We start from the raw sequence: 237,175 nt of genomic DNA, 5'->3' as shown, positions 1-237,175 counted from the left end.
AAATCCATCTATTTACAAAGATGTAGGAGTACTATTGGTGCAAAAAGATGAATCTACTCATCTACTTATCTCCTCATTTAACTAAGGCTATAAATACTCCCATGAAGTTCAGATGGTGCACCACTAAGCCAACTAAGAATTGCCACAGCAGTTCACCTCGATTGAGGAACTGAAACTGCTGCACTTCTTCCAGATGCAGAAAAAGGAACTATTTTTGTTGATAATAAGTTTATCAGCAGGGACTTGATGAACTGTCTTAATGGTAAGAGTGTAACCCCAAGAGGAAAAAAAACAAGATGCCTTAGAGCATTTTGGGTTTTTGAAGACAACTTTCTGAAGCTAATGAGCAACAGTTGCCCAAGGATGTCTGGTCTCCTTCCTTTTGTTCCCTGAGTGTGAGAGACTGCTGAGGAATGTCATGTTATAAAGGGCTTTACACTAAGAAGGAGTGTCAGAGTAAGATTAGTCAGCTCCCCTCCTTTCCTCATGATGCATCGGAGGATGCACCAGATGATGGTTGTTTACACGTCTCAACATCTGACCTCTTCAGCCTTGGTCATGCCAGAGCTTTGTGGTGAAAGTCACCTGCCATGAAATAGATGTCATACATAGTCTTGCATTCCCTTGCTTCCTGAACCACAAAAACTGAGTCTCCTAAAATTCCAAGAGTCTTAAAGTTATTCAGTTCACGTGTTGTATGTCCCCTTTTGCCCTGAAATTCAGATTCTCGCTGTGCCTTCAGCCCCATTTTCTGTTTCTTCTGCCCTGAATCTTATACCTATGACTAGATACGCAACTGTGCTCACCTCATTTCATTCCCTAGAGTTCAAACCTTGGTTTCCATAAGTGGAAAGCTAGTATAGGCCCCAGAAGATTATAAGCAACCTACTTAGGCTGGAGATGTATTTCAAGGTCTTGTTGAATATGGACAGGCATCAGCTGGCTGCACAGATCCTGCTGGGTCTATGTGCAACCTATGCAATGCAATTCAGCTCAGCCCTGTCCTTTTGGGCTCCTGAATGCCAAATCTGATTTTTCACTTTTCTGTCAGGGTGACAGATTTCTGTCTTTGCTAAGGAGCCCTGCCCTGTGTGATTTCCCTCTGCTCACTGAGTCGAAGAGCACAGTTCCTGATGAGACTGAGGTCTCTCTGCTGCTTGACTGAACTGGTTAAAAATCACAGGCCAAGGATTTTGCTTTTTGCTGGAAAATGTAATTCTGTCAAAGCCAACAAAGAATTTAAAGATAGATGTCAGAATTACAGGATTATTGGGGTATTTTTTCTTCGGCAGCACACTGCTGCATTTAGAGATGGCCAAGGGAACTGAAGTCAGGCCCACGGCAAGGATGTGACAACTAATCATTATGGGGAAGAAAATACCTAAGACATGTTAGTGAGGGGTAGAGGAGCTGCTGCTAGAACAAGGAGTAACTGTTTCCTTTCCTTCTCCTTGGACTGGAGGAAGAACCCACTGGAGGCAGCTGGAGCAGGAGCAGTGGTTCTCCTATCAAGTCTTCCAAACTGCATCAAAACATCTCCAACACAGCCTGGGGGGCCAATTTCATTTTGTTCTGATGGGTTTTTTGTTTTGTTTTGTTTTTGTTTGTTTTGGTTTGGTTTGGTTTTTTGGGGTTTTTTTTTGGGTTTTTTTTTTTTTGCTCCAAGTCGTGTTCTTTGTTTGGATAATTTGGTTTGTTTTTTTTTTTTATATATTTTCCAATTTTTTCTACTCAGTCTAGACATTAATTTCTTGGTAGTAGTCTACTCTACTGTGTTCAAATATGCCTCATCTCCCTCTGTCTCTTTTGTTCCATGCCCTCAATGACTCAGTGAAAACTTGAACAACAAATCAAATGCCTCATTATTGACTTTTTTTTTACATGAAGTAAATTGAAAATAGGCTGCATTTTCTAAATAAAATATTTGGGATATATTAGATACACTTATATATATGAACTTTGATTCCAATGCTGTGATTGGACATTCACAGTAAGGTCCCCACCACTTCAAGCATTTCCTTTCTCTGGGATTGGAAAAAGGAGCTTTCATTTTTTTCCTCAGTTGAGGTAGAAAGACACTATAAGAATGAGCTTTTTAATATTTTTATGTATTTTTCTACCAGCATTGCATTTGGCATTCATGACATATCAAATATTCACTATCTCATCAATTTATGCTAACATGAAACTTTCATCTTTACTTGGCATACAGTATCAAACCTAATTTGAGGAAATTATTAAGGAAATGTTGTTATTAATTCTCTTCGCTGTAAACATGCCAGGTGGCCTTTTTTTTTAATAATTTTGCATAATATTTGTAGGTATGATTTCATCAACATGGTAGTTGGGTAGTTCTTGCCAGCCAGCCAGGTAGTAACAACCTGCACTGGGTCATTAAAATGAAAAATGTATTAAAAGCAAAATATACATACCTCTCTGGTAATCCTTCAGATAGGACTGAAGTTAAAAAATGGTTCATTTAAAAAATAAAGGCATATTTTTCCAGTAACATCCTGCTAGTTGCCTTGAAATCCACTACTTTCTGTTTGTAAGAGCATATAAACTATTGAGCAAATTCTGCATTTCTCCCAGTTTACAGGGCCTACTGCCTGAAACTCACATTGGCACCTGAGGAATGTTTTTAGCCCACAGTTTTCTTTAATGGATTTCCTCCAACATGTGCCTTCTTCTTCATTATTATTATTATTCCTCTCATTAATCTAACAACTGCTTCAATACACAAACTACCTGTAAGCAACAGCATGGTTTTAAACAATTCCCTTGATTTTTGGGTTTTACAAGTGGGAAATCATTTATACAGCTGGAAGAATTACTTTCTTAACGAAGTGCTTTAGAAAGAAAGAAGTCACTGAGAAAAAAGCCTTGGGAAAAGGTGCTTTACCGGAGCAGCCACAGAGTTGTGGAAGGGCAATCAACCATCCACTTCATTTTCCTCCCAGCATTTTTATTTCCCCTTCTAAATTCCCCAGCCCCCACCACTGTCAGCACCTCCTGCTTGTTCTGCTGGCATGGAGAACCACCTCAACACCTCCTTCTGAGTGCCAACATCAGGGACTAATGTTGTTGAATGGTACTTTTCTTATGGACTTTATTCTGAGACATCTGGCAGTGGAGGGAGGATGTTTTTGTCATCCCACCCCTTTGACCGCTCCAGCTTTCTGCTGAAGTCAACAAATACCCTGAAAGCCAGAAGGAAAGTGACATGAAAACAGAGATGGCTGTGCTAGGTGGTGCTTTCTCAAACCCCTGATAACCTTCACTAACTACCTCTGCCAGTGCTCCTGGCTGAGGCCATGTACTAATTCATTTTTTTAAGCATATTGGTGAACCAATAGCTTTGTTTTATAAAAACAGCTTTGGAAAGAGTAATTCACTCCAATCTCTCAGACCCCTGATGACCAGGATTTTAGATCTTTCCTAGAGGATGTAGTTAGTAAATGACCTGAACCTGCTGCCTGCAATTTGTATCTCCTTCCCCATAAAATGGTTGCATATAAATGAAACAATTCCATGCATCTTCACTTATAACTTTTGGTAGGTTTAGAGGTTGATGTCATACACCAATCTCTCAACCAACCTAATTTCATTCTCATCACTGACCTGTCAGTCACACTTCAGAGATGTTGCTTGTGGCTTGCTTGATATGCAGTGCCCATTGAACACAACACTCCAGCTGAGACCTCACCTTAAATAACATCAGCCTGGGTTTGCCCAGGTGTGATGGGCATACTCCTTGATTGATCATCCTGACCATTGATGAAGGTATTCAGACATCCTTCCTGTTTGCGAGTAAAGCAGGACTTCCTCCTGATGGTGTCTTTTTAGATCTGTAAGCACCAGGGAGTATTTCAGGTGAAACAGGGTTTCCTAGGAAAATTTCACATCAGTTTCAAAAGCTTCAGTGAGCCTATCCCATCCACAGTCCTGATTTGTTTGCCATTATTTGTCCTTGAAAAGCCTGTTGGTTATTAGTTACATGACTCCCTGTCATCTTCTAAGCAATTAGAAATATTTTATTTTTATTTTGTGAGGAATATATGTTTATGTGATGGATCAGTAATTCCCAAGTTCCTTCTTTTGATCCTTTTTTTAAAATTTCACTTCCTAATACAAGACCTGAAATGATTAAACACAGGATGTGTTCTAACCCCATCTTTACATACGAGCCAAACATCTCTAATGGAGCTTTGCATTTGTGGTTGCCCACTTTGGGATGCCTGGCACAAAGTTCTGTATCCGTTACTTTGAACTCATTCAGACCTTGCAGATACAACTTTTTGACAAACATTATTCTAAAAGAGAAAGAGAAATTACTAATAAAGCATGAAGGTAACTGATGTATATTTTAAAATCACGGAAAAATTAATAAGTATACTACTTCTGAAATGCTCAGAATTAAAGCAAATGTTTTGGTTAAACAATCTCTAAAAAACTAAAGAAAAACAGGAATGGAGAAAAGCACTTTGCTCTTAACACAGGAAAAGGAGAAAATAGGTGGAAAAATTATTTATTCGGAAAAGAAAAGAATTTAGCTCACCCAACATCCTGGCACTTAGATGGAGCCATTTATTTTATTGTGTTCCAATAAGCACGGTATTTCTTTCCAGTTACAGCAAATCAGTATGTAACATTACTACTTTGGTAATTTTTCTTTTCTAAGTCTATCAAGGTACATATTCAAATAAAAATTAAACAGATCTTTTTTTCCTTCAACTCCCCTGCTTAATAGAGGAAAGAGACAGAATTTTCCCAGAGGCGTTTTATTAATTACACAAATGATGAGAAGAGGCAACTAGATGTGTGAATGTGGTAGGTGAATATGAATGCATTCATGTTGCCAATCTGAAAGTAACATGAGGGACTCACATCCATAGTCTTGGTCTTCTTTGGAGATAGGCTAGGTAATACTGAGATTAATATTGTTGTCCTAGCAGAAAAGAAAAAATAGAAAACTAGCTTCTCCAAGAGTTGGTGGATTTAGTGCTGAAAACCAGAGTTTCTGTGGCCAAGCCAGTGAGCTATATGTTTACTTCTAAGGATGCAGTTTGTCCCATTTATTTCACTTCTAGCACATGCTGAAAGAATACTGTCTCAGTGGGGAACCTTGCAAATTGACAGATTTCAGAAGAGAAATATCTGTTATATAAAGAAGGTATGAAAGAAAGGAAGGAAGATGACTATGAGAAACAGTAGAGAATGAAGGATGTGTCTGTTTACTTTTTTAAAACGATACATTTTTCTGACAGTAATAAATAAAATATGTTAGTAACTCCACAAAGACCAATATTAAGTAAAACAGATTATTTTAGCAATTGAGTCAAGTATAACAAGATTAAAGTAATTCTTACTATAAATCCTGTAATTTAAATTCAATTATCTCATGAACAAATCTCTCTGCAAAGTTTTTCATAGATTCTATTAACTTAATGTGGAGTTGAAATTCTAGCATTGCTTTAATAGTCTTCCCATATTACTTTTAAGGGACCCCATCAGATGGTTTGTATAGCTATTTTTGCTTTCTAATAAAGAGTGTTTAACATGACTTATCAGGAAAGAAAATAAATTATTGTTAATTTAGCCTTATTTATAAGTTTTATTTCTAATTTAAAGAAATCATTTTAATCCACAAAATAGTGAGAGGAAATGGGAGAATTCCAAATTAACTTGATTAGATATAACCAAGCCTAGTTTAGATAAATGAAAAACTAAACAAAAAGAACATTTCTGTATGTTTTAGATTAGAAAAGCTGAAATGTGCAGGGGTGAAGCTGTTAATGGGTCCTGAACATGGACATCATTGTGTCATTTACCACAGAAGTTGCCTGTGAATAATGTTTGGTTTTAGGGAAAAATATTTTATTGTCTTTGTGAAGATATGCACAGTTAAAATTTTTATATTATTAGTGCTACAATGAGGTGTAACAAACAAGTATGTGTTACTTGCAGCTTTAAGGAGTTTATTAGTAGGATGTATCAATCACAATTACTGCTGCCAAGTAAAAGCATATCCAGGCATGTATACTTCTACCCCCTCCTTGATATTTTAGGACCAAGCATATTCATTAGAACCTAGTTGGTCTTAAAATTTTACTTGACAGTGTGGTGAAATAAGACTAGTGAGATTCTTCCAACAGCCCTGGAAATCTCTCGTCACTGGATGGAAGAATTGTGACTGCTGGTGGGTTCTGCCAGCCTTGTCACAGAGAGTGTGGAGCAGTGGGAAAGGCAGGTTTGTCCATCCTGCTGGGATGCTGTGCAGCATGGGAGACAGATCTGTTTGCTCATGTCATTGTGAACAGATCCACCAGGCCGTGAAATACCTGAGGAGCTAAATCGTCCCTTGTGAGGAATGGTGGAGTGAGGCAATGGGGACTAGTAAATACATTTTGACCAGGTGCATAGCAAAAGGGTAAATTAAGGACAAAGTTCGAAGATGCTTTATGTTTTTCTGTACTTCTACAATGTCAGAATGGTGATAAAATTTACAAACAACTTTTTTTTCCTATGTGAGCCCCTAAGAGGGGCTTTGGCTTTCATGTTTGCAACTTGGTAGATGAAACTATGCCAGGTAGAAATGTTTGTTGTTTGGATGGAAAAGTACCAATCTGATAAACCTAGAAGAGATTGAGTAGCTCCTGGTCAGCCAGATTTATCAGGCAACAGTTTCTAAGATGAAAGCATCTGAATCCCATGGAAACAAGCAGAGAAGGAGTTAGAGACAGGCAGGCTTTAAGTGATAGTATTTGTAGATGTCATGAAGACCAAGAGGATGATAAACCATGAAAATGGCAAATCATTGAAACAAATTATTTGGGTTGGCTGATGAGGTGAACATAAGCAAATGTATTTCTAAACAGAAAAATGCAAAACTTTGTACTGAAATAAAAATTTTGTAGGAAATACATATCTTTCTCTGTGGAAGAGTGACCCACATTTCAGCAGTTTGTAGAGAACTGTTGCCCATGGGATGGATTCAAGTTGGAGAAGTCTGTGGAGAGCTGTCTCCAGCGGGGGGACCCCACACTGGAGCAGGGGAAGGACTCCTCTCCCCAAGCAGTGGCAGGAACAACATGTGATAAACTGACCCTAATCCCCTCTCCCTGTCTCTTTGAGCCATTGGGAGAGGAGATAGATCTGGAAAGAAGGGAGGGGTGGGGGTAAGGTGTTTTTAAGGTTTATTTCACTTCTTATTATCTTGCTCTGATTTTGCTAGTAATAAATTCAATTAATATTCTCAATTCAAATCTCTTTTGCCATGTTGGTATTTGGTGAGCAATCTCTCTCTATCCTTATATCAAACCATGAAGCCTTCATTATATTTTCTCTCCCTTGCCAAGCTGCAGAGGAAAGAGACAAAATGGCATTGGTGAGTGTCTGGCATCCAGCCAGGGTCAACCCACCATAGCAAGTAAAATGTCCTGTAGCATATATGGTGTGTATCTTTTCTGACCAGATAACCAGCAGGGAATCTTTTGAGTTTTTAATCACAGAAATATGATATATTTCCTCTAGGATAGGGGAAAAAAAAAAATCTATTTTATTAGAGCAAGTAAGGGCATACAAATCTTTATCCTGTCACAAAAGCAATATATTTTATCATTAAAGGAGGTCTGGGTCACAATAAATACCAGAGTACTAAGAATTCTACAGTTGATACATGTTTTCTGTATCTTCCATCTTATTCTCCTGATGATCTCCTATATAGCAATGATTGAAGCTGTCTTTTTATCAGACATGACAGCTTCCACTGATGAGGGTGGTTGTAATTCTCAGTGAAGAGCAGATGTTAAGGTGAAATGTCTTCAGTTCTCTAACCACAGAGTTGTGTTTTTTGGTAGACTACTCAGACAGTGGTTCTGTGATCATTAAATACCAGCTCTACAGAGTTGTACATCATTTAGCAGTACAAATTTGATAAAAATCAGGCAAGAGCATATGATTACATTTCAATTGGTTTAGAGCATACAGCAGTGTTTGCATTCACTTTACAATTTTATGTTTATTTAATGCTGGCTTCAGGAAGACAGCATGAAGTTAAAGTTGCCTAGACAGAGAATCACTTGCTCCACATTAAATCTACATTAATCTGCAAGGACAAAATTCTCTCTTCTTAACAAATCAATGGAATGACTCTGCACCCATATAATGCATTCTTATGATTATAGTGGCTTTGAGATTTGACACTAAGTTTCCAAAAAAACAGAATCACTGTGATGTTAAACCACAGCTTGAAAACCAAGCTGGACTGAGAGTATAAACAGAGATACCAAAGAGCAATCTCATTGTGCCTTCTCTCCAACAACAAATGCCAAGCCCTGGGATACCTTTCAATTTGCCAGTGATTTCTGAAAAGAAAAAGAAAGGAAAGGAAATTCTTCAGCCATAACAGGAACACTTTCAGGAAAAGAGCTAGAGTTAAGAATGGTTTACTTTGAACTTGTTCTTTCAAAATCAAGTTGTGTGTCTTTAGATGTAGAGCATTATATGGAAGAGGTTAAATTCTCTCCAGTTTGACCTACATTGAGCTCTGCGGTTTGGGAGGGTGCTGTGTGAGCTGGGCACACCAATTAATTTAAAGACAGTGGTAGTCTTAGTAAATGAATTATGTAAAAGAATGAATAACTTCTTTGTCAACTGGCTGAAAAATTTCAGAAACCATAAAGGTGAGTGTTGGTTGGATGTTGAATCATAATGATTATACTATTATTAAAAGCCAAAAGAAGCAGTGGTGACAAAGACTTGCTTTGAAATTAGCTTGGGAGGAATTTTCCATAATACCCAGGCAATACAAACACCAGTGTGGTCAGTGTAAGAATGGATTTTGGTGGACTGATTTTTAAGGAAGAATGCTTTGGCCAGTCTGGGATTACAGCATCAGAATTTATGATGTAGGAAACATGAGAAACAAGAACTTTAGAAGAACTGGACATATAATGAGCACAGTCTTTGTTGTGTAATTCTGTAATGAGACCATTTAGCTTCGTGGAGGCAGATGAACATATCTCTGTGATAGCCAGATCAGGTTCTATGTCATTGCTTAACATTTTGAAAATTAATTTTAAAAACCTGCTTCAGGGCATGGAATAGCCCAGAAAGGGGAGCTTCACCCCTGATCTGCTGAATTTCACACATATTTTATAATGTGAATCCACAAATATTGGATGAACATTAACCTAAAGGTAGATAGAACAGTAGCATGCCAACTCCTCAAAGCACAAAATTCAGTGCTACCTAGATAATCTTTGAAGACCCTTGAAAGCACCACCTAAGAAAAATATTCAGGAAGTTGATGGTCTTTTTCTTCTTTTACTTGGAGATTAAAGAGCTCCATTCTCTTGTAGTTTTGAATGCAGAGTCTCTCATACACTCATACAGTACATAGGCTAAATCTTGCCTGGTTTTTTTTTGGCTTATTTTCATTCTGCATTGAGAAAATACATAGCTAAAAATACTTTGGGATGCTTTCCAGGGAATACCACCCATGTGTCCCTCAAGAGACTCTTCTTTAATGTTCCTTAACCCACATGGTATTCAACATTTCCTGTGACAGACTGTGCCTCCACAAATAAGCTGCACAAGTTCCTAGTATGAGCTGTGCACTGCATACTGTGGAATAATTGCCTTAAAAGAATGTTGAGGCTACAAAATGAAGCAGTCATAGAGGTAGGCAATGCCAAAATTAAGGCAGTCTGTGCAAACTCAATATGGTCCTGTTGTGCAAAAGCCTAGTCTGAGCCAGTGTCTCATCACATGTTTTTATCTCCTGATTCATTCCAGCTACAGGTACATCCAGCTATTCAGTGGATGAGAAACCACTTGGTATTCTTTGATATTCATAATTTTCATCACTCTTCTTAGTGGCTCATTACCTTATATTTGCCATCCAAAAAACAGAAAAGTCAGTCAGCATGAACATGGTTCATTTCACAAATAAAATTGGCTCTGATCTTCTCTGCATACTTTCCTTCACTGGTGTGGCAAAGCTGTGTTCAGATCATCTACACTTTAAGGAATTCCCCTGCTGTGTTTTTAAACACCTCCCTTCAAACAACAAGGCCCTGTTATCCCTAACCATGGAAAGCATTATGCAACCCGAGCTACAGATGCTACCAGCTGTTTTTCTGCTTTCTGCTGTTTTTTTGTTTTCACATAGTATGCCCTTCACAACTGCCATAGGAAGGAAAACTTGATCCTTACATCAGCAATATCTGTTCTAGAGCCGTATGTCTTAAACTATGAGGTGGAGTTATTTTCTTGGGTGAAGCACAAAATCCTGCTTCTCAATGCACCAAAGCTCTTCAGTGAATATCCCCCCTTCCATCATCTTTCTTGGCTTCAGCCAGTCGAATCCTATAGCATGGGTCCCAGGGAGAAGCAGACTTTTCATCTAAATACCAGGTCTGTTTTTTCTATGAGCTATCAACTCTCAGTACCAGGCTGCAGAAAAACATCCCAACACCCAAACCCTTTCAACAGGGCATAAAAGACATTCTGTTTGAGAAATCAATTGAAAACCAGATGTCTAAATGGGTGCAAAGCGGTGCTGCTGCTATTAACGATGCAATGATTAATGATTCCAAGTATTTGGGATGCACTTAATCCTTTTCATAGACACATCTAGGCATATAAATAGAATTTGTATAATCTGACTTCTTCCTAAGCCACACAGATAGCCGATTTTGCATTGGGTTACAACAGATTCAGAGACAAACAAGGCACTGACATGCAGAACTTTTCAGAACCTCCGTTAGCATTAAAATAGGCAAAACATCCCCCCCCCCCCACCCCACCCCCCCCACCAGACCTGCTAGGCTAATGGCAAAAAAAAAAAAAAAAAAAGCACCATTGCTTCAAGAAGTCTCAGACACTCTGCTCTGGTTGTTGCAATCTTTCTGTTTGGCCTTTGAAGGAGTGAAGCAGCCCTTTCACACATCTTCTGTGGAGGTGTGAAGAAGACAAGCCCTATTTTAAGTCCAGTGTCTTTGAGAGAGAGGAGGCTTTCTGGAGTTGGGAAGGAGAGCTGCAGGCTTTGCCCTGAGCTTGTGTTTTCTACCTAATGATATTGAATGGGTCTTCAGACAGGGCTGTGCAGAAGCTGTAAGATGGTTTCCCTCCCCACTAGTATTTTCATAAGCTGGTTATTTACTATGAGATCAAACATGTTGCTTATTTGTGTCATATTATCTCAGCTATGACTCCTTTGAAGTGAAGCAGTTTACAAAGGTTATCCGCAGTAGTCCGTAGCCTCCACTTTCTTCAGGAACCTGAGTAATCTGCAGTTACAGGGATAAGACGCCTGATAATTCTTCCTCCAAAAAGACAGGGTAAAAGCATGTAGAGCCTGCCTAGTGCTGATAGCAATTTTACACGTTGAATCGTTGAAACTGAGGAAGCTGCAGCTGCCAAAAAAATGGGAACATTTTTAAATTAAGACACCACACAGGCCCAGAAAAATTCTCATTTAGCAAATGAAATGAGGACAAACAGCAAAAGAGATGTACTTCATCACTGATTTTAGCAGCTAACTTTCCCTCAAGGGTGCATCAGGCTTCTTTTTTATTTTCTAATCCACTCTCCTGCTGGGTGTAGAAGGGGGAGAGATGCAAGACCTCAATCATCCGTTCAAATCTGGTTCACACCATAGGTGTGTATGGGAAGATCAGTCCCATCACTCTGACCCTTGTTTTGCCATAAAAAGGCAAGATTTCAGCACTCTTCCTTTTCTATATTCAGGCAAAGTGGCATCTCCTTTTACACTTCCTCCTGCTTCCATGTAGCTGGTGCTTTTGAATTCTCCAGAGCACTGAGCTGCTGAGAGTTATCACAGGGGACTGGTACTACAGTGTAAAAGTGGCCAAGGTATGCAGTTATTCAGCTATATTTATCCTGATGGGAAGGGAAGTGGAAGTAATGAGGAGAGGTATGTTGGTGGAACTGAGCAGCAGGAAGGACACGACATTTCAAAGGAGGGAAAAATGCAAATGAGAATCTACTGGAGGCTAGTTAAAGGGAAGACAGGGCTAAACAGAGGAGGAGTGTATGCATCCAGCAGAAAGAGTGCTGTGGTGCTGTGTTCAGTGCTTTTGCATAGCTTTTCCATCAACAAAGAATTGAAAAGAGTATATAGGCTTCTTTTTCACATTCAGCTTTCTAATTCTCTCAACCATACCATTCCTTTCCACCTCAAGTAAGCAAGAGAGTACAAGAAGACCAAAATAAATGAGAAAATAAGAAACACACAGTCTTTCACACTGTTAGGATCATCAGACTAAATGTATAATTTCTGCAGCTTCATAGAAGGCAATGAAGCTGAAATTACTTCTTCATGCATGGATTACAGTATTGCGCAGTGATTTTTAGGCATCCATAAAATGCAGTGTAAATAATTTATGCTGAATCCTAAGGGTGAGGTGCTTTGTTTGTTTACTTCTATTTGATCATGGTTATTCTGAAAACTCAAGGAAATATTAGATTGAAAATTTTAGTACAAATGAGGGAATTATTTTGGAAAAAAAGTGGAAAAAATCCACAGAATGATAAAATGAAAGTTTAAAAGTACTGCCATTTGAAGAAAATGGGAAAAATAGTTTAGAAATACACAGTATAACTGTGCAAGCCCAGGCAGAACAGGAAGAACAAAAAAAGTTATTATACCCATTTTTATTTATTCAAGACAGGAGAAAATCAGAGAGACATGAAAGGCAGAAGAGACATCATGCCAGATAACTTTCTGATAGATAATGGGAAATCCAAACTTGCTATCTAGTGTTCTTCACTTATCTCTGACATCCATCTGCTAGGTTTTGTTGTACATCACACCTACATGGATTCGGTTCTTAGATTTTCTTCCTGAAGGAATAAAAAAAGTTCATTGGGGTGGAGGACAAATAGAAGTCAGTAATCTTTAATATGAAACAGACTTCATATTCAGGTTGTTTAATTCAAAGTAATAAAAACAAAAAAGCACAACAAATTGGATTAGCAGGATAGAAACGTAAACATTGAACACAATAATAACAGATTTAAATTAAACACAAGTACGTAAGGAGGCTAAATCTTTCAGTCACAATCTGTTGTGTTAGTGTAGGTACACAGACTGATAAATTCTGTGTTGTCTGGTTCTTGAGGAATAAATGTCACTTTGTGTCCTCTGACTGCATCTGAAGTCAATAAATCCATCTGCTGCCTTTCACGCATGTAGAATGCATTTTCATCCCCTTTGAGCCATGTTTGTTGGCCAGCTTGCTATAAATAAATTACCTGCATGACAAATTCATATCCTTTACTTTCATCCATTAAGTATGCATATTGCAGTCTCTCCCAGGTACAGGAGGAAAGGGAAGCACAAAGAGAAGTAGTCCTAAGGTGCTTCCCTTGCCATTATAGGTTGTCAAGTGTGATTTTAAAATATTTGACAAATGATAAATAAAGACAACTGGTAATTTCCACAAGTGCAGTCTATTTTAATTTCTTTTTCATGATACCTTCTCTCAGAGTTCTTGGTAGCACCTCTGCCGACTGAGGGAAATATGGAGAATAGCATACATCTCCTTCCATTAAATTAATGCAACACTTTTATTTAATCATAATATGTTAACTTGTTAAAACTCATCATCTTCATGCTACACAATGAATCACTCCTTGATGCAACACAGTACTGTGTTGCATCCAGTTCACCTAGAAGACAAATTCCACATAAACTATTTTGTACCCTTTTTTGCTTTGCCTTGCCAAATTTTCCCTTTAAAGATAATGCCTGTGAGATGCTAATTGACAAATTGTTTGGAAAAATTCTGAAGAAACCTCTTTGACTGAATCAGTCTTAACACACTAAACTATTTTTATTCTTACCTGTTTGTATTTTTCTTTTGATACAAATCATATTTTCTCGCTTTTTTTTTCAGAGAAACTTAAATTTCATTCCAGTTTTGAAGAAATTCAAGCCAACCAGTTGTCAATAGTGTCCCAGCTCATTATAGACCAAAACTAAATACAATTAGTGGTCTTTAATAATGCTCCCACATGTAATAGGGTTGCTTTTCGTCACTTGATGTGGGCATGATTTCTTTTTTAGAATAACACTATTGCTAAGACACCCACACAACTCCCCTCTCGACTTGCTGCATTTCTAACTTATGTTTTATATCAGGTTGTTTAGCATAGAAGCAGACTGTAGAGAGAATATTTTTAAAAGAAAAAGTGTTCTTCTCAATCAGAAGTACAAGGACAGTCTGGGTACACTTGTGCTGCATGACTGAAGTTTTGTCTCTTTGTTTGCATTTTTGGTGAGAACTGAAATAGCCTCCACAAGAAATTGTGGATCTCGAGGGAGAAGAGAAGGCAAGAGACTGCAAGCTACTATTCACCAGGATGTTATAAAAATAACTTTCATGTGTCAAGTGCTACGGTGTAGGTGGTGCAATTTGGCATTATCTTGCATCACTACTTGTCTATCACCACACTTAAAAAAACTATCCCTGTTCTTGGCATGGTGTTCACACACAGAGTAATTTCGCTTTTTACTTTCCTGCAAAATAAATCCAGATTTCAAAACAATAGAAGCAGCCCAAGATAGGACTAACTAATCTTTACAAAATGTGTATACTTTTATATATATATATATATATATATATATATATACATATAAAGTGAGTTTTTATTTTATAGGCACTAATAGAGAGAAAAGTTTCTATTTAATAACCTAAAGAATGAGTTTGCAAATATTTACAACAAGGACTTAAAGAAAACCCATGTGTGGCAAGCACATTTCTCTCACTCTCAGGATTTTTCATAGAGGTGCACAGAGAGAAATGAAAGAGAAAACAATTTCTATTTCTGCTCCTTGTTTTTCCTATGTGGAATGTGTCTGGATAATTGTTTACCTGGAGAGAGTGCTTGATTGGATTCTGGTGAGTATTGTTTGAGCCTGATGGCCAATCCAACCCACCTGTGCTGTACTCTAGAGAGAGGGTCACAAGTTGTGTTAGAGTCAGAGAAAGTAGTATGTAGTTTTAATATCTTCCTTTTATATAGCATATGAATGTATTTTAGCATAGTTATAATAAAGAAATCATTCAGCCTTCTGAATTGAGTCAGACATCGTCATTTCTTCCCATTGTGTTCGCCTGCATTTACAATACCCATGCAGTAATACAGAACTGAATTTGAAGGTTTAAATTGAATTGGCTATTCTACAACCTACTCCAAAAAGTAGTAGGAAAAAAGTAGTAGGAAAAAAGCTCCCATGGAACATTGTCCTTCCATGACTGGTTTAGCAATATGGCCTCTGGTTACCCAAGCAACTGATCAACAATTTCACCTTGACTGTAAATGAAATGTTGGGAAAAGATTTAAAAAAGGAAACAGGAAGCAGGGAGATAATTTGAATAGAAAAAAAATAATGCCAGGGATTATGAGCAGGCAAATAGATTTAGTTTGTCATCAGTACAAGAAAAACAACTGGATTCTTACAATATGACAGTATAAAGTGGCATTTAAAGAGGTGCCAAGTGAGTTTCCAAGCCCTTACCCATTAAGTCTTACTGAAAATGGCAGGTTCAAGTTATATAGAGGATAAAGGAAATATTTTATACAAAACAAAATGTGCAGACATTATCCTCTTCTGGCAGTAGGGAAGCTTTCAACCTGAGAAGGTCTAGATTGGTTATCTGGGGCACAGCATACTACTGTGAAAATACATAGTATTTATTTTAAAACTTCTGGATAGCACTGGAGTAAAACTAAGAGGTTTTCAAGTTTATAATAGTGACTCCCTGATTCAAAGAGACTGGATATACACAATATTTTTAATTGAATGTTATAAAAGTTACAAAGATTAGGGATATGATTCTATTCTTAGTTTTCATTCTATTTTGTTTCCAATCCAAAAATTCTGGATTGATTTTTTTAAACCCTTTTACAGCAGTAAAGTCCATAGGAAACTGTCTTTTACCTTGCACTGTAGAGATCCTTTCACCACTAGGGCTGAGAGATGTGATCCTAGGAAGAACAAGGTCAGTATGAATCCAATTCTCCAGTACCCTAAGGAGTCTAGAATGGGAAACAAGACAATAACTGAGCAGGTGTGTTGCTTGTGCTTGAGGGCCCTGCAGGACTGGAGGCTGGCGATGGGCTTGGAACACAAGTCCTGTGAGGAATGACTGAGGGAGCTGGGGGTGTTTGCCTGGAGAAAAGGAGACTCAGAGGTGACCTTATCACTCTCTACAACTCCCTGAAAGCTCCCAGGTGGGGGTTGGTCTCTTTCTTCAGGCAGCAACTGACATAACAAGAGGACACAGACTCCAGCTGTGTCAAGGGAAATATAGGTTGGATATTAGGAAAAGCTTTTTCATCAAATGAATCATAATGTTCTGGAATGGCCTGCCCAGGAGGTGGTGGAATGACCATCCTTGGATGTGTTTAAAAAAAGATTGTATATGGCACTTGGTGACATGGTTTAGTTGAGGTGTTAGGACATAGATTGGACTTGATGATCTTTAAGGTCTCTTCTAACCCAGTCATTCTGTGAGTTCTGTGAACTGGAAATAGTGTGGGATGAAGTCTTTAAACTAAAAGCTCACAGAGCAAGTGTGGATACCTGTACATATTCTAGAATACATCTGATCTGGTACCTCTAGGCATGGTAACTAAGAATTTAGAACAGTAAAAAATTAAGATAATAATCAGTGGTTTAAAACTCCACTGATTGAAAGGTGTGTTATCTTTAAAGGGTTGCTTCGGGTCCTAAAGGGATTTGCTGTTATTCTCAACTATCATCACTAAATCCAAAGCAAGAAGCATACTGTTTTATAACTGTTTCCAGATGACAGAAATTTTGCAGGAATAGCAAATACTGCAGAATACAGGTGTCTGAGCCCTCTCAGCTATTTGATAAGCTAACTATGAAAGTGTTAGGGCAGTCATGTACTAAACGATATTTTGAAGAAAGACAGAAAGCATCTGAGGTCATGGAAGCTAGAGACAACGTATGCTTTCAGCCTGATCCTCTTAGTAAGGGTGAACACAATCTTTGCTGTATAATAGGAAACTGTATAATCTCTGACATTGGTCCACATAGCATCCAGCATTGACACTGGCCTGAACACTGTGATTGTCCACTAAACTCACAAAAAAAAGAACCAAAAGGTTACAAAACAATCTGAATTATTTGTCCCATCATCATAATAAGTTAGCTTTAATTTCTGATAATTGGAATTTCTGGCACATTTCTGTGTAGGAAGAAAGACTCCTTTCCAACTAAATCACTATTCCATGTACTGAGAATTAGAAACTGTGATCAAGATACATCAAACTTTTTGTTAGGCAACACTTTAAGAAGATTGAGCACACTGTGTTGTTATTATTTTCTAGCAATGCCTGTTTTTTACTCTCCTGACCAATACAGGCTCCTGCTATAAGCTTTTATTTTCTTGTGGGAGGTAGAAGGGCCAAGGGGCTCTTTTCTGATATTTGTGTTTTGGCTACAGTTAATGCAAAAGGATCTCCTTGTGTCTCCTTGTGTTTCCAGGAGGAAAGCTGTGACAAAATGGTGGGGCCTGTTCCTGAAAAGAGTGCTTATGAGTTTCTTTCCACTTTCATTAATCCAATTATTTTAGTGTGTGTACTCACAGACATGTAACCTCAGACTAAGGATTATCCTGTGAAGGTTTATGCACAAATTTGACCTGATGCACTGCAAATTCAGAGACAAGATGTTCCTGCTGAGTATCATCAATCATCAGTTCTTCGACCCCAAACATCCCACTGTCTCTCCGTAGAACCTAGAATGCTGTTGTAAATACTGGTATTAACATTAAAAAGCCTACAATACCTCAAATTATCCTTGTCCCTTCTGTGAAGATTAGTTCAGAATTTTTCTTGGGGTTTTGGGGATTTTATTTTCAAACTAAGCACTGAGGACAAATACTCTTCTCCTTTGAGGAAGCCAAAACATGGACCTGACTTCAGATTGTCTGCCTGAAACTGAGGAGACCTCAGTGCATGGACACAAAGTACTGTCAGCTGAGAGATCATTTGCTGGATTGTCTCTCCTTTTAACTCTGCTTAATTCTATCACTGAAATAAGGACAACAGGGTCTATTTTGGGGTTTAAATGTAATTTATCATGTAATTGTTGCTCAGTGAATGAGTTTATGTGGGATACAATAATACAGAATTTCAACTGTACTTTAAAGGCTGACTTGCAAATCACTGTCATGTTTCTACTCGTTTAGGATCAGTGCTGTCAAATATTAACAATATACAGGAAATATGTCCTCCTTTTTCAGGAAATGCTTGTATCATTGAGTCAGTAAAACTGTTTCAGCTTAAGAGATCAGATTCAAATACCACTTAGAGACATGCCTAACATTTATAAAAACAATAAATATTAGTGGTATATCAAGTGTTTGCTTAAATTCAGAATCTAACAGATGTGTTAGTCTTCTTCTTTCCATATACAGTGTGATATAACAGTTTGATGAAACATTTGCTATTAAACCTTTCTGAAAATATTTGCAGGACATGTATGTTCTGTACAATATAGCACTTTTGGGTCTTGTGCAATACTGCACATAATATATATCTGTATGTTTTTTTATATTATGGGTATGTATTCCTTGATAGCAGTGGGAAGGAAAAACAAACAAAGCTTCTGAGGATAAACAGCATTATTTCATTTTCACCTGCAGAGATCATGTTATTTGGTTTTCAATCCTAAACCTCTTTATTTCAAATTTAAATTTATCTAAACTGCTAATACCTGTGGTATCATCAAACTGATGAAACTTCAAATTGTCCCCTTTTCCTGCCTTGTAACTAGAGACAGGCTATAAGGTACAGGCTGGATTCTTTATTACAATTCAGTTTTGCTGGAAGGAAGAGGCTAAAGGGAATGTCACATTTTTAGTTTCCATCATTAGGTCCACATGCTATTTACTCCAACTGCTTCTTTACTTGTCCTTCTTGATGATTCTGGTCCCATTTTTCACTGACAGTACTCAGTCTATTTATGCCTAGGAAATTATATGAAAAAGAAATAAAGAATAACAATGTTGGATCTACAGCAGCCAGGGAGCTTTATTTATACTCCAACCACAGTCTGATAATAGGTGCAACCACATTTATTGCTCCAACAGGTATTTTCCAGAACTAAACCAAAATATTTTGTGTCCTTGTCTTGCTTTGTAGAACCCCAGCAGTAATTTTCCGGACATTATTTCCATTTTGCATTTTTCTGTCATTTTGCTTCTCTCTCTTCCAGATTATTTCACATATTCTGACATAACCCAAGAAAACAACAGATGGCAACTTCATCCAAGTGGGTGTTATCCACTGGGACTGCAAAACAGGAGCTTGTTTTCCAGTAACTTCCTGCCTTTCAGGTTAAAAGTTGCAGATCCTACTGCAGTGCTCTAATGTGAGTCTCAAATGTGGGTTAGGGTTGGATTGTCTTATGCAGAGTTAAGTCTGCTGTTTTCAGTAAGACGAGATGAAGCCCTGCCCTCAATCAAAATTTTGAATCCAACCTCACTGACTAGACTTGGATGTGGGATTTCTAATGTGCAATGCATGAGTACCAGTGATAATGCAGTCCAGCAGAAGAAAAAGAGGTAGTATAAAGAAAACTAGAATGTTGAGAAGTTGTGTGGTCATGTGGGAAACAAAAAACAGTTGGCAGATTAAAAGGCTTGGAAGAGAAGCAGTAAGAGGAGGAAGGGAAGAAAGAAGGAATAAAGAAGGAAAGGAAGGACAATTGGGGAAAAAAAAAGGGGGGGGGGAGTAGAGAGAGAAGGAAGGAAGGAGAGAAGGGTGGATATAAAACACAGGAGGGCATATTTAGCCATGCAGTGGTGTCACTGAACTCCTCCTGAGCAAAGTTCTATTTCTTCAAAACTTTAGGTCTTCCAGTTGTGCCAAAAAACCCAAATGAAAATTAATACTCTAAAAGTTACAGACAGTGAGACAGATTTTTATTGGATTTCTTTGGATAGAAGTGGAATAATATCTGTATCTTGTCCTGACAAACAAGTTAGGAAAGTTTTTCTTCTGCTCCTCAACAAAAAAATATCCTTTTCATTAACAAAGGGAGAGGAGTGCAAATACTTTGAGCTACATATGGTGATTAGCTATGAAATGGGGAAGTAAGCATAGCAGCATGAGAAAATTTAGCTCAGGTCACAGATGAATTTTCAGCTTTTTTTCTTTTGCTGGGTCTTCTCAGCCCACAGCTTAGTCAGTACAGCAGGAAACAGCTGATATATGTAATAACTGCTACCAAAGAAAGTGGTATGTATTATTAAAAATAGTGTCAGAACACAGGAAAAATACTGAGAATATAAAAGCAAAATTAGGGGATAATCTTTAATTCTAGAATAAGGGGCAACCAGAATACAGGACATTATTATTATCACAACTGAAGAGGTTTCAAATGCATACAAAAAGTAATTCAAATCAGACAAAGATGTAAGTAGTTAGTTGGCTTTGCCTCACCTGCCTTTGGGTGTCTAAAGTAACTCATTTGACCTGAGCTAGTGAGGCAAAGTTCCCACTGGAAGGAAACAGATGTTTCAAAGAAACAATTAATCTGAACCATACCTGCCTTAGGAAGTGGTCTTTTAGGCTGTCTGGTTTTTTTCTCTAAGTATAAGGTGGACATTCTGCTGGCTGCTCAAACTTTGGTGACATTTCTGTTTGTTCTGGTTAGAGCAACACTAGGCAACCCAGGATATGCACTGTCACTACAGAAAGTATCAATATCTTGTTGAGATGAGGGAGACTTTTGTACTGTGTCTCGGAGGACTGTGGTCAGAGAACACCAGCCATCACCTGAACACCCACACAGCCATTCATTTATCCTCCTCTCACATGAAACAGAATAAACAAGCATCTCTGTACATATTGGCACTTGGGCAAGGTCAATCCACCATGTAAAGCAGGACTGACCAACTTTATGTGTTGGTCAATCTTGTACTAAAGTCCTTTATTTCACCTACTTGTCAAGAGGACTTTGTATGTTGAGCAGCCCATTGAATTAAAAGATTGCTAAACAATTGTTTACAAACCCTGGGAGCTATAAAAGCAATCTGAAATATTGCTATCATTAAACATATTTTGCACTACTAATTTCTTCCATCAGGAAACATAAAGAATCTAAATTATGGCTCTTTCCCATGGACTTGTTAAAAATGAGAAATCTTTCCAGACCAAGAAATAGGGTTGGTACAATACAGATGTCATCATTTTAGTGGCAACATTTTGCCTGAGCTCACACTTGGCAAGAAATCAAAATTAAATTCCACATTTCCTGATACTAACAAGGAATTAAGAGAAGTAAAAATGCTGATTTACTTACACACACATGCACAAAAAAAAATTCACTGTGTTTAGTTGTCTAAACATTTTCCCTGTTTGTTCTACCTAATTTCTTTGATGATTTCAACTACAACAGTTTCTTCAGTTTGTCTCCCTCTAGTGGATCACCCCTTTTGTGAGTCAGCAGATACTTTTTTTTCAATTTTTAATTTTTCCATCACTGCTATTGTGTGGCTATAATGTTATTATAATAATTGAATAATCCATACACAGCAATCACTCTATTTCATTCCTGATGATTACATAATTTAAACTTATATTTCTTCCTATTGCCCCAGGTATCAGCTGTCTGGGTTACAATTCATACAAAGTATTCTCAATCCTCCTCTCATCTAGAAAAATACAATTATACTGTATTGCTTTTTGGTCATTCTTCTATCTTCTAGATGAGTTCAAGGACTGGATAAGTAGAGGCCTATGTAAAGCAGCCTTTTAAGTGGTCTAAATTAGGACCTGGTGAAACAAAATAAAGCTAGGCACAGTTAAATCATGTCACAAATATGGAATGCCTTGTCTAAGCCTCTAGCAAGTATCATCTTTCAGCAACATAGATATATTCTATTCCTTGATGAATATAAAACAATGTGGCCTAGTCTTATTTTTCGAAGGATCTATATGGAATTTGAGGAAGAATATATTTAATTATAACCAGCATAGAATCTGTCTTGGGCTTATTTATATCATCTACATTATGATCTTAGTGTTTCTGTGGTGGATCAGAGCCCTTCTGTGTTTAACATCTATAAACCACAGCAAAAAGTCTTATTTCCTGCCTCAAAGATCTTACACTACAAAAGATAGGGACGGCCAAAAAAGTGGACTTGGCAAAGAGAAGGTGGGAATGGAAGAAGCAAATAAGATCTGATAGCTGAACTGTTGCTGAATATTATTAGTGTTAGCACAGGCTGCCAAACGTCTTTGTGACTGCTGTGTTTTATAGGCAAATAAAAGGTTTCAGGTTTACAAACACAGATCTGAAGAAGGAAAATCTCATGACCACTGGTACTGGTATGTCTGAAGGGGCACAACTCTTCCAAAGCAGAAGTTTCATCCTGTGAATATGTTCAAATTATACTGTTATTTTTCTTTCCTTTTGTCCTCAACCCAGATAACACTGCTGTTCAAGTAGGATATAAAATAGATTCTGTTGTAATTAAGCAATTAGCTGCACAATTAAATCTGAAGTTAGATAAGTGGGGTGAGCTCCTATTCATAGCTACTTGTGAAGTTACACCCAGGTTTATTTGTTCCCTATTCACTGGACTCCCACCTCCCCTTCTTCAAATTCCTTCTAATACTTATGGGAATAATAATTAAGAACAACAGCAAAAAATCTCATTGTTAAGTTCCTACACACTGAGATACTAAGCCACCACATTTTTATTTGGGCCTGTTCCCTCACATGGCAGTGAGCTGATTCATCTCGCACCAGCTTAGAGAGTGGAGACATTTAATTCCTACTCCCCTTTTTATGTCTACTTGGGAAGAAATTTCAGGGGTTGATCTGGAATGAAAAATTGCATAAGAGGGCATTAGTACCTTTCCTTCTTACCTACTGTACTGCCTGCTTCCATAGCACACAACATAGCAGTAATTAGATTGTCAGCCACTGTTTGTGCAATAGAAAACACAGCCAAAACACTCTCAAGTTTTAACAAAAAAATCTTCTCTCCTGTGAACTTGTGTAATTGTTCTCCTTGGACGTATTCTGCTAACATCTACCCACTTGAATAACTATACTCATTCTTTGAAATCAAAGTATGACTGACTAATTGCATCCAAACTGTCTTAAGCCCTTAAATTCTGAGCTTTTAAAGACAAAACTGCATCTGATATGCTTTGTGCTGCTCTTGAACTACTTCAGCACACTATGAAGCAAGGAAATAGAAGTAGAAATGGAGACAAGACTTTAAGGATGTCCTTAAACTGACCTTCAGAAAGAACCAACAATGAACACTGAGGAAAAATTTGTCAATGAAGAGGAATATTGTCCCAAGTGTAAACCAAAGCTTCACAATCCCATTTAAGCATTCTTAGAACATTAATCTATTTAGGAAATTAGGACAGAAAAAGACCATTGCTGAGGACAGAAAGTGAAAGTTGAGATGGGTTGGGTTGCTCTGTCCTACTCAGACAGAGATCATATTTCAATTCTGAAAATAACTTCAGAGGAATTTGAGGTGTTTTCTTATTTAAGAGGCTCTGTTGTAGACTTTAGAAGTGTTTATTTTACCATACAGCCACTTCTAAAACAAAGGAAAAAGTCCACCTCCTAATGTATGAGCTAAGAATGTACTGGTAGTTTAATCTCCTCATAATTACCATTTTCACATTTCTTTCAATTGTCATAAATTGAATCTTCCCAGACAGTGTCTGATAAAATTATATAGCTAGCTACAGTACATCAAAGAGGACAAATGAAAGTAAGTTTCATACTCACACACACTGAAAATCTGGTTGACCTAAATAGAAAGAGGTTTTTGTATCTCCTGCCTCTTCTTTTGGAATCTATCTTTGGTTCACGCAGTTAACATCTCTAATTTTCAATTGGAACTGTTTTGTCTGAACATAATGGAAAAGTAAAACAAAGAGCTGAAACAACAATCAGATTGTTAAAGGTTTGTCTTTGCCTGTTGTGTAAAAGATAATGCTGCTGAATTAAAAACACTAAAAGAATTGTAGCGAAGTTGGAGTTTCCCTGGAGGACCTGTGTTAAATGGTCTTGTCCTGAGAAAGTAAAGATCGTACTTCACTTCAGATGTAGACTTAGGAGATGAATGACAAACATTTTCAAGGTCTTTTCTTTTAGAAAGAAAATCCTATCATTGCCGCATGAGAGCTGGCTTGGCTTTTTTTTTTATTTTAAATTTCTTTCAAAATGTTTAGACCATTCTTTAAAAAAAGATTTAATCAATTTTCAGTTTAAAATTCCCAGTGAAGAAAGTAGTATCATTAATTCAAATTTATATTACACACAAGAGATTATATTAATACAACTCTGTGGGATTTCAAATCTCAGACCAGGTCATTTAGAGCTATTTTAAATCTGCAGTTTTGTACATGTATAGCCTGTGAAGGTTTTCATTATGTGTTCATGTAACACTAATGCAGTCATGATATGCAGGCCACAATGCCTCTTCACATAGATGACAGCACAGAAGGCACAATTTCACGTATTTTATTTACATTGACAAGGTCGAGGGGTCAGGTTGCTGACTGTGAACTCTCCTGTTAGATGGACCCAGAATATATGCCAGCAGGGAATTCATTGGCAGCTCCCTTAAACAAAGACTTGGGATATTAATGTCTAAGTGGAACAGTTGGGTGCTCACCTCAGCTTTCATTCTGGAGTAAACATTTCACTGTTTGCGACTCACAGTTCTGCCCTGTAGCCAGCAAGATGTGCTGACAATTTCACAAAGAAGTAACGACTACAGAGAGGTGAAACATTCAGAATTGAGGCATTAAGTATTTTCACCTTTTTGGAATATGTAAACCCCATAAAAGGCCTCAGGTTTTACTGCAGTAATGTTGTAAGTTCTGCAGCTAGAGTATGGTGAAGCCGTATTCATTAACAACAAACATGAGCTTGTGAGATTGCCTCACAGTTTACTGAAACTTCACCTTTGTGATACATGAATTAGCCTGTGCTTTACAGGGATGTACAGAATTATAGGGGAGCAACATTATTCCTGTCTTCAGGAAATCTGGCATTTTATTGATGATTTTGAGTCAATAGCACATTGACTTTGGAGGTTATTCTGTGCAATCTTCTGAAGACAGCAAAAGGCAGTCCACTGAGACATAATCATTAGGAAAAGCCAAGTTGTTTATAACTTGTTTATAATTTGTTTATAACTTAAGGAAAAAGGAAACTTACCATCAGATTTTGCTTATCTCTTAAGGTATTAACAGCTCTACTAACATTTTGTAGCTGCCTTTGAGCTGTGGGCTGTATCTGGAAAAGCTTTAGAATATAGGCACATAAGACTGGGGATGGAACTAGTGTATTTTACCCAGTCCATTCTACTAAACAACTTTGTGTAAGTTGCTTAACACACCAGTTATAAAGTCAAATACTAAATACAAACCAGTGAAGTTTTTTTGGCAGATATTTTACACAGTGTTGAGGTGGGTGAAGAGTATACCAAATTTTTTTCAGAGGATCATGACAGCCATGAAGGACACAGGAAGGATACCAGTGAACATACATCTGATGCAAGTACAGGTAAATCAAGTAAAACACAAGTGAGCTGATTATGTGTATCCGAAATAGTGATGCCAGCAGGCCTCATTAATCATCATGTATGATGATTAATGTGTATCAGAAATAGTGAGGCCAGCAGGACCAGATTGTCCCTTGTATTTGACGCTGGTGAGGCTGTACCTTGAATCCTGTGTTCAGCTTTGGGTATCTCAGTACAAGAAGAACATTGAGGTGCTGGAGCATGTCCAGAGAAGGGCAACAAAGCTAGTGAAGGGTCTGGAGCAGATGTCTTATGAGGAGCAGCTAATGAATATGCGGTTGTTCAGCCCAGAGAAAAGGAAGCTCAGGAGAGACCTTATTACTCTCTACAACTACCTGAGAGGAGGACATAGCCACGTGGGGGTTGGACACTTGTCCCAAGTAACCAACGATAGGACAAGAGGAAATAGCCTCAGGTTGTGCCAGAGGAGGTTTCGTTTGAATATTAGAAAAAAATTCTTTCAGAAAGAGCTGACAAGCATTGGAAAAAGCTAGGGAGGTAGAGGTATTCAAAAGACATGTAGGTGTGGTGCTTAAGGACATGGTTTAATGCTGGACTTGGCAGTGCTGTGTAAACAGATAGACTCAATCCAAAGATCTTTTCCACCCTTAGTTAGTCTATAATTCTAAATACACATCCCTGAGTTCCTCAGATTGTAGTATTTACTATCCAGGTACTGTCTTCTTCAGGAGGTGAGATAGCAGCAGGATCTCAATGTGTGGATTTTCTGTGTCTCTTCTTGAAGGGGTCATTGCCTTAGCTGAAGTGCTAACACCTGAAGTGTTAACACTATGCTACGTACTCCCTAAATTCATTAGCTCATACATGAGCATTGTCAATGCATGCTAGGCTTTGTCAATGAATGAGTACCTGTGAAGCCAGTGAAACCCCAGTGTCTGCTCATCCTACTAATTCTGTAAGAAACTTTTGTATCAATAGAAATTATAACAATATATTAAACATATATTGTTATATATCAACAATATTATTACACTTCATGTAACAATATCATTTTGGTATCTAATTCCTGAACATTTGACTTCAGTTCTGCAGACTGCATTGTCTTTCAGGTGTTTTTCAATAGTAACGAGGGATGAGGTTAAGACAGAGGCTGAAAGGACCATGACTACTGTTTTACATCTCCTGAGCACCACTGGAAACCCCAGTATTCTTCTGATGACAAAAATAGTTGTGAAATCCACTGAAAACAGACTGAACTGGTTCACTCACGTTGTTTGTCTGAGTGGTAGAGACATCTCTGCTCTTCTGATGATGCATTACTTGGACATTGAGGCAGGAGGGTTGTTTTTATTTGATTTGTGTAATTGTTACTTCTTTTAACTCTAGAAAAACTAGTTGATCACTAGTTGATCATCCTTCATATAAACAGAATATGTTGACCTACCTGTTAAAATGTTACATATTTCCCCAGTTTTCAGAAGCTCATGATTCACACATAAAAAACAAACAAACAAACAAACAAACAAAACCAACAAAAAACCCCACATGTCATCAAAAAACATCTTTCTGAATCCAGAATGACTTTCTTAGCAGAACTCTACTCCTTGATCTAAAAGTGAAGTATGATGAAGTATCTAATTTTAGAACTGTTCTCATGTGGGCAAAACCAGATGCAGATTTATCAGGCAGGACAAAAGTTTTAATCTTTATTCTCCCCTCCACTTTCCAGTAACAACGGGGAAAGCAGTAACCATTTCCTTCATGTGATGTGGCTGCTCAGCCATGCAGCTTCCCAGTCACATAGGGGTTATAGCTGCTCCTGAGTAAAACGTTCTCTTTTCTTTTTTGAAAAGTGGTTAAGCTATTTTTGTTTAAGATTTCAAAATAAGTGTTCTGCCTGCAGCAGAAATCCAGCATGAAAAATTTCTGCCCAAATTATTAAAGAATGGTGGAGTATCAAACTACTGAAAACAGATGGAGTTTGGCATAAGAAATTACAGATGCTATCACTCATGGCCTTTATACTCTCAAAGCATTTATACCATAACATATATTCAAGTGTGCGCTACCATTCAGCAGAGTTCTCACTTCTCTTACCTTCTGTGCTCCTTAAAAAAAAAAAAAAATACAGACTTTATGGCAGTAATACTGATCTTCAAGAAACGTACTTCCAAGTAGTTGGAGGCCATTAGGTCAAGCTTCCACTCAGCAATCAGGTGGCAAGAACCTCCTTACCTCAATGTCATTATTTCTTACGAAAATCAATAACAACTTTATCCTTACTCACTGTTTTAGTTCAGTGTAACAGTGCAAACAGCACAGAAAAACTCAGAGACAGAGGGGTCTGAACAGATACCAAGAAAACTAAAGGAGTAGATTTTAATAGACTGAGTTTTAATTTCTTGAAGGAAGTTGCCATACAAACAGATAGCAGGAATCTTTCAACACTCAACAAGAAAGGTAGTAATTACACATTCTGGGGTAGAAAATGAAAATCTATCATCAACACCGTTTGTAGAACAAATTATAGCACTGACTCTTGCTTTTCTTATAAGAGTGCAGAGCAAAGAGTTGGATATTCTAGCAACCACTGGATACAGAGAAAGCCATAATGAATGAAAGTCAATTTAGCAGAACTAGGAGATAAGACACTTTACATTAGAACCTTCATATCTTATTGGTGGATCCATTTATTTTTTTATATCAACTTGGATTAAACAAGGGGACAAATGTAGGATTCAAGCCAACAAAGAAACAGGTGTGCATTTCCATTTTTATTTGATTTATATTGATTTATATTGTTACAAACCAATTTCATAAAAGAGAAGCACCTTCTAGTGCTGACTTACTATAGTGAATTAGAGTGGTTCCATGGATATAATAGTTATATTTGTTCAAAATTGATACACAGTAAGTCTGGCTCTCTCTACATTTACTATTTAAGGCACCTACAGCTAATTTGGGAAAACAACTCTAAAGTTTTAATCCAAGGAAACTGATTTTGCCTAACTGAAATGATGCAGAAGTATCCTCTTAATCTTAGGAAAATCAAGGGTAAGGAAGGCCTACATCCACTAATGGGTTGACTTTTCTGTTAGTATCACTAGATGGAATCCACACAACTAAGGAATTATATGAATTCTAAAAGACTATAAGATTCTTTTTTGTTTATTCACATTCTCTGGACATAGTTTCAAAGGAGTTTAATGTTAGACCCACCCTCTAGACAAAGCTTTAACAGCAAATAAAGACTGACTTACTCCTATTACTGTAGTCCAGCCAGACCATTTCAGTAAAATTCAGGCCTCAGTGCATTTAGTGGGAGATTTCCTAAGAAGTTTAGATGAAGCCAGGATTTCATCTCAGCTTCTGTCTTCTGGTGTAGCACTGACTATAACTAGGCAGAGATGATGCATTGTTCTTTATAGTCTGCACCTGTGTTTTGCAGCTAGACCTACCCAGCAAAGTGCTTGACAGCTACTAGAGAGAAGAGTCTGCAAACTGTCAACTCAGAGGGATGCTTTTAGAGCTTGCACTCTTTGGAGTGAGCTCTTTTCTGTTTAATCGAAGGAAAAGTATTTTTGTTAAGAAACTTGAAATTCCACATAAGAGTGCTGTTAAGTCAGGGAATGAAAATATGAAATTGCTGTTTGTTGCCGGTGCTGTAAATCTTGCTGAAAGCCTTCACAAACACACCAGATGCAGACTGCTAAATCCTTCCACTTCATGACAGCACTGAACCACTGACAGAATCACGCTTTCCACAGAGGGGATTGAGCAAGTACCAGATATGTAAAGCCTGTATGCATCACTTATGATTAGCAAGTGAGGCAGATGCCATACTCAAGCAATAATGTTAATATTGTACAGCCAGATAAAAATGTCACATGTATACAAGAAAAAGCTTGATTCTATGCATTCACACTATTACATTAAATTTTGAGTGCTGTCAGGACTGAGTGGCCTAAAAACAGTGCAACATTCAAGTTGTGCATCTAAGTGTTTGTGTATACATGGATACATGAAACAAAATTACCATATCCATAATTATGCACAGAGATAACAATGTTTCCGTTATATCTTTCATAGCAACAGTTTGAAAATCGGTAAGTATAGTTTTCTCTTGCTGCAGATGGAAAGTTGAGAGGCTGAACTCCAGGCTGAATGTAAAGTTTTGGCAAAGTTGATTAATTCAGAATTTTAAGACAATGCTTTAAAAAGCAAAACATTTTATAGATACATGACTCAGAAAGGGCTGAAAATTAAAGCACTTAGTGTGAAATTACTGTGAAAACACTGTGAATCTGTACAAAACTGAAATGTCTCCTTATTTTCAGCATAGCATAAATCTATTCAGCATTCAGGTTATGCACTTAATTGCTTGCGTATCTGTCACTATTTATTCTTTTTCATATAACAAGAAAAATGTAGTCTTTGAATTTAATATCCCAGATTGCTAAGATATATTCATAAACCATTCCATTGTGATTTTGCCTCACTGGCCTTCTAGTCTGTTCCAACAGACCTTCTTGCTACTTAGCCTATCTTTAGCCGCCAGCATTTGTGATTTCCAGCTTACAAGAAATTAGGGCAATATCCATAAAAGGATATTTCAATTTAGTTTATCCTGCCTTAGACCCAGAAAACAGATTCACAGACCTATATTAGGTACTAAGAATATAAATTATACCTAACCGATACCCTAGCCAACAGAAAATGCTAAAGATCGTGAAATTTCAGCTCTTGTGTTTAATGTACCTAACACTGAGCTGCAGAAACGTCTAGGATGAGACCAAAATTCCTTGTTCATAATATCTTGTGGGGGCTTAGAAGTCTAGGTTGTTTATGTTTCAACTGATGCTTAGCTCCCACTTTAATGACTTTCCTTTGGGATAATTATTCAGTGCTTGAAACATGCAGGAAATGGGAGGTTTACGGGAGCAAAACTCTCCCGGCTGAGAAAGCCAAAACCTGAAGTACAGCTGATAAAGGTGGTGGCTTCACTCTGGCTTCTACTTCCACAAAGGTCTCTCACCGTCTTTCTACAGGTGCCGAGATCCAAGTCTCAACTGGATTTTCCTTGGAATTAGGCTTAGTTATCGTGAAAGCTTCAGCCTTCCACAAATTATTCTAAAATTTACTCCTGTGCTTTTACTTAGATCCAAGAGCATTACCTTTAACTGGAATAAGTCCGTTTTGAAGTCTATTTCTGCAACGTGACCTTTTACAAAAATCTCACATCTAAGCCAAACGTCACTCCGGAGTAACTCAAATTCCTCCTGAACTACGAAATGCCTGGATCCCGAGAACGCAGGCGAGGGGCGGCAGCGGGGCAGGAGAGCCGCGAGAGACCAGAGGTGGAAAACCTTCGGCGCTCGAATCCACCTCGGCGGCCGCTGCCCGCGCCTGGCTCTCCGGGCTGTTTCAAACGTTTCCAGCTGTGGATTCAGCCCCCTCTGATAAAAACAAAACAAAACAAAACAAAGAAACCCACGCTGTCCTGGCGGCTGACCCCGCACTCTCCCGAGGGGCCGCTCCAGCAGCTCCCGGCCCGCGCCCGCCCGGCCCCGGTTTCCGGCGGGACTTTGTGCGGCTGCGCCTCCCGTCCCCCGCGCTCGGCCGGCCGCGGCGGTGCCGCTCTGCCTGCCCCGGCCGTGCCCGCCTCCCTGCCCGGGCCGTGCCCGCCTCCCTGCCCCGGCCGTGCCCGCCTCCCTGCCCGGGCCGTGCCCGTCTCCCCGCGCTCTCCATGCCGTCGCGGGTGCTGTGCCTGGGCGGCGGGCCCGGGGGTCCCGCTGCGCGCAGGGTCCGCCTGCTCCTGCGGCAGGTGGTGGGCGGCGGCGCGGCCGCGGTGCAGTGCGGCCGCTCCGAGGTCAGGGTGCTGCGCAGCTCAGGTAACCCACCCCGGCCCCGGTGTCTCGGCCCCGCTGCCTGCAGCAGCCCCGGCGCTGCCGCCGCGCCGCGGGGAGCGGGGAGGCCAGGCCGGCAGCACCCACCGCCCCGCGGGCCGCGGCTTGTCCAGGCTGCGCTGCCGCCCTGTGTGTCCGTGTCCGCGAGTGCGGGGGCTCCGGAGCGGGGCAGGGGAGCTGGCGAAAAGTCTGGAGTGCAGGTCCCATGGAGGCGCTGGGGTTGTCTGGCCTGGAGAAAAGGAGGCTCGGGGGGACCTCATCTCTTCTCTAAAACTTCCTGAAAGGAGGGCGTAGCCAGGTGGGGGTTGCTCTCCCAGCTAACAGCTGACAGGATGAGAGGGCATAGCCTCAAGCTGCACCAAGGGTGATTTAGGTTGGACTTGAGGAAGGATTTCTTCACAGGAGCGGTGATTAAGTATTGTAATGGACTTCCCAGGGACGTGGTGGAGTCGCCGTCCCTGGAGGTGTTTAAGGAACGACTGCAGGTGGCACTGGGTGCTACGATCTGGTTGACATGGTGGTGTTTGGTCATAGGTTGGACTCAATGATCTCAGAGGTCTTTTCCAACCTGGCATGAGGGGAAAGGGCAGAGATCAGTCACTGGCTTGCAGAGACACATACTGTGGCTTGTGATAGCTCCTGGTCAAAGCTCTTCAGCCACAGTGAGGCAGGGGTCAGCCTGTGAGAACCACCCTGCTCTGCAGAACGTCTGTCACATCTCGCCATGCTTTCTGTTCCTGCATCACATGGCTTCCTCTTTTGGCTGGGGCAGAGCCTCAGTGTTCGTGTCGGGCTGCCAGGGCTGGTGCGTGTTCAGACAGTGTTCTGTGCCGGCAGCATATGGTAATGAGATAGAGGGTTGACCTTGAGCCTGCAGATGTCATGAAGGATGACCTGAACTGCCCTGGAATATCCTCTGGTGACCTTTGAGACAGGTGATGGTCTTGTGCAGAGCAGAAGTGGTGTCGGGGAAGGGTGACATATGCCTGTGGTAACTTACACTTCTCAGGATGAATGCCAAAGCAACAAAGCTCCTAAGTACAGAGTGAGTGATGAGTAGTGATCTGCAGGTAGTGCTGATGGGGAGTACTTGCTCAAGCTCTTAATTGCACTCCTTTAATCCCATTTATCACCATTTTAATATTTTTAAATATTTTTATTAGTTAACCAATTTATTTATTTGTTTAGTTTCTGAAAATTTACTCAAGAAGGAAGTAATTGGGAGATCAATAGCCATAAAATTCCTTCAAGAATTTGTGAATAGATAATATCTTATTTGTGAAAAGTACTGAAAAGACTAGAGTTATTTGTATATTTAAGAGTTATTTGTATATAAAAGACTAGCTGGGTTTGTTTAGCCTGGAGAAAAGGAGACTCAGGGGTGACCTTATCACTCTCTACAACTCCCTGCAAGGTGGCTGTAGTCAGGTAGGGGTTGGTCTCTTTCTCCAAGCAGCAACTGACTGAACTAGAAGACAGAGTCTCAAGCTGTGTCAAGGGAAATATAGATTGAATATTTGGAAAAAAAAATTCACAGAAAGAGTGATAAAGTACTGGAATGGCCTGCCTGTGGAGGTGTTGCAGTGACCATCCCTGGATGTGTTTAAAAAAAGACTGGATGTGGCACTCGTTGCCATGGTTTAGTTGAGGTATTTGGGCATGGGTTGGACTCCGTGATCTTGAAGGTCTCTTCCAACCTTGTGATTCTGTGCATTCTATTAAGCATCAAACAGAGTAGCGTGAATGAAAACAAGTTAACAATGAAGTGAGTCAAGTAGAACAAGCATCTGAAGAAGGTAGCTCAGCACTTTTCAGCCCTTTGTTGGGACGAGTAACCTTAAGAAGAAAAAGAAATTTAGCAGCGTAAAGTGGTAGCAAATGCATCATTGCTAAAAATATTTCATCACTTTAAATGTGCTGTGGAATGCAACTGAGTTTAAGTCAGTGATATTTGTGAATACATTCTGTATATATGTAAATAGTAGGAGTATTCACAGTTACAATCAATGATGGTAGGAGTTTTGGTAGAAATATTTAAGTCTCAAAGCACTAGAGAATCTTGTAGATACTTTTAGGGATATTGGCCCTCCTGACACCTGAGACATCACACTCTTTGTAGTGGTTCCCATTTTTTCTGTGAATTTGAATCAGAAGCTGATTTTATTGAGAATATAAAGACTTTAGATAGGGTTTTCTTGAATGACATACAGGATTCTATTTTTGGTAACAATTTCCCATTGGTAACACATTCTTCATTGCATCAGTTTCCAGGTAATAATTACAGAGTTTCACAACATGTCTCTTAATCACTTCTACCCCAGGAAGCAGTTACCCGTGTCTGTCTCTCCCATGGTTTCTGCTTTATTAGGCCTAAGATACCAGGCTCCTATATAAATTCCATTGTACACTCTGTCTTACTCTCCATATTTGGGACCTTGATGTTTAGAATACTGCATTTTTTGCTGTTTTATTTTCTCGGTGTTTTTAAAATGAATTTTTAAAATGTTTGTGTCCTCTTGCAGACCCTAGCACTTTTTTTAGGATACTGAAGTTACAAAGAATGATGTGATTTTTTTTGTGCCACATGTGTTTTTGCTATTTCTGTGCAGCTAATGTAATTACAGTTCATTATGTAAGTGGTGTTGAGGTTTCATAAATAAATAAACAAAACGTGTCTTAAAAGGCTGGAAGCTGTTAACAGTCAACCAAACAGCAAATTGTTGTGTATGCAGTAATTTGGATGTGATGTCCCTGCCAGGCCAGGGTTGAAATCCCAAACAGGATTTACTGTTTGACCTGGTACCTTTTGAATGTAAGGGAGCAACTGTTGCCTGATGTTGTGCTGTTACATGTGAAGAAGCCATCCTTCTTAGCTTTTCAGCTCAGTCTTTGCAAGTGAACGTGGCTTGCTGGTTCGCTGGGGGCTATGGAGGAATCACTAAAGCTGCCAAGTGGTAAAGCTTTAGAGAAATCTCAAAAGTGAAAGAGACTGCAGGACAAAAGGGTGATGGGAATGTCTAGGAAGGGTTTGGGGTTGCACAACTTAATTAACAAGGGAAACAATTTATAGTAGCAAGTGTTGTAGAAGGCTGACTGTCAGAATCCTTTTTAATGTGGGTTTCATGTTTCCTTGTCGCTGTCAAGTCAGGGATGGGAACAAAAGACTCCAGTCTTCAGAAGGTGAACAGAAGGCGTTTAGTAGAAATTAGCATGTCTTTTATAACCTGAGACTTGATTTGGCCTAAAGCAAAAATCTCTCACACTAATGGAAAATAGCACACTCTGGAAAATCGTATCTATAAACAACCTGTGTAGAAAGAGAGATAATAATTGTTTTAATTCTTTCCTCTGAGCTTTCTCACAGCTTCCCAGGAAAATCCAGGAAAATCCTGGGAGAGCTATGTCTCTCTCTGTTCAGAGGATATGTGATTACCACATTTCCTTCTAAAAGACTAAAAAGTATCAAATTTTTGTAGACTGTAGATTTTTGTAGACTTGCTATGAATTAGTTTAAATGGACTATGAGCTGGATAAAATGGAGTTCTATGTAACTCAGTTCACATTTATTTAGTTATTTTAATCTGTATGTAATATTAATGTTTTTACAAAGTTGACAGAATACACAATATTGGAGTTGCTTTAAGGGATTACAGGGAACAAACACTAAAATTGATGTAAACAAAAGAGTTGGAAAAAGAAAAACCATTGCAAATCAGATAGTACAGGCAAAGGAAGGTCTCTTGTGTGCTTTGCTGCTCAGTGTACATAAAATAACTTATGCTTTGTCATTTGTGTAGGCCAAAATATGTACTAGCTACATTTGCTGTTTTCTGTAGCATTGCCTGTCCAGGTTCACTTCTTCTATTTTCCTTATGTGAAATTTTTGGTCAATTCCAATTCCTAATCAAACTTGTATTTAAAGCCTAAAAGATCTCAGTAGTACATACAAGTGTACTTGTATGTATATCTGCTGAGTAAAACGCAGTCACTTGTGAAAATGCATTGCACTTCAGAATCCTGTAATGTTCATCATCATTGTACAGGATGTAAAAGATTGTGGTAAAAATCGATAATTTGAAAGAAGGCTATGAATTTGATTGTGTGTTTGTAAGTGGTTCTTTTTTCCAGGTGTGTCATTGTCAAAAGACTAAAGATCTGTTTGATGATGGATGTAAATGCTTTCTGGCATGTTGCCTTTTCCAGTTTTACCTGTGTCATTATTTTTGTTGAGGTTCACTTGTTGACAGCTGTGAGTGTGTTTCTGACAATATTTTTTTTCACTGGCAAAACTTATTTTTAGAGAGACTTCATTCTTTCTTCTTTCTCATGACATTCCTATAATTGTTCATTGCCTCCGTAGTTGTACTTAGGGGACTGCATTGTGGTGACTGAAATGATTCCAGGGATTTGATTTATGGTGAGCCTTGTGTACAGTTGTTGCGTCAGCACAACTCAGAAGGCAATAAATGGGGATGGGAATTTTCAAAGCCAGTTGTCTGAAAGTTTGCAGAGTTATGCCTGGGTTATTTCAAATTATTCTAACATTTAGAAAAGAAAAGGTTAATGGTAAAAAAAAATAGTGTATTTTATTAGACATGCTGATGTAGCTGGAACAAAGGGGTAAAATGTCAGGTCATCTTCTGTAGGGCTTCACTTTTGGTATATGACTGGATGTCAGTAAATAGTTTATGAGTGTTAATATTTGCCTGTTGTTTGAAATGTATTTTTTTCTGTTAAACAACTGTTACAGGCCTGATATGTGTTGATGTGTTCTACAACTTGTGCCCAGCTTAATGTGTAAGATTGAAGTTGTAGCGGCTTGGCATACTCAGGGACTCAGGATAGCTGTAGGCAATGCCATAGATAATTTTAAAGCTGTTTTGTCACTTTTGGATAGCTTTTCAGTAAATGTGAAATTTCAAAAACATTTATGTTGATTTTCAGTTGCAGATTCTTTTTGATTGAAATTCATTTTTGAAATTATACTAATGTACTTGCTATCTAAGCTCAGATTAGAATGGATAGTCTGGTTTTTCTCCACTGAGCAAAATGTAGTTCAGAAACCTTTGTACAGTTTGAAAACACTCTGAGCTAATTTTCCACAAAAGTAGCACTGGCTACAGAAGGTTTGAAAGAGAGTACTGGCGATGTGGTGGGCATCTTGTCACTGTGTGACTAAGAGGAGCTGGTGGATAGTGCTTTCTACAGACAGCTAGCAGTAACCTCCCACTCATGAGCTTTCATGCTGAAGGGGAATTTCAGCCATGCAGACATCAGCTAGGAGAGCAATCTGGCATTGTGCGTGCATTCTTGGTACTTCCTAGGCTGTGCTGGTAAAAATTTTGTAACTCAGATGCCAGAGTCAGGGTTAACTCTTCACTTTTCTGCTGCTTTCAAGTAGGGAAGAGCTGTGACCAGTTTGGTCACAGGGAGCAACCTGGATCTCAGTGACTGGAGCATGAATGAGTTGCACGTCTGGATGAAGGCTGGGAAGGTGAGCAGCAGAATTAGGATCTTGGAGTTGAGGATTGCAAACTTTCACTTTCAGGTGATTAGTAGGTAGAATCTTTTGGATGACAACCATGAAGATGGAAGATACACACAAGAGCTTGAAAATTTTAAATTAAAACTTAATGACAGCTCAGGAATGAACCGTTCAGCAGTAGCAGAAGGCCTTTTTGGCCAAGCAGGGAACTTCTCAATGACCTAAAAAACAAAAGGGGAACATATGAAAGACCAAGTAAGGACAGACAGGAGTGTAAAAGTGCAATTTAGTGTGTACGGACAAAACCCCTACCATCTTGCCAGAGTGCAGACATTTAGTCCAGAAGGATCCTGATGAACATGAGAACTGGGACAACAGAAACATCAGAAAGTTTAGGAAGTAGGAAGGTCTGCCAGTGGACTAATTGTTGCTGGGAAGGGACAGGCTGAGTAGCAGCTTTGGTGATGAGACAGAGTGAAAATTTAACATGGTAGAAATCCATTTGGATTTAGGTGAAATGTACCACTTTGAGCTTGCTGATAGAAGTAAAATATGCTGTTTAGTCTAGTAACTGCAACACTAACAAAGTTATGCCAGCTAAAGAGAAAAGAATACAAATTTCCACACTAAAAAAATAAGAAATAAGAAAGACTCCTCAGACCTTGAAACAGACAGGGCAGAGTGACCCAAGAGTTCTTTCTATACTTTCTAACAAAAACTAAGTACAAGTGTAACTAGCTGTAAGTGTGATGAAAAATCAACAAAATGAATATGCATGAACCTATGTGAAATTCTATACATTTAAAAATTAATAAAAGTAATAAAAAAAAAATCAAGAATTCTCAGAAATGCGCATGTCCATTAAAGAACAATGAATCCCCACATGCGTCCAGTGCTGTTAATAAACCATACCATTCTCTACAAATCTTGATTAAAATTGTGGAATTTTTAATTTTTCATCCGTGTTTCAGTGATGAGGCTGTGGGATTGCAGTGACATCTGGTTGAATACAGCAGGAGAAGAGATTGGCTAGAGTGGCTGTGGAACATCTGTCCTTGAAGGTTTTTCAAATTCAGTCAGAGCCACAGCTCATCAGATCTAATCTTGGTGGTAAACTGATGTTGAGGTTGAAGATGACCACTGTTTCTGGAGTGTTTTGATGTTTGATGAAATGAGCAGCTCAATACCTCTCTCACATGGTAAATGTATTATGAAGAGATATTCTGGAATTTATCAAGTCTGTGTAAGATCATTGTGGTAGTAAACATTAAAATTAACTTTTCACCACGTAAGACTTCTGTAATTGAGCATTATCAGACTCCCTACTTTCAGGGTATTGGCCCAAACAAATAATAGCTCTTGCTAAGTAAAGATTGTATGCTTTCTGCATGGCTGGATGATAGAATCATAGAACATGCTGAGTTGGAAGGGACCCTCTAGGTTCATTGGGTCCAACTCCTAGCTCTGTGCAGGACACCCCAAGAGTCACACCATGTGCCTGAAGGGCATTGTCCAAAAGCTTCTTGAGCTCTGTCAGCCTTGGTACTATGACCACTTCCCTGGCAAGCCTGTTCCAGGATTCCAACGCCCTCTGGGTGAAAAGCCTTTTCCTAATATTCAGCCTAAATCTCCCCGACAGCTTCAGGCTATTTCCCCAAGTCTTATCACTGGTCACCAGAGAGCAGAGATCAATGTCTGTTAAGATTGTGCATTCATGTTATTGATCTTCTACTAATGCAGAAAAATGAAAAATGTTATCTTTCTCGAGTAAATACCAAGATTTTGGTTTCATGACACCTTGGACTATAACCAGCAAAGACACTCATTAACTAGCCCGAAACAGACAATTGAAAAATCTAATGCTAGCTTCAAACCTGAAAAAAAAAAATAGGTCTAAAAAGAACATTGAGTAGAGACTGAGTAAAATTCAAATTTTATATTTGAAATAGTTGTTTTGGTTTTTTAGAGGGAAAGATTTCCTTTCGCCCATAAAAAACCCAAAACTTTAGTAGATTTTTTTGCATAGCTGAGAGATAGGTTTTGTTGTGTAAGCATTTCATCTATTTCAGTCAGCAGCAGCTCTCAGACTGCATGCGGCATCCTGTTGACAGGAGCTGAGCTCCACCTCTACTATGTGTGAAGGCACTGGTGGTCAAGGAACATCCTGAAACCTTGTGAGTGGAGGGAATATATTTCTGTCACTCATATTCATGTGTTTGAGAGGTTTCCAATACTGATATGAGGTGCAGAATAGGTAACATTGTTGCTCAATTAATGTAATATTTGCAGCCATAATGATGCTATGAAATGTAAAAAATAAGTAAGTGACAGGGCTGCCTTTTTTTTTCCTCCCCTGAATAGTTTATTTGGTAAAGTTAAGGAAAAGAATAAACCTGGAAAGTATAATTTCTGTTTCTTCAAAATAAGTCAGCTCTTCAAGGATAGTAAGAGCTGACATTCTTCTCTGTTTCTTTATGGAAGTGTGCTGGATAAATACCAGATCAAAGCATAATTTCCCCCCCTCCTTCACATAAAAATGAAATTATGACCTTGAAATATGTATTTTAATATAATATAGATTTCAGATTTTCCTTTAACAGGTGTGGTTTTATCACATAGAAATTATTGTTAGCAGAGCTTAATGCCTTCCCAGTTTTAGTATGTTCTTGCTGTTGCAGGCTCTTGAAACCAGATGGATGGTCTCTGTACAAGTGAATGTGCAGTATACTAAGGAGATTGTGTTAATCTCACCTATTTTCAGGACTAAAGAGGCCAGAAGGCAATAAATTCAGCAACCTAAAAACATAATGTTCCTGAAGCTTCATTCTAGTGTCTTACAAAAACACACATAATACAAATATGATTTACACATGAGATTGGAACTATTTGTGTTGTGTACTCAAAACCCTAAATACATGTATAGATCTCTTCAGGTTGTTTTCTTTACAGTAGGATTGCTTAATTTCTTTAATTTAAAATAGCCTTTTCAAATGTATTAGTTTTATTCTTTTTTTATTGATGTGTTATTTTACAGAAAAATGGCAAGTAGAATAAAACTTATTTCTACTTTGTAAGTTCTTAATGTGTAGTTGATATGCAATCTGTTTATGTATGACCAGCGTTGCTGTAAATAATTTAAACAGCAGTGGCTTTTTCTTTTCAGCATACAGGAATAAATAGTAGGATTAGGGAATAGTCTCTTCTTGGGAGGTGGAGATGTAAGGAGGGAGAGTTGGTGTGGTACTTTCTAGCTTTTAAGACCAGTCAAACCTGCCAAGTGCATAGCGAGACTGCATATTCAGGAAACCTTCTCACTGAGATTGTAACATCACATCATCCAGAGTGGGTCAGAACAAAGGTCCATCAAACCTACTGTTCCATATTGGCTAACAGTGAGTAGGAGATGCTGGGGAAGAATAAAAGCACAGGCTGTTCATGCAGGGGTGCCCTGCCAAAGTGCCTTCCCAGCCTCTGGCTGCCTCCTCTGCAGCTCAGGGGCTTGGAGCTGGAGATGCTGCCTTTCTATTCAGGCTGAGTAGAAGAAATAGGCCTGCTTGTCTGAAGAGCTCTACTCAGTTACTGTAAAAAAACAGATACAGACAATAATATTTCTTCTGTCTAAAATGTAGGTCTAAAAAAGAGAGCATATTACTTAGTGCTCTGCAATTACTGGGTAGCTATATGTCCATATATACATTTCTATAATGCCAGAAATGCATTATAGAATGCATTTCTGTCTTTTTCAGATGCAATAGAAAGAGCTCATTTCATGTGTTGGAGCTGTTTTCATATATCTTTTTTTTTTTTTTCCCCAGGAAGTCTCTTCAGGGTTGTGTTACTAGTTTCAATCTTTATGTGCTGCCAATTTTTTGCCCCTGTTGCGTAGGTTCTCAAAAAAACCTCATGTGTCTGTATGCCATCTGCCCTGTGAATGGGATGTCCCCTTTACCTTTTGGGTTTTGGCTAATGTGGCTCTTGTTTTGTTTCAGCAGCCATGTTTTTTTGCATGTATTATTCACTGCTTGTAGCCCACTGTTCTCAAAGACTCTGGTATCTAAGGTTCCTGTTTTCTCAGTGGGACACAAGAAAGCAGAAGCACATCTTCACTGCTTGCACAAGCAAGCCTGATACAGTCTACACAGTCTCCATCAAAAATTGCTGTGGATATAGCTCTTGTCCACAATAGTGTGGGAGTAGCTTGTGGAATGGGTTACAGTATATGTGGGCAGTTCCATAATTTGCCATGTAGTCAAACAATTTGGGATACATGTGTTCAAATTACGGGTTTTGCTGACTTAACACCACCATTTTACCAAGCAGGCTGTTATCAGTCCCTTGCCAGCTGGTGAAACACTAGAAAGAGCCTGTCCAGAATGACATCTCTGTTCAAAGGGTTTGGAAATGTAGTGGAAATGGAGTAACCAAACATGAGTTTTTAAACAACTACAGAAGAAACAAATTGAGATGAGAAAATGTAGCCCAGGTGTAAATGCATGATAAGATTAGTGGGTTAATCCTCCCTGTGCTCATTTAGCTAGGAAAATGGACTTTGCTGTCTTGGTTTATTATTGCTTAAGGTTCTATTAAACACTGCTAATATTTTTGCTTTTTGGACAGATGCAAGCTGGAGGCAACATTTGTGTCCAGGCAGCAGCATACAATTAAAAGCTGAATACCCTGTGTGCTCAGCTCTCACCACATCTTACCTATAGTTCTCTCCCAGTCCATTTTTCATGAAAGGGTCCATTTTTTTGTAGGGTCCATTGATGTCTGAAATACTTGTGGGATTTTTGAACATGGTTAGATGTGTTGATCAAGGGTTAGCCTGATATGGACTGACATAAATACCACCAGAAGTGATGTATTTTTCACCTATATGAAACTTGGTTTTGATTTGTTTGTTTTTTTTAATGAAGTATAGGAAATCAGCTAAGGCTTTTGAGTACTGGAGTACTGTGCTAATTAACTAGGTAATTGGAATTCTATCCTGTAGATGTTATCATCATCCCAGTGTATTGGAAAAGTTTGACATCTTGTTGTTTTGGCATCTTGGCCCTACTGGGTTTTGGAAGACTGTGTATGCATGAAATGGTGTTTACTACTGAGCTGAGGTAATTTCAGCTAGGAGCTAATTAATCATATACTCTTCTCTCATTGCATTTTGCCTGGGGAATTCTGAGAAAATAAACTGTCACTAATTTCTTAGGGATATGTAAGGAAACCTGCTCTTTTTAGAATGTTAAAGTTGTTCCAGGCTGAGTTAATGAGAGAGATGTCAAGTTTTGCAGGAAGCAGTGGGCTTTTCATCAACTTGGAGGCATTTTTTTTCATAGAACCATAGATGAATAGAATATGCTGAGCTGGAAGGAACCCACAAGGATCATCAGCTCCTGGCCCTGCATAGGAATTTGTCCCAGGAATCCCACCATGTGCTTGAGAGCCAAACACTTCCTGAGCTCTATCAGGCTGTGACCACTTCCGTGGGGAGCCTCTTCCAGTGCCCAACCATACTCTTGGTTGAAGAGCCTTTTCCTAAATCTCCCGATACAGCTTCATGCCTTCCTGGTCTTCAGAGATGAGAGATCAGTTCTTGCCCCTGCCCTTCCCCTCATGAGGAGGCTGCAGACCACAATGAGGTCTCTTCTCAGTCTCCTCCAGGCTGAACAAGCCATGTGACCTCAGCCACTCTTCATATGGCTTCCCCATATCCCATCAGCATGGATAGCCCAGATTAAAAAGTGTAATGCCCTGCCATGATCCCTATTAGCTGTTCCCAGTGAGAAAGGGTGAGCTTGGAACTGCAAGAAAGGGAAAGGGAGATGATGCTTAGTCAGTAAAATAGTTTTTCTTACTTTAAAACTTGAAGAAATGGGCAAAACACTGGGATAGCCAAAGACTAGATTTTAGTCCCTGCAGTTCTGTGTCTATTGTTCAGTGACTTTAATTTCTGTAAGAGTTCCCAGAGTCAGGACTAGGGCTCTAAGCTATGGCAGGACTTTCTTTCGGACTGTGTTTGAATGCTTCAGGCTGGAGAGTGCACAGTACTCTTTGGTGCATCTAAAATGAAAATTCAGCAAGGGCCAGAAAAGGAACTACAGCTGCCTAATAGTTAGCTTAGCCCAGCTCTGTTTGGAACCATTCTACTTCTCGACTCTTGCACAATCAAAGAAGGATTGATTGCTTAGTTCTGGCATGGTGAGTGGGAACTGCCTGATTCTGCTTGCCTTGAGAACCAGGGATGAATCCTTTTCTGCATTTTATACGGCAGTACTCTGTCCCACTTTCTGGCAAGCTATTGGAGCACTGTATTGCTCCAACTGTATTGTTGTATAATACATATTTATATTGTATTGCATAAAATGTGGGAGCAATCACCAGCCTACTACCTTTTGCCAATATTTTAGGGAAGAATGGAGGGCTGATATTTGGACTCCAGAAGCAATGTAAAGACGCATGTGCAGACATGTATGTCAGGCTGTGAATCCTAGTCTCTGAATTCTAGTCAAGCCCTTCAATTTGGGAGGAAATCAGCTGTAAGCCTTTCTTCACTGCTTCACTGCTTCCTGTTTGTTACTGTAGGTGATTCTACTCTGGCTGTTATAAATCTTGTAATTTCTTATGAATTGTGTGAGCCATTTCAGAACCTGGGAATTCTCAATCCTGTGAGATGAGCAGTAACATCTGGGAATGCTGGAAAAGTACTGAATTTGAGTGTAAAACTGGAGTCATGGCTGACTGAAAGGAGAACTACTGCATGTGTGGGAGGAGTTTTAATTGCCTCTTTTAATTTGGGCAAGCTGCTTCTCTAGCACCTCCCTTTCCGGTTCCAGCATTGGTCTTCCAAACTGTTTGGCTTCTTTCATGGTGCTGGCAGTAGGCAACTGTAGATTGGGTCCTCTTGGATGGCATGGGACAAGGGGCAGTTCTACAGGAGGATTGGATCCCTGTTTCATCTTGTTTGTGGGCTCTGTACTTTCTGCATCTCACTTCTGAGAAAAGCATAAACACATGAGACAGTTCCAAAACTTGGCCTCAGTTCATGGAAAGGAGGTATAATTAGTGTTGTGGCAAAACTATACCCCTGTGCAGCAGTCTTATTCCAGCAATCCTCTCCATCCTCACACATGCACTACAGTGCAGTGGAGGTGGTGTTATCTTTAGCAATAGTAATGGGAAAAATTCCATTTTGCTAGAGTCATCTTAGTTTAATGGTCTTAATAGTTGTGAACTCATTTGTGGGGCCCAAACTCTTGAAAGAAAATAAACTTTGGTGTTCTTACTAGCCCAGTCCTCATTTTCCTGGATTTTGGGCATTGTGCTGTTTTTCAGTGTGACTACTGCTGTGTCAGTGCTTGCCCATTTCTGTACTGCAAACTAGATTTCACTGTTGATTTCCATGAGATAGTGCACAGGGCATGCCCTGCAATTTAATTCAAGTCTGTGGTTGCAGAAAGACAAATAAGACAGGCAGGTCCTAGTGAAGAGACCATTAAGTAAAATGGCCAAATGCTTTCAGTTTGTTGAAACCAGAGCAAGAAGTAGTGCTTGAGACCACTCAAACTTTGGAAAGGTGCCAGGTTCTGCAGATGTATAGTCAGAGAATGCAGGAAGGGCCCACTGGCATGAATATGTCACTTTGTACCTCCAACAGATACTGTTCCAGGCTGCTTGAAAACTCATCATCACCCCTACAACTGTTTGTCACTGATAACTTTACAGGCAAACATGCTAAAGTTTTCATTTCAGTACGTCAACAATGGTAGCTGGAATTATGTTCTACACTGGGCTTGATTTCCACCACTCCAAACAGCTTAAGGTTTTAAGAGCAGCAATTAAAAAAAGAAAAAAACAGGAAAAAATAATATTAATTGCATGTAAATTGTCCAAGCACCTGATCTACTGAAAAGCAGCAGAATCTAATTAGTAAACACAAACACATTAGAGGCTGCTTTGTGAACATATAGTCAGCCTCGCCACAGTAGGCCTATGATTTAAATTTTAAGGACTTTAAATACTTTAAAGTATGTAATAACTAAAAAAATTATTTTCTTTATTTTAGGTGATACTGTCACTATTGGAGATGTGTCATTTAAACTCAAAACACCGAAGAACCCAGAACTTGTTCCACAGAACTACAGTAAGGATCTGCTTTCCTTTTGAAGGAGTTTCAAGGCTTTATTAAAATAATTTCTACTCAGTCATATCACTTACTTTACTAAAATGATCTAAGAAATATATTTGGAAGAAGCATGCAATTTGGGGGAGGCTCTCCTTGATTAGTTTATTACTATATCTCTGGTTCAGCCGGTTGTATAGGAATCTTAACTTTGAATGTAACTTGTCCCATTGGTCAACGGGACAATAAGAGAATCATTTATGTATGTTTAATTAGTTGTTTGGTTATAAAAATGTGGCCATTTAGAACTATTATTCAATTGCAATACGATTATAGGTCCTAGGAGTTCTCAGGTGTATGGTGGTTTTTACTATGATATTTAGTATTCCCAGATGATCACATAATTGTTGTCAGCAAACATACAGATCTTTGTGATCCATCAAGTCAACGAGAAGTCAGTTGTATAGTCATGAAAAATGGTGTCAAATGGCAAATACACAGACAACTATACACATTAACAACACACACGCATGTACCTAGAATTGATTCACATTGTCTTTTGATACCTTGTTACAGACATCACAGGTTTGCAGCATCCTTATTTCCTGACTTTTCATGGAGACTACATGCTTCTTGAGCTTTTCCTTTTGCACCATGGATCACAAGTGTATCATGTTTGCATTTTGGCTTTTCTCAGTACACAGGCCAGATGCTTCCTGAAGATCCAAAATGATCAGTTGCCATTTGTTCAGTACTTTCACATTTAGGCTGCTGGATATCCAGAATGCAGGTTAAAAAACATCCACTAACAGTTGATTTTTCCACTCAGATAAATTTAAAGACCAAAACCAATCACGTGTGGCATTCTAAAAGGGAAGTATGATACTACTGCTTACACAGGGGAAAGTACTGAGAACTCCTAATGACTGTCATTGCACAGTTCTATAGGTGGAAATTTGGTGTAATCATTGATTTCAAATGCATTTGCTTTCCAGGATCATGTCTAAATTCATTCCATGACATTTTGAATCAAGAAAACTCCTGGGGCACTGGTCTTCTTGCTTGTTTTGTTTTGTTTATTTTACAGATAATATTAACAATAGATTTGCCACTGCACAGCTGGCAATATAAAAAGTTTATATTGTTTTCTTAGGTAATAGTGCTGCAGTTCATCAGATGGGCTTTAGGTGGTCCTGCTTGAGCAGGAAGTTTGGACAAGCTGGCATCAAGAGGTCCCTTCCAATCTCAACTATTCTGTATTTCTGTGATTCCTGATTTTGTAATAACTAGGATAGTAGACTGTTAATATTGACATACTCAGATAATTGTTTCTTACCTCTATTTTGTCACACAACATTTTGTCTGAAATATTTTCCTTTGGAGAGGTATAGCAGAAATACAGAAACATAGAACAGTTTCAGTTGGAAGGGGACCTTTAAAGGTCATTTAGTCCAACCACCCCTGCAAAGAACAGGGACATCTTCAGCTAGATCAAGTTGTTGAGGGGGCAGTATTAAGGGGAAGATTTTGTTTGGCTTGCCTATTTGACTGGTGTGAAATCTGCCAGTGGTCTGGTGGGCAGATCACTGATCTGCATCTGGACTGTGGGCTGATGAAACCTCATAACTCAGTAGGCATCATGCTGTCACTTTCTTACCAGGTGATCTAAGGTACCAAAAATTTCCAGTGCCCCGTGCCAGCCCTTGTTACAGGGTAGCCTATGAGGAAAGGGTTTCTGTTTTAGACTGTAATGACACATCCCATTCCTCCTGAGTTCCCTGGGAATGCAGCCAAACAGTTGAGAAGTGTTGCATAGTATTTGCCGCCGTGCCCGCCTGAAGCCCCCTGGCTTCGACCGACCAGCTCTGGTGTGGCTGGCTGTGGGGGACACTCCCCTGTGCCTCAGGGAGGTTTGGGGAGCAGCTAGGGCTGAGTGCTGATGCAGTCAGCCCTGGTGTGGAGGAGACATGGCAACAATCCACGGAAGAAGGAGCGGACTCTCCGTCAGGGTAACAGGCCAGAGTTTATTACAGAGCTCTGGGGAACTCTGCACTCCAGGGGATACAACCAGCGAAGAGCCCCGAACTAGCTCTTGCAGCAACTTATAAAGGGGGTGTAAACAGGGGGAAGGGATCACCCACCAACCAGTAAGGGGATTTGGGGGAGTAGAAGGTGGGGGAACAGACATACACAGAGTCCAGTGGGAAGGTTTGAGGGGGAGACCCCTAGCCCTTGCTCAATCACTCGATGCCCAGGGTAGAAGGTTCTGGAGGAGTGGGATGGGGAGCTGAGTGATGGACAAGGCACCAGGGAGGGGTCAGGGGAATGACTTGGCAGTTTTAGGCTGATGGACATTGAGGAAAGAAGTGGGAAAACCTGGGGCAAACCATTGTGGGGAAACGGGGGTACAAGAAGGAACCATAACAAAACTGGTACAGAAACTTAAAAAACCATAAAAATACAATACAATAAGTGTTATTATTTTTTACAGCTCCTTAAATAATAGATATTGCTTTTCACCATTTTTTTGTATGCTTCTTCTCTCATTTTGATCATCAAGGACATCAGTTGTCTATGCTAACCCATTTCACTTACTTAAAATTTTGGTAGATTGATTTGCTTTCTCATTTTCTATGCTGTACCAAATGTGTAAATTATAACAATGCTTTACCACTTTTAACTACTTAACAATGCTTTTTCACTATTACATATTTTGTTCAATCTGTACATTTCAGCAAGTTAAATGTTAGCGCTAAGTTATTCTAACAGAATCTCTTTTAGTTCTTTGGACTGAGAAGGTAAGAGAATTATGAAAGCATTCAGTAGAATCAAAAGAGAGATTTTTCTATTTAATGACTATAAGAAGGAAAAAGTGGTGAAAAATTGATAGTGAAAAAGTTATTAAGCATGGAACTGTTCAGAATAATGAGATCCTTGCTAAAATCTGATACCATGTAATAATAATGTTATTGTTAATTATTGTTAATAACACAAATCTGATACCAAGTAACAGTAGCACTTATTAGAACATATATATTAGTAGTAGTTCCTCTCTTTTATTTTTTTTTTTTAATAATCATGACTGAAGGGAGCCTGTGTCATTCTTGGGGTACTGTTGTTCATCAGTAGTCATGTATTGTAAGTAGGCTTACTTAAGGTACAAAATTTTTGCTTGTAAATCTAAGTATCAAATGTGTTAAAATTAAGTAAGGTCGAATACTGAGGTATTTCATAGCAGAAAATCTATTTCAAATACTTGAGTGCAGTTTCTTTGTATATTTAAAATTAGGATTTTTTTTTTTTAAGCCTTAGTGTTTAAGTTCTTTGGTTATCTTACTATGGAGAACAAAGATATATTCCTGTAGTGAAGTTAAGTAGATTGTATTGACTCCATATTGATTGTCATCTTGTGATATATTTAGCCAGTGTATATGCATTACTTAACAGCTTATTTTCTTCTTTTAAGAGTACTTCTCTTTTGCTGGGTGAATGACTGCTGTAGATACAAGTTGTTTTGGTGTAAACCAAATGGAAGTAATTGTATGTTTATACTAATTTATAAACTAAAATATCATATGTTTTGAAAATTCTTTTTAGTAGTTAATATTAAATTTAAATTTAAAATGTACTTACCTGATTTCTTTTAAACTAAGACTAGAAATAATTAGATCATTTGCTTAAGTGGGAAATATCCCTGAGAAGGTCTCTGACATTGTAATGTTTGTAGTGGAGTAAAAGCTAGCAGGAAGGAATTGAAGCAATTGCATGATACTCTTTTCTATCTCATCATTTGTGTGAAGTACGTTTCTGCTTTTGTTCTTCTGCCAGATAAAAGCCTTGTTAAAACGCGGTGATGTTGAAAGTGCATATTTGTAATTTGCAGCAAATTTTTGGTATATTTTAACATATGGTAAACACATCATTGGTTTCTAGGCTCAAAAATAGCCTTAAAGAACAGAAAAAAATCATAATGCAGTAAAGAATGTAAATGTACCTACCAAACTTTTCATTTGTTATTTTGTCACATAATTGATACCAAAATATTTCTTTGTGGCACCAAATTAGACTGATTTTTAACTTCTTTATTGAACCTTATTGCATTTTGCAGAAATGGATAGGATAGGCATTGCTGCTTGCCCTATGTTTCCATGCCTTTGCTTTTCAGGTTTTTTGCTAGGTCCCTAGCAAGTTCTCTATTAAATGCTCCATTTTGTGTGCTAATGTGAAGTATTAATTTGTTTTGCTGTTGTTGGCAAATGGCTTTTTCTTGGAAGGCAATAATTAAAGGTACATAAAATCTGAGTTCTTTTTGTAAGTGACAAGTAAAAATGAGTCATGCACAGGGGAATTTTATTAATGTGATTTCTGTCATAACTGTGCCTGACACATTCTACAAAGAGACCACTTATTTTTGCACTGCTTGTTCTTTTATCAGTAAAAATAAGCCCTACATTTTAAGTCTCACCATGTCTGAAAGCATGATTGTTTCTTTAATTATACTTTGGAGAAACTTTTTATGACTTTCTGTGATAGTTTAGATCTAATATTGAATTGCAAGAATGCACTCTTTTTTTTTTTTTTTTTTTTTTTTTGGGGGGGGGGTGTGGTTCATGGCAGTGTACAGTTTTCCTTAATGGTTTCTGGAAATGTTATGAAAATGACAATGTACTTGACATTTTAGCTGTTTATTAATCTTGAAAAAATGATTCCTAACACAGCTCTTCCAGGACATTTTGTTCAATGATGGCAAATCCTCATTAGGGCAGGAAAATGGATGTTCTTTTGCAATAGGACTTTGCTGCTCTGTGAAGGTGCAAGTGCATTTGAGAGAGTTTCCATGCAACTGCATTGAATTGTGGAAGATTGATTTCAAACAGTGTCATTTTTGCCAGATGACCTCAATCTGAGCAAACCCGCAGTGTGTCAGAAGTGATATGTGTGTGTACAAGGAATTAAGTGATGAATTTTGTTAGGGTTTTGGGTTTTTTTTTCAGTTGAAATATATGAAACACTAATTATTGTGAGGAATTCAAACAGAATGCTTGTGCATGTAATAATCTCTGTCGTCACAGGATCGTATGTGCCACATATTGAAGCTGGGACTGGTGTTTGTTCAGTTTTTGCTCTAAGTAGGCTCAGATTTTCACTGGAGTGTGTGCTCATTCTTTTTTGTGTTAACTTTACATCTGAGTGTCAGAGTGCAACACTTTCTGGTGACAGTTTGTATTGCAGGATGACTGTAATTTCACGCTAGCAAACACTTCATTCATTACATTTCTTAGTTCCTAGCCTCAGGGAAGGTGTCTGCTGTCAATGATGATGATTATTTCAACAGTTTGAGTTTTCATGTGGGCTTTCAACTGTTCTGCTGTTTGGGTGTTACCACCCCATCCAGAATCTGAAATAGTGAGCTTTTTGTCAGTGGAGCTCTGGACATTTTACATTGTTATCTCTATTTGTCTGTACTGAAAGTGAGGCACAGGAATACATGGAGACATGGAAACCTACAGAGAAGGTCTAGATGGAGCTCAGGGAGTTGTCTGCACTGTTCCTTGTGCTTCAAAGCTAGGCTAGCTGAATCCAAACCACTTCTGAGAGATGTTTGTCCTCCTTGTTATTAAAATGTGCTTATGATACAGATTTCAGAACTTCTCTGTGTGCTTTGCTCCAGCAGTTAAGGATTCTTTTGTGACAAAAGTTTGTTTAAATGCTTCATTTAAGTTTTTTTGGGCACACTTTTAGTTGTAGGGGCTTATTCTACCCAGCATAGCCTTGATGCAGAGAACTTTTTTTCTTCATGGTGGTTCTGTCTTGTATATTGGAAAACAGTTATTTCTTTTCTAGACTCAATTGAAATATCTCATGATAATTTTTCTTGGTTTTTATCCTAGATTCTCTCATACTTTTTGGTGCTGTTGTGCTCAAAAGCAGACACACTATGTCCCTCCAGTTGGGGTCTGAGCTATGGATAACTGCTCTGATTATGTATTTTTCTGAGTAGTACATCCAGCTAGGAATAGTTTCACTTATTCCATGTTTGTGTCACAGGGAGAAACTTAGTCTTCAGAATCCCATTCAGCGTTTCTTCCAGAAAGCTATTTGGTTTTACATGTTTCCTTTATATCTTTCAATTCCTATTCACATGGAGAATATGATTTATCTGTGTAGAACAGCTTCCTGTGAAGTAATCAACTCAGAGGAATTGATAAATTAGTTTACAGTCTCATACAAGAAGTAACTTCTCCCTTTCTAAACTCCTGCAAAAACTTGCAACTTGTTTCCTTAACACTGCAAGACCAAAAATTTTTGGAATTAAGAGTGCTCCCATGGAAAATTTATGAGGAAAAATAGTATTTGAGTGAAAACTGTCTGTGATGTAACCACATTATGAGACTGAAAACTCTTTGGGTTCTGTGCATAAAATGGGAAGAACAGCAATGTTTTATTTGCTAAATGGCAGCAGCGAAAAGTAGACCACATAGCAGTGCCTCCCTCTCTACCTTGGCCATGCTGACTCCTTCATCCTGTCCTGCCCAGCTCATTCTCTTTATTCATTGTCCCCTAGCTGGACAAGCTGTGAAGTAAGTCTCAGTGAGCTCATTTAAAAAGTAAAATCAAAATTCCCTTTTTGAAATGTACTTATCTTTTTAGAAAAAGACCTCCTTCCTTGTCCCTTCTCCCTTAGCTGTATTTTACAGCTGCTGCTCCCTGTGTTGGATGTACAGCCATGGACCCCTTGGTATTCAGATGGGAGGGACATCTTGTTCCTGTCATTAATTTTTAGCTCTCCTGAAACAAGGAGCCATTTTCAGACTTGGAGCATGCCTTGTAGTTAAAGTTCAGGGTATGCAGAGGTCTTTTTTATTCTGCTGAAATGATGTATATTGATATTTTCAAAGTGCCTGTTGGTTATTATGTGATTGACCAGAGTCATACAGGGACAGGAGTTCTGCTGTATTTTGTTCCACATCTGGAATAGGTATTCTTGGGAATCAAGTTTACCTAACTGTCTGAACAGTGGGAATAGTTACACATCTCCTTCATTTATGGGATTTCTTTTATAGGTGGGACACAAGGACTTGCCAGCAGATAATGTCTGGTATTGCAAATGAATCTTACAGCTTCAGTGAGTGTGCCAAGAATTCAAGTATGAGTGAACTGGAATATTTCTGAGGCTAGCACATCCATTTCAGTCTTGGCTTTATCAAAAGCTGATTTGTGGATCAAACAAGAGCAGCTGCTGCGTTTGGTTCAAAATCTGTCTAAAACCTTTTCTTCTTTTCTTTTTTTGGGATTTCTCTGTACAGCTTCAGCTGCTCACTTTATTGAATGTTTGTGCAGATTCTGTTAGGTGCAGATTCTGCTTCTCACCTATTATGAATCAATAGAATGCAATTTCTTTTGCTTTCTGTCCTTGGTACATAGGAATAGCAAATTGTAGCACCAAGTACTCTCCTGCATGTGCCAGATGGTGTCTTAGAGAACACAATGCAGAGGCTTGCTATGCACCATCCTGCAGATTAAGAATATAGGGCCTACTATTTAACCACTGCAAATCAGCAGAGTGATACTAAACAGATTGTGCAATCCCAATTTGCATTAGATGCTATCTGACTCATCAGGTAATTAATAGAAATTGTAATATACTTGCTGATGCTTTCCTCAGTGAATTTGCCTTACCTTCTAAAAATGTCATAGAAAATTATTGTATGGTACTTGTGGTAAAGTTGATACACATCTCTTAAATAGAGAGGGTGATTTTTCAAGTCATATTAGAGAAAACCTAAAAGCCTTGTAATGCAGAGAACACAATACAAGTAGTCCAAAATTATATAAATTATATACAAGATGCTGTGTATGCACATCTGAGGTTGCTTTTGAAAAGCATACTGTGCTTTGGAAACTGCAGCACAGACTGCATGTACAAGAAAATTGTAAAATTTTAAAAAGACAGCTGGGAAGGTGAAGTAGGTTTAGTATCCCAACAATGTACAGATATTACATGTTAGAACCGAAGGAACTGGCAAGTGGAAGCTGCTGTCTTGACAGTTGACTGTAGGGAATGCTAGCTTGGAATTGTTGGCATCATTTGTAGCAGGCTTTCTTTGAGTGAGTTTGCAGATGTCAGTGTGCTACTTTGTGATTGAAAACATGTATTATTATTGATCTAGCTGTAATCTGTTTGTGAGGGGAATGATGTGAATGGGGAAGCAAGGAAGCCTTTTTCTATGAAACATATCAATAAGGAATTGTCTTTTGTGACCTTTTCTCAAAAAAAGCAGGATATTGTCAGACAGTAAGTTGTGTTTTTTGTATTGCTATTGCAGAGTACATTTGGACTGTTTAAATACAATGATAATATAAGTGCCCTTAAACTCCGTAATGTTTTTCATGGGAATCATGTTCTAAGATTTTACTTTTTTTTTGAATGCTGTACACTCATGTTCTCTTTTACATTATAGTTTTTCTTGCAGATGCTGCTGAACATTCTAAAGTTCTGTTGCTATTTATGGTACTGTTTTGAAGTGTGAGCCAAGTTTTTTCTTGAGACTATCCTAAAAATGAAAAAGATAGCTACAGATATTAATGAGAATTATGCCAGAGGTATTTGTAGTCAGATTGTGTCAAAGCTGGTTTTGCTGTGCTTCTAGTGCATAAATTTTGACATGAAAGAGTTCCAAGCTTCTTTTTCCATTGCAAGCAAAGTATTTTTCTTCTTTTGAACCTAGCTATTGTGGAAATACACTAGAAGCACACTGGCTTCATCCAGGTAGAAGTAATAATGAATGTGAGGTCTATCCTAAAATTTTAATTGTACCTTTAAGATAAAACATCTTTGTGAAATGCTTTTCAAATTTCCATACCTGTCCAGTAGCAAAGTTTGGACACAACAGTTATTCTGGTGTGATGTATTACCCTTTATTTCCCAAAGAATATATCTAGTAGGAACTTCCATAATTTCCTTGAAAATCTTGTAGAAAGGAGCATGCTATTCCCTGTGAAGAACTGATTTGCACTTGCCCCAGCTGTGTGTGGTACAATGTGCATTGCTTTTGTAATACAATACTTCAGCAAGTAAGAAGAAAACATTTTACATTCACATGGTCTCACCACATCATATATAAAAGCTAATCCTGGACACACTAATGACAGTTGTTCAGAAAACAAAACTAGAAAATAAGGCAAACCTGAAATGTTTTTTTACAATTAATCTGATAATCCTAATGCATAGATTGCTCACCTGAATGTGTATGCTATTTCTGTTCACATTGGTAGTAAGGATATTGTAAATTTCTCTGAAAGTAGATGATTTCAAATGGATTCCCTGAGTGCCAGACCAAAGACCAAAACCTACAGTTAGTTTTTGTTAAAATTTTCCTTAATCTCCCGTACACTTGAAGAATCTTCCTTGATTCTTACACAGTCATTTAATCCTGTTTCTATGGTCTTACAAAAATGGGTATTAATTGTGGTTTGCAAAGGTTCAGCAGTGAACTGAGCTCCTTCAGAACTGAGTGACACTATTGCCTGCTGTCCTTAACTCTGCCCTGCACATACTGGTTCCCCTGTATCAGATTTAACACCAGGGCTTGTTTTCGTAAATGTTGGCTTCTAATTGCACCCAGTTATCACACTGAAAAAAGGCAGATTACCAAGTATTAGTTTGGAGATTTCATGGCCTCCTTTCTTACTGCACTTCAGCATCCCAATTACTGCCCTTGAGCCTCCAGCTTCAAACCTCATCATTAGTCTTGTCAGACTGTTCTGAAAGCAGCCATACACACCCATGCATACATAAATCCCCCTCCCAACTTGCTTATATTCCCCTTCTCCTCCTGCACTAGTGCTTTTTGCTTGTGGATGATAACGAGCCAGGCTTTGCTGGGAGAGTATGTGAAGGACTTTTCTGGGGATAGGAAGATGTATGGCAATGAGTGTGATGTATGCCTCCTGCAGTGTGCTGTTTGTGCATGATGTTTTCCAGTGCTGCCAACATTTGTATGCATGTGGTAAAAGTTTTAGTTTAATTATCATCAGGTTATTGATTTTTAAATTAATGCATATGATATTTCTTAATAGAAGTAAGTAGATCTGCTTTGATTTGGTTTTTTTCAATTTGGTATTTTCAATTGTGATTTTGTATGGTATAAATGTAGTGACAGGGCAAAGTTTGGGTTTCCTTGATAATTTTATTCTGTGGTTTATTGTGTCAAGATATAAACAAGAATACAGTTGTCTTTTAAAAAAGTAACAAATTAAGTTTGTTCCTGAACACTAATCTTAGTCTGGTGCAATTGGAGTTTTTTGTGTTTATTTGAGCTTCAGAGTTCACAGAAGCATTGGGATATAGGCTGGATAAATATTTTACAAATTATATTTTGTAAATATATTGTGTAAATGTATAATGTATTTATATTATATTAACTGATGCTGGGGAGTCCACTCAACTTTGAGTAATAAAAACAATTTTTATGTTGCTCAGTTTAATGTGAAATACAAATTCACAACTTTTTTTCTGGTTTATGTTTGTTGTTTTTTTGAAGGATGAAATTAAGCAGAGAAAAAAGCAATGGGTAAGATAGATGTATCAACTTTTATATGTAAGTTAAGTGGTCTAATATAAACCCTGTGTGGAATTCTCTGCTTTTCAGCTGTCCAGATTAGGGCAGTATGGCTTTATGTATTTTAATTGTGGAGATAAGCCCAAAGCAAGTGTTGAATGGCCAGGTATCTAACACTTCAAACTTTAATAATGTGTTTTTATCTTTGTGTTTCAAAGTGACAGAGTCTCTGGCCCAGTCTGTAGTCCACCATTTAAGATGGATAATGCAGAAAGATCTTCTTGGCCAAGATGTCTTTCTTATTGGGCCTCCTGGGCCTCTCCGGAGATCTATTGCCATGCAGTATCTGGTGAGTATGTTGGTTTAAATGTGTTGGAGACACAATTATTAATGTCAGTCATTCTTATACTGGACAAATGGTAAAAGGTAGTCCTAGAAAATCTTACAGCAAGCTACTTAGGAAGTAAATAAGTTTTTTCATAAACGTGCTTTCCAAAGCTCAGTTTTTGTTATAGACAAATAGAAAGTACAGACATTTTAATACATGTTTTTCTGCTTAAACTCCAGAGGGAAAAAAAAAAAAAGAGTTGGAAAACTGTGTTACCATATGCTATCACAAATGGAGAAACAGTTTGTTCTCGGCATTATGTATGTTAGAAGATTAAGATATCTGCTTTGTGCTACAGACAACAAATCGTTTTTGCTTCATTACATCGAAAAAGAAATGAAGGAAAGGATTTGGGAGAGAAGTGTTCTGAGTAACATTTGGGAACAGTTATTCTGAGTGTTTAGAAAGAGTAGATGCGTGTATGATCCTCTCTTGGAATGTGGGAAGGACGTGCCTACAGCCATCTGCATGAACCATGGCAGCACTATGTACAAAATTTCACATTTAAAAAGTCAGTGCCCTTAAATGATCAGGAGGAGGGGGATGTCTGCCCCAGAAAGTGATGTGGGTAGGACCAGGTCTGCCATGAGCTGTATCTGGAATCTGGTTGAGCAGTGGGATCACAAATGGAGGTGTAATAAAACTTTTCATAAAGATCAGACATTCCTTTAAAAATCAAAAGATACTAATTCAAAGGCTAGCTCCCTGAGGTAAAGCATAGGGGAGAAAGCTACAAGATTCTGAACTTTGTAAAGGAGAGAAAAGATTTTTTAATTCAGCAAACCAGATGTGTTACTTGACAGTTTGATGCAGTCCATAAAATAAACGATAAGAGTTTGGTATAACCTAAAAAGAGGACTTGGAAAAAGACCTGATATCCAGGCATAGGATATAGAATGTGTTTTGCTATTTATGCCAGACTGTATGCACTTGAGATCTATTAGAAAGACTGCAGCTTACTGATTCAATGCCAAACCAAAAAAATTATGTGAAGGCTGGTCTTTCCATGTAAGCTGATACATGCTGTAATGACTTTAATGAAAATATATAAGCCTCGAAAACTCTATTTGCTATTGCTGAAAGCTACTATGCATTCCTACACAGGGCTAATTGTTTAAAACCACTCTTTTTTCCCTCTTTAATGAAAAGAAAGTACATAAACATAAACAAATTGGTGACTTTGTAACCCAATAAGCACTGCAAAAGTAGAAAGAAAATAGTTTTATTTGGGTTTTATATATTTGCTTTATTTTTTCATACAACTAGTAGTTGTATGAAAGTAGTAGTAGTTGTACTAGTAGTCGTAGTTGAAAGCTGCCTGTTAACAGAGGTCTGTTAAATCACATACATCTTTAATTGAAGAATAAAGGCTAAGAGCATTTCATTATGAATCTGTTTCCTAAGCAGAATGCATAATAAACCAGATATGGAAGTAGCAGAAATATGTATTATAAATACAGGGGAGAATTGTTTTTATTTCCTTTAAGACAGCGAATTCTAAGTATATATCATATTGAATCAAAATAAGAAAATCAATAACCCAAAGGTTCTCTTTTTTTAAATAGCCTATAGTTTTACAGATGCAGAGTGCATCTCATGACAGCCAAGGAAGAGAAGATAAGAGTAATATAGTTCATCAGTATAGTGGCAGAGAATGTGCAGGTAATAATCACAACTGCATCACACTAGAAGTGTTACTGTACTGTGGGAGTTGAACATTTCAATCTTTTACTGAAAACTTCTGATTTTTATTTGTGATTTGTAGATCCTGGCTATTTTTCAGAGCCTGGAACCTGAAGATTAACCTACAGGATGTTACAGATGATCAATGGAAAGAATATATAGCTCTTCTAGAGTAGGTTTGGGGAAAATAAAAGTTTATTGAGCAGAAATTCAAACCATTTTGTTTGAGGCAGAACATGCTGTTAACATTTTAAAAATAAGAGATATTTGATTTTGTTCAGAGTTATTTCAGATCATTGTGCTGCTGCCTAGAGCTTTTTTGTACAATTATACCATTAGGTGTATTCTTAAAGTTCAGTCACTCGGATTATAGTGTTATTTTTGCAATAACTTTAGGCTGTTGTCCTCAGGAGCTGACAAAGCGGGAGGTTGAATATATTGCACTATCGAGGGACACCACAGAAACTGACCTCAAACAGCGACGAGAGATCCGGGATGGCAGTGCTTTTTATCTTGACCAGGCAAGTTGCAGTCACACATCACCTAGTAATTATTCACAAGTAGTTTGAAGGAAGCCATTGTTAATCTTATGAAAAATCAGTATGTGGATTAATATGTTTCTAATCCAAGTAGAAAGTTCTTGCACAATGATCACGTGATTATCATAAATGTTATCTTTACCCAAATCTAAGATTACTGTCTTTTAAGAGTACTACAGGTTGGTTTAGACAGACCATTTTTGATAAGAGTAAGCTCCATTCTGTGCAAGTTAGATAAGCACTACCCTTGCTATGTCTCTTCCTCAAATTTGCGTCACATCAGGTGTATTCCTGAAATTAAACTTCAGAACTAGTTTAATTGTAAAAGCATCTAGTTCATGGTTTTTATGACTGTTCTGTGTTGTGAGACCCAAGCACAGTAAAGGCAGACAATTGGGAGATTTGATCTGAAACCTCACTGCTGATCTGGAATAAAATAATGATTTAAACATTCCTGCCCTTGGTATTGCCCCAGACCAGTAGCTGATTTGTCACAGCCATGGACTGACTTGGGTTAGGTAAGATTTCTCTTCATAAGGTATCAGGGGCATGTTTCCTTTCTGATTATGCAGGTAAAATACACACATCATGAGAAATGTTTGTTTTCCTAGATACCTAAATTTTTTATGGAAGTTAGGTTTCTGGTTAGATAGGATGGGTGAGTTCCCGTGGTGTAGTATGAACTTAAAGAGTTTTCGGTTGGTTATGCGATAGAGGTAGGCGATATCACCATCATGCAGGTGTTTTGTGAAAGAAAACCAGAAAGCTTTGTTCTCTCTTTTAAAGAAGCGTTTTCCTTCCTTTTTTTTTTTTCTTAAATTCCCAGTGATCTCTTCTTCAGCTCCCAAACTTTCAAGAAACCTTTAAGTAGATTTTCTTGAAACCACAACAAATGGCTTTGAGCAGTGGAAGATCCTCAGAATGAAGAGTTAACAATTAATCAAGATGTATTTTATTTCAGTTACTTCTAGGAGTTCAAATTAATTCATGTTTAACTGGAAATGCAAGGATTACACAATAGGAGATAATTGAAGCACTGTACTGTGTAATAGGGCTGTAAATGGCTTCTCATTTACCAGAGGATAAGATAACACTTGTGGAGGTTGTGGGATTAACTCATGGACTAATGTCAGCTCCACACCTGTCTGCTGTTATGGGCAGCCTTATCCTCACACTTGGTACAGGATAGTCAAGATAATTGACCTATGGTGCAATAGCATTAATTAACTAACATTTGTACGAGCCATTGTGTCAAGGACTGTAAGAAGCTCACTGAGATGTGCGATGGTCTATTACTGCTGTATTTGTCTGTAGACTTTGATCCCCCTGTGAGGCAGCCTCACTTCAAATAATCTATTTTGAGTCATCTCATATCAGCATGAATGCTCTGGGAAGATTTGCTTCTTAAGATCAAGGTCTAAGATGACTACCTTCCTCAGTGAGTTAGAAATTTTCAGTTGAAAGGTTTTTGCCAGAATCCAGCGCAGCATTACTTCAGACCAAGACTTCACTTTAGCAAGATACCAAAGTACTAAAATCTGTCAGAATCCGTTGCATCTTTCCTGAACTCCTTTTTTATTTTTACTTGTATTTTTAACCAATGTATGTTTAAGCTTTGAATGGAACTTAGGAAAAATACATACTTGGTATTTAGATGAACACTTTTAAAATACTGGACATATGAAGAATTAATCTCATAGCTAGTGATCCAGCTGAAGTTTTCTCATCCTGCATTTTAGTTAGACGAATAAAATATGGTACATAGTTTAGAACTATCATAGCTCTAGTTATTCCACTCTATTATTGAGCTATAAATTTTACGGATTACACTGGTACCTGAATTTCAATGAGTTAATTTAATGATTTTGAGGTTTGCAGATGCTGTACTAAATCAGAGCATTACAGAAGCCAGACACTACTCTTCTTTACTACAAACCATTAACTGAGAAAGGTATCAGTAGGAAGCCCTAATAAAATATTCCCTAAAGAGCTTGGATTGCTCCAGCTGGCATAGCTGAGACAAAGAGAAGGTGAATTCATGTGAGGGACCGAAGATAGTAGACTCTGCTTTTCAGATTGTTGTACCATTTCCTTTCCTGTAGAATATCATGCTTGCTCGTCATGTCACCCAAGAGAAGACAGCAGAGTTTGCAAGTCTGGTTTCCAGGACATCCTGTGTCTGAATTCTACAGGTTCAATAAAACTGATTTGTTGTTTAAGATATATGAGCCTCTTTATAAGCAAGTCATAATATAGTAATGTAGTTATTTTACACTTTGAATAATAGCATACTATAATAAACTTGGCATCTTGTGATCAGAAAGAACTTTAATGTAGTGGCTCATCAGGTTTGCAGACACAGAAAGGTTTGCAAAGTTATCTCTGAGTGACTATTAAGATGTTGTAGTTGTTTGTAGCTCCACACTTAATAGTGACAGATTCAATGCTCTAAATTATTATCTCAGAGGTTTCAAAACATCTGCTATATTTTAAAATGAAGTTACAGAATATGATTGCAGATAATTAAAATATATTTGAGAGGCAGCTATTTGGAAGTAGTTGTTGAAATTCCATCTTGATATATATATTGAAAGGCCAGCATATCAAATATTCTTGCATATCAGCATTTTTAGGACTAGAGTGAATCAAGTGGGAGAGTTGGAGTTAGGTAGTTAGAAGAGATATCTGATGAAGGATGAAAAGAAAGGGTTTATTTACCTCAGAAATAGGTCATTAAAATAAAGGTAAATATTGAATTGTCAAATTCACTGACAATTAAAATAATGTAAAATAAAGAAATTCTGATGGGGTAATGGCAAATTATTTGTTTTAATTCATGTACTGACAGCAGAAAATTCTGTTTGCTTGTCTTTACTTTGGGCCACTAATTTTGGCTTTCAGCTGTTAATTCACTGTTAAAAGCCTCAAAATTGTCATTATTGCTGTTACTGAGCTAATTAAGTAGCCTATTGGTTTTATTCTCTAATTTCTTGCATGGGTTAATTATATTGTATATCAAGTAATTAGAATTACTTTGTATTACATTAAATATTCAAATGGCATCTTCCGATTTTACTTTTATTGATAGAAGACATGTCATGCAAAGTGGTTTTCTGCTTCTATAACTCTGACAGTTAAGCTGTCAACTTCATTGAACCAGTAAGATGATTTTAATAGCCTATTGTATTTCCAAAAATTAGGGAATTAGATTTGATTTTTTCTCTTTTTTCCCCCATTTCCATATAGTTTTGCTTTTTATTTTGTATGTACAGCTACATAAGTCACATCTCTGGTTTAAATTCTTATTACTATAGCCTCTTACATTAATAATTATTACACCTAAGGAAATCCTACATTTTTTAAATGTAGAAGTTGAATTTGGGAGAGTGGCTAATCCACTTTGTTAGTGCTTGAGAGGTGTGTTGCTCCAGGATTGTATTGCAAACTACTTTGTCCAGAATGCCTGTTTTTGTTTACCCTTTGTCTTACAGCATTTAGATTAAATGTACCAAATTGGACTCTTGTTTTTCAGTGCCTTTGACCTATGTGAGCTTACTTGTTTTGATACAATACTTTTACATCCCTAACTGCATCAGCATCCTAAGTTATACAATGGCAAAATGTAAAATTGATTGTCAAGATATGAGAAGAATAATTTCCTGACATGTCTTGAAACACTTCATGTAGTAAACAATTAAACACCCAGAGTGACATAAATGACAATTTAAACTATACTGTCTGTAAAATGAACGTAACATGAAATTCCCTGGAGCAGCATTACCCAGTCTGGAGTTTGGCTTCTTTTAATCAAAGCAGATTTAAAAGGGAATTGTAAAATAAGATGTGAGATTAATGGAATGAAATTATAATAATATTGGAGAGTGAGACTGATATTAGAGAGTGTGTGGGTATACAGATATGTATGTATGTTTGTGTATGCAGATAAAAAACTTTCTACATTTTCTTAAAAAGATGTGTAAGAATGATTCACCTTTTAACAAAAATTAACCACTGAGTGAAAATTGTGTGATTCTGTGATTTATTAACTTACTGCCTTGGAGGTGACAGTGGTTTTTTGATCTGCTGAGAAGTTAGCCACAGCCACATTGTTGCAAAGTATAATTTCATGGACTGGCTAACACTGCAGTATCTGTGTACCTAGAAAAAGAAGTAAGATAGTGAAGTCTGAAGAAAGAAGAGACAAGCAATGCACTCCAGAAGTGTGAATGTTCCTATTAATTTTCTTAGTTTCTCCTACATTGGAGACAAAGAGGGAAATATTAGGTAGAAATCAACAGTATTTGGATGAAATTAATCTTTGTTGATGTTGACATAATGTATCTTTTATCTAAAAGAAAAATTGCATGGTAAAGAGCTCTGTATGGTAGCCTTTTAACTTGTAGAAGTAATTTTGGTATAATTATTTGCAATACTTAATGTTTCTTAAAGTGTCAGCATTCAACTAGATTTGTTAGTCTAGCAGTTCAGACTCTAGTATCTTGTTTTGATGTACAAGGCATATAGATGAATGTCTGTGATGTAATGTGAGGAAAATTAGGATCATGTATTTATAATTCCTTATAAGAAGTGTAAGATACTTTTTTCTTATGCTCATATTTGTTACATGTATATTCCACTTCGTTTTCAGCTGTTATTTCCTCCTATGGGGAAAGGAGCAATGCTTTGTAATATGTGGGATCATAATATCCATAGGCAATATGGACTTGATGGATGGTGCTCTGAGTCAAAATGATTTAAGAGTAATAATTAACTTTATGTTCTTTAGATATCTGTCAAGTATTTAATTTTCTTTTTATTTCACTGCTTATCAGGAAGAAAAATTTAAATTGTCCTCCTCCCTTATTCCTGTACAGAAGATAAACCTTGCCGAGTTATATTTCTTTGTAGATATTTTTATTAATAAATCTCTTTAGAACCTCAGTTTGCCTTCTGCTAGGCCTGGTTTCTCGCCATGAGGCAAAATGTTTTGCTTACCTGATGTAACTGTGCTCTCATACTAAGATACTTGCTGTAAAGCAGCTAAAATAGTTGGACCCTGCCAAGGCAGGGATGTAATTTCTTGTTAATACAGTTTGTTGCAAAAACACCTAACTGTCATGTTAGGGTAAGGGGTAATGGAATTAAAACCAGATCTCTTGACATATGGTACTTCAGAAATGGAAAATAAAATTGTGTAGAGGAAGGTAAAATCAGTGACTGGGGAAACAAAAATCAATGACTGAAATGAAGGACTGTTCCAATTCTTGTCACATTTACATATTTCTGCTCTCATCATATGTTGATTCACTTCCTAGGGTAAACTTTTAAAGCCAAGTTTTCTGATTCAAAACTCGAATAAATTCAGGACTTTATTCCTTTAGCTACTTTTCATTCTGTGCCATGGTATAGCATAATGAAATAGATGCTCACCAGTTCAGGCCATTCATCCTCACTGAAACACTAACTACTGCAGACGGCTGGATTCCCTCTTTGGATACTAGCTAGCCTAGCTGACAGTACTCCAGTATACTGCAATTTCTCTGTCTTTTGTGGATATTTAAATTTAAAAAGGAGTGGATAACAGTATCTGCTCTGTAATTTTGCTAAACTCACAGGAGAAAAATAGCTATAAAACCTACCTAGAAAACACTTGATTAACTCAGTGGGTGAATAGTTAGGATGTAGCCCCCTGCTCCATTACAGAGGAAGAAAAAGGTTGAATTAATTCATAAGTTACCTTTTTAAGTTGACTAATCATCTTAGTTACTATTACAGTAATTTTCATTAAATATGTACATCACATTTGGAATATGTGTAACTCAGTTTATTTTTGGCCTAAGTTCAAAAATGTAAAACGGTAGCTTATCATCTATAAAATGAAAAATTCTGTTACAAAAGATAGAATTTACTTTTTTTGATGAATGATAGGCCTGTTTGTCATCTCATCTTGGAATGGCATTATACATTCATAACTTCTTTATTAAATATGTTTTATTTTAAACAAATAGCATAAGACTTTTAAAATATTTAAGGAAAAAGATAGCATTATGTTTTCATTAAAATGTGACATTTTAGCTTTTAAAGTGGTTGAATGTGGATTTAGTAGTCCTTTATCTTACTGTGCAGTTTTTGCTGATAGCTACTTTGGAGAAAGCCTATTCTCATATTCAGTCATTTACTGGCAGTCCTTGTCAACTGTGGAAGTCCCAGGTGACTGGAAATTGGCAGATGTGACACCTATCTGTAAGAACAGTCAGAGCAATTTTGTGATTGCAGGATTCTATTACTTCAGTCCAGTAAGTAGTCATCTGTTTTAGTGTGGCTCAACAGGTTTCTAGTTTGCTCAACTCACGGGGGAAAACAATAGCTAGGGAATTAAGAAGCCTTAAAGCTGAACAAATACCTTGCAATATAGTCTTTGGTAGAGACATACCATTAGACATGTCTTTTACACATATCTTCAAAGTCTAACAAAGTAGATTCCCCAGTAGGAGACAGTAAAAGCTCCTAATATTCCATTTTGCTTCTCTGTAATTTCTTTTCCTGTTTTCTTTTACTTGTTGAGTAGTTTTAACAATTTAAATTTTAAAAGTTGGATTAATTGTATTTGACTCATGGAAATGAATTTAGAAGATAACAATTTCCTCTGAGTTTTGTGATATTTGTTAGCATGGTAGGTTACAGGGATTCAAACCTCTCATCTATGGAAGATAGACCGTACCATGTATTTAATAGTTCATGTTTTGTCAGCCTGCTGCAGCCAGTCACCATTTTGTTAGCTCAAAACCAGCCCAAGTTTTGTGTTGTCTTTACCAGATGGTTGTTCAGGATCTCTTTTAATCGTAAATGACATCTGGACATTACATTGTTGTGATGTTTATGAGATACAGAAATGAGTGGAAAGAGTTGGGTGGATGAGTTTGTGTGGGATATTGTGTGGGTAGTAGGAACAAGATATTCCATTGGAAGGGACATCTGAAATGTAGGCTGCAGAGGCAGAGAATCCTTACCTCATTAGTTCTTGTGTTCACTGAGATGCTTGTACTGTTGATTTTCTACATTCTTATGGTTGCTGTGCTTGAGATGTCATTACAGGAATCCAGTTTTCAGAGCAGGGCAAGTCATCATGTAACAAAACCCTAAAATGTACCTTGAGGTATCTCCTGTAAAATACAGTTATTGATTGAGCAATTTCCAGCCTTTTAATTATAAAATAATTCTGAATGTAGTGTGTCCATCATATTCTGAATGATGCCCAGGTTTGAAAAAAGTCCTTTGGAGTTCCCCAAGAACCTTCTTTATGGATTTCAGGACAACCAGAATGTTCTGGTGTGCAATAAGCATTTTCCTGAGAGAAAAGAACTACCACTTCATTTCTGGTATGTGAAAACGATACTGTTAAAACTTTTGTGGCTTTACAAACTATTTTGGTAGGCTGTGTAAAAATGTCTTCTTTCTCCGATGTTTTTGCATTTCAGTGTGTGCATTGTGGTGAGCTTTTTTCTGTCCTTCCTGTTCTGACACTATATAACTTCATCCATATGTTTATACACTGTGATTTATGTAAAAATTAGGGTTTACAGCTTCCTGCATTTGTCCTATTTTGCACTGCTCACCATGATTCAGCTACAGGAGAGTCAATACAAGGCTGCCTAGGGTTGTCTTGTTCCTAAAGTGGTTTTGCCTTTAAAGAGAATTGTTTTTTGTAGGTGCAGTGTCAAACCATTGTAAGCATTCTGTGTAATGTATTTGTTGCATAAAGCCACTACAATGAGAGCAGGTTGTGTGACGTGTTTCTGCTCCCAGCCCCTGGGAGCTGCAGGTATTTTCTGGAACAGGTATCCAGGTTACCAGCCTTCCAGAGGTCTGGCAGCACAGGTGGGAGGCAGCAGCATCTGTCCTCTGATGAGCAAAATAGTCCCTTTGCTGTAGTGACAACAAATCTGAAAGTAAACTTTTAACAAATCCTTCTTGACCTTTTAACAAGAATTAATATGTTTAATCTCAGATTTAGTGACAAGGTTACATGGTATAGCCCCTTCCCATCAAATTTGTGGTTTATGCTAGACATTGAGACTGAACAAAACGAATGAGAGAGGTGGTCAGTGCAACTCTCTCTGGGTTCTCATTATAGAATTATGAAGATTTGTTTCTTGGAAACATTTTTAAAAATAATTTTCAGTGACAGATTGCAAACTTACTTTGCTTCCTCTGATTTTTTAAATGTGTTTTAGCTTCCATACCAATCCATCAATATACAGCTAAAACTGATGTTTTCAGAGGATGCCTTGTAGTATGCCTAGCTTATTGGAAAAATTACTATTCACTACAACCAGAATGAAGAACCAGTATAATTCAGAGAGATATTTCAGCTCTTCTGGTCTTAAGAACAGACTTTATGCTAATTAACACAAGAATTTCAGAGGCAGATGAAGCGTGCACTTACTTCTTTGTATTCTAGAGAGCAATTTCCAGAATTCAGCTATGCTTTGAAGATGGAAAAAAGCACATCAGAGTAAATTAGTGCCCAGGGGTGGTGGTGGTGGTATCAATGTCATGAGGTGTCTTTGAATATGATATAAAAAAACATGGTTGTATATTCAACCTTTCCTGAATCTGATTGTAAAATGTGCATATAGGTAGGCAAAGATAATTTGAAATTTTATTTTCCTGAGAAATTTTGAATAAAAATTTCAAACAGTTTCCAGTATCTGTACTTTTTAAATTTTGAATCCTGTAAGCTGACGATCAGCAGTCAGCACAGTGTATATAGTAAGCTGCTTCTCTGGATTGCATTGTTAATAGACAGCATTTTTTCTTGAAATTAATGATTGTTGTACACTTCCTTATATTTGCTGTCTACGCCTACAGCAGTTTTTCTTAGTATACCGGTTCAAGAGAGAGGTTTTTGTTAGTACTGGAAGCCTGTTACTTCAACACATCCATAGTGTGCGTGTGTCTCAACATGAGTCAACAAGATTCTATGGATACTCAAAATATTTTGAAACCATATGAACAGAATGTGTATTTTCCTCTGGCTAGTAAAAATCAGTCATAAAGTCTTCATAGACTTATAATATGCAGAATCCAACCAGCTTGGCAAATAAATTGTTTGGTAAAACAAGTTCTGGCTATGTCTCCAAGCTGCATTTAGACAGAATAGCATTTTGTTCATGCCAGGTACTGGACTGTCTGCTGGAGACTCAGGTTTTCTATTCAAGCAGGTTGGAGCAGATTTTTGACATGACCAATGACCTTCCTAGGGAAGAATGTTAGTAGAAAATTTGTTCTTTGTGCACATTTTATGAGATGAGAAGTGTTTTGTGTTGCCTGTTAGGTATTGTATGATGTCTGAATGAAGAAATAAAATTATTGCTTTTTTTGAAGAGTTAGTGGTTCAGTGGAAGAGAAATAATTTGAGGTTTAGTCCTTGTTTAACAGGCTTATTCCAGGTTCCTCTGATACTGATTATGAGACTAAATATAAGAGTGTTGTCTTTTTAAGAAGGGAACTTGATCTGGATTTTCAAGTGCTTTTTTTCAGTAATGTTTGCCTGAGTCCAGATTAGATACATTAATAATTAGGCATTGTTTCCATCTTAACAGTGATGTGAAAAGTTTATGGCTAAATTTGCCAGTTTTAAGTTATGTTTCTAAATTGCACAGAAGCATCTTGATTAGTCTTATTGTTTAGTTTTGTGGTGGTTTAACACCAGACAGAAATTAAACTGCAAATAAGCCTCTCCCCTTTCCCCCTTCCCCCTCTAGTGAGAGAGGAACAAAGTCCAAGATGTGGGTTAATGAGAGCAAACATGGAATAAGAAATGTACAGTAAAAGCAACAATATTAGCAACAAAAGTATACCAAAAAATAAGAAAATGTGCTTTACACACAAAAGGTGTTCACCACCTCAGTTTAGTTCTGGCTTCCCCAGACAAAGACAAGATGGTGGGTGCTCCCACTGTCAGTGCTTCCCATCCCTAGCTCCGAAACAATGAAAAGCAGTGATGGACAGCCCCCTAAAAACCAGGTCACATTGCACCATGCCCCTTGTTTCTGGACAGTGTGCTGGGACTCTGTTCCATGTGGCACTGCTGCTTTTGACCAGTTCCTTCCTCTGAGGCTTGGTTTGGGCTGAGCTACTCTCATCCTGGCTTTGCTGCGCCTTCGTTCCCCACGGCCACTTCCCGCACTGGCACTGTGCCATGCTGGCTCTGCTGAGATTTGTCTCTGTGCCAGTTCCACTTCCAGACCGCTTTGCCAGACTCCACTGGGCTCAGCTGCTTTCATCGCCCAGAGCCACACTCTGCTGAGTGATGGAAAGAGGAGGGCAGGGTCACCATGGCTGGTCCTGAGAGAGTGGAGACAGTGTCCCAGCCATGGTATGTGCTCACCCTTTGCTTCCCCTGAAGCTACACCTCATGATGACCTGTGTGGTGTAGAACAGCTGCCTGGCCATGTTCACGTGGCTCTCAGCTCCTACCCCTCTCCAAAACCAGGGCAGGTGTCTTCTGTGTCTCCTCAGATGGGTTCTGAGTCAGTTGTGTGCTTTAAACCCATGCAGCAATTAATTTGTTGTGCTGAACTCATCTTTGTTCCTACTTTATCCATGTGCATTTGTCTTTTATTTGTCTGCTTTCATATGTAATTTTTTGGTGGGTTATTTTTGTATTCTGGTGCTTCTTCATTATTCTTTTTAATATCTTCTTTCTGTCTGACCTATTTTTTGGCATCTATTCATCAGCGATTTTCATCTAGCATTATATGACAGGTTCTTCTGTAGGAGTTTATAGGAGACATGCTGGGAAAAGATTTCATTTGTTCTCCCTTTGCAACTGTGCTTGTGTCTGAAATTGTGTTTAAATGTGATAGGAATGCAAAGAAAGACTGGTGCCTCTAAATGTTGCCTATGCCCAACCCTGCCACATTATTATCAGCTTAAATTTCTGCAAATCAGAAGAAGACAAGAATGCATTGTATTTTAGAATCTTTTACTGGGGGTAATTATGAATATTAGATATCAAGTGTACTTAATGTATTTGAGTTAATGTCATTGTAACAAAGTTGCACAAAATCATCAGCACCAGAGGTTAGTTTTACATTTTGGTTCCACATTAAGAAGCAGCCATATATAAACAACCAATTATGTAGAAAAGAAATATTTTCTAACCCTAAGTTTTCAAAGGATTATCAAGTTAATGGCTGCATTGAGTCATGTTGATTCTTGCAGAAATAAATGTTATTTTGGGAAAATTCTTGGAAGAACTTGCAGGTTCTTTTTCAACAAAAGAATTGTTTGAACTAATTATGCAAAGTTTATTTCTATTAACATTTCTTTTAAATGTTGGGGGGCTTTATTTTTTTTTTTTTTTTGAAAAGTGTGCAGTTCGTGCAGCTACTGAAGGCAGAATCCTTGTTCTGGAAGGCTTGGAGAAGGCTGAGCGGAATGTCCTGCCAGTGTTAAACAATTTGCTGGAAAATAGGGAAATGCAGCTTGAAGATGGCCGTTTTCTCATGTCTGCAGATCGTTATGACAAACTTCTGCAGGTATGGAAATGCTATTTGATTTTTTTTTTTTTTGCCTCCTCGTCTTGGTAGTGCTGGAATATTATTGTGAAGGTGAGAGTACTTTAGGAGTCAAATGGGGGAAATTTCACCAAGGTTTCAGCTTTTTTTTCTATGTTATCTACATATGAAAAAGAGTAGTATATGTTAACCTTGTATGAAGCCTGTATGTTTCTAAAATGTGAAAGCCACAATGTGAGAATAACTAAAATGTCATTGTGAAAAGACATTTTAAGTTGAAGCTGTTGCCATGAAGTTCAGATAATGCTTCAGCATGGCAGTAGCCTTGTTGCTAAGCTTCTAGAATAGTAGGATACCAAAAGATAAGTATCTCTATATTCAGTCACTATATTGGTGCTGTTTTGCCTTTAATTTACAAAAGTTTATGTAAACAGAAGTCTAAACTAAAGAAAATGGTTAGAGACTTTTCCTTTGATGGGAAATCGAATTTCAGTGTCTGCTGTTATTAATGCTTTAAACCATTTTTATTTCTTTGAGCCTCACTGCTTGAGTGGATACTCTTCAGGTTTTTTTCTTTTGATAGTTTCAGTAGTACTTTGCATCTTAGTTCCATGTACAGTTTCCAGTAACATACCTGTCAGTCTGACACCTGCTTCTTCATGTTTCTGTTCTGTCACACCTGCAGTTAGGTGTATGATTCAAACCCATGTTGCACAGCAACAAAATTTGCAATAAGCCTTCAGACGCTGATCTCAATTGTATGAGGTTACCAGCTGTGCTGAAGTACCATCAAAAAAATTTTTTGTAATATTTAATTAGTAGATGCAATTACTGGAAGAATTAGTATTATATTTCAAAAACAAGCTTTTAAAATGTAATTGTATTTAAAGAATGAAAATAAGAATTCAAACTAAGGTTTGGTTGTGAAAAATCTTTCTTCCTTTTAAACACTTTTCTGATGATTAAATGTTTCAAAGCAATTGCCTCAGGCACACTGATAATAGTATATGAAATAAATAAATCTCTTGCTACAGTACTAAATCTAATATTGTTGTTTTGTTGTTTGGGGACTATTTTATTATACAAACTAATATTCAGTTTTGCTTCTCCTTTTTGAATAATTTCTGAGCATTTAGGTTTGAAGGAAATGTATTCATGTATAGTTTTAGGGAGGACTTAACTATAATGTGGATAGATAGAGAGCATTTTTGTATGAAAATAATCTCTTGCATGACAATACAATATTTAATGTCCTCATGAATGAGACTAGTTCTGTATTATTTCAAATAATAAAGTATATTTTGTGAATGAAGCTTCTAAAATGGAGATTTTAGTTGCCTTTGCACTTATATGAGAGGGAAAGAAGAAGAAAAAAACCTTGTTTATTGTAACACACTTCTTCTATTTTAGAATAAGTATATTTTGTGGTCAGTTTGTTTTCTGTTCTTTGTAGAAAGAGTGTTGTATTTGTACATTTTCACAAGATGTAATGTAAGGTCACATCACAACAGGCACCATCATCTCTAGGGTTTTTGGTCATAATGCTACAGGTCTGAAAGCTATACCTAATTAATAATTTTTTTCTATGTTTGTTTTGGAAAAACTTGTTTTTATCATCCAGAGATTTGACTGGTTCAAGTCTTTCTAGTCACTGTGTGAAAGATGAGAACATTTGAGAAATACCACATTTAGGCTGAAGGACTGGGGCTTTTAGTTGGACTGGGGCTTTTAGTTGAACTGGAGCTTACTCATCATAAGTTTTTAATGGCACAATGTGGGTTTTTTTTTCAATTTATTTAGGAGCATACAAAATCAGAGTTAGATACATGGAAGATTGTTCGGGTTAGTGAAGATTTTCGAGTGATAGCCTTGGGCCTGCCAGTACCTAAATACTCTGGTAACCCTTTGGATCCACCCCTTCGCTCTCGATTTCAAGCTAGAGATGTTTATCATCTGCCCTTTAAGGTGAGTGTGGGAGCAGAAGACTGGATCATTTGTAATGAGTAGAGATAATATTCTGATGTTATGTTTTATTTATGTCACCTCTGAAAAGAATTCTTGGGTAACAAATTTATCTTAAGGTGCATTTTTTGTATTTTCATATTGCATAATAAATTCCTGACATGTAGTCTTAGAGTTGCCATGGAATGTTGCAGCAGAACAGTAACTTCCATAGCACAGCCCTAAAATAAAGAATTTTATCTTTTTTTTATTCTTAGATAAAATTAATTCTGTGTCAAGGAGTGAGTAGAATCCTCATGTCTACATTAGAGGGAAAGATAGAAAATGCTTCATATCATGACCTGTGACCCACAATATGATGCCGAAATTAATTTATTCTGTGATTTTATATTCTATTTCCAGGACCATCTTCAGCTGTTATATTCAATTGGATCAAACGTTTCCACAGAGAGGTAATTTTTTATAATTAGAAAAAAATTGAATGAAGAAGCTATGTCCTTTCAGAATTCCATGCTATTTTTGTGTCTCTGTCACTGCATAGAGACCAGAAATGAATAAATTTTTAATACATGTGGGCATATGCTCACACAGCTTTTTGTATGCAGCCTTCATATAATGAATCCTTAGTGCTTTAGAACTTTGGTCACACCTTACTTGTGTGCTCTCAGAAGTAGTGTCAGCATCTTTTACTATATTTAACTTTTTATGCTTTAGTATTTTAAATACAGATAGCATGTATAAAATTCTGTGGTTACTTTTTCATGTGCAGAATTTCTCAGCTCCTGTCTTTTGCTACAACTCTCTGTTCTCAAGAATCTTCTACATTGGGACTTCCAGATTTTCCTTTAGACAGCTTGTCGGCTGCAGTTCAGATTTTGGTATGTGCATACATGTGCTGTGAAATCATTTGGGTTTTAAATGGCTCAGAATTAGATTTGGTTTATTCATATTGTTAGAAGATGATTAACATAAATATTTGAAAAAAACCTGAAAAGACTAAGAATAGCTTGAGGGAGAAAAGTCTCAGTCAGATATCTCTGGATAATGCTTTAACCAAACATATAGCATAATACTGAAGAACAAAGTATTGTATGACATAAGATTTGTGTTATTATTAAATGTATCTTAGTGCTCAGTTTATTATTTTCCCCCCTCTGGTAAATCACCTTACCAGACCTCAGGGCATCTACAGTTTATCTAATGGCACTGAGGTAGCAAGTGGAGAGAAATAAAAATCACAAGGTAAAAGTACTTTGTATTTAATGTTACACATGTAAATCAGATTGATTGCACTACAAAGATACCTGTTGCTCTTCACTGACACCTTAAAGGACCCAAAAAAATGTGGGCATAGGAAGCAGTTAAATCGTATGAGAGGAAGCCTAGATTATGTCTATGGGCTGACTGGTGAATTTAGAATAAACAGAAATGGAGGATTATGTGAAGATGCAGGCTGTGCACTCTCAAAGATGCAGTGCTTCCTGACAGCTAAGTCCAGAGGGAAATAGGAATTGTACATGTGCAGAGTTCACAGTGACAGGTCAGGCAGCTCAGGACTAAAGCTGTGTCAGTCTTTCTGCTTTCCTGCATAGTCTTTTGTCCCTTGGATTTTATAATTACATGGTAAAAAGTCAAAGACAACATGGAAGCTGCCTCCTGAAGGAAGTCAGGCACGTGAGATCTGTATAGAGAAGGGTTGGTGCCCTTTTGTATGCAGGAAGGTATGGTCAAACCAGGAGGGTAAAATGCCAGGAGAGTTTCTCAGACCAGCTCTCCAAGGTGCAGGTGTCTGTAGAAGGAACTCTGGATAGTTCTCTGTCATCTCATGTGCAGTCATTTTATCTATGGTACTGCTCAGCAGCAGATCACTTCCTACATATTTTATTGGATTATAAACATTAAAGCATATCAATTACTTGTGTTACTGTGGTGCTCAATACCCTCAGTTATGCTGAACAGACAGAATTTGTTTTCTGAATTAGGGGTCCTACATTAGATATTAAGAAGTGATGAAAATTCAAGTGCAGTGAAATGAAGTAGTATTTGAAGGGCTTTGGGAAAAAATATTGTTGGATTTTGAAATAAATTGCAACTTTTTATTCTTTGAGCTTCAAAGTGAAAAATTCTTTTTAAATGAATGCCAGATGGCTTTCAGAGTAACAGAAAGAAAATGAGCCCTAAGCTATTATCTAAACTATGAAGTGAAGGAAGCATTTTGTTTTACAGTAGAGAATGTGAACTGTTACCGTTGTATGAGTGTCTTTTTTAGGTAAATGGAAACTGTTTCTTTTAGAATTAGTTTTAATCACTTGGATTTCTAAGCTGTGCTCAATGATTTTGAGGTACATAATTTTTCCTTTTTATGTTGGGTCAGTGCCATACTCTGCTTCTAGTTTAGTTAGTCTAACTGTTTAAAAGTGTCAAGAGAGTGCATTGTGATGAGTAGTTTCTTATCTTCTGTCATAGAGTCACACAGTCCCAAAACATAATAGTTTGAGAACTCCTGCCTGACAAAAGGGAAATTTTTTCATAGGGTCTTGTTCTGGTGTGGGTTATTTTAAACATTTCATTGTAATTATTACTTATTTGAGATAATGTGGAAAAATTACATGGTATGTCTTTATATATACATGAAGGGCTTTTAAAATGCAATAAAGGGCTCCATGAAGCTGTACATTTACTATAGTGCAATAACTGGTTTATTTTTACTGGGGTTTTTTTTATGTGGAATGTTATAAATAGTGTTACTGCTTATAAATTGAATTATGCATTTCATAAAATATGTCTCCTGGTTTCATTTCCAAGGAACTCTTCTTTCTGTTGTGTGCTTATGTAAATCCAAGTGTATAATTGAAAACCAGTTAATTTTATTTGAATTGCTTTATTTGCTTTGATGAAGGCTTAAAAAGATAGTGTCAGTCAAATGACTGTTTTCCACTAGTGTTACACACACAAATGGTCCTTAAAAATTTGCAAGTCAATTTCAAAGCAAACAATCAATATTTAATCGATTGAGAGAGAGTTTGAAACGCCATTTTTCTACCTGGAAAGACTTTATGCATAGTGTCTTCAGACGTCATAAATAGTCAAATGTGTTTCTAGTTCAGGCAGCAATTGACAAAAGATTTAGTACTTAAATCTAAAAGAGAGATAGTAAAAAAAAGGTTGGGGCTTTTTTCTGTAGGAAGTACAAGCATACTTAGTTATTCTCTTCAAAACAGCACAATTTTAATTAAACTGTTCAGAAATTTCTATCAACTGATTTGTTAAATAGAACTGGTACAATATGATAGAATCAAAATTAAATACTATAAATTGCTGTGAATGTGTAAATTGTTATTGAAATACAGATTTCTTGTCATATGTTTTTTTTTTCTAGTAGTACTGTGAAACTCATTTACTTGTGGTGGGATTTGTCTCTCTTGGCCATATTTGTCTTTGGGTATTTGAGCCAGTCTCTGTAGCTTCCATTTATGCACAAGAAAGAAAATAATTTTTAGAACATAGTTCTTCTAATCTACTTTGGACACTTAAATTATAATGAATTACGCCTGAGAAGTGCCTGATTTGACATCTAGTCAAATACTGCTCGTAGTGGTCCTTTGTATATTGCCCTTACAGTCTTATTTTAAGTTCAAAGCTGTGCATAATTTTGTGTTAATGACTAGTGACAGAATGAGCCAATAATTTTTTCAATTCTTTAAAATTTTAATTAGGATTCCTTTCCTATGATGTCAGTCCAGCATGTTATTGACCGGCTGTACCCCTATCATCTTTTCCTTGGAAAGGAAGGCAAGACTGCAGTCAAAGACATGTTAAAAGTAAGTATTATGCAAATAGTTCTCCTGATTAATGGTATGACTTGGTTTGGGGCAAATTTTGTGAGAAAATTCCGGAAGTGGTCTTTTCTAGAAAGCAAATTCAAGTGGCCTCTCCCCCAATTTGTTTGAGACATAAACCTCCTTTGAGAAAAGTGGAAAAAACTGCTTATTTAGCAAGCAAAGTACTCACAAACATGAAAAAAAAATAATATTAAACAATGGAATGTCTCGCTGTTCTGAAGAGATGGCAAATTCAGAGTCCTTGTCATGGGCTGCAGCTCAACTCACTCAGTCTCTTATCAGTCCCTCCTGCACTGGGTAATGCTGCATTCTGGGCCCTGGTGCACCACAGGCAAGAGCTCACGGTGTTTTTCTGGGTTTTCAGTCCAGAGCAGGGCTGAACAGTTCCAAGAAAAAAAAAAACAAACACAGTCCAGGAAACTTCTCTGCCTCAGCTAGCTAAAAGCTAACTAAAAGCAAGGAGTGCCCTGTCCCACTGTCTGTGCTGCAGACGACGCACACTGAGAGAGTGAGGGATGTGGGGGAGTGAAAATGAAGCTTCTGCACACACAAACTGCATGCCATTGCTTCCCCCTCCCTTTGCTCCCAGATATCATTTCAAAGGGATAGAACTAATTTCTGGGCTAAACAGACTAATGGGGATACAATTCAGCATCATAAAGTCACCCCAGGACATGGTACTTCATTATTTCTGTATAAAAAAAGAAATCTTAGGTAATTTAAATGGCTATATTATTGCTGATGCTTAAAATTTTCCTAGCAGTATTTTTAAAATACTCTCATAAACTAGTTAATTTCATTATAGTGAAAGGTGAAACCTCTAGGATCTTTGGAACATTTAGACCTCAGTTAAAGACTACAGAAAAGTCCTCATTATATAATTAGTGGTTAATTAATCTGAAAGTAGTTACTTGTATGGTTAAGGTAGTCAAATGCTTAAAAAATATCTCTGGCATTTGACATTTAAGATAAGATTCTAAAAAGACTAAGTATCATATGCACAAAGTACATTCACTATTGCATGATTATAGATTTATTAGTCTCTGGATTTGGTCTGTGTTACTTGTTCTTTCTTGTTGGTCAGATCTGTTTTTTCAAGTTTGTTCATGTTAAATAGTAGCTTACAAAGCCTATAATTATGATGGGTTATTTTATTTATGTTTTAAAACATTGTGTCAAAGCATTGTGTCAGCTTTCTTTAACTTTTAATATGTTGTAGGAGTTACATATGTTGCTGAAAATTAGCCTTAAAGCATTTTAACTAGTTCTTTTAGTCCTGAAAATTGAATACGATTTCTATGTTCATATTTGGAAATAACCAACTTTGTAGCTAGCAAATATTTGGTTTGCCTAAAACCAAGCTTATGTCTTAGGGAAATGTTTGCAGCTGATCCCTGCTTTCCCCCTTCTCTCCCCTCTTTTTTGCATTGGAGTTCAGTCCTGTATTCCCTATGTAACTGGGCTGCTCTTCTACTTGTCTTAATCAATTTTGGGATGGACATTACTTGCATTTGATTAGGAGGATGTCCTGAATGACTTGCTAGCTTTTCTGAACCATCAAAGCTGACTCTTACTGGGTCCTACCTACCACTTCTATGAATAAGCCAATATGGCTTGAAGTCTGGGGCCTGAAGTAATTTGTCACTTGCCTTTAATTGTTGCACAGGAACTCCCATCTGAATATAAGGAAGAACTTCTTTACTGTGCAGGTAACCCAGCACTGGAACACATTCCCCTGAGAGGTTGTGGAGTCTGTCTCACTGGAGATTTTCAAGAACCATATGGACACAATACTGTGCCACATGTCTTTCTCAATAATAATCTACTTTTGAGTACCTCACTGATAGATTTTTCTGTGTTAATTTTCCTCTTTTTAAAGACAGTCTTCCTCATCACTACCTTCACTTACTATGTCAACAAGTACATATAATATCATTTGGCATTTTATTCTATTTGCACACCACAAATCTTGTTAAGCAACGGATATGAAGAAATACAGAAAATAACTGGTTGTATTGAGGAACATCTGTTTATAATGATGTTATAATAATAGCAGCTCCAGAACTGTATACATTTTAAGAAGAAATTATTTTTTGCATTCTATAAAAATGGTGAGGGAGAGGAGTCTAGCAGAAGCAAGACTCTTCTTATCTGTGGGTTTCCTGAGAATGTCCAAGTAATAACTGCTACTGAATACTTCGTTCTGTGTAAAAGGAATGCTAATCTTGGTGGTAAAAAAATACTGGAAGTGTGCTGGTACTGATGGATTCATTTGTGTATTCAATCACTTATTAACATCAGCTAACATTTAAAGAAAAAAACCCAAATTTTTGATAATGGAATGTGAAGTTGAGGTGTCACACTCAGAGGCAGATATGGAGATGTAGTAATACAGTTGATAACATACCCTAATTTCAGGATATTTTCCCTTCCAGTCAGCTGTTGGAGCTGAGAAGTGAGATAGCCTGTGGTTATGCCAAACAGGTAGTTTTGGCAGCTGTTGGATGCTGTGCATGTTTCCTGAAGAGATCACATTCTGTCTTCACAAATGTTATCTTCAACTAGGAGAAATCCTTTCCTTATGCACCTTGCTTACTGAGGAAGCACCAAGATCTAGGCACTACTTGTAATTCTTGTTTTCAGTAATGAAATAATGTGACACATTGACTTACATCTTCCATGGGAGTGAAGGTAGTTTCTTGGGAGTGTTTGTGGATGAGAAACTTAACATGACCCAGTAATGTGAGCTTTGAGCCTAGAAATCTAGTTGTACCCTGGGCTGCATCAAAAGCAGCTTAGCCAGCAGGCTGAGAGAGGGGATGCTGCCCCTCCATTTCCCTCTGGTGAGACCCCACCTGGAAGAATGTTGAGGAGAAAAGGATGTCTATAAATGAACTTTGTAATTTGATACTAAATGTAACTCCTTGTTTCAAACTAGTTAACATGAAAAAATGCAATTAAGAATTGTGTACTAATCCAGCATCAGCAGTGGTCTTTAGAGGTGCTTAACATACAAAAGCATTTGTATGACTACTACAGTTTGCAGCATTCATTAGTTCACTAGCTTGCAACAGACAGGACAAAAGTACCAGAATAAACTTGTCAATGATGTGGCTTTGTTTACTCTTATTTGAAGTTTCTTCACTTTGGCAACTGTATCAATTTGTATTCTGATTCTTAAAGATTACCCTTAACTCAGAAGATCTGGTTGGAATTTTTGCCTTCAAAATTATTTGGTACTTTCATGAAATAGTGGCATGAGAAATTATTTTGACTGACAGATGAATATTTGAAATACAATTGTAAAAATCATGTTTAAAAGTATATATGGTTTTTCTCTGCAAGAGTGACATATGGAGAAATCACTGATTTCAAGGAAAACACCTTTCAGTTAAACATTGTCAAGCAATAAGCTTAAGTATGTTTCCCACAGCACTGGGGAACTAAGAGGCTTTTATAAAACTGATTGGCTTCATTTAGGCTGAGCATGGTGGCAAATAAGAGGCTCCACATTTTCTATAATTATTTCTTCATTTACTATAAACTTTTAGTTTTTTACTCCACTATAAACTTTTAGTTTTTTACTTTTAAACTTTTGGGTTTACTCTTTTAATTCTCACATACCTTTTGTGAGCTTTTTTTCACAGTGTTGGAAACACCCACTGTTTGGGATTTTTTAACCTTCTAATTACGATAATCTTTCCATGAGATTTTAGAAAAATACATACAGAACAGATTTGTCTTAATAAATAAGCAAATCACTTTTTGCCTATATCCTTTTTAGCTTCACTCTAAAGCCCTATAATTTTTCTTTGTTTTTTTCATGCTTTGATTAATTCTCTGTTTACTGTCTTGATCTTATATCAAATAAAAGTTTTTTTGTTGCCTTTACTAATTTTTGTATTACTTGAACACTCACTTTAATCTTACCTGACCTCCTCATTGAAAACTGTTTCCCTATCTCACAGTACATAGGAATGCTTGTAAGACTGGCATTCTATTTCATGTCTAGACAAGAAAGAATTCTTCAGAAGTCTTTTCTAAGATATTTCAGTTGCAAATTTAGTTCTAAGGAAGGATTTGTTTCTCTATTACTCCTTCCAAAGTATTTTATAATCTTTGGGGTTTTGCATTAATAGATGCTGTTAGTGCCAATACATACCATTGTAGTGGGATCTGTCAGACTTCATATATCAATCCATCCCATCTTGCATTTGCAGTTTCTATTTCACTGCTTGTAAAACAGTTCAGTCCTCTGATTCTTTGGAAAATTCTCTTTCCTTTCCATGCAGAGAATCTTCCAGACATCATTGTATGTCTCTTTTGAATAGCCTAGCTGCCTTGTGGGTTCAACTGAATGGTCATCTGCAGCTCTGGCTCCTTTTAGCTCTCTGTTCCTTTGACCAGCTGGATTACTGGTATATTCTTTGCATTTTCCATTTTGAGATATTGCCAATCATTAGATGCTTCCAAGTGGTCAGAATTCATCTTCCTTTTTCCCCTAACTTTTACAGTTTGCTTTTTCTCACATGTTCTTAGGCATGCAGAAGGTGGCCTGATGATTATGAGCTGCCAAACCACTTCCCTGGTTTTTGGTGACTGGTCTATTCTTTGTGCTTTCCTCTGAGTCAGTGAGGCTGCCTGCTTCTGGCTTTCCAAGTATATCTTAAACTTTCTGATACTGAATGTGCTCAGTAGTTGTTCTCTCAAACCACAAATATTTTTTTTCCTTTGCAGCTATCAGCTCAAATATTTTTTAGAGAAAGTTGTTTCTGGCTCAGCAGCAGTGTTTAATGTGTTGTACATCCATTTTATGCCACTCTGATTCCATTTCTATCATAATTCTAAATGAAGAACTGAGTCAAAGAGATCTGTCTTGGTCTGAAAGCCACAGGCAGTTTCATTTGTTGCTCCTGTTCAAATGTAAGTGTGGTATTTACTAGAGTTGTGAGGTTGTTTAATTATCAGAGTTTTCAGTTCAGCAACATCTATGTAATTACATGTGATAAATTCAAATTAACTTAGATTAATTGTGTAGATTGTGTACATTTGGTAACAATTTGCACATAGACATTCCTCTTTCACTGTCCTGACTGAATGTCTAAAAATGCTATAGAACCCTCAACAATAAAGAACAACAAAGAAAATCACACCAAAACAAAAAAAAACCCCAACCAATCAAAAAAACACCTTAGAATTTTTAATCTCTCAAAATCTTCGTGTGCAATTCTGTTGTTGCTGTCTCTAAATCCTTGTTATCCAATATCCAGTGTCTGCCGGTGCAGGTAATCTTGCTCACTCACAGTTATTTTCTTTTATTGGTAAGGGATTTAGTGTACAAGCAGTTAGCATTTTTGTATATAAGCGCCCTTGACTCTATCCAAAATGCCATTAAATTAGTAAGAATATTGCAATTTATAAATGAAGATAAGTGTGAGAACATTTGGTAGTTGATTTCACAGAATCATAGTTGGAATGTTTCTTAGAATCATACTTGGAGGTAGTACTCAGTGGGCATGTCTGTCCTCTCTTTTTGCCTATGAGTTTAATGGTATCTGAAGTAGACTCAGCTGTTACAATAAGAATATAATTTGGTGCAGCCCTTCACTAAAGCGCATTTATCTTAAATAAGTGGTTAAACATAGTATTTTTGTAAGCTTTTGCTCCAGAATGGAAATTTACAAAGTGATGAAGAAGAAAAGCTTTCATAAAAATCCATCTCAGTTTTCTTTTTGAACTTTAATAGGCAGTGCTATGAATCCTAGTAGTAATAATACTATATGCCTTTTTAGAGTGCTTTTACATTAATGAATTCTGTTTAAAAACCTCTATTTTCTAAGAATTCTAAGGAGCTGGACAGTACTCCTTTTTCTTTTGTTTACTCAACTTTCATTCTGTTGAATAAAATGGCTCTATGAATTCAATAGTTCCAATAGCTTTTTTTGTGCATAAAGTCCCCAGCATGACTCTCCTTACTTAACATTTTTAAATGTTTTTTTTTTTCTTTCTATGTACAGCAGAAATAAAGAGTATAATGCTCAAAAGTAGATTAAGAAAACATAGGTCCTGTTTTGTCCTTGATATACCTAGAACATGCTGAAGGCTTAATTTGTACAGGTTGTCCTCAATTTTCATTGTACAAGACAGCTATGAAACTAAGTAAATGCAATGTTTGCTAGTTTTTTTAATTGGTAGTCAGATGTTTAAATCTACAATTGGTTATAATGAGCTGCAGAGATAGGTGATTTATTATTACACATTCTAAAGGCTATGGTTCATTTCTTGTTTTATTTTAGTCTGTCAGGCCAAGACTTGGCAAAGTCACCATGTGACATTTTCACTTTACATCCGTCACTGCAGTCTGAATAAGTATACAATCTCTCTGCTTTGGTTTTAAATGTAAAATATATCAGCCATCAAGAATGTGAACAGAGGTATCTGCAGTAAAAGTTGAAGTAAACGGATTTAGGACTTTACAAGCGATTAATTATGGATATTCTTCTGGCATGAGTTTAGAAGGAACAGTTCTAAAAATCAGAAAGTTGTATTTAATAATTTATTTCCTCACCCCTGAATTTTACAGCGCTTTGAGCTTCAAGATTCAGAAAAACACTTGTTTCCCAGGAAGATTACTGGAGTAGAAAGTGTACATGGAAATAAACCCTTTAAGGCTGATGTAACTGTCCAAATTGGTGAAAAAGAAGTGACATTCCAGGTATGAATTTATATATTCATCAAACTATAATATGTTTTTAAAAAACACTAACTTGTTTTCATCTCTTCAAGAATTTGACACACTTGGTAGTAAAAGTCATTTGCACAGAACATTTTTTTTGGTAGAATAGCACATGGTATTCATTGGAGATGCATTTAGATATTGGAATACTAGTTTGTGGACACACATTATTTTATTTCTAGGTAAAGTCAGACTTTCCTCCATGTGAATCATTACGGTTTGGATGAAAGAAAAAGCCTTTCTTTTTTTTTTTGTTTTATTGGATTAGAATAGAAGTGAGTATTTATGATGCTCTTAATGCTGCTTTCACTTTTTCTTTTTGTAAAAACAATAGTGTGTCTTTGTTTACACTTCAAATAAAATCTAATGAGTGCTTGGTAATGTTCCGACACAGGATGTTGGGAAAATGGAACAAAGTAATCACATCAAATATGATTAGTTTGAGTTTTGTCCAATGAAGTTTATGACCTGCTAGGTGGTGAAATAAGTACTTAGTCAGGAAACAGATGCTGATCTGAGAATTTGAAGTTAATGTTGAATTTGGAGAGTCTAGAGAGTCTGTAAAGAAAGCGAATTAGTGGGAGTCAGAGAGATTATAATAACATTGGCGAGGAATATCCTAAGAGAGTTTTTACCATGACAAAATGAAGAGGGAATAAGGAAATAACAGCAAATGGGAATTTTTCAGGAAGAGTTGAGTCTGTAGGAACTTGAATCAGTTCTTTTCTGAAGCAAAGATTTTTGGTTTTGTTTGACATATGCTCTGAAAGTACTTCTGCAAAATGCCTCTCTTATGCTCCCTGAACAGGAGAGTATAAGTTTGCAGATTAAACAGTTTTCAGAATAGAGCAGGAAGTGGAAATGTAGAGCAAGAGCCTTAACGTGGTGAACAATTTAATCTCTCCAAAGCTTGGGTCAAAGTAGTTCCTTCAGATTCTCACAATACTAATTGCTCTATCTCTTCCATGTTTCTCTGACGAGCAGTGAATATTGGTAACTTCTTACTTGTCTCTTTCATGAACAGCCTTAAGTTCTTTGCATATCCTAATGCTGTAATTGTATTGGTTTACATTTGGTTAACTTTTTTCATGAAGCGTGGGTGAAAGAGTTTGTCTATTAGAAAATAGGGGGTTTAATTTTGTGACAGTGACAGTTTCTAGTTTGATGGATGTCATCAGCAAAATATTACAGTAGTTTTGGACAGGCATAACCTGGTTCACACAAAGGTTAGAGTTATCACACTAGAGCTTATTCAGCATTTTGATTTACTTTTGTTTTCTTACAGGTTCCAGCTGGAACTGGAATGTTAAAAAATCATTGTCGATCAGATACTTTCATAAGGACTTCCAGCCATAATCAACTGTTGGCAGAAATGATGCAATCCCATATGGTTAAAGATATGTGTTTGATCGGAGGAAAAGTAAAAATTTAAATTTCTATTCTCCCTTCTTCCCCATGATCTTTACAATAGAATCTAATTAATAATTTTTAACTTTTTAGGGCTGTGGCAAAACAGTTATTGCCAAGGAGTTTGCTGATATACTGGGATACAGCATAGAACCTATCATGCTATACCAGGTAAGCATGCTGATGATCATGCTTTAACTATGGTCTTAAACAGCGATTTTCTCACAGCACTAAAGGTGTTGGGTGTTTTTGCAAGCCCTGAGCTCTGTCAGGCTTAAGAGCAATGTCATAGCCAGTGGTCACTTAGTACTTGTTTGGAAAGAATTGTCTGTCTTAGGTCGTAGTACACTCTAACCTCACGGCATAAGCTGAAAAATTACAATATTTGAAAGCAGAATTAGTTACTTTGCTTACTTTTCACACAGAGATCACATATGTAAGGTTGTCTCCATAACCCTGAGGAATGAAAGTGCTTAAATAAAATATAAAGGCAAGGGTCTCCTATGACCTTATGAGTCAAAATACACCAAATATAACAGGATTTACAGTTCTAACTGATAATTGGCAATGCTGCAGGTAAACATTAATATCAGGTTTAATGCAATATACTGGTCTCTTTCTTCGATCTCTTTTCTGCTTTAATTTTTTTCCCAGACAGTATGGAGACCTCCAAAGGAAGAAATAGCAGTGGCATCTGATTTGAAAGTGTACTGGCATGTGGGGAGAAACACTGACAGAAATGGGTGGCGAGATTAAAGGGCTGGAAAAGTGAGAAGAAAATAGAAAAGAGAAATACTGATGATGATGATGAGAAAAGATAGTCCATTCTATATTCTCCTGCACTGAGAACCTCCTCAGACAGGATCCCACTGCTGTTCCTTCCCCCTCTGAGAGGCTTCAGCTAATAAGGGTGAAACCTTAGAAACTGTCTGCATAACTGGAGTCAGACAGATGACTTCTGCCCTTTTCTTACGCTTTAAAGTGGCCAAGTGTGAGCAGATTTGGGTTCCAGGGCTACATATCCTCATCAGTGTTATGTTGTATTCACAATACTATACCTGGCTTCCCAGCAGTGCCTACTATCTTTTGTCTAGTGGCCTATTGAAATAGGTGTATAGTTTCTGAGCTACAACTATGTGTCCAGCTACTCTGTGTACTTCTATCTGTACTTGTCACTGTAAACACAGTTTAAAATCATCCCAGAAAACTAACTTCTGCAACTTGACAAACCTGCTTTAAGGGCAAGAACACCCTAACCATTGTATTGCAGCACACAATACAATGTTTGGTATTCACCAGCAGAATTAGATAATTTTTTGCTGAAAAACATTGCCACTATTTTTCAACTTCCTACCTTTAATTAGTGTGGCTTCAATGCATATGAGCAGAAGCCTTCATTTTTGGACTCACATGAGCAGAGCTGACAATGGAACTATTTATTTAGTAAACATCTTTCTTTGAAAGGGATCTGTAATTCCTATAAATATAAAATCTAGGAAAAGATTTGAGGTATTTCTCACTGAAGTGAGTGTTTCCTTTGGTTTCACCAGGGTTTAATCAACCTCAGAGGAAAAGGGGTTTTATAGAAAGGCTTTTGGTGATATCACAACAGTATCAATAAAGCAAATAAATGACTGAAAGCTGCTTGTTCACTGTAAATTCCTGTGTAGCCAGGCCTAGGTAAGATCCACATATGTATCTATACATATAAATGTTTTCTAATGTACAGTGTGTTATATAAACTCAAAAGTTTTTGCAAAAAGCAGTATGTGAACATACATTAATGTAGCTGAACTGTAAATAGAATTTCGGAATGCATTTGTTTTTCTAAAAATATATAATCTATGAGGGGCTTTGCATAGCAAAGTAATAGGATAATTTAATGATGGAACAAATGTTAAATTCATATGCTAATTCAGCAGTGAAGACTATGAAAGTTTGATAGTGCTGTAAATTTACCATATTTTTTTACTTGCATTCGAAAAAATGTCTTCCGGGGTTTTTTTTCAGTAAGACATCATACAGTCCTGAATCCATTTCTAAAATTAAGGGGGCTTTTCTTTGTTCTGTAGTTGTTATTTACTTTTTGATGATTTTTGCAGGCACAAAGATGAGTAGAGGGACATTTACCTTTGGTCTGAAGCAGTAGCAGCCCCGTTTCCACTCAGTCTGACTTAAGAAATTAATTATTGGAATTTTTTTTTTTAAATATATAGTCTTTACTTTTAGTATTTGCTTCATCATTCTTTGCAACTAAAGTTGATTGAAGAACTTGAATAGGGTGAAAAGGTGTATTTCTCTACACTGATTTTACAGAAAAAACAAGTCTAAAAGTTTTTGTGTTGTGAAGTGAGACTCAAATTTACCTAAAGCAGACTTTTTGGAACATAGATCATCTCTTGTACTAACAGTTGGCTGAGAGAGCAGTTCCTGTCTCATTTGTGATATCTGAAATCATTATATGGATTTCTCATTACATGCAGTTCCATGTAGGTAGATTGCTGAGAAAGGAAACTCATCCTGATTAAGAAAGGTTTGTTTTTAAGTTGTCTCTTAATGCAGTTAAGCAACAGCAGTAGCCAGTTAGTGCTTTGTGGACTGTAACTAGGGAATGTAAGTAGCATTTTAGTCCAAATGCTTGAAATAAAATGTTTTCTCCTCCCAGAATTTCAGAGGGGGAAAAAAGTAACAGTCAAAGTCATGTTATAACAGTTTTCCAGCAACTTGCTCCTTTTCTTCCCTAACAAAAACAGTTTTGTAAGCACATCACTAGTGTTTATGTAATGTGATGTTTTTGTTTCTAGGACATTTTTTTTTGCCTGACCTCATAATTTTTCTTTACTAAATCCTTCCAGTTTTTTATTTGAGAAATACTAACAAATGATGAGTCCAAGTATGTATAAAAAGCAGGAAACGTAGGTCCATCACCTCATAATTGCCAAGAACACAATTAGTACTACAAGCCATGGAGGCTTGTGTTGGTATAGCTGCTAGAGGGAGTGCAAAAGAAGTTATCCTACTTGATTTTTCTCCTAAATTTTTTTTTCCCTGTATACAAACTGCTCCAAAAAGTAAACAATGAAATGAAAAACATATAAGTTCTGATGACTACTACAAATTAAAATAAGCTTTGTCTTTCACAAGGCAATATATTGTTGTCATTGCTTTGTCCAAAATAAGAGGAATAATTAATTCTTATACTTCGGTTACCTCCCCTCCAATGGGAGGCCTTTTTTAGTATTAGAGTATTGTAATATTAGTTTTAATATCATCTATTTAGTGATTTGAATAAAACTTATTAAAAATTGAGTTAGAGTAAATAAATAAACACAATAAATCCCTGGACAGGTACTTAGCCATAAAATAAGTTCCTTACAAAAACTGTGCAGATGTTAGCAATGGTATTCCTTTTTAATCATCCCTTAATTGAATCTCATTCAACCATTTAAATCACAATGTTATATTCATGTTCTATTTCAGAAAATATTTTGCACAAAATACTCTTCTGAGTTTATCTGCAGAAAATTAATGCATGGTTCTCATTGTTGGAATTAGAGATGGACATGAGAGCATACAGGCTCCCAGTCAATTCATACTGTATGTTGTTTCATTTCTCTAGAGGTGAATTATCCAAAGGTATGTTAGTTAAATATTCATTACAGCATTTACTAGCTGCTGAATGCACAGTTCGTAAGCAAGTCCAAAGCTCACATTTTTTTCTCTTTTATAAAAATATTGTATGTCTAATTCATTAATAATATAGAAAAGAGTGAACACAGCGGTAAAACAATAGGATTACAACAATAAAAATATGGTATGGTTTTGTCGATTTGAATGTGAGACTTTAAATTAGATAAATGTGGAAACACTGAAGGAACCAGACTTTGTCCTGTTATTTTAGGGCTTTTAAGGAAATGTAGAAAAAGGAAATAATTCAGGCTGTATGACACAATGTATTCTATTTTTATTCCTTAAAGTTCAAAAGGTTTAGGGTTGTGAAAAAGACATATGCAAAAGCTACAATTACAATAAAAAATAAGTTTAAATCAGATTTTGGGTTGTGTTCACAGCACAGCCAGAGCAAGGAATTTAGTCTTCCAAGTCAGAAAATAACTATTCTGTCTTTGTTTCTTTCATGCTTACCTGTTGTATTGGAACATCTAACATATTAGTGCTGGAGGATATGCTAGATTTGTCTTTGGTTTTATTCCTTGAGTATTATTTTGTGCTAGGCTATGTACTTTTGATAAGTTCTACGTTACAGACTTGTTTCTTACCCTGTTCATTATTCTCTGATGCTTCCAGCAGCATTTTCCTCCTGAGAGGTGGAATGTCATGCTGGTTTGTGTTCAAGATTAATGATAGAATCTGCTCCTTCAGGTGGCTTCCATATGAAAGAAATTATTCCTGTTTGCTCCAGGTGTAAATTGCTGCCCCCTTCTGTGTGCAGGGCTGTGTACAAGTTGTCATATGCTTGTGTTTTTTTAAAGAGTCTGGGGGGAGAAAAGCTTTTGTTCTTGTTTCAAAGAGGTGATATTGGCAAGTCTAGAACTTGCAAAGACTATTCAGCATTTTGTGAGTAGCTTTGTGTGTGTACTGGTAATACTCTTTGGAAAAGTAGTTGAAGATTTCCTGCTAATCTTTCTTTATTCTTGGGAAGAACAGAATGCAGTTTTTTAAGGGGAAAGCATGTACTTGTAAATTAAGATAATAGATCATAATTATATTCTTCTGATGGACTGATACTTCCAGGATATGACAGCTAGAGATTTGCTACAGCAAAGATACACTCTTCCAAATGGAGATACTGCTTGGAGACCATCCCCACTTGTCACTGCAGCTCTGGAAGGAAAGCTCGTTGTTCTTGATGGCATTCATCGAATTAACCCTGGCACTCTAGCCGTGCTCCAAAGGTCAGGATGTGAGCTTGGGGAAGTTGGGTGCACGTGATGTGTGTACTGAGTGTGTGCATACTGTGACTGTAAGTTGCTGCTGGTGAATGTGGCTTTGGAAATTCAGGAATACTTTAAAGATCAAGATGAGCACTGAAGTTTCATAGAATATGTAGTGCTCATTTTTTACTTAAGCAGAAGCAATTCTTTAATTTTTTTGTAAACCTAAAATAATACAAGAAATTTCAGCCTGTTGTAAATGTAGAGTGTAAGTCTGAATTTTGGAATGAGCTAGATTTTATTCTAGAATTATGAGATCTAAAAATTAATAATATTTGTGCAACAATTTTAAAATGCAAGATTGTCAGAAAATGTTTGAAACACTTTTGAGTGCATCCTGCTTCTAAACAAGTATGTTATAACATAAAATATGTTACACAGCATACTTTATATTGATTGCAAAGATCTCTTTCTAAACATTATTTCATAATTCAATAAAAAGTAAATTAAACTTTGCAGAACACAGTAATGGCAAATACTATGTTAATAATTATTTATACTGTTTGGTCAAATTTTTATGCCATTTCATATGCATATATCATATACTGCCTTTTGCAACTCAGAGGACATAGTGAGCTTTAAAAGCAGGTTATAGCAAAAGCATTTTATTCTTTCTCTTATTCTATATATGTTATATGTATATTTGCCTGTGTTTTTGCCTTTTCATCTGTTTAGTGTTCCTTTCTGATTTTTAGTTTTGACATGTGCGTGCATTATACCTAATCAGCTTTGGCATATCACAAAATAAAACCTGGGTCTGTGTCTATATTAATCATTAAAGCCAGCTGAAAGATAGCATTTCAAGAGATAAAAGTATATTATTTGGTACAAGCATAACAAAAAAGCAGTTTTGTGCCATTTATGCACACTCCACTGGGAAGACCGAATATTTTATTTTTCATGTTCTTACCATATGGATTAAAATTAAGTTGATTGACTATGCAATAAAACTTGTGTATGTTATTTTTTCTCCATGCCTGGATGCATCTTGAGGTGGTATCATTTTTTTCTTTTTACTGAAGTGTGTTTTAACTGAGGTAGCTTTTAAAAACACCTTTAGTTGTTATATGTATTATAGAAATTAATCAAATTCAAGACAGAGTTTATTCTTTATTTTCAGACTAGTACATGACAGAGAATTGACTCTCTATGATGGAACCAGATTGTTAAGGGAAGATAGATACCAAAATTTAAAAGAAGAATTGCAGCTCTCTGATGAGAAACTACAGGAGAGGTAAAGTATCAGCTACAACTATAGAATGCAAACAACATTTCAGTTTTATAATTTTTTTGTCTAATAAAAAATGCAAAATGCTTTTCTGTTAAACTGATTTCTTTTTATTGCTAAGAGAAACATATTTTAAAATAAGGCTCCTCCTTAGCTCTATTTCTTTTTGTGGTATAGCAAAATTATATCCTGTTTAGAGTGCTTGAACTAAAAAGAAAACATTCAATAATCTTTAAGAGAAGGAGTTGGAAATTGAAAAGAAATTCTAAGTAGGTACAGATATAGATATAAAGCTTAATTTTGGAACATTTTATTAAAAGTCTTGGAAAATAAAGCTAAATTTAAGTTAAATACTACTTGTTACTTTCTTTTGCTTCATGAGCTAGAAAGCTGGTATTTAATTTACAATTAATATGGGGCAGGAAATCCTAAGGATGGGTTGGGACCCATTATGCTTATTCTTTTTGTTCCTTTACTTCCACTTGTCTGCTAGAAACATTCCATAGATAGAAATGTTATGCTGCAGGGTGTGCGTGTGCCCAAACTTTGAAGAGGCCTGATGGGTTTATAGCAGGGGTGCATTTGTGATACGCCACACGTTTTCTCTCAGTGTCTTGCTGAATCTGATTTTTTTCTTTGGCCTCCATAGTCCACCCTTTAAAAAAGCTGCTTTACTTTTACTTCCTAGTTGTTTCCATTATTCTGGTTCCCTTTTCAATCAAAATACAGTGGGTTAGAAAAAAAAAATAAGGCAAGAATTGCTCCTACAAAACCAACAATAAACTCAAACTTCATTCTAAGCCTACTTGTTGCAAATTCTGTCCAGTCTGCAGAGGCAATACACCTAGCTAGATGGTAATTTCCTGTATTTGTTTTATTTGTGTGAAGAACTATATAACAGGGAAGTGTTCTGTTTATCAGGATTTTAAGCACAGACTTTGAAAAGAGCAGCAAAAATCTCCAAGGGCCTATCTGGGATGGTATCCGTACTTTGCATCAGACTTTTTACTACAAAATATCTGTTGTGCCAGACTCCTCCCTGCTCTCTGTTCATGGTCTTGTCCAACATGCTTTCAGGCAGAATAGTGGTGGCTGTGCTGTTTTGCCTAGTACCCTTTAGTTTATTGCCAATATATTTCAAAAACTTGGATGGTTCATCACACATTCATCTTCAGAGCGACCACTCCTAGTGGATTAAATCTCTCTCACAAGAATAGAGATTTACATCTAGATCCTGCACATCTTTTTTTGTTCTAACAATGGCTGTTTTGGCAGTGAGCTCCCTTTAATCTTCATTATCTGTTAGACCATGAGCACTCTCCAAGCTGTCATCTTTAATGATTGTTCTGCAGACCCTTCTCCTTTGTGTCGCCTCTGTATCTACTTTCCTTCTCTTCAGCTTAATTGAGTAAACATTTTGGTTCAGCTGTTCAGTGGAAAATTTGCATTGTTTTGGCTACTTTGAAGGCTCCAAAAGTTGGGGTTCTTTTGCTTTCTTTGGAAGGCTGTCTCTTTCTTTCAGATCTCGATATGCTGCTTTTATCCAACCACTTCAGTATTTTGTGATATAAAGTTTCTGAGTTGCTAATCTCTGAAATATCTGTTTGATAGTGAGCTTTCACTCTCTAGTCCATAAGGAAAGGGTGTCTGTTGTACTAGACATAAATGCATTTCTGATTAGAAACAAACAGAAACCCCATTGTGTAGACATTCTTATGTCTACACAGTGTGACCATTTAGCACCATCTTGGATGCAGATGAAAATTCTTGCTCCTCAATTATTATTATGAAGTCCATTTTGCTGAGAATCGCTACTTCCTAGGTGAAGTGTTCAATCTGCCCTTGTTTTCTGTAATGACTTATTTAAAAAAACTAGGTTAAAGTAATGCAAACATGTGTCTGCTTCTTTGGTTTTGGCTTTGAGCTTCTTTGACATCACTGGATGACTCCCCTATAGAGAGGGTACTGTTCTTATCAGCCCTTGAGGAAAAGAAGGTGTTCAGGACCTCATCCTGATTTTGGTGTCTTGCATATTCTGAAAACATCACTGCCTTTTAACTGACTCCAGGATGCAATATCAATAATTGCTGTTTGATTCCAGGACTGTATTTGTCCTTGCTACTCATCCTTTTCAGCAGTAGTTATCAGTCACTACAAACTTCAGTACCTTCCAGTGTTGCAAAATCCAGCAGAATTAATCTATCAAATTATATCTGAGGTACTAGCATCTGACATAATCACAGATTTTAATCCCAACAGTGCTCACCATCCCTCCTTTGCCTGCAATAAATACTTTGGAGATTCTTTGGAGAAGCTACATAGAGTATGTTGTAATACAAATTATTAGCAGATTGGTTGAGCAAATTCTTACCCAAATCACAACTGGGATATGTTTTCCATATTGATGAGAGACAACTCTTGCTGCATGCCAATGACTCTGACTAGTGACCTTACCTGGGTTTCTGAAGATGAAAGACAGCTTTACTTACCCTGATTTGCTGGATTTGACTAAAGAATTTCAGTACGGCTGCTTTTTGCTAGGCCTGTGGAATAGATGATGTCATTCTCAGTTTTGTTGGGACTGAATCTGTAATGCTTGAGTGACACATTGTCTACCTGATTTTCCAATTAGTGAATATTAATATGTTCCTTCAGTTTTAGTGCCTTTAATCTTTAGTGCTTCAATGGTCAAAATATTCATATGTGTAGTAGAAGAGAAAGAAGAGGATCAAGGGGTTTGCTTGTGTTTTTTCACTAAAGGAATGGTATTTCAGATCATGCTGTGATCTTGAGAAATCGCATGCCTCTGTGTACAAATGCAAACAGTATTACAGTAGAGAATGTGAATATTCTTTAACTGTGATGATGCTATTATAGGTGCTGAACAAAGAGGAAAGTATGGTTCAGGTTGTTTTCAGTATCTGCACATTAGAGCACTGTTATTCATATGTTACATATTTGACAACATTTCAAAGTTTTATTACTTTTGTAAGAGCTAATAAAGTATATTTTGATTTTAAATGAAGTTACTTATTGTCATTGAGTTATATGTTCACTATTATTTCATTACATTTCTACATCTGTAGAAAAATTACCATTTTTCTAAGAAGGGCTTCAGGCTGGTGGGTACAAGAGCTCTTTCAGGAGTGACAAGTACAAGCAGTGCATTGCCTTTGGGACATTTTGGGATACCACTTGTCCTGCTGAAAGCCTGTAAGCTGCAAAGTAACTAGTGGTGGCCACAGAGTCCTTTTTCCTGTATTCTTTATTATGCCAATTTGGCTGTGAAGTTAAGTTAGCAAATGGTTGCAGAACTCATTTGCTCCTCTGAGGAAACTAAGAATTCATGTTCATGAGTTTAAGTAGAAGAAAAAAAGCTGTCCTTGAGAAAGTGACACATGGTCCTTAAAGATATTTTACATAGAAGGAAATTATAGCTGCTGATAATATATTCATTTAATGATTGTATGATTAATTTCCCTAACAAGTTCAGAGAGTTAAAGAAAATGTGTCTAAGGAGTGTGCATATCCAAGATTTCTGCACAGAATTTCTTTTATAATCATCCATTACTTCACCCATACAGATACTGTAAAGGTAGCACACAGCCTTTACAAATCAAGCAGTGAAGTGTTTGTTTCAGGCTGCAGTATATAATCTGTTTGTGTGGGTATACCCCCTCAGCACACACAGATGCTAAGTTCTCGGTGTGGTGAACAGATAGGGAGCTATTGTGGGAAAATCTAGGAATAGGTACATAATAGGGTAGTTCAAAAACTAAAAAGAAGTCTCTCATAACACATAGGTGGTTTTAATGTCTTGCAGACAGTGGATTTTTTTCTATGTGGTTAGGTTGAAAGGGAATGCACGGTAGATGAGACAAATGTGTGTAATTGTGGCAGGGATTAAAATTAACAAGCAATAGAATTTTTAATTGCTTAAATTTTTAAGCTTTTTACTTCATTTGTTGTTTAAGGGTTTGGCTTTTCTTCCAGTTTAGTGAATTTTAAGATAAAAGCATCTGTTAATGTTAGACTGTGGTGAAATTTAAAAGAAGCAGCAAGAAAATTACAATAGGTCATTTTGGTTCTAGGAATAGAATAATTCCTCACTTACAAAATTTTATAGAAAATGAGATTTATTTAATCATGTTACAGGAAGAAATAATCAAAAATATTTTGGTCTTAGAAAGAGTGGCATTAGAAATGCTGTTCTGCATTTTATTTTATTCTATTTTTTATGAGAAGCTTCAATTGCTCAGAGCCATGGTCAATAACAAGAAAATCCTTCCTTAAAATCGCTCTGATCAATGTGTGTGCTTTTCTTTGTAAGAGCAATGGTGGTAATCCTTGGCTGAAAAATTAAACAGTGATGTCAAAAGAAGGACACTCATTTTATTAGGAGAGTGCCTTGCTGCCTGTATTGTCAGTAAATGTTCAGTAGAGAAAAGGATAGACTCTTTGCATGAATCAGTTAACAGCAAATCTTCCCACTGTGTTTGAGGCTCATTAATTTAAAAGATGCCAAGTTTTTAAGAAGATACTCTTATTTCATCTTCATCTGTAAAACCCACAAGATTTCTTGTCATGTCAAAGATTTCTTTTCTGTGAAGTACAGCTCCATGTAGGAGCTCTCCATATTGTGTTCTTTTTGAGACTTGGTCTGTAATGTGATGGAACAACTTTGAAGCTCTTCAGTTGTGCTGATGGAAGACAGGATCTTAGAGAGCACTGCAGAACTGAGTCATTTATGGTATTTGTTTAATAATACACTTAGCCTGATATTTTCAGCATTGCAAACATCACTCCAAACAATAGGCTTTTGAAATAGCCAAATAGTTTTATTCATGTTATAGCCTGGAAACCTAAGCAGTGATGTTGTCCACGTCTAGAGAGTAGATCAGTGAATTGAACTGATATCGCCAGATTAGCTTGTTCTGACTTTGCGTCTCCTCTCCTCCCACTTCTTTCTGTGCCCTCTCTAGCAGTCCCCACCAAGCCCTTTGAGGACAGTGACTAGGAGATGACACAAAAGAAATGTGATTTCTTTACCAGGAAATGATACAAAAGAAAAACAATTCCTTCACCTGAAATGTTGACATTACTTCTTGTCTTCTCTTACGGTATTGCAGAAGGGCCAGAATTTAATGGATGTCTGGAGGAGGGTTGCTTTCTTCCTTAGTAATGTTAGGGAAGGTAAGCCTGAAAGTATATGTATTTATCCTATCTAGGCAATGTTTTCTTTTACAATAAAGTTGGCTAATGTTCCCTGACTTTCTTTTATGCTTAGTGACAGTGACATTCCCAATGGTTCCTCTTTCATGTGATGTTTTTGGACATCTATTTCTATTTTTATCAATCAGGGAGTAACTTCTAGGCTTATGACTTTCAGCTGAGAATAACTCATACCACCTCCTTTGTTTGCTTTGATTCAAGAAACTGCTGTAATTGCCCTGTTGTATCACAGGTTTATTGTTGTGATGCACAGATGAGCCAACTATGCAGTAGATTTGTCAATTTATGTCTTCAATAATTTTTATGGAAAATTACATGGAAACAGCAATATAATTTTTTGCTTAATCAAATTTCACTTGCTTTTTCCAAATGAACATCCTCTATTTTAATAAGAGTACTGTAAAATTAGTTGATGAAAACAGGCCCTTGCACAAAATTTGACTGGCTTGTGTATCTGATGTGTTACTCCATTGTTTCTGCTGCTTCTGGAGATCATCTCCATTGGTCAAAGCATGGTGCCAATAACACCAAGGTTACAGGTCTGATGTATGGGTTATTCACTTAAGAGCTGGACTTGATGATCTTTCTGGGTTGCTTTCAGCTCAGACTATTCACTGATTCTATGTGATACTGTGATCTTTCAGGTGTGCTGATTAATGAGTACCAATAAGTGCCCAGTCAGAGGAGGTGAAAATATTACAGAGATGGGGGATACAAAAGATGTTAAGAAGGCAAAGATATCAAAATCTAAGGCAGCAGACTTTTAATGCCCTAACATACACATCTAAAAGTTGTATATTTAAGTTTGTGTTGCAAGTTGCCATTATCTTCAGTGGATTCGAGACTTTTAGTTACCAAATCCTCAAGTTAGAACTGGGAAACACTGACTTAGGCTAGGAGGTCAGTGCCATAAAGATTTAAAAAACAGTAATAATAAAAGTACCTTTTACAGCCAGGAACAGTGCGTGTTTTTTTTCACAGGAAGCTGTGCAGGCAGATAGGATGAAGAAGGGAAGTTCAGAATAACATTAGAAAAAAATTTTGGGGCAAAGACAAATTAAAGCAAATAAGGTTCTATCCTGTGATGTCTTTGAAGATATGGTTGGGGAGTGCTGAAAGAATAGGAGAGAGGCAGACTACTTGTTGTGGCTAGATTTTTTTGCTTGGTTGATTTAAGGAGCCAGGACAGCAATTCTGAAGTTCTTGTAAATCTTAATCTCCCACTGGAGAGACGTGTCTCCTCTTGCTGGTTTAAAATAAGCTGGGGTGAAGTGACTGGTTTCATCTTTGAAGCATAGCTTTCAGGAGTGTTACAAAGTTAGACATATTAATCCAAGGACCACAAAAGAGCATCTGTAAGGGAATGTTCTTAAACTGTTACTAAATTCAGCTTTTCACAATATCTAGGCAAATCTCTGTACAGTGTCATCCTTACTGTCAGTCTAATTTAGTAAAGGAAGTTACTCGTTACTCCAGCTCTGATAGGTCTCCTTTTGTCCCTGAGTTGCCTGTGAGACACCCTGTTGTAGGTAAAGCACTTGTAAAAGTCAATGAAAGAATGAGATGTGCCTGTTTCAGACATACAGCATAGTAGACTGTAGCTTAGTTGATCATATTTGTCCATCTTGAGGCATGCAGGTCCTGTTGCAAGTGAAAAGACTTGGGTAGACTTCTGAGCATAAAAAAGCTTTATATTGTTGCTTTGTGCAGCCTGTATCTTTTTGTAAAAAATAAAGTTGCATTGCAAATGATCTGGATATACTGTGGTATGTTTCAGTACAATAATTTATCTTTTTTTCATCTATTGTAGAAATTAAATCTGATATTCATGTCTTAAGCCAAGTAATGCATTTTTAAACTCTTTTTTTGCAGGTCTATCTTTCCTATCCATCCTTCTTTCAGAATAGTGGTCTTAGCAGAGCCTCCTGTCATTGGAAGTAGTACCCAACAATGGCTGGGTCCAGAATTTTTGACACTGTTTCTTTTTCATAATGTTCGATCTTTAAGCAAGAGTGAAGAAATTGAAGTTATTAAACAAATGGTAAGTACTTTCAGTACCTTAGGCAATTACTGGCTTACTGAACAGGATTACATATAAAATAGATTGCTATTTCAGTGTAAAATAAATGAGCTGATTTTTGAAGCTTATCAACATACCTATTTATCTTCTAATGGCATAATTCTTATTTTAATATTAAATACTGCTGTAATAAAAAGTACTCTTTGTCATAAAGCAACTATGGACTCTCTATGGTTATTGCATATGTGGAACTTGGATATCTTGATTGATAAGTAAAATTAATACTGGTTTTCTTTCAACCAGATTCCAAATGTACCTAGTGTGGCTGTGGAAAAGTTGTTGTCAGTAACACACAAGCTTCGGGAAACAAATGATACCACCGTGAGTCCTTTTTTTTTTTTTTTTTTTCTCTTTAAATTTACTATCTTCTGCTGTGACTGTCTTAACAAATGCTAGGTGAAATGTGCTAAGCTATAGTGTTTTTTATAAAGGCTGCTTGATTGGAAAATCAGCCCCAGAAAGCTATTGCTGGCAATTACTGTGCTGCATACTATAAAATTCTTTGATTTATGATGTATGCATTTGGAATCTCCATAAATTCTAGGAATTTGTACAAATCCGAGAGAGTCAAGAACAGAACACAGTGAGTTTAGGTATGTGGCTTACATACCTAAACATGCTGAGATGCCTTTTGAATGTGTATGGATATAATCACATGTGTTTGGGTAATTTATGATTACTTTGTTTTAGTAATTGGAAAATCGATAGCTGAAGTTATTGGGGCTTTTGAGCAACAGGAACTATGTAGTCATTATAAAATTACAAGGGGCAGCAGCAGAGATTCAGAAAATAGAATGCTCCAGAACTGCTGGCTGCATTGCTGCTATAGGCTATTCTATTAAAAAAGTAATGTCAGGAAAAATAACTTCTGCTGACAAAGTGACCACAGAATTCTTTAACAATACAGTTAAATCATGGTGAAAAGAAAAAAGAAGTATTGCAATGGCAGCTAAAACACAGCATGCCTTGATGTAAGTAAAATGTAAAACATTTTTAGTGGAATCCAGCAGTACCAGCTTAACTGGTACTTAACAAATTTTATTTGTCATCCTTAGTTTTCACTATTTTAACATTGATAATAGTTTTTATAGCTTTACTATAAAGAAGCTGATAGAGGCTGTTATGTTCTTTTGAGCTTAAAAAAGTAAATAAAAAATGGACTTCTAGGTACACTGTTGGGACAGTTGTTAAAATCACCGGTTGATCTTCCTACATCTAATGTATAAATGTATCAGTTTTGACATACTTGGAGACATACCATGCCTGAATAGAGCATCACAAAAATCTTTTCTAAATATGTGGGTATCTGTAGAATTGTGAAATATTTAAATGAATTATGTGATACTGAATGAGTAGTGAGTCACAGTATGGTTTGAGAGAGGATTCTTAGAGATGAGCAGTGACATGAGACATGGTGGGAACAGCGCACCTATGCAGAGAGATGAAATATGTGCCTTATATACATTAGGCTATTTATAGAGTTGTCTAAGTAAATAAGTCTCTGCCAGAGATTCTGCTGAAATATTAATAATTGTTTAAAGGGATTGTGTTAACAATAGAATACCTGTAGACTGTTCACTCTGTGGGTGTTGTCCGTGTCATTGTAATTGTTTGCTTGATTTACAGTAGAATCTGGCAGCCATAATCAAGATCATGTTGAATTAGATGCCTCATAGAAACATATAAAAAAATTGTCACTAACACAATTTTGAGTTTGCAGTTGTTCAATATAAAAAAACCCAAATCAGGTAAGAGAGGAGGAAATTTTGTTGACAATACTTTCAACCACGTGTTGAAAATACTCAGAAGATGTGATACAACTTTTCCTCAATGATAATCCTCTATGGGTAGTAAGGATACAATATTTACCCTTGCCGTTGCTTCAGGCATGGCTGAGTAGGTCTTGAAGTAACTCATGAAATGCTATAATTTACATCACAGTGTCCACAATGCTGGCTTGTAAACTATGGTTGTTCAGAGGATGCTTCACAATCTTCTGTCAGTGAAAGCAGGAGGAACAGGAATAGTAATTTTTGTAGTTAGCCCAATCTAAATAATTCTTGCTCATTGCTCAGAGGTTTGCTAAAAAGTATTATTCTTTCCTTTCTCATAATTAGAGAGAAGTTTTGAAGTTTTGTGTGATTTCATAGAATCGACTTTTTTTTAAATTTAAATGCCTTTTTATCAAAACTGCTGTTTTTTGGGGGAAGAAATTGGTGTTAAGATATTTCTCATGCTTAAAAAATAATAAAGGAGAAAAAAGGCTCTGAAATTCATTAAGTGTTGTTTTTCTCTATTTTTTCCCCTAGATTTCAAATGTCAAGATGTTTTTTTAATTGAAACAGCGTCTTATGTTAAGACAATTTTAATGCAGTTAGAAATTTTATATAAACTTGTATAAACCCAAACAAAACATTTTGAATTACCTAATTAAAATATTTCACTTGACCCAGGCAAAACATGGTGTGACTTATCAGATCATAGTCATTGTTGTGTGTTTCCTGCTAAAATAAGGAATCTATTTGTATTAGATACCTTCATCCGGTAGATATAATTATAGAATGATTTCTTTCTCAGCCCTTGGATCCTTCTTTAAATACATGGTTGCTTGTTTTGTGATTCTGTTTCTTTGGTTTTTTAAATTGTGACATGTTTGTTGTCTGCCTTCCCAAGCATTGAATAATTTCTGTAAATCTTTGCTGAATCATGTCCAGTTTTTAGCATTTGTTTTAACATGTGGACAACAGCAAAGGACACAGTGTTCCAGTAATGGCCCGCCCAGAAGGCGTGTGCAGATGTGATACAATCTCCGTCCTGCTGCCCAGTGTTGTCTTGTTTATATGTCTTAAGAATCCTGCCAGACCTTTTTGCCAGAGCATTACATGTGGAGCTCATATTTACTTTGTGAAGAGCAGATGACTTTTTAGCACAATGATCCTTTCACAGTAGCTTTTTATTGCTGGTATTAATGTTAGGGTTTATATTGCACATAAAAATCAGTTCACAGCACATTTTTATTCCTGTTGCTTATCAAGAGATATTTTAAGACTAATCTTTTGGTGACATAATGATTTCCATGACAGTGACTTACTGCAAAAAAATACAGAATTACAAGCTTGCCTATTAAAAGTGCACGAGTTGTAGAAGGCACAAGAAGTTGAAATTATTCCTTCTGGATTGCGTTTTTCTCCTGACTTGTTTGCTCTAAATCCCTCGCATGGATTAAATAATTAAACTACCCTGTATTTTTTGACAGGCACAGTCACTGGCCTCGTTTTTATCTACTCGACAACTGTTGCGAATTTGCCGTCGACTGTCACAACATCCAGATGAAAGCCTTTATGATGCTGTTAATAAAGCCTGCCTTTCCAGGTAGAACTGCACTAGCAGTTCTGGTGAAAGTTCCAAGAGCTTCTTGTTCAGTTGCTAGCATGCAGGATAACTTTTAATGTGTTTCAGTAAATAAGGCAATAGCTCTTTTGCTCCTTGAAGTTGGTAATTTCGTTAAAAATATTTCTGTGGTATTCTCAAACCTAGAAGGTAAGTAGAAAGGACTTGCTATGCTTTTCCCATCTTTATGAAGATATGTCATTACATTATATAAATTAGGTCACCATTTTCAGCGTTAGTTCATAGTCTAAAAACACTCAAAGTGGAGCCATATTAATGTCTAGTTTGACTTATGTTTCATGGACACTTGGTTTCAGTTCTAAAAGCTGTGTCTAGAAGAGTTGTGAGGGCTTTGCTTTGAGATTTTGTTTGTGGGTTTTGGTTTATTCGGGCTTTTGTGATTTGGGTATTTTTGTTGTTTTTTTGTCTTTTCAAAAGAAAGCAAATTATTATTATCAAAAAGTCTGGAAAACTGAAAGGGTTTAGCTCTAGACACCTTAGAGCTTACCCTTTTTCTCTGGAACCTGAGATCCAAGTGAATTGAGTAATGAGAAAAGGTATTTCCAAAAAACAGTTGTTTCTTTTGTGGCTCTTACTTGCAATGGAATGAGGATATTACATGCCTGCAGTTCTAAACCACCCTACATTGCAACCCTATTGCAATATTTCATAACACTGAAGCCTTTAAAAAAGAGTGCACTGCCACAAGTGTAGTTCATTGCCTGTGAAAGAAGCTCAATTCCTCTACTTGTGGATAGGTGAAACGTGGAAGGCTTTTTTGTGTAAGGAATAGACATTCAGGGTCTGGAGGTGCAAGTGAATCTTCATTTTATATTACAGATTACATTAGATTTAGATTTTTAGATTACAGAAAATACCGAAAACTTTAAAAAGAAAAACCTTAAAATACAACCTCATTATTTTCCTTCTTTTAGATTTTTGCCAAACCTTGCCAGATCAGCTTTACATAAAAATCTGCAGGATTCTGGTATTGAAACAAGTCCAGATGACACAGAGAAACTAGAGGGAAAGGATTGCACATGTAAGCTTCTGCTATTTTTTTCCTGCTCTGCATGAATGTTACTCAAATTGCTGGATTGTACTAGTGGTGTATTAGTTATACTCAAAATTAAATGTAATTTGCTTCAATTGTATCTCTGTTCTATCAGAATGTGTTGGTGCTCTCAGTATGTTGTATTGTCTGCTGAGTTCCCTGCTCATGGAATTTTGTTTTCCATCATGTTTAAGTGTTTCTCAGTCTGTAAGATCCATGGTGTCAGGCTTCTGGTACTGCTTTTTCATTTATTTTCATCACTGATAGTTAGTCCTCTGTAGAGTTACAGCCTAAGTTTGATCTTAACATTTCTCTGTTCTGTTTTTTTTAACCATTGCTTCTTTCTCTCCTCTGTTTTGTGCTATAATTCGCTTTCATTCATTTCATTGCACACACTTCTTTGTTATTCGCTTTATTCTCTTTAAATTGCTGTAGTAGTTGCATGCCGCCTTTATCAAACGACATGCGACTTAGTTTCTTTGGCTTATCTTTTATTATTTTCTTTGGTTTATCCAACTTGTAATCATTTGTAATAACCTTCAGGCTATGCATATATTTCTGCTTCTGCCATTTTTCTCACTTCTGCTTTCTCAGTCCTGTATGACCCCCTTCATCCTAGCTGTGTATCTTTTCATATCCTCTGTCAGGCAGCATACTGTGAGCAATTTGCCATTTTCCATTCACTGTGTTTTTCCTGTTCTCTGCCTCACCAGTGGTATCTCTGCTCTTATTCTTCTGTATGTTTGTTCTCAGTTTTGTGATGTATTCGATGTCTGTAGTTTTACTGCTAGATCTGTGCAGTGGTAAACACATGTTTGGTTTTAATTAGTGTGGATTCTATTTTTATAAATTTATTAATGTCTGTGTATATAGAAGTACATATGTAGATACCAATATATTGATATATAGTTTCTATTATATGCAATACAATATGTGTATATAACTATATACAAATATCTATGCTGCCATATGTATATACATATAGATCTTCAACCATCTATGTATTATTACATCTCAAAATAATTTGGCCTTTTGCCAGTTTTATAATGCTATCTGCCTACTTTTTTTTTTTTTTTTTAAATCTGGATACACATCCCTTGAATTTTCTGTGTTTCTCTGTTTCATCCATAAAGGGAAACAGCTAAAAGCTTCTGTCTAGAAATAAGGGTATTTTCAGTTTTACACTATGCCAGATTAAGAAATTACTAGCAAAAATTAGATTATTTTTCTTGCATTTGTTATTAAATACACTTATTTGTTATTTTCCTAAGTACTGAATTTAGGGTTCTTTTGATCTAAGAAAAATTTTTAATGTACTCTTTCTCTCAGAGCTGTAGTTGAGGGATATTTACACTATGCAGTGCTGAAAGGAAGAATTAGCAGTTGTGGTGGGTGTGCTTCCCCTCTCAGCTGAGCACCCACACAGCTGCTTGTTACCTCACCTCTGTGCCTCACTCCACAGTGGGACAGGGGAAGACAGCAGAAGAATGGAAATGTGAAACCTTGTGGATTGAGGAAATATAGCCTAAAAGTACTGGTGATGTTCCAGTAATACAATGAAAGTCAAATTAGACCAAGGCAGTGGTCACAACTTCTGGTGTTTCTTATGGTCCTTTTCCTGTAAGATCATGTTTTCATCATTTATTGTAATACACTTCTTTACAGTTTTAATGCGAATTCAAATTCATGATAATACAGCCTTTTGTAAATTGATACTCTTCCAAGTGTTCTCTTTCTTTAGATAGAAATAATTTACTCCAAACCAGAGCTTTGTTAAAATCTGTAAATCATTACTTGCAAATGTTAATATTGATTGCATTGTCTGCTTAGAAGATGTTGTAACATTTTGTAAATGACATTTGCTATGACAAATGCTTGTTTCCTGAAAAATTACTAGGTGAAATAAACAACGGGATTCTGAAGATAGGGTCTGTGACCATGCCAATTTATAACTCAGCTGAGAAAATGAAAGTGCCAGATGTTTTGTTTTATGAAAATGCACAAGTAAGTACAAATCTCTGACTTCTAGTTAGAAAAGTTTGTTGAATGTGTACTAATAGGTATGCTCATATGTATAGTAAATAATGTACTAACTAAATTTTAAGGATATATTTCTGAAGTAGTTTCTTCAGTCTTAAACTTTTCTCATAGCATTTGCTGATGATTGCAGATATATCTTCATCCCTGTGCAAAGAGATTATAACAATTCTGTTGAACATTTTGTTTGTTTACTGCTGCCGGACTGATCCACCCTTAGGGCTGGATTGTAGATTGCATCCTGAGACTGTGTTTTACAGGCCTGTTGCATAAAGTTGTACCTCCCTGGGGTGGGTTGACCTTGGCTGAACTCCAGGTACCCACCAAGCCACTATCAATATCCCTTCCCAGCTGGAAATGGGAGAGAAAATAGGCTGGAAAACAACTCATAGGTTGAGATAAGGCAGTTTATTAAGCAAAAACAAAAGATTGTGTGTGCACAATCAAGAAGAAAAACCAACAATTTAATTCTCTACTTCTCAATTTAATTCTTCCCACCAGCAAGTGATGTTCAGCCACTTTCCAGGAAGCTGTGGGCATCAGTACATGCTGTGGTTGCTTGGGAAGGCAAACACTATAAATAACAAATGCCCTTTCTCCTACTCCTTTTCTTAGCTTTTGCATCTGAGCTGATGTCATATGGTATGGAGTATACCTGTGGTTACTTTGGGTTAATTGGCGTAGGTGTGTCCTGACCCAAGATCTTGCTTACCCCAGACTACTGATGGGGAGGAAATACTAGGAAGACAGTGCTGATGCTGTGCCAGCCCTGCTCAGCAGCAGCCAAACCACTGTTGAGGCTGACCCAGCTCAGAGCAGAGCGGGACAATCCCCTCCCTTACCCACTGGCCATCCTGTGCCTGATGCACATGCAGGACAGGGTTGGCTCTCCCGGCTGCCAGGGCACTGCTGACTCGTGTTCAACTTGCCATAGCCCAGGACCCCCAGGTCTCTTTCCATAGCACTGCTCTCCAGCCTCTCATTCCCCAGTCTGTCTGTACATCCAGGGTTGCCCCATTCCAGGTGCAGAATCCAGCACTTGTCTTTGTTAAACTTCATATGGGTGGTGATTGCCCATCTCTCTGATTTGTCAAGGTCTCTCTGTAGGGCCTCCCTGTCCTCAAGGAAGTCTACAGATCTTCCCATTTTTGTATCATCTGCAAACTTGCTTACTACCCCTTCCCATTTAGTATCCCTTCCAAGACATTTATGAAGATGAGGAAGAGCACAGGAGCCCTGTGGGACCCCACTACTGACTGATGTCCCCTCATTCACTGTAACCCTTTGCGTCCAACCCGCTCCAACTCAGCCAGATCCAATACACTCCCTTACATTAGAATTAATATTGCATATTTGAAAATCAAGGAAAATAGTACTTAGAAAGTTAGTTATTAGAGTTATTAATTAATTCTTTTAAATAGTTTTGCTTATTAATTAGACATTAGTGTCAATTAGTTCATAGTAGTAGTAAAGAGTGGTTAATGAATACAAGGAAAAGGAAGATCTTTATGGCTGTGGGCTTTTTGGTTTCTATTTCTCCAACACCCTATTTTGTAGAGCAGCTTTCTTCTCTGTCTAGCATAAAAGCCTCAAAACCATCAGACAAAGGTATCTTTAGGAAGAGATTTACTATCTTTGTTACCTTTCTAATATTTTGCTATTTAAAGGCAATACTGATAGCGTGATCTTGTGAAATACTTTGCTTTTAGGGGCCTGGTATGGGTTTCCATACTTTCTTTTCCTAATATTTTTTTGTACCTCACTTATAATTTTGCGTCAGAAAGACTATGCTACATGGGTGTCACCTATTGAAGGTGATGACAAGCCATGCAAGGGGAACTGATGACAGACTTCTTCATCTTCCCTACTAACATTTCATGTGAGATTTTGTTCTCTGTTGCCATTTTGATAAAGCACATAATTTGTGTCTCTTGGAAATTAAATCCTGAGTTCTCCTAGGACTTAACACCTGCTTTGCTTTTTCCACCTTCTTGCTTATAGCTTCAGGAAACCATAGACAAAACTGTGTTCAGATTTTATTCAGGGAACTTCTGTTAAAACTGCTGCAGAGAATGACCTGCTCTGTATCTGTCTTTGAATAGCTATGCCTAAATGCTGAAGGAAAAAGCAACCAATTACCAGTCAGGATAAGTGTTCCAATTTCTAAATTAATTCTACTCTTATTTTCTGCATTGCAACTTTGCAGTTTGGTGATTCAAGTACTGTAATGATCATTTAACAAAACCTACTAGATAACAAATTTGATTTGAGTTTAGTGCAGTGCTTCATTACCCAAAATCTATGAAAATAAACTGAAAACAAAGAAAAAGATATGTCCTCAGCCCTTTGTAGTGCTGCACAGTGTAATGAAACATGTACATTTTTGCTTTTATATGTTTGGTCTTGAAACAATTCACATTACAGTGAAATTTAATATTGCCACAGAACATTGCTGTTGGTCGACAACAGGTGTCATAGGGATGTGAATAATTTTTTTAGGTAATATGCCAAATGCAATTTTTAGACAAGGCACTGCGGAACATGGATTGATAAAGGTGATGGATGTGTCTACTTACGAGTCCTTTGCGTAAATAGCTAATATTACATGTCTGCATGCATCATGATGCAATGCTAATTTATGTCCTGGTGCAAAAAAAGAAGTATCAATACATAGTATTTCTGGTGGGTAAGCTGCTTTGTAGGGGAACCATAATGTATGCATATTTGTTCAATTTAGGATTAAAAAAAATCATCAAAAGGATGTATTTGTGTTTCAGCAATAAAATTCAAAATGTGGTAAATTGACTTCCTAGAATTTCTCCTATATCTGGTCATATTTATTCTCCTCAGTTATAAATTTCTAGTATATACACATGCCAAAAAATAGAATCATTTTCCTTGAAGTGCTCTCCTTACACTGAGGAGCATTCATTAGTCTTTTGAAATGCATGGTTAGGATTTCATGGTATTAAGCTGTGTTTACAAGAGTTTCTTTCCCCACCCCCAGCCTGTGTTCTAGAGAGATTTGGAAATTTAAAATATCCTTAACACAGAAACAAAGGGGTTTTATGCTCAGAAATTATAAGCAAGCCACTGATTTTTAATTTTTATATTAATCAAGTCCTAGAGATGAGATGATCATGTATTTATTTAAAAACAATCATTCATTTCTCTAAGTAGGTTGACTGACCTACTTACAGATGACCTATTTTTACTAGATGCAGTGGAGAAATATATACGACTTTATTGCGAGTAAAGTAGTCTGCATTGCCAGATTATCCTGAAATCCTTTCTATCCTTTTAAACAAGTCATTTGTGAGAAGTGAGATAAGGTATGTTATCTGTTTTGATACTGGATATATATAAAAATATATGTCCAGCATTTTGGCTTCAATTAGGCACATATGAACTAATAATTAATAAAAATGGAATAGTTAGGCACATATTGTAAGACACATATAAACACTTTCAGACTTGTACATGCATGTTCCTATCTTTACCTGCCTAGAAAATAAAGTTTGATTGGAACAGAAAAAGTATATTTGTTATTAAGTTAGACCTGGTGTTTAATAATTTATATATTTATATGTGTATAATTTATACTAATGTCTTTCATTCTCTCTATTTGGTTTCTGTAATGTTCTACTAGGATATTGCTGGAAAGTTGGCACAAACTAAAAGAAAGTTCTTACTCCCTGGGTGACAAGCATTCAACTAGGCTAAAAGGAAACATAGAAGGAATGATTACAAGGAATCAGAAGTATGTAGGGAAATCAGGCTCTCACAATGAGTTTGAGTAGAGGATGTAAATGCTTCCTTGTTCTAGTCACTGGATGTATTGCCTCTGCTATTATTAGCTGAGAGGCTCTTGCTATGTAATTAGTAGCTGTAAGTATAAAGGTCAAAAATATTTGGCCCCAAATACTTCAAGTTAGGTTCCTGTTATACCACTGTCATTACTGAATGCATAAACTTGAGAGTATAAAATCAAGTGAAAATTATGGTTTTGTTTCTCTAGCATATGATGGTAATGGAAGATATGCTCAAGGACTTTCTGCTGGGAGAACATCTTCTTTTAGTTGGCAACCAGGTGAGTTAAATATTTCTTGCAATGCATGGAACAAACTTGTTATTCAGTAATGAAATTAAATGTCTGTTTTGCTTTTTTTTAATTGCATTAATTTCTACTACTGAGGTATTTGACCCATTTTTCAATTCCTTATTTAACAGTGTCCAGGGGTTTTATGGGCACACATTTGTGGAAAACTTAAAGACCGTAAATATGTTGTATATGGCTGTCAGAGTAAAAAGTCAAGGCATTAATTGCAGAATATTCTGAGTTGGAAGGGACCCACAAGGATTATCAAGGTATAACTCCTGGTCCTGCAAAGGACTATCCTTGAGAACCACATGCTGTGCTTGAGAGTGTTGATCAAATGCTTTTTGAACTGTCAGGCCTGACCACTCCCCTGGGGAGCCTATTCAAGTGCCCAAACATCCTGTGGGTGGAAAATGTTTTGCTGATATCTAATCTAAACCTCTCCTGACATAGTAATAGCTACATGCAACATCGTGATCATTACAGTCTTCAGTTAATGGCTTTGGTTATCATTCTTGATCGTATCAAACCACTCATTTAAAATCTCCAGTGGTAGGTAAGAGGTGTACACTTCAGTATTACCTAAATCCTATTGATAGCTAAATATTGCTTTTCTCTAAAAGAGTAGCAAATTTGTATGCTTCTTTGACTAGAATCTTTGCTGATCAATACTTCATTGGAGAGGTTTGTTTTTCCCCCAAAAAGTAATCCCCCTTTAGTTTAGCTGTCCCTTAGCAAGGATACAATCATTTTTTAGCAGATGTTTCTCTTTTTGTTTTGCAATAATCTGCAGTAAATGTCTAACACAAAGCACTTACAATCAAACCAACATGGCAATGAATATAAAATGCTAATTATTATTAATGTGTGTGTATTGAAGTATATATGCTGTTTAGCATCCTTGTTATCAATTTGAATTTACAAAAATAGTTTATTTGAAACCTCTGTAGACTTTTGATGGATAATGCCAGTTTCTCCAAAAGTTTTAATCTCTTCATAAATAGAATTTGATCTATTTCATAAATGAAACAAGATCTATTTATTTTATTTCATAAACAGTGCTGTCTATGCCCACTTCCAAGCTCTTGTTGAAAATGTTATGTAGTACAGATTGCCTGCAGCAACTGCTGGCAAGGAATAGCAGGAGCAGGCTGAACCACAGGAAGACAGAGGCAGAGACAGAGTCCTTAATGACAACTTTTGCAGTCCCTCAGTGCCGAAGCAAGAGTAGCAGGGGACAGCAGCCATGGTCATCCAAGTGCTCAGTGGCTGCCAGACAGATCCATGGTGAATGAGGCAAGTCTGAGATCAGGCTGGGATCAGCAAGATCCCAGAATCAGGGCCAAACACAGCATTACCACAGTGCAGATTGGGAAGGAACCAAGGCAAGGGCTTGAGTATAAATGCAGCTCCCAAGGCATGGGGGACAAAAGGAACCCTGGCAAGGGAAGAAAACCATGTCAGAGCTGACCTTCAATACTGACCAGTAAAACCCTAGGTATGTGGAAAGAGCTTGTGTATACCAGTGGTAAATCAGAGCTCTGACACATGCCTCATTTGGCAGAAATGTTTTGAAGACTATGCAGGTACAATTATTAGGAATAAGGGATTTTTCTAGCAGTTGTATTCTCATCTCTAATAACTTAATGCATGTCACATTTTTTTCCATCTTTTGAGTCTCTAGTTGAAGACAGCATTAAAAGATTTTACTGAAGATTGGAACATATTGCTTTGATTTCAGACTTTAGCTCAGCTGTACCATTAAGTTGGAAAATTAGTTGATTTGCTGAGCTTTCTCTTTGGCGAATCAGCAATACAGTTGGGTGGGTTTTTTTGTTTCTTTTTTTTTTTTTTAATTGCTAACATACTTTTGAGTACTTCCAGGTTTACTCTTTACAAATTTGTTCCATGGTTTTGTGTGTGATTAAGAAAAGGCCAACAGGCCTTTTCCTTTCAAAATGCTGTTTTTAAGTTTGAAGTGCTGTATTTGCCATTCTGCAGTCTTTTCAGAGCCACAGCAATCATTCTTCTTTTCTCAGGAATGAGCACTAACCACTTAGAAATGCCTTTGCTAATTCCTTAAATATTTTACTGTAAATTTGTGCAGCTCGTGATGAATCATGTTCGAGTACTTTAAAACCAAGCATATTACATCAATTGTGCTTTCACGCAGTACGTGTAGATACCTCATTGAAGATATTAGTGTTTTTGTCCATTTTTTGTAAAGAAAATGATTTTTTAAAAGCATTCTTTTTTTTTTTCTGTTCAGTTACTTTTATCAGTTCAGTCTGTATAAGAAGATAGGATTTTATGATGCCTTGATATATACATTAGTGTGTACCTGTGTTTCCCATTTGGAAAAAAACAGATAATGATTTTATTTTGAGGAGATACAAAGTACTGTTTTGAGTTCCTTTCTCTTAAATATCTTAGTGAATAAGTGAATAACTGAAAATTCAAATTCTCTGAACCTGAGTATTTCAAAACCTAGGAATAACATCCCTTTGAATGCTTGTGTCATTTCCTAGATATTTAATTGAGTTGGCATTTACCTTAGGACATAATTTGGTCTTTCAAAATGATGACAGTGTAAGTCGCTCCACTCAACTGTAATTTAATGTGCATGGCTTGACCTGTAGTCTTTCTTTTAGAGTCTGGATTTGGTTTTGGTTGGTTCACTAAATGTGGTTTTCCACCTTTGCCTCTTCTGTTTGCACAACACATGTACGCACACAAAATTCCTGTTAGCTTAAGGCCTCTGTCTTTTCAAAGACTGTAAATGTGGTTTCTTCTATAAGAGCTGACTGATGAGAACCTTTTTACCAAGACTGTTTTCAAGATACAGACTCTGGTAAATTATAATTAAATTTTCTTGGTGGATGTTAGGGACTGGCTTTCTTAATGAAGCTGAGGAGAGTTTGAAGACAAGTGTCAGATGGCAACAGATATTTTTAGCAGTACTCAGCTTCTGAAGTAAACTGCTTTACCACACTTCATTCATGTTTGTTTCATGGGGTTTATATGGCCCAAGATTTCACAGCATAAATGTTTTACATGAAATACAAGTATTTGTTTACAGTGGTTGATGATTTACTTTGGATGTTAACTGGAATGTGTTTCCATTTTGTATACAAACAAACTGGTTTCTTTGAATTCAGTGGATAGATAAGGATTTTCAGCTATGAAATAGTTTCCAAGTAAAGAACATGCCAGTGCCTTAAATATGGATTCTGATATTGCTTGCTGAATGAGCCTGTAGTCTGAGCACGAATGAATCCATCTATGACCATCTACAGTTTTTCAAAGCACCTGAAAAGCAGCTTCTTCTTTGGCTGACAGCAAGAAGCTGCATATTACTCTCACACCAGCAGGCAAAGAACAGCAAGAGCCTCCAGTTATTTCAAATGCTGCAGTTACTGTTTATGTACTCATTAAGTACAGGTCTTGCAGTAGCTTTTGATCTTTATGAGACAGACTGGAGTAGTGATTCTTACTACCTAGGAAAATTTTTAGACTGTTTTTGTGATATTTTTCCTGATGGACAGTGTGCAGTGCATGGATTCGCCACTACTTGCTATCTTTTACTGTCTCCTTGGATTTTCTTCAGCAAATGCAAGAGAAACTATATTAATAAATAGAATTTGTTTATGTGGAAAACCTTGGAAAATAACATTGGCTGAAATGATTTTATTTTGTCTCACAATTTTAAATGTTAAATATAACATTTCCCAAATAGTTGCATTTGGAGGTTATGTAAAGGGATGTGTTGGATGCTTTTACCTTTATTAGTCGTAGGTGAGGTCTTGGCAGCCATCAGCTGTCTTTGAAAATACGACACATAGTGTTTATAGTTACAGAGGATCTGTGGCTTTCTGGATAGAGAAGGCTCACAACCCTCTCACTTCTGAATTGTTTTATTGCCGTGAAATTCTAAAACATCTAACAGCAAAATTGAGGTTATTTTATTTGGCATCACTCTGTTGCCATGAGTTATTGAGTGAGCTGTTCAGAAGTACAATGAAGATTCCTATGAAGATGCTAAATGTTGTAAATAATGTGAAAGAAACTCTGGCAACACTTGTTAAAAGTGTAGATGTGAACCCACAGTAAGCAGACTATCAAAAATACATTAGTTATGAGTACTGTGTCTGGCCTGTGAAGGCTATGAGTGTCCTATGAGTGGACTGGAGCATTTCTCTTAGTGGAAAGGTTCAGGGAGCAGGGCCTGTTTAGCTTGGGGAAGGAGATCTTGTCAAATCTTATGGATCTTGTATACAAATACCTTAAAGGTGGGTGTTAAGACAACAGGGCCCAGTTCTTTTCAGTGGTGCTCAGTGTTAGGACAAGAGCAATGGGCACAAGCTGAAACACAGGAAGTTCTATTTGAATATGAGGAAAAACTTCTTTACTGTCAAAGTGAAAGAGCATTGGAACATGCTGCCCAGAGAGGCCATTAAGTCTTCTTCCCTGGAGATTCTCAAAACCCTCCTGAATGCAACCTGCTGTAGGTGAACCTGCTTTAGTGGGGCAGTTGGACTAGATGATCTCCAGAGTTCCCTTTCAGCCCTAACCATTCTGTGATTAAAAGGACTTAGAAATGTAATGGCATTCTGGTATATTTGCTAATCTATTTCCCTGACAGAATGTAATTTCATCCTTTCTGCTGCCTTTCTTTAACTGGAGGATCAACTTACATGAATTCTTGGGCTCACACTAGGAATTTATTTTATTCTTGAAGAATTTAGTTGGACAAATGATTGAGTCTTTCTTAAATATATTTAAAATTACATGCTTGATTAGATCTTTTCTTCTAATATAATATTTTTATTTCTAACTCATTGTGAAATTGAATTAAGTACAAGCTGAGAGTGTAATAATATCAGTCATCAAAAAACTTGAAATAGCAAATGCTTGGCATTTCAACTTTTCTAGAAATAAGTCTTGTTTTCCTGCTTAAACTTGTTTAAAAATAGACAGTTTCCTCTGCAAGTCAAGAATGTACTATCCCAAACCAAATTTTTATTACTATTGTGAGCATGAAGAAACTCAGCTCCAAATGAGCTAAATTGGGCCAAATGCTATGATATTTCTTGTCTAGGGAATTAGGTATGACAGTTGTGGAAAACTCGGAAAATATTTCTCTGTCAGTGTGTACACATACGAGAATAGGCATGCTTTTAAAATGTGTCTCTCTTACAGTATTGCTTTCTGCCTTTACACATTAAACTGAAGAACCAGAATTACAAAAGAAAAACTTGATTTTTCTTTTGCATACTTCTTCTCACTCATTCTTTCCCTCATAAACTTTTCATATGCTCTTCTCCATTGGACCACAGTTGTCTTACCTCACTGGAAATGCAATGATTGTATTTAGCCTGACAGGGCTCTGGGTTGAAGGGTTCTAGTTGTACTTAAAGTCAGAAAAAGACATCAATTCTACAAGCTTGTCTACAACTACAGTCAGAGATGTATCCAAAGCATTCCATTAATGATTTCTATCATGAAATTAAGTTGATTATTACAGTGAAATTTTCTTCTTTTGCTGTCACTATAGTTTTGGTGTGACCCAGATGATAAACTTGTATCAAAAAAAATGACGTCCTAAACCACAGAACACTTACTTTTGTAACTAATAAATATGTGATTGCATCTGGGGCAAGAGTTAAAATCACCACTGCTTTTGTATTTAAATTTGTTGCTAATATTCAAGCAAGGTAGGGTCGATTGCAATGGTCCTCTGGTAGCAATGTCTAGAGTCTGCTGCCGGCACACCTTCTTCAGTTATTAAAATTCATTGTTCCCATTTGTTCTAAGCAGGACTTCTCAACACCTGGAGTGTGTGAAATAATTCTGCACAGGTACTTCAAGTTTCTTTGCTGGTAATAGTACATTTTTTTCAAAAGCCAGAGATATGTCCTCCGGTCTAAAAATCGCAGCCTCAGCCAAAATTGCCTCAGTAATACATGCATTGCAAATGTCTTTGTTGACAGAAACACGAAACCTGTGGCCATGAAAGGTGGTTTAGTGCCAGACCCAGGGTTAGAAATGGAGTATTATGAAAAGTGTTCTCATTTTCTTTATTTTCATTGTTCAGCTAAAATTTCTGTGATAATAATAATGCAACACATTCTATGATGTTAGAAACTGGGAACTCTGACATGAGGGCTCTGTGTACTAAAGTTATTAACTCAAATTTGTCTTTCATTCTCTAATAATGCAATTTTAAAATTAATTATAAAATGAAACTTCTTGAGATGAAAAAATTATAAACTGCTTTTTTTACAAGTTTGAAAATTTGTTTCATTAATTTGTAAGGAAACAGGTGCTCTGATAATGGATAAGGTGTGATTGCAGTGTTTCAGCTGAAGGGCAGTACTGAAGAGCACAACATGGCAACTTCTTCAGCTGCTTCAGTATGACTTGCAAATCATTTAAAAGATCATAAAAATGAGGCAACCTGGTTTAGAATTTTTTTTTTTTTTTTTTTTTTTTTTTTTTTTTTTTTTTTTTTTTTTTTTGCTAAGAGGAAGACTGTTAACTTAAAAAACGTGAGTCCAGTTCCTTTGGACTATAAATTGATTGTCTTTATTTGGGCTGTGCAGGGGACAAATTTCAGTTGTCAGTTCTGCATCCTGAATTGCAAAATGTCTCCTGGGAATTAGAACAACCTTGTTTATATTTGAAACTGCAGCTTCTGCTAGGAAATGAAGCCATTTCATCCTTGGTAGCAAGTGTTTACAGTGTCAGTTAGAAGGATTTTTAACTAAGGGATTATTTTGCCTTCTAATTGCATAATTTCTTGTTTGTTATTCATTAGTGCAGATATTTACTTCCCATTTTTCTATTTCAGTTGTCCCATATGTCTGATGGAGTAAAAATTATCTAATATTTACTTTCTGAAGTATTTTTATTCTGTTCAGCTGAAACACCAACACAGATGTTTTTCTCTCTAATTAGCATGTGTTTATATTTCTGTTAAATTAAGTAACTGCAATAGTGTGTATATAAATAGTACACATTGAGTGTTAATGGCAAACTGGCTTGTCCTCTGAATGTTCCCTTAGCCTTCAATAATTGCAAAATTACATGAGATTATGTTGTGAATCCAATCCAAGTTCAGTTCAGCCTTTTAGTATGTTCATATCAAAGGTAGTTCAGGTTATTCCTGTTCAAATAGTTTCCTGCTAGCTGGGTGGGTGTTCAGAAGATCCAGCTTGATCTTTGGCAGTCAGGGCCAAGGAGGGTGACTTTGTTGTCATTTTTATAATTTCTTTTTTCTTGCCTGTAACTAGAGTTGGTTTGGTTTTTATTTTTCCAAAATGTGTTAGCATTTTCCACATTTCTTGTTCGCCTGAAGAAGACTACTACCCATATTGTTTATCCCATGGAGGTCAGGGGAATTTGGAACAAACCTGCTCTTTTTTGCCTTACACTAATGTTAGTACTTAAGGAAAAAACTCATCCAAACTCTGTTTTTTTGGAGTTTTTTAATGGTGCTAAAGAACCTTCTGAATATCTTTGGTCTCTTCCTTCCTTTCTATTATATTGTGACTTCTTAGTGGAGTAGCTAGATGAATGATAACTTGTCATGAAGTAGGAATGTAGAGGGATGGAATCAAAAAGCTTTAACATGAACTTTGCTGCAGCTACTTTGCCAACCAAAGATTTTATGTGGTATACCACAGCCTCTGTGAAGGCACACAATGTACCCTCTGAAGCAGTTCAGTCTAGAAGCTGGGCAATGTTAACTTGTTTATAATAGCTAAAACCTGGTGGGAATGCCTTTTGGCTTTTAAATACTGCATGCACCTTTTAAAAAATTTATGATGTTCTGAAATTGAAATATACATAAATAAAAGGAAATATGCAAAGAGTGTGGAGAGATGCACAGATGAAAATGAGGAAAGGATGAGCTGTGGTAACCGTATTTTTTTTTTTTATTTTTAATTACAGTAACCACTTTGTGTAATATTAAGTATGTTTTACATTGATTCAGTATGTTGATCTCTTTCATCATCTTTGTACTGGCCAGAGCTGGCCGGAGTCCCACTCTGCACTGAAACAGGATCTGCAATCTGCTTGGGATCAGTACAGAAACTGTGTGCAGACATCTGCCCAGCCATCTTTAGCTCTCCTAGGAGAGGAAGCTGCTTTCAGCATGGGTGTTTTGTGCTTGACATTAGAAATATTCCTGTTTATTCATTCATTTATGATCTGACTGAAAGTAGCAGGAAACATATATGAATAAAACTGTGTGCACCACTAGAGGATTCTTAGCCTGTTTCTGGTTACTTTTAATGTCACTGATAAAATTTCTGAACTTGCAAATCGTTATGTCCTATAAGTTCCTGCAAGAACCTGTGAGCACAATTTCATCCACTTTCACAGCAGTGGAGAGCTGTTTCAGGTGACAGTTTTCAGAAACTACTGTGAAAGGTGTTAAGTGTGTTGCAGCTTCTTACTACACCTATATAAAGCTGTAGATTCTTCTGAAGAATCAGATGGAAGAAGATTTGTCAGGAGGAATGTGGCAGAGCACTAACAGAGTTGGCTCCTCTGTGTGGGAGTCAAGTCTGCAGTAGAATATAGGTAGTTCTATTTTTGTCTCCTCTGCAATATTTTTTCCTCTGCTCTCATGGTGAGAACTCTCCTTATGTGATTTCATTATACATATGTGTGTGATTCTCCATTTTTACAAATGTAGTCAAAGGAGAGACTGTGGTCCCACTTTAAGAAGCTGAAACAGTTTGCAATTCTGCAGCTGACAGTTACCATCACTCAGCTAGATCTTACAGTTATAAATGTCATAACTTGCAACTCTGAAGGCTCCTATTCTGTTTCAATGCCAAGTCAAACAGATTAGTGAAACTCAAGTTGGTTTAATCTAATCTCTTTAATCTTTCCTTGGGTTATATTTATCTTCTTTACACTGGTGTAGACCACTAGATACATTCATGCAGTCAGAGTGAGAATCTCAGCAGGGTGATAGTGTCTTGTAAAACAGATTTTGGCTGGTCTACAATTGATCTTTTCTTTCTGCTGTTTCCTTTTTCTTTGCAACCTGTAGCACTCTCACTGGCATTCTGAGCTTCCTGCAGCCACCTCCTTGCAGGAGAGATAAGAATTTGTGCATAAGAGCTGTCATCTTGGTCTGCAGCTACATTAGCATTTCAGACCAGATCTCAAATGTACTTTTGAAGGGAATTTCCTTACAGCAGTTCAGTACATACTCATCTCTCTTAGAATGAGAGTGAAGTGGAGGATGTTCCCCAGCAGCACACCTAATTCATGCTCTTTGATAATTCCTTCCTTGGGACTAAGTTATACCTGGACTGAAATACCAGTTCCTAAAACGCTTTTATAGGGTACACCAGGGTCTTAGCAACACATAATTCACTGTCATAATTTTCCACAGCTTGCTAATGCAGACATCCTTCAATAGAGTTATAGATCAGTTTTATCTCCAGCTGAATTCTGATTCCATCTGGGTCTCTTTTTGTAACTCCAGTGGAATTTGATCAGCAACTATTACAAAGGCTGTGGCCAAATTCCATGTGACATTCACAGGATGTTTCCTATGACCACCAAGAATTAACTTTGCATATTAAGTGCAAGACAACTTCCTAGCATTGACATTGCAATACCTTTGTGAAATAAAAAGGCTGGAAAAACTTGTGTTAGTTAAAGGATGTATAGCATGTGTGACATAACTCTAGGGACACAATCCTATTGTACATTATATATTCACAAAATACCTGTAGGTATTTTTTGAATATATATATATATATATATATATATATATATAAAATACATGTAATCAACTTGTGTTCAGAATTTTCTGAAATAGAATTGCAGTTGTATTTACCTATTAAGGAGTATGGGAGAGTATTTTAACCATTTTGGCAAGTTATCTTTTTTGGTTTTATAGCTCTTATTATGTACACCTGTATTATGTCTTAATATTATATTTGTTTACTGCAGGGTGTTGGGAAAAACAAGGTTGTTGACAGATTCCTTCACCTTTTAAACAGACCCAGAGAGTATATACAGCTGCATAGGTAAGAATGTGTTAGATTATCATACTTCTTTGTTTTTGTCAAATTGCTCATGTTATTAAAACTCACGTTTCTGAAGTTCATGTGTGTTTACTGTTTGAACAAAGACCCCTTATTATGGCAAGTGACACACAGATTACAGAATGTGTCTGGCAGAGTCAGTAAGCTGACAGGTTGAGGAGTGGGTGCAAGAATGTGATGCAATCACCTGGTTTGATACATGAGGAAGTAGAAGTCAGAGTGTGCTGATACTAAACCTCATTCAAAAAACAAGTTATATTTTGCTGTCATTTTCAGAAAGATTTCCCTAGCATGAGGTATTGTGTGAGGGAAAAGGTGTTTGAATATATTACTCATCAGACAAGAAACATTTTACATAGTAAAGACTTTCTGGCTTTTTCTCTTTGGCACTCCTGCTACGTGCATGTATTTCTTTCTCACCCATAAGAGCTTGGATTAGAAAATTACATCATAAGCTAAAAAACAGACTTCAAGACAATAAACCAACTGAAAATAATTCAAAAGCTGAAATAATAGGAAATTATCTGCCTCCTTTATATAACATGAACTTGAAACTAATACATGGAAATAAAGAATAAATATATCTAGAAGACTCATTTTCAATTTAACTGAATCCCATTTTAGCTTCATTCCTAATCTTTATCTCTTTGTCTTCAACTTCCTAGCTTCATCACCCTGCCTCCTTCCACAATCACTGTTTTTTAAATAGTGCTAATGAAAATGTCGATCTTTGGTATTTTGCCCATTAACAGCATAGTCTCTATAACACTTTCTCTCTCACTTTCTCACCCAGATTTTTGTCTTCAAATGTCTTGTACTTGTATTCCTGATACTCAGATAACTCTGTCTCATTACTTTTCTACTGTTGTTTTCCTTTATACTACTTATTCTAGACTTCCATTGCTTCTATATGAAATGCTGCTTTTATGACCTCCTACTTTCAGCTTTGTGATAACTTTCCTGCTTCCACTTCATCTGGATAAAATACACTGTGATTTTTGCAAATCCCAATTATGTCACAAAGTACTACACTATTTGTGTCCTTTTGTGTGTTCTCCAGTGATGAAGCAGAACAGTGCTTAATATGAATTCATACAGCTCAGGAGACAGCTTTATAACCACCATGTTTGGGGTTTTCATGTGGCTATAGAATGTATAAATTACTGCATGCTAGTTGAGACATCACTAGGAAGAAAAATGTGCATTTATTGTCTTGCCAAAACAGTGTTCTACAATCTCTATAAGGTACTGCTTATGATTACAGGAGTTTGGAGAGAGGTTGAAGTAGAAAATGAAGCAGAAAATGATGAGCAGCACTATGCAATTATTCAAAAATAATTTGTGAATATATCAAAATTAGAAATTTCTATTTCCTGGGTAGTATTTTGAAATGCTATGTGAAGAACTTAGTCTATATATTTTGGTTATACTTTACAAGGTAGAGGTGTTTAAACAAGGATTACAGTATTGTTAGTGCACCCTTCTGGATTCAAAACAAAGTAAGAGCAAGTTTACAAAAAACCCAAACAGTTTCCTAGTAGGCTTTTACATACTTTGCGGAGGAGATTCAGTCAGTAGCTTATGGCATAGATTTACTTTATTAGAAAATATTCTAGAATGTGTACTTCATCTTTGATAGCTGTGTGTGTTTCTTCAGATTTCCTAGCTAGCTACCGTAAGTACCTTTAAGCATGCCAAGAAAAGTATTTCTAAATATAATACTTTTAATGGTGCTTCCATACCTGAATTACAGATCGTGACAAATTCATTAGGGTGGAGTTTTTTGTTGGTTTGGTGTTTTTTTACTGTCTTGCTGAAAGAGTGTAAGGAGTTCTAAGGCTGCTCTAACTCTACTTATGTTCAATGACATTCAAGCAGGGAGTATTTGTCTTAGAGACAATAAGCTATTACCAGAAGTCATTTTAAAATCTCACATTTTATGTCTTGTACTTCAAGAAGATGAGAGGAGTTAAAATACAGGAAAAGGAACGTCTGTATTTACTTGCTCTGCAACAGATTCACATGGTCAAGGTCAGCCTGACCTAAAGGTTTTGACTGCTTATGGAGGTTATAAATCCTTTCTCTTAGCCTTTCCTACAGCATCTCATTGAGAAGTTTTATATTCTTGAAATTTGTAAGTCTTATAATCATCTCAGTACCATAAAGCAGGAGACCTTAATGGAAGGAAGCTGCAATTAAATTCAATAATGACAGAAATTAAGAAAAATGTGTGCTTATGAATTATTCAAAAAGTTGGCTGCCTTCTCTTACATACTTCCTAATATTAGCAGCTGATCGGGAGTAGACCAGTTCTTTTATTGCATTAATTGTGGGGTTATGGAAACAGGTAATATGGCACAGGCTCAGTGCAGCTTCTTCCTACATCTGCACTTATGAAGCATTTTGCTGCTTTTCTGTGTTAAGAACTTTCATCTGCCCTGTCACTCTTTTCCTACAAGAGTAAATTGCAGCAGAGAAATCCCAAATTTTGTTTACCCTCCTGGTATAGTTGTCTCCATTTCGTTCACCCAGGACACCAGCTATACAGAATAATCAACAGCTTTACTTTGTCTAATATTAAAGAACTTTTAAGAGTTCTTATAGAAATTAAACATGTACTGGTTTTACAGACAGTAACTAAGAAACTGGCTGTAAGTAAATATGATGTTCTCCAAGCTAATGTAACAAAGTCACAAAGTATTTGTGTTGCTCCTAAATTCATGAACTCTGGAAAGCCTCATTATTTTATGAACCCTTCTGTTACTACTTTTGCTGTCTCTCCTGTGAGTGATGTGGAAAGAATTTTCCAGTGGTTCTACATAAAAATCTGAAGTTAAATTTGGTAGACTAAGTTAGTGTTTCATTAAATCAGGAAAATAATTTTCATGGAAACTGATAATCAGAATCATAGAATGTGCTGAGTTGGAAGGGAACCACTAGGATCATCAGAGTCCATGCTGGTCCTGCACAGGAGCAAGAGTCTCACCCTGTGCCCAAAAGCATCATCCAAATACTTCTTGAACTCAGACATGCTGTGACCACTTCCATGGGGAAACTGTTCCAGTGTCCAACCACTCTCTGGGTGAAGAACCTTTTTCTAATATCCAAACTAAACTTCCCTGACACAACTTCAGGCCATTCCCTGGGAACCACAGAGTAGAGTTCAGAAGAGCACCACAGAGTGCTCCTCTGCTTCCCCTCACGAGGATATCTTGCTTTATTATTCTTTATTGTAAATTTATGTTTCATTGTATCTTGATTTTTTTTTTGTTCCCTCGTGGTATCTTGCTTTGAATTACGAAGTCTCTAAAATCAAGAAGATTCCACAGAAAGAATGAATAAAAAGTAAAACTTTAGAGAAGACTCAGGCAAGAAAATATGCCCTATTAAGACTGTAAAATCCTTCTTAGCACTGATGAGAGCAATAGATAAGTATAAAACTGTAAATTCCCAGCTCTCCTACATAAAAATGTCAGAAGAAAGTATTATGGACTCTAAATAGTTGTCTCTTTTGATACGACTAAAGAAAAAAGAGATTAATTTTACTTCTCTTATCGTCAAATTGTTAACTAATTTTACAGAAAGAATTATTTTGCTGGAGTAAGAAGTTCTTTATCTGTCATTTAAACATTTAAGTTTGCGTTTATTTAGAATTAAGTCATACTCTCAAGCTGTTTTTTGTATTTCAATTAGAATGATTTCTCCTCCTTGCAATTACTATTTTTGTGATGACTATATATACAGAACTACAGCATTTATCCTTCTGTTTTTAGTTCAAACTTGATTTATTGTTCCAGTTTGGGGATTTTGGAAGGATTTGTTTTGTTTGTTTGTTTTGTTTTTTGGTTTTGTGGGGATTTTGGGGATTGTGAAGAGACTTTTGATAGAGTTTCCTAAAAGCCTAGGTTCTCACTAGGAAGATGTAAACTTTAGTGAACAATTTTTTATGGTAGTTTCTGGTGGTATAAATGAGGTGCTAAATTTGGAGAGGCCTGTGGATTAATATATATGCATCAAGTTTTTTGGAGTCATATACTGTTATCTGATTTTAGCTTTCATCAAAATACACTCCTATGCTTAATACAAAAGCATAAAAAATAGAAGAAATATTTATATGTAGTTTATTTTGATATACTAATTTAGGCAACTAAAAACAACTGGAAAAATACTGTGGACAACAGACCTGAGAAAGCTGTCACCACTGTTCTGCTGGTGTTGGATTCGCTTTAAGTCACATAGCCAAAAAGAGCTGCTGGTAACATGAAATCTCTGAAATTACCATCTGCCATCATGAATTGTGCTCTTAATTGCTCTGATAGCAAGCAAAAACCTCTCTGTCTTGATAGTGCCTTTACAAAAAAATTTATTGCAGAACATCTGTGTACTAAGAAACGTGTTTGTTAGGTTCAGGAAGGCATGAAGTTAATTTCTGTATGTCAAAATCTTTTCTTTAAAGTTTGGTGTACATTGTGCTCCTTGATTTTTTGCGATAGTCAAAATCTGGATGCTGGACACTGTCTTGAATACCTTGACTCTACGTGGCCCTCTTTAGCAGAGGGGTTGAACTAGATGACCTCCAGAGGTGCCTTCCAACCTCGACCGTTCTGATTCTGTGATTTAGTGATTTCTGCAAGGTAGCAGCTGGATTAGCTCTTATTCTAGATATGTTGTAGTAATGTTGTAGTCTTAAAAAAAAAAAAAAAAAGTTAAAATGAGTTTATTTTACCTTCATAAAATTATATAATCCAGCAGTGCTTGTTGCATGAGAGGAGGCCATTTGCACTGTCCTTAGCTGATGCTCAAATGTGTTAGTAGGAGAGTAGTTCAAGTTGTGAGAATTAAGAAGCAGCTTCAGACTCAACATTCTTTTCAGAACACAGTGTGTTAATGAGATTAAATTTTATAACTTCTACATAATTTATTTATTGTTCTGATGTGCATGGAAATAATGAGTGGTTGTTAAGCAGAAGTTTCTCAGTTATGTTTTCAGCTCCATGCTGTGTCAGTGACAGATTAGCTGTAGAAAATGCAAAATCTGGAGTCCACAATCTCCTCTGCTGGCTGTCTATCACAGATATTCCTCTGTACAATTGAAAATGATCAGGAGTAAAGAGTACTGATTCCTTTATGTTGTGATGGGAACTTGGTTACTCTTAGCTAGTGGGAGAACTGGATCCCTCCTCTGAGCTACTACCGATGTAGCCACTGAAGTCATGATAAGTAAAGCTAGTCAACTTCAATTCTAAAGTTTTCAGTGTATAGATCTGCATAAGAACATCACCATCACTTACAGAAATGGAAGTTTTTGATGTGTAGACTGCAGTGTAATCTACATCAATAATTTATTGATGGCTATGAATGGATTTTCTGCTGCTCAAAACCTCAGTGAATCTGCAGATGTGAAATGATTAGTTTCGTTCCATTGTTCTCCTTCTGTGTATCAAGAAAATCGTATTCTAGGAAGTTAGTTTTTTGTTAAAAAAGATAATATTAATCATATGACAAAAATAAGGAATTTTTTTTAGAGTATGAGGGTTATTCTCAATGAAGTCAAAAGTGTTAAAACAGCTTGTAAACATGATGTGATGCATTTTCTTGAAATAGAGAATGTAGGAAGTTTTCTTCTTTAGCTTTTAATAAAACAGGTTTACCCCTAAATTATCCATGTTAAGTTTTAGTTCTACATTTGACATCTTTTTCTTACAAGTTGAGATAATTTATTTTTCTAAGTATTTACATATATGCTACAGCAATTTATCTTTGTTGTAAATGTGATGTTTGACACTGTCAATGGAATACTAACTGCTATCAAAATTCTATTTTGTATCTGATGATCTTAGTACTCTCTTTCAAGATATTACACTATCTTGTTCTATGTGTCCCAATACATTTCCTTGTAAAGAATTTGCTTAAAGCATCTTGAGTTGATATCACATCTTCCTGTCAGAGTTACAGTATTTATTCTAGTGACTGATGATTGGAAAGTGTGATACAGGGTTCATTTTAAATATCTGCTGCATTTTGTGTTGTGCCTTTTCTAGTTCCCTAAAAAATTACAGTACTCTGTAATTTTTTTTTCCAAAAAATTAATCAGTAATTTTTTTTCCAAAACTTACCTGTTTCCATATGTTAGCCTTTTCAAAAGAAACGTAATTTTGCTGTGGTCTTTAGCAATCCACTTAATAGGGAGTTTGAGGTAGGAAAATGAGCTTATGGTGTCCCTATGAACAATACTTTCTACAAACTGTGCATTAATCTTTAGATCTTGATTTTCTTTTCCTCCTTTTCAGCACATGTAATATGTATAAAATCTAGTTATCTGTTTCCCCTATTGAGATAATTTAAAACTACCCTTTCAGCTTTATTGACTTCAGATTTTTAAAATTCCAATTTAAAAAGCTGTTCCAGAAGAAACAGCTTCCTTTGCCCAAGATACTGGTGGATACTAGAATTATATTGTACTTGTTCTTAGAATTACATTTGATTATCATCTCTTGAATATAGGACCACATGAAATATCTTAAACACTGATATAGCTCTGGAGGTCTGTTTTTAAAAATGAACAATACAGAAAAGCTATCTCTATAGTGGGCTGCTGAAGGAAGTGTTCTATAGTTGCACTGGTTTATTTCAGTTGAACACAGCAAAAGCTGGGGGAGATGTTGTGTTGTGTTTTTGTTTGTTGGCAGCCACAAAACAAAAGTCTGGGTAATTTTTCCTCATGATTAATGCATCATTAATGTTTAGATTATTTTCTTTTAATATTGTACTTTATAGTAGCTCATGTTTGGGAGTTAGTAATAAGATGATACATTTTTGTCATGAAGATTTATGTTGTGAAGCGCTGAGTGCATTGACTATAAAATATATGTCTTTATGGTTTTTTACTTGTTTTTTGCCTGTTTTCTTAAATGCATTTTCAGCCAATACAGAGTTGCAAAGCTTCCAGAATTTTATGCCAGCCGATGGTCCCTGTTTCTAATGTTAGCTTTTCATAAGCTGGCTGACTAGCTCTGTTATTGTCAGATTCCAGGTGTTAGAAAGCTACTTCATTTTTCTTTTTTGTAGGCTTTGAATTCTGCTTTAATATTCTGCTGCATAGCTGTTACAGAGAAATAGCTCAGGTTAGAAGACCCTGTTGTTTCATTTTCCTCTAAAGTTGAAGTAAGAGTTTCTCACTGTTTACTCAATTAAATGTATTCTTACAAGCAGTAAGGGAAGCTGCAGGGTGTCATGTTTCCCCATATATGGATCTTACAATCAGAGTGAGTGAATTTTGCATCTTGTTTTGGCAGATGGATCACATGCAAGTAATTTTGTACCTTCAGATTTAAGCATATAACATGAATTATGTTTAATTCCCTTTGACCTTTCTTCTGCCACCTGCAGTCATACTGAGTAATGAGTACCTTTATAGTCAAAATAATTTCTTGCATTTTAAACAAACTTATGTCCTGCTGAGTAGCTGTAACAGCCTAGCAGGGAAAAAAAAAAAAGGTGAATTTAATTATCAGTTCATACAGATAAGTCTAAAAGCCTTTACAGGGTCATTTTTAACAGAGTGAGACGTCTGGTTGGCTTTTCAGGTATTTTAGAATTTCCTAAAATAGCGGTCAGATCATGCAATTCAATGGCTCCGTGATGGGTTGACTAAAGAAATTAATTTGTAAATGTCAAAATCGTGCAGATTGATTCTTTCTGTTGGGATTGCCTGCTCTTCATCAGGATAATCTGTGAGTGGATTAACTGACCAATTAACAGCTTCAAATGGCCTTTGGACTAATTATTTTTCAAATACTCTTTTAAATTAGGTCACAGCAGATGGGTATGTTCATGTCTGATTGACATGTAATTGAGAAGAAATACGTATCTATGCACATAGGTATTTAGATAATAGATGTCTCACAGAAATGAAGGAGAATTTCTAAAGCATACACTCTACATCTCTGTTTTTTCCTTTCAACTACCATGAAGTTTTGTGTGGTGAATCAGAAGAAGGCCAAACCTGAGCTTGATTTATATAACCTTGTTACCATGAGCAGAGACTCCTAGAACACAAGGTTGTCTTGCACAAATTATCCCTTACCCTTTTAGCTTCAGTGTAAGTACATACAGAATCCAGGACTGTATTCTTCTGTGCTTGTCAAGATGGAGTAATTCCACAGAATGTGAGTGTTTGTGATGTTAGCTGGGGCCCTGACATTGTGTCCTGCATTAGGGCATAAGCCTTCCTGGGGACTCAAATCTTAAAATAAAGCATTGGAACACCTTTTGTTAAACTAGAGAATAACAGCTAACTGTCTGAAGTTGATGGAAATTTCTTCTGACACAGTTCAGAGTTGTTCTCCAGAAGGAAGGCATTGCTGTCAGTGAAACAGAAACTGTCACAGCAGTATGTTTGAGTCAGTCTGCAGACCTCAGAAATAGCTGCCTTTAGGGTATATAATGCAGCAGTAGCAAAAAATAACTAAAAGACAGTGATATGAGCTAATAAAAAACATGAGAAGAATTCTCAGAAGTCCTACTAAGAATTGAGTGGTCCTATCAGCATAGTTGATGTATGTCATAGTGATGTATGTAGTAGTAAACATTTTTTCTTTTTTTTTCTTTCTTTTTTTTATTTTTAAATTGAGCACTTGTGAGAATGGCTTCCTTGATAAAAGTACATTCTTAGGAAAGACATTAGTGAGCTTTTCGTATTTTTCTTTTACAATCAGGCGAAGACAAAATCAGTTGAGTAAGATGACAGTATGTCAGACGTTTTTCTCACTCTACATTCCTACAGTCTTGCTTCTTTGTGTCAGACCTATTTTCATTGCTGAATGTGATGAAATTAGGAGGGTTTGGTATTCATGTCTTTGTTAGTTATTATTAAGGTGCTGTTATTACTAAGGGGAAGTGAATTGGAGTTTTTAGTTCCTCTCCTGTGGGAATTATGAATGCCAGTCATATTTTGCATTTAGGAAAAGCTGCTTGCCATGTTGTTCAAAAATATTTTGGATTTAGTGTGTTTTTATCTTTCTTTATTTCAGTGCCTTTACATTTACATAATTCATTACAAAGTGGGAATTTAAGAAAAAACCCTAAGGAGACAGTTTATTTTTAGCCATTCTTTACTCTGTTTGGGTCACGGTAGATTTCTGAAAAACAGAAATTAATTATATATAAGTGTATAGCATATAATTCTGAAAGGAAAATAACATTAATCTGTTATAACCTTTGTAAAATCATTCATACATGTCTAAATAGCCTCATCAAATACAGGAGTTTTGCATATACTTATATTATCAAGCCAGTGGAATTAATGTTTGACTTACATTTAACTTCTGTAATACATTGCAAATCCCCCAATGTATTTCCTTAAATATTAAGGCTGACTATCAACAAAGCACAAACAACAACAAAATATAAAGATAAGATAAGTTAAGATAAAGATAAGATGAAATAAGAAAAAAAATAGAAGATAGATTCAGGATGTCAGTTTTTATTTTAGTTTGATACCATCTATATGTTTTCTGAATATGCTACTTTTGTAATAGCACTTAAATGAACAGTAAACTCTTGTAATGTTTATTTTCCCCGAAAATATGTCAATCTGTCTTCTCTAAAGAATGAGAATATGCTACTTTTGTAATAGCACTTAAATGAACAGTAAACTCTTGTAATGTTTATTTTCCCCGAAAATATGTCAATCTGTCTTCTCTAAAGAATGAGATCATCCTAAGGATTTTGTTGGGCTGCTGATTATTATGAAATACTAAGCATAATATATAATTCTGTATTAGGGGGTTGTAAGTAATCTCTGCAGAGCCAGAGGATTAGCTCGCTCACCAAAAATAAAGTACTGTTTCATGCTACAGTGAAACACCATTTGACATTTTTGTCTTTTCTTGTGTCATCACCTGTGACCATCCACAGCATCCCTAGAGGTCTTCACTTCCTGATGTGTTTTGTTCATTTTATTGTTTTTCATGCATTATCTCCTAAGTGCAAATTTATGATCTGTAAAGTATCCTGTAATTCATCTTCCTTTACATTATTCTTGGCCTATGCTATCCTCAGGTCCTCTCATTTTCTCACCTTTCTATTACTTTAAAGGGATCACAGTTCAAGTTTGACAAATTTTTCCCCTTTTTACTTTGTATTAATTCCTCAGAACATTTTTCCTTGAGTTATTTCTGACTAATTAGTACCTGTGACTGTGATCTTCATATACTGTAGCATTTGTTTTATACATTTTAAAATTCTTTTTCATCTGCAACTGTATAGGCTTGAACCAGAAATGTTAACTGTTAGTGGATGTAGGTTGATACATGCCAAATGAGAATTTAGTCCCTAAATAATGTGTGTTCAAGAAACAAAAATCATTGGTTTGTTGTTATTTTTGGATCCATTATTGATTTCTCTGCCCAGCATATAAATTGCTTAGACACACAGGATGACAATTGAAGCTTTGTTTTTGTGTTCACAGTATGATTTATAAGATAATAGATTAGTGCTACTGCTTGTTTTAATGCTTTAAAATGTTATATGTTGCAAGTGGAGATGATGTTAAGATAACTATTTGAGGCAGGGTTGCCTACTTGTGACAGGGTTAAATAAAAAGGATGTGGTCCCATCTTTGTAACCTTTCCCCTTCTGGATTGAAGTTCAGATCAAGTAGCTAAACATACAACGTCTCTCTTTCTGCCCTCTGCTTTATTTCTCTGCATGGAAACTGTGAGATAAATCAATTGTGGGCTTAAAACTAAATAAGAAATTATTAGTGATTAGGGACAGAAATCCTGCTGACAGCAGTTTCAAATAAAGGAAAGGTGCAAGTTATCCTCTCAGTTTAAAATTGTAATTGGAAGCTGGCCACTTAGTGGTGTGCTGCTTACAGTACTGTTTGGTTTCCTGTACCCATGGAGCTTATCAGAATTGTTGGTTTTTACAAGGTGTTGCAAAATTAAAGATAGAATTAAGTGAATATTTGGAAGAGTGAGTCAGCTAGGCTTAAGGAAACAGTTTTGTTACACAGCACAGCTGTGAAAGGTAAGAGGTTTGTTGTATCAAATGTTACATACATTGCAAAGTTTACCAACCTTACCAGTGGACCAATATGTGTATCTCAACCAGTGTTAAGAGAGGTTTACTGGATGGGTTTTGTCCTGTGATCAGCCCATCATTCTTTTGACACAGACTAATCCAAATTTTGAAATGGAGGAGGAAAGGGATGGTAAAACCAGCTTGCCTTAAGACTGAATTTCCTGTTGCCCATGAAAACATGGAAGCCATGGAGATCTTCTGTCATGACCTATGTCTGGATTATGCTCTAGCTCATTGGTCCATCTGAACCCCAAAGTAAATGGGGTTGATTATGCAGATCATGATAAAGGTCTGGTATTTTAAGTATATGTATTTTATACAATCAGGAGGGCCTTTCCCTAGGTTATGGACATAATTTATGTCAGTGATTCCATTGTGGTGATGTCTGTTGCTTTATGTTTCTGAATTGCAACTATTTTTGATTTATCTGTACATTCAGTGGTGGTTAAAATAGATTAAAAAGTGAAGATTAAGGAATATTCTCATTACAGATTTTATATAGCACTATTTTAAATTGGAAGAAAAAGTAATTGAGCAATTCAAACACAAAATTTCAGAAAGAAACTCTGCTGCTGAAGCCTCTGTCCCATCTAAGAGCCTATACTGTTAATGATATAAAATGTAGCAAGCCAGTAGGGCTTAGAACTAAAAATAATTATTTTAAGAATTCCACATGGTAGGTTATTGGATCTATTTGTTCGTAGGCTTTTTCATGATGATATGTGGAGAACAGCTAAAACAGTAACAATTCCTGTTTGTCACATAAATGACAGTTTCAGCATAATTAACTAGAAATAGTAACATCAGTAATGTGCCTGCATACAAAAAATACCGATTCTTTTCTCAGTGGTTTTGTTTTAAGGGTTTATGAGAAATGGAGAACTACTGTGAAAGTCCTGGCAGAGTCAGGGATATTCACATTTGACCACTAAGTAGGCATACTGTTGTTACCAGTTATTCATGTATTCTAAAAAAAGTATTTTTTCCTCTTAGAAAGAGACTATTCAGTTTTTCATTTATTCATTTTTCATTTAATTGTAACTAAAATTCCTGTGTATTTTTAATTAATACTATCTGTTTTTCCACATTTCAGGGATACCACTGTCCAAAGCCTCACCCTACAACCTTCTGTAAAGGATGGTCTTATTATCTATGAAGATTCACCACTGGTCAGTAGTAGCATTTGGATTTTATATTTGGAAGTGTTTTTAATTTAAAATGTTGGGGACTTGATTTTTCATGGCACAGTGAGTAAGTATATTAACAAACATTTTATTAATTTTTATTGGCCACATTTGTCACATTTGCTGTGCCAAATGTGAATAAGATGATAATCTTGGGGTTTTCCACACAAAAAATAAGCATGGGAAATAATTTATTATTAACCTGACACAATCTAACTTGTAGAGTGATATTTGCCTCCTTCTCCTTTGTAGCACCTCACACCTACATGCTAAGTTGGGCTCCAAACAGCTGTTGCAGCCATTCTTCAGTTCTTAGATGCTTTGCACTTCTCTGTCTACACTCCAAGTTGTTCACAGTCACTTCCCTCCCTGGCATATTTCTTTCCATCTCTATCCAGGAGAAATGGAAACACTCAACTTTCTTGCCTCACCTGCCTCCTCTTCCTTCTATTATGATTTGGTCACAGCTTATCCCTGTTCTCAGTCCGTTTCTTGTCTCAGTGCCGCCGAGGTGTCACTGCTGCTCACTGAGAAATCTGTAATGCAGCTCAGCTCCTTGCAGGTCCCAGCAGTGATGTTATGATTCCTTTCTCTTCTAGGTAAAAGCAGTGAAGTTTGGACATATTTTGGTAATTGATGAGGCGGACAAAGCACCAACAAATGTTACCTGTATCTTAAAAACTTTAGTAGAAAGTGGGGAAATGGTTTTGTCAGATGGAAGGCGAATTGTTGCCAGTAAGTAGAGTGAAAGCATTTTCACCATTTACAGTAAAATGTAACATGTTACTGGTTTTCAGTTGCTCTGTAGCAACATAGACCAGTCCACATGGATAAATTTTTTGTTCCTAATTTTACAATTAAAGAATTTGCAATAATTTTCTTTACTACTTTTGCAATAGCGACTGTTTTTTTAAATTAGTATTCTTGAATTTTGCTGAAGATTTAAAAAAAAAGAAAAAAACCCAAAAAACTAAACCCAGAAAGCATAATGACCTCTCTGCTTCTCATTCACCATAAAAAATAAAAATTTTGTTGAGAAAACTATGATCTTGGTTATGTCCATCTAGACAGCTGGGGTATCATTGGATCAGGTCTGGAATGAAGATAGGAGTATATCTAGGGTCAAATTGTTACGGGTTTTATTTAATCAAGTATTATATATGCTTACTTGATTATATGGTTACTTCAGTAGTTAACTGTATCCTGCAGGATGAGGCTATCTGTAATTTGATGGAATTTAATTCATCTGAGTTCCAGGAAATAAATATTTTTCATTATTTTTCAAAAAAAGACCATGTTTGAAGGTATTTCTTGATGCTACTAGACACCATACTTTTATGTAATTAGTTTTATTTTAACTGTATTGGGGAATAATGTTTGAGTGTAGCAATCATTCAATACTGACATGGCACACCTGAGTTTTGCTTGTCATTATCAGCTGTAGGTTGGCTTATTCTAAAATAATGTGCTAGCCAGTCCTAATTATAACAGTAGTTTTTTAGAGGCAGTTAAAGGATTCCCAAACACCATGTGCCAGTGGAATCATGCTGAAAAGGAACAAGATTCTGAATGTAGGTTTGGAGAACCAGAGTCTTCACATCTGTTAAATAATGTATCTCTGTCTTCTCATAAATTTTGTAGTAACCAGGAAGAATTTCGGTCCTGACTTCCCAGATCAAATAATGTCAGACCTATATAAAATCACATTTTATTCACCATTGGCTTCACCATTTTTAGTGAAATTAAATATAAAGAAAACAGGTAGTCTCCACCTCAGGAACAGTGGATGCATTTTTATGGTTTTTTCAATTAAGCATTTTGGTTAAATTTTTGTGAAACCAACTATAAAACTTTAAAATGCATGCTAGAAAACTCAGTTGAATGACATGTAAGAAGCTATTGAGCCCTTTTTTTTGTAAATGTTCTTCAAATTCGAAGAAGAATGTAATTAGATTAGAATAATTTTTCTTTTAATTCTAAGAATTCTTCACCTAATCTAATTATGTTCATTCATTTAGTATTGCAAAGCTTAAATATGCAAGTAATACATTTTATTTCTTTTCCAGATCATGCTCATGTAGAGGGGAGAGAAAACGTAATAGTTATTCATCCTGATTTTAGAATGATAGTTCTGGCAAATAGGCCTGGATTTCCTTTCTTGGGTAATGACTTTTTTGGCACATTAGGTAAGTGATTAATATTAATTTATGATCTTTAATAGACTTGACTAATAGAATATCTGTCTTTATTACTTCGATTCCATGAGGAGAAGGGGCCTTATGCATATTCATACTTTGTTTCACATTAGACATTAAGACTATCATGTAACTTTAAATATCTTAATAAAAATGCCCAAACTTGCCCTGAATGAAAAAGCTGTGATCATCTGTGTTAAAACTATTTTGTTTTATGGGACCTGGATGCACATTGCAGACACAAGGTTATGGAAATCTTGCTTAATGAGTGTATAGAGTATACAGATACTGCAAACAAATTAACTGTAAGCTTGACACCTGACAGCTCTCTCAATTGCTCACTATTTTTTCCCCCATATCAAACAAGCCACAGCTCACATACTGTACTGTTTGGTGCAAGAGATGGTAGTTTCATGGATGTTTTTTTCTTTGCTTTCAATAGTAAAGGCTACTATATTTTTGCTGCTAGCACTGTTCTACCTGCTTCTTAATCTTTGTTTGCTTCTCCATGCATATGGCCTTAGTAAAATATATATGTTTGACAAGATACTGAATTTATCTTAGTATCAGGTAAACCTGTCCAAGTTTCACATCAATGATTTTAATATCAACAGAAGCCTTATTTTGGAAAGCTCCTGGTAGTTCCCAGAAATTCTGTGTGTCAGCAAAGATTCCCCAGAGCTTCATCTCACGGCAAAAACAAGAAATCAAGCTACACAGGGGCAAGTGGTGAAGAATTCCTTTGTCTCTATAGCCTAGTGTTAGTCTAAGTGGGCCTCTGGCAAGGTTTTGGTATTGTTGCTACATTATGGCTAGAAACTGAATACCCTCCAAACTGCACTGACTGTATTATCTATGTTAGCTTGGCCATTTATATGCAGGAACCTTAATATATGTGGTTTTTGCTGTTAACTTTGGCATAATGCTTAATCTGCAAAAAATAACATACTCACAAAAGCAGTTGCAAACACAGTTCCATATTACCTGATAGTTCTTTGTTTTTCAGGTGAGGTTCCCACTGAATGGACATTCTCTGTCTGAAACTCATTGGATCTGAATTTCACTAAGCTATGTTACCCCAAGAGAATTTATTGTTGTGATTCTTTTTCATAGCCTAGTTTCCTTCCTTACATGGACCCTTTACACAAAACCAATCATCCCAATGTTACTGCTCTTGATCCACATGGCAGAGGTGTGGTTAAGTCTTTGGGGTTCTTTACTGATATTATTTTTTCCAACTTAGGGTCTCTTCTGTTTTTCTGCAGGATCTGATCATACTTCTTCAAAGTGTTGTACAACTGTTCAGAGACTCTTTATGAATAAACTCGATTTGTAGATTACATGTTTGGTATCAAAATAATGCCAATGTATGGAAATAATGTCTTGTGAAATTTCTTACCATACTTCAAGACAGGCAGTAAGAAAAGATAAAATAAATTCAGTCTTTCCTCTAGACCTCTTAATTGGGTTTGCATTAGGGCCTTCCTGCATTTCAAGATTTCCCTGCATTCTATGGTGTTTTGAAGGAGTTCAGAAATGGGTTCCATTCAACCAGTTCTGTTTTCTTAAAATCTTTTTTTCTTATTTTTTCCTGCATTCATTTGACTTGTATTTCTTCTTGAAGTTGATTTCTCCCTCATTATATCAGCTTCATTAAAATGACAGGCAAGATCTCTCTGTTTCCAGAAACCTCAATGTTCTTTCATTGTACTTCACATTTTTCACAATTTTAGCAACTTGGTACTCAGAATTCTTTGGAATCATATCTTTTCTATTAAAGGTCCAGTCCTAAACTTAAAGGGACTGTTGTGATGCTACTTCTTTATAAATTATCTAACTTTGTGCTTTTTCTTTTTTCTTTATAGGGGACATTTTTAGTTGCCATGCTGTTGATAATCCCAAACCACAGTCAGAACTGGCAATGCTTAAACAATATGGTCCTGATGTGCCAGAGGCAATTCTGCAGAAACTGGTAGCTGCTTTTGGAGAGCTGAGGAATTTAGCTGACCAAGGAATTATTAACTACCCCTATTCAACTAGAGAAGTTGTGAACATTGTAAAACATTTACAGGTACAGTACATCAGATTTAGTTGAAAACTTGAGTTCATCAATACTAATTTTTTAATACTTGAAGATTTCAGAAAGATGCCACTATTGTTCATGCATTTTTATTTAATTCTTGTGAAACACTTTACATTTTGAAAGAAGAATAATATTAAAGATGCTCAGATAATCAGAGGGTTATGATCACAGATGTATATGGGCAGATATTTATTCTGCATATTTTTATTGATAGAAAAATAACCCCATAAATCTTTTTCTACTGTGTGAGAAAAAAATTGCATACTGTGAAACTATGGGCAATGTTCATACTGGCCCTCATTATAAAACTCCATATTCAACATACAATACTTCCAGGACAGTGCAACTGTTCATTTTATTCTGCTATAAATTTTTTTTCCCATAAAAAAAAACAAAAAAGTGTCTTAATGCTTTTTGAAATAGCAGTACTATTATTTTGTTCTGTTTATAATTCTAAAATTGGTAGATTGTTAATTTATAGGCCATTTATTGAGTTATTGAATCCTAGATATTTAAAAAAAATAGTGGAAATTAATGTAATTAATACAACTGGAATGTAATTTCTCACAAATTTGGACCTACTGCTCCTGTGTTTTATACTGCATAGTAGAGCAGGATTGCATGATAGTTTTGTGTTTGTTGTCATGTACATATTGACACACATTCAGCCATATACACTGACATTAAGATCCTGCGGGGTGGAATTACTACTTTTAAAAATCTTCGTCTAGATTTCTGAGCAGTATAGATTTTTGTGTTCTGTGGTCTCCAGAGTGCAAAAGGATCTCAAGACAAACTGGTGCTGTTATGTTATCAATAATACAAAGAAAAAATAATGCTCTGTAACTTTGCAGTGAGGGTTAAGAAGATTCAGACCTAAAGGCTGAGGAATCCAGATAAACACATAAGCAAAGCAGTCTATTAGGATCCATTACCAGCTGCTAGGTATGTGTTTACCGAGCTGATAGAACATGTACATGCTGATCTCTAAACACACAGTTACATTCAGAATGACAGTGGAAAAATTAAGACTTGAGGAATATTTGCTGTGCTGCTGAAAAGCTAATTTTTTAGGGTGTTTGTTAAATTAACTCCTTTTTGTCTTCATACCTTTATGCTCTTCCTACCTTCCTTCCTAGCTTCTTTCCTTCATCATCTATCTCCAAGTAACCTGAAGTTGTACTGATTTCTGTTGGCAGCCGGTGCAGAAACATAAGACTTAATTCTTGTCTTACTTGAGTGTGAACAGCATCTAATTGGAGATTGAAAGAACTGCATTGCTAATTGTCTTAAGGGCTCTTACTGTCTGTTTCTGTCTCCTTCACTTAAGCACATTAGTACGGTCACTTCAACCTGGACATTGGGTGCAGTTCAGTGGTAAAGTTTCCCATCTGCTAAGCTTTTACCTCTTTCAAAGTGTAAATATCCAAATACATCTCCAACATGCATCTTTGATTTGTTTTGTAACATTTATTTTCAAGATCCCAGTCTCATAGCAAGAATGCAACATTCTGTTTACTGTAACTTGGTTTTCAATCTGAATAATAAAAAGACTGGGAGTAGCCAAATGTCAACAATGAATATAAAAATAATGGTTATTCCAAAGTAAGAAACTTTTAGGTCTTCAGGTAGAGAAGAAAGAGGAAGGAGGGAAATGAGTCAGTAAAATTGCTGGTCCCTAGGAAGGAAGGAGGGAAGTTAGTCATGTTGTTAAACAATTTCCCTTACAGCAGTTCCACAGCCCTGCTCTCTTTGTAGTATTGTGTTGATATCTTTCACATAATTTTGGAATTTTTTGCTTGTGTAAAAAAAGATTGGATGTTTTGGAGGAAAAATTTGCTTTTGATTACTGTTGTCTTAGAACACATCTGAGCATCAGGACTAGTCAGGTAAAAATATACTGATTGCTATGGTATCAGTATATTGTTAGGCTAATCTCTGACTCTGACTAATTGTGATCTTCAGTGTTTAGGATACGCATAGGGAGTGCAGTTAGAAGATCACCTTCCCCTAAAGATTATGCAAGTAGGGAACATGTAGTAAGTAATATAGTTGTAGCTGAGACATTGTGCTCAGAGTTAGATTGCCTCTACACTTTTTCTTAGGGAAAGTGTTTTTTTGGTGATGCTTGAGACACCAAATATTTTGAAGACCCAAAACTCCAGGCATAGGGCGAGTTCTCTAATGCAGGTACCTGACTTGATTGCTAACAACTTTTTCTCCTCACATTCTGTATCAGGAATTTGGGTCTTGCAGCTCTAGTTGGCAGGTGACTTGGATACAGGATTTTTGTCTTGCTCGCCTCCAGTTTTCAGACTGTCAAAAGTCTTTATGTTAATTGTAGCTTATGGATAAGCTCAGAAGCTCTGCCCTTGCTCTCTTGGGTTACCATAAGGTGCCTGTAACCAGGCACCTTCCTATGACTGCTTCTCTGCAATTTAACATGCTGTTTTTTATGAAACCCTGGTAGATGTTAATCAGGAAAGCCACATTAGTCTAGGTAAAATGGCAGTAGCTTTTTTACTAACTCTTCTTTGGTTTCAGAAAGCTCAGATTTTTTCTTTGTCATCTTTCTTGTTTATATATGAAATTGCTTCCTAATAGTAGGCATTAGTATAACAGTTTTCAAGCAGTAAATGGCTAAGAAACATTCTGGCCCTGAAGTCTACGCATCATGAGGTTTCAAGGCCTATTCAGTAAGCTTTTGTGGTAAGATAGTGCCTTTTTTTTATGTTCAGCCTAATCTCAAAAGGAAACTAGACATCAAATAACAGTTTATATCCCCTTCTCACTTTGCTGCCTAATAATCTTTTGCCCTTTTGGCCAGTCACAATGGATCTCAGTTACCAGTTTTCAAAGATAATTAGGTTTCTGCTGGTTTAATCAAAATCAGCGGCTATGTAACAGAGAGGAACTGGTTGAAATGGCAGGGGGAGAATTCAGCTGCTTGGTTTGGCAGTCAATGATGCCTACTAAAGACACGAATACTGGTTAATCCATTAGTATGTCTGTCAGTCAGGATGAGCCATAGACATGGTGCTTCTGGCCCTACTGAAGGACAGCTGAGGAGGCACAGAGAGAGCTGGCTACATTCAGTAAAAGGACATAGGGGTGGGTGCAGGGGAAAACCAAGAGCAGAGGGGGACGAACAGATATCTGAAGGCACCAAGATACATAGGAAGTGAGCATTAGTGAGAACACAAGGTAGAAGTCTAAAACAAAAAGTCTGGACTCATTACAGACTGAATACCAGATAATTTATCACTTTCTTTTCAGGGCAGTGGTAGAAGTACAGTAGATCTCACTTAATTCTTGATTTCTACTGGAAATTGCAATTTTGCGTATAGATTTTACACAGACTGTAGCAATACATATCCTCATGGAATGTTAGATCAAAAAAAATACAGCTTTTTCACCAAGTCAAATTCTGTATCAAATAAAGCATACAATACATAAATAAAAATATAAAAATTTTGAAGGCAAAAACTATGTTATGTACTATTTTAAGGAATAGCCAAGAATCTAAGTTGTGAAAATAATCTAAGGTACACACAGAAGTGTTAGTTGTAAGGGGAAGAATAAGTGAATGACAACTAGACAGACTTATAAGAGATCAATATTTTCTCTAGTAATCTCATTTTAAAAATCAATAGAAACCAAATGACTTTTTTTTAGATGTTCAATTCAAGCCCCAAATATTCAACCTTTTTTTTTTTTTTGTCTTCTTGTATTTTTCTTTTTTTCCCTTTAAGTAAATTGCCATTTGCTTTCTTCAGTAAGTTGTCCAAGCAGTTATTAAAAAGAGATTGGATTTGTTCTGGTTGAAACAGGGGAGTTGTGATTGTTTTTTAATTTCTGAGGTAGAGGACCTTTGTACAAGTGGCTTGTGTTCCCAGAAGCCATCTGTTGTACCTCAGGAAATTTTTTGTTATGTCCTGCTGACACAAGAGACATGGAAGTGTTGAGGCAATTCATTGCAGAAAAGTGTATTGATTGCTAAAGTTATGCAGTGATTCAGAAAACTGCAGACATACTTGGAGACTTCTAGGGAAAACTGGATATTATTTGAAGTACTTGACCAAGCTTTCTGCAGTACCTAGAGCAGAGAGGTTAAAGTATAGTTCATGAGTGAATTAGATAGCTTGGTGCCAGTGTGTTGGTTGTGTTTTGCACAGGGAACAGAGAAAATGCAATATTCATCATATAAATGTTGTTTCAGAATGATTCTTTATTTTTGATTCCAAGGTACAATTAAAAATATAGAAGTCAGCTACTAAACATTGTCACAAAATTTTCAATTCACTTTACATATGAAATGTTTATACATTGTTTACTTAGAATAGATGATGGGAGAATGGGTTTAGTACCTGTTACATTGTACTTGTTACTTTGTTAGAATTGGACGTTGTAACAAGGATGGCACAGGCTGTAGAACAATTTTATATTATCTCAAAATAACTTGTATCTTGCTAAATTGTAATGATGCAGAACTTCTAATAGGTCCCTCATAGACAGGTTTAAAAAGCAGAACACAGTTTAACATGCTTTTATAGCAACACTAGTACTGAAATATTCTGTGCCATGTACACTACAGATAAAAAAAGGTTTGTACAAGCTTAATTTAGCAGTGGTATTCTAGTCTATCACAGCAACTAGCTAATTTTAGTATTGCTTGTGTCACAGGTATTTTATTATTGGGATCAGATATTTATAAAGTTGGGAAAATATTAAACTCCTAATGCTGATAATTGATTAAGAATATAGGTCAAAACATTTCTGAAATTCTTCTATTTTCTTCTGTTTCAATTTTTAATCAAGATTAAAATATCTTTATTTTTAATACATTTATAAACTTCTCTGACACTTAAGCCTGTTTTTCAAGTTCTCTGTACCAGCCTAGCTCACTAATGGGGAAAAAAACAATTAAGACTACAATTTCCACAAGTTTATGTTCATCACTGTAAATGTGCCATACTGAGATGGAAGTGTCTAGGTCCTTGTCTGAAAAATATAGTATATGAATGAAAGGCCTGTGGAGAAAAAGTGAGAGATTCTTAAATAGAAAGATTCTCACTCCCATCTCTTGCCAAAAAAAGGATAAAATGAATCGGTTAAGCAGTAAATTTCCAGAATATACAGCAAGTTGATAATTATTTTTTAAAATTCTTTATTTTTAGTGTGCTCCATTTACATTTATAGTGGGCTAACCCTGGCTGGATGCCAGGTGCCCATCAAATCTATTCTGTTGCTCCCCTCCTCAGCTGGGAAGAGAAAATATAATGAAATGGCTGTAGATCAAGATAAAAGCAGGGAGAAATCACTCACTAATTACTGTCACAGGTAAAACACACTTGACTTGAGGAAATTAGTTTAATTTATAGCAAATCAAATCAGAGTAGGAAGATGAGAAATAAACACAGATCTTAAAACACCTTCCCCCTACTCCTCCCTTATTCCAAAGTTCAACTTGACTCCTGGCTTTCTCTACCTCCTCCCCTTCATCAGCACAAGAGGATGGGGAATGGGAGCTGTGATCAGTTCTCCACATGTTAACTCTGCCACCACTTTCTCCTCAGAGGGAGGACTGCTCACTGACTTCCCCTGCTCCAGTGTGAGGGCCCTACCATAGGAGACAGTCTTCCATGAGCTTCTCTACTGTGAGTCCTTCCCATTGGCTGCAGTTCTGCAGGAACTGCTCCAGCCTGGGGGCCTTCTACAGGATCACAAATTCTGTCTGCCAGCAAATCTGCTCCAGCATGGGCTCCTCTCCCACAGAGCTGCTAGTCCTGCCAGGAGCCTGCTCCAGAGTGGACTTCTCACAGAGATCACAGCCTCCTTTTGGCATATACCTACTCCAGCTTGGGGTCCTCCACCTCAGTGGATTTCTTAATCAATGACATCAGTTTCTCTGACTGGTTTTGTGATATTAAAAATTCTTCATTTCTCTTATTTTAACTCATTGAATCCTAGAGTAGTTTTGGCTAGAAAGCACCTAAAAGATATTCTAGTTTTTACCCTGCTGCTGTTGGACCGGACACCTTTCTCTAGACTAGGTTGCTCAAAGCCCCATCCAACCTGTCCTTGAGCACTTCAGAAGCAGGCGATCCACAACTCTGGGCAACCTATGCCAGTGACTCACCACCCTTAGTAATCAATTTCTTCCTAATACCTCATCTAAATCTACCATTTTTCTATTTAAAGCCATTCCCCCTTGTCCTATCTCTATGTGCCCTTCCAGTCCCACTTAAAACCCCTTTTAGGTACTGGAAAGTGTTAGGTCTCCTTAGTGTTTTCTCCAGGCTGAGTAACTCTCTCAGCCTGTCTTCACAGGAGAGGTGCTCCAGCTGTCTGATCGTCTTTGAGACCCTCCTATGAACTCAATCCAGCAGGTCCATGTCTTTCTTATGTTGGGAAACCCCAGAGCTGGATGCAGCACTGGAGGTGGGGTCTCATCAGAGCAGAGCAGAGGGGCAGAATCCCCTCCTTCACTCTGCACTGCATTCAGTGCAGACCAGGACACATTTGGCTTTCTGGGGTGCAAGTGCACATTGCCAGGTCACGTCCAATTTTTCACCTTCCAGCACTCCCAAGTCCTTGTCAGAGCTGCTCTTGGTCTGTTAATCCCCCAGCCTATGCTGATACCAGTGGTTACCCCAACCCAGGTGCAGGACAATGCACACAGCCTTGTTGAACCTCATGAAACTCCTGTGATACCACTTCTCCACCTGTCCAGGTCCCTCTGGACAGCATTCCATCGCACAAGCATGTTAGCGTATCAGTCAGCTTGGTATCATCTGCAAATTTTCTGAGAGTGCACTCAATCCCACTATGTCACTGATGAAGATAATAATCAGTCCTGGTACCAGTACAGACCCCCATAGATGTTTGTGACAAACATTTGTCACGCATCTCCTTTGGGACCTTGAGCCATTGACCGCTACCCTCTAGATGCAACCATCCAACCATTTAATTCCTCATTCAGAATAATCAATCCATTCATTACAGTAACAAAACTTTAATTTTTGCTTAAGATACTAATGAAAGTCTGATGAATGTTTGGGATTTCTAAGTGTACATAGCGCATCTCAACTAGCATTTTCTCTAAGGAAAAAACATTGTGAATCTTAAGTGAATTTCTGTGTCTACTAAAATCCGTCATGACCTAAAAGAGTTTTTCTTAACCAAACAGTGTATTATCTGCCTCTCAAGATTAAACACTTAGAGTCAGAATTCTTAAATTAATTGTATGAGTGAATTATATGAATGTATGTCTTTGTATCAGATCTTCATAGTTTACAGAAAGCAAATTTCAAGAATACAGGCTAGTATTCTAGCCTGTATCATTATATTCTCCAATGATTACACCATCTTGTGTGTATAATGAAAGTAATTCTTTAAACCATTAATGATGTTTAGTGTTAAATAATTGTCACATGCTTTTTTTTTTTTTTTTAATTTAAATCAAGTTTAGTGTCAATAATTTTATTCTGATTTGGAATTATGTCCTGGAAATGAAAAGTAAAGAGTACTTCAGAACTTGTCTGTCAAAGTTAATGTTACAGTTGTTCATTTTAGGTATATAATGATGTGCTGTAACTTAATAGATAGTCACTAAAAGAAATTTGTTGGTCTGTTTCTTTACAGAAATTTCCATCTGAAGGACTCGCAAATGTTGTTCGAAATGTATTTGACTTTGACTCCTACAACAATGAAATGCGTGAAATTTTATACAACACTTTGCACAAATATGGGATACCTATTGGAGCAAAACCAACCAATGTACAGCTGGCCAAGGAGTAAGAATAACATAAGATATATATTAAGAAGACATATTTCTCATGATCACTTTAAAAGTGTGTTATCTTGTTGCTAATTGATTTTAAAACAACCTGAAATTCTTGAAAGTCAATCCTCCACTGGTTCAAACTTTTAATCTTCCAAATAAGTTACAACAATATAAATTACTTAATGATCGAGTATTTGCTTATTATTAATATTTAATCTATAACATCCATGTACATATTAATAGCTTGTAAGGTAAACAGGTATATCTTAATAAAGGGAAATACTTGTTTCTTCTCCTGTGTTTTTAATTCAATTGCAATACACTTCTGTCCTGTTACTTACCACCTAAGTCTTCAGGAAAAAAAGTTGTCTTCAGTGGTAGCTGGGTTTTGTCTTTGATACTCACAGAGAGCTCTACAAAAGTATTTCTCCTGAATGGAGCAGTGCATGTAAGCTCCAAGAGCAACTTTTTTATGTGTCTGTAAATAACTGTTATTCTTTAATTATATTACTACTTAACATATTACATCTTATACTTCTTTCACAGAGGTTAGAATCAAACCAGCTGCATTATGTAGTAATGCCCTCGATCTTCATGCCACCCCCCACTCTCTGAAGGGGCCTTACCACCAGAAAGCTGGAGAGATACTTTTTATAAGGGCCTTTATTGACAGAACAAGGGGGAAATGGTTTTAAACTGACAGAGGGTATGTTTAGACCAGATATTAGGAAGAAATTATTTACTGTGAGGGTGGTGAGTCACTGGAACAGGTCACTCAGAGAAGTTGTGGATGCCCCCTCCCTGCAAGTGTTCAAGCTACTGCAAGTGTTGGGCAGGAATTTGAGCAGCCTGGTCTAGTGGAAGCTGTCCCTTCCCATGGCAGGGGCAGTTGAAAGCAGATGATTGTTAAGGTCCTTTACAGCCCGAACTATTACATGATTCTATGAAACAATTGTAATACATTATTCCAAAATTCACAGAAAACAGGCTTAAGTAGATCATATTAAAAAACCAGTTAGAAAACCTACTCTTTCTCAAGCTCTAATACATAATTTATTTATGAAGAAACAAATATTTCCCTTTCACGGAGAAAGCTTTCTAGATGTATGGAAAATTGAGTTTGCCACATGACATGCATACTTTATATTTGCTAAGGAGGGACTGATTTTTATGGCATGATGTATTGATAGTGATTCTGGTTCTGTTGAGTGAACACCGGAACAAATTGCCCAGAGAGGTTGTGGAGTGTCTCTTACTGGAGATATTCAGGAATCTTGGATGCAACCCAGTGCCACATGCTCTGAGTGATCCTGCTTGAGCAGGGAGGTTGGAGCAGATGACCACTGTGGTCCTTTCCAGCTTTACACTGTGGTGTTGTATGTCCATGTGTAGGTTTCTCCTTCTGCAGCACCACTGTTATCATATCTAATACACTACATATAATTATTAAAAAATATTGTCAGAGTGGTGCCTGTGATGGACCTTTTAATTTTGATAATGGGACTATTACATGCTTGGAGAGCCAGTAACTGAGCAATGACAAATTCTGACAAATTGACAGAACACACTTGAAATTCTTGCCATAATTTCTTTGCAGAACATCCCTTGGTAATTTCTATTTTAATGAATCACAATGTTTGTCATAGTTTTTGAGAAATTTGGTCTATGTATAATTTTAGAAGTATTATATGTGGGAGAGGATTCTTTAGCAATGAGACAATAAGAGATTTAGGAAACATAACAGAAAGATTGCTGTAATTGGGGACTACTCAGTCTAGAAGTGAGAAGATAAAAGAAAAATGTAATTATTAATTATTGAATTAAAGATAATCAGCTGATCATTTTTAATTAATCACTGAAGTTTTCTAGGACAGGTTACACCAAGGATGCCAGACTTACAAGATCCCCACAAGATACTCATCAAAAACTTCACTAGACTTGCAGCTGTGAGCATCTAATTTGTGCACTGAAGGCCCAGGGGAGGAGCAACTACAGGAGCAGTTCACACACAGCTGATAAAAACAACTTTTTCTTAGATCTCACTGTGCTGGGCTGAGAACTTGGCTTTGATGATCTGTCCAACCTACCTGTCGATCTCAATCCCTCACTCTCATCCACTACAGCTGGCATTTCAGGTTTTTACCCCTCCATTGTAAGACAACCTTGATTTTGATTGTGAGTTTCACTCCTATGGAGCTTGTAAGCCACAGGTAGATCACCTTGAATTACAGGCGCATCTTTCATGTTTAGGCACAGTTCATTCTGTCTTGAGGTTAAAGAACATTGAGATAATCTCTCCAAATCTGTTCCAGCCCATATTGCAATCTCCCATGATGGACAGACACATTGAGGTAATTTGGTCTATGTTGTTTGGATTGCTGCAGAAAAGAAACTGGAGTACTGATCTCTCTATTGTTTTCCATGAATCTTAGAATATGATAATGGTGTTAATCTAGTCAGCCCACTTTCTTCAGAAAAGGTGCAGGCTATTCTAAAACCTTATCTCATTTTTTCATGATTCATGCCTGAAGACCTTCAGAGATTAAGTTTTATAACCACCCAAGGCAAGTCAGTCTTGTTTCTAAATAGCCTTGGCACTAGAAAGTCACCTCTCATTCTTCCCTGTTTTAAAGGCCTCTGCTTGGTTTTACTTTTCTTTTATGCTCCTTGTCTTCACTTGATGTGTGTCCATCATTAAGTACTGGGTGTGAAACTGGTCAAGTTCATTTTTGCTGGAGCCAAGTACAGTAGTATGAGAGTATAGAATAGAAATGTATTGACATTTTAAAAGACAAGTATGTTTGTATTTCATGCAATATTTAACTCATCTCTGGTTTTCTGAACATAAATCTCCACATCCTTTTGCAAAACCCTCCATAGTACTTACCCCCTCTTCACTTTATGTGATCAACTTTCTTCACACTTACATTTTTCTTACTGTATTGAGTTTTTTCAGATTGGTTTTACAATATGTCAAGATCACTTTCTGTTTTAAGCTAGTTTTCCTGCCTGCATCTAGGCTCTCACAAGCGGGCAATCTGAAGGTGTGATTTCTAGGTGTGATTTCTATGTTGTTCTAGCAACAGCAGCATATACTCACAGATGACTTCTGTTCCCCAGTCTTATTTTGGTAGGCTTTAGAGACTTACTAGCTATCATAATAAATTGCTCAGCACTTCTATTAAGTAACATGAAAACTGAAGTAAAAGTCCAAACCAATTCTTCCTAGGAATGTTAGTCATACAATAGTAAAATTGTTATATAAGAATACAAATCCTGAACAATCAAATTTTGCAATACAGAAGCATTTCCAGAAGATTCTGGGGCAGGAAAATTGTTATAGTGAAATGCTGACTCCTTTACACAGGTGCTCTCTGTCATGTCTTGGATCAAACGATTTGTGAATTCTTATTTTAATTAGCTTTGGAGAAGTCTGTTGCCTATTACTGAATCAAAAAGAAAACTTGCATAAATCAGAATTATTTAAATTGCTGCTGCAACATAACTGCTGTAAATCTAGAAAAAAAAAACATGAGAGACACTAAAATACAGAAGAATTATTTAGTTATGTATCTAGCTGAAATTGTGAAATCGAGGGGAAATTGAACAGATGCTTGCAGTGACCCTTACAGGAATTTTAGATTAAATTCTGGAATTAATACACCTAGTCTTCGAAGGGAAGATTAGATGGTCTATAATGGCTATTTACAGACAGATTCTTGCAATAGTTGTTTTTTCAAGAGAGAAATTAATTTGTTGATACTAATTTATTTATTAGCAAAATTAATATAATGTATTAGACGTATAAAGGAATGCTTTACTTGGTCTTTTTGCTTTTGTTAGCTGTCATTTTTTTCCAGGTAGAATAACCATTCTTCAAGGCAGATATGTTCAGTATTATCAGGTGTTAAAATACTGTCTGTCTCTCCTGGTACCACCTGTCCACTAGTTTATAATTTTTATCAGTGTTGTATGTAAAGCAGATGGATTGTCTATGCTGGTTTGCCAGTACATAACAGGTAAAATGAATTATTCATGGTATTGACTCGTTATCTTTCTTTATGTGTACAATTATATTTTGTTTTTCCCATTGACATCTGTTATGTCATGTTTTTCTAAATTCATGTTAATCTGCCATTTTGGTGCACAGTTCAGACCATCTGCAAGTTCTAGGTAAAATAGCCTTTAATCCTAATTCTGACATTTATCCTTGATGAAATTGCCATTCTGTATTTTTCTTCCTGTCATGATTAACTTCCAGGTGTTTCCTATAAATTCAATATTTGTTTTATTTGAACTGGTTTTTTTTAATATTTAATGTAAATATGTAAATTTTAACAGTTTTGTTTTTCTCTTGGGGTGTTCTTTCCTGTGGGATTTTTTTCCCTAGGTAATCAGTAGTTAATTATTGGATACGTCTTATATCATCCGTTGTCAACCCTGTGTGTTGCAGGGCCAGCTGAGGAAGGGGAATTGTCAGGGAACGGGAGTTTTAACATATAACGGTTCTGAATGTCTACTTCAGAATGTCTACTGAATGTGTTCAAATCAAAATATGTTTGGATAACTTACGGAGAACCGGTTGGCAAGGAATTCTCCTGATTTCAAGCTGTATCTTACTTAAGTCCAAAAAGGTTACGTGGGATGGAAATGTTTTCAGCTAGGTGGAGCACAGGCTGTTACTGGAGGCCTTGAAGAATACATTCTGTGCCAGCACTGAGCTGGTTTACAAGATCATATATTAAGCAGTTTTATTGTATGTCATAGTTCATCTCCACAGCTGTACTAATACGATGCCTGGCAGTGAAGAATTTGCTTTCACTGGAGCTGCAGTTTTACAACATTCATATCCATCTTCTAGTATGTTCTCTGAAAGCTAAACAAATAACTTTATAAAGCAGGTTCTGTTGACTTTTTTAACAGAGTTGTTTGGTGATTTAGATTTTTTGTTGTTTGATCATTTTTTAAAAATACCCTAAAATTAATTTATTTTCTTAAATAAAAAATAGAAAATGGAAAGAAATTGTGTTCTATAGGTGTTACTTTGAAAAGTTTTCTAGCAGCACAAGAGAATTATGTTTTGACAGATCATTTCCCCTTTGATGGATGTGCATGCAGAAATTCAGGCTAAACAGTAATTTCTGGTAGAATTGCCCCATCAGCTGTAGGTCTCACTTTTCTGAGCCCTGCCTATTTATTAATTTTGTGGACAGCAGTAATTATGTAGAATACCAGGACCTAAAATGAAGGGTGAATAAATATAAAAACAATTTTGAATTTTCCTTAAGCAACCAGCTTTGACACATCCATAATCACAGAACTGATCAGGAATACTTCCTTAGAAATTGCTCTTAAATCTTGGATTTCTTACAAGATTAATGCGGTTTACCTGTAGCATTTCTGTTCTAGAAACCCTTCTAGCTTTAGATGAAGGCAAAAGTCATGGATTACTCTTTACACCCCAGCTTGGAGAGACCAGTGAAGTTTTAGTACCATTCTTACTCAGCCACTGCACCTTTTATACCTATCAGATCTCTTTGCCTTGCAGATTTTTGCCAGTGTTGACATTTCCATGTATTCTATATGCCTTTTATTTAAATGCTATTTGGTTAATTAATTTGAACTACAGCCATGTGGCATGAGCATCTAGTGAAGTTTTTACCAGTCTTGTCACTTCCAGTTATTTTCAAAATTTGCTTGTTATAATTATAAGTCCTGGGAAAAGAAGGTAATCTCCCTACTTTGATGTATATCATATGTATTCACTACAGGAAGGCTGTTAAGATGTATACATATTTTTAGTGTGGATATGTTGTTCCAGTTGTTCTGCGCCCTCACTCCCTCCTGAAAGTCATTCAGGAAGCAGGCTGATTTTGAGACATTAATGCTACCAGTTTCTTCAATACTCTTAGTCTTTCTTAGATGAGATTTACACAAGAGAGCAGTGGGACAGCAAAGAAAAAAAATGTTACCAAGCCCTGGAAGAATGAGATCCCTATTACTCTTGACAAAGAGCTTTGTATTGTGAACTCTGCTTTCTGCATTATTCTGAAATTCAGATCTACATTTTCCTCCTCTTTGCTATTTATGTTGACTAGCTCTGCTGCCTCAGAGAAGCTAAATCATTCAGAAACAGGAAAGAGAACAAAACCTCAAAAATCTAGTAGAAAGAAATCAGTTTTCCTGAGGGAAGAGAGGAACTATTAGCAAAGAAAATCTCCAGAAAGCTGAAACAGAGTGGAAATGTTTATTTGGGAATGAAATCTGTAATTCTGTTGCTATAAAAAGCAGGGTATTTGGTTAGAGGTGGTTATTAACATATGTTTTGTTTCAAATGTTAATAGTTATTCATGATCATTAGTAAAGTTTTTGATTTCTAAGATGTTGTCCATGGGAGTAATGTGTAAGGAATTAAAACTAAAGTCCAAATCCTTGTGAGAGCTGATGTTCCACTGAGCTAATGGGAAATAACAATTGCTGATTATAGAAATATCAGAGATTATGCTACTCAGAGTCATAGAGCAAAAAGAATTCTCCAGGGTTTTTATGCACACAAGACAGCTTGTGGCTCAAGACATAAACAATGCTTTGCCAACAAATCATTTAGAAACCCAAATGGAAGCCTGAAGTAAAATTCTATTTCATAGACATCTAAACTGACATTTAGTCTGGTGGCTTGATTATTTGTCTGTTTCTCTGATTACATTAATAAACATATCTAAGAATTTTGTATATGTTGAAATACTACATCATGAATTTTTTTTTTGTAATGGTGTTGAATGTTGTCATTTGTCATGTAAAAACACAGCCTCATGTACCTGGGGTTTTTTTGTTTTGTTTTGTTGTGTTTTGTTTTGTTTTTTTAATTTGGCTTAATTTCTCTTCTTCATTTGGGAAGAATTTTGGCTATAGTAGCTAGATGTAAGAATGGAAAAATGCATAATGAAGTGAGGAAAAATGCAAAATTAATCACCCTGCAAACATTGATATCTATTGATATTTTTAGTCAGGCAGCAAAGAGGCAATGAAGACTCTCCTGATTCTTTGAGAGAGGGAATTAATGAGATACTTTTTCCTATTACATGCCCCAGTGGCACATTGCTGGCAGTTGGCCATTTATTTAACTGTGAGCATCAATGATCAATAGCATCCAAACATTTTCTGTTTGCAAAACAGTGTCTTTGACTGGCTGCCATGGCAGATGGTCCAAAGACAGAATTAAGGCTGAGTGAATGCCTGCAACTTCTGGCTTCTGGTTGCTTGAGGATTGGTATCAATATACCATTAAGAAATGTTAAGACATTTTTCCTGAATGAGTAGCATAAATTAAGGGATATCTGTATTCATCCCCTGACTTTTCCCCTAAATTCTTAGGGGGAAAATAAAATAAAACTAAAATTCTCTACGTTTTGTATATAGTCCAAGTGATTTTTTTTAATTTGTGATCCCTTCTTATTCTGAAAATAATATAGAGAAGAAATTAAACAAAGCTCTAACATCTAAAAGTGCCAGGTTGGTTGGTGAGGAGAAGGAAAATAATTGTAACAGTAGGAACAAGCATCATCATATAGGACAGAAGAGACCAAGCAGATACTTCTAACAGTCTGAGAGAGCTTCCTTAAAATAGACTTTGAAGATATTTATAGAAACTGGGAGAAGGAATGTCTTCTATTCTCTTGCCAATTCCTGTAGCTGTGGAATAATGTGCAACAGCGTGTAACACAGAATGCTGTTTTGATAGGGGATCTCTTTAGGAGTGACTGGTCCCAAAAAAAAGAAGCCAGCAGTTATGAGTTTGTTAGCTTGAAGGTATCTGTGCCAATTAATGAAGTCAAACTGCTTTCAGTGGTTATAAATCACTTCAGAGGAAAGAAAGAAAAAGAAAAGGAAGGAAGGAAGGAAGGAAGGAAGGAAGGAAGGAAGGAAGGAAGGAAGAAAGAAAGAAAGAAAGAAAGAAAGAAAGAAAGAAAGAAAGAAAGAAAGAAAGAAAGAAAGAAAGAAAGAAAGAAAGAAAAATTTTGCTGTGATACTACATTGTCACACATCAGCATTTTCTCTTCCTGTGTAAATGAGTTTTGCTGTGGTCCACATATTTCTTCCTTAGATAAAAGATACAGAAATGAAGAAATTAGACCAAGGCAAGCAAATGTGGCCTTTGAAGACATCCCTGTCCTTTCTGTAGACTGTACTGTCCAGAAGACAAAATACTCTCATGTCTGTATTCCTTTGCCTTTTTTCATGTGAGCAATAGTAAAATAAACATAAATAATTTGCAACTTTCATTGCATGGTTAATGAACCACAGTGTTTACTGTGCTTATTCTGCTGGCCTTTTAGAAGAGTGAGCTACTGACAGGAGTTCCTTTAAGGGCTGCTGACACAACCTGATCTAAATAAAGGAACGCAAGAGATGGTCTGGATATATCTCACAAAATTCAGACTGGAAAAATTTTCCTTTTGAGGCCATATTGTATATATTGCATCTTCTTTTATGATACTGCTTAGATTGTACCTATTAGTAGTCCAGAAGGCTACATTTTCTGTGATTTAAAAATGTAAAAAGGAATGAAATATTTTAGCAAGGAAATACTTTCTACAAGAGAGTCTTCAGATATATTTTGTTGGAAAAATGCAGTTGTTTAAATTATTTATTCCGTAGCACTTACTGGTTAATAAATGTAAAAATGAATTTGTTTCCACCTTATTTGACAGACTGCCATTACCAGATCATAAGTTTATGGGCTACTGGAAGGTTGATCAGCCGGGAAATGCACAAAAGAAAATGCTGTGTCCATCAGAAACTCAAAAAATAGATGTAAAGGTTTGTCTTTTAAATTATTTTTTAATTCATAAAATACTGATTTTATGTATTGGGTTGTGATGAATCTAAAATGTGATTAATTTCTTTAGGAACAAGAGTATGTACAAGTCATGGTATTTTTCTTGTATAAACTGTGTTTCATCAGTACATGATATCTCTTCATGCTACTAAGTGATATCGGTTCCAAACCATGAAAAGACTAAGGAGGAGAGGCATGAGGTTTCTATATTGTAAAGAAATGGGAGTGTGGATATTCAGAGAGTTTATAGAAAAGGCATTTCCTTTTCCCTTTAATTTGTTTAGTAATAAATGTAAAATTATTTAGTAGCTTTTTATTGTTAATAGTATTACAGCATTAAGAAGACTTCTGTATTTTCATAAAGAATGGGAAGTCGTATATTTTAGGAAGCCCTTATGGTTATTATTTGTTTTAGGGCCCTGTGTACTTAAATATTCAAGGCTTTCCACTGGAGCGACATGAAGCCAGGTCCATCAGTTTCACAGAGGAACTTGCTTTTTGGACACTGCCTCTAGATGAAATTAACTTTGTTTGCGACGTCACGGTAACAAAAGGTACAGTAAGAAAAGCTACTGACTTTTGTAATGATCTGCAACGTTACAAAGAGGTGAGATGTCCTGGAGATGAGAAAGGACTGGGCTGTTGACTGCGTGCTTGCCAGTAGCCAGTGGCAGAATATTAAAGGGCAATATGAGGGATTTCAAGTGTAGTACAAACACTCTAGTGCATTTACAGTAGTGTGTATTTCTAGATATACTTGCAGTTAAGAGTATAGGAATAATATTAGGAATTGTAATATGAGAATTGAAAATACAGAGTATGGGAGTGAACTATAGGAATAGTAACTTACCTTTTCCACTATTTTTTTTTATAGTACGTGAAATACAAAAACAATCCACTGAAATCGGTGCATAATTTCACTGAGTCATTGTGGTCATTGTAAGGATATGCATCCTTTCTCAAACTAAGAAAATTATGTGTAATTAAAATAGAACACAGACACAAAATTGCAAGTTTGTTAAATTTGTGTATTCAACAATGCATTACTTGACAAAACCAATTCTTTAACTTTTCTTCTCTCAATTTAGTTTTAATAGAAATCTTTTAACTTGGAGAGTGCTGTGCTTTATTCCTCTGGGCTCATTACTGATTCTTTCTTACTGGACCAAACCTGCTTTAGTTACCTCTACAGCTTATGTCCCAGAGAGAATCGCACCATTGGGAATATTGATAAATGTTTTTAGGGTTCATCATTAAGCATGTCTTGATGCCTTAAGTTTTAGGTTTTTATAATTTTAGCATCCTGTATTGCATTAGTGTAAAACTCTGAACTCCATACAGGGGGCTAGTAAGCTCTCATCACATTTTGGTCAGACAAAACAATCCTTCCAGGCCTGGTCACCCTCACAGCCTCAGGTCCTGAAAAGTATAGATAAAAGTGTATGGTGGGGAGCAAACTGGGGGAATATGACTTCATTCCCTGAAGCTGTAATTGGACAATTAACCTCTGATATGCAAATAGACAAAGCATATCTGCCAAAAAAACTTGTGATCATTGTCCATATTGGGTGTTGCCTCTGCAAGGCTTTTGCACTGCCCAAGGTGTATCTGTTAAAGGCTTTTAATAAATACTTGCTTTATTCTCTAACTCTGTCAATCCTCTGTTCTAGGTAGCCATTCCAAGGCATCAGTCTAAACATTACTACGTATTAGATACAGGTGTTGAATGATCAATACTGGAATGCTGCTCTTTCTACTTGCAGTCCAGTTTACAAATACATTGGCAGACTTTTCGTGGAAGTAAAACAGAAATTAGATAGCTTTTTATTGGTTTCAAGAATTGTCTGAAATTATTCAGGAAGGTGGTTTATGTGAAAAGTTCTGTACAATGTTTGTACAATGTTTAATTATTAATACAATAATTTGAAGGGAGGATAGGATAGAGGAAGAAGAAGAAACAGGATTATAAACCAGCAAAATCAGATGAATATACTAGCAGCTGGCAGACGATTGCAGTCATGCAGACATATCTTAGACTGCTTGTTTAGAGTTAATAGTGTTGAGGCAAGATTCTGCCTGTTAACATTTAGTTAATAGCAAGAGATCGTTTCTCTTTATCTCCCCTGTGGGAGTTGTAATTTTTCAGTACTTTTTGCTATATCATCTACCAAGTTCAAGACATATCTATTTCCAGAAGAGAAATGCACAATGTCAGTAGCCTTTCACTGTTTTGTTTTCTTATTTCAGAAGAGGAACATAAAAATGTTCTTTATGTTACTACATGCAATCCTGTTTCCTTGTACTTCATGAACATTTCTAGTAAGACGGGATACTTTGTGGATCTTTATGACCTCTTCCCAAGAACAGTTGGAAGTGTCTGGCAACCTTTTGTGACTGCAGCACCACTAGGAAATCCACTTAAAGGTCAAGTGGTTCTACACGAAGAGGAGGTAAAAAAAAATTAATTCCAGCTAAATGCTTATTATCAAGGAAAGTAGTATCATGAGCATATGTCACTGGGTACTCCACCTCTATAGATTGCAGTCTTTAGGTGGACAATGTTCTCTTCCATTCTTGAAGCTGAGTTCTACCTGCTTATCTTCTCTTAATGATAGAGGGAGACTGGGCTTATGGGAGAAAGGGGGAGAGTGGGTCCAGTTCAGGAGTCTCAGTCAAACAGCGTACATTTGCAAAGTACAGAGTAAAGTGTTTTATGTGAACTTAAGTTCTGCTCCAATCTTGTCCCCCTTTTACTTTTCAACTAGTATATAAAAGACACATTTTCTGAGTCATCTAGTAAAATGGTGCTTGTATTTGCTCCATATTTTTTTGTAAATCCTTGCATTTCTTCTTCTGTAACCTGTGAAGTGTTGAGACTAGGAGGAAGAGTAAGTAAGCCTTGACATCTGCAATGCAAATTGAGAACCACTAACAATTTCAGTGTTGGTTTGACTTGAATGTTTTTTAAAGACAACTATTGCATACTTCGCACTTTCCCTTACTATCTGTGAGTTGATTGTAACATTTCCAATTCAAAATTTCTTTGCCCAGGAGAAGAGGCAACAGGATATACCTGCTGCTGCTGTTCATTTTTTGACATTAAAAATAGTTTATTAGGCTACCTAGCACTCACTGTGGTTTGACATGGGCATTAAATCAGTCATTATTGTTGGCTTTTTTCCCCTGTCTTTGAATTTCTTTTGTCAATGTTTCAGTAGGTAAGAGACTTCAACCTAGAAGAACTTTTCCTACATAGAGTTGGGGTGTTAATAGTTTTCAGTCATTTCTAGTGTTTCTGCAATGCTGTTGTTCCAGAAACATTTGCAAATGTTGCTGGTACTTTCTGGTGTCAGATGCTGCTGTTAAGTTCAGTGCCTTATGAGAAACAGAATTCTTCTGCCTTTGGTAGAGCTGCCTATGCAGGTGCAGCTGCCCGTTGGATACTTTCCAATGCAAACTGAAAACAGTGTGATTCTGAGGTTACCTGCTTGTTGAATAGCTATAAAAATACCGTTTGGGCTATTTTGAGGTGCACATAGCACATTTTTTTGGTTCTAAATAATTCTTGGCTTTCTTTGGAGAAGTTGATGCAGGAAACTAAAACAGATGGCAGTCTGTCTTGTATCTAAGGATGTTTATTTAGATCGTCTCACACTTTTTAATAGAAAGCCGGCAATATTCTTTGCATTCCAAATCTCCAAAATTCCTACCATTTTGTTTTTAACCAATTGACAGTAGTGTCTGGTGTCAGAAATGAAGGTTCGTCCATGAAGCTGTAGGTAATTATCTCAGTCTGGTTTTGGCTGTCCTCATGGAATCCACCTTTTACTGATGGTATGATAGATACATTTTTCAGACACTGAAATAAAATTTGTGACATGGAGAAACTGTGGTAGTTTGGTGTCCCTTTCCAGATGACTTCAAACATGCTAAAACCTCATGTTTTTCTTTTAACAAAGCTTAAATATTGCTAGTTTCAGACTTGCCTTTCTTAGCAAGTGCTACAAGTGAATACATCTTGTCCCTAGATTAGCCTGTTTTACACTGGAAAATAATACAGAATTAAAATATTCTGAATGTTTTGCATTATCTTAGAACTTTTTACATACATTTACTATAAAGGCAGACCTTATTCACTGTTTGTGAAAATATGTTTCATTTAATTACAAACTTGTTTGCAAAAAGTCCTATTCTTAGGACACCATTCAAAAGTAATTTTAGACTTCTTGAGAACTTAAGCAAGCAATTAGAAAACAAAAAAAAGAAGGAAGATTATTTTCTTGTATATTGCATCCTCATATCCATGGACTACATTGATAATTTATTTGGGATTGGTCCTTAAGCGAGGCTTTAAAACAAAGGCTAGACAAGTGCTGCTGTTGTAGTCTTCACAGCCACTGCTATCCTTCTTTATGTTGGGGTTCAAGTGTTAGGCTCTCTAGCTCCCACTGAATCACAAGAGGGATTCTCAAGCAGTGTAATTTTTCTACATAGAACTTAGGTTTTATTCCTAACTCTTTTTGCAGTGGAGCCATGGAAAAATCACGTGCTCTGTGCATCTGTGAAATAAGGTGGATGTTACTGTGTATGAAATTTAATCCATTATTATTTATGTTAGCAGATAAGCATATGGCCTAAGATAATCATGCAAGTACCTTCTGTATTTGCTGTGAGAACAGAGGTGACCTGAAAAGCGTTTCATCTCAGCTAAAGTAGAACATGTTTAATTGCCTTTTGGAAGTTGCTCTCTCCACTGGCTGCAGAAAGAGCCTTGACATATAGGTTCCTACATTTTAGGTGTACTAAGATTGTGGGCAGGCATAAACTCAGAACTTGCAGCATTCACTGTTAAGAAAAGTAGATTAGTGGCACATCTGCATTTTGTGCAAGGCTACAAGAGTTAACTAGTTGTGCCAGGGTGCATCAAACAAAACAAGAAAAACAAATAATATAAATAACATATTTGATGCTTTAGAGATTCATCTGTGTTTAGTTGCAAAAAAACTAAGAAGTATTAACAATATTTGTAAAAAAAATAACTTGCATCTATTAAATAACATAGCCACTTGACAACTGCTATTTCATAATAATCAATATCACCCATTAATTAAAACAATACCAAAAGCAGCTTTTTCATTTTTTTCTTTTAATAAAGGTCTTTGTAGATAATTGTTTCTGACTAAGTTATGAAAAAGAACAATTTTAAATTGATTATGACCTTATTGGAAAAAATGAAATGATGATATTGTGGCTCTTGAAATAAGCTTGTAGGTTTTATCTTGTTCCCAGATGACATCCATCTAGATTAAGTAGATCCCTCGAGTGAAATAAAATGAAAAATCACCATATCTTCCTGTCCTTTTAAATAAAAATTTACTGAAAGTAAACTCCTCAGAGATTTAACTTAATGGCAGAAGTGGGAGATGTATCTGATTTTAAGCCACATTTACATCTTCTTGGGAAAAAGGGTAGATGATTTTTTTCCTGATGGTGACCATTGGTCTCAGTGAGTTCAAGCTGTTTTGGCTCTATCTTTTTGTTCAGACTAAACTCATAGATTTTGAAAGGACTCTGCAGAAATCTCAAGTAACTTCTTTGTAAGATGGGAATTGAATTCATCTTTTCTAAGCAGTGATGTCTTTGCCATCTGTCCCCCAACATGTACTTCAGGGCCTACTCTTATTTCCTGCTAAAGCTTTGTGCTCTCTGTATGCTCTTTTATTTCTACATCTCATACATCTACTGCTCAGAAGGAGAACCAAGTACAAACAGAAAAGAGTTTTGATAACTTTTATATTATTTTATATGGGGTTGTAGGACCAAACTGCACATGGAGAATTGATTTGCCCATAAATTAACAGCACACTTCCAGGATTTTTTTACAAGCACTTTACTGTGTTGAAAGGCTACAACTGGACAGAGTAACCTACAGGCTACCTCAGGGAGCACAACAAGCTTTGTTCAGGCAGTGTCCTGCTGGCATCCTTTAAGTCTGCTTTTATCTTTCTTGGTCAGGAAGTGGGGTGGGGGGGAAGGAAATGCTTTTCCCTGTCCCACGTGCTGCTACAATTCCGTCAAAGCTCTCTGATAACAAGGGAGTGAGAGATTCTGTGGCACAGAAACTCACACAGAGATCCACCTCACTCACCACATATAGGATATGGCAACCATTTTTAAAAGACTTCTTTTAACAGTTTGTGATCTAGCCTGAAGCTCAAGTGAGGATCTGAATATGAAAGTACCAGTAACATAGTAGTAGTAACTTCTGTAACCTCAACTCCCCAGGATATTCTGATGTATGTCTTCAGAACAAAGGGTGTATTTTCTAATTTTCTTCAAAAACTAGTTCTTTTTTTTAATATAAGACTTTCCTTTTCTATAACTACACTTTATAGTAAAGGTCTACTTATACAGAAATGTGTACACCTTCTATAGAATGGGAGAAGGCTCATTTTCTGTAAGCACAAAGCTTATACCACTACTTGTTCTCAATTCACTGAAATGTTGAATGCAGTCTCCTGAATCATCTGAAAGACGCCACTTGCACTAATTAGAACACCAGTAATCTACTTGCAAACATTTCCCTACCTCTGAAGATGTGATTGCTTGAGTCTCAAGCCATGAATTTTTGCACAGACTTTTTCCAATTGAACCTGATGAACAATGTGTTAGTGTTTGTATGTATTCCTATATTTACAGTGTCAGAGTTGTTGTATTTCTAGCACTCAAGGGATCCTTGAGTAGCTTTAATAGAAAAGGTGGGACAGGAAGCAAGAGGATGTATGATTACCCTGCTAGCTAAGGATCAGCCTCAGTCTGAAGCAGACTATGTATGCAAGCTTGCTTGCTGAGGACATGAGCATTGAAGGCAAAACAGATCAAAACTGACAGTGAGTTTAGGGAGAAGAATACAAGAATGTTAAATTATTTGCACTGTCCCACTCTGAAACTTCCCCAAGCTCTCTCCTCTGTCCGCAAAACCATAAGGAACAACTTCCCATACCAGCAAAATGAAGTCACAGCCCTGTTTGGTTTAAGAACTTTTCAGAGGAAAATGCTGGCTAAAACAAAAACATCAGTAAGGAAAGGAAAACTTTGCAGTAACTAAAAATAAAGGCACACCACTTCACAAGATTGGTTATTGCATCTGTCCAGAGTTTGGAATTCCAGACACTGGGGTCAGGAGGTTGCCCAAAGGTTACTTTTCTCCCAGTCAAGAACAAACAGAGTGGAATTGCACACCAACGTCTTCTCCCAGCCCACTTGAAGAGTTGCCAGAGCTGCTCTTGGATGTGTTCACAAGTGACGTAAAAATCTATTCTTAAACACAGACAGAATATACATCAGTCACTTAGCACAGAAGGAAACCATTAACATCAAAAGGGGTGGAGTAGAGAAGCTTTTTATACTACCAACTGCTCCCATAAATTTAACACTAAGTAGAAGAATGTAATCAATTCATATGTGTTCTGTATTTCACGTGGAATGGTAATGCTGTTTCAGAATTGTATAAATGAAATATGGCAGAAAACCAAAATCCAAAGCAAATGTCCTATTTTTTTTCTGAATCACATTTCTATAATTTTAGTTTGTAATACATAAGCAAGCTTCCTTTTTTAGAAATATTGAACTTGAACTGAAATTCCCAAATGCTCCAAATAACATGATAATATTTTAAATACTTTACCATATTTAGCTTCAAATTACTGTCATTATTAAAGTTAACTCTCACAAATATTTCTAGTGAAAGTATGAAAAGTACCCAAAGAGAACAAAACTGCTGTGACTCAGATTGTTCATATTTGTTTTATTTAGGGGAATCCGTGGGAATTTATGTTTTACTTCCTTAACGTCTATTGTGCGTTATTGCACATGTTGTACGTAGGCAGTTTACTTTTAGTAAGTCCTTGCAGAACCTAATGTCCTTGCAGAAGTGAATGTTTCCTTGAATGGCAAACAAAAAATTGAACCCAAGGCTTAATTAACTTACTCCTTTGTACCTTTTGAATTTCATTTGATGCAGTTAAGGTTGGCCCTGAATTACTATTGTCTTGAATTCTTAGTTAAAACATTAGGAGCAGCTATAGTGCTTTGCAAAAAGAAATGTTTAAAAAGCCCCCATCATTTGATAGCATGTGTTGACCCTTGGGCATCAAGTAACAAATGAGAAAATCTGAAGAAGTTCAAAATTTAGCACATGATTTTTATTCATGTGATGGAGATTTGCACAATCCCATCTGCTTCTGATCTCCATCCTTTTGAGTCATCCTGCTGTCCTCCAAAAGCTTCCTATCTCTGACACTGTAAGCAGAGAGTACAGGTCACAGAAGGATTGTCACACCCTGGGATATTTAATATCCACAGGCTCCACAGTATCAGAAGTATGAACTTGGAGAGAAGGTACTAAGCCATTTCTTCTTTCACCAGTTTGTCACTTCAGTGGAACTTAAGTAACAGGTGCAACAGAAAAATGGTAAGAAAACATGAAAACTGAAATGAAGTATTTTGGTGACTTGACAAAAGTAATTGGTATGTCTCTTATCTGTAGCTGCATCTTAGACATGTAAGCCATACTAATCCAATTCCTAGATGTTATGCAGAAGTGAATGTGAGATGTATAGATAAAATGCTGTGGAAAAACTGTAGTATCATTCCAACCCTTCAGTTTCTCTATAAGCTTCAAAATGAACCAAGAAAATCCAGCTTACATTTTGCAACAAAATCAAAATAATCTTTTCAAAATGTTATAAGTGGCTCAAAATCCAAAAGTGCTTCAGATAGATTCATTGTAGTCTCTTAAGCAAGCTTGAGATGTACATGGATCTGCTTTTCATTTACAGAGCAATGTTGTGTTGTTGCTGGATACAAGCAACGGTGCCCTTAGCCGACTTTTGCTCTCACCAGATGCTCAAGACACTCCGAAGAGAACATCTTGGTGGAGCAACAAGGAAGAGAAGGTGAGGAATAATACCTTCCCCTATTATACTAAGTTTTTTTAAAAGCAAATGTCAGTATTTGAAAAACAGAATCATTAAGTTTTTCCTGGTTTTACATCCCAAGCATTTATTTCATTGTTTACTCTTATGTAGGTTTAAATGTCTTACACATAAAATAGCATTGTTATGGAATATTGATATAAAATATAAACAAATTTTCTGAAGATATGTATCTTTAAATATCCCTTTTTGGGCTAGAACTGGAAATAATGGAATATTTTGTTGCAATGAATTATGTGCAAAATAGTGAACGCAGTTATGTTACAATTTATGACTAGGAACATGGTAAGCTAGATAGCATTTTGGGAGGTAATTAAAGCTGTGGATTCTTGTAAATAAAGGAAAAGAAAAAACTATTACCATTTCAGAGGAGTCAGGGAAATTCACTGGGACAAATCTAACAAATGCTGAGTGTCCTATGATGTATGTTTATACAGAGCAACTACAAAATGTGCCGAGAGTTTTCACACAAAAACTGGCTGGTGTTCTACAAAGAAACAGGGTGAGAATAAATTATATTCCTGTATTAAAATGATCTAATTCAGATCTTCTTGTGTACATCCCTATCTGATTTTTTTTTTTCTTGGCTTCCAATTTTATAGAAACCGTCTTATTGTACTGGATGTATTGGAGGGTCAAACTCACACCATCTCACTTCCAATCAGTCTGAAATCTGTTTTCCTGGTGGCTGAAGACCGGTGGCTCTTGGTGGAAAATGAAACAAATAAGTTAGTTCAGCCTAGTTTTCTTGATGGCATTATTTCTTTTTTGTGTCTCGTTTGTGTTCAGCAGTTTCACTCCTGGTCTCAAACTTATTTTTTTCTGTTTGCAAAACTGGCCTTAAAAAGTGGGTGTTTAAGATTCAAATTTGCTGGGGTGAAAATGCAAGGAGACTTTTAGAGTAGGAAATAAAGAGGATATTCCAGCCTCTGAAAGTTTAAACTGGCTTTGATCATATGTGTGTTAGTATTTATTTTACTGAGGTGATACTGATTTTTAGAAATGAGAATGCTGGTGGACCTATCTCTGGAAATACAGACATGTAGTCCAGAGTTTGCACCTGCTTCCTTTACTTTCATGGTCACATGAAAGAAATGTTACTCTGCTGTCTCATTTTTATAAATGCACAGCAAATGAGAAATAGTTACCAGAAGACAAATCTGCCATTTGATGGCCTACCCTTTCCTATCTCAAAGATGTTTGGGAAATTATATTAAGTTTTAGCAAAAGGTTTTGCTAACCTTGTGTATATAAATGTAGAATGTTTTCACTGTTTCAGAAGATAGAAGTCCTTGTTTAGAGTGACAAGTTTAATTGGGAATTATTCTAAATGTGTATCTTTTACAGGAAATTTCTTTTAACCAAGCATGCCCATATGGAAGCTCAAGGCAGTGAAGTTTGCCAGCTGCATGCATTGAGTGAAGAGCCAGCTGACATGGGATTTGGCTTAACAACAGGTACTGAATGCAAGCTTGGCTAGTTCCTTTTTTTTTGTTCTTTTTGTCGTTTCTGTTTGCTGCATAAACAAGACTCTCTAAAGGTCTGAGGTCTGAGTAACTATCTCTCTGTTTTTGTCCCCTTATCATGTTTGGTTAATAATAACAGTTTTTCTCAAGGCATGGCACATTCCATGCTCAAACTTCAAGTGGTTTGAATAAAGCATTTTTGTTTCATTCAAGCATTAAGACCCTCAGTCATGGACTTTCGGCAAACAGAAAAGCATGTAGAATGGAAAAGGAAGAAAGATGACTAGGCAGGAATTAGAACAGGAATAGAAGGGTGCTGTGTCTCCCCCTTGAATCCACAGTGATAGAACCCCTGTGGAGCCTGGCCAGCTGGGCAGTGGGACGAGGCGGGCAGAGGGAAGGAACTTCTCCTTGGATCCCGGGGGCTTGGAGAAGCTCCCTCATGAGTCCAAAGACGAGCTGGTCCCACAAGCAAAGGAAAGAGGCACTCTCCCTCAGGATTAGTTCCAAAGTTTAATGAGGGCCTGGAGAGATCCCAGTCCACATCTGACCTTGAAGGACATCCAGAGCAAGAGAGAGGGTGTCCCTGCCTGGAGCTGCCAGATATAGGGGGGCGGGGAAACCCGAGCAGGCAATGGGGAAAGGACATGGGAGCGGCTCTCGGGGGGCAAGGCCTTAGAGTGACCCCTGAGGAGGGGTCGGGGAGGAGTCCCAGCCAGGGTCCAGTTACCTGGTGACCCTGGGGGAAGGATCTGGACAAAGGGGAAGGGTCACCAGGTGATGGACACATCACCTGGGAGGAGACAGGGGGATGGGTTGGGGTTTGATGGACATACAGGTACTGATGGGAAAGCTGGGATGACCCAAACAGGTACAAAGAGGGGATATGGAGGGACAAACCATCATGAGGGGATATACAGTGCAAACACAACTCTACATCAGGGAGAAAATATTCTAATGATTCCAGGCTGTAGACTGTTGCAGGTCTGCTACTCAAATGAGGTAGAAAACATTTCCCAAACCTTAGGAAAATACAAACCACCTACTGTTAAAACAGATCAAAAGTCACAGTTTCTGTAGTTCTGTTGATAGTGTGCAGGAGGCCATTGGAGTCATCACACTTGTGTTAGAAGATATGGGGAATTGGATCAGTATCCCAGCATGCCAGATGCTGCTAGGCATTGAGGCATGTCTTAGTTACACAGTAAGGCAGAAATCTTCAGTGGTCATCATTCTGCCTGGTGAGATCTGTCTGTCTTCAAATCTGATAAGATTTTCAACCTTGAACATTTGATTGTGGTGCACAAAATCTTTAGTGTACTTGCTTTAATAAGACTGGAAGTACATGTGCATTCCACTTAACAGTTCATAGGTTTTGGTCATTATATATCAGAGAGATAGAGGAAACAAACAGAGAAATCACTTCAAATCTCTTGAAAGAAGGAATAAGTTTTGTTCTGGTTCTTGTGACTAGAACAAATAAGAAAAATGAAATTAACACAGTGTAAACATGGTACAAACAAATGTTTTTGACAAATAAAAGGGCTTCATTTACATAAACAGCAATCAGGTGGGTACAAAAAACTAACCATAGCCTAAATATCCAGAATCCTTTTTAACTCTTGTACAGTTTACTCTACCAACTTATCAAGTGCTATCAGAGCACAGTAGTTTCCTTCCTCTTACTACCTTATTTAGAAACCATTCTGGAGTATCAGTCCTCAGATGGATATAACTGTTATTATAATTTCCAGTCTCAAACTGTTTGTGGGCAGTTTATTGCTGCATGCTTTCTGTGCTATTTTTATCCTTTGTTATCTTGTTTCTTCTTTTCCAGTCTGAAATGTTATCATATCCCCTGTTCACCTTTTTTCCAAACCATCCAGTGAACCCTAAATATAACATCTTCAGCCTGTCCTTGTTCTTTGAAGCAGAATCTGTGGCAGAAGAACTAAAAAACGGTAGATCAGTGTGGGCTTAATGCTGACCCAGACCATTTGTCCTTTGAGGGAGGAAAGATTTTCTTCCACTGCCATGTAAACAAGATAGTCTTGTGCCCATCAAAGTGGAAATAGTGCAGTTCTAAAGATAACAGGTTCTGTTGGACTGTTTTGGTAGTTTGAGGCAAGGTTAAGGGCTCTCACAGATGCACAGAACAAAATTCAGTTTTTCTTGGCTTAAAGACAAAGCAAACCAGACCAATATTTAACAGAAATGCATTACAAACAACATCATTTGAATTACAAAGACAGCAAGAGAGTCACCAAGAAATGTCACATTGACACTTACCTGTGCAAACCTATGTTTTGCCTTCTGGTGCATTTGCATTATAGCAATTTTCAATGAGATCACATGCTGTTTTGTTCTATTCCATAGGCTTCCTGCCTCATTTGTACATTAGAGGGCAAAATTAAGTGGTAAAAGCAACTATAAAGCTAGTATTTCCTGATTTTAAGTACTCAACTTTACAAAAATAGGATTATTTCCTTCTCCTCTGTGTTGTAGTATAATCATGTCATCTGCTTTTTAGTAATTTTATGCTCAAAATAAAAGCCAATGTTCAGTGCTCAGCACTCTTACAGGTAATATAGTTTCCTATTGCACATATGGATTTAATGACTTTCATTTTGTTTTATTTTCCTGTTTAGTGTCAGAATTGTGTGTGCCTCATGCAGTTTCAGCTGACCAGCTATCTTCAGAAAACCTCAGTGCAGCTGTGGGACAAAAGATCAGCTCCCCCAACAGGATGTTCTCAGATGAGCATAATTATGCTACTATTGTCATTGGTTTCCCAGACCTCTTGGTAAATACTCAACATTATTGTACAATTAAATAATATCATCTCATTTATTCTGTAACCCATTAAGTACCTGTTTACCAAGTGATTTGGAAAAAGAAGGGAATGACAGCAAGGGACCAATTCATACAGTGTACACTATTTGTTATGGTAGTCTAATCTAGAGGGATGTAGGTGGTTTTTTAGGTAATAAAAAATGGGACAATACAATGTCTAGGACAGACAAAATATATTTTCGGTAAGCTCTGACCAGTGCTGGCTGGAGTAATATTTTCTAAATCATGTGTTTTTACAGTTTTTTTAATTAAGCATAACCTCTGAGAAGAAGGATATCAATATAATTTTGAAGTGTTCAGTGTGAACTTCTTGCCAGTGTGCAGCAGGTAGCAAGACTAGATCAAGGAAAAAGAAAAAACCAATACAGAAAATTATAGCAAAACTATAAAGCCCCTTTACTACTGAATAATGTAGTTAAGTGTAAATCCTACATGTAAGTATGCTCATTGCCATGACATAGTTAGAAAAGGGCCAGAAAAGAAAGTGAAACTTAGCAGTCTAATGACTAGGGCTGTTGCAAGGAGTAAAGGTCAACACAGGGAAAATACAAGCAGTGTGTTTAATTTTTTGGACTTTTTTTTATATTTGCCATCTAATGGTACCTAAAAAGGGTAGTCATTATGGAATAAATAATTGTATGTCATGTTTATTTGATAAATTGGGGTAAATTAGCAAATGTAACTGTTAACAGACATGAATTTTAGGAAAGCCAAATGACAGAAGAAAATTCTTTGCAATCCAAAATTATTCAAAAATATTTCTTGTCAGTAAGACAGTCCTTGCAATTAGCTTTTGAGTTTTCCTTGGTTTGGCTTTATTTTATTAGATGGTTTATTCAAGCTTTTCATATTTCATACAGTAGACATAAGTTTATTGCTGGAAAAGGGAGGTGGTCTAGAGCAGGGAGTGCTAAAGAAGCTGCACACTTCAATACTAACACACCAGTGTGGGTGGTGAAGCATTTTTGGCTCTGCCTGATTTAGAATGAGGTACCATTTTTCCTCATACATCGCTTTAGATATCCATGTGAATTTCAGAGAGGGAGTGCTAAGGGTGGATGGAAGAGTGATGGGGCAAAAGTTCAAATTCAGTGTTTAGTGCTGGTGGTGTAGGTGTTTAGTATGAACAAGGTATCTGAGCTTTTATTTGTAGTAAGCAGTGCTCAGCTGACCAAACACTGAGACATTCAAGATTATTTTTTTGCCAGACTCTTCCAACTGTAGTGGGAGATGAAGCCACTGGCTTTCATGTAGAAACCTACACTTAAATCTCTGAACCTGGAGCTAAGTCCCAGCCTTATTGCTTATCTTTGAATTTATTACTGGAATATCTATTCGCATTTATCTATATTAATGGAAACCTAACATAGCTTTTTACGTAGTTTTTTACATAGTTTGATTCCAAATCAGGTTATTTTAATGATTTCTGTTCCTGGTTCAATTTTAAAAAATTCTATTCCACTTCAGGTCTTCAGAGCATCTTGATGCTTAAAACTCATGTAGAGGGTTTGTTGATTTTTACCCCGTAGGAATTTTTGATGACAGAATAATCCAGGTCATTCCTTGTCATGTGGTAGTATAAGAAGTAATGACAATAACCACATTTGATTTGAAATTAAATAAGAAGTATAACTTATCAAGTAGTGTTTATCTTAGATATAATAATAGTAATGTTTTCTTCAGTCAACACCTTCTCTTTTGCAGTCTCCCAGTGAAGTGTATAGCTGGAAGAGAAACACCTCTCTGAGTCACAAACATGCTTCTCCTTCTGATCCACTTTATTATGGAGCCCGGAGGAAAGCAGGAGCTGCAAAACAAACCAATTGTGTTACTTTATTGGCTTCTAATCAAATAGTCCGAATTTTAGCACCCGGAGATGTGCCTCTGAAAGACATTTACCCAAAAGGTAAGAGGTTCATATATTTGTGCTGAAACACATAGATTTGTTTCATAATCTCCTATCACTCATTAAGTTTTCCAGAATGTTCTTAAAAAATCACTGAGCAAGCATTTGAGAAGGAAGGAGTTTAGTGGCACTTAGTTTTAAAATTAATTTGAATCTTATTAGCATGCTGAATTATACTTCTGAGAAATTAACAGGGTGTCTACACTGTGTATATCTCAGTAGATGGGATTTTCCTCTATCTGCAGAGGAAGCCCAGTAATAGAAGATGATCATTCCAGTTCAGCAATTGGCCTTCACCAGTATTTCTATCTTCTGCTCAGTGAGAATTCTGTCCCCAGCAGGGATAATAGGGGAGGTTATTTTGGGAATGTATGTGAGCCTGTCTACTTCTTTGTCTTTCTCTTCATACTTTTTTAATATTTGCACTTGGGATGTTGCAGAGGACGTCCCTACCTCCAGTTTTAAATCTCCTTTTATGGACCTGTTGTCCACAAGCTTATCTGGTGCCTCTTTGAAGCTGTGCATCTCCACAGCAAAGTCACAAATTCATGGTTTTTTGTGATCAACTGATCTCTTCTTATTCTAGCATTGCAGGCTTTGGTGAGTAACTGTTCTGCAGTCACCTTAACCATTACCTTCATGACTTGGCAAACTTCAATCACTCCAACCTTCTCTCCAAACTGAAGAGACACAGACTATTCTGTTCTTCTCCTGTCCAAGAGAGTGTTGCATGAACAACATTCACATACAGCAAACCCATCCTCCTTTCTGACACTAATAAAGCAGGTGTAGACTACAGACCTTCAGACATTTTTGTGCTGCCATGCCAAGCTTTCTGTTATAATGATAACTCTAGCTTCTTCGGCCAATAACTGAAAATATGCTAGTTAGAGCTAAATAACAGCATTTGTGGGTTTTACATTAATTACCTTTAGAAATCTGCAAAGTTTACTATCAAAAGAGAAAATGCCCAAAATATTTTTGTATGGTAGAATGGTTGATTTCATCAGCACAAGAAGCTATTCCTGATTTAGTCCCAATTCTGGCCCAGAATAAACATTTTATTAAAAATAACTCAAACAGAGTGACTGATCCAATCTGCCTGTCATCATTTAACACAGATTAACTTCCCTATGTAGAGAATACCTTTTATTTATTAACAAGAGGATAAAACATTTACTTGACTAAAGAAGCTAAGTCAAGGATATCAACAAGGTAGAAAACTTAAGTTACCTATTTTTGTAACTGAAGGAAAGATTACCTCTTAAAAAGATTAAACCTAATAAAATTAGTTGGAGTTAGAATCTTGGAACTAATTATACAACTTCAGGTTGTAATCTTCTCATACTTTAAAACTGGAGAAGGGTCAGACCGGGTCACTTTTTTTCAGGCCTTCACAGAAAAAAGAATCTGAATCTGAAGTAGATGTTTTAGAAGGTAAATCTTCTGAGCTTTTGTTAAAATTAGTTTACTAATTTGGGAGTGAGGGAAGTATCTTCCCTCAGTGCTTTCAAATGATACCTAAATTGAGATCTTGACTGCTATTTCTAAAAGCCTTTAAGTTGCTGTGCTATATAACACCTTGTACTGCTAGGTTATTATAATTAAAAACTAGGGGGCATTCTTCATGAATCCAGGATACCAGTAACCTGAGCATATTATCAGTCTGAGAATTGGCTTCTGTCTGACCAAGCAGTTTAATTTTTTTTCTCAGCTGTGATGAAATATATTTATGAATAGGGATTGATAGCTTTAAATGTATAGAAAATTGTGTGAGGTTTGCAAAGTGCTTTATGACCATTTAAGTTGAAAGATTTCATGCATTGAGGATTGTTATCATTGATTTTTTTTTTCTGAATGATGTTTTAATTTATGAATTACAAAGACTAATTTTAACTGAATCATTTAATATAACCTTACTGATTCAATTAAATAGGACCTGAGCAAGACTCTAGGGAGTCTTGCTCCTTCTGTTCCACAGCCTTTTTCAGGACTTTTTCAAGACATTTCCCTTTATCATTAATGGCTGGATTTTCTAGTGGAAGAGAAGGTATGAGGGAAATCCTGTGGTGACCTGTGCTACCCAGCATGTCATGAAAAAATTGATAAATTAATTAACACTGAGCTAGCAGTGCTGATGATAGTGGTTATTATTAATGGTAGGAAGGATTTACCATGGAGAATTATGAGGACTACAATTCTGGATGCAATAGAAATAACAGGTGAAATTCAGTGTAGATAAATATGTGGAGGAAGAAAAAAAATCCTAATTCTACATGAAAAAAGGTGGGAATGATGAGAATATCTTACAAGCATTATTTTGCTGTCATGATAGATGGTTTCATTAAGATAGCAGTTCAAACTCAGTAGTACTTGAAAAAAGGCAAACAAAATGTTAAGAATTACTAGGGAATAAACAGTTAAAAAGCAGAAAATCTCTTTGTGCTGTTGTTCAAATCCATGTGTTCAGTTTTGTTCCTCCATCTCAAGGTGGGAGAAGGCTGAACTGGGATAAGTTCAGAAAAAAAGGATGAACAAGATTGCATTGGACAACCCTCCAACATGTGAAGACAAGATCAGACAGGGACATATGGTAGAGCTCTACAAAAACATGTATGGCATGGAGATATGGAAAAAACCAAAAATTTTTCACTCAGTACCAGAGTTAGGGAGCAGCTAATGAAGCTATTAGGAAATTCATCAAAACAAACAAGATACAGTTCTTCATAGAGTACTAACCTATGAAACCACTTCCCAAATGATGTTGTGAATGTTTCTTTTTCCAAAAGAAAACTGGACAAATTCCTGGAAAGTTAACTAAATACATAGATATAAAAACATAGACAACACATTCAGTTTAAGAAGCCCCTAGATTGGAACTGATTGGTGGCTTGAGGTAAATACCATGTGCACTTGTCTGTTCTTAGACATTTCAAGCACCTAACTACTCTTGGAGACAGGATACTAGTTTAGAGGAACCTAGTATTGCCCTTATTATGGCACAAATCAAATATATTTCCAAGTGAAAAAGGGAAGACAGGAAAAGAGAAGCATGTGTCTTTGTGCTCACATTGGAGGTGAAATAATAAGGTAGTAGCCCTTATGATGCCCATTTGAGATTCTGTTTTTGCAACCTTCTTTGCTGGGCTATTGTTTCTTTTGGAGTTTGCCTCTCGGTCTCACTAATTGACAGAGCATTTGATTGACTACCCGTTGCTGCTTAATAGGCTTGGTCCCTTGAAACTCAGTGCTGCTTATTGCTAATTGTGCTCCATTGCTTCTGTATTGGAAACCTGTAGCTACTTACCTATGAAAGTTGTATCCTTTCCTGGGAGATGGTAAAATGAAGCAAAGTCATCCTATTACATTAAATCAAGTATGTGTCAGTCCCTTGAAGTTCTTGCAGTGTTGTCTTCTGTTGCCTTTGAAAGTTGTTTCATATTTTTGATTTTGTTTCCTTATCTGTCAGATTTTTTTTCTCCAGCTGGTCAGTTCTGGCATACAGCCTTCTATTTCTATTAATAATTCAAAGTACTCAGCCAAACCCTAGCATAGTCCAATATGTATTAGTGAAGCCGTTCCAGGAACAATAAGCAAAGAAATATTTGTCTCTCTGTTTTATTGGAACTGTAAACCAAAGGATAGTTATTTTTGAAAAGAAATTATAACAAGTAATAATTTCCCCAAAGACTGTCAAATAGATGTATGGACATAAAATATAAACTCAAAGAAGAGATCGTGGCAAAATCCAGCAAAGAAGAATTAATGTTTATTCTGAAAACAAGACTGTAAAGATGAGGGACTACTTGAGATCAAATATTTACTTGGATTCTCAGCATTTTCTATAGATGAACATAAAATAACACCCTATTAGTGAGTGTGTATCTCTGTGAGTATGACAGTAACTGGAACATGTAGTGTAACACAATGTTACCAAAATAGCCTTGACACATCATCTGGTCCACCTGTTTATATAGGGACAGGATGACATGTGTAGTCTCTTCTCAACTGAGATTTGTCAAACAACTGGCCTATTGCATTGCTTCATTCTTCTTGTATAAAAGCTTTTAATGGTATCCATCTTTTCTTTCTCTAAACAAAGCCGAATACTTCATGTCACCTTCACTCAGGATAATATTGCTCTCTTTATAATGATCATCTCAATAGGATTGGATATATTTTTATTTATATATTTTATATAAATATAGTAATAATATGAATATATATAATAATATATAAATATTTACTTTATTTATTTTATATATTAATATATATAATATATATTAATTTTTTATATATATATATATATATATATATATATATATATATACATAAACAGAGGGTTTATATATATTTATATATAAACCCTCTGTTTAGAAAATTTAAAAAATCCTTGCATTTGTCCTTATAACCCATCTGTTCTGACCACTTCGTCATCGTCGGGACTATTTCATGTCACAGAACCATGGAATGGGTAATGTTGGAAGGTACTGCTTGAGGTCATCTAATCCAATCTTCCTTCTCAGCAGGGTCCTCTAGAGTATGTTACTCAGGATTGGGTCAAAACACTTCCTCTCCAGGGAAGGAAAGTCTACAGTCTCTCTGGGCATCCAGTTCCAGTGCTCAGTCACCATCACAGCAGTTTTTCTCATCCTCAGGTGCAACTTTCTGTGCATCATTTTCTTGCTGTTGCCTCTTGTCCTATTGCTTGGCATCACAGAGCAGAGCCTGGTCCATCCTCTAACACCCTCCCATCAGACATTGATGAGGACCCTTCTCAGTTTTCTTTTCTTGAGGCTGAGCAGGCCTCAGTCCCTCAGCCTTTCCTCATAAGAGAGTTGTTTCAGACTCCTCATCATCTTCGTAGCCCTTCACTGGACCTGCTCCAGGAGCTCCACGTCTCCCTTGTACTGAGGAGCCAAGCTCTGAACATTGTGTCTGTTTTCCTAAAGTTTGATGTCTGGAGCTGTGCATAGCTGCTCTTCACTGTCAGGCTTTGGCAAAAGAAGAACAAACTGCACTTGTTCATGTCTGATGTTCACGTTTCATCATCAGGATTCTTGACTGCAGTTCTGGGGCCAGGCCAGCAGTTCTTGTGTAGCATTTAAACATTTGATTGCTTTCTTGTCAGGTTCATATTCTGCAATCATATGTCTTTTTATTGTCTTTAATTTGTTTGATTTGTGTTCTTTCTCTAATTTATTAACTTAGCTTTTAATTCTTATCCCACAGTTATAGAACTGTGGTTTTGACATCTGTGTGTCACAGCTGTGGAGAGTATTTGCAAATGTTTTATTTTATAAAGATATATTTTGGTCCCAATTTGTAATTTTCTACTGTAATAATAAACTTTCTAATTCAGTATCTGCCCTTGTTCTAGATCTTTATCAGAATGTTTAATATGTATCTTACTCTTCGTTACTAACAAAAGAGAGAGAGCACATTTTAAAACAGTATCAAAATCTAGGGGAAACCAAAAGTGACCTTTGTCCCACAAACCTGCATTTTTCCAGACCTTTTTCCCCTGTTCCTGATGTGTTTGCTGTTCCCATTTTTATGAAGATGAGTAAAGTCAATGGACATGCTGCTTTGGGCATGTATACTATAAATATATAAATACATTGGATATGCATGAGGTGCTGCTGTGAGTTATTCTTTGTGCTCCTTTGAATATTAGATCTCCTTATGCTGCTGGTCACGTTGGTCTTTTCTGTGTGTGCTCTATGCAAGCATCCACACTTCCTCAGGTAAGGTCGGACTCTTCATTTCAAGGAGGTGAAAGATACATCATTTCAGAGGAAAATCTAGACTCGCTTTCATCTTGTGACAATGACATTCTGTATCCCTACTGGGCAATGGGATTCAGTCTTGTGGTTTCTTTTCTAAAAATCTGCCTCAGTTTACTCCATGCAGATGAAAGTCAGCTCCTAACTGGAAGACACTTCTGAGGCCAGGCATACTGTACTCATAAGTTGGCAAAAGCCAATGTAGGTACACAAAAACAAATCTATTTCTGAGGGAAGGACCATGTATTAGCTCTATACATTAAACTGTCCATAAACAGAATATTTAATACATTATAGTCTAGGACATATAAGTTATAAAATCTTTGCGTACTGAGAATCTGCCTCCAAAAAGAGTGGTTCAATTTCAGGGAACAGCATTTAGGTTGGTATTATTGAGAAGTTTTCAAGTGGAAATCGTAAACACAGTGTTTTGAAATGTTCCTCAACATGTGTTTAAAGTCAGATATACAACTGTCATTATCTTCTGTGACAGATCAAAGCAGCAAGGTAGGGACCGCAGTAATGCTTGAATAGTGCTTTTGTGAGCAGAGTGATATTTTTGAGTAATTTTGACACTTGCTGTAAAAATACATTGTTCTTTTGTAACTGTGACTGTCTGATTACTCACTATCATGATAATTAAACAATTGCTTATTTGCAAGTTATATTCCTGTATTAAATATGAAAGCTTATCATTTTCTGACAGGTACTGTATAATAAAATGTTTAAATTTAATCTGCTAAATGCAAATGTAATAACCAGTTAATCATGCAGCTGCAAAATAACATTTGTTTGTTTTCAGATGTCACTCCTCCACCAGCTGCTGGATACTTGGAAGTAACAGATCTTAATTCAAAGAAAGTCAAATACATTGCAATTCCTAGGTAACTGATTTTATTGATTAGAGCACTGTCATCTTAAAAGAAGAGCCAAGAGAATTTAGTATCTATTATTATTTCAGGATAAGCAAATATTTCTTTTGATGTGGAAAGTAAGACTAATTCATACCTAGTGTAAAATTCTACAAACACTGCAGTTTATTTTTGTCAACATTGTTTACTGGTTTTTACTAGATAATGCTGATGAAAATGTAGCAATTAATTAGTAAATATGAAAGTAGCTTTATCTTCTGATTTTCATTCCCTTTGTTCCTTCCCCTTTTTTCATCCACTTTATTCTCAGCCCTCTTTCATTATGGTTTGCAGTCTATATTTTCTTTTCCTTTTTCCCTGTCTTTAGGATCTGAGAAAGACAGGCAAAATGATCCACTGCTAGATGTTAGGAAACTGGGAATCAAGTTCTGGTCCAATTTAAAGTTTACTTTGAAAATAGCTTGAGCTTTTCTGTAGTTCTTCCTTTGGAAAGTATACATTCCCACGTATCTTGCATGATACACAAATATCTTGTATGATACATTGTATGATAAAATAGCCAGATTCTACGGCTTCTTTTTGGTTTTAACATCTGTGTCTCACAACTGTGGAGAGTATTTGCAAATGTTTTATTTTATAAAGATATATTTTGGTCCCAATTTGTAATTTTCTACTGTAATAATAAACATTTTTGTTTTAAATGGCACTTTATCTACTTTGCATATTTAAATAGCACATGAAACTCACACATGAAAAATATTTTTATTCTATTCACTTAATATTGATTTTGACAGTATTCTCATTTAAATTCATCCTGGTTCATTAATAATCTGGGGAAAATTTTAACTAATAGAGAATTATTTTTGTACAGTTTACCATTTATGATTAGTCTATTGGCCGACATCTTACACGGTCATTCAAAAATGAAAGACATTACCATAAAAATAGTAAGGAAACACTTTATTTTTCACTAGGATTTTATACGAAATAGCAGAAATTACAAAGCTATTTTTCCACACTAGGACTCTTAAGGTAGCATTAGGACTTAAGCTATGTATGGTAGATCTGAGCAGAAGTCCATGTTTAAAAATGTACTTCAGTAAGAACTGACAAGTAAACTAAGTTTTCAGCATAAATGTATGAATAGTTCTCTGTTAAAATCTAACAACCTTTCTTCCTTCTGGCAAAGTTAGCCCAGTCAAATGCTGAGATAACGTTCAGCTGAGTTAGTACATGGTGGTCTCAGTAATAGGTAGAAGCCTGTGTGTTGCTCCTTCTTATCTTTTTGAAAATCATTAATTTTGCCATTAGTGCAGGTTACCAAGTAATTTATGCATGTAATTAACAGTATTGAAAAATGCACAGATTCTTCCCTGCATTGTCTAAATTTCCCTTCATATTATGTACTTATTATTAATTACTATGTTCCCTTCTTATTATGTACTTATTATTACTTATGTACTGTCTTTAACAGTAAATTTTTGTCAGAAAGCTGACTGTTTAAAAAAGTGCTACAATTCTCTGTACATAAAGCTGTTAAATTATCATTGTTAAATGAGTATTTAAATCTTAATATTTTATTAAAGCACTAGAGAAAGGTGGTACTCTAAGATGATGGAAGTGTATTTTCCTTAGTGCTCGGATCATGTTCTCATTATTTATGTTTTAGTTTAATATTTTTCAGTAGCATATTTTAATTTTTTTTATATTTTAATCGGTTTTTTTCTAAAGATGGACTACTTTTAGATAGATGAGATACATCAGTGTATCTAAACTACAGCAGTGGTTTTGGCAATATGTTGCTTTTCAGCCTGGGCGTTTATACTGCTTCTTACACAATCAGGTGTCTTTTGGTTAGGTCCAGTTTCAGTAGGTAGAAAGTTTCAGACAAAATAGTGGGTCCTCAAGCCTGAGTTGTAGTCTCTCATGAAATGAGGATGTAATTTCATTTAATTGTCACCTTAACTGCAGAAATACAGCTTTTAAAAAAATCACATTAATTCATGTTTTTCAGGTCACAGTCTCTCTCTCCATATACATCTTGGCTCTCTAAGATTTCAGATGCTGATGCCCTGCTGGCACCGCTGGGCAAAGTGGGTTTGGTTACTGTGGACATGGGAGGAGGTGTGAGGCTTTGGGAGACTGGGCTGGAAAGCCTCCAGCAGTCACTGCAGGATTGGAGGAACATGATTGGCCAAGAAGATGGTCGTCCTGTGCAGGTAGGACTTTAGAAAGCTGAACTGGAAAATGTACCAAAATAAGCTATGCATGAGTTTCCAGCTGGGAAAGGAATTGAGGGAGAGGTGTGTTGAAAAACATTATGAAGTAGAAGTGCACCTGTGAGAAAAAAATCTCATAGATTTCTTCCCTGAAAAAAAGAGGCACAGTAGCTTAATTTGAAAACATTTTGTAACTTCTGTAATTATGGTTACTGACAGACTCTTTGTCTCACATTTGCCAAATTCCAGTGCAATTAAATGCAAATAAATGCTTTATCTCCTACTGATTTTTAAGTGTAACTTTCAAAATGTAGAATAATTAAATATATTTTTAAGAAAATTATATACTTTTCCAGAGTTCAAATTCTTGGAAAAACATATTGGTGTTTTACTTTGAAAAAGAAACTTGAAACCAAGGTGAAAAATGTCTTGAATTTACAGTAGAGCCTTTGGCTAATCTTGATAATTTTCCCAGCTGAGCAGAGTTGCAGGGATCTCCATACAGCCATGTTCTCATGTGCAATGTTTAGGGAGATGCTGAAATACACAGCATATACATGTATGGTGTGTGTCCATGTATGTATGAGTGTATATATATGAGTGTTAATGTAATGTTAATGCAGTGTGATCACTGCAACACAGAGGGAACATTCAGGACTGTTCAGTTGCATCTTTAATTAGAATGGGAAAACAGAATGAGTCTATTCTTAATTGGATCCCTCTCTGGTGTTGGTTGGGCGTTTGTGGGAATGAGATTTATTAGGCCAAACGTCTTTTACTTTCTTTTCCCACTCTTAGCTCCCTTCCTACAAGATATTCTGTGGTTACAGAGACTTGGGCAAGAACTGACATGTTCTTGTTACTGGACTTCAGCAAATGCTATTTATAAAAGTCATGTGAAGAGGAATCTGTTACCCAGGAGCACCTTTGTGGCTTTGCCAGTGCCATGTTTATTGCCAGTGCAGTAGCACTAGCACCATCTTATGGTCATATATAGTATATATAGTCAGTTTATACCAGCCCAGGGAGTTTGACTAGTTTTATTTGTTATATTTTCCTTTTTTCTTTTTTTTTTCATAACTTGTTATTTTATTCTACAGTATTACTATATTTTCAATAATAGCCAACAAATTACTAGACAATACTGGCTTGGAAAGTACACTCCATAAGAAAATTTAAGTAATTTAACTAGACATATCAAGTAGCTATTTTAAAGAAGGCTAAAAAGTTTTACCACAGTCACAAAGTAGTTTTCAAAATCTCCTGTAGAATTCCTCTCCACTGACAGCCTGCCTCACTACTAGGCACACTCCAGGGTAAAGCCTCCTTAGAATTTTTTTTTTTTTTTCCTGTGTCAAGCCAGTGGTTTGTCAGAACTGAAATAGCATGCTCTTTTGTTGCCATATTATATCACAAGCTGGCTTGTACTGGGCAAATTAATTCAGCTACCAATCAGCTCCATTAACTAGCCCCTGGGTTGATTGACAGGAACTCCAACCAGTTATGTTCCTACCTAAGCTGCAAGCACATCACTGGTCCAGGATGTGGGAGATGTAAAAGATCAGACCAATGAGCTATCCAGACCAGGTTTTTCAAATGCCCATTATAAAGAAGGGCTGAAGAATAAACTCTTTCTGTTGCCACATGAACATTGGGTGAGTGGTTCTCTTTGTCTCCGACCCACTCCCCCCTAGCATTCAGACTCCTTGATTTGTGCTAAAGGACTGGAACAAAGCCTCCTATATGATCTTCTGACTTGCATGATTATCACTAATTTCTGTTTCCCTACTTTACTTTTTTGCTTTGCTTTGAATGGAAAGATAACGAGACCTAAGAAGCTTTATTTACAAAGGTATTGCAGAGCCTTTGTAAACAAGAAAAATAAATAAATTAGGTCATTTATTTTATGTAATCTCAGATAAGATAATAGATATGTAGTTGCTGTGTAAACTCTGTACTTTGCTAATTGGAAATTAAGGCCTTCACCTTTCCTACTTAATTTCTCAATAGGCCCAGACATAAAAGCAGTACTTTATTAAGGCATTCATTTCTGGAAATGAAATGATCCTATTACCTTAAAATCATATTCATGTAACTTCCCTGTGTAATTGACCATAGCAAGAACATGTTTCTTGATCCAGGGACAATTACTTTGCTAAGAATGCTGCAGCTAAATTCTTCCTGATACCTGCTTTTGCAAAGTTGGGCATATTTTGCAGCCATGTATTGATCTGATCATTCAAGTGTATGAAAATTACCTCCTTTTGTGTAATGTTTCATGCACATGATTGTGTTAAGTAACTTTGAGTCTAATGAGGTTTCTCTAGTTCTTTGACTAAACCCATCATTCCCAGTCATCCTGTAGCAGAAACTCACTTTTAAGAGAATTGTCAGTGTTCCACATATCACCCACCCACCTCCAATCACCCCTTCCCTTAAAACTGCGATTTTTGCATCACACAAAACTGAGACAGGCTTATTATCCCTTCATGGTGATTTTCTTAGACCAATCCAAGACCTGTCTATGTGGTTGGGAACCACTGATCTGCAAAAACACACAAATTTGTTGAATCTTTCTGACCCTTTAGAAAAAAAAGAATTAGAGGGCTTTCAATATAAATATAGTTTCAAAGAATTGAAATAAAATCTTCAGCGAGGCTCCCGTTGGAACTATTGGTACTATCTTCTAGGGCTGAATTTTTGCTTTCACAAACATGTTAGCTCTGAGAAGGAGGCTGAATATAGATAAGCAATGAAACAGAGGAAAACAAACAGCTGTTTCCACTTGTAATCAGTAATTAGGCTCCCTTGATATAATTTGTGGCAATCTTCATAACAGTCAACATTTGTTTTGTATTGTTGACATACTCAGCAGAGTTCAAAATGCTGAAGTCTTGAGGCTACCAAATTAGTCTATCAAAATATGGTATGTGTTTACATAAGCCTGCATTTATACAGGCAGGTCAGAATTTTTTCTCATTTATTGAAGTTTTAAACTCAAAATAAGACTACAGTGTTGGAATGTCTAAAATACCGCATCTAAACAAAATACTGTATTTTCTAAAACTGTGAACTCTAAACCATTGAGCTTTTTCACTGTTTGATGTCCCCGACAAAAAGGTCATTTCATTATCAAATACCAGAAGAGAATTTGAAGGACAATTTATTTTTAAAATTTTGCCCTAAAGTTTCATGGCAATAAGCAGACATTGATAAGCTTGAATTTCTTTTTTCATCCAAGGGTTATTGATGGAAATTAAATAGAACAGCACAGATTACGTTCTGATACAGTTCAGATACTGTCTTTCAGTAAGCATTATTTAGTGGCATGTCTCATTTAGATAAAGTACAATGCTTAGATTAAAAAAAATTAAAGGTACATCATTGGAGGTATTTCAGTAGATGTTAAGGCATTTATCTGTGACTATTAGCAAGAACATTTAGTTCTATATTTACTCCACTTAATGTTTTCTTGCTGTAGACTGTTGTCCAAAATGTTTTATGCTGCATACTCAGTGTGCCATTGTTTTCAGAAGTCCCAGGACATATCCAAACCTGTAGAGTGCATAAAAATATACTTAGTCAAAGATTGCAAAAGCTTTGCCATCTAGTTTATACTAATATGTATCTTAACTCAAAATCAGATTCACATCATTTTTTTAAATCACAGTGTAGTCTTGGTCTAGGTCGTATCACCATGCAAAGTGACACCTGAAGCTGAGGATAGTCTCCTGTCATTTCAGATTGTCCAAAGAAGTGATCTGATTGATTAAAAAAAAAAATAATAATTCTTGTAAACTGAGATTTTTAGGAGTTTATTTGGGTGGGATTTTTCTTTGTCTGTTGTTTAATGTATCTGTGGAACTTGCAGTAGTTGTATCATCTCCTACATGCATGAGATGGGTTTCTGAAATTGCAGTAGTTCCCTCTGTTTGTGGCTGTATATGAAGGCCTAATGAGTTAAGTAGTTGTAATTGTAACTATTTTGATTTCCTATGGACTGATCTCTCTCATTTTTGGTATAGGAAGCCTTCCTCATAAAAACTCGGGTACATAGTTGGAAATAAATTTATACTTACATCTAAGTGAATAGTTAGCAAGTAAAAAAAGAGAGACTTCTTTCCATTTTCCTGTCTTTCTGCTGTCCTAAAATGGGGTTACAATTTCTTGGTACATTCCAGATCTTAAAGGTCAAGGTCTGCTTGTTTTACAGTACACTTCTTCTTCAAGGATGGATATTGTTTGTGTCTCTGGCCTGTGACAGAGCCTCACTCTAACATAAGTGTTCTGTGTAAAGTGTGGTTTTCCTCATAAACTTAAGAAGTTGAAACATTTGACTCAGATTATGTCTTCTGTAACTCTAGGAAACTCAGGTGTGTTTGCTAGATGATTCGGGTTCAGGCAATATGATGTCAAGATCACATAGTGTAGGACTGAGCAGAGTAAAGATGTAGTACATATGAATTGAGTGGGCACCAGCTGTTTAAAAATAGATAAAGAACATTTACCCATGAGCAAGTGCAAGTGCTGTGTAGAGCCTGAATAATACAAGACCTATATCATCCCACCTCTCTAGTCTGAAAACTGATGGGCAACACTCAGCTTAAAAAAGGATGTACTTCTTTGTAGGTGTGTCAGTCCAAAGGAAATGTGTAAGAGAGACACTGACACCTTAGTATGAGATCAGGCCCTTCCAAAAAAAAGGATCAGCCTGGAAACATTTTCTTCCATTTTTTCCTCACTCTGATTTTGTGACTTTACCTGATGTAAAGGTTGAACTGGAGTCAAAGTTGAGTACACTCCTGGAGTATTCATAATGCCAAAAGTCTCATATTTCCTGTTCAAGTTAAAAGAAGCTCAATCAAATTAAATAAGGTGATAGGTGTGCAAATGTAGCTGAGTGTGTGTCTTACATATTCACACACAGGTACATGTATATACTTGCACACACACATAGACACATGTACTCATTTTTTTCTGGAGTTGTCATACCTAGACGTTGGTTCTCTTGAATTAGAATTACCTGAAGAGATCATCATAACTTTGCAGGCAGCCAGTCCCAGAGGGACTGTATTTTATAATGAACAAGAATTGAATGTCGATTTGGATAATGATTGTCTTTATTCCCTTCATTTAGTAGTTTCATTTTTTCCATTTGTATTCCATGCAGCTAACTGCATAGAACTCTACATGACGTATTCACCCCTTAAGTGAATTCATATTGTTTTCTTATATTGAATGCATCTTTTTTTTTCTCTTGTTATTTTCTGAAGCTATACTTTAAAATTCAGGTTAATGAGCGTTCACCTGATGAAATTTAATTTTTTAGGTTGGATGTTTATCTAAAGAATAATTAATTCAGGAGTTTCAGTGATTCCAATTTGCTTACGTTTACTGCTCAGAATCTACTTTAATCTATACTGATGGTTTGAGGGTTTTCTTCCTTTATAAAAAGTGACATTGTACTTTATAATGTTACAAAAATCCAGCCTTTTCTTGATGTTAAAACTGAACTGGGCAAAACTGCAGTTCATTAATTGAGACAAAAGCATGACCTTTAACAGGAGTGGTTGGTTCTTCTCCTCACCACTCTCTTGTTCTCTCTTTTCTACTTTGCACCAAGCAGTCTTTCTGACCACATGAGGGCATCAGTGGGCTAATAACAGTGATTTCCCTCAGCTTTTAAATACTGTCTGTGCAAACCCCATAAATTATGAGAAATACATGCAGTGGAGAGTTCTGGCAAGTTTGGAATAACCATATGATGGCATTCTGCAGACCTGCACAGGATCCTGAAAATCTTGAATTACTGCAGATTGCAGAGTTATTTAGTTAATAGGTGGATTCCAAGATATAGTTTGATAGCACTTCCTGTTCTGAGATCCATGAGCCCCAAATCCACAGTTTAGTACTGTGACCTCTTCCCGGGCCATATAATTTATTCAGCTGAGGACTAGCAGCTGTGTACCAGCCCTTGAATGAAGGCATATGAATATGGGGAAGCATGAGACTGGAAAGCTGTGAACTAACAGAGCTAAATAAATGCATATCTCTAAAAGTATTTTTGGGATAAAGTAACTCAGATAAAGATCACTGGCTCTCTGTCAGATACCTTTTCTATAAATTTCCTCAGCTTGAGTGAGGCCCTTGTTAGAAGCACAGTACATACATGTCTAAAATACATTTTCTTTCCTAAGGAGATCTTCCAGTCTAATTGGAGCAGACAGAGCAGGAGGGAAATTACCTTAACTTTCTATTAGAGCAGTCTGATGCAGCACAAAGTTCCCTTTCTTTCTCTGACCTTCCTGTGGAAGTCCAAACTCCTCATGGGAGAAGTGGTTATTACCTCAACACACCGTCTTGAAGATTTCAAAAAGTCTGGAGCAGTGCACATTGCTGACATAAAGGTTGGAGCTCCTAACACCAGTGAAATCCTGCTATCCCAGCAAATCAAATGCATACTAATAATTATGCCTTTATGTAAGTGGTTCCCTGATTAGTGAAAGGACAAACATAGGCAAAACTTAAATAATCTGATATGTTACACTAATGCCAATTATAAGCAGCTTTCCTTTAGAAAAGAAAACAATGTAATAGATATTAAATAACTTCTGCCTCTGCTTCTTAAGGACAGCATTGACAAGGTCCTAGGTATACAGAAAATCAGGCTTTTCTACTTCCACATGTAATTTTTTCCAACTTTCATTTCACCCTGTGGTTTTCAGTCTGGAGTATTCCAAACTGATATCATCTGTTCACTTATCCCATCTTTCTAGCTTGTCTAGGAGGTGTGTAGTAGTCATGATAAATAACCAAGTTAGATGTCATCTGTCTGCTCTGATAACATTTCATAGTGGATTAGAATACTAAAAAGATGACGACCTCACATCTTGTAGTTGAATAGAACTGACTAGGGAATTTTAAATAATGACAGAGCAAAATTGACTTTACATAGGTGTTTACATAACAGAGGATCCATTAGATGAAATCAATGTATTATATTATCTTATTACTTTATTTCGTTTTCCAGCTTTTAAGCCACACACTGTATATTTGTGAGCAAAATACTCTAATGCATCTGCTATGCAGAGTTTCTGAGTATGTTCTTCAAGTGACAGCATTTAGTTCAAAAAAGAGCCCATCACAGAATTTTGTACAGTGGTTAGGTTTTTTTAATTGGTGCATATAAACTTAATTTGTAAGCCAGATATTTTTGTAAGTTTCACCCCAAATCGCCACCTCTTCCCCATCCAGATTCACTTTTCTAAAATGCTGTCAAAGTTTGATGATGCTTTCAACAATTCTGGTATTCAATACAAAAGCTTAATGCCTGCATGGACTTCAAATGCTACTTTTAGAATTAAATATTCACCCAAATCAGATGATGCACAAAGCTTTATTAGTTGTTTGAACTCTTGAAAAGTTTTACAGACAACATAGAAAATCAAAGTGAAGTCAAATGAAAAAGAGAAAACATTAAAAGTTTTATACTGCAGTGTGATAAATGTTTTTTCATTTCAGGATACAAGTGAAGAAACAGGATGTATTTCGCACATTTTTATTGTCTTATCTAAGATTAAATAGCTTTTCTGTGGAAAAATTCCTGGTGGACTCAATTTTGTGCTGGTATGAGCAGAAATTATGCTATTAATTTTTTGTGCATAGAAAAAAGCTGTACATGATACAGTACAAGTGAACAAAACGGAAGCCATTAGAGGGGGTTTTGCCTATTTGTGCTGTTCTCTCACCAGTTTGTGTAAGCAGATTATAAAAAGTTTTCTTTCTCTCTTTAGTAGAATCAGTTTTACGGTAGAGTGTAAAACCACAGTGGAACAGGCAGGTTAGGCTGCGATCTGCCTGATGTGGAACTTCTTTGCTCTTTGAGAATGCAATGTGTATATTCATGCTGCTGATAAAGATTGTGTTAGAGGAAGGTATGTTCTTGTGACCTGTAAAACCCTAGGATGCAGCCTAGGATAATATTGAGTGTTTAAAGTTAGAGAAGCTCAGGAATAAAAGAAAAACAATTCTTTTGTTTCAGGGAAGAATCAGTCTTTTGCACATCTGCAGAAGTACATTCTGCATTCCACGGAATACATTTCCTAATCCTTTGTGCCACTGTGGGATGGATTGCTTAATGCATTTTTCACATGGAGTACAGTTGTGTTTTGTTACAGTCAAATTCAATCTTTTTTCATAATAATGTATGAGAGTGAAAGCAGATTTTGTACTGATTTTGATAATGAAATTACCGTCTCCCAGATAATCCATAAGGTAAAAATCTACATTTCCCTTCTTTTCCTACAATATTCTACTGATACATGCTCAATCAGTCTACAGCACTAATGAGAACAGTGAGTTAAGATACTTTACAGTCTTTCTAGTGGGTTTATATTCATATAACTAATATTTTTCAGCAATAATTTAGTGCCTTTCATGGAAAGTAATCAATTTTCTTCATTGACTATAAACTGCCCTGTTTGATATGTTTTATGGTAATGAAAAGGGAAAATATGAGATTAACTCTTTCCTTCCGCATCTGAGACGTGTTATGATAAGAGCAGATGTCTTCTAATTGGATCTCGGAAGAGTTCTTTCCTTTATGTTAAGAAAAATAAATTAAGAATGGGATCTTGCCAGCCTACAACTGCCTACACTCCAGGACTGTCTAATCATGCAACAAATTAAGCTAATGCACACTTTCTTAATTTACATTGAACTAAGCATCTGAATTGTACTAATTGTATTCTGCCTCAAATCTTAGTGCACGCATTCTTTTCCCTGTTTTCTTCTGATCAACAGTAAGAAACAACCAGTAATGCAGTATTATTACTAATAGTAGAATAAGTACTTTTGAAAGCAATATTTGGGCACCCTAGAATTTTCTTTTTAAAGATTTTCCTCCATAAATATTCTTTACATCTGTAAATACTGCAGCTGTGTCCCTGTTTGTTTGTATAAATTGTACACATTTATTCAGTTGTGACACATGAAATCATGCTGGTTGCATCTTTAGTAAATGTGTGGGATGATCCACTGAATGCTTAAAAGGGCTTAGTAGAGAGGTTGATTCCTTGTCACTGCATGCAACAAGGAGGAATTCCATTTATTTATATTATGAAGTTGTAAAAGCCTGTAAGGAATGCTTAGCTCTGCTTAAACATTCCCAAAAGGATAAGAAATGCTTGGTTTGGGGAGGTTGGTAGAATATAGACTATTTTTGAAAGTGAAAATTTCATGCCTTTACACCTGCAGGATATTATCCTCGAATCAAAGTGGTTTTTTTCTGGTTTTTCCACCTTTTTGTGCCCTGAGTATTAAAATAAGCATTGTGTTTTATGTGAGAGGGTTAGATATGAATTCAGCCTGTCAGGGCCAGAGATAATTAAAACTTAAGAGGTGAAAGGTCTGTTCCCCTGTACATGAGGCAGCTTGCCCCCATCGGAAACCAGAATTTCTTTGCCATTCCTGAGGCAGAAACTTGCTTTTGTTGCTGTGAGCCCCACAAAGGAGCTTTCTGGCAAGCAGTCCTGAATGGGAGGCACTGACACCTCCTGCACCCTTCAGGAATTTTAATGAAGTTAACCCTGTCAGGATACAAAGTAAGCTGCTGTATTAAAAGACCATCCACTCTTTAGCCAGTTTGCAGTGTTGCAGTGTCAGTTACAGGGCAGGATGGCAGAAATACCTACAACCAAAAAAATTATCTGCATCCCAGTTGCATCACAGTCAACATTAACGAAAAAGCACTTCACATTTTACTGAAAGCTGTTGCTTGTTGATTACTTTTCTATTCAAAGCTAGAAATATTTTCAGGCTTGTGTGACTTCTGCTTGCAAATTCTAAAATATATTTCCTGACCTGTAACCATGAGTTCTCTATCTCCCAGCTGTTAAGCCTGAGTACATGTTCTGCCCCTTGTTTTTGGAGAGCTAGCTTTTTAGACAACTGTAACGGAGACTTGAACAGTGAAAGCTTTTGGCTCAACCTCTTGCATAAACCTGCCAGGAATAAATAAAATTTCAAGTGGGACAAGACAGGAGATTAAATTCCCTCTCTTTCGCTGTCTCCACAATAAACACAACTTGAGGAATTTTAGTCTTAAGTTAATTGTAACAGACTTGAAGAATGAGGAGCTGATGTATGACTTAAAATACTTGGAGGAATATTGTTAATAATATGAAACATGAATGGCTGAATAATAGATCTACTGAAATGTTCATTTCAGTTGACTTTGCTAAATGTCTTTTACTCATTACACTGGGTATTATTATAAACATGTTAATAATATAGCTATTAATATAAATTTAATGCAGATGTACTTTGAATAGTACTTGCTAAGATACAGAAGTGCACAGTTCTGCTGCTTGGGACTCTCTTTAAATTATTAATCTTCTTTTTAAAGATTTTTTTTTCCCCCTCAGTTTTGCTGCAATGTGGGATTAAGATTACTAGATGCTAAAATTAGATTAAAATGCTAAAATGTCATTAAGGTCACCTGCACAAAATCAGCTGAAGCTAAATTTGATAATGCTTTTGGTCAGTTTTACTCAGAGAGACAGGGAGATTTTTTTTGCAATGCATTAGAAGCAAATTAATTCTGAAGTCAAAAGAAGAGTACTGTATTGTGAAAATAACTCATATGTTAGAATGAAATATGGGTGTGTATGGGGCATCAATAATTTTGATAATAGAGTACAGCATCTGTCTTCATAATTCCCACGCTTTTATTGTGGGTTATTTTCTAATGAGTTCATGCAAGCTCTTTTCTTCCCATAGCTGTGACAGTGTCTTGTAGTTGTAGCAATGCACAGTGTATCTGGGTCAGCTGTTTGATCCTCAATGCAGCCTCTGTCTCTTACTGTCGGATTGTAAAAGTGTCAAAAGTATGCCAGTGCTTCCTTACTCTCCAGGGGTTAATGTTATTGAATTAGATTATTTCACATCAAAATTCAATAAAATTCAATCCCAAATTTACTTAAATGGCGTGAATATGGTTCTAGATCCATTTCCAAAACAGTTAAGATTTGTTTTGTATACAATATGCTATAGTTTATCTGACCAGCTGAGGTCGAGACAAAACTACCAGCTTTTGACTCATCTTTGCAGTGGCCACTATTATAGATTGGTATGTGTTTAATGGCTGTTTGGCATAAATATGGCACAGATGTGAAACATCTGGTTTTCCTATGATGTTGAGTGCAGTAAATCATGTAACTGACTTCTTTCAGCCTCTTTATCTTCTTCATGAAGGATGATAAGATCACTTAGTTTCCAAACAGAATATGTTTGTATCAGTTTTCCATATGCAGTTTGCTCTTAGAATCCCAGTGTTGTCAGGGAAAAAAAAAAAGTGTAACCATGTAAAAGCATTTTGTCATGCATTCATATTTTTCAGAAGAAACTGATCTAGAGCAGGTTGTTCAGGTGCCATGTATCTCTCACTGAAAGTAAAATCAGTGTTTAGTTCTATTCCTGTACTGTCAGAAATTAATGGGTGTATAAGAGGCATGACCAGAAAATTAAGTCAAAGAATTAACAAGCTGTGCTATTTGTTGTTGTTTCTTTATTTGCCTTTTTTTTAAGCACTCCTTTCATGCCATTGCCTCTTAAGAAAAGCACATTTCTTTGGCATCCTTCAGACTTGAACTGTTCATACATACAAAATTTTTGTTTGTTTAATTGAATTTGGAAGACCTACAGAGCCTGCATCACAAAGTACTTATGAATTTACCCATTGCCTATTGCTATAAGTGCCTGAGAATATAGAAAGAAAACAGAGAACAAAAGCATTTGAAACCAGAGACTAAGATCATTGATGATTACTGACAATTAGGACTCTATAGAGAATAAAATAAGAATTGTATATTCCATGAGAGGATGGTAGTTGTGCTACTTGTGTGATGAAGACTTTGAAAAAAAACATTCCCAAACAGGGAGTGGAAAAGTGGGAGCATTCACACTCATCAATATATATAAACAAGTTTAGATAATTTACAATTGAAGTATGTGTGCCTTGAGTGTTTTGTAAATAGTGGTTCTTTTAGAAATCAAAAAGGAACTTTAAGTGGGAAAAATTCAGTTTTTCCAGCTATTCTTCTCTGACCTGTGCCTCATAGCTGGAGCTCAAGGCTGCAAGACTGAATTTGTGTGTTGTTTCACAAAGCCATAATATGCACACCAGGCAGTATGGAATCTGCACAATGATGCAGTAATGAATAGTGCCTTTCAATGCATGTATAGCTAGGAAGAGCACATATTTCTCTCAAGAAGGGGTGATTAATCAAAACTTTTTGAAAGGAAAAAATTTCCTAGAAGTCTTACAATTAGATTCAAATGGAAAATATTCAGGAGGGGACAGGTCAACTTTTAAGCAAGGAAATAATTTATATATTTGAAAAATACCCATCGTAACAGTAATAGAAAACTCATTGTAGAAATGACAGTCAGACAAGCTTGGATTTTAGGTTTGCTTGAGTCCTTTCTCTGCTTTTAGCACTTGTACTTCTTGTCCTCCTTCTCACTCTAGACAAACTAGATATTTCCTGCTGAGTGTTCTTCAGTTTCTAAGGTTTCTAATCCATCCAGTTTTGGATTCTGCCTGTTAAATCTATCTTTCCAATAGTTTCTAATGTCAAGAATTCCTCCAGTCCTCAGAGGGGTGATGTACCTATGGCTCTTCCGTATGTTTATATTTGTCATGCTGAAGAATGTATCATTATCCAAAATTTTTCTCTTCAGTTTTTTTTCCTGCTCCTCCCTCTAATTTCATGTCAAGGCTCATTGATTTACTGTTTATTTATTTGTAAAATATATCTTCAATTCTGATACAGGTATTTAGTGGTCTAACTTGTAGTTTATAGAGGTGCTTTCAGAGTAGAGACAATTTGTTGGTTGTAAAATTACCTTCCATAGGTATGGAAATGGGAAGGTGAAAATGGGGTAATTATTTTTAAAATTTACCATGTACTTAGAAATTGCATTATATTAGCACACCATAGAATCCTCTGAAGAGAATCTTCTGGATATACTTTTCTGGTTTTTCTTTGTGCTCTTAATTCCCTTAGTGACTTGTCAGACTTTTTCACTGAAGATTTAAACAACACTTGTATTTCAAAATGTTTAGTAGAATTTTTCAGCAGAAAAACTTGATAAAAATAGAATATGACATTTACATCACTGGTTATAGTTATGTTTATTTCATAGAGTTTTCTTTTAAAGAAGGAATAGTTTTCTATAAAAAGTACATAAGCATGAACATGTAAAGTTTTTGCCTAATTTCATGGTTCTTATTATAGAATAATATTTTATTTTGTTTCATGAGGCTGAAACAATCATCTTGGGTTTATAATTTTGTTTTAAACTAAATTCAGCAATTTTTATTAACCATTTTTTTGATAGTTTTTAAATCTACTAGTTATGCAAAAAAATAACTGTTTATTTTAGAGGAAATCTCTTAAACAAAAAAAGTATATATCCTAAGGTATATAACCCTAGCATGCTGTTGTGGTTACATATTTCTCCCTATACAAATGTTAAATGGATGTAATTTAGCAGATTAGATCTAGATTTTACACTAATGACATGGTTCACAGAGGATGTATTGTAACTCTTTGAATTCATATGAATTCTGTAAAGGGAAAGAAAATGATGTTTTGAATACCTGCCAGGATGGTGTTGTTAGAGCACATGTTTTCAGTTCAAAAACATGTGTGGAATTCAAGTCAGCATGAAGTTGAGTCTGCAGAACACTGAATTCACTGCTCTACAGTGAAAACCCTGATAATGCCAGTGAACTTCTGAAAAGGCAATAAATCATAGTTACTGGGACATCTAAATTCATTGGAGAATTAAATGTGTTATGGTAGATAAGAAGAAAGTTAATTTTGAGTGGTTAGATACATTAATTTTCTATCTCGGTCACTGGGTTTTGTCAAAAAAAATAGAAAGTGGCGCTAAATTATAGAAGATTAGTAAGGGGCAGTTTACACATGATTCACTGATTTACTACATGACTCAGAGTTCATAACGGGAAGGAGTATTTTTGCCCTCAGTCATCCATTTAAATCCAGCCCCAGCCTAAAGTGACTCAGCCCTGACCATCTGGCAGCTGTTGGGCATTCAGCTGCGAGTCAGGGGTGAAAGTGCCGTCAGTGGGCAGGTCTGGAAAACCCAGCTTGGGAGAACTTCTGTGGTCCAGGCAGTAGTGTTGAGAATTGGTGAGCCTGTCATTTGAACTGGCCATTTGCTGACCAGTCTCATCTCTAGTCACTGTTCATGAAAGAACATCAATCTACCCATCAATAGGGAATGTGGGACTGCAGTTGGATGTACATGAAATGTATAAATGCATGTGCAGTTCTGTGGATATACAATACTCTGAGAAGTGTTTGAACTGCAGGGGGATTTCGAGTTACATTGGGCAGTTATCAGGAAGGAATTTCTGATCTGGATATGAACAGAATGCAGAGGGGCTCAGATGTGGCAGTAGCCTTAGTTCAGGTGTGAGTCTAATGTGCCACGCAGGAGCCCTGTTTTACTCTGCTCTCTTCTGAGATGGGATGTTGTATTTATTGAACTAATGCCAGTCCTACAGCTGCTCAGCACACCTGGAATATTATTATTAGGTTGTTAGGGTGTTCTCTTTACTATAAGAGATATTTATGTCTCTCTCTCTCATTTACAGATAACCATTGAGAGGGAAAGTGGTTTGGATGTCAGCTCCCCCAAACATGGAAAAGTGGATCCAGACAACATGCCACATGTTGGTGGAAATATGTGGGCTGGTGGAACAGGTTTTTCATTGTTTTTGGTTGTTTGCTTTTTTTTTTTTTTTAATTAATCATTGACAGATACCTAAGGGAGATGCTGTACCAATCAAAAATATGCAAGCTGTCCTCTGCCTAGAGCTACTTTACCCTATACAGTCAGTAAAATAAGAGAAAATAAGTATTTTCAATGTCTTACTTTAACTGTATGTAGCAGATCTCTGCTTAAATTATATTTTTTTGTTTCCTTTTACTGGTCGTACAGAGAACAAGAAGCTTGCAGCCACAGAAACTAGGCTGAGCCATTTGCCATTCTCTTAGATGTCCCTGTAGCTGCAAAAATTTAGATAGTGTAGGCAAGAGGTACATAGAACAGGCAAACTACCTCCTAATTCTAATAGGTCATGATACTGGTCACAAGATAAAGTGATATGGAAGCAGTGTAAACCAACAAATTCTAGGGAGAAGACAGAGTCTGGAACCAGGAGCTTTGAAGAGATGTGCAAGATTTATATGTTCTGTGGTATCCTTTGTAGAGCATGGAAAGCATTATGAACCATGTCTCAAGGAACTATAAACACAAGTATTCCAGGGGAGTTCTTGTTTTCCATGATAGCTGTTAGGTTTTGAAAACCTTTGGCAATAAATATTTCAACTGGGGATTGTTGACAACATTTTTGGAACATGTGTAGATGGCAATGGTAGCTTTAAAGAAAATTTGTTCTTATTTTTTTTAGAAAATGTATATTCCTAATGTTTTTTTATTTCAACTATCTTAGGAGGGAGAGACACTGCCGGGTTAGGTGGCAAAGGTGGGCCATATAGACTGGATGCTGGCCACAGGGTTTACCAAGTATCTCAGGCTGAAAAGGATGCTGTTCCTGAGGAAGTTAAGAGAGCTGCTCGAGAGATGGGTGAAAAGGCCTTTAAACAGAGGTAATGTAAAAGTCTTTCTTTGCTTTTCCATTTCCCAGAAGAATTTGAAAAAGATGGCTGAAAAGAATTTTCTTACTTAACTGCATTTATCGGCTACCTTACCCTGTCTATTATCACTTAACAGAGATTACCAGCACATGTTTTTCAGCTGTTCTGAATAAAATGTAAGGAATGTTTTATTGAATTAAGCCACAATGTTAAAATTACTGTGTGATTTGGTAAAACATAGCTAGGTGGAGAAGGAGATTGAAATAAATATTTATCCTTTTTTAAAATAAATAGATTATATGAAAAATTCTTTGAATTATGATGAATACAGATTGTATGTTGTTAAGAATTAATCACTTAACAAGTGTCTTTCAAAATGGACCACTGCAAGCAAATTGCTTCTGTTTGAAAGATCTGTAGCCAGATGGTTAGAGCATGGTGCTAATAATATTGTGGGTTTGATCCCTGTATGGGCCATTCACTTAAGAATTGGGCTTGATGATCCTTGTGGGTCCCTTCCACCTCAGAATATTCTGTGATTCTGCAATTTGAACTATTAAGCTTCAGCATCCAATTAACACAAACAGCAGGTCTTCCCAGCATGAATGTAATGTGTGATTACTGATCAACCCCTTCCCAGAATGTGCACAGAGATTCAGATTTCTTCCATCAGCTGAACTCTCAAGTCAATCTGATATTTTGTATTTCAAAAAGCATCCCACCTCTTCAAATTTGCTTCTGAGCTGCTTCATAACAGAAACAATGGATATGTATGGTCTTGGATACTGTACATCTGTCTGTGCATATGTCCCCCTGGCATGCTTTGATGAGTTTCTACTACCTGTGAGGTGGATTTACTAAATTAGAGAAAAGGAGAAGTTCCTGGCTACTGCTACATGCTGTGGGAACAGTGCAGCTATGCCCTGTAAAATCTGGGTATCTGTACATGAGGTAACAATTCCTGTCCGGCAAAACCCAAGAAGGCTGGCATGAACCAGCTTCAAATGTAGCCTATTATGAAACCACATTTGACTTGGATCATTATTCTATACCACTTGTACAGTTATGGGAACTAACAGATAAAAATAGGGAGGTTGGAGTCCTCAGGGTGACAAAGAAAAAGGGAAACTGCAAATTTCACTGCTTTTTTTATACAGGGTTATCTGGAGAGGAGAAATTTCATATAAAAGTTATTGATGCTTTCCTGGCTAGATAGTATTTCTAGTGGTAAACATTTTAAATTGCCCTATTTGACAAAACAAAATTAACAACTACTCTGGAATAGATGCAGAATTTTTCATGGTATTTTTCTGAAAATTACCTTTCACTTTGGATTTATGTAGAATGCAACAAAGTAAAACAGCATGTGAGGGTTTTGGGTTTTTTTTGAAACAAAATGTTTCTTTTATAGATATGAAGATACTGAACTCTGTTGGCAGGATTCATGTAATTAAATGTACAGCACTGAAAGTTAGTTTTTCCTACTTCTAATGAATAAGAGTTGGCTATAATGACTATGTATATGAAAACTTTAAATAGAAAAAGACGTCATGATAGAGACAACAAAGATTTGATGTTTGATTTTAATATTATCTTCAAAGGGTTGGTCTAAACAGCACTTCTCAGGTATACTTTATGATCCAGGCAATTAATTTGTGATAGTGTTATAAAAGCTTGTCATTAGAAATAAAGTTAGCCTATACATACATTACTATCTATTTATGGTTTAGTTAAAAACACAGTATTTTTTTAAACACCGTGAGTGAGATTCTACTGTTATAAAGCGCTTGTTGGAAATGGGCTGGGCACAGATAGGCCAATAGGTTTCAGCTTGGGACTGAACTCAGCCACATGCTGGGGGGTGGGGTGAGCAGGTACATGACTGCTGCCTCTCTGAGTGGTGTTGAGTCATGGCAAATATTGAACAGTGAGCACTCCAGCATATCTGCCTGTCCCCTAGCTCAGCTTCACTGTCGCACCTCTGTAATTACATTCCAGTGGTGAATTTCACCTGTTCTGCTAAGCTATGCTGTTCAAAAGGTGGTACAGAACTTGAAATGGACACATCTTTGCTTATAAAGAAAGCGTGTATCTGTTTTCATGGTGCAGGTGTGCTCTCTGTCACAGGCCTCTGGACAGGATAGTGCATGACTCATTTTCAGTGGGGGAGCACATTTTTGTTAATGTTCATTTAAAGCTTCTTTGTTTCAAGGTTGCTTCATTTAATGAAGCACAAAGATAAGTATTTGAAACAGTTACTATTTGTAGGTCTTCAAGGACAGATTTTATTGTATTTTACTTAACCTTTGTGTTGAAGCATGAATCAGGATATGTTTAAAATACTCTTACAGTGAAGTAATGAATAGACACACTCGTGATCCTTTTATGTACAGATACCAGCACCTGAGCCAACAAAGCCTTCAAATTTGATCACGTTTTCAGAACCTCTGATTTACTTCTCAAACTTTAAAGCAGATTAGAAGAGAGTATATATTAGTAACTTTAATAAGTTTTAATGTGATACAGTCCCTGTAGACATTGGTGAACATCTGCCTTATCAAAAATTCACAAGAGCAGCTGCCACTCCTCTGGTTTGCATCTTCTGTGTGCTTGTTGGAGTCTAAATTTCCCTATTACAAAGTAAATAAACTTTTAGTTTACATAAGTAAATGGAAGATACGCATGTTTCCTAAACTGTTCTTAGCTCCTTGTTCTTTCCTTTAGATTGAAAGAGATTCAGATGAGTGAATATGATGCATCAACTTATGAAAGATTCTCCGGAGCAGTCCGACGTCAAGTTCAGTCACTCCGCATCATCTTGGACAATCTGCAGGTAGTCTGAGATTCTCTGATAAAGGAACACAGGGAGTTTATTACATTAGGCCCCAAATACTATCCTGCTAATATCCTGTTAACATCTGGTGGTCATACCTTTGAAGGCTAAAAGCAGGTTCAGGTTATAATCAGTTACGAAAAACAATTTCATATTATTGTTTTAAAAGGCAACCTACATGTGAATCCCAGTGCTCATCTCCACATGTTCCATTATTCCCATTCCACACCTTACAGAGATTACTTACTCAGAAGCACAATTTTGTGACAGAAAATACTACTATGCATTATTAAAAGAATTTATGAAGGTCTATAGAGCCCAGTCTTTGTCTTTACCTCCAGTCCAAAAGATTATTTTTTAGCTGTGAAGAGAAAATGCTATAGATGTTAAAAGAGGCACCCACTCCAGGTAGGAGCTTTACTACATATGCAGCTGAAAACATGGATTTTTCTCGGGTTTTTTTTTAACTCTTGGTAATAGAAATAGGTATAGCCCAAATCTTCTAAGTGGAAACTCACTGAAACCACCAGTTTGCCTTTCTTCTGCTAACTGACATGGTGGTTGTTCTGGGTTTTTTTAATACTAGTATTCATATACAGGGTAAACAAAATTGTAAATGCATTGTTTCTAGGAGGCATCTGCTAATCTTCAGTGAAAATTAAAGGAAAAGTGATTTACTCCTTATAAGACTTACTTGAGTATAAATATTTCTGTTGAGGGCTACTAACCACTAGAGGATATATACCTTAGTTTATTAGTCACTGTGTTGTATCTTAAGCAATAAAACTGAAATACAGAAAGAAATCACTTTGTATGATAAACAGCCTCCTCCTGGACAAAGAAATCCAATCTCCTGGTATTCCAAGTAAGAAGGATAATACTTCTTTGCTTTATTTTTTACCTTTAAACCTTTGTAGGTACAGCAGCTTTACTATAAGTACATATATACAGAAAGAGCCATTAGCCAGTTTTATTATGAATGTACCAATTCAGAGAACTCCTCTTGTAGTGAACATTTAATTTGGGCATATTGAGATGATTCGTGCACTTAATATGTGTCTCAGTTCAGGACACAGACTTTTGGCTTATAAAGACAGGTCCCTGTTGAAAAAAAATTGGATGTAAATCTCAGTTTTGTCTACAACATTTATATCTAGGTGGGTTTTTTGCCATGTTTTTAGCACACATGCTATTGGAAGCACACTTCTGAAGATCCAGAAGTAAATCTTCAGTTTGAAGTATTTTTCTGAGCCTGCCTCATCTGTCCCTTGGAGCCAAAATTCTTACATTCAGGGGTCATGTTAATCATAATAAAAAATTAAAATATTTTAATATAAAGAGGCATATCCTCTTGCTTTTTGTAAAAAAGGTAATTTTAATATAAAGGCGAAGTCTTACAAGCTGCAGTATTATATGAGACTTTGCTAACTTCCTGCCAAAACCTGTAACAGCTAACCACAAAGTTAGGAAATGTAATTTATGATGAAAAAACCAAATTACTAAATTAGAAAAAGCTAGGCATAGAGTAAGAGCAATAGTGAAACAAAATTTTTAACTTAATAAATTTTTATATAGATTTTGGTAGGGATTTTATTAGAAGATGAACTAGGAAAATGAAGATTAATTGATAAATTGTAATAGGAGATACTTAGTTGCAAAATACCTTTTGTTGATAAGGAATCTAAGTGCAAATATATTTCAAATAATCCCTGATATGTGATATTTTTGAGAGGAAAAAAGTTGTTTGAATTCTTCAGCATAGTAATTCATCCAGCCCTCATGCAAAACTGTGCATCTGTCTCCCATTAGTCTCTGTATAGTCCTGTGTACACCCTGAGTTCTCAACTAGAATAGTTTTCTTTCTGTTATCAGTCATTCCTCACATCTCAAATAAGAAATCAATAGCAAAGTTCATTGCAGTAAAATTTGAAACTCAGATGTCTATGTGTTTTTAACTTTGTGAAAATCCTATATTACCTTCTCACTAGAGAACGTTTGGCTTTTTAAAAATGTTTGAGTTTGCTTTGTTTCAAACTGTGTTCACATAATCAAAATATGTTGCCCACGTTCACTTAACCTGGATTTTCTCTTAAATATATGCCTTTTTATTGTTAATTTTGTGGGTTTGTTTAAAATATATTAATTTAATTAAATTCTATCTCCCTAGAATCAAGAGGCTGGGGTTTGGGTCTGGTTGTCTATGGCTCTCAAATGTTAGTAGCAGCAGAAAGAGATTTTTGGAATAGGCAGATCCTTGAAAGGGACACATAAACATAGTCTGAGAATGTAATTTCATTGTTCATTTTGCTTTTTATAACTTGCTGATCTCTGTCAGCTCTTTGAACAACATTATCAAAACATAATGAGTTTTTGTTTATCTTCTGTAGAAATAGCAAAGCCAGAAGTCCAGGAAATCCTGCCACTGATGGGCTCTTTCTTCTCTCCCCTGAAGCTTGTCTGTCCAAATTCAAACTCCAAATTCAAAAGGTTATGGCCAGTCAGTCACTCAGAAAGACCTTCTTTAATGTGAAGTGACTTGCTTTCCAGCAAGTACTTCTCTCATTATTGATTATTGCAGAGAGAACTAGGGACAACTGTCCCTGTAGCTTCTGAGCATCATTTTGGCCCCTACATTTAAACTGGGCAAACCTGAGCCTGAGTTACTGAGCCTGCTGGGCACTGTGATTTAGATCATGTAGGAATGGTCTGGTCATAGCAGCAAGAATAAAATAGTAGCAGTCCTGTAATAACCATGGCTTGGAGAGCTGGAAATATGAAAAATCCTTTGCACTTTCAGTAGTATTTTCATTATTTCAGCAGCTAAGGGAACATTTATGTAACATTTTCCCAGAAACAAATGCAGACCACAACTGGCAGTGTTTAATGCATCCTCTACCGTTTTGAGCTACATAGTTAGATCTGATAAATTCACATACAAACCTTTTTCTGTGACATTTACAGACATAACAGCTGGTTGTTTTTTTTTGTTTTGTTTTGGTTTTTTTTGTTGTTTGTTTTTTTTTTTGTTTTTTTTTTTTTGTAAATATGCCATGACATCTTCTGGTGAAAAGAATTACTGTAGTGGTGCACTGTGAACAGCTACTGCCATACTGATAAGATACAGTATCTAGCACATTTTTCTAATTTCAAAAGCAGTACAATAAAGGTAATTTTCCATCAATATGATTGCAGTATATTGAAATTGTAATATGTTGTATGTCCTTTCTAATCAAATATCAAAAAAAGGTGTATATATATTAGTTATGACCTTTTTTTAAAATTCTGAATGCTTTTAAACTTAAATTGTTTTTTAACATATGAAAATCACATATTAATAAAGATGTGAATTTTCTCTGTCATATGTAAAATATGTGCATTGTATAACACCCTTGCTTAAGGGGATTGTTTTTTCAGTATTCATAAAAGGAAAAAAATTCTCAGTAGTTTTGCATAGAAGAGGCAGACACTAAGTAGCCTGATTTTAGCATTATTTTGGAAAGAGGCAAGATCAGATTTTGTCGGCATTCTTTCCTATTTTAGGATAGGATGTCAACTCCATGTTCCTCCAGTAAAATTTCAGCTCAAATTCTGGCTTTTGAGGTCACTGGGAATTCACAGGTGAATGTTATGCAACTCTGAATGCAACAAAGGGATCAGTGATCCTATGGAAGAAAGAATTTAATTTTCATCCCAGGCATATTTAATGATAGTAGAAATTCCCAGCTGATGGTACAAAAAAACTCATGGATGCCCCACTGCCAAAGAGGCTTAAAGCTCAATTGACTGTAGCACGTGAAAATGTATCAGAGAATATAAGTGGCTGAATTCACAACCTCGGAAATCTTTTCAACTTTCCCTTCTGTGATTTACTAAAAGGCTGAGGTTTCCATGTCTTTTGCGAAACATTGTTTTTCCTTCCCATCAGGAAGCATCTGCAAAGCTTTTGATTTTGTTAATCAAAACATTTTTCTGCATCTATGTAGTCTTTCTGCCCACTTATTTTCATGGGCAAGTAGTCCATTAATCTTGAGTAATTATAGGCAGTAGTCTGAAGTCCAGAACTCAGAAACAAAAACTTATACATTAAGTCCAAAGCAAAATCAAAGATTCTGTGATCCTGAAGAAGTCATTACCTGCCTATACAGAACTATAAAGATTCATCTTTTCAAATCCCAGGCCTGCAGTTTACTGAGGATTTGTAATGTAAGACTTCCTGCTCATCAGAGAGGAATTGATTTTCATTACCGAAAGTCAATGTTTAAGGCAGTTTGTGTCCAGTTGGATATTTGATTTTCCTCCAGCTGCTGACCAGCAATTTGCTGAGATGGCAAAAGCATTATATGTATACAAATTCAAAATTGTCTTTCCTTGCTGGGCTTACTACTAGGATGAGCAATTTTAACATGAAGAGTTAAACAAATTAAATAAACCATAAACCCCATATATACAGACACTACTGTCTTTAGGGGATCTAATGTATTATGAACCTATCCTACCTTATGATGAAGCTATCCTTGGAAAACATGCTTAAATATGTTGCTTATAATATTGTAACACTCAAGTCTTCAATCTTAACTGAATGCTCTGTGTACAGGAGTTCCATGAATGTTTGAGTTCATGGATTGTAATATGTTTTCATCAAGTCAGGCTGTAGATAACCAATGTCCTTTTAACTAAAACAAAAGAAGTGTTTATTGGACTGTCTCTTGAGTATCATGATTTTAAAAGAAGGTTTTTTAAAATATGTTATTAGTTTATACTGTTAATACTGTTTTAAAAGCAACCATTTTTCATTGCCTGAAGTGAATAAGTGAATGCTGTTTTGTTTTTTAAGTCACCCAATGACTTTTTCTTGTTTTGTGTGGATTGAGAACACCTAACAAATGGTCAGTTATGTGTGTCCCTTCAGTTGTATGTGTATGTGAACAGGCTTGCCATACACATTTTCAGCATATTTGCAAGAAGAAGGGTTAACATTTCTGCAGTTCACAGTTAAATTCCCATAAATGAAACTACTGAAAAAGAGCAAGTTACAGAGGGAACATGTTCTTTGTCAGTGTTGATTTTTCTTTCAGAGAAGAAGACCAAGACAGCTGTGAACATGTGTTTGGATTTCTTTGACTTAGACCAAAACTGTCACATCATTACAAAGAAATTAATCTGTATGTCATGTGCAGTACGTCATACATTGTCTAACACACACTCACATCTTTTCTGTTGTAGGCCAAAGGTAAAGAAAGACAATGGCTGAGACACCAAGCTGTTGGAGAGCTAGATGATGCCAAAATCATTGATGGGCTGACAGGAGAAAAAGCCATATATAAACGACGTGGAGAACTTGAGCCACAAGTAAGTACCAACAAGAACCAGGGGAAGGTGGAGAAGATCTTAACCAGTTTGCTGATTTCGTAGTGGCTGTACAGTGCCTCTCTTTGGAGTTTGAGTAGGTTATATGCATGAGAAACTCAGAAAAATATCTCTGGCTTGGGATGTCCCTGGCACAGAGACAACCACTGGATGGAAAATTTGCTGTACTACTTCTTATAGTCTTGCATAAATATTTCCTGTGGGCCACCCTCAGAAAGAGGACACCAATCTAAGCAGTGCTAAGTTTTGATCCAGGGCAACAGTTTTTAATATTTTTATTTTGTATTTTAATGATCAGAAGGCAATTAGAAGAAAACATATATAAAAATTATATAAAAATTATGACTTAAAAAAAAGTGTGAGTAAAAGTCATTAAGATATTATAAAGTTGACAGTCCTATAGCCCAATTCAGCCATTCCTTAGAAGGCTTTACAGTAAGATCTGTGTGAGTCAGCAACAGAGAAACCACTTGAATTAGACCAACTGAACCTGGCGAAAACTAGTGGGGCTAGTCCATAATATTTAACAGCAATACTTAATGACAGACTGCAATTTTTAAGTACACTGAGATTTTTTTTTTAAATGGCTGAGTACAGCATATTTTTTGCATGTCAGCTACCCACATGTGATAAATCCCTGATAGTATTTTTAATGCTGTTTGGTGCTTAGGTTGCTTAGAATGATTTATGGAATTTGCCACTGCTTGTGTGAAAGATCAGTAAGAGAAAAGTGATTGAGTTCTCATTTTTTCAAAATGTGTTTACTCAATGTATCAGTTTTAAGGCTTTGTAAAAACAATTCATTGATTAAAAAAAAATACATCTTTAAGTGTGTGCATAAAAACCAAAACAAATGTAGGATTTAACACCCTTCTCTTCTTTTGTTTCTGGGAGAGCAGGAATGCTACAGTCTATTAAAAGAATAATTAAATAAAGTACAGAAATCCTTTACAGGTAAAAGGAACATTTTAGCTATTTGTTTATATTGTGACTGGGTTTCTTTTGTCAGGTCATCTGTAATAGCCTCATACTTGAATCTAGACACATCTCATTGCATGCTAAATAAAACACCTCCCTTGAATGTACTGTGCCAAAAAATTGTTAGAACAGATGGGATTTGTTTTCAGAAAAAAATAATGGTTTCAGCATTAGAATGAAGATGGAACTGGTAGTTAATCAGAACAAGATTTCAAACACTTTTGGAATGTTATTAACCTCAGCAGACAAGTTTTTACATTCATATACAGTCGCTGTTAGTACTGCATGCCAAGGAAAAGCATTTCTATTATGAGCCTTGGCAGAAAGTGCAAATTTGAGAGTTTCTTTACTGAAATAAAATGTTAAGAATCAAAACTGAAACAGAAAGAAGTATTTTCCTGACAAGCATGTGGAATTTTTTGAGGTATTTTGTTTCCAGTTATTGAAGGTGAGGGGAAACAATGAGCTATCTGTCAAAGAACTGGTTTGAAATAGAAGAATAGTTGGGTTTTTTGTTCTTGAAAAAAAAAAAAAAACAACAACAAAATCAAACAATGTTTTCTAGATAAAATTTTCTTGATTTGCAAAGTGTATTAGGTGTTCTTTCTGGTACTTTCTGGTAAGTTTTATTTTTACTAATGTTTAGCTTCCCTGTTTCTACTGGGCTCAGTTGTGTTGTTTCCCTGTCAGCCGGGGAGCCCCCAGCAGAAGCCCAAGCGGCTGCGCCTGGTGGTGGATGTTTCCGGCAGCATGTACCGCTTCAACGGGGTGGATGGGCGGCTGGAGCGCTCCATGGAGGCCGTCTGCATGGTCATGGAAGCTTTTGAGAATTATGAGCACAAATTCAAGGTAATTGCAGCTGGGCTAGGAGCTCTGGGGTTATTGCACAGGCTGTGTGCAGCACTGGAAAAAGTGCTTCAGCGGTCAGTCTAGCCAAAGAATATTATTCATTCCCACAAGGAAATAAATACATTAATCTATTTCTAGCAACCTGAAAAGTAATACTAGTGAGAGGGTAAGAAACATTACACATTTCAGCAGGGGAGTATTCAATCTAAGGCTTGGATTTAGTGAGATTTGCTAGGGTTTTTTTTCTGGTTTTATCTGTTTCTTTGAGAAGAAACACTTAAGCCTACAAAACACAAGTAAATATGAGCTTCAGGATGCGCAGAGATACCACATCCTTCCATCCACCCAGAGTGCACACAGCAGTACTTGGTCATGGGAAGAGACCAGACTTCTTTGTCCCTTCTCTCTTCTAGTTAACTGAAAGCAAGAAGTAATTTCTTGTACTGAAACATACTAGGTTCCAAATGTTATTTAATGGTAGCCTGCAAATATAATGTAAATAAATGTAATGTTCTTTTTGTCTCAGTAAGCCTAAAAAAGGTCTAGGCCATGTTTCTTTAACCATAAAGAGGAGAGGAATGGCAGTCTCCAGTTAATTCTGGACATTGTCTGTGTTAAACAGAAGGATAGAAATGTCCATCACCTTTACTGAAGAGTATATCAAACATAAGAATTAAAATACATCTGAACAAAATGTCAAATCCCCTAAACAAAATTAATAGAAACTTAGATCAATTCAGTCAGGTCTGCTTCACCTTCTTCCTCCAATGACATGATTCTACAGGTTTCTGTTCTTCCATGGAATCCCATGTGCAAAATCAGGCATGTGCCTTTAGAATGTCTTCTGAAGTCCAATCATGCAGACTTCTATTTTTCAAGAGAAAATTCTGTATCAGGAGACAGGCATTATGTTTCTTTGTAAGAAAACAGGGCATGTGCTGCCATCTTCTTTGGCAGTATTGTTTTCTTGCCCTTAAACTTCCTTAAAAAGAGCGTGTTGCAGAATTTTAAACAGATTTGAAACTATGGTTTTGCTCCCAAAGTCACTACATTTCTGAAAGCATAATGAAAATACACTGGGTAGAGAGTGATGCTGTGTAATCCTGTTGGAGGAAAATGCTGTAACCATAAACTTCTACCTTAGCCCAGAGAACCCATGTGGGAACTCAAATGTGATTTAAAAAATAATTGGATATGGGCTTTATTGGTTCTGCTGTTCATGTATCTCCTGCTCACTGATAATAGAAAAGTTAAGGATAAATATTTTCTGTGACAGTTCAATTATGCAGCATGATTTGTGTAGCTTGGTAAATCAGGCATATCTGAGCAGCACAGATATGAGTATGGCAAAATGCAGGATCATCCACACAGAAAAGCAGTGGGTACAAAGATAAATATCATATACTGTGGTGTAGTCCACATGGTTTTGTAAAGACAAGTAAGGTATCTATCCAAATGACAAGCAAGATAAGTTGGTTGGTTGGTTGGTAGAGTCTCCTTAACCAAAAGCAATTGATTGACAAAGTTCCTTGGCAGGGGCTTTCAGGGATAAGAGAGAAATCCTTTAGATAAACAAAATACTGCTAAAAATACAAGCACCAGCCTAAGTGGTCATTTTTTAGTGGGTCAGTGGTGGAGTTGTGGTGGGATCTGTGCCAGAGTCTGTGCTGTTTTGTTATTCTGTCACATGAGTGATCTGTTAAATGGGATGAATGGTGAGGTGACAAAAGTTGCTAATTATATGAAATTATTTAAGAAAGTAACAAGGGAAATCCAGCTACAAGAAGTTGAGAAGGACCTAGCCATAAATGGTGACTGGGAAATAAAATGGTAAGTGATGTTTAGTGATTTTCAGTGGAAAGTATGGCAGGTGGAAGAAATGGATTTTGCTCTTAAATACACAGAGAGAAAGCCTCAGCTTTCTGTTAGTTCTCACTCCCAGCTATGGGCTGGTGCCCAACAGAGATGTCTTGTAATTATGTTGTGTGGTTCTTTGGACTTTCCATTCTCACCTGTCAAAAAAGCTAATAGAATGTTCTAAACTATTAACAGAAGAAGAGAGAAGGGAAAATGTATGAGAATGTTGCTATAAACATCCATAGTGCATTCACATTAGGAGTAATGTGTGCAATTTTGCTCCCCCATCTCACTAAAGTTCTTGTAGAGATGAAAAAGAGGTAACAGAGATTGCAAAGGGTATGGAAGTGTCCCCGTACAAGGAATGACTAAATAGCTAAGCAAGTTACATAGTAAGAACTGCTCAGTGTGGAAGAGATGAAAATCAAGAAGCTGATTTAATCTTGTCTAAAACAGAAATGGTGACCAAGGGACAATTGTTCATTCTGCTCTTATTTTGAACAATAACTTATGTTACATTCACACAGCTCAGAAAAATGGCTTAGAAAGTGATAATACTGGAGAAGGATGTAACACAATGGCAGATAACCATTTCTACTTATTTCCAGTGCAGCTCTAAAGGTGAGAACCCAGACAGCACGCTGTGGAGAATTAGTTAAGATCATTACAAACTCTCTTCAGTTCTGTGATTTTAAAATCTATGGGTCAGGCTTCAGAGAGCAGGAGAGGCAGTGATTATTTTAAAATATCACTGACTCCATTCTGTACAATTCTTGACACTTTGCATGATGCTGCTGATTTTTCTCAGGATAAAGCTGAAGGTTTGGTAGGTCTGCAAAATTAGCATGCATTTCTCATATCTAAGAGAGGAACCATTTGAAAAAGAACAACACACGACTGTGTAGTGTTTGGTTAAATACCTGCAGTTTATCACTTTTTTCTCTATTCCTTTTCCTTATTCTCTTCTTCTCTGGTTTTATAAAAATAGACTTTTTTGGTCTTCAGATATGCCTGCTGTTATCTGTTCATGTTGTAGCCCCATCTGCATGGCTCACAACAACATATGCTGCAAATTTGAGGGGTATCTTGTAAAACATGTGTTGAACCAAGGGGTTTATCTAGCTTGTTGAACAAAGGGGATTTACATAGTAAAGTTCTCTTCAGCTATCTAACTGTAGTGCAGACTTCAGAAAGCAATTCCTGGCTTTTGCTGAGGATGACTTTTCTGATGTGCTTGGTTTACTTCTCTGCTACATACAGTTTTGAATTAATCACATGGGCTCTTCTTTGGCTGTTTTGTCCTACCCAGCTGAGCTTTTCCCATGGGTGGTACGCCTTGGTATCAGGGATGATGTTGATTGTCTGATGATCTTAACAGCACTGAGTGAAGGTAAAAAATAGTTTCTTCTTGCCTTCTTATACAGAAGAGCTGAGTATTGGGTGATTGCACCAAGCAGGTAATGAAGTTACCTTTTATAAAGTCAGACGAATGCAGCAGGTATTTTTCAGCTTTTTATGCTCATGTGGGACATCCTCCCTACTTCCATTTCGCATAAGTGCAAGTAGTGGATCATTCCTTGTCAAGGGGAAAACAGGAGACCCATCTTCTGAACATCCCATTTTAGGTTTCAATTGTTTGAAAATGCACAGAAGGGCATTTTGTTCTCTTTTTTGTCTGAGGTAGTAGTATGTCTGTCACAAACTGTATGTTTTTATATCATCCCAGATTATTGTGATTTGCACACATAATGGCAGATTGAGGAGGCATGTCCTCAATTTTTAAGGCATGAAGTCTTAAAAATATTGTGACTCAATAAATAGCATATTATGTAACTGGTAGGAAAAGCCTGAATTGTTATTTATAGCTATAGTAAGGGAATAGTGAAGATTTTATATGCCTCTTCCAGCATTATGTGTTTGCAGGATTTACTGTGGAGGCAGCATTGCTAATTCAGGAAAAGAAGAAATTGTCCACATGTTTGGTAGAATAGTTTATTTTAAGTAATAAACAAAAGGTTTAAAATAAATTCAGAAAAATAGAATGTTCAGTGTTGTCCAAAGAAGAGATGAATTTATAAAGATCTAGCCCTCCAGCAGAGTCTGATTCATACTGCCTTTTACATTCAGCACACATCTTCTTTTAGCTTTCTAAATGCCTTTAGAAATGAAACCTTTTGGCATGGCAGCTGCAGAAGACAAAGTCTTCCATTTTACCCATTTTAGGCAGCAGCAACTATCCATTCAGTGCAAAATGTGGCAGTGAAACAGAGATTGTTTTAACCTTTTCCTATGGAAAGAAACCAACAAAATTATGCTATTTTGAGATACATGTTTACATGTTGTGTACCCTGAATAGAGCAGTCCTTGTCTCAGCATATCTGAGGCTATTGGAAAACAACTCCGGTGTACCACAATAATATATTTCAATTAAGCTGCAATATGGCAAATGTATTTTGCTGCTGGATTTGTCCTGAGAGCCTTTGCTTGCAATTTTGTAAAACAAAACCAAAGTCAGTTTCAAGTAAGATTGTATCACAGCTTTTCTCTCACTTGTAACTCCATCCACATAAATCCTCCTTCGGGAATTTATGGGGAGAAAGCATCAGATTGGATCCCTGCTTTTCAAAGGCCCTTCTTCTCTGCTCACCTTTAGCTACTGCAAAGGAAGGAAACTGGTTTTGACAGAGTCTGCATGTGTCTGTATGTGTTGGGGTTCCCAGTTGACAGGGACTGAGGAGCTGTCTGCACCTTTACTTTACAATGAGTGCTCCAAAGTAATATGAAATCACTAAGGGTTCACTTACTAGAACACAGATCAGGAGGAGGTAATAATTTGCTGCAGGAGAGATTTTAATTCTTCGCCATTTTAGAGTGAGCTTCTCTGCTCCACTTTTACTCCTCTCCCAAACTCTGTTTTCCTAAATTGTGACAGATTCCATACATTCCCCTGGGCAAACATCTCTCTTCTGTCACGTCTAGAACCTTTGCCTACTCCCATCCCCCCTCTCAGGGAACATCTCCCAACCTGCAGTCTTATGTTGATTTAAGTCAATCCAAGTCAGTGCAGCTACATTCCCCTGCTGTGAACTCATCCAGCCTCACAGTGTGGGGAGCTGAGCTTCCCAAAAGCAAACTCACACTCATTATATTTTGGCCACTCCTGGTCCTTGACCTGGCTTCGAGAGGGATCAGAGGACCATGAGGACCAGCACACGAGGGCTGTTGACCACAGCTCCTCTTTTCCCCAGTGCAGCAGGATCTCACTCTGTTGTTCAGGAGGCCCTAGCTGACCCAGAATGCAGCAGTCAGGATGAATCAAATAGCCACTTCTTCCCTGCTACCTCACCAAATGTTTTTAAATCACAAATAGCATAGTAAGATGTCAGCAAAGAAACAAGGAAACTGATAACATCTGCTAAAGATAAGCACACGTATCGTATCGGGTGCATGCATGGGCACACACAAAGAATAATAAGCAGCTCTCTGAGCAGGGAGCAGACAGGACATGATGTTCCCAGGTGGATGCCTTTCTGTGCCTGCAATAGTTTGCTCAGATCATTTCAGCCTCGCCTTGCCTGTAACCAGGTTGTCTGTTCCTGCCTTGTGCAAGAATGTGGAGGGGGCCCTGCTGTAGGGTCAACATCTAGTGTTTCATCAGGAGATACAGCTATTCCCCTTACACAGGCTGTCACACTGAGTTTAAACTCAGACTGTTTGAGATGAAAGCTTGGTCTGTTACTGGTGTATGTCAAGAACCACAATGATTTTCCCAAACAGCAAAGTTTGTCCTATTCCCATGAACTCAGTACAGCACAGCTGACCAAAGGACAGCCAGTGGGAGACATCCAGGAAGCCAGGAAGGAGCCTTCTATGAAGGGATCAGCCTTTTTATACAGGAGAATGGCAGCATTTTGCTTTACATAGTTAGGTTATTGATTTAAAAGTGATACCGAAATGCAAAACTGCTCAGCAGAGGATGTGCAAGGTTTCATAATTAAGAGCCCACCCTGAAGATGTGTGGGCATTTCTGACATTGCATAAGAACCACGAGCACTGTATATTTTCTGCTCCATTAAACCTCTGCTTTATTTAGTTCCTCTGATTTGAATAGTCTCTAATTTTTAAAACGGTACTCATGCACATATTCCCTGTGCATGGTTCAGATTTTATTAAACAGTATATATTCCTGTTTTATTTAGAAGTATGCTGAATGTAACCTCAGCATTATTCTCAAAATTTGTATGTTTTCATTTGCCATGTCTTCATATCCATCAAGAGAGTCTGAAGCATTAGTAGTGATAAGAAATAGGTTTTGAAAAGAAAGCATGTGGCAGACAGAAAGCTTTACATGAGGCTTGGTGGGAAATACTAGGCATGTAAGAGCTGAGGAGACCAGAAATGGGAAAAGCCAACAGAACAGAGAGAAATGGGATTGTGTGGGGACTAGATTATATAAAGATTTCCTAGGGGAAAGAAGTCTGGTTTACATGGGGCTGAACTTGGGTGAATGGTCTGAACTTGGTGAAATAATCTACAGTATGTAGCACATTTGCTCTTTAACAGAGCAAGTTGTCACCTTTAAAAGTGCTGTTCCAACTGCTCTAGCTTTCTTTTGATACATTTTTAAGCAAATTAGTGATGTGGAAACAGAAAGAGCTTTGTCTGTAAAGACTGCCATTTCTCCTCTCTCTAGGACCTGACTTACACCAAATAAAGTGTCTTTTAATAAGAAAGAAAAGACAGAAAAACATTGAGGAATAGACCTGACTTTGACCTAATGATTATGTGGGAATTGGGGATGGTGAACCCAGCAGGAACTTGTAACAGTACTTGAAAAAAAGAAAACAGAAAGATCAAATACTGCATCAAGGCTCCCTGTCAAGTAAAGGCAGGTCTATGCCAGGTAGGCAGGGGGAAATGCAGGTATGTTCATGCTGAGGAATTGCCAGCTCAGGTCTGTCTGGGCTCAGATTCTGTACACTCTGCTCTCTTGCTTGGTGTAGACAGCTCTTAAATCCATTTTTGTCCTGCTCATGAATTCTCCCTGGAGTGACTGCCACATCCACAACACAAAGGGCAGGTCAGGACCTTGCCATAACTCAGCTTGTCTTGGTTTTCATGTAACAACAATGAAGCTCTTACAAGAAACAGAAGCCTTCGCAATATTGCGTTATTTGTTCCCCAGGATATTTGAACTATTGCAGTTCTACATGTCAGTTTTGCAGCATCTCACAGGAGAATGATGTGCACACAATCTCCTTTGAAAACATACAGGGGCTCTTGGAATTCACTTCTCTACATACTTTCAACAATGGCTTTGATCTGTTATGCACAAAAATAAGGATTGCCGATTTTCAAGAAAGGGGATTTGTAATACTTTTTTTTTGGAGCAAAATGAGGTCACCAGAAAGATTCATCAAACATAGGAGCTACTCTCAAACAATGTGCTTTTTGTTTGTCCGACTCAAGAGGATGAAAATTGCTGCTTTAAAAGAAATACGTGGACAGTGTGAGAGGGCAAGGTCCTGATCTTGCACATCTCCACTCTGCAGTTGGTGGGATGATGTGAAAAACAGATCATGGAAATAAGGAACTGTTCCTTAATTTAATTATTTAGCAATTCTTTCATATGCTTTCGTGTCAGTGAGAAATTGCAAGTAGTTCCCTTAAACAGCTCATAAACAGAAATAGGGAACAGTACTTGGAGTCTTCCATTGAAAATTGCAATTTGGGACTAACAGGTGACTGATGATGTTTTTTCTTGTAGTACGACATTGTTGGACATTCAGGAGATGGCTTCAACATCGCCTTGGTTGGGTGTGACAAAGTTCCCAAGAACAATAAGCAAAGATTAGAGATTCTTAAGGTAAAAGTGATGCTGGTAATTATGACTGCAAAGATAAAATTGTAGACAGGTCACAGAATGCAAAACATGAGGATAGTAAAATAAAGACAAGAAAGCAAAAATCTGTGTATTTCCTTAAATTTAAACAGGACCTTACAGAGACATGGCAGAAAACAAAATGTGCCAAAGTACTAGAAGCTGGGTATGCTGTATTCTGAACTTCTATGCCCCAAATGTGTCATTTTGACTTCTGGTCAAAGGATAGGGGAAGTTCCAAAGATTACATGGTGATACAGATAGCTCTGCCTAGACCATGTGATATTATTAGTGCATAAGTGACTCTTTCAAAACTGTAGAGGGATCCCAGGTCAGTGATTTAGCCTGGTACCTTCAAGAAGTAATGCATCACAGTAGCATTGGAAAATGTGTCAATGCTAAATTGGAAACATTTTAAATCACAATGGCAAAGTGAGTGTATTCACCAAAATTTTTCTATAGTAGGATGAAGAAAAATTTAGTATATTGAAGGATTTACGTGGTTGGCAGCTTGATAGGCTAGAAGCATGTATCTGAGCTTCCTTCAAAAACTATTTTTAAAATAGCTCCTTTGATTAGAAGAACCTGATTTAATAACGTCTAAAATTCCTGGCCTTCTACGTAGGTAACAGCTTCATCATTGAATATAGTGTATATATTTTGTAATAGCTCAAACAAAATGTTTTATCATTTTTAAATGTGACTGCCACTGTTAGGAATCAGATCTTTGATAATAACTAAGACACTACTAGGATTTGGAAGTCCAATGCAAATTATGAACGTGCAGGAGGTGTTCATAGCATTAGAAAACTAAGCTCTATTTTCTTCTTAAAATACATAGGAATTTACCTACTCAAACTGCAGCTGACTGAAGTATTTTACCTTCCCTAAGTCCCTAAGACTGAAGTATTTTACCTTCCAATTAGGTTCCTGTGTGGATTTTGATTGTTTGACTAACTGTGTTTTTAAGAAATGCTGCCTGTCTTAAAATACAACATATTATGTACAAAAAGCTGCACCTTCTTTTCTATCTGGAGTGCTTGTCTGCATTTGTGATGGATCCCCTAATACTGCAGTACTGAATATTTACTCCCTCCTGCGCTAGCTGAAATGAATGCTCGTTCCTAAAGTCATCTTACGTGTTTCCATGTGGTTATGCTGTGCACACAGACCATGCATGCCCACGCTCAGTTCTGCATGAGTGGAGACCATACCTTGGAAGGGACAGAACATGCCATTCGGGAAATTGCCAAGGAGGAGGCAGATGAGTATTTTGTTATCGTCTTAAGTGATGCAAATCTGGAGCGTTACGGAATTCTGCCATCGAAGTTTGCACAGGCCTTGACCACCAACACTCAAGTCAATGCTTTTGCCATATTTATAGGATCCTTGGGAGACCAGGCAGATAGGTAAGCGTGTTTGGTTAATACCTAATACTGTTTGCTTTCATTCAGCATAAATCTAAATTATGCTTTTATTGCAGTGAGTTGCCCATGCTGTTGTTCTACACCGAGATTTTGGTCATAGTATCATAAGATCATAGAATGGTTTGGATTGGAAGGGATCTTCAAAGATCATCTATTCTAACCCTCCTGCCATGAGCAGGGACATCTTTCACAACTTCTCTGGATGACCTGTGCCAGTGCATCATCACTCTCATTGTAATAATTTCTTCAATAACTCCAGTCTAAATCTATCCTCCTCCAATTTAAAACTGCTACACCTTATCCTGTCATTACAGGCCCCAGTAAAAACTCTCACTATGACCTTATGAGCCCCCTGTATTTATTGAAAGGCCTCAATAAGTTCTTGTTGGACTTTCCTCTCTAGACTGAACAACCCCAACTCTCTCAACCTGTCTTCATAGCAAAGGTGCTCCATCCTGCTGATCATTTTTGTGGTCCTCCTCTGGACCCCCTCCAACATGTCCATGTCTTTCCTGTGCTGAGGACCACAGAGCTGTACACAGCACTCCAGGTGGGGTCTCACCAGAGTGGAGTAGAGGGACAGAATCACTTTGTTCATCCTGGTGGCTGCACTGCTTTTGATGGAAGAAAGCCAGGGTGCAATTGGCTTTCTGGGCTGCAAGTGCACATTGGTGGGTTACACCTGAGTTTTCACCCATCTTGTTTTTACTATTTTCATTATTAATGTACTGGGGAGAAGCTATAGTTCCTGAGTTGTGTCAGGGAGGAGACTGGCTTGTGGATCCTGCAGACATCCCTTATAGCCAACAACTTCAGAGCATTCTGTGCATCCAAAGGGAGCAGCTGATGCCATTCTCCTGTTGCCAGACATGCACTATACCCTTTTATAGTGTCACCATGTATTCATAGTAGAGATATGGTGCCTTTGTTATTGCCCAGTATATGGTTTCAGTGTATGTAGGCCTAAGAAAAGAGATAAAAACAAAAGATGGTGGTCATAATTGGTCCTCCAAACAGCCAAAAATTTGACTCAGATACACCCCTTATGTTAGAGACATAAATGCTTTGGAGTGCCTGAGACAATATGCCTGGGTTTGGTTCTGCTACATAATTTCACTTTAAAATGTTTGGGCACAAGGGGAAAAAAAAAAAGATTCTGTCCCAGGTGTTCTTTTGGATTCCTCATCCATTGAGGACCAGTACCTGCAGCAAAAAGCTTGTATAGCCACAAATATCAACAGTGTCTTTTCTGTTTCTGTTTGAGTCCTCAACTAGAGGAGAATGAGAGAAATCTGAAAGGGAGTTGGCCCTCAGTAGGTAATTTTAAGCAGTAAAGGGGTGAAAGATACAACTGCACAGACACCATGAGTTGTGGCCACAGGTGTCTACATCAGAGCTGTGTTAATCATCAAAACAGAATCCATTCTGAAAGATTATAATTATGGAAAGACACTTTACTTTTTGATAGGAACTAAGAAAAGGAAAAAAATAATCTTAGACCATGTCCTGCTGTGTAAGAGATTTTATAATGGCCTAATTCACTGGATATGGAAAATGCACACAGTGTTGTCACTGAAATGCATTTCTGTTTATGTGGAAGTGCAAAATTAGACAAAGCCTTCCTGTAACTGCTGTGGGGGAAGGAGAAGGGAATTCTCTGTTGCAGTTTTCTTTTAAACTAATTTTAAATGTGAGAGTTTACTCACTTGAAGGAATAATATAGAGTAAAATCTCCTATAAAAAGCAGAAAAAAAGTAAATCCCAAGGCTGCTAACTGGGCATGAGGGAGGTGAGATTTGTAATATGCATCCAGTTTGACTTTTAAGGATGGGTTAAGCTGTGAATAAAAATGTGTCAGGTTAATATTGGCAGAAAAATACATTTCTGTGTAATCTGCAGTGATGTCAAAGAAGAAATACAAAGAGTAAAGTTGGAATCATTGGACTTGAACTGAAAGAGCTGTGGGTTCATGGTAGTCAATTTAGGATAAGTATCTCCATTTCCAGTGTAAATCTGTAGCTGTCCTCAGCAAACCAGTTGTGGTGACACCTCATGGAATCACTGGTATCTTGATCAAAATGGTGTTCTGGCATGTCAGAAGGAGGACATGGATAGAAATCTCTGGAAACACTCTTGTTTGTGTTGCTGAAAGGAACTCTGTGCCCTACCCGCTCTCAAAATTTCTCCCTTTGTTGCTTTCCCAGACCTTTAATTGCATGGTGACAGCAATGTGAGGAATCCTGTCTTGTGGTAGGAAAGATAATTTGCGGTGTTAATTGTGTTTTGTCCCTCATTCTGCTCCTTAGGCTGCAGAGGACACTGCCAGCAGGTCGGTCTTTCATTGCCATGGATACCAAAGAGATCCCTCAGATTTTGCAGCAGATCTTCACATCTACCATGTTGTCAAGTGCCTAAGCATCACTGGTGTCACTGGGTGTGAACTCAAAAAGGAAACCCACTCCTGCTGGAGGCACAAATCCTAAAGCTGAGGATAAACACAATTATTAATAAAGTACATACCCTTCTTTAATCATCCAAGCAACCATAATCTACATGACGGCCAGGCTGTAAATTTTCCTTCAGAATCTCTCAAGCGACTCAGCACATTCTAAGGGCTGCATCAGGGCAGAGGATGGCGACAGAATGAATGTTCTTCCTGAGGGACAAACAAACAAAGGACAGTCTGTGATCATTCCTCTGCCTGCCCTGTTGCCAGCTTTACAGAATCATCTCACTCTGTTTCATTAAACACAGTTCACTGGGATTTGGTAATCCTATGCAAGGCAGATCCAGGCAATCTGTGTCAGTGTTTCGCGTGCATAGGTTTGAATGGGTGGTTAACTCTATCTCTGATTTAAATAGGACTGCTCTTGCCAGGCAGGAAATCCTTCCTTCCTCTTCTGTTGCTTTCTTGCCTTGATGGGCATCAGAGCTTCACCCCGATGCTGGGAACAATGGAGCAGTTTGGAAACACTGGCCATCACATGTAAACATTCATTATCTGATCAGGCATGGTGTTCAGAGTTGTCAGAGCTAGAGAAAGTGGCTGTTAAGAAGTAAAAGAAAACAAAAATACATTAGTTCAGTTCTGCCTATGAAAAGTAAGGGGAAAGGGTCAAAACACTCTTAAGAACCCAAGAGGCAGCATTTCCAAGAAGGGCCATGTCTCCTTTGCACAGCTGATGATGATGCTGCGCCCATTGCATTGTTACACAGAATCCCTGAGATGGCATCAGCACTTGGGGGTGACTCTTCGATCAGGAGACAAAAAGATTACTAGTGCTTTATTTTTCTTGGGTCATTTGAAGGTTAAACTGGAGGAGAGATTTAGGCATGAAAAAATAAGTTATTTTTTATAAAGGAAGAGGGAAAAGTATTTTAGCAAGATATCTGTGTTAGAATGTATTTAATATCCAAGTTAGTTGTAAAGACTTACTTTGTGATTCAATCTGTTGATGTTTGGCTTGTCCCACGAGGTGATAATTCCTCTTTATCTACTAAAGAAGAGCTATTTTGTAGTTCTTTGGGAACAGTGGAATACTCAATGAATTGAATGTATGATTTAATTAGGCTGGTGCGGGGGATGTACATCATAACTGATACTAATTAGAGAGTAACTGAATAAAAGAACATTCTGAATAAAGAACATTCAAGCAGGAAGTGTGCTTATAAAAATTTGAAGGAGCAATTACAATTCTTTTAATTTTTCTCTTAGTCCTGCAGTTGATCAAGCTGCACCTTCAACAGTATCTTTGGAACAGAGGAGGCAAATTAATTTGGTCTCATTAAATACAACCATTGGTGTTTTTAAGGATCCAGCTTTTGGTGGTCATTCTCTAGTCCATCAGTCCTGCAGCAAAAATCTTTACCAGAGTATCAAAAATGTCTCCTGTTTAGGATGAGTTTTGAAGCCTGGTCAGCTTTCAAAGCCTGTATGACAAGAGGGGACGGAAGACATTTTTCAAAGTTTTGTTAGCATTGTTATGATAACTATATATGTGAAAACAAAGAGATTGAAGATGCAGTTCCTGTTTGGAATTGGGAGGAGAAGGTTATCCCTGGTTGGGACAAATGCACGTGTACACACATACACACAGATGCTGCTACTAAGGGGAAGTATGCTTCAAAATAAAAATAGCTTGGTCCTGTAAACATATTATGAGATACTAAATGCAATAAAGAATTGAAATATTAGTAAGGCTCTTACTAAATGTGTGGTCACATGGAAATTCCTTTAGCATATCTGCCTTTATTGCCAGCAGTCCTGAAAAGATAACCTTTTTCTTGCAGTTAATTAGCAAATGCACTGTACACTTTCTACATGACTTGTGTGGATAAATGCAGTAAAATACTGTTATCTTTATCATTGAAAAATGAGTACTATTTAAGGGAAAAACTATGATAAATCCAGTTTTTAACCTTTGGCTTGATTATGCCTGTAAATCATACTTCATATATAAATATCACTTACAGTTACCTTTCATTACAGTTACATCATTTACAGTTACCTTTCTGGAGTGTTTGGTTTTATCTTTGTTTCAGGAGATGTTTGCTGTGTTTCAGTTCTTGTTCCTCCAGCCGGTAGGACTCAGCCATGTCCCAGGCCAGGCCTGGCCATGAGGGTGGGTAGGAGTGGGTGGAAGTTCTAAACCTGCCCTCTTTCAGTGTCAGGCCATTCCCACTTGTCCTATTGCTACATGCCCTGTAAAAAGTCCCTCTCCAGCTCTTCTGAGCCCCCTTTAGGTACTGGAAGGTGCTGTAAGATGTCCCTGCAGCCTTTTCTTCTCCAGGTTGAGCAACCCAAGCTCTCTCAGGCTGTCTTCACAGGAGAGGTGCTCCAGCCCCCTCACCATCTTTATGTCCATCCTCTGGACTCACTCCCACAGGTCCATGTCCTTACTGTGCTGGGGCCAGAGCTGGATGCAGCACTGCAGCTGGGCTATGTCACAAGTGGAGGGGAAGAGGCACTGCAAGTAGATTTTGAGAGAAAGGGAGAAGAAATGAGTGAAACTTTTTTTAAATTTTCAGTTCAGAAGGAAAGGGTTTGGGTTTTGGCTTTAATAACATTTCATTGCAGAGCATATTTGACCTGACAGTGTCTTTCTAAATCATAAAAATTCAGGGCAAAATTTTCCCCAGGCTGTACATCTCTCACCTGCTTTAATGCCCATCACTACCCCAGGGAAATCAAAGCAGCAACTGTGCTTTTCCCTGTCTCACCAGGACTTGCAGTGTTATTTCATTGCTCAAAAATTCAGCAAATACTCCTTTTTCATGTTCGTAGGATTTGCAGAGCTTCCTGATATACATACATTTTTAATTAGTGGAATGCTTAAGAGTAACATGGCTTTGTTGCCTAACCAGTGGCTGCTCTCACTGCAATGCAGGCATCAGCTTTGTGTGTCACTCATCCCCTCTGAAAGCGTGTTAAGATATTTTTCATCTCTTCTCACAGTTTAATAAAGCACTTTTGCACTCATCAGTTTTTATGGAAAGGCCCTGTTTTGGTGACTGAATAGAGCTGCCAGTTGGAGCAGGGCCTGACCTATCACTAATGCTTTAATAGTATTAGTCACATCAGCAGTAGTTATTTTAATTACCTCTTGTAATGCAGATTTTGGTCTAATTCTGTTTCTGTATGTAATGTGTTCGTACCCACTAGCCAGCTAGTTATGCTACACAGTCATTTTTGGGATTATTATTCAACTTTGGTGTATAAATTTTAAAAAAAAAAAAAAAAAAGGAAAGAAAGAAAACCAGAAAGTCCAGGCAGATGTGATTTCAATCAGAGCAAATGAATGTCTCACTCAGGCATGTCAGATTGTTTACAACAATTTGTAGCAAACAAATTCCTCTGCAAAAAAGTAGCTTGCAAAGCAAACTGTTCAGCTGAAGGATTTCCTCTTCTAGGAGACAGGCTTTACACCACCAAAATAAACAGGTAACGAATTGCCTAATTCAGAAGCGGTTTTGTTTTTGAGATTGCTGTATCAATGTGAACAGCATTGACACTGAATAAAATGTTTATAAGCCAACTGTGTTTTCTGGGAAGTAAGTGTATGTGGGAAGATTGCAGAAGAGATTCAACAATTCTTCAGGATTAGTGATGGTGAGTTTTCTCCAAAGACAAGGACAAAATTATAAAAATTTAATAACTTCATTTTCATGACCATCTATTCTCCATCTTTTGACAGGACAATTAAACATATGAAAATGAATATCTATTTTTAAAAATCAGATACTTTAACATTACTCATAACATCCTTAGTCTGAGCATCTGGCATGACTGCATGCAGAAAAATTCTGTGTATCTGAACACAGATCTACTACTACACTTGTAGTGTGATCATAGTCAAGAAAAAACACATGGCAGTAAATTTACTGAGAGTTAGAAATGTAAAAAAAAGAAATCTCAGATATTGACACTGTTTTTTTCACCCATCACATACAGTTTTTCTTTGGACAGGCTGAGCTGTGCAAATCCAGGTGGGGCTGGAAACTAGACCCAGACCCTATTTGCCCGAGGCTCTGGATCCCTACAAACTGGGTGTAATCTGGCACCAGAGTTCCCTCAGTTCCAAAAGAAACATAAGGAGAGGGAGCAAGCAAGGGGAAAAAAGGACAAATTCCTCATTTTCAACCTGCTCAGCTTTCTGAACTGGCTTGACTTGAGCAGCAAAGCAGGTGCGATCAGGATGGAGGTGAGAAAAGCAGCTGAAGTAGCCAGAAAAGATCTACCAGGCACAGGCGGAGCAGCAGAATCACCCCAGTGCAAACCCCGGTGCCAGGACAGGCACACTGGGCTCTCGGGGCAGAGCGAGGGGTGCTGGGCCCTGGCCAAGCCCGGCTGTGGGCACCAAGCAGCACAAAGCCACCCTGGCTGAGGGTGGGCAGGCTCAGAGATGGAGCTCAGCTATTGTAAATGCAGGCGAATCCCATGGGAAGAAATTACGATGTCTGACTCAGTTCAGGAGGCTGAATTATTTCTTTATTATAACTATACTAAAATATATTAATATGCTATATAAAAGGAGGATACTAAAACTACATACTAGTTTCTCTGACTCCAGCTCTAACACAACTCGTGACCCTCTCTCGAGAGTCCAGCACAGGTGGATTGGATTGGCCATCAGGCTCAAACAATGCTCACCAGAATCCAATCAAGCACTCACTCCAAGTAAACAATTCTCCAAACACATTCCACATAGGAAAAACAAGGAGCAGAAATAGAAATTGTTTTCTCTTTCATTTCTCTCTGTGCACCTCTACGAAAAATCCTGAGGGAGAGAAATGTGCTTGCCACACTCAGCCGCCAGAGTTGGCAGCACATCAGAGCCATGAGGGCTGAGCCTCAGGCTTTGGCCCTTCAGCTCTCATGCTTGAGCCTCCTCATCAGCAGCAGGCATCAAATAAACTTCCCAGGCACATGCTCAGAAGAAACTGAGGCTTGTTAACCTCATGGAACAGTGGCGTGGGGACTAGAATACAACATCTATGTTCCCTGCATACAAATTGCAGGAGCTGGCTTTCTTTTTAAATATGTACAAGTTCGTTCTAGCACAATCCAAAATTTAGTGGTCCCTGGAACCTCTTACTGAGGGTGGAAATATTCACTCAGCACCTATAAACTAAACACATCTCACAAATATGAAAGAAAAAAGTTCTTTTTATATCAGGACTTGATAAAAAGCCCATTCTTAGCTACAGCCTTTTCAGTTCAAATCATTAAATGAATATTTTATATGAGCTTCTCTGGCCAGGCTGAGTGAGATGACAATATTATGTGCAGACTGTGGTCTGGAAAAAGTCCACAAATAACATTCATGGTTAGGAAAATGTGTTATACTGCAGGGTGATATGAGAAATGGTGTCCCACATATTGTTGCTGTCGTCATGACTAAATCATGCTCCATACCATCTGCACCAACATCTGTATTTCAGCTTGATTCAGCATCTGCAAGGGTCACCTACTTTGGTTTACAAATTGATAATTATAAATAAGTTTGAGGTTTTTAAAGAAATGCATTTTGTTAGACACAAGGCTGCTCCCCTTGAGTGCTGCATTCAACAGCAGAAAGCATGGTAGAATTCTGGTGAACCAAAATGACTATATATTTTTTTTCCATTGGAATTATCTGAAACTGCTCTACAGATCTCCTGCTGTCTTTAGCTCCCTTGGCATTCCTCAGGAGGGTGAACAGGGAACACTGAAACTTTGTCCTCTTTCTCTTCTGTACTGAGGACTGAGTACTTCACTGCATCCCTTCAGAAAGAAGTCATATAATGTGACCAAAACAGCAAAATCAGAGTAGTGATAAAGCTGCCATAGTCCTCCTCACTGCCTGAGTTTTCTGACATGACCCACTTTCAGTGTGGCACAGTTCAAGAGAGCGAGCCAGAGGCAAGAGGAAAAGGGACCTCCCACTCATCAATACATTTGCAATTAAGACCCTGGGGAAGGACCATATTTATGTTTAAGCACAGATTTCATGGGACAAGGGCTGAGCATTGGTCAAGGGCAGGCACAGATTGGCAAGCAAGCCCCTGGTGAGGAGATGCTCTAAATTGGCTGTCAGCTTGGTGTCTGAGGGCAGCAATCGTGTTAGGAAGAGCAAACAGTGGAGCCCATGCTCGCCCAGGGCCATGCTGACCTGCAACATATGGGTCTGCCACACTGCAGCTGCTCCCCGTGTCATCACTGACCTCCTCTGCTGTTATCTTCTCCTTTGAAGAGGGCAGAGATTGTCTCCTGCTCCTGCTGTGATTTCAAAAATTTGCTGTAAAGGTTGTAGCTGAGCACTGAACAGGCACGGACTGATGGAGCAGTGAATTGGGTGGGGGCAGTCACTGGAAGTACCGCGGAAAAAAATTTTTTAAGAAGTTGCTTTATTCTCCCTCATTCTTACATTTTTAAGTGCCCTCAATCACCATTGCACTTAAGAAGGTCTTCATGCCCACTAAACAGCTCATGCCCACCGATTTCCCTCTGTGTAATAGAGCATTTAAGACCTCAAAACTCTCCTCTCCTTTAGCAGCATCTCAGAGAAAGTATATCATCATCCCCTCAAATCATTCTCTCCCTGCTGCAAATAATACTATAAGATCAGGCCTGTGGGGTCTGTTCTTTTGCAGGCAGGATAGGTTGGAAGCAGAAGGTCTTAAAATGCACAAAATCTAGATTAAAACAGCAGAAGCCCCACACCCCAATATTCAGGAGCCAGGCCCTGAACTGCAGCATCCATACCCAAACACGGGCCAGCATTAATGCTGATTGTGCACTGGGTGCAGAAAACTATGAATTGTTTTATAAAGCCTTAATCATATGGTTTTAAAGCTCTGAAGTCATTAAGGAGTTTATAATGCAATAAAAACATATCCTTTCTCCTCTGCTTTTTAATTCATCAACTGTGGGTTCTTATCCACATGCATATCACAGATCAGTCATACAGTTAGAACTAGATAGTGACAAAAGCCAAAATGTCATTTAAATTAGCATCTTAGAGTGTCAATCCTCTACTTGGAATTACAAAATATAAGCAAAACATTTCCATAAATACATCTCAATGATTTACAAAGCATCTGAAAGATCCTGATGTTTGGTCAAAAGCAGCTCATAGCCTTTATCTTTTTTTAATTATCCTTCCTGTTTAGTGCAGCTCTTAAAAGGGAGGGTCTCAGGACTGACAGGCAGACCACAGTCACTTAACACAAGTTAAATCTCACCCACTGCCACCTGCATGTCCTCTCCACAAAACTCTGCACTCCCTTCTCAGCCTTATCCAGATGGTTTGGCTAAAAGATTGCTCAAATTGTTTGCTAAAGCGAGACACTACAATGTACACCAAGCATCTGCAGCAGGTGTCTGCACTGACACCTAAGCATGACCCTTGCAGAGAACTGTCACATGAGCCTTTTGAGGCCTTCCTTGTTTGCACCCTCCACACCTGCCCCAAAATCTGTTACACAGCACTTGGGGGGGGTTAAAAGCTTCCTACTTCTTGAGCACTGGTGTGTACTCTCATTAGTGTGCCTCATTTGCAGGATGGAAAAAAAGGAAAAAAGGAAGCAGCAATGATACTGTGTAAAGACAAAAAAGGAAAAGATCCTTCCTTTCACAACTACCAGCAAAAATGAAGAGGGAAACCGAGAAAAAGTTATTTTTCTAAAACAAATGAGAGCAGAAACAGATACAAGGTGCTGGCTAGAAAGAGGCAGGAAACCAGTCAAAGCCAAGCTGACGCAAACAAAAGCAAACAGCCAAGAACAAGTGTGCCCAGGCAGAGGAGACCCTAAAAAGAGCTCTTTTTTATCCTCTCTTCCTCTCGAGTGTTGTGCACACTAGTTCTTGAGTAGGTGTCAGACTCCAGACTTGGTGTCTCCTCGTCCCACCCAGCAGCTCCTCCCAGCCACCCTTTGGAGGCCCAGGCTTGGCAAGGCAGCATCTCCACGAGCTTTCAGCTGAGACCTGCTCAGTGCATGCTGCAGAAAACAAACACGCTTCTTCAGAAGGCTTGAGACCTCCTGTCTGTCAGCTCACAGCCTGCAAAGCCCAGCCCAACTTGAGGTAATGGGAGACAGCAAACCAGAAGGGCACTGAGCTCTTTCCGTGCCATGGAGTGATCTGAAAGCAGCATTATTTAACTCAGCTGGCTGCTCCTAACAAAAGGCACCTTGTTCCTCTGGATGACTTCTTCTAGGAAAAGCATGTGTGTGAATGTGGGAAACTCGGACTGGCAAGGCAATGAAGGTCAAAGTTTAGTCAATTTTTCCTCAAAACAGGAATTCAACATTTCATGGCTTTAAGAATGCCTAATATCTAATCAACCCCCTTTAAATGGCTCAAGTTTCACACTCTGTCCAAAACTAGGTGTCATTTGTTCAGTCCTTAATTTTTTTTAATCTCCAGAGTTTTAGGTGAGTCTGGACCCAAACCATAAGGGACCAGTCTCCAGGCCTGCATCTCCAGTTCCTTCCAGGCTGCAGTACTGACTGCTGCTGACCTTCCACCATGCCCCTAATGAATTATATAGCCACTAATGTGCTCCTTCACTGCCTCAGCATGACAGCTCCCATCCTACACCTTTCCTTCCTATTTCTTATCTCCTGCTTCAGCAGCGTCACTGCAGGTGGGAAGAATTTGCTGGTTTTAACCTTATTGATGATTGATATTTTCATGTGGGTGCTAATCAGCCAGCTTTGTCCACGGCAAGAAGGATGTGCCAGTGTGCTCCTAAGCCCCTGTAAGGTGGGTATGCCTCCTACAGAAAAGGGTAGTGAAAAATGGAACAGGCAGAGGCTTTCTCAGCATTAAAGTATTATGGTACAGGATTACATTAAGTCAAGACAGGAATTAAAATTCTTGCAACAAACCCATTATTAAAACAGTTTTAATTTAATAAGGGCTAATGCATACAAATATTTAAGTATTTGAGTATTCCTTTCTAGTAACTAAAACTCCCAAGTATCCATCAGTCATGGAACCTCAGTTAACACTGAAAAATTCCAAGATGAAGCAAATTCCACAGACAGAAATTCTATGCATAGGCATGAAAGTAACTTGTTCCATTACAGATGGGGTTTGAACATTACTTTTGCAGTTCAGATGCTGTGGTGTTTGTGAAGACACAGCTGGTAGTGTGGTTTAACCCATTTCTGAAAAGCTAATTATTTTATTAATATTTATTTTATATGTTGGTCATTGCTGCAAAGCATGCCAAGAGATTTGCAATGATCATTTGCTTATGGAAAAAACTTAAAGGCTTGAGACATCCTATGAATCACATTAAACCTTGCCCAGCCAGAGGCAATGGTACATGCTTGTAGCAGGTTTGACACAATCTAATTGCAACAAGGTGCTCTAGGAATAGTCCAGCTTCATCTTGCAAGCACACCTGAAGATCTCTCTTCATTTAGGCTGATGGGCTTTGTTAACTTATGCTATTTGTATCTCATGCATATTAAAAAAAAAAACAAAAACAAAAACAAGAAGAGAGCAATCAGAGAAAATTTTGGGGGTTCTCTTCCCTCTCCTTGTGGGCATGGGCATGTTGGCTCCCAGGCTCAGGGGCCACCATGCTCCAAAGGGAAGCACAACGGCAGAACTCTGGCAGGATCTGAGAGGGTGAGCTTCAGCCCCCAGCATGCAGATACACAGGAGGAACCTAAGGGCACAGACAAATAAGAAGCTCAATAAAATGGCTAATCCATCATTATCCAAGCTCCTGGCTGTTCAGCAGGGTGCCAGCATACACTGACCAGTTCTTCTTGGACTTAGAACCCACAGCCAGTGGTCAATTAATTTTTATGCAATCCTCCTTCTTTTCACCACAACACTGTCGGAAAACCCTTACAATGAAAAAAATTCTCTATGGCTTCTCCAAATGCAAGAGCAGAGTTTGGAATTAAACCCCCAAGAGATTCAATTTGTAAGCAGACATCTCATTGTGCTCTTGTAAACACTGTCTGGGTTTTGTGAATTTTGTCCCTGAAAAGCACAACCTCCTTTATCCAAACTGGAAGAAGGAACATAATAAAAATATCTGAAAGAGCCCCTGCCTTGGAGGTAACTCCATCCTCCTCTGGATGCAGCCCACCAGCTGCTGCCCTTTGACTGTCAAGTGCCAGGCCAACTGGGGCAGCTCAGCCTTCCCTTGTATTTGGGAACACCAATGCAACACAGATCCCACCAGGCACCTCCTTTTGGAGAGCACAGGGCCAGGGGAGGCTGGTTGTTGGCACAGAGGAGCCCCTGAGCCCCTTCCCCAAGACCAGCCTTCCACATCCGTGTTTCTAGTATTTCCTAAGCCTCGGGAGTCCAGGAAATCCCAACCACTAACCAATCTCTCATTATCTTAAAACCAAAAATCCCGTTAATGGCTTTACCTCATACTCTGCAGCTCTGGAAACTTGCCCAGCTCCTTCTTGAGTTACTTACTTCAGCTGATGATCTTGGCAGGTTTTCTCCCCCAGATCTTGGCTACTGTTCCTTGGTGAAACTGTGCCTAACCCTCTGTGTTTTGTGGTTGTCTGTCCTCAGGCTTGACTCCGCGGGACATTCATTCCTGCAGCCGTTCACAGACTAAAGGCTGAGCAGGAAATTAATCAGGGCAATGCATGGAGGCTCTCAGGCACCTACAATCAATTAACCACTTCACCATGTGTTCATTAGTTAAGAAAATGTTTCCATGCATACACATGTGATAAAATCACTGTGAGTGGTTAAACCTGATTTCCATAGCCTAATTTAAAAACTTAGCTTTAATGCAGTGGTTCTCCCATGGCAAGGCTGAAAGGTGCAACCCTTGCTCCTGTGACTCCTTTAATGAAGTTTAATAAAGTTCCCATTTACAAGCATCTCTTGTGCCATTATCTGGCATGAGGTGCATGAGACAAAACCTTCAGAGCCAGCACCTTTATTAAAAGCATTGTTAAGGTTTCATTTGGGGCTCTTTTGAAGGTCAGTGGGATTTAATGACCCTCCTTGCTTTCAACAGTGAAAGCTGAGCAGGGGCTGTGCAAAGCTGAGGCCCAGCCACAGACAACTGGTGGAAGAAAATAGCTCCAAGTGTCAAGGCAAGACACAATCCATGCAGAAATCAGACAGGGGTGTAGGATGGGGTTTAAATTCCCCAAAGACATGCATTTGCACCAGACAAAATATAATGGGCTCCTACAGCTGTCTTGTGTGTTTGGGCTCAGTTCAACCATCTCTTATTAGGTGACACTTTTGGGCAGTTGTGTCCAGTCAGAGTACCCTGTGATCTGCCCTTGGGGTGTATCCATGGAGAGGTTTCAGCCAGGTTCAGGACTAAACCCATCAGTGTCTGTTGCTTCCTCAGCTACATTTTAAGCCAAACTGCTCAAACAGGCATTGGAATGCTGTTTTCAGGAATCATGGACAACCCACGGGGGTGCTCATGTCAGCTGCCACCACTCCCAGTGCAAAACCCACTGGCACTGGTGACAAAGACATAAGAGACTAAGCTGTAGCTCCTAAAAAAAAAAGAACTGGGATTTCTTTATCCTTCCTAAGACAAAACAGAAACAATTATCTCAGATATTCTGAGCAAATATAGCTTGCAGACCGATTCTTTACCCCACCACATGTATCCATAGAAGACCATTGCCCCATTGAGCCAGGTGGGTTGAAGAACTTAGAATTCCCTTGGCCACCACTCCCAGACAGCCACTGTCTCTTCTTTGTCCTGAGTTAGCAGCACAGGCAAATCTGGGAGTCGTGCTCAGCGCGCGCCAGCTGCTGCATAATGATGCAGGGACAAAGGAAAGCCGTGTTCCCAGGCCTGGCATCTCCCAGCAGAACAGTCTCCTCTTTGTGGCTTCAAAGAGCCAGCACTATTTACAGCACTTCAGTTTCTGTTCTTCAGCAGTTTCATGTTCATTGAAAAACAACTTTCTAATTTTGTAATGCCGCACAAAAAGCACAGACTACATGGATTTGTCAGCTGCTCCTGCGTGTAAAATAATTTTACCACCAAGTCTTCCTTCACCAGAATTTTTCCACCACTTCCCCAATACTCTCTCCCACCAAGAGCTTTTTCAATGTCTCCCTTTGCAGGTGGATCAGTACCTCACCTCTGGCAAAGCACTTCATCAAGGCAATGGTAACACTGCAAAGGAATGCACAGGGCCAGACTCACAGAAAGTCATTTTACATTTCTGAACTTGGAAAAAGCTGTGGAGCCTCACTAACAGATGAATAGTCCTGGGAGCTCCTGTGAGATGACAGTGCAGCTCTTGACCTTCTGGAAAGCTTGAGGGAGGCATTGGCTTGTACTTACGGTGAATGCAAGAAGGGGCTGCATGTGATTTTCAGCATAGAACCACAGAAGATTTTGAGTTGGAAGACACCAACCCCCTGCCATGTGCAAGGACACCTGCCACTACACCAAGTTGCTCAAAGCCCTGTCCAGCCTGGCCTTGAGCACTGCCAGGAATGGGGCATTCACAGCTTCTTGAACAACTTGTACCAGTGCCTCATCACCCTCATAGTGAAGACTTTCTCCTGTTATCTGATCTTAATAATGAATCCAAAATTAGTGTCTCGTGACTGGGGAATATTTGAGGGGAAGGTGAGAATTAGGTCATAACTGTGAAAGAGCTACACAGGGGTTACAAAAATGGCTGGAAGATTGCCATTGCTTACCATGGACCTACATACCTGTCATAACATCTGTTTGAGAAGCCTGAAGTGAAATCAAAGGCTTATTTGAAGTCCAGAATGATTTACAGTCCAGTTCCTTAAATGACATGCTAAAAGAGAGCAAACTGAGAATTTTCTACAGCATTTCAGAAAGAAGCTTGTCTAGATAGTGAACACCAACAAAGACAGTACACCTGGCAAAGTAAAAGCCACCATGCTTAAGCTGATTATATCTGAAGAAACACTTTTCCTTTTCCCCTTCTGAGCTCAAGCTTATTTATTTTGGAGTGCTCACTTTTTCTTCAGAGTTCTGCTTTAAGATCACATTTGGTGAAATTTCCCCCATCTTTTTAAACAAAGCTTCAAGCCCTTCTGGCTTCAGGAAAAGTTTTAAAAATATTATACAAGTCAAGAAAAGGATTAAAATGCTGTAATAATTTCTGATGTCTGCCCTGAAATCAGGTTTGAGACAGTTTGGATTCTCCTTGATGTGTTTTGAATACTTGTCATATCTTTAACTTTAGCTTCCTAAACTGTTCTTGTCTCAGCAAGGCAGACAAACACATGGATGACTGTTTGACCTGAGCAGATCAGATACACCATCCTGAAAGAGAACATGACTTTTGGCTCGGTGTGTGTGTCCTTAGCAGTTTGCTATTTGACCTTTCTTAACAAACAGCACTTAAGCAGCAGTACTGGGAGCTATTCCTCGGGCAATTCTTTGAGCCACTCTGTCATTCTTAAATATTTAAATGTCCTTTTAAAATGCTCTCCAGATTTCATAATATTCACCATCAAGTGTTTGCACCTTCTTGCTGGGCACGTCCTCAAAGGCTCCTAGTTGCATGAGTCTCCTTACCACGGAGGGGCAAGCCTTGGACCAAAAGCTTCTGAGGTTTTCAAAAGCTTTGCTAAACCAGTACAAACTGGTTCTGGATGGAACATTTTATAGCTGGGCTGCTGGGGTGGTCTGAAGAGCTTTTTTTCCTCCCTTTGTGATGCATTGAAATCCAAGGCAGATGATGAGGGGGCTGGAGCAGGTACTAGAACATTTCTAGTCACAAATGGGGGAGATGAGGAGCTTGGGCCCAAATCTGCAGACAGCCTCCTCTTTCCAAGTCCAGGACATCATCTATATTGGATTCAGAGGTTTTAAGACAATGTCAGCTTTCGCCAGAGGTGATTTGGGACCTTGGGATAAAAGAACAAGCATCTGGTGTCCAAGGTTAACATGGTATTCAGGCAGAAATACAGGTCCTTGGAGAATAAGCATCAGAAGATAAAAATGAGGAGACACAACATGAAAAGCTCAGCAAAAGCAGCAAGGTATGACATAAATTAATAACCAAATCAAATATCCAGAAAAACACAATAGAATGAGATGCAATTACTTAAAGGCAAACAAGCATGCAGAAACAAGGATGGCAAAATAAGCTACAGCTTTAGATTCCCTCTATGTGGTGCATTGGAGATGATAAGGTGGAGTCAGCTAGAGTCTCCTTGGAAGCCTTTCCATGCACTGGAAAGATTTTATGATCAGTTGCTGCCAATATTCAGTCACAGATAGGTCTCCACCTCAGATCTTGGATACAGACCCATGTCTCTGACCAGCCAGAGACTTGGAGCAGAAGGCCTTGGAGCAGAACATGGGAGCGATCCCTGAGGTGTATGATAAGCACAGAAAATCAGAGTAAATGCCCAGGACAGTCCCTTTTAACGCCCATCTGACATTAGAACTCAATACAAAACAGAGAACTTGGATATAGCCTGAAGGGATCTGAGCAACTTGGCCCATACACACTGAATGGGAGAAGAATTTGGCCTGGGATACACAAATCCACTTCTCAAAATCAACCTATGTTTTGGGTCGAAAGAAACCCAAAAAAGGCTCCAAAGGGAATCACAGCTGCGGACTGCACCAAAGAGGGTGGAGGCAAACCTCCAGTGAATCACAGTCTTCTGGAAGAGTGATGCATACTTGCAAGGAATCTTTATTTTGGGCAAAGTCAGTCACTCCTGAGTCATGCCAAAGCAACATCACTGAGATTATCAGGCACAGAAAAATATCCACGTCGCCTTTCCCAAGCATAGCAGGTGGCAAATGCCGTTCAGGAGAGTGACAATGTCCATCTGCAGCCCTGCTCCCTTTCAGAGAGCCCTTCCTCCTCTCTGAATCCTAAAACCCAAAAGTGGATGGGAAGGAGGTGGAAAAAGGCCTGGAGTTGAAATGGGATCAGTTCATCTCCCTGGGAGGGATGTGGTTGCCCCCCTGCAGTGAGTCAGGGGCTGGGAGGGCACCCAAGTGGCACCACCCCGGCTCCTGTGCAGCTGCCAAGGCCAATCCCTCCAGCCACAGAAGAGCCTGCCAGCCCCGAATCCTGGGAGAGGAAGGAACTCATCAGGGACAGGGAGGGGAGAGAGGGGTGCTGGGGGCAGCAAGGGGGAGCATGGGAGGCAGGAGAGGAGAAAATTAATTGAGGGCAGAGAGAATGTCTCCAAAGAAAGCCAGAAAGCACCTATACATAATATATAAATAAACACTTTCCTGTCCCTAATTTTGACACATGTGGAAAAAGACCTTTTTTGCTGTGCATGCTGGTGGATCTGGGGTTGGGTCTCAGCAGCTGCAAGAGGAGCACGCACTCCTCAGTGACTCCCTTCACGTCAGGATGGGGGCAAGGAGAGACCTGCAGACATCCACCCACTGCTGCTTCCCTCAGCTGCTGCACACCCAGCAGTCAAAAAGCCCCAGATACTGGGTGACTTTAGCATACCCAAGAACAAAGCAGGAGTCCTGCCCACGCACACCTCAAAACTCTACTTCCTTTCGCTGAAACAACTTCTGCCCCTCAAGGCTGGAAGCTTAACAAAAACCACAAATGGGATCTACTGTTTCAGTGTGTTTTCCAAAGAGAGAACACCTGTGTGCACGTGGGAGGAAAAACCATCCGCTCAAGCTTGGGCACTCTGGAAAAGGACCCACGTCAAGCCCATTATTTCAAACCAATGTAATTTTCCCAGAACTGGTAGGGACTTGGGTTCATCTGGCTTGCAGATGGGGAGAGGCTCTCACACAAGGTCAGGCACAGGAGCTCAGTGTCTTTAGACCAGTCAGGAAGTCTGAGCATGACACTGGCACTGAGTCAGGTCAGCTCCTCATCTGCATGGCTGAGGTTTCACAGGACAGAGTCAGCAACTTTCTCAGCTCCAGTTAGAGCACAGAGTGAGCTAAACATGAAAAAATGTCCTGAAGCCAAGCCTCTAAAAGCTGAGAATACAAAATTCGATGCTAAAGTAGGTCTTGATTTCTATTGAGCTGGCTCTCTGGTGCACATTCCTGCATCAGCTGCTTCACGTCGCATCAGGCCGGAGCGTCACACTAACACTTGTTCACTGCTTGCACTGAAGCTTGGTTTCTGAAGCAGTGAGCCAACAAGCCAGGTAGATTCAAACTTGCCACGCAGAGACTTGTGTCAATATTTGGGTGTTGTTTGGGCAAGCTTCCATTAAAAGCAGTTTATTTTCCCCAGAGCTTTGGCAAGGAAGTAAATATGCTAAAAGGGCCAAGACACACATGGCCTATCCATCAGCTTCTTCCCTCTGGATGAATGGCATTAACACTATAATCCATCCATCTGGCATATCTGAAAATGGTTCAGGATCTGTTCCTGTCAGCCTTCCTTTGATGGTTCCAAATGAGGGTACCCAAGCCAGAGGGCACAAGGATTTTAGAGGGGTTTCATTCTACCAGTCCTACCATCTCCTGAACCTCCCCTCACCTGCTGCTACATGGAGGAGGAATGGGTCACTTCAGATAGTCAAATTTGGTGTCAACCTTCCTTTAAACCAACAAGCTAACCACCAAAAGGATTGGATACTGTACCAAACAACTTCAGCAGAACTTAGAAACCATTGCTGATACTTGCTTGTGTCTGCAGGGAGTTTGGCACAGCAGACGGTCACTGTAGGGTCCCGAAACAACAGTGGTTTTGCTCCCTTTGGGGAAAACCCAGCATCTTGGGGTCTTTTCTTCACACAGCCAAGGTGACAGAGGCAAGGCCTTATGGGGCAATGGAGAAACACTGACCTGTCTAACACTTACACATGCACATACCACATTAACTTTTTTTTTTCTGTTTCTCATATGGTTTCATGAAATTAGAGAGGCATCACAGTAGGCTCAGCATATAGGCTAGCAGATCCCTCACCACATGAACTGGGGTTGTCTGGAAATCTTACATCTTTTTTTCCATTAGGAACAAGAGACTGTTGTCATTCTGGCACAGAGATGAGCTGAGGGCATCAGTTTCCATGCAAATCCCTATGATATCAGTCTGATTATGGGGGAAAATAAAAGCTCAAAAACACAGGAATTGGAGAAAAGCCAAAGAATAGGAAAATGAGAGGCTGAGCCCTTAACTGAGCAAAGCTGAAAGAAGTCACTTTTCCTGACTTCTCCCTTTAGCATGGTCAGTTTGCAACCATACATCACTACCATGTAGTAGTGTTCCTTCTTGATAAAAAAATCTGCATTTGCAAGGCTGGCAGGTCTGTCATCCTACCATTTGGTTGTCACAAAAGCCAGGAAAATGTATATATTTTGAAGGCATTTATAACTTCCAAAATATACAACAGAACTGGTCTGGCTTTAAGAAATGATCTGTAAATTGTAACATCTGAAATTATATCAGTGATTTAACAGAAAGGTACTGCAAATGCATTTTTATGTACAGATATAAAGCAAATCATTACAGCCTGGCACTCTCAAAATCCTACCTTGCCTTTTCCCTGCTTCTGCAACCTCATCTCTGCTACTGAGTTCTTCTTTTAAGGGCAAATACCACCCTACTTCAGGCCAGGCTTTTATGGATATGCATATCTAGGCACATCAAACCCCATAGGAAAGGCTTTCCTCGAGGGACTGGCTCAGTTCAGAGTCTGTTTCCCATTTTGGACATCATCATCACCACACCAACTGCTCACCCCCAGATGGAAAGAGAAAAGAGGATGGAGAAATAAGAGCTGCCTGGAAATATTTCCATCAAAGTCTAGGCACGTCATTATGGGGAAATAGTCTGCAACAGAGGTGCTCTGAAAGTGAAAATTCCTGAATAAAAAAAGTAGCTCAGACAAGGTTTCCAGAAAGGTTTGGGTGATTTTATTCTCCCTTCCCCTCACTTCATGAGGTGCTAACGATGGCATGTCACAGGATAGCACAGAAGCTCAACTGTCTAACTGTATTTTGAATATCAGCCAATAAACAGAACCAATTTAAACCACCTTTTTTTTACCATCAGGCTTTTGTTACATGGGAGCCAAGATGTATTTCAAAACAATGGTGTTATTCAAAATACATAGGGAAGTCTGCCTAATTGGCTTGGTAATGTAAAATTTATTTTTAGCCAAAAAGCAGTCAGTTTTTTGAAAGGTCACTGGAAAAGCACAATTGGCAGATGCTGAGTGGATCCTTCTTATTTAACCACTCAGTCATGAGGACTAGGGAAGAGTGGCAGATGGTCCAGCCATCACTGTGAGAAATGCTTGTTTTAGACTTAAACTTGAATCCATAGACTCATTTGAGCCATTGTGGATGCATCCTATTAAAGAAACACTGAAATAGGTCTGACATTTTAAATATTTAAATGTTTTTAATCCAGATTGCTCATTGTTTGGGTGCTTGCTCCCTTCCCCTCCATCCCTATCCCTGATAGGGGTAACAAAAGTAATGCATACACCAGAGCCCATCCTCTGAAGTTGAACCATTTAATCGCTAAGAAAATTTTTTAAAGAAAACAAAGAAAAACAACCAAACAAAAAACCCAAAACCCAGCAACAACAGATGTCAGATTCCAATAAACTGTCTAATGGTGCTTGCTACTGCTCTACCACAGCCAAGGCATGTGCAAGGCTGCAGCTGAGCCAGGCAGGGCAGGTGGGGACAGGAGGGAGCAGAGTCACGCCACAGCCACACTTGGCCACTGAAAAGGGATGTGATGACAGAGCTGCTGCCCCTCGATGCACAACATAGCACTGATGATGCTGGGGAAAGCCAGAGTCCATGAAACAGTCTAAATGCTTATACACTTTTCCTATGGCCCTAAAAATCAGGGGGATGGGGCCAGCTGGGATGTAGAAGGTGTAAAACCTGTAGAGAGGAGCAGGTTTTTCTCATTTAGCTCAGCTCTGGCTCTGCCTGCTTTCTGCCTCTGAGGTTACAGGCAAGGGGCTCACGTCTCTCACAGTTCTTTCCCAGAGAAGACCATGTGAATTTTGAGCCACAAATGAAGATGAAGGAGAAAAAGAATTCTGCAGCCTCTAACTGTGTCTCTCTTCTTTCTTTTTGCCTGTTTGAGGATGGACCAGCTGTCAGGCAGCCTGTAATGCCCATCTTTTGGTCCAATTTGGGAAGACCACTCTGTAAGAAGGGGTTTTGTTAGATACAAAGAGATGTAGAGGGAAGAGAACAGTTCACAGGAAGCATTTTGTGTTAAGAGGTACCTTCACAGCTGGTGGAGGTGCCCTTCAGTAATGCATTTCATCAGGGATCACGTGTTTCTTTATAACTTCATGGTCGGTGGAAGTGTAAAGAAACACATGGTCCCTGATGCTTTCGCATTACTGAAAACACTAAACAAGGATACTAATGGATTTCAGACAAGTTTCTGTAAACTCTGTAATATTCCTCTGCAATCATCTGGGCTGGAGTTACTGAGTAGCAACCTCAGGAAAAACCCACCAACTTGGTTCTCTTAATTTCATTCAGCAGGGCTCAGGAATGTCAGACACACTTGCTATGGCAAGACATTTCCTACAAGATTGTTTAAAGATGAAGTGCTGTGAGCAAGAAGCCCTAATCCTAAACTCTGCATTAATGCAGTATTTGGATCACTGATGGACACACAGCCAGCCTCCTTTGGCCAAGCACCAGACTGTCACCTCTCCCTCCAAATTGGGGTTGTTGCATGCTGGAGAGATCTGCCCTGAGCTTTATAGTGGAATTTATTTATTGGAGCATGCCAAAGTGCTTTGAGGCAGCTGATGTATGGCTGCTAATGTGTAGTAACTACTGTTGTATTAGCAGCACATTGTACAAGCTGTCAGCAAAATAAATTATCTGGGATGCTATTTGGAGACTAAGAGCTGAGCTGCTCTGTTTGGCCTCTGAGAAAAACATGTATTTTGTTTCACATCATAAACTCTACACATAAACAAACATAAATGTTCATAAATCAGTTTTCCAAGAGCATAAAACTACTAAACTATACACAGCCTTGAGAACCAGTCTATGGAGACAGATTACCAGCATCAGAGCTTAATGTTGCATGAGAGTCCATTGAAGTCACAGCTTGAAAGTGCAAAATATTTGTGGGTATAAGCTCTTAGCACCACCCTGTTGCCAAATCCCATGGGGAAAAGAGTGTCAAGTCCCATCCACCCTCATGAATCGCTCTGCTTCTCAGAGAGATGGAATAAAACCAGGGGACAGCACAATCATTCATTCAATTTTCTGAGACACTAGGCTAAATGCCTCCTGAGATGCTCTAAACAGTGCTCAGAAACTCCTACTTGTGCTTCACAAGAAGCAGACACACCCCATATTTATAGACTTTCTGGAGCTCTGAGGGAGCTCAGCTACACACTGACACTGAGTTAAATCCCAGCCCACCTGCAAACTGCACCGTGGACTTCAGTGGCATCCGTGCAGTCCTCAGCCACTGAGCCACACATTATAGAGAATTAACCTAGAAATTGTCGGGCAGCTGAGATAGCCATAGTCCTAGGCATAGGACGTAGGATAGGCATAGTCCTAGAATGTTTTTTTTTCAAACAAATGAACAAAAACAATGCCAAGGTTCCAGATCTCCTGCTACAGCAGCAGGGCTGCCCTGACTGTGAGCACGGGGTGGGCAGGCAGGGGACTGGCGCTGGACAGGGAGCACTGGTGGGGAGCAGCCAAAGACAAGAGAGTGCTCTGAGGGTGCAGACAGGCAAAGGCACAGCCCTGGGGTCAGCACTGTGACACCCAAGCACCAGCCTGAGACTCCCCGTGGCTTCCTTGCTCCTGCCCAGGGAGGCGCCCGGAGCTCCCAAGCACGGTGCCAGCGGCAGGCAGGGCGCTGGCAGCGGTGAGGGTGAGGAGGGAACTCCTCAGCTCGCTCTGGCAGCTCTGCCTCCGAGCCCTGAGCTCCCGTGGGCTCATCCTGTGACATCCCTCGTGGGCTCAGTGCCCGGCTGTGGTGCCAGCAGTGCCGTGCCCAGCTCCCAGAGCTAAGCAAGCAGCTGTGCTTGCACAGTGTGATGCAGTCCCAGACAGGGAACCCTGCCCAGCTGGGCGCTTCTGCCTCTGCTCTTCCAGCCCCAAAAGCTGCTACAGGTTTATTTTGACACACTTTTCTTTAGTCAGTGGATTGAGAAGCCTGAGTGAAAAACCTGCTTAACTGGAGTGTTTTACAATATTTGCTGCAGCAAAGGACCACCATTTGGGGATAATTCAGTCTTCTCTCCTTTCTGTAATGGTTATTGAAAAAGCCAAAGGCAACATCCTAACCTCAGTGGTTTACCTAATGCTTAATTCAGGCTAAATTGGTCCTGACAGGATTTGATAGAGTAGCAATACTTTTTTTTTTTTAATGTGAAGACTACATATATACCATAATACTTTAATTTGGGGTTTTTTTTAAGACAAGGGCAACAGTTTTAATTAAAACTAATTATCTGAAATACATTATCAACAGAACCAAAGGATGGCGATCAGTGTTACAGCCATCAGCTATGGAGAAGTCAACATTTACCTCCAGTCTGAAGCCTATTTAAGCATCTTCAGGCCTCCCAGAGAAGACAGTGAACTCTGGTGCCTTGGGAGATGGAGGTAAAGGCCTCTAGTCTGTAGCTTTTAAAAAACTAAAGTAATAAATATTTTAGCTTTCCAAATATAGGTGTGAAAGAGCAAAAGCAACCAAAGCACTGGGGTGCCTTCATAAAGACTGGCCTATTTTAATCACACAGGTCAGTCCACAACATTTGACTGATAGCTCTTTTAATCACACAGGTCAGTCCACAACATTTGACTGATAGCTCTTTCAACCCCTAAGAAAGGAGAGAACCTCAAAAAGATCTGGTTTACAAATCTGATTTACAGTTTAGAATCTAAACTGATGAGATGTAGCAGCCAGGATCATCTTACATTATTGTAAAGTTATCTAGAGAGCTAGAGCTGTTGGCCAGGCTGCAAAAAAATCAGTAATGTAGCAAGTAACATAGAAAACAGGAGATTTCCCCATTGAGAATATGGATTTCGTGCTGTCAGTATGCAGGGCTGGATTCAACTCAAGAACTGCCTCACTTATATTGGCTTTGCTTCCAAACATTGCAACTTCGGAAGTTTCTCTCCAACAGTCTAGCAGATGTCATGACTAACACCTTCAGGTAAATTAAATCTCCCACGATGGGCTCCAGGGGTGCAAATACCAGTCATTTGGTCAGCTGGGTACACCTGAGCCATCTGAGCTGAGCTCCAGATGAGACCCATGCAGAATGGACTTTTCCCACTGGTGAATTCCTAATGTTTCCAGGCAGGCAGAAACTCCCTGTGCAGGTTTTCTTTTCAAGCATCCACTACTGAAACCAGGGCTTAGATGAATCTGTGGAGTTCTGAACATGGATTCTCTTGCCTTCTTTGACCCTTCAGATTAGGCAATGCTGCTGGAAATCAGTTCCATACCCAGTATGTACTGAAAAGTTCACAAGAGTAACAAAGAATGGAAGAAGGCACGAGCACAAGGGCCAGGGGAGCCAGCAGGGGTCGAGCCCTTCCCTTCCAACCAAGTTTCATCACTGCCAATGCAACTGTTTTCCTCCCTCCTAAAAACTCACCTGGCTGCCAGTGCATCAGTTGTGGCTAAAGGTGCACACACAGCCCAGGAAAAACGCAAATCCCTCCTTTGTCTTGTCCCTCTCCCTTATTAAGGTTGCCGATAATGTGTTACCTGGTATCAGCTTGCACCAAGGACACACAGAGTCAACAGCAAACCCCAGATAAGATGCATTAGCTCAAGCCTTGGTGACTGAGTGTTAAACTAATCCATTTAACCTTGAATTTGCACTAGGTAAAGAGCACATGTGCAAGTAATTGTTTCACCTCACCTTCCACAGGTTAAGCTGTGGCAACACATCTGCTTAGTCTAAGCTGCTCATTTCCATTTCTGGGTGCATGGTGTTAGCACAACAGTGCTGAGACTCTTCTGAATTCAAATTCAGCATTGCAGCATGAGAGGGGGGTCAAAACAAGGACTAAAAAGTCAGCCAGGCCCATAAGGACAGTGCACTCTCCAGCAATGCTCCTTGGGGATAAAGTATGACAGAACTTTTTCCAGCAATTCATTTTTCAATGCCATATGTAATCAGATAATGAACGTAAGTCATAAGCATCCTCCAGTGAAATGACATCTACATTAGTACCTTCCTTCTGACACATTGAAAATTGAACATAAGCTGGCAGGAATTCAGATAAACAGCTCCACAGAAGATACTCCCAGATTTGCAGCTGATGATCTCCAAGTCTGCTGTATGTAAGGAGTCTCCACCTGTTCATGCATAAACAAGATTAAAAAAACCCAAACAGATGGTGACCTAATCCCCAACTCCCCTCACACTGACGTTAGGCAAAATGAGGAACACGCCTAGCTAAAACCTTTGCTTATACTGGAAAAACCTCCAAAACTGGGTGTCAGTAAGGACAAAGTATTGCCATTCCAGAATACTGCAATAATGTGGTGATTTCAATCTATTAAGGGAGATATCTGACTTTAAATACTGATCATAGGCACAGGGCATTCAACGGGATCAAGCAACAACTGAACATCCAGAAGCGAAAAACTCATGCCTCAAACAATCCAACCTGAGGAACAGAGGAGAAAATAGCTGTCCATCTCCCACCACTTTAGGATCACTTGAAGTGGCCACCCCCTTGTTCCACTATCAACTAGCATTAAAATATAGAAAAACAGCCAAATCTGCTGCTGCTATTCCAGCAGGTTTAAAAACATGCCTTATGGTAAGGATGTTTCTTAAAATGGAAGCAGAAGCTTGTCCCTGCTCTCCTGTTCCCCTTCCCTCAGCTCCTGCTGAAGGGCACAGTGTCTCTACAACAAACAGAAGTCCTACACCAGCCAAAGGAAACCCTTCACATTTGGGACTGGGGAGGTGGGCCAGACACCCTCTCAAGTTCTACAGAGGCAACAAAAAGGAAAAAAAGGAATAATTGCTCCTGTATGATTACAGCACAGTAGCAGTGAATTTTACACTGCTGATAATGAGTTCCTGCGATGCAGGAACCTCTGGGAGGTCCCAGAGCAAGGAGAAGGACATCACTGGCTCAAACCTGAATCATAACTATTTCCTTCACAGATCTGAAAACTAACCTACTGCAAGCACAGAACTTTACTCTCCTAAATAATTTTACTCCTTTTCTATTCTATGGGACAATTTATCAACAGAATCTGCAGCAGGAAATGCTGAAAGGAAAGTTTCCTCTTCAGGAACACACTCTACCACACACAGCTCCACTTTACATTGTCCTTCTGCCTGAAAGAAGGAAAAAACCCACACAAGAACCTCAAGACTCTTTCATACTGATAAAAATGTACTCGGTTCAGATATTTTTTTCTTACTAATGAACAAAACTGAGGGGAAAAAACATATGGTGTTAAATAAAACTCAAAGTTTCAGTCAATTTTTAGGAAATCTGAAGTCCAGGGAGATGGATCTACAGCATTCTTATGATGTTCCTATTAGGAAATACACAGTAGGTTTTCCCCAAGCTGCAGAAGGCAGATGCAAGTCTGTCCTTTAAGGTGCCCTAAGCAGGTAGCTGCGTCACAGGTACACACACACTCCAGACACACTCAAAGGTAACACAAAGGGGGCACAACAACTGGACCATTCAAGCTACTGCTCACA

General features: G+C 37.4%; 1 protein-coding gene across 1 annotated transcript; it reads left to right on the top strand.

Moving 5' to 3' along the window:
- The first annotated feature begins 26,762 nt into the window (after nt 1-26,762).
- On the top strand, nt 26,763-214,487 carry VWA8 (von Willebrand factor A domain containing 8). The gene is made up of 46 exons (XM_021530815.4): nt 26,763-26,886; nt 30,848-31,492; nt 45,052-45,129; nt 55,889-56,019; nt 58,152-58,262; nt 69,659-69,826; nt 71,606-71,770; nt 72,170-72,219; nt 72,537-72,645; nt 75,484-75,588; nt 82,193-82,324; nt 83,631-83,765; nt 83,846-83,923; nt 88,505-88,665; nt 89,825-89,938; nt 97,037-97,205; nt 97,488-97,565; nt 100,501-100,616; nt 101,570-101,676; nt 103,586-103,692; nt 107,744-107,815; nt 117,806-117,882; nt 130,082-130,157; nt 130,772-130,907; nt 132,239-132,358; nt 134,233-134,438; nt 142,095-142,246; nt 150,948-151,056; nt 151,491-151,629; nt 153,323-153,525; nt 159,916-160,032; nt 160,509-160,573; nt 160,674-160,799; nt 161,419-161,528; nt 164,186-164,340; nt 166,095-166,296; nt 172,885-172,966; nt 174,969-175,173; nt 189,860-189,968; nt 190,721-190,877; nt 193,590-193,698; nt 198,922-199,047; nt 200,734-200,892; nt 208,517-208,615; nt 209,801-210,039; nt 212,364-214,487. Exons 1-46 carry the CDS (start codon nt 26,763-26,765, stop codon nt 212,470-212,472), a joined length of 6,342 nt encoding a protein of 2,113 aa, XP_021386490.4. The 3' UTR covers nt 212,473-214,487.
- The last annotated feature ends 22,688 nt before the right edge of the window (nt 214,488-237,175 follow it).

The sequence above is a fragment of the Lonchura striata genome, chromosome 1 (assembly GCF_050655825.1).
Source record: "Lonchura striata isolate lonStrDom1 chromosome 1, ASM5065582v1, whole genome shotgun sequence".
NCBI lineage: Eukaryota > Metazoa > Chordata > Aves > Passeriformes > Estrildidae > Lonchura > Lonchura striata.
Note: the sequence above shows the minus strand (reverse complement) of the source record. Positions and strands in the feature narration are given on the sequence as shown.

Bases quoted from the DNA above. Each gene is read 5' to 3' on its own strand.
- VWA8 (XM_021530815.4), top strand. From the start codon at position 26,763: ATGACTACTGTTTTACATCTCCTGAGCACCACTGGAAACCCCAGTATT. The intron at 130,908-132,238 runs GTAAGTAGAGTG...TTTCTTTTCCAG, and splicing joins TGGAAGGCGAATTGTTGCCA to ATCATGCTCATGTAGAGGGG. The intron at 153,526-159,915 runs GTAAAAAAAAAT...TTTCATTTACAG, and splicing joins TGGTTCTACACGAAGAGGAG to AGCAATGTTGTGTTGTTGCT.